Genomic DNA, 263,458 nt, shown 5'->3' with positions numbered 1-263,458 from the left:
GGCATCGCTGGGGAGTTGCTGACCAGTGTGGTGCGGTACCTTCGATGCCTCAAATGGAAAGAATTGTATTTTGACAGGAGAAGAAGACGTAGTTTCAAACTCCGCCAGGGGAGGTTTAGTTTGGGTAAATTAGGAAGAATTTCTTTATAGAAAGGGTGATTAGACACTGGACGGACAGCCCAGGGGGGTGGTGGAATCACCGTCCCTGCAGGTGTTCAAGGAAAAGGCTGGAGGTGGCACTCAGTGATTGACACAGTGATGTTCTGTCATAGGCTGGACTCGATGGTCTCAGAGGCCTTTCCCAACCTAATTGATTCTGTAATATTCTGCTGACTAGTTGCTGTGTCCATTAATCTTCCTGCCTCTGTACATGTTATATAAAGACAGTGCTGGGAAGGCTTCTCTCGGATCTCTCGCCTCCATACATAAGTACAGTGTGTGGGTTTTCCTCTCCAGGTCTGATTCGTACAGACTCGTTTCTCTGACAACATTCCCAGGGCATTTAAACAAGTCATGCTTGAGCAAGGCACTGAGAGCTGCCTTCATTCATGGATTTAATTTATTCATTTGCAAGAGCCTGCAGATGAAACCACAAAGAAATACATTAAAAAAAACTCCCATGTCTAAGGGCTATGCGTGTTCCCAGACCTTTCCAGAGCTTGAGAGAAGCGAATCTTCCTGCTGAAGTCAATGGCTGTCTCTGTGCAGAGCAGGATCAGGGTCCCAGTGTGGGTTTTCAGCCTGTGCTGGAGCCAGTGCCTCGTTCCATGCCTTTCCCAGCAGCTGCGCTGGGCACAGAGCTTCCAGCTGCAGCTGCCACCACTGTGTCCATGAGATGGGGAATGGCTTCCTGCCTCCAGCAATGCCAACCAGCCTCCCCTGCACTTCTCTTGTGCATATTATTAACCAGGCACCTCATTTGCTTGGATCTCACCCGCAGAGCTGTAATGTGGCTGTGGAAATATTTGCTGTTGCCATAAGCTGCGGGGGTGGATTCCCTGGTGAGTGGTGCAGGTCTTTGCAGGACATGGAAGTGAGGTATGAGAGTCTTTCTCCAGAAGATGAAATGGCAAAGCCACGCTGGGGGAAGAAGTCAGCAGGAAAATCGCTACTGATTTACATGGAGTTACAATTTAGGCACTGTTGGGGAAGTCATGTTGTAAATTGTGATGGAGCTTTTGTTGCAGACATGCTTTAATCAGGTTGTTTGAAAACCAGTTCTCGCCAATTCCCTGCTAAAAAGTGCTTGAACACAGATTGCTCTCTAAGTAGGCTCCAGCAAAGCTATTTAAACATGACCATTAAGAAATGGTGTTAGTGAGCTTCCAGGCAGGGAGATTGCAGCACAAGGACTGAAATGTAAACCTGTCACACTGTCATGGCCAGCAATATCGTTGGGTAAGCAGATTGCTCTGAACACATCACAGAGGATCCGAGGGAGATTATACAGAAATGAGAGCTCCACTCTTGGCATAAAGTTGTCCTTAATGCATCTCAACTTTCCAAAAATGCAGTAGCAGACAGGCCCTGTGAAAAAAACTCCTTGTGCTCCCTTTTCAGGACTGATCTAAGCTGAGAAGAGTCTAAACTGAGGCCATCAACCTGACACAGGTACAGGCTATGAGCTGAGGATAGTGTCTGACCCCCAGTACTGTTTCTGCAAATGGCTAACAGCTCTTTTCTTTTCTTTTCTTTTCTTTTCTTTTCTTTTCTTTTCTTTTCTTTTCTTTTCTTTTCTTTTCTTTTCTTTTCTTTTCTTTTCTTTTCTTTTCTTTTCTTTTCTTTTCTTTTCTTTTCTTTTCTTTTCTTTTCTTTTCTTTTTCTTTTCGAAGTGTCTTTTCAGGTGTCTAAAGAAACTACCCCCACTCTTGTTTTTAGTATTGAGCAGGAAGTTCTTGTAGGTCTCCCAGACTTCTGCATCTGCAATTAAAACACAACACTTTGTAATTGCAGCAGATGGAGTCTTTGAAGGCTTAGAAAGAAGAGGTTTGGTTTAACTTCAGTGGGCATTGGATAAGGGCCCAGCATAAAAATTGTGAAAAACAATTAATGACTGCCACTATTTTAGTTTGCTGGAAGTGTATGTGTACATAAATCTCACATGGCTCTCTTTGTGGGGCAAAGTTATTCAGCATTCAAAATGGTGGGAATGATGTACCAAACTGTTCATCTCAAGGGCATTATTTCAGATTTTCCTTGTGTTGCTTGTGATTAAAAGTCATTACCATCTGCTCAGTAGCTTATTTGAAATGAGATGTTTATCTCCAACGATTCCTAGCCAAGCCAGGATTCACAACGACCAAAAGCATGATTAGAGTTATTGACTTTATTTGCAACCCTAATAAAGTGGCTCAGTAAATGGCTGAAAGGATGATGTTGTTTTGTGCATAGAACATGACAGTTCTGGTAGAGGCAGCCCAAAGCCTCCATTCAGGTCACTGGAACTTCCCAAAGCAATGCCTTGAGGACCTGGTGCAATTGTACAGAAGAGATAATGGGTAGTAGCTGCTGTACATGGAAACAGCAGATGAGTGCTGTTGCAGAAGAGGAGAAATCCTGACTTGCTTGTGCAGAACAGATGCAACACTTCCTTCTAGCTCCTCCAGCAAAATGTTCCCTGTTTTGTGTGCTTTCAGATTGGCTCTGGATGAAGTAGTGCTCACAGACCACAATGCGGAAGAAACTGGTGCTGCATTCCAGCTTTGGAAGCAGATTCAGCAGCAAGAGACCCTTCCTGTGTTTGTGCTCGTTTCATGATCCCAGCTTCATCATCTGTACCCAAACAACCTCAAGGGGGTCAACCACAGCACAGAGTCTCCTGTAAAACAGAGTTGCAGCTGTTTGAAAGTTCAGGTCACAGTCACGTAAACAGCTCCCTTGTCAGACAGAGGGATTCTGTCTGGAATAGGGACTATCAAAGCCTGAAATATTTAATTTTTTTTTTCCTTTAACTGTTCCATCTGTTTGGATAATAAGTTGTAGATAAATAACACCAATTTGTTTGTTCATTCAGTCCCATTCAGATGGCCCTGAAGTACATCATTCATCATGTGTGAGTGGTTCTTCTGAACAAAGGCAGGTTCTTCAGTACCTTGTTGAACTGCAGCAGGCTTGAAAAAAGAATGTCAGCTACTGAATGTGAAGGAAAGATAGAACTACCCACAGCATACACCAGTGCTAGGTTTGGTAATTAGTCATTCTCCCCATGAGAAAAGATTCCTAAAACCCGAGTATTTAATGAGCAGATTTTTGCATTTTGTCCAGAAGATCAGTAGTCAATGTTTACACCAATCTGGATTTTAAGTCTAGACTTATTTATTTATAGAAATATTTTCTTTAGGCTTTTATGCTAGATTCTCTGTTACTAGTGGGATTCTTTTTCACTGAGAATAGTTTAGACAAGAGGAGGTTTTGGTGAGCTGATTCAATGCAGATTTATAGTGCCAATTTGAATTGGATAGATTACAGTAGGATCCAAAAGTTTTTAGCTATTTCCTTTTTATATGAAATTCAGTATTGGCAGTCAACTACATAAGAAAACAGCATTTTTTCCTGACCACTGGCACATGTAGTGATACAGAAAAATATGACAGAGTTTTCAATTGCTCCTTGTGGACCCTTTATAAACGTATTGCATTAATGAGGACAAACCTGGAAAGTTACTTTTAATCTCTAATATGTGCCTGGGTCTGTTTGTAATGACAGAGGTCTATGCATGCTTCTGGAATCAGAAGATTCACTGATGCTGAGGAGAAAAAAAAAGAAAATACATTTTGCAGATCTTTGTTTTTTCTTCTAATAAAAGTCTCAGTGGGATTCTCAATTCTTGTTTAAATTCTCACACTTTCTTGCTACAGATTCTGTCAAAGAAGTAATTTTCCACCAACCTGCATCGTAATTAGGAATAATGAAGAACTCACCAGATGTACATGTGGAAGAAGGCAACATATGAGAGATTGTTTATATGGACAATTTAAGTCCAGCCTGCCCCTCTGTAAATTCAGAACATAAGGTTAAAAGGATCTAAACACTTTTACAGCTGAGAAGCTGCTAAATGCCACAGCTAGAAAATAAATTCAGCAATGAGTTGATCTAGAGTATTAAAAAATACTCAATCTTGATTTAGAGATTCTGGGAGATAGGGAAAAAAATAGATCTGTATCTTCACCAGCAGTTCAAATTTATACTCATTTTGTACAATTTCAGCATTCAGATAAATGTGTTAATTATCAGCCCTTTGGCAACTCTTTCTCATCTTGTGAGCACACATACAGACTGATTAATGGTTTATGATAAATGTGCAGAAAAGAGCGTACCTGAGCTCCTCAAGTGACCTCTTTTCCTCACCTATTCATTTGAGAGAAAGAGGACATTGTACCTTCAGAAAAAAAACACCTTCAACATCCACCATTAAACTCATGATAAAGTTAAATAAGTGTTGTGTAATTTTCTTGGCCCAAGAAAGCTGAAGTCTATGAAGGCCCCACCTTTGGAGAGTGAAAAGCTCTCCCAGAACACTTCTGCATGTGTGGGCTCAATGGGCTGTCACTGCAGTGGTGGCAGAGCCATCTCATCTGCAGAAATAGGGGCACCTCAGGTCCCAGTGCCACTGCTGGAAGCCTGAGAAATGGCTGGGGAAACAAGAATGGCACTGCTAGGAGTTCCCTTCTCCCCTTACAAAACCTCCCAGCTTTTTGTGGTCAGCAGCTGGACGTATTTTTGGCCAAAGCTGGAACATGGACCATTATATTTGCCCTCTACCCACGGTTCTTTTAGCTGTTGTCTACTCTGCCTAATTGCTCTGAAGTCATTAGTCCATTCAGCTTTTTCTCTGTGCAGTGACTTTCTCAAGTCAGTTGGAGGTTCCATGAAGGAATCCTATTTATTCTGGCCTTTATTTCAAGCTACTTTGACTTGCACTAAGTATTTCGCAGTTCTAGTACAATGAAAAATGAAAATTCACACGTTCACTTCCTCCATCTCTTTCATGACTTGAAAGGTCTTAAATCATATCTTGTTCTTCCCCATTTTTCTCCTCTCAATATGAAGAATCCTATTCTTTCTGAAGCTTCTTATTTAGTTGCTCCATGGACAGAGGCTATTTTTTGGCTCATCTTCATGATGATTGTATCTTCTCCATCTATTTTTAGATTTTACAACCTCCTTCTCAATATAGGGTGGCCAGTATTTTACTAAGCACTTAAAATCTGGCCATGCTCTGGTTTTATAGCAGGACCTTCTGTTGTGATTTATGTTCCTTCCCAAAATTCTTAACATCCAATTCAATTTTTTGGTCTCTTTATGAGGTACAAATCTTGACCTCCTAGACAAAGCTCTTGAACTTCTTTCTGCACCTGGAGCATTCATTAACAAAGCAAGGCATGGATAGTTGCAGTGTCCCTGGCCCTCATCACACTTCCTGACTGCCTGACACTTCAGGATTGCAAGGGGAGCTGCCTGATTCTCGATAGCTGTTCTCTTTCTTCTTGCATTCTCCATCTGCCATTGCATAGATGCTTTTAGTGAGACAAACACACAAATTATTGGGGGAAAACATAATTCTCTGCAGAAGCAGGATATCACACATCATTATTTTCTTGATAAGTCTTTCTTCCCAGTCTGCCAATCTTTCACACTCTTCCGAAGAGTGGCCTGCCCTGGGTGACTCCCAGCAAGGAAGTGAACAGCCAGGTGGAAACATTTCTGCATGAGGCAGCAAGAGGAAGCACAGAGTTGAAGATTCACTCCACATGAAGGCCCTGGAGTTACAGCCCAAAATGTAGCAATTGCTTAAAAGCTCTGGTCTACCATATGTTCATATGAAGAAAGAAATCTCTCTCATCACACTAAAGAGGAAGAGCTGTCCAGAAACCCTACAAGGGGCAATAGTTAAGCATCTCAGGTTCCTCCTGCCAAAAAGAGCAGGATCATGAGTAGATGACCAACTCCCAGACATTACCTCAATCAACAAATCTCTCCAGAGACATCCCCACATCCATCATCCCACATATGGGCACAATCTGGCCTTTCTCAGCCTGACTCTAACCTAGCAGGTTTTTTCCAAGCCACCTTTTTGGTATTGTATTCCCTGTAAGCATTCAATCCTTTTGACCCTCTTTCAAAGACAGTTCCCATATTTATCTATGTGATCATTCATCCCTTACTGCTGCTGCCTACTCTCTGCCCAGCTAAACATCTTTGCTGTGAGTGGCTTGTAAACATCACCAGCAGCTACCTAGGATAAAAAACTCAAAGCTGTGAATTTGCTGTCCATTTTCCCAAGAATGAACTTGGAGCTGAGGAAGTGTCTGCTGTGTTCCCTGGCCAGAGGAGTCAGTGGCTATTCCAGCAGGTTTGGCGTGGAAGATACCATCCTGGCATGAGGGCAGCCAAAGCACACTTCCTTCACCCCCTTTTATGGTCACAATCTCCTCTGAATAAGCACAAGTAGCCATGACTTTCTTACAATTAATTCAGAAGTGCAGGCAAACAGAAGTAGCCACTGCCCAGGGGCGGGGGCAACAATTGCATCACTAATGAGAACTCCAGGATCAATCATCGAGCAGCTCCAGGCAGTGAAGTATACTTCAAATGCACGTTACAATACTGTTGACAGAAATGGTTCCATTTGCCATAAATTATTCAACTTTTAATTGTTTAGGCTTCAGAGTCTGTAAAGATGCTAATTGCCAACTGTAGGATTAAATTGATTAATGCCTGCCTTTTATTTTCATAAAGTTGCACTTAAAATTGCAGAGAGAAGAAAGACCAATTTTACAAGTACCTTGTTAAAAACAAGGAGATCAAAAAGTTGATGAGTTCTGCTTTTCTATTCTGGGTTGCAATCATTAAAATTATGTTCCATATTTATCATGGCTGTGTGAACAAAGTAATAAATATTTTGACCAGCACACATACCTAAATCAATATTCCACTCACTCTGGGTTGTCCCATCCCATATCTTGATCATGTACAATGAGCACCCTGAGACTATATTTTTGCCTGTCATATCTGAAGACCTATACTTTTCTTTGAAATAGGAAAGTAAAATGAAGTCAAGTATTTCCCAGTTTTCTGGCATCTCTTCCAGGTTTTCATGTATTTTTATCATTCTTTCATTGGCATTTTATCTTGCAGGATTTGTAAGCATATTGTCCAGACAGCCAACAAAGAGACAGTTTGGGATTTGTAGTAATTACTGTGGGGAAACAATAATGGACGTTTATTCAGAATTTTTTTTGTTTAGGAAAAAACCCAATTTGCTAGAACTGCAAATCTGATAACAACTAGAAAGTCAGTCAATTTTAACTGGTTTTGTTTAATTTGAACCTCTGTTTAAACTTTTTGTTGAAGGAAGGAATTGCTGTTCTGGTATCCTGATTCACATTCCACTTCAGAAAGAAACATCAGTGCATGTAATCCCAAATATACAAAAATAAGCTGAAGAATCTTTTCCTCTGGTAGATGTTGAAAACCCCTTCCTGGAAAGCTGAAAAAAGGCCGAAGTATTTTTTTTCTTTTAGCTCAGAATTTCCCTTTGAAGCAGTATTCACTTACACAGCTGAAGAGCTTGATCCCAGGAGTGCTATCTGTTGAAGTCAGTGAGAGGTAAAGGATGCTCAAAATCATGCCCTAATTGCTAGCTTGGCATGAAGGTACGTGCTCTGTCCTACTAAGGAGCAGCAATCACCCTGTGCAGGGGTGAAATCGTGGCAGGCTGTGGTGGCTGAGCTTACCAGGGTATAAACACAGCATTGAAAAGAGGCACTAAACAGGGCTGCCATGGCAGGGCTGTTTTGACAGAAGATAATCAAGAGGGATGTACAAAAAGATTATCTACTCGAGTTAGAGCTTCAATGAGGATACTCTGCTAGAGTATCCTTTTGCTTTAAGCCCCATCGTTCATAGGAAGGTCGTTAAATTACTTTGTTTCTGGAGTATATTTATTACTTTTAAATCCAGTGCAGTCTATTTAGTCTTTCATGATGCTTCATTGTGAATCATTAATGAGAAGCTCCTGCACACAGTCATAGAATTTGTCTGATTACTCCATTCATATTTAATAAGCTTTCTGCTTACACTTCAGAGTAACAACAGAAATTAGATAGTGCAATACTTTAGTCCTGGAGTGCCCCTAAATTTGGCTCTGAATTATTCATTATACTGGCTGAAGGCAAGAGAACTACCGTAACCCTAAATTTATCTAAATCCTACATTGTCTAACCTATGCCTCCTTGTTGTTATTCTCATTTTAAAAAGTAACTAATTTTTATTGAAACTGAAAATATTTAGGTTTTGTCTGTTGCAGATTTATCACAATTCTCTGCAAAAGCACTGCAGTCAGCTAAAAACAAAGATAATTTACTTGGACTTCAGCTATATGGATAAAATGTGAGCCCTGCAATCAAGTAGGACTGTGAAGATGTGTTTTGTTAAAGCAGGGATTGTATTTTCTAGCTAAGACAGTATTTTTTTTAACTGTCAATTAGACGAGAACACAGAGATTAACCAGCTGCACTCTCATATTTTTAGGGTTTTATTGTTTCATTCTATAAACTAAATGTCTCTTTTGTATGGGTTATATCTAGAAACACACTATCAATGTAATATTTTTAAGGTCTTTAAAATAAATAAACCTTGTAAGATAAAAGGTCTAATCTAAGCCGAGGTGGGCCCTCAAGTAGACTCTAAAATCATAATGTAAATGTTGATGGGCTCATAACTGATTTACCAAAACAGACAGAATCTTCCACACTTTCAGATTTATCATTGGGAATGTCTCAGTCTTAAAAGTCATGTCTGAAAACTGGACCACAAAATATGTATCCTAACCTTGTCAAAAGCAGAAATGTCATAAGAACAGCTCACCTAAGGAGGCTTGTGCCCTCTGCTCCCATCTTCATGTAGAGATTTCCTGTTCTCATGGGAATCATTCATAAACCATTCCTAGGTTTAAACCTTTAATGGATTATGTACAACTGCTCAGCATCAAAATGGATAAGGTACTTATGGCACTGGCTCTGAGGTTTTTCTCCCAGTGTTACTCAAGTCCAGCTGGCTGTCTAACACTGTGGCAAAAACAGGCTCATGGGAAGGGGTACTGAGCGTCAGAGAAATACCAGCTCCTCTCAAAACACCTTGGAGGAAAATAAATATGAAAAATAAAGTGGGGTTTAACTAAATTACACACAACCAAGAAGCAGTGCAGCTACCTCCACTTCTTCCTCAATGCCTGCACTGCTGAGTGAAATGGCTCCAATGTGGAAAGCCCCAGCCCAGATTAGTGGCAGCACAAAAACTAATCATTCATCTCACACCTCAGCTTGACCAAACAACCTGGTCTAATAGGCCAAAATGAGGAAATAGCATAGAAAATGTTGTTATGCTATTCCTAAAATGCACTAGGGCTGCATTAAAAGGTTTGGAACCTCTTTGTACTCATTGCCTTTAAAGTAACGTGTATTGTAAATGTGTCATTACTATCACCTGGTCTTATGAAATAAAGTAACACATGTAAGAATTGGAGGCATTTTATCACATCTCAAGTACTGTCTCAGTAGAACACTCACAGAGACAGATTGCATATCCTGACAGCAGTCCAAGGGGGAAAAAAACAACTTTAGGAAGGCAGCACAATCTACATTTCTTAGAGTTGAGCCAACAGACAGATGGCAGGAACTAAACGTCCTTAAAAAAATCCCACGGCCGTGGTTGTCCTGGCATCAGTCTGATCCTCTGCCAAAATGAGAGCCCCAATGAATGAACTGCAAAGAGTTTACAGTTGTTTCAGTCAAAATGAGCTTAAGGGGTAAGAGCTGGAATAGATGAACTGCTGCAAATGACAGCAACTCAGAAAATCAGTGTGGGAACCTGCCCATTCAATACTGGCAGTGGGAGAGAGACTCTAAAAAAAATCCCTGATTAGACAGCCAAATTAATAAGTTACTTTTCAGCAGTAGTAGAGCAGTTATTGTAACTGCTCCATGGCCAGCAGCTCCAGCTGCTGGAAGCTTACTTCTTGTGCAGAAAACAAGGACAAGGCTTTTCCCCACTTAAATCCTTAAAAATAAAGCTTAAATTAGATTTGTCTTGGGTATAGTAGAGGCAGATTTATGGAATAACAGGCTCTCTACTCTTTGCTCTCCAGGACTGTCTGCATAGCACACACTCCTGGGCAGGTACCAGCCATGTAGCTCCTCCAGCCACCCCTGCTTCAAGTGCCATACCAGAGCTTAAAGATTTTTCTTTCAGAGAAATATCATTAAATAATGCCTTAGCTTTCCCCTGTGTCTTGCAGAGCAGGAAATACCAGCTGGGGGAGGAATGAAATGTAGAATAGCAGCTTGTTTTAAACAAGACTTTTGAGACCTTTCCCTCATCCTTTTAAGTACTGCTTAATGGTTCAGACACTAAAAGGATCTGCTTTCCTCCTCAGAAACATTCTTCTGGATTTAGCTTTGAAGTACAACAGTTTTAACACTGAAAACTGAGTTTGTGAGATTCAGCAGCACAGTACACTTGCTTTCTCCCCAGGGGTCTCTACATTGTCTGACCAGCATAAAATGAGAGTGGAGCCATAGGAGATGCTCACAGGAAGTTGTTTTTGTGTCGTAGAATCTCCATCATGTCTCCAAAATCAGCTGTGCTTCGTGCTTGGGGTTGGCAGCCAAAACAACAGCCTTGTATGATGCTGGTTCACACTTCAGTTCGTAACCACATACTTCCAAATGTTTCTGAAATCTTCTGAGCTCATTTCATAGGCTTCATGGGGCAGGGAACAGAAAGAAAAGATGACTTTCCCTCAGAAGTCCTTCCCTCAATGGGTAGACTTGGCAATATCTCCCACTCGTAATTCATGTTTCCATCTGTCCTCTCATTGAAGGATGAGGGTGAAAACATGCCTGGGGGAAGGCTGGCCACAGAGCTATGATTGGTTTTCCCTGCATCATTGCTGCCCAAAGTGAAGGAGACATCCTGGCCAGTGGCAGGCGGGCAGAAGGGGCTGCAAACACAAACCACAGACTTGATTAAACTTGCTTTGATCATCACAGTAATTCTGCATCCAAGATGCTGTGTGGCAAATGGCTGCATTGCACACATCACTGGGCTGGAGCCATTCCTGGGTGAATGCTTTTCTCCCCAGTGCCTGAAAATGGGTTCTTTATTCCACAGAAAAAGGGAAAGATTGAAGCAAACTATGGGCAGAATGAGCAAGCTGCAGGGTCTTCTCATTTCCACTGGGGCCAGCCTTACACAGCCTGTCCAGGATCAGGGAGCAAAGAGGACACTTAAAGCCACTTTTCTTCTTTTTGGTTTTGATTGCTGTGTGCTTCTTGCCTGCGGATCCAGGCCTTTACTGTTCTGTTTACCCTTCCCAGAAGTGCACTTAGCCATTAATGGAAGATTCGAATTCAGGCATTCACTCTGGGGAAAACATAGGTTACAATAAATAATGGTCACAGGTTAAGTCATCCAGGTATTGTGTGTGCTCTTAATGGGTATCTGAGAAAAAATATGACATAATGCTTGCAAATAAATTTCCCCCATCACACCACCATCCATTTTAAATTATATCTCTTGAGAGTTTTCAGCTATTTTCTTTGCTTTCAAACACAGCTTCCCTGTGTGTCTCCAACTCTGAAGTAGAGAGCTGAATTCAAACTGCAGAGAAATCTGTTAGAAGATGCCTGGAGGTATATGTGGCACAAAGACACAGGAACTTTATCTTCTTTTCTGGCTGCTCTGAACTGATTGTGGGGATTAATGATTTATCTCTCTTTAAAGAACTCCTTGGAGCTACATAGTCTCAAATCAGATAAAGTATATACTATTCCTCAATCAGGCACCTGCCAATTTAGGTTCAGCCTTTAATCTGGGCAGTTGTAGTTTTACAAAGATTTGACTTCAAGAAAAGTTTCCTGAGAGATACCATCAGTGTTCATCATTTTTCCAAAACCTGTATGATATTCCTTCTATTAGCCTGGAATGATTATGAGAAGAAAGGAGAAACAGCAGAAATCTACCTTTCTGCTGAGAACAATGCAGAGCCACACCTCTGTCCTGGGTAAATCCCTTGAACAGTGTGTAAGACTTGCACTGGCTTCTGACACAAGGACAGAGGTTGCCTTGGAGAGTGTCACAGGCACCTTTCCTCCTGCCCTCAAGACCAGGGTTGATTACCAGCAGGCACAGCTCCCTCATCCAACCAGTTCCAGTTTGCTGCAAATTTACATATCTGTGCAAAAAGGGAGCAAGGGATTAGTCAGAAGCAGAAATACACAATATTGGTCCATAGACAAGTGTTTACGAGCTCAGTATGGGTGTTTGTGAAAATGCACCCATGTGGCTCAGTGACATTAAATCTGATTATTGACTCCCTTGTAACAAAGTCAATGGGAGCCATCTTGTTGAAAGCATGTTTGGACCAGACACTTGTCTGATTCATGTCCTTATTTATATTAATCCAAAGTGGGATTTTCTATCTGTGGTAAAAAAAAGAAAACGAGTCGTTTATCCACATATACAATAAAAGAGAATTCACACAGAGTCAGAAGTCTGCCAAATGCAAGACAGCTCCAGAGAAAAATGGCATTGTAAACCACTTCATAGCTTAAAAGAAAATAAGCTGGGTGTACAACAAGGTAGGTACCATCTGCTTGGCTTCAGTGGGAATTTCCCCAGAGTAATCATTACAGAGGTGGATAGATCATGAAATAAAGGAATTTTTTTTTCTATCTCTCATAATTAAATTTACTGGGTTTCTGCAGAACAGTTCCTGGCACAGAGTAAGACATGTAGATGTAATACCTTATCATTGTAAAGCTACATAATTACAGTGATAAACCAGCCCATTTAGTTTAGTATCGTCTCACATTTTGTCTGACTGACAGACTTGAATTTTCTACACATCAGAAGTCCATTTTTTGTAGTCATATCAGATTTCCCATTCAGCCACTGCTCCATGTCTTTCCTCCTCCCAGCATTCAAGACAAATATCTGCTTGATGTAGTGCCAGTTCTAGGAAGCTAAAATTTGAAGGGGTGACCCTATTTGCTTAATTCTTCTTCATGACATTCAGACTAAGCAGTTGACCTTTCCACAGGTCTTCTGTAAAGATAGGAGCAGAGAACATGAATCAAGAAGGTGGAGGTCTGTATGACCTTGTAATAAATTAATATTGTTCTTAGACTTGATGCTTTGGGACCTGCACCATACATTCTTGATCAGGATGTAAGTTCAGACCTACTCCTGGTTTGCTTCTGCTGTGGAATCTGGAATTAATATTGCAGGTAGTGATTCTGTTATAATGCAATTGGAATTAAATATTGCTGTCAATTCAAGTACATTTAATTAAGTAATATTTACAGAGCAGTTGGATGCTCTGAGGACTACAATACAGTGACCTGGAAATGTTCAAGTTTTCCTTTTCTTCCTTTTGTATTTCCATACTTCAGCATTTCAGCTTCTTTTGCCCTGGTAATTTAACACTGTGTCACATCCTTACAGCTGACCTTTAGAGGACAAGAAGCTGGGACCATTGTGTTGGTTCTGTGCTTTTTGCCTTACAGTTTCATAAAACACATATTAGATTTACTTTTATTTTCTATGTGAAATGGAACCAATCTTGACAGCTATACTCTCAAAAGTCAGAAATAACATTTTGTTAATTTTTTGTGAATCTTTTTGCATATACTAAGCTTTATTTTTCCAGTTTCTATGCTAAGTGGAAAAGGCCAAAAGAAGTAACAATAGTTGTCCAGTCTTGTCTATAATTTTACTTAAAAATTAATAGATTACACGTTAAAAGAATGATTAATAATTTATCTCCAAGCAACGAGTCTGACTAGGAAAATCCATATTCTGGCTGTATTTTCTCAAAATACATCAAATACAAGAAGTAATTATCTCCCACAAAAGAGTTTAAAATTATATTGATTATATATCTTGAATGTAAATATAGTCAGGTGAGTTTACAGAGACAGACAGACAGAAAAAAATAGAAATAAGGAAATATTTTTAGAATAGGTGCTTATTTTTTTGTATCGTTTGCATTGTTTAATTGACTTTCTAATCTTCTGTTTTGCAATATCTCTCTCTGTAATCAGAACCAGGGGAAAAATTATCAATGAGCAAGAAACCAGCTTTTCTGAAATGTTCCATACTCCATGAGCAAAGTCTTTGAACCTCAGGGCTCTGGCAGCATTTTTCCTTCCAGGAGCACAAGGAGGATTTTTTGCCTCGTGGCTGCAGGACTGAGAGTCACCGAGGCTGTCTGAGCTCTGAAGGCACAAGAGGAACCCACAAACCCTCAGATGAACCCAGAACTCCAGATTGCTCCACTTCTTTTTCTCTAGGCATCCTGATTGTTGCACATTTAGGAAACATAAATGTTAGATGAATTCGAGTTGGACTGTGAAAAATCTGCTTATTCACAGGGCAGTCCCACCACTTGAATCTGCTGCTTGAATCCATCCACAGAGAATTCCCAGACTGGGATATACCCTAACCCACACAGACTGAGTGGTTTAAAGGTGCTTTGTGTACACAATATTTGTGTCTGATGTGATATTCAGGGTGACTTTCTGCCCGCAGTCTTTAGTAATTTCCTGAGTTCTTGATCAGTTTTTACAAACCTGATATTTTGCACTAAGATGCTGCTTAAGAGACTCGGGGTCCAGCTCCCATTAGAATTCAGCAGAGCAAAGGGTGTTCCCACCTCCTGAGAAAGCTGAAAGCTCGGGCTGTCTGTCCTGCAGGGTGACACGGCTGTGCTGCAGCTCTGCAGCATGCACCAGATGTGCTCAGGGCAGGAGCTGGCCTGGCAGCCGGGGAGGAGAGCAGCAGATGCATCGTCCCCTTCTGCACCTCTGCTCCGGGGACAGATAAGCTGGGAGCTGTGGGGGCAGAGCAGCGCAGCACAAACCCCCAGGGAACACTGAATCTGTGCTTTGGAGCTTTAGGGCAGGGTGTTACCGACTTTTTTTCTCCATAATGCGCATTTTGAGATAAATACTAGTTGCAGTGAAGCGTTTTCGATGAAGCAGTCTGTTAGCAAAGGGTCAAACTGCTGATGTGCCCATTACTGTGATAAGCCAGCGCTGGGCAGTGGCCACCCAGCCATGTGGAACAAGAGCCGCTTCAATTGCCGGGAACACTCCGAGTCACATCGGGCTGGGCTCAACAGCAGCAGAACGGCCTGGCAGGGAACGGGGCTGGCAGCCCTGACTGATGATGAACTGGCTGTGCAAGCTTTAATTAGCCAGCGACAAGGCAGAATTCTAAGCACCGTTTTACGAGCGCAAAGTAAATACTTGCTCTCCTGCTTTGCCCATCCCTGGAATTTATTAGGCACTTGGATATGTCCGTGCCTCAGAGCCAGGGAGGCAGATGCTGGGGGAGTGAGGAAGAGGCTTTTGCATCCTGACCCCTCGGGAGGAATAGCTGCAGCCAAGCCTTTTATGCCGGCACATTTTTCTGAAATATTTATGCCCGATCACCCGTTGTTGTTTACCTCAGTACCTCCTCTCCTTCCTCACACCGGGCTGCCTTATCAGACAGTCTTTGCTATTTAGGGAGCACAGAAAAAAAAGTTAGGAGACTGGAGTTAGAGAAAAACCTTTTTGGCACACACTGAAGCTTCCACTAAGAGAGCCATAGGGAATTAATTGTCAGGCAGGAAAGGCTGGGAGTGGGGACTGGCGGGTGCCCCAGCAGTGCCATGCAATCGTGTGAAGGGCAGAATTCCCTCATCTCGGCAGGCGTGACTGCTGTGGATTTAGGTAGGAGCTGCTATTCAGGACCAGCTATTGTTGTTCACCCCGTCCATGCTGGATGGCTTTCCCTTGGCTGCTCGCAGAAAGGGCAGCTGCAGCCTCAGCAGCAGCTACAGCAGCCACCCGCAGCTGGGACACTGGGAAAAGCCTCAGAGCAGGAGGCAGAAAGTAGGTTAACCTGAAAGACGAGAGTGGGAACACTGCTCTGTAGACATCTTTCTTACAGAATTTGATAAATTCACTTTTTAGTGTATCAGAAACAGAGAGTGTTGTTTTGCATCATTGTCAGTGAGGAGGGAGCTGAACCCCCTCCCCTCTGTGAACTATCTCCTGTAAGAGAAGGGAAGCCCAAAGAAAGTCAATATGGATAAAAACCCTGTTGAATTCTGGTATTGGTCAGACTGCTGGTGGAAGGGTACAGCCTCCCTTGGGTCACAGATTTAGCTGAGAATAGCAGATTTGTCCTTTACAGCAGTTTTGCAAGACAAGGTGCTTTTGCTGTGGGATTTTGGGGTTGCTTTGATCCGTTTTTGGGTTGTTTTTTCTTTATTGTGTCTAGATCCAGGCTTCCTGAAAATAATCATGTGTTTGCCAGCAATTTTAGTGAAATAGGAATTTGACCTTGAAATATGCTGAGTTCACAGCCTATATAAACTAAAATATTTTGTATGTTTGCTCTAAATCCAGACAGCCAAAGAGCCGATGGAACATTTCCTCACTACAAACAGATCTGCTGAAAAGCATGAACCTTGATTTAAAGGAAAGCCACCATTGCCAATTGTGTGTCGTATCTTAGATGGAGAGTGGAAGGAGAATTGAGATCAAATACAGTTTATTGACTTTATTCCTTCCTTAACTAACAGGCGAACTTCTGAAAATGTGCACAGTAGCCTTTTTATGAAATATGAAAGCAAGCACTAAATTACAATCCTCAAATCACCAATTCAGAGCCCACAGAATTTTTTTTTTTTCCATTTCTTCATCTATAATTTCCGGGCTGGAGCTCTAGCCATTAATAGCAGCTACATCATTGCAGTGCCGACACTTCAGCAGCACCCTCATCCATTTCAGTCATTGATCCACTAATGTGCGCCGGATGAGAAAGGAAAAGGGCGGCTCATTCATCCTCCCCCTCCTTCCTCCTCCTCTCACCAGGTGGCAACCACTCACCCATTGCTTTAAATCCCTATCAGATTTCAGAGGCTCAGTGTTAATTGTCCCTGTGCAAGGACTGACCCCAGACAGTGAAACTAAAATTAAAGTAGCGGGGCCGTGGAAGTGGGTGAAATGCTACAAGAGGGGACAGATCGGCACCTGCTTTCCCTGGCCCACAGACTGCAGACAGCGCTGGAAATGACAACAGAGCTGGAGAGGCAAAGCACACTTGTAGGCATTGGGATTTTCCTGGAATATGAAACCAAACAAGGAAAAGAGTAGGAGAAAGGCTAAAGAGTTTAGGCAGTAAGATTAAAGGTACAGCAAAGAAATGGTATTTTGAATAGCATCAGCTGCACAAGTAATATTGTGATTCCAGTTGCATATGGAGCAAAACAATATTCTTCCCATGGACATCCATGTGTAATCCGAATTGCAGCCTTGTTTGGGTGTTTTTCTGCCTTACAGAGATACTGAGCTGAAAGATATATTGCTTATTTAGAGTGCTAGGAATTCCTCATCCAGAAACCTGATTTTTAATTTTTTAAAAAAAATCTATCCAACTAATCTATAGGCACATTCTTGCTTTCCCTTTCCACTCCTTGCTTGGTACATCTACTCTTTTGTTCTCATATTCCTTATCTTTATATCGTTCATTTTGGGGATCAAAGGGCAAAGGAAATAAAAATCCTGTTAGTTTTCAAAGGTCCACACAGCAGTAGATAATTGGTTTCCAATCAAGCCTAGACTTCTTTGATCTCCAAAGTCCTCACAAAAACATTTTGCTAAGACAGAAGCATGTGTTTGGTAGCACTACCAGGAGATCGAATTCTGAAAGTCTGTGATTATCTGAGCAGTGACACTTATAAAGATGAGAGGGACTGATAACAGTTCTTACACCATCTTCCATTACACTTGCATTAATGACACATAACTACACCCTTCTGAAGAAATACCTTCAGTAATATTTCTCTCATGCTGTAGTAACAGAGGTGATGGGTCATGCAGCAGGGTCAGGAACAAAAACCAGCTTCTTCCAGCTCCCCACACCACTGCTCAGCCACATAAGCACCCGTCCTTCTCAGAGCTTGCTGCTCTTTCCAGTTCTGCTCCATGGAGACAAACAGAAATGTTCATTCCCCCCCTGGTTCACATTTCCACTTCTGCAGCAGTTTATAACCTTTGCCTGTGCTGGTTGAACTTTCTGGGCTGTGGTGCAATGCCAAGTGTAATGCTGTTTATATAACACAATGCCCAGCAGCTAAGGATATGAACTTTTGAAAACCAGCTTTGTCACCAGAAAAACTGTGATGTGAAACTACACCCCTGTTCATCTTTGCAAGGATTTAATCTCTTCTGTCACTTTGAATCTCAGTGACCTTCACCTCAATTTCCCTTATTCACTAAATGCCTTTCTCTCTCCACCCACACTTAAACCCAACAAAACATGGGTGGTCTTTTCTCCCAGGTGACAAAAGGAAATGGACTCAAGTTGCACCAGGGGAGGTTTAAATTGGGTATTAGGAAAAATTTCTTCTCTGAAAGGCTGGTCTGGCATAGAAACAGGCAGCCCAGGAAACTGCTGGAGTCACCATTCCCTGGATGGTGGATTTAAAAGATGTGTAGATGTGGCATGGGGGACATGGTTTAGTGGTGGCCTTGACAGTGCTGGGTTAATGGTTGGACTCGATGATCTTAGAGGTCCTTTGCAACCAAAATAATTCTATGATTCTGTATGAAAAAGAAGAATGTGTTCATGCTACAGAAACATGAGATATGGTTAAATGACTGATCTTGAGTTTGTAGGAATCTCTCTGTTTTTTCTTTTCATCTTCCTCTTTTCCTTTTCATTTTAATTACTTTTTCTTTCCTAATCTTCATGCCAGGGTTCCCCAGAAGCAAACATTTTTTTTTTAGGTATCAAGGCAGCATTATTTTGTGCAATCTGGAGAGGCAGAGTACACAAGATACACAGGTGTACACTTGTGATACTAAAATCTATAACTGACTCTTCTTCCTTAAATAAACAGAATACATTCATTTAGCTTAAAATAGGACTCCTGTCAAGCTCCTGCCCTAGAGCAACTACCAATTGCACTGTCAAAATCACTCTCTGTGGTTCTGAATAGGTTTCTTAATGAAAGAGCAACATTAGCTCTTTAGAACATTTTGTCCCTGAAGGATGCAGCAGCAACAGCCACAAAATGGTTTCTGGCTCAGACATGCTTATAAATGGTAGAAAACATAATGGTTTAAATTGTGATTATCAGCTCCCTGGAAATGCTTCACAACAGTGATTCAGGGAACCAAGAGACAAATGGATACTAAGAATGGTACCCACTGATGAGAGCTTTGTTTTTCACATGCACGCTGGCCTCCTTAAGAATAATTATGGTGTGTGTAGGTTGTCACTGAAACAATGCAAAAACCAGGGAATGAAATTATTTGGGACCCAATCCAAAGAAAAATATGTTCTGGTGAAATGAAATTTTAATATTTGCTGGATTAAATAATGATGATCATCTGAATGAAATTCCATGTTTCTATTTTAGCAGTCTGGTCATACTGACTTTCATAGTAGCAATTTTTTATTCTGGATAGACCTGGAGGCAGTAGTAGAGTAGAATATGACTTGAGTATATATGTTTATATTCAAAGAAAGAGAGCTTTGCTTATAAAATGCATGGTTGGAGACAGGTGTTCTCTTGTTTCTTTAATAGGGATGGTGTGGCTGCACTTGGCTAAAGTCTCCCAGTTGGAGCTACAGAACCATTTAAATGCTGAAGAATGGTATTTACCATCAGCCTCATGCACATCCCCAGTATGGGCTCCAGATAGATTTCAGATCAAATGCCACTGTTCTCAGGCAGGAAAAGCCCTCAAGCAGCTTTTCCACAGCATGGAGGTTACCAGGATCAAAACCAACAACAAAACAGATTACATTTTTTATCAGAAGACAGAAATATCTGCCCCTGCTTTGTCAGAGTCTTCTCCCTGGCAGCAGGAGACTAAACTTTTCCTGGTGTGTTCAATCCTCTTACCTCCTATACTTGCAGCCTGTTCCAAGAGACACTATCAGATGTAATTATCACAGAAAGAAGCAGCTTTGTCTAGGCATAAAAAATCTCAGTGCTACTAATAAAACAGTTAAAAGTGCTCTTCCTACCCCATTTTCTGACGTGGTGGTCCCTTTCCCTGCTCCTCAGAGCTCTGTGGTCATGGTGGTGGTGGTGTTGAAGGTCACTGATGTCTGGAGCCTTTCCCCAGGAGGACTGTGATGTTCATGGTGATGGTTTCGTCTCAGTCTAAGACCCATTTGGGTTCATTTATACGTTTGCTAACCTATTTTATACCTTGCAAACTTGGCATTAAACCTGTGGCCTGTTACCAGTGATGTCAATACAATACAACAGGGATTCACAGCTGCAATATTATGCTATTTTTAAGTTCCTCATTTGTCATCCAACTCAGATCCTGCTAATACATTGCTCAGCAGAATATCAGGAGTTAATGAAAGCCAGCTCATTCCATACTGCACTCAGGGTTGGTGTCTCCTTGGCTGTTTATAAAATTCCATGGAGCATCTGGAATAAATGGTACTGAATTAATACAATGCTATAAATAGGTTAATCAGGTGCAATCTTCAGCTGCTGAAATGGTGGAGTTACACAGTGATACTGACCTTGGCTCATTATTGTGCAAGTTTTCATTATTAAATTTCAGTTCCAACCTGGAGACCTTCTCTATCTGGCATTTGGGTCAGCTTGCTCCTGCAGTTCACACTTTTCTACTGAAGTAATAAACAATGAGGCCAGTGTTGGAGCAATTTCTTAGGGGCTTCTGGTAATTGTTCATAAGCTGCTGGGCATAGAAAGTTTCTGTAGAAAACTGAGTCACGACTAAGAAGTCAAGCACCTTCCACCAAAGTTTAATACCTGAAGAGCTGAAAAGATGAATTTCACCTATATAGCCTTGCACTTTAAAAATGTAAATGAAGTCTATACATGTAATTCCTCTGTGACAGCTTCCTCTATTAACAGACTAAGTCATCCATCTGTCACAGGGAGAGAAAAACCTATTTGCCACTCAAAACCACAAACTCAACAAAATTGCTCAGAATACTCAGCATTACCTCAGTACGTGGTTAGTAAGCAAACTGCTTGAAAATAACTAAACAATTGGCAGCACAAGACAGTGATCAGGGCTAAAGAGTAAAATGTGCCTTGAAATGGCATCAACTGCTACAGATGCTGGCTGAGATTATTAGCATGGCATTATTTACAGTTCCCCATGCAATTCCTGGAATAAAATGAAATATAAAAATAATGGTTTCCAGGATAAGTCTATACGCCATAATCTCAAAATATCCATCACAATGTATTTCCATTTTCTACCCCAGAAGTAAAAGGTAGAAACTTTTCATGTTGCAGCTTTTCCCTCTTAGGCAAGACCAGCCAGAACAGTCCTTGCCAGCATCTTGAGAGACATAAATTGAAGAGAGAGGAAGCCGTGGGCCTGTCCCACTGCTTGGTCAAATCACATTTAATCATATCAAGGCATCTATTTTTTCATTATTCTGTTTGGTTGATATTTAGAAACAAAAAGGCAAGCCTATTTTAGAAATTCGGCAATTAGAATTATATTAGTAGATCAAATTGACATTTGGAATTAATTATAAAAAAGGGAAAAAGGGTTTGTGCTCACGCTTGATCTTTTACAATGTAAAAATATGTTCTGATAAGCGTATTTGCCGTCTTGGAAACATCAAGGTTTATTGTGATTTATTGGCTGATATTAAACCAACTCCTTATTTAATGATCTAAGCTGAGCTCATGGCTCCAGAGAAGCAGACATTATATATATATATATAACATACATTATATATATGATGAAGCTTCTCACACAATTTTGATGCATGAATTAGCCAGTATTACTACTACTTTTCCTAAATTTTGGCAAAAAGTCAGGAAACAGCAGAGTTCTAAGCTAATAATGGAAGGTCTTATTTACCAACAGCAAAGCAGCCTTCTGCTGGATAGCTCTGAGGGTAATACTTCAGTTATTACTGGCTTAAGTATGTATCTTATATGATCCTGCTAAGTTTTTGCCAATGTAAGCAAGGTGTGACTGCATTCCTCAGTAATTTGTGTTTGACTATTTAAACAAAGAAACAGCATAAAATAATAAAGTTTTGAGCAATTATAAATATTATAGATATGATACATATTTCACATCTATTATATATATTATATAAATATGCATGAAATATGTTTCTCCTCTCATTGGTTTACCTTTACTTCTGTGGTAACTCTTTAAAATGTCCTCTGAGGGTTACAAACTGTTGTATTTCCCTTGATCCCAGACAAGTTTTTCCTCACATGCCAGAGCTGATCCAGGTCCTGTCCCTGGCACCAAACATGGCTGTTGGGAAGCTCAGCACTGCTGACAGGTCAGTAGAAGACTGAAGTTTAAGTGTCTTTCTTTTAAACTATGAAGGCTATCCGGTTTTGTTCAGTAACCACCTTTTTCTTAATTTCCATCCCTGTTTTTCCTTCTGAAAAAAACATTATCAGACATTCCATCATGAGTTTGCAGAGCAGAGAGTGAAGAATCCGTGCATTCCTACTGACAGCAAAATTTCCATGCATTTCAGTGTGTCCAGGTTTTTCCTCTGACCACTCCACCACGTTTGCTACGCAGATGGGATTTCCTCCTGTACAGATCCTGCAGCTGGACCTGGGTGGGCAGAAGCAGCTCTGATTTTATCCATGCTGTCCGTAACCCTCCCTGCCTGCTGAGCTGCACAAACTGCTGACTACTGAATCCTCAAGGTGAAGGACAAGACACAACACATTTTCAGGGATTTGAAAGGATGGAATTAACAAGGCAGGAGAATGTGAGTCTAAAAGCCAGGATAAACAATACAAAGATTTTTTTTCCCCTTTCAGGAAGCTGAAAGGAGCATTGTCTGGAAATGTGCGGTGTTGATGGACAGCTTGCTTAACAGTAAAAACAGGAGTCTCTGCAAATGCTAGGAAATAAAAATTCATGACCCAAATTAAGACATATGAACTTGACAGGTGCTTCCTGTGGATGTGGAGATGAGGGAAGCAGAAGTGGGTTTCTCAAGTAAAGGATAATGACGATGCAGAGAACAGGTAATTTGTTTCTTCTCTCCAAGGCAGCTCAGCATGGGGGGATCCTGCCCCGCTCATCAAGCCGTGCCCCCGCTGTGTGTGATGGGTGCTGCATCTGCAGAGGAGTTCTTGTGGGAGTGAGTGGTGGCTGGGAAAGATGGGAATTGCTTCCCTCAGATTGCAGCAACTTCCCTTATTGACAGGAGATGCTCATGGGGATCAGTCCATCTCCCTGCTTTCTAGCAGAACAAACCCAAGTCATGCTGGAATTGTTCATTAGCTGAGTCTGAGGATGTAAATGTGTGTTTGCTTCACCTCCTCACTGACACAGGCTGGCTCCCTTGTGAAACACTCCATGGTTTTTGTCCAGCCTGGCTCCAAAAGTGTGAGGTTACAGGCTCCTGATCTAGCAGCATTCAAGGTCAGGAAGTTTTCACTGACAAGGAGCTTCAGTTTGCCTCAACGATGTTACTTCATTCTTAATTATATTCTCATAAATTAAGGTTTCATAATTCTTTCGGTCTTGCTGCTTAAGTCTTCCAAATCTTTTTATTGGGAACTAATGTTTCTCTAACCCTAAGCCATAATTTAACTATGTTAAACTTAGTTACCTCTGTTTCTCTCCTCTCTAAAATAAGATCTTTAGCTACTTTCTGCAGAACTTCCTGTATCCTGTCTCTTGTTATACGTATTACACAGCATGAAGACTTAAAATTTTCACCTGCTTCATCTCTCCAAACTGGAATTCAGATACTACACATCTTGTAACACATAAAACAAATACCACATTTCTGCCATGCTCAGGGCAAGCTACAGGTTTATCCTGTCTAGGGCTCCCTGCAGATAATACCCTCCCTCTTTTTACAAGAGAACCACTCACTTTAGAAAATGAGATTCAATTTTGAACATTAAGGTGATTAAGACAATACGTTCTTACAGCCTAGCATAGAAACAGGGTCCTCCCGTTCATGTGTTTCCTTATTTTTCAGCCTGTAAAATATTTCAGCAGAGGAAGGGGACACCATACAAACCCCTATTGAGTTATGGTGCTGTAGAGCAGAAAGGCAAAACTACTTTTTTTGTCAAAGTTCCAAGACGCTGGCAAAGTTATGAGTTCCACAGCACTGTTGTGGCAGATTTTATATCAGCAGAAGCATTAATTGTAATAACCAGCAGGAATTCAATGAAGCATAGTTCAGAATGGATGTGCAAGGGCAACCCAGCAGCCCAGTGAGACAACACATTCCAAGATGCATTTTATCCTCACAGATCTGAATCCAAAGGCACAGATTTAACTCCAAAGGCAACCAGTCCAAACATGTAAAATCTAAAAATTTCACACTCTCTTTTTGGCATTTCCAACAAGCTTATGACACCTGAAAATTTTAATCCACCATATGCTTCACTTGATTCCTGAATTGCTGTTCAGTTCTTTCTCTCACCATTCAAAGGGAGCCTCAGCTGATAAAGGATGCACCAGGAACAAACGGTTTAGGCTGAAAAGGCTCATACAACCTGGGCCAGATTCAATTCACTGAGCATTAATCCACTTTAATCCAACTGGATCACATACTTATGGCAAAAGCCTTGAGGCTTTGACAGCACCAGTTCTGCTGATATTTAAAGGTTAACAAAGTCAGTAGATCCCGTGCTACACTGAGAACTTTGGCTGATAATCTGTACAATGAGTTAATGAATATGAAGTAGAGACCACACATTGATAGCACTCTTTTTTCCCCCAACAGGATGTAGAGCCCCAAAATCTTATATCAGGATGCAAGTGCCATAAGATAACCATGCTTCAATAACTCAGTCATTTCAAGAATATCAAAGAGAAAAATATAAGAAGATGCAAAACATTCCATTTTGATACAACTTCCTCACTGCTTGAGAAAGCAAAGTCTCCCTAAATCTCTGAATGCCTCATGCAGGCACAGCAGATAAATGATCTGGGGTGGGAGATGACAATCTCTGAGACCCAAGAGGATGGGAGAAAGATGCAGAGAGCTATAATGAAAGCTGTCAGGTGCATCATCTTGCTGTAGCAGTGTTCTTATTAAAGATGTAAGAGCACTTGCAATGTTAAATTCCGAGGAGGAACAGCTTAACATCCAAGTGCAGCTCTCAGAAGGGATCCTACAGAGCAGTAAGATTTTTAAAAGGCTGATAAAAACTTGAAGGAAACCAACAGTCGAAAAAACACACAACAATCACAATTTAAAAGTATATAAAAACATATATAAACCCCTGTGTATAAAAGCCTTCCTCAAAAGCCCTGGAGGAAGAAACGATGCTCACTCACCCCTGTGACATTTGTCTCCAACAAACCAATGCTGTGACTGACACACTCTGCACTCAAATGCAATAGAAAACCGAGGCCTTGACCAGCTGCAGCCTTTCTGGAAGGATATCAGGGCTCCGAGGAAAGAGCAGATGTTGATCTGTGCCCATTTCCCTAGGCTTCCCATGTTCCTGGGCAGAACATGCAGATTCAGTATGAGCCCTGCACAGCACAGTACAGGAAACATGTTTATCCCATGTGACAGACTCAAATAAATTAAGACTTCAGGATCAAAGGCAAGATGTAACATGTTCAAGCATATTCTGTCTCAAGGTTACCCATACAAAAATTACTACGGGTTCTGTAATAATAGAAGCAGTCGCTTCATTGAAATTAATTTATTTGAGAATATCCCTTTTAATCCTCCATGCATTTTTTAGCACAAAAAGTTGAGTTTTATTACAACCTCCTTCATAAAACTTAATATTGTATGTCTGGTAATGTGGCTGTTTCAACAATTCCTCATTGGAAATTCCCATATCTGTGAAACCTTGGCAACATTGTTAGTATAAGTGACCTACACAAAGTTTAATAAAAAATTTTTACTGAATATCCTCTGTTTAATGTAAACAAGGCAGGAGGCGAAACAAGGAGTATATATTTTATACAATTACACTATTTTACAGGGCACAGAAAGCATTGAGGACATGGTTTGAGAACCCTGTATGATATGCAATATCAGATATGGAATTTCCATGTAGCCCCACGTCTGTTCCAGGACCCTTTAATCTTACCAAGTACTTCAGGTTAGTATTTCTTCTAGCAAGACAAAGAGCACTAATAAAATGTCATCTGTGAGATTGCACAGCAGGTTATGGTAGAAATTACCATGCATTTACAAAGCCATTCCATGATTACTTGTGCCCTGTAAAATGAAGTGTGGCAATCTTTACACTAATCATAGTGTAAGCAAGCTCAGGATTCTGGTCCTTTTATATATATATGTATATATATACATAGGTGATGTACAACCAGACTCAAGCTGTGCATCAAGTCACAGCTTTTATATTGCACAGACAAATATAGAGTAAGAACATATCACAGACAGAATCTGAATACCAGGAATATTACAGTCATAGGAGAAACTAAAGACAAACTTGTTCTACCAGAGCTAGCACATGGCTTATTACAAAATTTTCTAAATCAGAGTCTAAATCAAATATATACTATAAATGAAAAAAACATAAAACAATGCTTCTATTTACACACATGTGCATCAGGATTAGAATGTGGTTTGAATCTGCTTTTTGAAAAAAATTATTCTAGTATCCCATCTCAAGTATTTCAATCTAATACCAGTGGCCCCATTCTCTAAGGTGATGAACACTTGTCTTTGCCACTGACATCTGGAGGATCCGCACAAGCCATGAACTCTTCAGGCCAAGTATTTTCTTGGGTGGCCCTCTCTGGGTAATAAATAACCACATACAAACACACGCATACAGTAACAAAATGGGCTCCTCAATGACATGCATAGATCAAAAAGGTGAAAACATGGACCTGAACTAACTAATCATTAAAAAAAAGTGCATGAAAAATATCACCACAAAAATAATTAAATGAATTCCATCTCTTAAGAAAGATTAAGTCACTTTTACAAAAATAAAGGTCATTGTCGTCAGGTATGGTAATTAAGGGTTTGTAGGCAGCACTCACAAAAGCAGTTTAGGTTAAAGCAACTTTAAAGATTGCTTCATCACTTGTGTGAGGATGGATCCATGTCTTTTAAATTTATCCACTAAATGACATTTGGTTTGCAAGAAAACATCACCGATGTCACTGGAGACTGAACAGTCACAGCCTGAATTTAAGACTGACCATAGTTCTACATACTTATTTTTCTCATGGACAAGCTTCAGGAGCTGTGTTTGCAGCTCTGCAGTGTTTTGCATTAGAACACCACAGAGGCTGCAGCCTTTCAGTGCAATGAGTTCAGGTACCAGTGAAAACAGCAAAACAAAGGAAGTGATGTTAATGCTTTCATTTGAGATCAGGCAACTCTTGAATGGCTTTATCAATTCTTATATTATTTGGAATGCTCTTACAAGTTTTGTTAAACATTTTGCTCACTTTCATTTATAGTAGTATTACACTTCCAGTTTCCACTGAATTTGGGACATTAGAAGTATTCTGGAGCATATGCTTTAAAAAAAAGAATTAGATGATTTGAGAAAAAAGTGATTAAGCTCAGGCAAAACCAACAAAGACCCAAATTCAGTAAAGCATCAGCGTTTCTGCTCAACCGCTTAACTGTGTTCATATAAAAGACTGTGATTTAAGGAAAAATACTTGAAATTAAGCTTATGATTAACTGCTTTGCTGAATTGGGACCTTATAAATAACGAATGTATGTATTAAACATCACTCTGCTTAGACAACAACATGTTCTAAACTAGGTGTCAGGTATTAAAGAAAGCTCCTAATGTGGACTGTCTGTAATGCAACTGACTAAAAATTATTTGCTACATTCAAGGTAGAAGAAAAATGAACTAAGTGTAATCTTTTCAAACTTTGTTCTACTATGCTACTTGGACCTGAAAACACTTTGTAGCTAAATGCAGAAAAAAAACAACAGGTGAAGAAGTAAAATATGCTTTTGTTTGCCAGAGAAATGCAAGAGTTTTTACGAAAGTGTCCCAGTACAGGAAGCCACTGAATACAGGTTTTACCAGCCAAAATGTTTCCCCAGTTCCAGAACTGCTTTCTCCAGCTGAACCTGTACTGGAAGCTTTTACAGCAGTTCTTCACTGGTGACAAGAATAAATTTAGTCCATTAACTGTGATACTGCTCTAATTAACCCGCTAACTTAAAAAGCCTCTTAACATCCAGCTTCCATAAATATTAAAAAACAAGACCTCAAAGGCATGGATAGAGAGCAGAATCTGATTCTACGTACAGTCATGTAAATCCAGAAGAATTCTAGTGACTGAATAAATTAGTCCATGTTTGCATATGAGCAATGACATCTGAAATGGGCATTAGCTGTGCAAACGGGGCAGGAAAGACAAACGAGGAATGACAATGTAAATGGAAGGAGCTGAGCTCTACCTGGCCTTGCTCAAAGGAGGGGAAAGAAGTCCTACCCACCATGGGGAGAGCAGGACAGGTCACTGGGTATGACTGCAAGGTCCAGCACAGACACCTGCCAGTGCACAGGGTGCTGGCACTGAGGATCCTCTGGACGGCAGAAGCAAAGCAGTGCACGGGCTCTGCCTGCAGTGCCAGCACCTGCCCTGGCTGATGGCATTCACATGGAAAAGGAGTCACTGAAAGGCAGTCCTGCATCCCAGCATTTTGGTCCTAAATAAGGTATCAATGCTTTAACTGAGTTAGCATCACTGTGATGGTTAGATAAGCAATAAAAATGTCTCTCAAAATAACAGAATGTTTATGCTGCCAATTTTTAAGGCACAAAAGATTCTTAAACAGATTTAGACTAATACCGATTTAAAAGAAATTAAAAACACTGTTTCAGCAACAACTACTCATGACCTATAATTAAACTATAATGTAAAGGTGACATGAGTCAAACAACTAGAGTTCCTAAAAGCTAAAGCAAATCTAGTTACACGGATGACCTTGAGATCAATCACTTGGAATGACAGAGACACACATGCTACAAACACGTACACTTCAGATATATTTGTTATGGATACGATGCCGAATCAGGATTAATTTCTTTAGTATTGATTTCAGACTGATAGATTTCTTGGAGTAAACCACTGAGGAATCAAGTGCAGAGCTGTAGTTAAGATCTACCAAAAGCAGAATGATCCCCCATATCCTATTGTATATGGATTGGTGGATTTTTTTTAACTTTTTAATAACATACATTGCCACTATAGGTGTGTTTTTCTTTCATATATCCAACTGAAAAGAAAAAGAATTAAGACATAAAAATGTTATAAAATTAACTTGCTTTTTAAAAAATAATATGGCCAACAAAGAACAAATTGGTGCCCCAGGTCATACAAGAGCCCAAACTCTCTAAACATTGTCATCAGAATAATCAAGGCCTGATGTCTGTGGTTCTTCATGCAGCTTTTGCAGCTCTTCACACAGTGGCTAGAAATGCTGTGTATTGGTTTCTCCCCAAACGTCTTTGCTCATATTCCAAGTCCATTTGCAATCTCAACATCTGGTGAAAGGAACTTGTCTTCCAAACATCCCCTGCACTTGGCCGGAGGCTCCACCGTGTCTCTGGGTGCTGTCGGTGTCCCTGGGGCTGAGCCCAGCCCGGGGCGGGGGTGGCTCGGCCCGGGGCAGCTCAGGGCGTGGCTGAGGTGTGGTACTTGACAAAGGCGATGGCCGCCAGCTCCTTGCAGAACTCTTCCAGCACAATCACGCCCTCTAGTAACGTCATGTGGTCAATGCTGGGACGGGAAGAAAATTGCAGGGAATCAGGACTGGCACACACAAACCCAGCCACGCATCTCAGAGAACGTGCAATGTGTTTACTCACATGGGCCCTTCCGGCTCCAAGCCCAGCAGGCGTTTTCTGACCAGCAGAAGTTTGGGAGTGAAATCTGGGATGCGCTGGATTCTAACCATGAGGTCCCCAACGACCTGCAAAGCACAGGCCATCAATACACAAAATTAACACCTCTGCAATGCCTGGCAGCAAGGTTCAATGTTCAGTGCCCACTTCAGCATCCTCACAGGCTCAGAGAACCTGCAGAGAGGCTGTTCTGCCCAAAAAGAGTGTGAGTGAGTGAGTGCAGAAAGTAAAGAAATACAAAAGCTTTACTTGTCACAAATGGCATTACTTATTTTAATTACATCAATTATTGATTTGTTTTTTTAGATGTTGAAATAGACAATCAACCAGTGAATTCCTGTGCCTAGGGAAAGCACAATGGGAGAGAGTGAAGGTTGTATTTTGGAACAGAGAGAAAGGGAGCCAAGCCCTCTGTTACTATCAGGCAAGCATCATTAACAGGCTCCTGACCAGCTCAGTAATAGCTGGTGTATGGGTAAGAGAGGGATTCCGACTGAGGACACTGCAGTGTGACAGGCAGCACTTCTAGGATGCAAGTCTGGCAGGAAGAGATGCAACTGGAGAAGAAGGGGACTTTTAATAAATCCAGGACTTATTTGTCAAGAACAGCCTTCATCAGAAAAAAGAAAGAGTACGAGCTGAGATACCCATGAAGGCCCAATCTTGATTTGAAATCGGCTTTCAATGACAAACATTTACCAACTTAAACTACCCAGCGACTACTACCACCAACGACAAAGTTATTAAATATATTACTGCCATACAGCCATGTGTAATTACTGCTGTGTTTACTCACCCTGACAATCACAGAGAAGAGAGACTTGCAGCCAGAGGCAAGGTTGACGTAAGGATCCAAAAGGTATTCGTGTATATGAGGATGGGGAAACAGGGACAGTTTGGACAACACTGACGTAACTTGCAAATTTACATCATAGGGCTGCAAAATGAAGGAAACGCAGTGCTTAGTTATTTTCATGCTGGCTTATTTTCATCCACCTCATGTTTATGTAACTACTAGAACTTTATACACAGGGTTATGAATAAATAAAGATAAAAAGGTAGATTAGAAGACAGGCCCAACCTCTGCTTTTCACAACAGCACTGCTGTGAATATGACAGTTGGGCATTAGATGTTATTATCTGTATTGCTGCTACAACCACTTGAAGCTTTTGCACACTTATTTATTGCAGAGCAAGTCCTCTTCCCGTAAAACATTTCTGCAGCTAAAGAAATAGCATGGAATCAGCCTAGATTAAACATCTGCTTGCTTCTCCTGGGAAACTGTAAAGTATATGAGCTCAGGAAATTGCCAGAGAGAAAACCATGTTTACAGCTAATACGTTATTTCTCTTCTACTTTAATTTTTCTGGGAAAGAACCATTGCCGAAGGCCTGGCCATCTTGTGGCAGCATCCTATGGGAGATGGGACCAGTCCTGGGCTGGGAAAGCAGCAGGAAGTTCTGAGCTTCTTGTCTACTTCCCTTCCCCAAATCAACCAAATGGGAGAGGCCACACTGTCAGATGCTGGAAAATGCTTATCGGCCATAAGGCATAAAATAGTACCTAATTTTCCAGGAAAAAAAAAAGCACCTAATTGAAACGATTTGGCCATTGTAGTAAGAAACTTATTTCCATAAAAGCAAGCATTTTCATCATGGCTTCTTTATGTTTCAAACTTTTTATTTTTTCTTTTTATCATCCCAGTGAAAACAAGTTGACATTTTAACTCAGCCCAAAATTTACAAACTAGTAGAACCTCCTTCCATTTTTCCAATGGCAGAACAGAAGAGAGGGACAGACATTCCTTTGATACACCTCTGTGTCAATCAACCTTGTTGATCTAAGTGGATTACTGGGCCCTCATTTAATCTCTGACTGCATATTGGCAGTAATACCCTCACTGGCATTATCACACCTAGAAGAGGAGGATTTAATGACTTCAGATTCTCATCTTTATGCTCTCAAGTTAGCATCCCACTGAAGAATAAGAGAACAGATTCTTCCCCTTTTCAGATCAGGGAGATATGGATGAATTCAGATTCAGATTAAGACAGATACATTTAGCCATGTCTACATGTCTAAGCTCTCATTAGCTGACTCAACAGAGATGACACTTCATACATCTGCCCACACACAAACATCTCCTGCCATCTCAGATGCTCCCAAGTATCTGCTGGTCTCTTGATGTTCCACAGAGGGTGGATCCTGCAAGATCTGTGTTGTAACCACAAACTTCTGGGAACATCCTGGACACCACAAAAATGGCAATAGATACCTGAGCTCAGGGACCTGAGTGGAGCTTTCAGTGCACAAAGTCCAGGAAGCTGAGCTGGTGATTCACTTTGCACTGAAAGTGACACCTACTTGCCTTTCAGCCTAAGAGACCCAAGGACTACTGGGGCTTCTCTGACAAAATTTCCAGTGACTACACATGTCCACATAAGTAATATTTAGGTATCTTGTTCTTGAATCTGTTACCACACACAGTTGCATTGCAAAGTTGTCTCATAAATCTTCTGAAATGAAAGCACTTATTTCTTCCAGTCAGTCATAGTTATTTCTGTACTTGGCACTCCAGCAATAGATTCATCCCAATCTCCTAACAAATGAAGCTTTCAGCCCCTGGACCACAGATGTTACAGGTAAAACAGATCACTACATTTTGAGTTATTATAGCAGAGTTACTCTGCAGAGAGAGACAAAAATTCCTTCCATAAATCCATTCACTGCCTACCTAGCTGAACTGTAGGACAAGATCTTTAGAGCTGTTTGAGTCAGCCAATTCATTAGGAAGCTTTGAAGGCATGAGCATTATCTGGTGTTCACAAGAGGAGAAGGAAACAAAGGAGTAACACGTGCTGCATTGTTCTGACAGATTGCTGTTGTGATTCCAACTAATTGAGAGCATTAAAGAAAGCTGCTTCTTCACACAGAGCTTTTATTTCTGTCCATATGTCAGCAGACTCAGTAAAATGGCCCCATATCAGATAAATCCTAAAAAAATTCCCTGTAGCTAAAAAGATTAAACCCAGCAAATTTTGAAGTTCAGGAAATTAAAAAAAAATTCTTAGGGTACAGTCAGTTCTACAGAAATTTGTAATGCCAGCAGGAGGAAGAAGGTAGTGTCTAGTACATGAGGCATTTGAAAACAGTTACTTCACTTCTGTGCTTGAGCTATCTTCTGTCAGAAATGAGGTTAGTGAGAGCTACCACCTCTGCAAAGCTTTCTGGTATCACAGATTTCTATCAGAGTGTTCCCAGGAACACTCACAGTGCTGACCTAGAGGCTACTCCTGGCTTCCTGCACATGTTCCCTGTGGATTTATATGTGCAAATGGCTCCTGTCAGGCTTATGACCAGGAAATGGCACATTACACAATAATATGACACTATAATAGAGAGTGATGGGAATCCATGGGACCTGATGGAGATCAGCTCTTTAAAAGTGATGAAAGTATCAGAAACTGAATTCTTGTTTTTTCTTACCTGATCAAGAATCCTACCCATTCTTTCAAACAGGACTTTCAAGAAGTGTCCTTCAAAAAATGACGCTTCTAAATTGCACTTTTCCAAAGATCTGGGAGATCCAGGCCACTCCCACCGTAAGCAAATAACACAATAATCCCGGAACTACAAAAAAGTAGGGAGGAAAATAGAGTTAAATCTCCATGGAAACCACTTCATTTCCTTTGATAGTCCATACACCTTGAAACCATCATCTGTAGCTAAATGATAAATCTAAGCTCAAAAAATCAGTCATTTTAAAGTAAACACTATCAGTAAAACCACAATCAGCAGGCACCTCATTTTCCTGGGGATATTCCTGGCACTAGGTAGTTTGAGAAGCAGTAAGTGGAGAACAGAGCTCCCAAAAAGCAGCTGGGGACAAAACACAAAGCAACACCGACAATACATGAGCTAATCAGGGTTCTTCTGAAACAGGAATTGCATTCTTAACCATCTTCTTGAGAGTACATTACCATGCTTCCACTGCCCTATGTGTAGCTGATATTGCTATGCAAACCATTCTGCTCCCTAATTCCCAGGACAGGAAAGGCACGTGTACACGTAGAACATACAAACTAAAAGTATTTCAGGGCTTTTTCCAAACAAAGAGACAAAGAGAAACAAAGAGAATTTGTTTCCTAACACCCCAGGCAGTCTTTCTCTACCTTACCCCGTATTTGCTGTGTGCTGCCTGATGCCCCCTTGCAAGGAATTAAACCTTGAAAGGAGCACAAGCTGAAGAGAAAATAAGGAACACAGGAAGAAACAGAAGCAAAGCAGTCAGAAAACAGACTCAAAAATTCTGCATTGATTGCAGCTTACCTACCTATGCAGGCTTCCAGGAATAGCAATAAGGAAGCAGAACAGCTATTTGGATGTAATAACAGGAACAGGCAGGGCTACTCTTAGGGGGGAAATATTTTAACAGTAGCCATATCATCGTCAGGAAGTGACAGAAACCAATTCTGCTCTCTAATAAGTCCCAGTACACTCTTTTTCCCAAGGCATGAAAGAAAGACGAAGATGATAAGTGGTTTCTGGCATCCAAGGATAGAATATAGGGGAATTTTACATCAACCTTTGTTTCCTTATTCTCTATTTTCTATTCCCTTTCTTTTTAGGGGAGACTGTATAGATGAAGCAATATAAATACAGAAATCCAAACTTCTCATCTTTAGCAGCTGATAACACAATTCCAAGGTTATGGAATTTCTGAATTACCTATTAAATATAGCTCTCAGTTACTCTGTTCCTTTGCATAAATTTTTCTATTCCAGAAGATTCACAGGGTTTCAATAAGAAAGCTGCAAACAAACAGTGACTGTCCTTTGACCACGGAAACTTTCTGTTTGTAAAAGCAAAACTTGCATTTATTCCTAAACAGTAAATCATAAAGCCTTCCCTGCCTACCCAACCTCCCAACTTCAAACCTGAATGCCTTAGGCTGTGCATTCCCTGTGATGAGCCTTTATTTGCTAAGTCCCAGATTGCATAACTCCTATGCAGCATTTTAATTTCTCTTTTAGTTCTTTCAAACAGCTTGGCAGGCAATTCTCCAAGAGAATGCAGATAAATGCAGAAGCAAATTAAGAATCTATCTGCGGTTCAGGTTTTCTCTCACTGTATTTGTTATATGAATATTAATGCATTTAATGTCATCCATTATTCCCACTAGTGCAATACAAGGTGAATTCATCATCTAAAGATCTCCAAAGGTAAGTTTTCATTAAAAATGAAAATTGAATTTTCCCATCTTCCATTACCAAAAGATGCATTTAATAGGACTATTTACAGAACCACTTGTATATTCTCACCAGCATTTCCAATTCTCAAGGATTAAAGAAGAGTTCACTGACTTACTTGTCTGTGGGCATCTCTGAGGTAAGTATCATAACCTGTACCCTCCACATGGTATGATGACTTTGCTTCATCAGGTACAAGACAGAGAAAACTGAAGAGAAAAAAAGTACATTAATGACTATATTCCACAGAGCACCAGATCAATATTTTTTCATCATCTGTAGCACTGTACACACAATTGGCTGGCTCATTAATCCACAGTCTCTACCATAACTTTATGTGAAAAACAGAGAACATAAAATCTATTTAAGCCTATCTATTCCAACTGTTTGTAGCAAGGTATATATTTGAGAACTTTTGTATCTGGCACTAGAGGTAAAGTCATCAGTGGAAACATTTTCTGAGAATCAGCAGACAGAATGGAGATTAAAGGGAATATTCATAAATAGGTCAAGTATTTGCTAAAGGTCAGACTCCATCTTACTAGAGCTAAAACAAAACATACTTAGGTATAAATGAGCCAAAAGAGAAAAACAATTACAGTTAAAATTCTACTTAACCTACTTCATAGGTAATTTTATTTACCAGTTGTGGCAAAAAAATTAACATCTAAGACACACAGGAGTATTTGCATATAAATGTCCCTGTTACAACTGTAATTGCCTTTGTCAGGTATACAGTCAAATACTCTGTCCTTATTACTTCATCAATATCTGACCTAAAATGTACCAGGAAATTCTGAATAATATTAGTAATTTTAAAAAAATTAATTAAACCCATTGAAATTTCTGGACAGCAAAATAAAACCCAGTCTTTGGACCCCGATTCCAAATTTCAGCCTTCACCATACCCCAAGAACTGCTGGACACTCCTGTGGAAATTATATGCCAGAAATACGTAGTAGCTGACTTTTCATGTGCAGTTCATCTTACCTCAAAAAATATAAATTTGCAGAACACTGAAAATCAGAAAACATTTCTATTCCCTGATGGAGGTTACACGAGGTGAATTTAGGAGAATTCTTTGTGTCTTTGCTCCAAACCATGTCCACCATAAACTATAAATAGTGAAACTGGGGGAAAGAGGGCAAGAAGTGATGATGTCACTCTGTCCTGGCTGTCCCTGGGCTGTTTGCTTCCTTTGGCTAACACCTTTGATTATTTCTGGGCAGAGAGATAGGTCAGCACTGACACACCAGTGCTGCTCTGCTACCAAGCACTGACAGAGCAGACAGCCCTCGTCCTAATATTAGTTCCTAAGAGAATTACCATCACTAAGTTGCTTAGAGCAGAGCTTGTCCTCTTTGTGGTATCCAATTTGCAGTGATTCTAACAGGCACTGAGGTATGTCACAGGTGGCACAGGTGCCCTCTGACTTTCAGAGAACAGAAGGTTATGGTTACCATGGCAATTATTTCCTTTTCTGTATGTGTTTGAAGTTCTAAGGAAGTTTGAAGCGTTTTTTTCCCCTGAAAGGTTTATGGCAAGACTCCCCAGACTTGTCCAGGAAGGTCAAGTCCTGTAACAGCATTTTAAGAACAGAAAATACTTCTGCAAAAAGCAACTTTTATAATCAACGAGGTTTTAATGGTGAATTCAAAGTATTCAACTATTAGCTGCAAAGTTCTTCTATTTTTCTCATTTATGTCGAATTAATGCAGGCTCTAATCTTTCAGAAGTAGCTTTCTGATAAAATGCCACATAATTTCCTTCTGTGGAGTCATTTTCCCAGCTGGCACAGAATAACATCCATTACAGAGTAGACATTTAATTTGCACAGTGTGTGCAGACACCCACACATTCAGACATTTCCTCAAATCTTTGTTTCAACTCACCTATTTACAATTTTATGAACTTCAGTCTTCCCATCATTTTTTGGATGTTCTGGACTGACAGGTGGAGAAGCACTGAGCCACTCCTGAGCTGACAATGTGTTATCTGGAGACAGATCAGTAAATAATGGATCTTCCTCCAGATCTCTGTGAAATTACATTAGACAAAAACATAATCATCCACAGAATGTTATGGAAGGCAGGAAAATCTCTGGGTCATAAGGCAAGCTGTTTTTCTTCTCTGAACAATGAGGATGTTTTCCAGAACATAACAATATCCACATTGTATTAGCTAATTAATATGCAGAAATACCAACCTTTGCAAATACCCAACAATCTGATCAACAGATGAGACATTTTTGACTTGTACAAAATTACTGCATCAAGTCACTTAAAACTTGTTAGCTACATTTCTCACATGAGAGAGCTCTACTCCAGGACATATTTTAATTATTCTAGATGACTAAAATGGTTTGTGTGGCCAGTCCTTACCTTTCCTCCACTGAAACATTGAGTTACAAGAGTTACCTAGCATATATATTTTTTGTAGTGCCTCAGTATTTTAATTATTTATTTTTTGTAGTACCTCAGAAATGTTCTTCCACCAAAACTGACTAGGAACACAAATGTAAGCAAGACACTGAAGTTACTGACTGCAAGAATATTCTGACTGATTGCCAATAAAATATGAATTATATTTAAGCTTGCTGGGTGCATAAATAAATTGAGACACGAAGACCTCTGAGTGTCCACTGTTCTGCAAAGAGGCCTGTGGTAATTTTAGACTTTCTGTTCCTGTACTAAGAGTTTCCATAAGTTGCTGATGTAGGAATTTCTGCATCATTTTACAGATATGGATTAATACATAGAGCATTCACGTGCTCTCCAGGCTCACTTTTCTTTCAATTAATGGAAAAATAAAAAACCATTTTGTTCTAAAAATAAGCATCCAAGTTACTTGTTGTGAAAACTTCTCTTAAAAATGAAACTTACACTGCTCCAGCAATCTGTCCATTCTCTACTACATCTTTATCTTCTTGACAGGGAGGCTTGTATTCCATGTAGTTTCTTTCTTCCAAATTTCTCAGAACCAAATTATAAAGAATGTGCTCGTTGGGTTTTTGCAAAAGGTGCTCAAACATTCGTAAAGTCATTATGCTGATCTGCAACAGAAAGAGTAAAACTCAAGAAACTGATGCACTGCTTTTTGCCTTTTATCTGCTTTGTCCCTCCTAGAACATTGCAGTCACTTACTGACATTATGGAAGGAAAAATCATAAGAAAAAATAGGAAATTATGATGCTACATGTGATGTAAACACGGATGAAGAGTTCACATACATTTGAAAATCAAGATGGGAATGCATTTTTTTCTGTAAAAAAACCTGTTCTGAAATCTGTCAAAATAACAATACAAAGAACATACAGAGAACACATAATTTAACTTTCTGTTCTACAGTCAGATCCGTGCTGGAAGATCGTTATCATTGGGCAAATGAGACCCACAAAAGGACGTGAAGTTAGTAATAAATACTCAGAAAAAAAGATATTGTGACTAGGTCTATAGGCTAAGATTTTTACATGGAGATGTTATGTAGGCTTTTAAAGGAACATTGACTTTAAGCAAAACAAAGACAGTTTTTCAAGACTGCTTGAAAGTGCTTAGCTTTGCAAAGATAACTAATTTACAGAGATAACTCATTCTGACAGGGTGAGCAGGTACGCATACGGAAAAAATGGATATGAGAAAGCACAGATTTTGTATTTCAGGCAAGATTGGTTTTTATTTGAAAAAGTAGAGGGCTGAGGTTGTTTCATGGAAGAAAACAAGTAGCTTCTGAGAAGGGATTTCACTGAAGTAAATTATTTAATTATTTAAATGATGCTTACTGTATGTAAAGAGCTTAAAGTTATCACATCATCTTTTACATCTTTTAACTGGCTTTGCATATACTCTCCAACAACACCTAATTCATATAAACCCCGAGTTTTCATCTGTATCTTATGTGATAATAAGACAGAATTGTCACAACATGGAAAATAACAGCAACAAATTAAAATGCAATTACAAATGCAAATACAAATGCAATTACATCTATCTTACAGATGAGCAAGTCTAACTCAGTATGTATAGTGGGCATGCAAATTCACCAAAAAATCTTTACGAATAAAAAAATAAATAAAAAGAAATATGCTAGGTGGAGAAAACAGCTTGACTTAATTTTTTAAAAAGGAATTTATATCTGGCTGGGAGCCAGAATTCTCTTTCTTGGCAAAAAACGTTACTTGACACAAATATGAAAAGGCCTCACAGCAGTGCCTTTGCAGACTCTCCACACTCCAGAACTGCCCAGCAGACATTCCTGTGTCAGATCAGCCCTCACCTCATCAGAAATGTGATCACAGTGCTCGATCAGCCTGTGTCGCAATGGATGCCTGTTGATGTCTGCCAATGTTTCTGGCTCTCTCTGCTCCCCAAGTATAAAATACACCAGCTCCTGCAGCAGCACATCTGAAGTCACCTGACGAACAATGCGGTGCAACAGTGCAGTTGACGTGAGGATTCCAATCTCTGAACTGAATGAAACATTTTCGTATCAGATATGGATTGGATTTCCGCCCCCAAAACCCAGCCTGATTCAGATCCTGTTCTGCTGTGTCTTGTAGGATGCTACTCACGTTTGCATCAGCTGAGGTTCCATAACATCAATGAAGAATCGTTCCCGCACAGCTTTTGCCATAGCAACAGCAGTCGTCTGAAACAAAAGTACAAAATGGTGTGTCTCAAACTCAGAAGCTAGGAAACAACTGGAACTACTTATTTTCTGAATATAATTGTATCATCTGAACATATTTCAAACCTTTTGTGCTTCTTTGATGAGTTGATCACAGTAGTCAAACCAAGAAAGAAACGAAATCAATGCTCTTTTCCCTGGAAAAGCAGATGCATCTTCTTTGTGGCTATAGGAATCCAAGCTAGAGCACACAGAGAAAAAGTATTTATTTAGTCTACAAGTAACTGAAGAATCTTGCACTCCATTCTTATCGAAGCTAACAGAATAATTAATGACCTACTTGTAATGAAGGGAACGTTAAAAAAGCTTTTCTGCCAGTCTCTATGGATCTGGCACTGCCATCACAACACAGGTATTCAGTGCATACTAAAGGATACACAGAATGTACAGCACAGGAACCCTGGTTAAGTGTTTCTGGAGTCAGAAGGGAAAACTGATCACCAAGTCTGTTCTCCCAGAAAACACAGACCACAGAAAATGAATCAGTAACTCCTGTACTCACAGAACCATAAAATGAAGGCAATTGTTCTTCTCTACTCTAAGCGACCTCAGGCAAGTCGACCAAAACCAAACGGTGTATACCTGAACTAGACTGTATCTTTCAGAAAGAAACATCTATCTCAATTTAAGGGCTCTAAAGAATAACGAATACACCACCTTCTTGGTAAAAAACGCCACTGGTTATTTATCCCACAATTTAAAGCTGTGGGTTTTCCCCTTCTAATTTCAAACTCCAACCACCAGAAATTTTGCTAGGCATTTTGCAAATACCTACTTTCAGTACTAACAGATCAAAAGCAATTAGTAATAATGAAGGCAGAGTGGGGAAGATACATATTCTAAGAATCTAAATTACAAGCAGTTAGGATAACAGGAATGTATCTTTTGCTTCATGCTGATGACTTATGCAGTAACTCTTTCCTTCTTCTTTTTTGCTGCAAAAATTTTGCAACAACAGCCTGTTAACAAATCGACCCTTCCTGGCCCTCACAGCAGCTTACAATGCCCACTGTGTACAGTGAGGAGTTTATGCTTCCTAAATCCTTGACATCTGCATGAGAGCATAATCCATACTTGATACTACAGTGACACCACTATAAACTGCTGATGTAATCCAGTGGAAAAACTTGACCCCTGAGGAATCTCTGGCAGGGACTGGCAGGCAGACCTGGCCCCGTGTCAGACATCACATGTACACTCGACATGCGAAGTGCACCACTGTGCTGTATCTCAGCATTGCCCTTGAGGCTTTAGCGTGTCTGTGGGGGGGAATATTTTATACACATTATCTACCTATCAAATTAGTTTCAGGGAAGGGTGTAAAGTCACTTTGAGTATTAAATACAAAAATAAAATTCTTACCCCCAGTTAATTGCCTCCACTGTTTCAATGTCTAAGGGATCCAGTGACTGAGGCAAGGCTTTGTAGAGGGTGGCCAGCCTGTCTGTCAACAATTCACATAAACAAGTGCTTTGAGTCAGGCACTTGGCAGCTGCTGGTTCTGGCAAACTCACCAAAAGCATGAGACCTTCACAGGCCTTCACTGCTATCCGGCCATCCTGGCAGAAGGGCATGGAAGAATTAATCAGAGGGTGAATGAAGGTCACTGGAAATCAAGAAGCAAACACCTCCCAAATAAAACCTCTTCATTCCCCCGCAGTGACTGAATGCATTTATTTATTTTGCCTTTTCAGTCATTAACTCTAATGAATTTGGATGCTACAAAATAAAGATTTTGCACACCTGATTTTGTGTGAAATACAAGAATGCCAGCTGCAATCTTCCAGCTGACAGAACTAGAGCTTGAGACCAAGATACTAAATCCTGTGAACTACTCATGTAACAAACATGAGGTACAGTGGTAGACTCGGTTTTCTGCCCTCAGCACTGCTGCAGTAATTTGTAGGCTTACCCAAACCTCTTCTAAATTTTCTGAAAGAATCTAAGTCTGAATTTGAGGATTGAGCTGGATAAGACACATACAGCAGGCTTTTTAAAAAAACTCACTCCTAGAGATAGCTCAGTGCCATTACAAAGAGAGTGGGTTTGGTTAAGTCAGAACAATTGAAAGTAGTTTTAAAAACATTCTCCTGTGATATATTTAACCTTCTGTTTATCCTGTGTAGCTTTTCTGTGAAACATACTGCACCCTATACAAGTTTCTTTAAAAAAACACTTACATTGCCATCAACAAGCTTAGTATTAATTTTCTAAAACAGTATTTTTACTTTAATCTGAATTTGCAAAGAAAACCACCAATTTACAAAAAACGCCTGCAAAACCCCTAATTTCACGTTTTATAGCTAAAATGCAGTGTGTTTATTCACTCCCTCTGCCCACTTCACACAGCATCCAACTATTTCATTTTATCACACAGATGGAAAAAAACAAAAAAAGTAACCCCAACTCACAGGACTTTTAGTGAGGTTTAGTAGAGAATTCACTAAATTATAGTCTTGGTTTGGACAAGCAGTGGAGGACTCAGGTGATGATGTGACATTGAGTTCATCCAGACTGAACGAGAGCTCCTCTGCCTGCTGTGGGAGCTCATCTTCGTTCTCCATGTGCTCAGCTCCAGCAGCACCAGGCGTCTCCTCAGGCTGGCCAGGCTGTCCCGTGTCTGTTGTCACAGACTCGTGGTCTTTTATCATGTCTTCTGTGATTACACTTGCTGATCCTTGGAGAGCCATTGCTTTTAACTTATTCTGCAAAGCATTTTTTGGAATTACACAGCTGAAATTACTGTTCATCCTGAAGCAGGAGTTTACTAAGAGCAATTTTTTTAACATCAACATTTGAAGTAGTCAAAGCTGGATACAGTAACCATGTAAAACGTAAAGGGCTGTGGGAGCGTGGGTGTTTCATAAACCTAGGACACTTTTAAATCTGCTTAAATTTCTCTTAAGCCCTACATCCTTTGCTTCAAGGCTGAATATGCCATTTATAAAAGGATGGCAGCTTTTTCTTTCACGACTGAAGGCACATATTCACTTGACTTGGCCACAGTTTAGTAGAGGTTTTTAATTTATCTTATGGGTGGCACCTTTAGAACTTAGCACTCATTATAAAACATTCCTTTCTGTGTCAAGGCATCACTTTCATCTAATGGCTGAAACACTATTTCCAGTTGGAATCGCATAAGTACAATAATTCTAAATTTCTTGATATTTTACCTTCACCAGAAAAAGGGAAGAAACACCTTTTCTGACAGCAGAGTACTCTCAAATTGTGTTTCTCAGGAAGAAAAAATTGAGTAGATTGAATGGACAGAAGATATTAGAAGTTACCATTGGACACTGGATACTGTAAAAGGTCAGACAACCTTCTTGGAAGCTCCAAACCCTCTCTGCTTTGCCTGAAAAAAGGCAACCCATCTGTCTTGCCATAAATCTGTCTCTGGTACATAAAAAGGCATCTAAATCTGTGCTCTGTGATACCATGAAGAAACTCACAGAAAGGCAAGAATTCAGTGTTCTGGCATAAGCGCAGGTGTAGAATACTTTATTTGAATCATAAATTAGAATGCAGCACAAGACATTTCTTTCAAGTGAGAACTGCAGTGAGATTATAAATCCAAACGGTTCCCTTCTCTATGATAACACCAAAATTATCACAAATATATCTCAAGCATTAATAATTTAAACGACTAACCATTTGGGGTTAATGGCTTTTAGTACAGACAAACCAGCAGGGACTGAGTACATGTCAGGCAGCAAACTGGAGAGCTGCTGTGAACACTTGCTCGAGTGCCGTGCATTCATTGTGGGGAATCTGCACTGGGCATTGTGATGCGCTCACAGAAGCAATTCCCTGGAGAAGCAAACCAGTGATAAAAGCAGCAGACTGCATGCTATAAAAGAAGGATGATCTTTGAATGCAGTAGAAAAATTACTGCTTCAATACAGTTTTGGGTTTTTTTGACAGAGTGCAAGGCTGGCAAAGCAACAAAAAGGTGTCTGTCTGAACTGAGTTTGTCTATTACCAGAGCTTCTGCAGTCCTTCAGTATCATCCCATCTTCCTCATCAATACACAGAAATATCACAGTGACCCTTGCACATAAAGGTTGGAATATCATTTCAATTCTGGACTTTACACTGTTGCTGGCACCACTCAAGCTGCAGGCAGGGTTGTTAAAGGGAAAAACTTTGTTTTTTCAAAAACTGGGCAATATTTGGTAAAATACTTATTTGATCTTACAGTGGCTTATTACTTCATGTCTGGATTCTTCTGCCATTTGAAAGGCCATTGTTTATTTAGCTAAGGCAGTGATGAGAGAACTAACATATGAGTGCCTCTAGAAATGTGTTCATAGCTCATTACTCTTATGTTGGCAGGTGACACAAAGCAGTTTGTACATTGAACAACACACAGGCAGAATCTTTGTGTGTATTTAAGCTTCCTATTGTTTAATCATGCAATTCTGCAGCTCAGCTGCTCACCTGCCTCCTGCAAAGGTGTAAAACAGGATCCTGAATGACCTAATAGAAAAGGTTACATAAAACACATATTCAGTGTTTTCTAAACAAAGTACTCGTGAATTCAGCATTAACAAAGAGCCGAGAATATAAAACCACATTTGTATTTTTGTGATCTGTAAACATCAGTTTTAAAATCGGTGGTGAATACCATGTCTAAATTCTGATAGATTTAAAAAGAGTTCTATGAAAACATCAAGTGATATCACAGCTTATGAGAATCTCTACTTACTTTGTGGTGAGAAATATAAAGGTGATAATTCATAGTACTGAAACTAGAATTGAATAGTGAAACTGCTGTTCATTTTATAAAATGAAGGTACAACTATTTAGTTACTACATTAGAACTTTTTCAAGGTCTCAAGAGCAGAAATTGAAGCACAGAGTTAAGTGTCTTTGCCACGATCAATTGCAAGGAGTATCTCACCTAAAATGAGATGAGGCAAGTTTACCCTAAAATATAACTGCGATAGAGATGATAAATAAACATTACAATGTATCTTCCAGCTCTCTGAACAAGAACTAGGAAAACTTAGTTTAAAAAAAATACATTAATATCAAAATAAATAGGTAAATAAATAAATAAATAGTGTAGGGAACTTAAAGTTTTAAAAAGGTAGAATCAAGTTCTTCAAGTTCTTATTTCCACAACAGATATAACTTGCCCAAACGATGCAGTTATGCCATGCAGGCTTACTGGTTAAGCAATATAGGTGAAAGATTTCATCTATATTTATTAACCAATATAATGTAATTATATAAATATATAAAATTAAAAATATAAACCAGCATTCTATCAACAAACTATTAAGTATGGAATCATACAAAGGAAGTGAGTTTGTACACACTCAATTTTTTATGTTCATGAAATCCTGTATAAAACAATTTGAAACAGCCAAAGAAGGAAGCAAAAATAACAGATATAACACTCTGGAGTGATCCACCTGCATTTCATGTCATAAGTGTTGGAGATTGGAGATAGAAATGCCACACAGAATTCTGTAAATTTACCCTTTCATGCATTTGAAAGTGATCAAGTCACAACAGCACCTCTAAGAGGCCAAATGTGAACAACCAGAATATCCCATTCTAATGAGGCACAATTCTACACCCCACACAACTGATCAGGAAACAACCATCACAAGTTGTGAAGACAAATGCTTTAGGCTATAACACCTAGAATAATACTGTGAAGTAACAGGAGCTACAAGAAATGTTTGCCAGCTTGCCTGAACTCCACAGCCAGCATTTTGTGAAACTAGAGACCCCTTTGAAACTTGGAATCATCTGTTTCTTAATGTTGGAATATTGCTGTTTTGAGAAAGAGCACTAACAAAGCTCTCAGGTTTGATGGCAAGGGCACTATTTAAGAGGCTTAAACAATACAACTTACACAAATAGCACTAGAAGTAATCCTGATTTTTTTACAATTCTACCATATTTTGCATGTAATATATGCAGTAGTTTGCTTCTAAGTGCTTCTAATGTTTAAACACAAACTTTTCAATCCTTACAGCATTTCTGCTCCTTGTACAACTACAGCGGATAAAATGGCAATCAGGATAATAACTAAGGTAAAAATAATCTCAAAATGGATTTTTGGATTTACTACTGAGATGCAAATGATAATCACATACTTAATGGAAAATAACATCTTTTTGCAGCTTAGCAGCCTCTGCTGTCACAGATTTTGTTTGTGGAAAGCTTGTAAAATAGTCCTGAAGGAATATTTTTCAGCAAAGTATCACATACTTAATAGAGACTGTGTCACCATAGGAAACAGCAAAGTGGGAGCAAAAGGCTAAATGGACTTTCATAAACCAAATTTTTTTATGCTCCTTCTTAACAGGAACTGAAAGTCAGTCTATAAACTGTTTATCTTCCCACTCTGATTTCATAATGCCACATGTTAAAGGAGGCAGTGAAGACACAGGCTGTCTTACAGATAGAGGATGGTGTCGTATTGTAGACTGTGAGCTGGCACTGCAGCTCCAACATATGTGCCACTACCAAATAAGGGCCCAATCCTGCAGAACACTCAGCAACTTGCAGGGTTTCAGTGCCCCCTGCAATCTGTCCCTTGGTCTTCATGGAGATGACAAAAACATCCCTCACATACAGTGTTCTACACTGCAATTCGTATCTCTACTCTAAAGGCACTTTCACTGCAAGGGAAAAGGACGTTGGGCAGGTGTATTTGTGAGCCCTGAAAGAAATTCTTACGAAAATCAGATGTATAAAGTCTCTCGGACAAAAAAAAAATTCCGAACAAGACTTCTAAAATCATAGGATAAAAAATAACAGATGGAATGAAAACTAAGCTATGAAGCACAATGTGACACCACCAGTTCTCCACCAGATTTTGTACATGACACAGTAAATACACCTGTAAAATTCTGAATTGATTTACTCACCTCAAGGAAGAAGTTGACCAGGTACGGATCCTGTTTCAGCTTTGCACATACTATACAGAGAAACTGAATTTCTTCATTTTCTGTTGGTGTTGCCAGAACCTCACCACACAGTCTGATTAATTTCTGTCACATAAAGTGAACAATTAAGACAGAAAGTTATTGCTTTTCTAGGAATAATAGACTGAATTATTTTTCTATATACACACTACAATTATGTATGAGTATTGACTGGAACATTTGCTCTGGATTTAGACTGCTACGAACAAGTTTTCTCTATTATTTATGACTTGCATTGCAGCAGCAGTCCAAAGCTCTAATCATCAGCACGTTAAAAAAAACCTGATATGGCTCCCAAGCAATTTCCTTAATTTGCTTGACAATGGAAGAATTAAAGATAACATTAGCTACAGCAGAATAAAAGAAACTTGTAATGCAAAAATATAGTTTACTTAAAATCTGAACAGTACCTGCACTGGCCTATGCACATTTATGTGGGGAAGAAGAGGCTGCCGTATTCTTCCAAGAAGTTTTGTATAAAAAGCCAGAACTTGCTGTTTCATTCCTGGAGGACACTGAAAAAAAACCAGATGAAGATCAAAAAAAATACAATAAATGAGGAGAAAATTACAGATGTAATTTTTGCACTCAGAATGGCTAATTAAACAGCGAGAATTTAACCGAAATATTTTTTTACAAAGTCATAATCTGTTAACATATTACTTTTATCAATATTAACAGAGATCAATAAAAAACATTGCATCTCATTACTGTTTCCTCTTTCAAATTATTCATACTTTCAATTAATTGCTCTAGGGCAAACTTCTACCAATCTTTCCAGAAAATATTCCATATCATTACAGTGATAAGGGGAAATTAACTCGGAATTAATTTGCTACAGGTCAGATGTCTTTTAAGGTACTGTGCCACAAAATCCAGCAACTCAGTGAGTCAGTGCATACAAATACAGAATGATAAACTATAAAAGTCTTATTACCTACAGAAGGTTTCTTGAAGTCATGAGCAATTAACCTTAGCCAGCTAAAGCGTTTCTAAATGCACAGATGGCCCAAGACAAGAGAAAGCTGTTGCCTTCCCTGAGCAGAATATAAATCACAAATATCTGTGGGACATGCAGACCCTTGTTCTACTGTCCCTAATGCACCACATCACATGAAAGGACTTTCCTATCTTCAGATCTGATGGCTTGTGGGACTTTATAAACCTTTGTTTCTAGCTAAAGTCCCCCAAACTAATGTGTTCTACCCATTAATAAATGCTGTTAATTTTAATCCACATAATTTCCCTCATCTGGTTTCTGTATGTCTGAATGCAGCTGAGGTGGCAACAGCATAACCTGGCTCTCCTTTCTAAGTAATTATCTCTAGATTTTTAATCCCTAATCACTGCTGAGTTGTCAAGCAATCCTTTGAACAGAATGGCAAAATATGAACCATCAGGGCACATCAACAGTAATGTGGTAAGTCTAACTGACTGCTGTGAAAGGGAACTATTCAGTTTGCACCAGATCTTTGCAACATCTTGCAAGCACTGAACTGTGTGTTTACTTCAGAAGTATCAACTCACAAGTGGCAAAGTGTAAAGACAGGCTGTACAAGAATTGCCTGTACAGACATATTTGTATGAGTACAGAATGACTTCTCTCAACTCTTAGAAACACACTACTAATTACCAGCTTCACATATGTCACCATTTCATCTTGGTTTCTTGACAAAATTTAGAGATTACTGAATGAGCTGTATTTCTGAGCAAGTATCTTTAATACAGCAGTGTTGAGGTTTTAATCCCAGCTAAAGCAGGTGTTTTAGCCTGACTGTAGGACAGCTGGTACAGTAACAGGTACTGCAGATCTCTGGCTCTTCCACAGCAAGGAACATCTCAGGCTCAGACAGCCACTGTCGTGTGTTGCCTGTTTATGTAAAATGGATCAAAACCTCATGACAATGTGTAAAAGATTGACTGAGAAGGAAACCCTGGAGAGCTCAATTTATCCTTGGAACAGCATCTGCACTGTGATACAAAATGTTCTACCACAAGGGCTGCCAAGTGAATTCACCCCATGATCCACCCAACCCCACACATTTTCGCTCAGAAGTCTGCCAAGAAACACACGGATGGACCAAGACCATGGAGGTAACTTCATGTGTGCCACAAAGCAGACATCAAGAACCAGACAACACTGCCAAGGTATGAAAGCTGTCTGGGGATCAACTCAAATTAATGCTTTCTGATACCAAAAGTTTTTCTGAGCAATAGCTTAACACACTCAGAAAAGTTAATTGAAAATTTGTATTTAACACAGCACTTTTCACCGAAGAATCCCCCAACATTTACAAAGGGCAGAGAGGGATAATATTGTCTTGTAGTAGCCAGAAAAACTCTAGACTGAAGAAAAATGTTTCTCCTATTTCTAGTTTCACTATCAGCATTATCAGAGTGGTGAGTCTCAGGGTGCTCCCAGGGGTTGTCTGATCCTGATCCCACCTGTAAAAGGCTGTTATTTGTAATATGCTGGTAATATGGTCATATACATTGGTATATTTGTAATATAAGCAAGCAGCTCTTTGCTAGTTCAGTGTCCTACACTACCACCTACTGTAGAACTTCAGTCTCTATCACAACTAGGAGCTCACACAAGAGATAATCTGTTCTGCTGAGAGATACATACATCAGCTTTTCCTAGTGTGTAGAGTGTCTCCAAAATCTTGTGATGTAGCAAATATTCCATACATGGTCCTGTTTCACCCGATTCCCTCTCATTTTCTTCTTGAACTAGAATATCCAACATCTGCTCCAGGTGAGAGGGAATGTTGGTATCAGTCACAGGAGCTTTGTCATCTAAAGCAAAGAAACAGGCAATTAAGAATGATTTTAAAATTTCCCTCATATTTAAGTTCAGTTCCAAATTTATATATAAATTTGGACCTATACACATGACATCCATTTAAAGAACTTTATATACACTGCAAGTTTTTAACGTGTCTTAACGAAAACTTTCAGGACTGTATCTGAACACGAACACTGGAATATGGATTGGGTGGATATCTGACCTTGCAATAGGGAAAAGATGAAGTGCCAAAATTCAAAACATTAATTAATTACACAGTCAAAAGAGGAAAATTTCTACTGCCAGACAGCAAGCCAAGGGATAGAAAGGTACAACTCTCAAACTTCTGTTTAGTATGCACTGGGACTTGATAACTTCCTCTTTGACACTTCATACAGTATTCTCAAATCTATGAAAGGCCTCTAACATCAGCTTAATTTGCGGCTGATCAGCTCCTTTATGACCTCGGTAACTAAATAAATGGCTTTTCTGCCGTAACAACAAAGAAAATTCCAACTCTATGCTGTTTATTCTCCAAAAGCTTTTACATTTGTCTTTTTTATTTTCTGCATTTAAATATAATTCTGTCGATCATGATGAAAGAAAGGGCAGGATATCGATTTTATTATGTTAAAGTCATTAAACTGCAGTGGATTTATGCCACTGGCACTAGGAGCTGGCATTCACATATTGTAGAACATATCCATACATGAAGATTTTCCTCTTTTATTGTTTTCAACTGAATTCTACTTGAACAACTATCCTAGGGAAATGGTTACTACTGTTTATGCAATAGTCTAAAAATAACTTGTCACTTGCATGCAACTGGCAACAAGATCACACAGGGAAACTGCCATGTCAGAGTGATTTTGGTCTCTGCCACAACCTCCAGTTAGCCTGGAGTGTTTTGCCTGAATTTCCTACACGTAATTCTGTTCCTACTGCAGAGGATAAAAATATATCCACTGAGGGGAAACCTGTTTTTCAAAAGACTTCTGAAACTCTGGGAGAGAGGTCAGCTTTTATTCTGCTCCACGTCACTGCAGGTGTCAGTTTTCCCTGCCACCCTGTCATTTCCACCTTTGGAAACATCACATAGTGTTCCAAAAGATGGGTACTTGGAACTAAGGGTCATGTTGCCGTTTTACGAGTAAATATTGATATAAACAAGATCATCAGACACAACACAGATTCAACAGCTCTTCCAGCAGAAGGTCAGAACGACAACATTCACTTTTAAAACATAATTGTTGCATAACTAGGTCCAAAATAAAAAATTTACATGCTGCATAATTGTTGAAAAAAAAAAAAAAAACAAACCAAGGAAGAGTTTAAAAACAAAGCAACTATAGCCATATTTAATAATAATATCCATTTTTAAGAAGAGCAGTGTGACATCTGAGTAAGGTTTAACAAAACTAGTTGACTATGTTATCAAAATACTTTACACTGAGACAACACACTAAAGCAAAAACAACTAATACTGAGCACATGGAATCAATTTGTGTCTGGTAAAATCTATGACCACAAAATTACTTTTGTTAAAATCTTGCAAAGAAAAAGAAAATCCCTGATGCAAAGCAACAGAAATGTTAACAGCAGGGGCTGCATTTCTGCAGCTGTCTGTTTAGATTAAACAGAGTATGTGAAGGCAGAAACTGGGTCAGATATAAAAAGGTGCAGTTCTTTACACAGTACTCAGGAAAGACTTCAACCATTTTTCGTGCCTACTTTTACAGATGGAAGTACACGATATTTTTAATTACTAGTTATTATTGTTGGTATTTTGATTAAAAACGTGGCTCTTTTCAGTATTTCTTAATCTTTACTTTTTAAAAACACTGACATTGTGAATTCTAGTTCCCACAATAAAAAGACAAACTCAGAGTGCTTTCTTCTTTTACCTGAGGTCTCTATGTAGTAATGGGTGATTGCCTTCCAGTGGTAAACAAAATCTTCTTGTAATGGAAGGGAAGGTGCAAGCTATGGGGGAAAAACCACAACAAACAAAAACCAGTTAGAAATGGAATGAACAAAGTGGCTCAGAGCTTAAATTCAATTTTATCTTACACTTGGAAGTGCTGCAGATAGTGCTACAATTGTTGCTCTCTGCTCTTTTACCTTTAACAAGGACTACGTTCATTATTCATGGCTGAGCCCCATGCCACACTGCCTGCCTTGTAAACATCAGTAATAATCTCTGTGATGTCTCTATCAGCAGACAATCTATTTGAAGCAACAAAAGCAATTGCTCCTACAGCAAAGCAACACTAGAAATGTATGTTTGTATTGTTTAGACCACAGTTTTGTTCTGCAGGAAAAAATCATGTTCTTTTACATCTGCTCTTGATGCCTTTTTCCTTTTCTGTATACTCTGTTCTCTTCTCTCCCTCTGCTCCCTTAAAAATACCAATTAGTTGCTTCATCCAGTTTTTGCCATGCCTTTTTTCCTGTTAGCCACAGCTTCTTTTAAAAGATCTTTGTTCAGTTTTAAGGTTGGGTTTGTTTTGGGTTTGTTTTTTTTTGTACATTTTTTGTTTGGTTTTTTTTAGGCCCATACCCAGAGCTTGGCGGGTTGTTTTTATTTTTGTTTGGGGTTTTTTTTTGTTTGTTTGTTTTAACAAATGTGTTTCTTATTTCATTTCTGCAAGAAAAAAAAAGTTGCTTCTTTCCTGGAGGAGTTTGGGATGGCTGGCTGGGCGTGAGCAGCATCCAGGAATAACACTGTGTGAGAAGGAAACTCAGCCCCCCACGCAGTCACCATCAGCACTGCTCCTTCCTCACTGAGACACAGGTGGCCTTTGGCCCATTACACCACAGGCAGACTGTGAAAAAAGGACCACAATCATTTCAGCACTCTGCTCTCCAAAGCGAGAGCTGAGACAAGCACTGATTTTGTGCCTATGAATGTTCTGAGCTGGTAAAATCAGGAATCCTATAGAGAAAACCCCAACCATTCAATAGGTCACATGAGGATCTGCTGTTATTGAGGCCTAATCCTAATTGCTTGAGGCTTTTCTGGTTCTTTTGACCACCAAGTCCTCAAGTCATCCTTTTGCAGGTCATCCTGAAATAGGGGGTTATCACTTGACATGGATGGCAGCAATGAGCCCTGTGGGCAAAGAGAAAGAATCCCAAGTAGAAACTGGTGTGTCTGTTCTGGAAGGATAAGGAGTTGAATGTCCTGACAGGATATGGAGTCCAGTCCTCCACAGAATCTCAGAGGGGCTGAAGTTGGAAGGGCCTCTGGAGATCATCCAGTTTAGTCCCCCTGCTACAGCACAGTCACCTAGAGCTGGCTGCTCAGGAGCATGTCCAGATGGCTTTTGAATATATCAAAATATGGAGACTCCAGTCTCTCCAGGAATCTGTGCCAGGCTCAGTTATCCTCACAGGGAAAGGTTAACTGAAGGAAGTTTTCTCCCCAGGAGCTACAGATACCACCTTTGAGACTAATAACTCTGAACTCCTCTAGTGTCTTCCCACAGGGTCTAAAATGTGTTGTGCTGTCTCAGTTCTTGGGCTCAGGGCTCATATGATCTTTACTGGGTGGTGTTCGTCTCTTTGAAAAAGCCCTGTATGTTTTCCACCTCAGTCTTTTCTTTGCCTTTAATTTAACGACACTTAAATTTATCTTGTTAAAGTTGCAAAGCCCAGTATATGACAAGCATGCCATGCCAAGATCAGTGGAATGTTAATTGTTAACGGCCCTTTACACACAGGACTTTGAAATGCAAGACTCTGAAAAAGTAGTGGTGCTTGGCAACTATCTCTGCCTGCATCCCGGGTGGAAATGTGCCCTTGGAAATGGAAAGCAGGAAATCAAACTGACAGTGCTTATCCTCTCCCTGACAGGCTGTGCACTCACTCAGGCTGGGCACTCAGAGCAGCACATTAGCACAGCAGCTTCCACAGAGTATCTGAACACCCCACACTGCACAAAACTAGTTTATTTTACTGTGACATTTACTAGGTTATTGAAATTCAGAAGAATAACCAAACAAACTGAAGACTGAGCTTATGATATTGTGTATCGTGCTCTGTATGTCACACTAGCTGCACTAAATGTGTATTTCAAGCAATGTAATGATTATTTCTGAAAAAAAAAAGCTGTATCAAAACCTCAACACCAGCTGATGAATAACCCAGAGACAATTTTTGAGGAATACAGGCATCTCAGAACACTCTATTTCCAAAGTAACACATGATAGATAACATTAAAGATTTATCCTTGGCTGATGTGATTTTCCTCTCCACTTCTCGTCTCATCTGCCTCAAGATGAATTTAGTGCCTCTGAGCAGTGCCAGGAAAAGGATTTCACTTCTCAGCACTGTCAATAATTTATCCACCATGAGAGAGAGCTGTGGATTCTCCCTCCCAACAAACGCCTCTAGGGACTCTTCTCAGAGGTGAAAAAATAATTCAGGGACAGGTCCTGCCCTTTCAAATTAAAATACTCAGTGTTTTCAGAGTCTTCTCTGATCAGGACTGCAAGCCAGACAGCAAACAGAGATAACATTAGCATATGTGTGCAGCCTATTGGGAATACACCATCAGCATTGCCACCAACTGGAGCTGTAACCCCAGGCAGGATTGAGGTAAGTGTTTCCTGATCAAAAACCTCAACAAAAACCCATAAGAAAACAAGCAAGCAAACAAAAAACAACAACAACAAAACGAAACAAAAAAAACCCAAAAAAACAAACTCCAAATCAAACAAAACCCAAGCAATCCTCTTAACTTAGTTATTCAGACATGAGATCAAGGTTAACAGCACGACCAAGATACCACCTTATATGTATACAAAGCCAAGCATTGGAAAGCATTAGGAAACACTTGGCTGACATGCTTTAACCCTACTAGGACAGGTAGCACTACTATGAGGTTATAATTCCTATTTCAGGATGCTATCAGCTAAGATGGAATACATGATAAAGCAGCCAGCCTGAATAACCACTCTATTGTGTAAGTACTCATATTTGTACAGAGATTCTGAAGCAAACCAGAATTCCTTGTGAAGGCCATTAATTCCTGCTACTTGTCTAATTTGAAGGAGTTACCTTAAAAATGTAGTTATTTCTCACCATTACATCAGCTGGTTAGGGCATGGAGCTAACAACATCAATGTTGTGGGTTTGATCCCTGTATGGGCCATTCACTTAAGTACTGGACTTGGTCCCTGTGGGTCCCTTCCAACACAGAATATTCTGTGACTCTGTAATTAATCTTGATGCAATTAAATATGTTCTTAGTGATTTCTAATCTCAAAATGAAGTTCTCCTCCTCTGGGGAAAAAAAATCCCCATGATTTTCAAGCCTGCAGTGTAGGTGCTGGTATATGAAACAGCTAAAATTCACTGACCACCACTGAACTGCAGCCCATTGGAGCAGTCTTTGATTAGCAAGATCTTCCATCTGGTGCCCAGCTCCAGCAGCTGGGCTTCCTGGGAGTTAGCTGAACTTAACACATGCTGCCTTATCCTTCTGGTGACAATATGTAACAAATAATTAAAGTCCACTCCTTTCAGGAAAACTGCTGTTCTCAGAAGAGTAACAGATCTTTGACCAGAACTACAGTCTGCTCATGACAAAACCTGTCCAAAATACAATTCCACGTTTTCTAAAGCACACAGAATTCGTGTTTAGGCAGGAAAAAAAATAACATAAAGAGCAAAGAAACATATATATGCACTACTTAACAGCAATTCTTTTGTGCATGTAAAAATCGTTGTATTTTTCATGTATGCTTTTCAAAAGTGCAATTTAATACTGGAAAGGATGGAAACATCAGAAACTGGTGATATGTCTTGATATCTTTATGGCAAATTCACAAAGGAAAAAGAACACTGTATAAAAAAAGTAACAGGTACTGTCTGGTCAGATCCCAGAGTAAAAAAAAAGAGCAGAAACTGGGTCAAAGAGAAAGGAAGGGGAAGTGTATGCTCACTGCCCTGACTGACACTGTCACTTGATGTTTTTCTTCAATCTTACTACTGTACCAGTGTGAATGGTCTGAGAGAAAATGTGAAAAAGGATTAATGCTTGAAGGTTTACTTGATCTTCAGTTGATGAATGCACAGAGTTTATAATGGCCACTGTTCTGACATAAAATTAAGACTGCACATGCTTGCAAATCATGCATTAAATTTTGTTATCTTATTTGTTAACCCCAGTACAACATTAAAACAACGAGTAATGTGAAGTCATTACATCAAATAAAGTGGGTTCAAGAGGAATTAATTCTGTTCTAATCAGTTATGCAGTTCATGATTTTGGAGCACTGCCTGTACCAAGTGACTTGGTTTCTTGCAAAGCTGAGTTTTGCTTCAAAATATAAACAGAAGCTACTTGAACGTATGGTAAGGTACCAGTGTCAGAGTGGAATAGTGGGCTGGTAGAGAGGGGGGTCTCAAGAATGTGCAGCAGGCACCAAAGTCTTCATTCATTCAATTGCTTGGTACAAATATTCCTGTTTGACAGCAAATTGCAAAATTCAAGCCAACCAAAATTATATTTTTCCTGCAAGGTACACAGCTCAAAAACACCTTTTGAACTGAGTATTAAGGTGAAAGATTCAAATGCCCAAATCAAATACAAAAGAAAGTCCTTTGAACACTGAGTGGCCACTTACAGACAAGCTGTTTTGTCTAGGGAAACATGAGTGAAAAGATAAGAGAAAAATAAGTCTAACTTGCTGCTTTGTTAGTGTACACTACATTTTGCTGTTTCTGACAATGTAGTGCTCACGGATAGCCCTTTGGGATGAAAGTATATCAGAAATGCATAGCAAAGAGAAAACATCTTGAGGACAAGACATATATAAACTGTCACAGATTTAATATGAAGCCCATGAAGCAACAGCATTTCTATTCTGCCCTCAAGTAACAGAATAAAGACAGCAGTCCTATCCACCATTCCCACTAACATATCCAACACATCCAACTCAATTTAAGGATGCTCTCTTGGCAGGGTAACACAGTGGTGCTTGCTCATCTGGATGCTGCAGAGAAATCCAAAAAGCAAAAAGTATCTAAAATATTGGCAGGATTGACGAAAGAGGTGGCAAAAAATCAGAATGCAATGGTAATGAAAATCAGGAATATGGTCTCAAACACTTGGGCAATTTAGTCAGAAAAGACTGAAAGTTTTGAGTTATTCAAGCAGAATCATAGGAACATAGACAGGTTGGAAGGGACCTTCCAAGACAACCTAGTTCCAATACCACTGCCATGGGCAGGACATTTTCTACTAGGCCATGTTGTTTTAAGCCCCATCCAGGCTAGTCTCGAACACCACCACAGCCTCTCTGGGAAAAAACCTTGGTAAGAAAAAACCTTAGTAAAAAGCATCTTATGTTTGCCTCAAGTACAGTCCTGTCACAAGGGCAGTCAGTTCAAGAGTGACACACTGACAACAAGTAAAAGGCAAATACTGCCATGTCTATCAGACTGTCAACCTTTGGAACTCCTCGTCAGAGTTCAGAGGGATGGCATATTGAGGGTAAGATAACAACGATTATCTAATGGCATGGGAACCCTTACTGCTTAAATGCATCTCTCTAAAGTGGGCCCTGAGGCAGGGCATGAGCATTATATAAGTGATGTGAAGGAGAAAGGACAGGGCAGAAGGGCTACCCAAACCATTTGGATTTAAGGAAATCCCACACGTGAAAGCTAAACCCAGGCTCTTTAAGTGTATTTAAGTGTCCAGCTCAGCTGAAAACCGTACAGTTGCAACTTTACCTACTCTGGGGTAGGCACCCAAAACTTTTGAGAACTGATTAACTAATTACTGCTGATATTCAGGGTTAAGAATCCAGTTGAGGCTGCCCACATTATACTTGCTCCCCAGCAAAAACAACACGCAAAAATGATGTTCCAAATTCTCTTGGTTCTGAAAACAGCAGGCAGCATCAAAGTGGACTGAGCTAATATTTTGTACTTACAAGTTTTCATTTCCCCATAGCAAAGCTAAGCAGACCACATCTTTTTACTGCAGGGAGAATGAAACAAAGCCGCATACAGCCTCCAAACTGGATAAAAGTTTGTATTTCTCAATTCCATCTTTGTATTAGCAGGTCAAACTTATAAAGTAAGAAACATTCTTAATATCTTTCTGCTTTTGCAATTCCATGTTCCATTCCTAGTATGTGGTGCTTGGTATTTGTCACAATCCTGAAAATGCAATAGTGCAGTATTTATCAGGAGATCCACCAGCGTGGTGGTAGCAGGATGAGGCAATTCTAAAAAGGACACCAGGATTGAGCAACGACAAACAGTATGTTGTTGGATAGTACTCACTTGCAAAATGATGGTACCAATATGTTTCTGTACTTTTGTTCGGGTTTTTAATGAAAAAAGTGTCTAGTCTCTATCTCTACTTTTCTCCTGTTCTATTCAGCTCATTTGTTTTTCTTATTTTTTACTGGATCTCAAATATATGCAGTTATTTTTGTTTATTTTTTGCACAAAACAATAACGTAAACACTCTCCTAATAATAACTTCTGTTGGATCTCTCAAACTGGTAGGCCTGAAAGAACACCTTCTCCTCCACTCCTGCATTTCTCAGTCATCCGCTTTTATTTCTGTTATTCAAAATGTGGCACAGCTCACCACAACAAACTTTCTTCAGTCAGGCAGGCACTAATTTCTGTTTCCTCTCCAATGAAAGTACTGTCTGTTGAAGGCATTCACATGTGGTCAGAATGTTTTCAAATAAAACATTTCATCATTATTTAAAACAGTTATTTCCAAATGCCACTACATCATTAAAAAAGCAAACTAGGAACCTGCAATTAATGAGTACACGATAGACTTTTAAACCAGAACACTCCTGCAGAACTACAGGCTCATATATAGACAGGTATATACTCAAGTGCAATATCAAAGCATACATTAACGCACAAAGGCTGCCCCTCAGATGAGGCAGGATTTGGCATGCAAGCTCTTATTTCAATCATTTGGATTTGGCTTGCAAGCTCTTATTTCAACCATTTCAACATTTTTTCTTCAACGCTTTCCACCTTATTTCACTGCCGATTTTTATCACCTCTTCACACATCTCCTGGACGTACTGGCTTACTGGGAGAGGCGCTGAAAGGCAGGGAATTACTATCAAGACCCCGCCTAACTGAAAAGCAAAAATTAAATGGTGTGGCCAGGCAGTGCGGAACGCGGCCTGCAGCAATGGCAGCTGGCGAACAGGCCCCGCTTCCCCTGCCCAGCACAGCTGGGCGAGTCCCCACCAGGGAACCTCGCTGCACACACAGCCCTGCGTCCCCGGCCAACCTGACCCCACACACAATCACAAAATAAACCAGGGATGGAAAGCGTCCCTTTGAAACTGACAACATCCCGCAGAAGCACCGGGGATGGCGACTATTGTCTGCTGGTCAGGACGAGATGGAAATCCTGGGGAGTTTCCTGATTCCTCTCCTGTATTGTTTGTCTCGCTGAAACAGCCGGGCAATGGCCGGGTGAGGGCCGGGCCAGGGCTGCCCTCAGGCCCGGTGCGGGGCACCGGGGCCGACAGTGCCGGGCGGTGACAGCCCGAGGCCGCCCGGGATGCAGCCGCTCCCTCCTCCCCCGGCACCCCCGGCTCTCCAGGGCCGCGCTGGGGCGATTCGTTCCCTTCCCGTGCTCCCTCCGGAGCCCGCCCGGGCAGCTCGGCCTCCGCCTCCCCGGCCGGCGGCAGGGCCGAGTCGGGAGCGGATGCGCGCCCTGCGGGGCCCCGCCGGCAGCACCGCCGGCAGCAGCGCCGGGGGCAGCGGGGAAGGGGCGCCGGGCCCGGTCCGAGCCCCCCGCCCCACGCTCGGCGCTAGGCCCGGATCGCATCCCCGGCGCGGCGTGGCCGGGCCCACCGGCGGCCTTACCGCCTCCACGGCGTGCTGCAGGATGGAGGTGAACTTGGAGAACATCCTGTCCCGCGACTGCAGCAGCCGCTGCCGGGAGGACCTCGAGAGCTCCTCGATCCGCCGCCGCCGCCGCTCCAGGGTGAGGGCTGCATGCGGGGGCCTGGCCGCGGGGATCGGGCGGGCGGGCGCCGGCGCTGCCTCTTGCTCCCCGGCGGACACCGTGGCACTGACACCGCCGGCTGCGCGGCGGCGGCTGCCGAGGCTCCGGCTGTCCTGCAGGGGCCGCCACCCCGCGCACTCCGCTCGGCCCGGCTGTGCCCGCCCCGCTCCGCTCCGCCCGGCCCCGGGCGCTGCCAGCCGGGAGCGCCGCGTTCCTGCCCGGCCCGGCCGCTTCTGCTGGCCCCGGGTGAGGGCGGGGCAGGACACGGGCAGTGAGCGGCCCGCTGCCGTGCTCCGGGCCAGCCTCCGCTTCTGCGAGCAGCTCCTGGGCAGGGAAGTGAATCACAGCCACAGAATGACTTAGGTTGGGAAAGACCTTGAGGTCATCGAGTCCAATTTACGACCGAACACCACCGGGTCAACCAGACCGTGGCACAGAGTGCCATGTCCAGTTTTTCCTTAAACACCTCCAGGATGCTGACTCCGCCACCTCTCTGGGCAGTCCATTCCAATGTCTAATCACCCTCTGTGTGAAGAAATTCTTCGTAATGGCCAACCCAAACCTCCCCTGGCACAGCTTAAAACTGTGTCTTCTTCTGCCGCTGGTTGCCAGGGAGCAGAGCCTAACCTCCACCTGGCCACAACCTTCTGCCAGGAGTTACAGACAATGATTAAGGTTCTCCATGAACCTCCTTTTCTCCAGGCTAAGCATCCCCCTTGCCCTCAGCCACTCTTCATGGGACACTTGCTCCAGACCCTTCCCCGGTTTCTTTGCCCTTCCCTGGACTAATTCCAGCACCTCAATGTCCTTCCTGAATTGAGGGGCCCAGAACTGGATGCAGCACTGGAGGTGTGGCTTCAGTGCAGAAGGACAAGCACTTCCCTGGTCCTGCTGGCCACGCTAGTCCTGAGATAGGCCAGGGTGCCCTTGGCCTTCCTGCCCACCTGGGCACACACTGTCCAGGTGTCTCAGGTGAGGAGAAGGGGTGCCCACCTCGGCAATCCCTGTGCCCAGAGGCTGCCATCAGGCTTCCTCAAAGGTCTCTGGGGTCTCTCAGCATTGTGAGGGTGGAGAGATGGCTGCCTCCACCCTCCTGCCAGCATGGCATGGGTACGGAGCAGCCCTGGCATGTGTGGCAAAAGGCTCAGCTTGCTGTCTGATGGGACATTTTGGGTCTGTCATCATCCACAGGGATGATGAGATCCTCAGGGAACTAACTCTTCACAAATCAGCGTAAGGGTGATGAACTCAGCGGACATGGCACTTTGCAATATGGTTTAGTGACCATGGGGGCATTAGATCAAAGCTTGGACTTGACCATCTGGGTCTTTTCCAAACGTAAATGATCCTGTCTTGTTGCTGCTGGGTGAGAGGCTGGTGGCATGGGTGGCATGGTCCTTGGAGGATACCACAGATGAGAGGGCTTGTAGCAATGTGCACATTACCCATTTCACTGTTTCTTTGTTGGTTTTTTTTTTCCACACAGAGAGAAGGAGACAAAGAGAGCTTTATTTCACCTCTGAATCAAAAACTTCAGAGAAAAAGATCATCCCTCCTATTTTGTGGTGCCACAGGAAAAGCAGAGGTAAAGTGGGGTGAGCAGAAGTTACACATGTAGCTGGCAAGCAGTATGATGCTTTGGGAAAATGTTTGGACACTGAGGAAATTGCTTTGGCACTGGGTAGCAAAGTAAAATGTTGGGAAGGTGATAGACCAGTATGGGAAAGGTAGTAGTACCCTGTAGTACCAAATGAAGGAAAGCTTACACATTAATTTTTGGAGAGGAATAAACACCAGCTCCCTCATATGCTAGAAGTATGCAGAGAAAGATGAATCAAAAGACAGGAAAAAACTACTATTTAACTGCTGTTCTTTAAATTATGTCATCTGGGAAGTCTATGACGATGCTGTGATGAAGTCTTACTAATGATTTCTCTGTACTGATTGCTTTTACTATCCCTGCTTTGCAGGCATGGAGAGCTACAGCCCAAATCCTCCATGGAAGTAAATACTAGTTGTATGTGGACACCTTTGTTGCACTTGTTAAAGAGCAGAGCTATTTCCTTCTCAAAATCCAGAAGTCCCAATATGTAAATATCAATTTTAAAGGTATTTATGTTGTTTTTTACAAAATCTGTTTATTCCCTATTTGTCAACTTACATTCTATACATGTTCACAGGAAATGTAAATTTTCCATATGGGTAGCCATATGATGAAGCATCTCTGTGTTTAGGTGATTATTAACTGGACAGGTGCTGCATTTGGAAGGTGCCTGCATATCTGTGTCTAAGAGAACATGGTCATTTAAGATGCTTCTGCAATCTTTTTTTTTACCTGCAAAAATGTCTTTTAAATGTGCTTGAGATTTCCCATCTCCAAGCAGCAGGATGAATAAAGAAACAGTAAGATATCATAAAGATATAAAAGGAGACAGTTTTATAACTGTGAGAATATTCCTAATCGTACTTAACAATTTATGAAATCATAAATCACAGAATCACAGATGGTGAAGTAAAGCTTTTGTAATGCTTGAGGGCCTCTTATTATTCTAAAAGTGACTGATGTATATAAATGCATTATTATTTAAACAGAACAGTTCATTGTGGTTGAAATTAAGATTTTGGTTGTAAAAGTGACGTCTTATTAAGACTCGCAATGTGAAATGCCTTGCAGTAAAGGAAAAAAAAGAAAATATTACATGTAAATTATTTTTCCTAAGCCTATTAAACTGAATCTCTGCATATAACCCTGCATTTACCAACCAATAAATTGGGCTTGAATTTGTAGCCATAGTGCAGAATATGGCCTTTGATGCTTATATGTCTTGCAAATTGTAGATATATTTTTTTCTATGATCTTTTAAAGTAGTCTCAACCATATGTATGTACTTCTCCCTGCTGGGAATATTGGATAAGTACTGGCAAACCAGTAGCAATGCAAATCACTGGAAACTAATGAAAAAATTATTTCAGCAGCATCAATGCAGAAGAACTCAGCTGAGGTTACATTTTGTTTGGATTCATCTTATTCTCATTAGGGATGATTCAGCTGGAGATGATGCAGTTATGGATGGGCTACCAATGTCGTGTAATGTGCAACAATACATCTTCACTGCTCATGCTTGAGGTTGTTTCCATTGAAATAAACACAAGCATTACTACCTATTTTAATACCCTTGAAAACACAGTTTTCAGGCTTGGGTTGGATTTTTTTTTTTTTTTTTTGGCAAGGTAGTTCTTTTTTTGGAGAAGTACATGCAGTGAGTTAGTGTTTTCCTTGAATGTGAGAAGTGAAAGTGTGAAAGTGAGGCTGTTCTAATTGATAGAGCTTTTGGGAACTTTCTTCTTTCTTACAAATTAATGAAATTGTCTAGATTAAATCAATTTAGATGGTGTGTGACAGTGAGATAATGTGCTGGCCTTTCTATCTGAAAATCTCTGCTATTTGGATTGATGGCACCAGGCCAGTGTCTAATGGATGCATTTGTCTACATTACAGAAGTTCCTGCAGTCTGGACTTTTGCTTCAGAGAGCCTGAAGATTTGGTGAATTTTTTTACCCTAGATGAAAATTTTCCTGTTAGCACTATGCCCAATATCTGTTGATATTCTGTGCAGGATTCTATTGTGTTTGTAATAATCAGATTGACATCTATGTTTTCATTGACTACTTGGATGAAATAAAGAATGAAGTTTTAATGATTCAGCATGATCTCTGCTTTTGAGGAGGGCTAAAGAGATATTTAACATCATTTTCAGACCTTTCTGATGCTGGGCTTTACCACAGAAAGCAAGCATGCTGTGCATAGCACACTGAAGAGCATGCAGTGGAATTGAAATAATTTTCTGCCATGAATTTTCTGGTTCTATGCTCTCAGCCGTGTGTATCACCTCCCTCCTTGCTGATTTGCTAGCAGCTCCATGTAATCAGCTCATGCAGTATTTCATAAATCACCTTTTCAGGCATTTCCTGGCCTGTGAATTCTGTTCCACATCTGCACATCTGCTCTTTCTGTGGAGACATTAATTTTTCTTCCCTGGGTTACAAACTTCCCAGACACTCATCTATTGCCTGAGTGCTTACCTGCCACATCTGCAAGAGTCTCCTGACACCAGCACTCATTGCTACCTATTGTGGAGGACACAACACTGGGCAAATATTGCCTGCCCAGCAGCTATTCCCTGTTTGTGCTTCAGTTACACTTTCTGTACCACCCTGCTTTACTTTATGTAATGGCTTGTAAAGGAGACCACGAGGAGGTCAGAAGTACATGTTGTCAGTAAAATGAGACATTTCTTCTCCAATCACATCATGTGTTCCTCAAATATTTCTGTTTCACTGGAAGCATTAAAATCCAGACTTTCCTCTATAAGTAAATATATGAATGCTCTGCCATACAATATCTGCAAGTGCTAGCGTATCATAAATTATTGAAAGCAGATAAAATACACTCAGATGTGATCAGTTAGAGCTCAGCCAATTTCAATGCAGCCTGCAGGCTAGCAGGAGCACAAGGATACTTTTTCTTCTGGTAGTGGAAGCTGAAGCAAGGAGATTAAAGATAAACTACTGGGTTTGTGCTATATTGAAACTGTCATGAATGCAAAGGTCTGAATGTCGTATAAATATACATAAAACTGGATTTTGCCCTAAAATACTGGGGAAAAAAATTTGAGTAGTCTACCTGATAATAAATTGGTTCCCTCAATCTTTCATCTGAGTACTTGCAGAGGGGGAAGTCTGGAAACAGAATCAATGTGTCTTTCTGGGGAGAATTTAGGTGCTTAGCTTTGACCCTACTAAGAGATTTCTGAGTCATTTTCAGATCAGCTCTGACTGCATTGTTTGTTTTCTAATGCATAATAAGATTTCACTGTTACTTACATTTTTGGATTAAGGACTATAATCTGTTGATCTCTAAAATGTCATCAGATAATCTGTTTAATCATAAGCAAAAGCTGAGCTTGATAGTCCATATGAGTTACGCAAATTAAATCAGGCACATTATTACCATGCAAGTATAGAAGCTTTCAGCAGAATTCTGTCTCAGTCCACAATTAAAAGTAGGTTTTTGTCTGACTTCAAATTCACGTATCTTTGTCCTGAGGTATAATTGAAATCTCTCGCGGAGCCTGACATTAAATTTTGGCATTATAAAACTTCTTAATTTTGAAGCAATTAAAATAAATAGATAAATTAAGTATTTATGACGCAAGGCACTCGGTAGTGGCTTCGTGATTAATTTTAAATTATTGATAGCACAATTATCTAGGCAGGCCCAAACTCTGGTGCCACAACGCGCTCCAGCGTTCACTATCCACGGAGTTTCGTGAGAGTTTCGTTAGAGAATTCCAGCGATGTTCCCCAGATGTTAACACCGGGAAGAGGCCGCTGCCTCCCGCCAGTTCCAGCTCTCGACAGCAGAGGGCGCAGCTGACCCGGCTTCACCTCTGGGATTCGGAGCGAATCTCATTCGGGAAAAAAATATCCCTGTGTATCTCGTCTAGAAGGAATTGGTACGCCAGCTAGCAATGTTACCTCTCGGCTTAACTGCGGCGTATTACCTGGCTTGTAAAAGCTTTGTTTGCTACACCTGGCAGCCCATCATAGCAGTTCACTTGTCCTGCTTGGCTCTCAGGTGATGTTATTTGAAGATACAGGACTGGTTTGAATTTACAAAGACACTGACTAACCCCTCTGGTTCTCCCACCCCACGTGATATTTGCGTAATCTTTATTACAACTAAACCTCAATGAATTTAAGAAGGATACTGTATTAAGAGACTGGTCCTTCTTGACAATTAACTGAATTCTCCTGTGGTTCCCACACAGGGGAGAGTGACCATGAATATCACCATTGCTTTATTTTACCTGTGGGTCGGGGTAGAGGGAGAACCTGAACACTTCCTGTTAGAATTTCATATTCAGAAGCTATACTCTGAGCCAAACTCCATTTCCAGAAAAAGTCTGTGCAGCTCAATCCTTTTTAATTTCTTTCTGAGTCATCAGCCCTGTAGGAACGAGCGTCTGTACTTGGATGAAGCCTTTAAGGAGCTGAGCTGGAGGCACTGCTGACAATGAGCAAAGAAAATGAAGCCTATAGTAGACCCAGCGTCATGTAGGAATATTTCTGCTGCTCATCCCTGTTCTCTTGCCTCAGGCTGCTTTGGACTAGTTTAACATTCAGGCCTCATGTTGTGAAATGCTGAAGTAAGCAGACCTGTGTCTGTAATATAGCTAATATAAAGGAACCTGTTCCTGATTAGATCTTGGAGCGGTGCTGTAATACGCTGTACCTGACTCCTGCCTGGCAGCTCCTGTGCCAAGTGTTTCCAGGCATTTGGTTTCTCTGGTTTTATGTTCAGAAGCTGTTATCCCCTGGGTCTCCCAGGAATTCCCAGGTGGAAGACTGAGCTGTTATTTGTACCTGGAGTGCTTGACTGCTGCATCAGACACCTGCAGTCTACATTTCCTTCTTCCTCTCCAGCAGCAGGAACCAGGCAGCAGAGAGCCAATCGCTATATTGGCATTACGTGTACATCATAAATCAAAATTCTGTGTTCAGATATAGAAATCCTGTACTCACAATAATCAGTTTCTGTGTGGTGTTGCAAAACAATTTGTCCCAGATCCAGATCCCAGCCCGCAGAGGGCAGCCCGACCCTGTGTTTTACTCCAGTGATGTGCTTAACTTGGGAATTCAGTCATCTGCTGGCATCTCTATCGGCGTGACTTGCTGTGGAATAAACAACTGAATGTTGTGGAGAATTGGCATCAGCTTTAAGCTCAAACAGATTCAAAAGTGAACTATAAAAAAAAAAGCGTGACTGAATTAAACCTTCTGGTTTGTTTTTGGTTTTTTTTTAACACATTGAAAGAAAAATATCGCATGAGAAGACTCATCTAGATCTGAGATTTAAATACATTACATTTATAACAGATAGCTTTGTTGGTATATGTCAACAGGCTAGAGAAAGAAAATACCCAGAACCTGTGTACCTGAACATATTGGGCAAGACTAACAGGAAATGTGTTTTTCTTTTTTTCCAAATATTTTCAGGAATCTTTCAGGATTTGAGTTTATTGTTGCCATGACTCTAGGATTGTGCTTTTGGCTGGTTGGCCCATGTTCTTTCCCAAGTCTGTTCTGAGTCCTTGTGAAGCGGCCATCACAATTTCCAGGAGATTTTTTTTCTAGGAGGGTGTGGCTACATGCAGGCATTTGCCTTGGCTGTAAAACTGATCAGTGCCAGGTCAGGTACCAGGGGCTGATATCTTGACTTAGTATGACAAGGAACAAGGCATTCAGTTCCTGAAAAAGAGCCAGTACTTTGTGCTCTCAAATCAAATTGCATCCACCAGTTAATTAAGGAATGATCTTGATATGCTCTGAAGGGAGGCCTGTCCAATTCTATACTTCTCAGCCAGAGGGCCCTGCAATACAGAGCTCAGGATAGCAAATATGTATAAAGAAAATAGCATGTGAGAAATTAAGACAGTGATGTGTGAATTCCAGGAGTACAGGGAGAAACCTAAGTATGATCAGACAGATCTTATGATCAGACATCAAATTACATCATTACAAGTACTGAGGTACTTTCATGATGATTTAGATAATTAATTTTTTTTGGCCCCAGACTTTCTACCCAAGCCTGGCTGTTCACAGCAGAATGTAATGTATACATTTCTCAGAGTTTGGCTCATTGTAATCGCAATCACAGGTGCATTTTCCCTTCTGATTCACCAAACTTCCACTGTGTGTGGCAGTGCTGAGAGATTTTGACCCTGACTTATTCAGAATATTCTTTGCTATTCTTACCATGTTATTCATAAACATTTTTGCTAAAGTGAAGGAAATGCCTGCCATGTTTTACATGATGTAAAAATGACTCTATGGAAAAACACACATTTAATCAATTCTAACTGCATAATTCAATTCAGTTTGGCCTCAGCAAATTCTTTAGGGTAAAGGGTAAAGCAGGGCACACAGTGAGATAATGCCCTTACTTGATGCAGGTCTGAAAAGTATATGAATAGCAACAAAGGCAGTTTGTGGGATTGTCTCTGTCTCTCCTGAAGGCGACCACTGATGCAGGTGCTCCACTGTAGAAGGCCACTTGGTTGGTCAGGCAGGACCTGCCCTTGGTGAAGCCGTGCTGTCTTTCTGAAATCATCTCCCTGTTCTCCCTGTATTCTCCAGAGCTGCTGGGAGGATCTGTTCCCAGGCACAGAGGTGAGGCTGATGGCTCAGTGGTTCCCAGGCTCCTCATTTCTTGCCTTTTTAAAAATAGGAGCGATGTTTCCCTTTTTTCAGTCACCAGGGACTTCACTTGATTTTCATGACTTTTCAAATATCATGGAGAGTGGCCTGGCAACTACATCAGCCAATTCCCTCAGGACTCTGGGATGCATCTCATCATCTCCCATAGACTTGTGTTCACAGCTCTTATTCACAGCACATACTCTATACGTGACCTTGGGAGAACCTGGTGCAAAACCTGGTTAAGTTTCTGACTCTGAGCTCTTTGTTGGCATCTTCCTGGTAAGGTTCACACACAGGGGTGATGCTGAAGTTCTTCAGCAGTAAATGCTGCCCAATATTTAGATGACGTTTGCAAAACTGACTCTCGGGAAAGAATTTGTCATTTTGGCCTTTGTGTCCTAAGTTCCCACAGGTGCAGCAGTTATTTTGATGGAAGAACAATATAAAGTAGGTATTAACAGACTTGTCTGAGGGCTTTTCCTTAGTTTTCCAGGATTGTAAATATTTCTGGCTTATATAAAACCTACAGCATTTATGTGATAGCATTATCTCACATCATCTGTATAAAACTTTCTGGATTATTCAAGTCTGATGGTCAGGACTGACTCAGGATAATGTAAGTTCAATATTGTAACTTTTTCTGTAAAAGTGCATATTCCACAGAACAATATGGAGGGTTGAATAACAAGTAGAAGAAAGGAGTTTTTTAAGAAAACCAGAAAAACTGGAATAAGAAGAAACCAGGAAGATGACTCTGGGATTTGTCTCACTCAGGAGAACTTCCTATCTTTTTTTTTCCTATGGTTAAGTCTCTTTATATATATATGTGGGATATTTGGGAAAAAAAAAAAAAAAACTTAAGCAAAGATTTTTTTATTAATATTTGGTGTGAGTAATTTGGAGCTCAGTTCTCCTTTGAAATATATAAAGGGGAACTTTTCTTCAGAAAGATTAGTGGGAACTGCCCTGGAAGCTCAGTGTAATCAGTGAAAGGCCATATATTTATTTGAATATCTTGTCCATTACCAACTAATTCCAAATTCTAGTAAGAGTCTTATATTTAAAGTAAGAGAGCTGTCTTGCTTTCTTGTCATTCATGTCACAAAAAACTACTTATTCTGAGCTTATTAAAATTCTGATTAAATTATCAGGCTTAGTAATGCTCTATATTTTGTTCCTCTCTAGTATAACTGCTATAGGACTGATTTCCCTAAAAAAGAAGCCAGTGGAATTATGGTGGAACATATGGGAAAAATTTGTAGAAAAATCCTATAGTTTCTATCATTATTCAGACCAATCCTGGCCATCCTTGCCATTTGTCTTGACCACAGAAGTTGTTCTTGAAACCTACTTCTATAAGAATTTGTCTGTTGTTCCAAAAAAATTCCAATTTTTCTCACAATGATTTTCAAGAGGAAAGATCTTGCATTGTGCAAAAATAGGTATATTCTTACTGATGAGTTATCTCCATCAGAGAAAGATGCAATGCTGAATTTTACCTGGTTTTTTTAATCTCTATGTCATTCTATGCTGATTTTCATGGGAGAAAAATGTATTTACATATGACTGGTGGGATCTTAATTACTTTTAAAACTACAATTCTACTTTATATGAGACAAGCTGGTTCAAAAATCATGAGAGGAGAGCTTTCTGTTTTATAGTCACACAATGGTTAAGTGACAGCAAGGTATACTGCACAGAGAACACAGTCCAGTATTTGGGATACTTTTCTTTGAAGATGCAAGTTCTGTGCTTTGCTCTGACATAGATTTTCTCTGTGACCTTGGACAACACACTTAGGTCTTCAAGGGCATTGAGAAAGGACTTGGAAATACCAATTATTTGGTAAAATATATTAATGTTTGGGCATCTCCAAAAAATCACGAGGTGCCTGTTTTGATCTCTTGAAGCCTGAATACCTTAAAAAAAAAAACTTTAATGGATCTTTTTACACTGAGTTAGAAGCTTAATCTGTACAGTCAATAGCAAAATGCAGGAGATAGGATCCTACTTCCCAGCTGACTAATTCAGAAGCCTCAGGTAGATGCCTGAAATAAAACAATGTCAATCACTGTTCCTTAATGGACTTCTAAAGCAGTCAGGAAATGGCTCAATCAAAGAGCTCAACAGTTGCTGCTGCTAAAAAGGATCATCTCTGCTGCTTCTAATGGTTCCTCACCCTTCCTGGCTGTGCAGTTCTGCACTTCGCCTTCAGTCATGTTCCAGTGTTTATCTGAGCCTTTGGTTCAGACAGCAAATGTAGGGAATATGGATACAGAAAGTGAGCAACTCTTTGTTAATTAATGAGCTAAAGTAGTTCCATGAGGATCAAGCCAGTGCTGCAGTGAGGGAAACAGGAGAAGAGGGAGTGCAAAGGAGAGTGAACAAGCCTTGGATTGGCTTGTCCATCTTCTCTGACTCAACTTCACCTGTAAAATAATGATAACGGCATCTCACTTCTCGTACCTTCTTTTTCCCTCTTCAGCTTCCTTCCACATTCCCTAGATACTGACAGGATCTTGGACAGCAACTACAGGAGCTGATTTAGCTGCCCACATGCAGATTGCCCAAATGGTACTCATAGCTAATGAAGACATGGCCTCCAGAACTGGTAACTGTCTCCACTGCAGCTTTTCTTCTTTATTTTAATTTTTCTTCTTAAGTGCTAATTACTACAATACTTGTAGGGATGTAGAACTTGTTCTGAATTATACCTTTTAGTCAACCTGAATTCAAATTCTCCATATCCAAATCTAAAAATTCTTGGAGGCGACTTGATGGGGAGGACAGACAGGAAAATAAAACTCCATCAGCCTCAGGTCCTCAAGAAACCCAACTAAAAAGCTCACTTTAACAAATGAGTGCTGTATCTGACCCATTTTAGTATTCTCTGGCCAACATATTCAACTTGGTTCAACTTCGTTGCTACAGAGAGTTTACACAATGAATGGAATAAACTCTTTGTGTTCTATAGAATCCCAAGGTACAAATGCCTTTCCCTTCCTACTTCCTAGCAGTATAAAGAAAGGAAGTTCTTAATTAAAAGGCTAATTTCTTCATGTTCTTGAACCTTCTTTTTAAAGCCATCTATTAAGCACCACATGGGAGAACCTGTGATAGTGCTAGTCAGAAACTCACTGAGGAAGTGCATAGGAAATGACTTAATTAAAAATACAAAATGCTGTTATACTACACTGACTGAGGAAAACTTTGGCTCTTTTGGACAAGAAAGAAAATTTGAGTTGAATTTGAGTTGTTTGTAAATGAAAAATTATTCTAATTTCAGAAAAGGAGCAGGGAAAAGAACTGTTTTTCAAGGGATGTCAGATCACCAGCTAAAGATAATGTCATAGGAGTTTAGAGAGAGGAGAAAAACTTAAGATTTATTTTATTCCTGCTGATGGATTCAGAAATATTTGCAAGGGAGAGGAAAACAGAATGACATAAGGAATATGATTGACGTGTATGGAACGCTGGGTTAATCCATGGCAAACAGAGCTGGATGTGACTAAAAGTCTTTTCGGGGTGTGATCATGAGCACAAATTCAGGCAAAACAGATGTGCCAATTCATTTTTTGTGCCTTTATCCCCTGATGACGGGGCATGTGAGTGCTGCCCATCCTGCTGCTGCTTCCATGCTTCCCTCCACAAATGCCCTCCCTACTCAGCTGGCACAAGGGGGAAGGTGAGCAGTGCCAGAGGGTGGATTTGACAGGAGCAGAGGCACTGGCTGGGCTGCACTCGCAGACAGCAGTGAGAATCCATGATATATCTCTTATTAGCATCCATTCCTGACCTGTGGCTACATGATAATGCAATCTTTACCACCTCTCTTAAATAAGATTCTGGTAATTATGGGTTTTTTTGATAGAAAATTTGTGTAGGCTTCTTGTTAGTATGAGGATGCATAGTGCATGGTAGATCAGAGTGGAGGAGTGTGATTCAGTCTCTCCTGTCATTCACTTTGCATGTTGGCTCCTTGCTGAACATCACAGATTGGGCTTTCTGTTTTTTAGTTCATAGTTGCCCATTCTGAAATTGATAAAAGTCTGCTCTAATGTCTTAACTGCACTATTCTGATGTGTTCTTCTAACCTGTCATTCTTGACAAACTAGATTGTTGATTTGCTTAACTCTTGACACCATCTAATAATCTGGTGGCGTAGGGGTTTTCTTTTTAGTGTGTCATGAGAATATCTGGCTTCACTAAGCTGGAGGCTGGGCTGCCATGGGTAAAGGTGTCCACCAGATACTGATCTTGTTTTTCTGGTGCCTCGCATTTGGTCGCTCGGTACTTTTATTACGGTGCCGGGAGGAAGCTGAGTGCTCTTTTCTGTGTGTTAACGCCAAGATTGCTTTGCAGACAACATTGCTAGAAATTCTATGTTTATATACAATTTACATACAGTTACGCAGGTACATCTTTGCTGTTCGGTGCGTGAATTTCAAGTTGTTCCACAGACTTCCGCGCCAGGTCCCGAACGAGCTGTCGCACGGCGCTGTCAGCGACTCCAGGAGCGGACACGCCTATCCAGCACTCCAAGGAGCTGGAGCACTGCCGCGCTGCTCTCCTTGGCGTTCCTGGCTTCTGCCAGCGGCACGGCTGTCCCCGACTGTCGCCCTCTGCGGCACCGCGCCCCTCGCCCCGCCGTGTGCGCCCCTCGCCCCGCGCATCACCGCGCCCGGGAGCGGCTGCGGCCGCGGTGGCTCCGCCAGCGCTGCCCCGCCCCGCAGCCGCTCCGCGCCGGCACACGCACACCCAGACCCGCACACACACACACACACACAGCCCGCATACACCCCGCAGACAGCCGCGCTCCCGCCCCGCAGAGCCGCCTCCGGCAACGCCCCGCACCGCGGCGGGCAGGGCAGAGCAGGGCAGGCAGGGAAGGGCAGGGACGGAGCGCGGCGGCGGCGCGGAGCCGCCCGCCCCGGCCCGGCCCAGCATCGGCCGCCGCCCCCCGCATCGGCCGCCGCGGCGCGGAGGGCGCAGGGCGGTGCGGGCCGTGCGCTGCCGCCAGAGCAAGCAGCAGCAGCAGCAACAGCAGCAGCAGCAGCAGCAGTAGCAGCAGTTCCGCGGCTGCCGAGCCCGAGCCTGAGCCATGTCTACCAGAGGTGGGTTCTCCGCCGCGCCGGGGCAGCGCCGGGCTCGCGTCCCTGCAGGCGGCCGGAGCCGCGCTGACCTTGCTGCCCGGCCGCGCTGCGGTACCCCGCACCCCGGGGCTGCGCCGGCGATTTCAGGGCAGGAGGAGGCCAGGGGATGACCCTCGGCGGCTGTCGCCTGCCCGGTACCGTTCTGCAGCCCGGCCGGGCGGGGGGCTCCGCCGCAGAGCATCCTCCGGGGCCGGGCACCCGCCGCACCTGCCGGGAGCGCGGAAATCCCGTTCCGCCTTCCCCGGAGCCCGGGGGGCGGCTGTAGGGGCACGGGGAAGTGAAGTGCGGCTCGGTACGCGGTAATTGACGGTGGGAATGTATGGATGTATGCAGAGAAAGGAACATGGTGGTGAGGGTGGGCGCAGGGTCAGACCTCGGCGGGTGTTGCTGCTCAGGGAATGGTAACGGATTGGAACTGGGAGTCTGATGAGCGCACTGAGGCATCCGGCTTGTTCTGTCATTGGTAACGCAAGTGCTCCTGGTAGGGTGTGGTGGTAAATCCGATCGTCGGTTTGTACCTCTGATGGACATTTGCATCTGGCTTGAAATTAACGTTTTGAGTTTTACTTCAGATTTGCGTTTTTTAAAATCATGGCCTAAACTTGAATAGCCTTTGTCTTTTGCATGCGTTTGTGTGTAAACTCTGTGTGTTTGCTCATTCTGGGCTGAAGATGAACTGATCAGCCTCATTGATTGCAGATTTCATATTGTCCCAAAGTTCTGCTTCCAGTATGAGAAACCGGCACAGGTGTGGCACAAAGATTGATGCTTTAGGGTTTTTATTATAGTTAGTACAAATAAAAGGACTGGAGACATAAAGTTAAGCATTTTCTGAATGTTGTCATAACAAAGCAGAAATACTTGCAAGCATCTCCTGAAGACAGACCATGATCTGCACAATAACGACAAGTAAAACCACTCCCTGGCTATCTCTGACTTGAAACAAATACTTTATAAAAATTATATATTACAGATTGACAAACCTCTGAATGAAAGGATGCATCTTATTTATTCATCCTTTGATCTCTATATCTTCATGTATTGAATACTGCTCAGCATGGACCAGTTCTTTCATCTGCTTGAATTCCTGTTGACATCCAAAGGAGCTTCATGCACATTGAAGACATTGTGTGACTCCTAAAAGGTTGTCGGCATTTTGTGGCTATGACCATACTCCTAAAGCATCACACCCATTTTAGATATAAATAATAAATGGTGTTAGAGTGGCATAATTCTTCATGGAACAGTAGATTTCTTGCTTTAGGGAGAAATGGACTATATTGGTCTCCAAAGAATCCATTTCTGAGGAACACTAAGTGTATGAGCATCAGCGATGTGCTAGGCTGCATTAGTACTTGTGGGGAGCACCCAGCAAAGCTTTATAACCTGGAGCAGATTTGTTGTTATTGAAGGGGTACCTAGATTTGAAAAAGTCACATAAAAACTTTGCAATTTCAGCTTTTCAGATGACTCACAAAAACTAACCCGTACAGAATGAGAAGCCAAGGAACATTTCCACTGGCCATATTTCCCTTTCCTCCCCCTGCTGTCCCTCTTTCCCATTCGTCTTCACAACACATGATGTTTGATGCCTGCTTAATTCTGCTGGAGAGCTGCCTGGAGAAGGAAAGTGAATTCTTTCTTAGTCCCTCTTGTACCATCTAATTTTTTTCAGTTTTAATTAATAGGAGAGAGAGAGAGTAAGACAGTCCATAGGACTGTAGGGAAGTATTGAATAAGATTCATGAAACAGATGAAGATATTGATTTCTGTCAATATATCCTCTTAAAGTTTAAGAAGGAGATTTATGTGGAAAATATGTGAGTGTGGGCAAATAAATAGATTTATTCAGTGCTGACCAAAGGCTGTTTGTGTGTAAAACATTATAGACCATTGTCCTTATTAATCATTTCAAACAGTACTGCTGTTAAAAGTCAACATAGAAACTTACTTTTGCACATTTGAGTGATATGACAGATCTTCATGAGGTTAGTTACTCATGAGAATGTAGCACAAGTAAGAAGTGAGTCTTTAAGGGGTTGTTTGAATGCCAGGTGGGGGCCCTGTGCTTCATGAAGGCAGATTACCTCATGCATATGCAGTCTCATTAAAAACACTGTATCATTATGGTCTGCAAGCTCAGCGAATATTGATTGTTAATATTTTATGTGGTGTTAGATGTCCAAAGGTGATCATTATTATTCTGAATGCATCAAGCACTTGGAGCTGTCTGCTTGTTGATTATAAACCAAGCATAACTAGCATAGCAAAAGAGTTAAACATTCACCCGTGACATTTTTCTTACTAAACTGCAAAGGATATTCAAGGGATAGTAAAAAACATCACAGTGTTATTGGTGTTCAATCTGTGCAGCTCTCTATTCATCTCTTTTGCTCCAGGAGGCAGCATGGTGTAGTGAACTGACTGCAACAGATGACAGAAGAAACTCCTGAAATCCAGCAGTACCTCTCGACTTTTGGACCATTCCTTTTTACTCCTCTGCTCTAGTTCCCTGTTGTTATTTAACCAAAACTACCCATATAGTCACTTAAATTAAGACAGATTATATAAATCAATACATAAATTATAACTACTAACAAAAATTCGTGTAATTTTGCCTTAAATAAAAGTCTGGATTAAAAAGTTTTATGCTTCCCTACTTATACAATGAAATAATGGTAGCTATGTTTTTCAGAGGGGCTGCTTTGAGGACTAATGTCTCACCTGTACATTAAGATGAATTTCCTGAAACTTTCCTTTTTTCCTTCCACTCTTCACAGACCTTGTTGTTGCAGTCCTTCACACCTGTCTCCCACCTCCTGTTGTTATGTAAAGGGAAGGTCTCTAACATTCTTCCACCATTTTCCTTGTAGTATGGCTTTAGCAGATGTGTTGACCAAATGCCAGATGAAGCAGCACAGACGAGTATTCCCAGAAGTTTGAACAAATAATCATTTTGGAAATCTTGTGACTGAACTAGGAGCTGAAACAAACTTTGAAAAATCACTTCTCTCTTCCCTGTCAAGTTGGAGTCCTTCCCAGGGCACTTTCATGTCCTGCTCTACAGCCTGTTGGGATCAGTGGAGAGCTGCCATTGACGTCAGTCAGGCTTTTTAGTTTTGCAGTTTGCAAAAGGCTTAATATTCTACTTGCAGCTGTTGTTAAGTAGTTGCTGTTAGGACTCATACATGAGTGAATTTGGGTGTTGGAGTAAGCCTTATAGATTGTTGCTTACCTAAGGGCTTGTTTGCAAAGAGCTGTAAATTCCCTGGATGAAAGACATTTTTCTAAAGCCAAGTATAACTGTGACCTACTTGTGCATGTTATCTCGCACTGCTTAAAAACTGTCAAAACTACTTGTTATCATGAAGGTCTAAGTTAATGGAAAAATGGCTATTTTTAACTATTATAATCTTCAGTTATGCTAGAGCAAACAGGCACAAATGTGAGTGTTTGGTGTGATCAAATACAAAGATCTTTGCTATTTTTTTCCCCTAAATGTTGAAAGAATTAGTATGAACTGTATTTAGCCCAGTAGCAACTACTTTAGGAAGACGAAGATGTGCGAAATATGAGGTTTATCAAGACTGGTGTGGTTTTTTTTATGAAAAAGTCACTGAATTTTGACAGAAGCAAGTGTTGAAGAAATATTATTGCTGTCCAGTATTAACAAATTGTTGTGTGCCATCCTGATGCTGCTAATGTGAGTATTGTAGAGAAGGCAGGTGCAGTTTTTAGCCTACTCAATGGTCAAAGAAGTAGAGTTGTTTACCTTAAGAGTTTTTTAATACTACAATCCTTGTCTTTCCTCTATGATTTTTTAACAAATGTAGATCAAACATTTCTCATTTTAGACAAATAAATCACCATTATAGTAGTGACAGAGAGGATTTGTCCTCATTTTACAGGTGAGACAAGTCCTGGACTTTTTTTTTTTTCTTTTCCCTGAGTCTGAGGGTCAGGTCAAAACAGGGGAATTTCTGCCTTGTGGGCCTCTTCTCAGACTCCTCATTTGTTCTTACACAAGTTGATAATAGAGTTCTAACAGCAGATGATAAACTTCAACTCATTATTTTGTGCTTTGGTATTGATTCTTTCTTCCTGGACACTGCACATTTCTTGGTTGATCTATCTTCCGGTTGGGAACTTTTGTGTGGAAAAAATCATCAATTTTTCAATGAGAAATTTACATACTAAATCTTGAGTTCCTACCATTAACAGTCTTTATTTTTCTTTTCCAAATCTAATTCTCCTCGGATAGCTGTAGACATGGCTGCTGTTGCTGGCAGCAATGGTTTTGATTGAAGTCTATGCTGAGCGATTTAAAAACTTGCTGCTGGGAGCTTCTGGTCAACATTTTATTACGGTCTGTGATTTTCAGGGTAATATTGCTCTTATCTAAAGGGACTAGCCACTTAAGAGGTGGCTGCTGTATCCTTTTCTAAAATTTAGTGCTGTGTTTTTCTACTTGTTGTCAGAGGTATTTATTTCAGGCATGTCATGATGTCCCTAATTCGTGATGTGACTATTTCATGGCTGTTACCAAACGCTCTCAAGCTGAGTGACCTGGAGAGTGGGGCAGTGTGAGCTGGCTGGCCATTTCCTTCATTTTAGAAATTGAAAATTTTAGCATGTTTATGGTAGCTAAATATTGTCGTTTCAATGCTTCCAGTCCTAGTGATTTTCCCCATTTTCCTTGCTGCAAGGCTCCATAGCCCGAAGGAAGGTGTTCTTGGCAGGCTCTGGGGCTCTGCAGCACTACCTGAGGCAGGCTGTGTGTGCAGTCGTGCCAACACAGCTGTTTCCCACTCGCAGTACCTATGCAGGGCAGGATTTGGAACTGGCTCTGAGAGCTTTTCTCTCCTCGGCTTTTGTCCCGAATTTCTTCTGTACCCATTTCATACTGTTATTTAATCCTGTCTGTGCTTTCTGTTTATTGCTTCTAAATGCATGTCATAATTTATGCTTTTTTCACAACTCATTTTAGGGTTTAAACCTCAATTTAATGGCTTAAGTAGCTCAGAATCAGCACGTGAATCATCAAATCACTGAAAGCAGTACATGTCTGTACATGAGAACCAGTGGCAGCACCTGAATCTTTAGGCCTGGTAGAGCTTTTCTTTCAGTTGGAAAGAAGAATATTTTACAGACCTATCTGATTTAAACAGCAGTATCTCTTTTAAGCTGGTTCTTTTTAAGGTTTGATGCCTTGTCCCATGCCTTTTTTCCCCCCTCAACAAAGCTTAGTCTTTGCTGAAAATTAGTCCTGAATGCATGGAAAAAGTTGCATAGACTAATGGCAACAACAAGAGGAAACTGGGACAATGAGGTAGAGTCTATTTTAGATGCATGGTTTTGAAAGGAATTGCAAAGAAGGAAAATAAGCATCAGCCTATGGAAGGAAAAGCAGTAAAATTGCTTTTAGTGAAGAACACCAGAACCTCATGTGTTCCACAGTCTCTGAAAACAATCTTTTGGGGATTTCTATTTTTTCTTTTAATAGATCTGAATTGAATATTTCAAGTTATTTTTTAATCTAATCTGTTAGTAATTGAAGATGAAAGCCACACATGGTTAGTTCATGTGACTGGTGTAGTATTTCTTAGTTTTGCAGTGCTAAGGCAGAATCACACTGTGGAAAGCAGACTTCTGCATGTGAGTTCTGATACCAGCAAGTAGCCTTACATTTTTTCGTGACACACTGTTTAGGTAAAATATAGTTAGGTGTTGTTCTTCATTGAAACCTAAAAAAAACTCCTAAACATTATAGAGCAAGAGGAGAGAAAAACTGTGAATTCTCAGCCTTTATTATGTCATGTTTTCAGAAAGAAATAAATTTTCAGAAGCTCACACCCAAGTCAGAGTTCCCATATGTTGTGGAGAGAAATCCTTCGTTTGTAAACAAGGTTGGGCCAGACAGGCTTCAACAAGGTACACCGGTGTGATGGGGTTGTTTTATATCCTTCTTTTCCTGTTTGCAATCCAGAATTTAATCCAGAATTAGGGCTTTGGTGAATCATTTTGCCCCATGTAACTGATGAAATGCAGCCACATCCACAGTGCAGTGCCTGCTCTTCATGTGCATGTATTTGAGTTAAAGTGCAGAGTTTTTTTGAGAGCTGAATAGGAGCTACCTCTGACCACCTGCCCAAGTTCTTGTGTGGGTTCTGCAGCCTGTGTTGGCTTCTGTGCTGCTGCAAAGTTTGTTGTGGACAATTTACATATCCTTGGAGTTATTTCTTCGTGGATAGAAAAGATTGTGTACACTTCATGTTTGTTGAAAACTGTTGCTCTGCTCCTCCGACTGCCACATTTTGAAGTGGAAGGAGGATCTGGTCTCATCATTGTGAAAAAGATTGGTGTGTGGAAAAGTGTGATGAGGCAGAGAGTTGTGTGGCAGCAGTATGCCCTCTGCCTCCAGAGAGGAGGTTGCTGGCATTTTCCTGCTGTGCTGGTAGGATTGCAGGGAGAAGTCCACGGGGGAGATGCCTGCTCTGTGCAGCTGTGACTGAGGGCACTCTGAACAGAGCGTGAAATGGGAAACATTGAGAAGATGATGTTCTCAAAGGTGAGGCAAAAGGTACTTTTATACTCTGTGGTGTATTTGCAGTTTCATCTGAGAGGGTGGTACAAGAAAACCAGTGCAAGCCAGCCAGCAAATTGTGAGTTTCAGACTTCCTGAAGCCTTTAGACCTGTGCCTGTTTCTCTTTGGAGCATGCTGAAGACTGCAGTATGTGTTACTGTTCATTGAGGAAGACAAGAATGTTTTTTTCTTTTTCTTATAGACTTTTTTTATGGTAACTTAGTGCCATGGCACTAAGAAATTATCCTTTTCGACCACCCCAGTTAGAGGGGCGGTCTTAGAAAAGAGGGCTCTACAGGAAGGGCATGATAAGATGTTCTGGTTTAGTGCTTCCTTACTAATAAATATATTTTATTCTGTTTCTGGAATGGCAAAACAGGTCATGTATTGTCATAGAGATGGACACATTTTAATAAAAAGTGTGAAGCTGAAACAGTTTTTGCAACATTTTTTTAGTACTTGTCATTCCCTTTGCTGTAACTGGCACCTCATCTTAATAAATGGGCTCTCATTTTAGCTATCAGTTTAAATCTTATACAAGTAAGGACTGTGAGATTTCACTCAATGAAAGGATTCTGCTTTAATTACTGTTATTATAAATCTGATTTTGTTTCTATTACATCAGGCTCGTATGAGGCATCTTTGATCAGCAGAGAAGTCAGCAAAACTGCTGTTTAAATTACAGTTTCCTTTTAACTCGTGATGAAAGCTTTCAGTTTATTTTTGGCATTAGAAAGTCTGGGAGACAACCAGGTTATATAAGAGCTGAAACCTAGTTAATGATAAAGAAACATAGCTAAGAGCCTATAATAACAACAAGTCTGAAAAAGATGTTCCAGCTCTAGCTCTTGGCCCTGCTTACAGAATATGTAAAACAGTTTATGCCAAAGTAATGGCTTTCTCTGGTGTCCTGGGATACCACTTCTCTTAATCAACGTTTGTGGGAGAGCTGACTTCCAGGAAGACTGTGAAAGATGAATGAATTTCTTAGAATTAGGGTGTAAAAGAAGAGATGAATTTAGGACTTGCTGTGTCACTGAACAGTAAACACCTTGTTCAGGGGAACAGGAACACGGTTGAGCCTGTGGTCAACTGACAGTGTGGAAATCAATGGTTTTCTCAGAATGAACACCAAAAGCAGAAAAACATTATTTTTCTTGACTGAAAGCACATCTGAGTGAAACTCAAATCTAAGCACCTTTACAATTAAGTTCAGTTGCAAAAAGAATTGTGCTGAGTATTATCCACGTGGCAGTATTTTCTGCCTGCTAATGAAAGCCAGCACAGTGTGAGTATCCTGGTTATCTCTACCTAGGACTTGCCTTATCCCAGTAGGAAGGGCGTGTACAGGTGTGGACAGGCTGTGCCAAGGTGTGTGTGAATGCCTCTGTCCCACAAGAGGAGATCTCCAGATGTCTTGAGTGGTTTATAATGAGCAGAGATGTAAAACCTATTTCCTCTCACTGGAGGTATGCCCAGCCTTACTTTCCCTAATCTTGGTTTCACCTTTTCTCATAATTGTCCTCTGCATACGAATGTAGATGCACAAGACACCATTTGAATGTTTCTATGGCCATCTGCTGCTGCTGTATAAATTTCTCTTTTATTTTCCTCATAAGCCAATAAAATAATTAAATGATAATCCAAATCATTAAAAACTTGTGGCATATGTAAATAAGAGCAAAACTTATTGCAAGAAGACTGTATTGTTATATAATAATGTGGTTATCCAAAACTGTTTATTCTACTTTATGAGCTGGAGATAATCCCAAAATTATTCAGTCCAGTCTTTGATCTAAGGAAGAATAATAAAACTTTGATCATTGTTGAATTGGCAGCTGCTATAAAAAGCCTATGTTATATTTCTCTCTTAGTAACACTAGCTAAATCCAAAATCACTGATAAAAGATTTTGTTGATTGCAGCTTAAGGATGCTTTCAGACTTGACCTGAAGTGATCTCTGTCCAAAAAATGTCTATAAATACTTTCTTCAATTTTCTGTTGCCAGATGTTTTGATATTTGAGATGAATGACAAAAATGTTTTGTGGACTTAGATGTGCAGTGCACATTTGGAGCCTTGTTTTTCAAAGAAAAAGGTTCTGGTTAACCAATTAGGTTCATGTGTCATTTGATTCATTTGCAACAAAATTCTGGTACCATTGTCTTTATTTCTATCTTTCTGAAAATGCCATTTAAATGTTTTTAATTGCGAGTGTCTGTGACTGTTTTACAGTGGCCACAGTGATACCATATTTGTTTTCATGCTTGCAACATAGTAAATATTTTCCTAGATGTTTATGCAGGAAACAGCACTTGTGATGCCCTTGCTTTAGAGCTGGACAGGGGGAAGCTTTCTAGCTTTATTATTATAAAACTTAAAATAGAATGTAAACAAAAAATGCATTTTTTATCATATGTTAGGATTTTTGTATATTTGGATTTATAGGTGTCAACGAAGCTTGTAGGCTATTGGACTTTCTTTGGAACTTTTGAATTTCTACCCCAATAGATTCAATAAGGAAAATGGCTAAAAACTTAAACTCAAATGGCAGCTTATTTTAGATTCTTTAAAATATTTTTTATTTCCAGATACAGCATGACCTCAGTCCTTAGGTAGTGCAGGGTTTTTCAGATCTGTGTGGCAGGGGTGTAGAGAGGTTCATGTAGCATTTGCCTAAGTGTTTCAAGAGTCAAGTGGCATGAAAGGGCTGGAGCTTGCTCTTCCTTCTGCCAGGCTGGCCTGGCACTGTGCATTTGGCTTGTTCTGTACAGCTTGTGGTGGTACAAAAGTTCAGCAGGGCAAGAGCCAACCTTTCCCTTCCTTTGAGTTTTCCTGCTGACTGGCTCCCTGCTTGACGCAGGTACTCTGCAGATCTAAGGTTTCCTTTAGGAACACTGGTCTTGTGGTTTGGCCAATAAATCCTGTTGAGTTAAAAATGTGCAAAATTTAGGTTTGGGAGACTTTGTGTCTTCTTGCAATAGCAATCTTCCCCTCTTTCACTTGTCCTCTGCTGACAGCATTTGTGGATACTGGGAGTCCTCATTTTTCCTTTCTGCAAGGCACAGGCCAAGTAGACCAGTACTGTAAGATGCATTTTATTCTCTGTCCATTGTTGCCACTCTGTATTTATCAAAAGCAAAAAGACTACGTGCCTGAAGGGAGATTAAGAATCCTACCATCTTGCTATTTCTGATGCTCAGGAGGTATTTTTAGTAAAGGTTGTTGGTGCTGCTGCCCAAGGGAATGGCTGGGAGAGGGTAGGTCAGGAGCAGCCAGCCAGAACTAACGGGTGCCGTGGCTGGAGTGCAGGGAAGGGGTAACCCCAGCAGAGATCCTGTTGGTGGCTGTGTGCATGCACAGGAACATGGATGTGGACACACAGACACATTGGGAGTCTGTGTGGGGAGCAGCTGAAGAAACTGGAACCACCTGTGCAGGCATTTGAAGGAGGGGAGGACATTAGTTCATGCTCTGTTCCACACAATTTCCTGAAAGATTAGTGGAGTTACATGAAATGTTTTTTTCTGTGATACTCAGCTTCCATAGCTGAACCTTTCCTCCAAATTTACAGATCCAGCGAGATCTGTATGTTGCTATTAGACTATGACTCAGTTTTCCAAGGAAGCAGGTCAAGACTGAGCCTTCCACCCTTACAAAATTTGCTTCCTACCCTTTCCTCTGGAGGCTGAGAAGCTATGAGAGCAGTGGGTGAAGGAGACCTCATGAGCTGTGGAGAGTGGAGGAGCTCACCTGAGGATGGTGAGCAAAATAAACATACTTAAAGCAAGAGAGGCAAGAGAGTGTGTGTGAAAATCTTTCTTGAAGCTGGTACAGAAGCAGAACTGACACACACAGAACGGCCCTGGATCTAAAATTATTAAAAGAAATAGGAATAAAGAACATTTGGAGAGTTACAGAAAGGAGTTGCAAGTGCTCTGGTGTCAAAAAGCTTGTTTTTATATCTTTATTTTTTGGGCCCCCCAAGTAGCCTAGTGGTCTGTTAAGGGGAGTGTGTGCTGAAGCAACTGTCCTTGGAATTGCTGCAAATATTTTAGTGATTTTCTGAAGGGAGTGGAGGGAAGTGTTGGAATGTAATAGCCTGAGGAAAAACTCTTTGCTGCCTAAAACCTCTGAACGCTTCACAGACTGATCTAGGAGCTGGTGCTCTGCCAGATCCTATTTTTAAGCAATTAGGTTTATGAAGTTATGCTTCTCCAGCAGCAACACACAAGCATAGGGCCTGGAAAGGGAGTGGGGTGTTGTGTGCAAGCATATGACATTGGGGGGAAAAATATAAACCTAAGTTAGGTGCCATGTTTCCATGTTTCTGTGTTTCCATGTTTCCATGTTTCCTAGCAAAGGGCTAATCTTAAGTGAGACTCAACAGCTCCTGAATTACACGGTCTACTTAAAAGTAGGATCTGCTGCTTTCCTTGAATACATAATTAATTTTTTTTTCTACTAAAGCTTTCATTTCATTGCAAGTTACTGTTTCAGACAGAAGTATTAGGAGTTTTCCTAGGGCAATGAGGAAAGCCCATCAGCTGGGGCATGTAAAGAAACTAGAAAATATGCCAACAGGAGTCCTGTGTTAACTCACTGGGAATGGGTTGATTACCATTTAGTTTTGATTTCTGGCTTGTCTAAAGGCACCCACATGTGCAGGCAAAACTGATCAAAAGTGTTTCCATGAATGTAACAGTAGTTTTTCTGTTTACAAAATACTCTTAATGTAAAAGAAATTGGAGAGACAGAAAAAATAGCAGGAAGAGAAAATAAAGTCCACAGGAATCACTGCTGCTGCCTAAACACCAGTAATGTTCAGTAATTAACAGTTCCAAATTTAACAGCTGTAGACAGAATCTGTCTTCCTTTATGCTGGCTGGAAAATTCAGTTTACTTACTGTGTTCTCATTTTCCGATTTCCAGCAACAAATGTTGTTTGTCTGAGATTTTTCCAAATTCTAGGATAAAAAAGAATGTTTTGACACCATGATGGGAGAGCATTGCTGCATTTATAGTTCATGTTACTGTGCCTACTCAGAATTTCTTTGAAGTGTGGAGTCCTTAGTAAAACATAAATTGATGTTTCTTTCCTAGATTGAATTCCAGAAACAATACTCATCATGGACTGAAATAGTTTTTGGACTCTATTAAGTTTAATTTTCTGCCCCACCCTCCTTAATTTCTGTAATGCAAAATAATCCAGTAGGAAATCTTTAATTCATCTTTTCATTCTGTTCAACATTACTAACCACCAGTATTTATGGATTTTGTAACATTCTATTCTTAAGACTTGATCTTGGGATCATAAATGTTTAGTATCAAATTAATTTTCCACTAGGAACTGGAAGTTAAAAGCCTTTCTAAAATGGTTGTTTTCCCATTCTGAAAATGTCCAGTAGTACTGTGCTTACACTTGAGCATATTCTGCATTATCAGAGGGTGAGGCAGACACAGAATATTGATGTTTCCTGGGTGTTACAAAAAATATCAGCATATCTTTTATTTTTTGTCTGTTTCGTGCCTGAATGACTGTTTAGAAACTGCAATGCTTATTTTATGGGGAAAGAATATATTGGCAAAAAGTGATTTTTGATATTGGACCTCTTGGAAGCCAAGCTGTATTCTCTTTGGTTATGTAAATTTGGAATAATTGTGAGTCCAGCAGAATAATTCCAGATTTGTGCCAGTCAGAGAGGAATTGGTCAGATTTTTGGTGTCGTATGAAGCAGAGGAAGATATTGAGCATAGGACTGGTTGTAGGGACAGTTGCCCGGGAGGCACACAGCCTTTTTAAGGCCATTTCAGCATTAGCAGTTTGTAATTGCTGTGGTTTAAGCCCAGCCAGCAGCTCATCCCCACTCAGCCACTCACTCACTGCCTTCCGAGTGGGATGGGGAGAGAGTCGGAAGGGTGGAAGTGAGAAAACCCGTGGGCTGAGATAGTTTAATAGGGAAAGCAAAAGCCACACACAAGCGAGGCAAATCAAGGAATTATTCAACGCTTCCCCTGGGCAGGCAGGTGTTCAGCCATCCCCAGGGAAGCAGGGCTCTACATGAACAGTGGTGACTTGGGAAGGCATCCCACCACCACTCCAAACATCTGCCCCTCCCTTCGTCTTCCCTTCGTTTTCTGTGCTGAACATGATGCTGCATGGGCTGGCCTGTCCCTGTTTTGGGGTCAGCTGTCCTGGCTGTGTCTCCTCCCAGCTCCCTGTGCATCCCCAGGCTGCTCACTGATGGGGTGGGGAGCACAAAAGGCCTTGACTCTGTGTAGGAGCTGCTCAGCAATACTGAGAACATCTCTCTGTTATCAGCACTGCTTCCAGACCGATCTATAGTCTCCTACCAGCTACCATGAAGAAATGAACTTTACCCCAGCCAAACCCAGCACAACTATACAGGGTTCTGTGCTAAGAGACACACAGTTTTGTTCAGATGTGTTTAGTCTGAACCCCTTCTTTGGAGACTTCTGAACAAGGGGGAATTTGCACATTCTTTATATATATGAGCAGGACAGAAAGCCTCAAGAATATATAGTTATTACAAAATTCAGCTGATAAGGAATGTAGTTAAACTTTGGCATGTTTAAAATAAAGTTAATTGTATACAGTGATTCATAAGCTACATGAAGCTGAATAAGCATTCCACTATTTGAAAGAATGACAGTGGGCATTGTGATCTTTGGGGAATCATTCATCCTGGCAGTTACAGGAGTCTAGGTAAAATCTGTATTTCATACAGAATCTGCTTTATCTGATCTAGGACATGATGTCCTAGAAGGAAGGTGGTGTGAGAATTATATTAAGCTGTTTCTGGAGTGTTATGACTGATGTCAGATGTAGGTTAGTACAGAGAAGAGAAGTTGTATAAAACTTGGAAATCGATCCTACTCTTAATGGGTTCAATTTCTGTATATTAATCAAAATATTGCTGTCCCTTCCTCCCTCTCTCCTTTCCTCTCTCCAGGCTAAACACTGCACTGAACTGAGTATCTCAAATGAGTCCTCTTGCCATCCTGGCATACTGGAAAACTGCTAAAACCAGGAGGAACTCTCCAAATTGTATAGAGATGCTCTTATCCAGTTGACTAAACCATGGTCAACCCCTTTTTTATGTAGTGCATAGTTCGCTTTGTAGGCATGCCTTATGTTCTTTAAAGAACATGGAGTTTCTGAATATAGTTGTTATTGAGGTTTAATACTTTGGAATTGCTCATGTGCCAGTAGGGGCATGGAGGTCTTACCCCTAATCTAAAGCATGGTGGCTTTTTGCCTTGGAGGACATAAACACTGTCAGCAGGGTGAAGAGGGGTGAAATGCTGTTCAGTAGCCAGGAATAGGGATTTATTGCAGGTTTTCATGACCTTTGCATCTTTTCATTATCTTTTACAAGTAAATACTTTGAACTACAAAACAGAGGACAGTACATTGCAATATGTTTTCTGATGCTGAATTCATGATCCCTTTGATTTCTTCTGTATATATATTTTTTTTCTTTTTTTTCCAGCAGAGATTTGGCAATCACTGTTTTTCAATTTCTTTGACGTTTGGCCATCTGGAGCTGAGCAGAGCTTTAGTCACACACGTTAGCTGTGTGAAGTGGAGCAATGTAGCATCTAGAGGACAGATTCAGCTCTAAAGTCAGCACAGTGGAATTAGCAAAGTTACATTAGGGTTGCACTGGGTCAATCAGGTGGCTGTTTGCTATGCAGGTTACTGAGAAATGCCTTGGTGTTCTCAGCACTGAGGGAGCTTGGTGTGAAGACGCTTGGAATGCCTGGGTTAAATTGCTGCACACCAGTCAAAATATTTCCAGTTTTGTTTCAGTTCTGGTTAAACCGAATAATTATTTCTCTCTTGGTAATGCTCTATAGGGCACTTGAGACCTGCAAATAGCCCAGAGCTAGTGCTGACAGAGCCTGTATTTTTAGGTTGCATTTAGGGTGTGTGTTATTCTTTCCAGATATCTTCCCAAGCACTGTGTTCCTGTAGCTCTCAGCCCCAGCTTTTCCAGAAGGGATGGCTCCAAAATCAGAACTCAGTGAATACAGTGGTACTGGCTGCTTGATTGATCCACTGTTGGCTTGTGAGTGGACTTTGTGTCCTGGGTGCAGGGGCTGGTATTAGATACAGTGGACAAGTTTCCTTGTGTAACAGTATCTTTTTTCCTTTAAAAATGAGGCTGTCAACACACTTCTGTATAAAGTGTATATTCCACAGCATTATTGGTGAGATTTCCTCTTTCTGTGACTGATGTCCAGCTTTTCTCTGGGTCACATGAACAGCCCACAAGTGCTTTTTGTACCTCCTGGAGCAAGGCAGCAATGGGCAGCTTGGAATCTGCTGACTCTACAGATTCTTGTATTCTTCTCCATTTTGAGGTCGATGCTGTGTTTCAGTTGTATCTCCATGTAAGGCAGAACATTTCACAGTGCTTTACCTCTACTAAGTTGTCCCCATGAATGTTTTGATAGAACCAGAAAGAGACTGTCAGGGTTCCTTGAAGGCAGAGTGGGAATGGTGCCATTTACAGGAGTGTGAACTGCATTTCTGTTGCTGAAGTCCAGGTATGCAGGAATCAAAGCCTTCTGTTGCTGCTGTCCACACATCAGGGGTGTGATTGTTACTTGCCATATGTCACATGACATAACATCTTTAATTGGGATAGTTTGAGGAATAGTGCAAGAGAAGTCACAGTGGCTCCATTGCCAGCAAAGAACCTGTGTATTTTGGTGAATAGAGCTGAAATCCTGACCACCATGACTGATTTGCTATTTCCCAGGCTCCATAGGAGCTTGGGTATGCCTACTGCTGCCGTGTTATGCCTTTGATGGATTTTAGACAAGCCCTTGAGATTAATTTCAGAATTTCTCAATCCTTCTCAGTTGCTTTCTTGCAAATTGCTGCCCAGTGTGCTGTCCAGACTGTCATTGAACATTTTCTCCATGTGTGGCATAGCTGTACAGAATGAAAACCAGCAGGATTATAAATGTATATAGTGTCAAGTGTTACCTCGATTTTGTTAACATGTAGTTTAGCTAACACCTGGTGACTTTCTTTCCTCTTGGCCTTGTGGTTTCCATGCTGAAGACAGCTGCTCACAAACAGCTGTGTTGGTCCATATTACAGAGCTTTGAGGATTAATGATTTTAATGCACAATACAGTAAAGGAACTTCATGAAATCAATGTTCCCTCATTTGGCGACCAGGCTCTTTAATAATTAAAATAATTGCCCATAGTGGTTTTCTGCCTTTCCTGATGTCCAAAAGGGCCATTCTTGGCTTGACACAGGTGCTTCTATTACTGTGCAGATGATCTGAGGGCTGAGTTTAACCACTGCCATATGGTGGGGTCAGAAGGTGCGGAACAAGTTCCCTTTTCAACTGCTCTGATAAATGTTCAGGCACATTGCAGAAGCTGCTCTGCAAAATCACCTCCCTGGTATTTCCAAGATTTTCATATTTGCTGTAGGAGAAATGTTAAGAAGTGCAAATTATGGGAGGTGAAGAATCCCAGAGGTAGTCCATACACAAAATCAGTGAGAAAATGTAGTGACAATTGTGCTACTGTTATAGAAATCCATTGTAAAGTATCTGGTCAACAGGCATTTCCTGAGACCTACATGTACCATCACAAATGGTATTGTCAGACTGGGGAATGGTAAATGCCTTGAAATCAGTAAGCTGGGGAATGAAAATAATTCTAGACAGCAGTCATGGAACACATTTGGAGCGTGGCCTCTCACCATCACAGCCATCTGTTGTCACCTGTAAGTTGGCCTTTTCCTTTGAGTGTGAAGCATCAAGCCTGTCCAGTGAACAGAACTGCCTGCTGAGGATGTGGCACAAATGAGGTGGCTCAAGGCCTTGTCTGGCAACATTTCCTCTCATGGTTTAAAATCATACTGAAGTTTGCTGTATGAAATGGCTTGCATCACTGGATTTTTGGGATAAGCGAGCCTGAATTTGTGTTTTACTAAGTATGTAATTTAAAATAGGTCTTTATAGCAATTCATTGAGAGTGTGTTTAATGGGATTCAGAGCACCACAATTTGGAGATTTTGTCTGTGTTGCCACTGATGCCAGTCAGAGCTGACTAGTTCTGTGATGCTCCACTGCCAAGTGCAGGCCAGCTCAGCCTTTCCTCAGCTTCTCTCCTGCTCTGGGGTTCAGCATTCCAGATTCCAATGGTTAGTGTGATCTATGAGGGCAAGTGCAGGCTGTGATATGGGAGAGGTTACATAAGAAGAGGCTTGTGTATCCAAAGGGGGTAGAAAGCACAGGTGATAGCATAACCTAGTAGTGCTATGTTGTTCCTTCTCTGTCATTTAGTTCAGCACAATAAGCATGTCTCCCTTTACCTAATCCAGAGTAGTGTTATCTTATTTGTGTAAGAAGAATGTTAATGATATTTTGAACAGGCTTAAGTAGGATTGAAGTATCATACAGATGTGGGTTGATCCTTTGCATGGGACTGTACTCAGCTTTTTATCCAAACACATAGGTAGCTTTTTTTCTCAAATGTAGACAGGTATAAAAACCTACACTTCTGAATTAGAAATGCAGATTCCTTTAAGTCTGCTTAATAGCCTAGGGAATGTCACAGTATCTCTAACTTTCCTGAAAAGATACAACAGATACTTAACGACAACATTTCATTATGTAAGTCTATTTATATCAAAGTCTCATGTGGTTATAGGGAAAAAGAGATTTTATTTTTTCTTTGAACAGCATAAGTCAAAAGACAAAACTGAGTTTTCCACATTTACTGCTTTAAATGTAGACATAATTAGGAAAATCTCTGAGAAAGTATTTTTGCTCTTATCCACCCAGTCACAAATTGGTATAACAGATGATCAGCTTGGAAGAAAAGAACCTACGATGGATAACTTACAGCCAGAGATTTGTATGGAGGCTACGTTAGGGAGCAAAATAGAGCACGTTAAATCTGTGTTTGGATGACCTTCAAATCCCATCTGCAGCTTCAAGTTTCAAATGTCAGCTGCAAGTAGATCATTGCACCAGAAACACTTAGGCAATAAAAGATCAAGGATGTCCCCTCTTTGCATTTGTTTCAGAGGAAAGAGAACTGTGTTGCCTCATTAGGAGCTGCTGTCTGTGGGCAGACTGATGTCTCTGGGAGGAATTGGGAAATCTTGTGAACATCCACAGCTCAGAGCTGTGAAGTTTTAGAGAGGGGCAGAAGAAAGCCAAAACTTCACTGGAGTAAAGCTAAGGATAATCAAACAGCTTTATGACTTCTTGCCTCCTGAACTGCAGAATTCACCAGCAAATCCAGAAGGCAAGCTGAAGGGAAATCTGCCCCAATTCCTGTTTCAGTTGTGCCCTTTCCTCTTGTGCTTTCATTGCTTACATGAAAGAAATGGGGATAAAGGGGAAATATAATCAAGGCACTGTTACTTTAGAAGCAAAACCTTAGGTCAGAGGTTTCTGCTGGCCAGAAGGATCCTGGAGTCAAGTGAGAACAAACTGAGCCTTAGCTGCCTCCAAGAGGCATTTGGCAGAACTGAAGGGTTGCTCAGAGAAGAAGAAGCTGCTCTGAAGTGCTATAAAAACTTCAGCTTTTAATTGTTGCCACTGATGTCATTCAAGCCTGATTCCCACTGGAACTTCCTCTGTGTTAATTATGGTCCTGAGGATGATAACTTGGCAAATGCAGCTGCAGCGTTGCTGTTCTATCAGTTAATTAATCATCCAGGATGGACTGAAAAGATATGTTCCTTTTCTCTCATTATAAACAGCTGTAGAGAAAGGTTGTGGGGACTGAAAAGTCCTTTCCAGCTGTTTCACAGTATGAGGGTCGCTGGATCCTCAGACTAATATGTAGGTCTTATGTGTCCATGTTTTCAAAGGCATTGTGGTGCTTGTTCCCAAAAAAGAAACATGAAACACATCAAAACTGCAAAAGCAGGTCATCTTTGTCTCATCAGTACAGCTGTAGGAAAAGGCCTTATGAATTAAATTAATGCAGCTTTAATAACCTTTTTAAAAAACTTGTACAGACAGCTTCTGTTAGGAATAAATTGAAGATACCCAGAGTGGCTTTCTTAGGCAAATGTAGAGGGATTATTTCTGGGCTGGTTTTGAGACTAGCTTGCACACTCTGGTGATGCTGATTTCACTGTAGCTTATTAGTATTTCCTTAGTGTCTCTTGCTGACCTGCTGCCTGCAGCCATGCAGACATCTGAAATGCAGCTCACAGGATTCACTGGCAAAGCCACAGCTGTAAGAACGTGGCCTTTGGAGTGACCTCTGTCAGTTCACCCCTGCAGAGATCTGACTGCCAGAACTCTTCCTCAGCCCAAACCAGCACACTGTCTCTTTATCTGGTCCTGTTAATCATGGGGAATATTTATGGATTTGCTGTCTGAAGTGCAGGCTGCAGCAGCTGAACATTTTTTCAGCTACACTTTGAAAGCCAGTGAGGTGACACGTATTTACATTGCTGAACTGGGTCGCTCTTTCTCTTTGTGTAATTTGCTTCTGAACATGCTTGGGAGCAGAAAAGACACTTTTCTAACACCATTATTTGGTTGTTTAGGCAGATAAAAGCCTCAAGCTGCTATGTGTAATGTGCCTCACAGATCCACATGTGACATTTTAAGGCAAAAATAACTTCTAGAAATGTCAATAGAGGTCAGAAAATATTATTTTTGAGCTTGTAAATTAAACTAACTGCACTAAAGACATGTTCTTTGTATGTGGTGACAGGAAACAGTGATAAATGTGCTGACATATTTGTAGGGATAAGGATAACCTATAATCTTGTAATTATGTTCTTGCTCATTTGTTAATTAACTGATTTCCATGGAATTCTTGTGGAGAGGGAAGATCTGGGTTTTATTAGCAGGGCACTGCAGAATTTGTTTTGTGTCCAGCGATTTTTCATGACAGACCAGTGGCTAAAATAGCTGTCTGCATTGTCTGGGGCACACCTGAATCTGGAATGACCTTTCTGGTCTGATCTGGGAAAAGCTCTTGCAGTGCCCTGTGCTTGGAATATTCTCCAAGATGTACTTAATCAGGCTACAGATGACCTGCATTTGAAGTGAAAAATAAAAATAAAAAGTGACCTGGCCTCCTGCCTTGTAGAGTGCTGTGGTATCTGCTGGAACGGCCCTGGTGTCTGTTGTTGCAAATCCAGTAATATTTATAGATCTTATTTAGCCCAGACTTCCAAAAAGATACTGGAGAAAACTGGTGCTGCATTTCCTGAGCCTCTCATAATCCAGAGCTATCTTCATGTGCAGCTGTATTGCTTTACATACATATTTCCTTCTAAATAGCAATTTCACTTTATTAATATGAACACAATCAAGGTCGAGAGATTAAAAATTAAAAAAAAAACAACCCACAAACAAATCTCCAAACCATTGTCCCTTCTTTGACACTAATCTTAGCCACGAAGGCAGTGATTTTCTGCCCTTTTTGGCTTGTTTGGTTGCATCCATTTTGGGCCCCATGCAGTGAAATTGTACTGAAGGAACCCTGACTCATAAAGTCGTGGGGACTTTGACAGCGATACCTGAGAGAGCACTTACCCAGCAGGTGAAGACACTGAAGATTCACACAGTGTGAAAATGCTGCCCAGATACTTCCATTGCAGCCAGACCACCTCAAGAGCTCTGGCTGTGCTCCATGGTAGTGCTTTGTCTGAGCAGAGCATGGGACTACTGGCCATGGCCAAAAATGTGCTGCCAACCTTGCCTTGATTCCTACAATTGTTTTTTTTTTTTTTTTCACTTGCTGTAGCGTGGTAGTGAAAATTAAACATAAAATGCTTTTCCCTTTTCTCCTTGTTTTAATCTTTTACTGTAGACTGCTTTATGGTATGTTCTTATTCCCTGCATGAAAGTTTGAAAATGTCAGTTGCTGAAGGGAGAAATAGTTTTAGTCGTGAAAATAATAATTGTTAAAGATCTGGATTTTGATTATCAGAAATACACTTAGCATGAAACCTTTTCCACATGAATTTAAGAACTCATTACAGAAAATGGGGAAGAATAATACCTTTTTGGTAGTTTCACAGGATTTTATTTTTGAGGAAGAAAAAAACGTGATAAAAAGTTTCATTTATTCTAAAAGATATATTACAAAGCTGAAAAATTGTCTATGGGTAGCTTTTAATGTTAATTGGAGAGAAAGCTTTGATGATTTAGTGTGGAGGAGATACTTACCTTTTGTGCAACTACTGATAGATAAGGTGAATCTTGCTCTAAAAAAAAGCCTTTATATTATTAGATTTGCACTGGGAAGCCCAGCAAGGCTGGGGTGAATGATGAGCATTGTACCAAGCACCATTTCCACAGTGGAGGATCCGTGCCTGCAGCCTTGCTAACCTAAATAGGCAGCAGAAACAGAAACTTATTTATTAATAAAGCAAGCTATATAAAGCCTTTTTGCTAATTTGGGCTCCAAGAGGTTGTTGTAAAAGATGTGTACTGGCAGGCAAATTGCCAAGAGTTCATCAGAGAAGCACAAACACGGTCCATCAAATGGATTAACCATGACATATATTATAGGTACATGTAAGATGTTGGAAAGTGAGTGACAGACTCTGAATCAAGTTAATAAAATTCACTTTGCATGGCAGAGTAGTTGGCTCTTTGTTGCAGCTAAATGGAGCTGTGCATATTTCAGGGAATGCTTTTAATCAGAGGTGTGTGCTGGTGGTGTGCTGCACTAGGAGGGTTGTGAGATACACCTTAATGTGTCTGTCACATTTTTAATTTTGGCTATTGCAGCCTGATACAGACAATCCATGTAAAACCAGCATTTAAAATAAATTTCTTTGGTTTATTTCACAATGTTGAAATAAAACTGCAGTCTGCCTGATTGTAGATCTAATTTCCTGCTGATATTTAGTGAATCAGCCAGAATCACTTCAGTGATTCCATCAGTATCTATCAATCTATTGATCTGCCTATATTTTCCTCAAAAACTCAAAGAAGAAACTGATGTATGGAGGCCATTTGCCATCCTCAGATGGTGGCCACGAATTTAGGTCAATTCTGAGTGTAAGTACTATGTCTGTCAGATCTTTAATACGACTTAGCCGCCGGCAGAACAGGTTGAGGCATGTACAGAGAGTACCACAAACCAGCTCCCTTCGTCCTCAGGCACAACTGCTGATGGTCCTGGGGCAAGAGTCACACTGGCATTCATAGAACCATGGGATGTGGGGCTGGGAATTGCCTCTAAGATCATCAGCCCAGCTCTGCCAAGCCCATCACTAAGCTGTGTCCTCATCCACACGGATTTTAAATCCCTCCAGGGATGGTGACTCCACCACTGCCCTGGGCAGCCTGTTCAAGTGCTTGACAGCTCTTTCAGTGAGGAAATTGTGCCTAATATCCAATCTAAACCTCCACCGCTGCCACTCGAGGCCATTCCCTCTGTGTCCTGTGGTCCTGTGAGTTGTTACCGGGTAGAAGAGCCCGACCCCCACCTGGCTGCATCCTCCTGCATCAGGGAGTTGTAGAGAGCGATCAGGACCCTCCTGAGCCTCGTTGTCTTCACGCTCAGCACCTCCAGCTCCCTGGCCGCTCCTCCTCGGACTGCAGCTCCTCTGGCAGCCCCGTTCCCATTTCTGCAGCCTCCGTGTCCTTCTGGCACCGGGCGGTGCCCGCTGCCGGCGGGTCCCGGTGTCCGGCCGGGAGCGCTCGGCCATCCCGGGCTGGGATGCTCGCACAGGGACCTGACAGGAGTCACTCCCTGCGGGAAGGGGAACGCGAGGTTCAGCAGTGTCCGGAGCTCCAGGCAGTGCCCCGGCCCCAGAGCCTCCCTCTCCGCTCCTCTGCATCACCGCTCCTGTTCCCTGCAGCCAAAATTGCTGCCAGAAGGGTCGCAGCTTTTTCTTGCTGTTCGTCTCTCACATCCTTCTTTGGCAGAACCTCTTGTTCTTCTCTGCGATTCCTTGTACACCTGTAATTTTCCCATCGTCTCCAAATGCACTCATGGTTTCATTTGTGGCATCATATAAAATATTATTCATAGACTACATGTATTGAATTTTCCTGACCTAAAATTAATTATCCAAAAGGATACAGGGCTATAGTCTGTTTTTTATAAACTTTTTTCAAAAAAGATTCTGCATTTAGTTCTGAAGCCCAGGTTTAGAATTGTTTGGATCTCTGTTTTCTGTTTAAAATAACCACAGTTAAGATTTTTTTTCTTGCATATTCTTATGATATGCCTCTTACTGAATAGATTATTAATGTGTCTTTTTATTTAGTAGTTTGTGACATTTTATGCTTCATTGTTCTAAGATCATCAGGTTCTACTGGTTTGAGTGCATGCACTGAATGTAACGTGCCCGTGTTTAGTGGGAATTTCCCATTTTATAGCTGTATCCTACTCAATATTTTCCCTGCATTGCTTGTACATTCAGCACTGGATATCAGTGACAATTGAGGTGAAGGGATCATGTGGATATGAGACTGCACACACTGACCTCTCAGAGTGTTGTACCAAACTTTCTGAGCCGTCTTTGCTGGTTCTCTCTGGTTACTCTGAACAATCATTTGAGGCAAGTGTTTACCTGGATAAATGTGGAGCCTGCCCACATCACTGCAGAAAGCTTTTGCATTAAATCTCAGCCTCCTCTGTGACAATCTGCAAGGCTTTTGGGACTCTGGACATCTGTGAGTACTAGTTCACCAGATTTGAAATTGTGTCACTAAATAATTGCATTTGGCTGTATATACTATGGTTGTATTTCTACTCAGTTTAATCAGCCTGCTTTCATGCAGCTCTTACCCCTTGGTAAGAATGAATGTGTTTTCTGGCTTGTTTGTAGATATTGATTTGATTGGCAGTAGCGACCTCCAAACTCCTGCTAGTTTTACATTCCTAGCTATAAAATGGGTTTGAATGACAGAAAGGTGAAGTGACTTATGCCACTGTCAGACATTCTTGTGTCCAGAGGAACCTGCTGCCTGTGATTCAGTTTCTGCAGTCTTTTGGAGCTGTGCCTACAAGTGGCCTAGCCCTGGTGCAGGTGAGTTTTGGTCTTTTATGACTCCAGACGTCGTGGGATTTTAATTGTACTGTGTGAGCTCCTTTAAGCACCTCTGTTCTTCCAGCTGATGATTCTGGAATTACAGGCTTCACCTGTAAAAGAAACAGGCAAGTCGGTTCTAGCAATGGGCTGATTTTATTTCACAGTGTACTAGATATAAGCAAGAGCTTTAGGCTCTACAGATTTCTGTACAGTTTTTCAAAAACTCAGTTCAGTCTTGGAGTGGGTAATCCACATACCAGCTATTTTTTTCAGCATTGTGCTTTTCTTTGACTCTCCTAACTCATTTAATCCCTTTTCCTTTCCCTTGATGAGGAGGGTCAGTGTCCCAGGGTAGAAGTAATTTTCTACAGCATCTGTGTTTCTTCCCAGTTAACACCGAGGTGTCAGGGCTGAGCATCTGCCTGCTGGGCTGGGCTGGTGCCCTCACCCTTCCCCTCTGTTATGAAATTGCTCATGATTCCAGGGCAGAGAGTAAGGAAGCTGCAATGGAAATAAAACACGGACACTTAGCTGGACTTTCCTGTTCTTTACCCGTTGAGTTAGTCTTTCCTTTGCTGAAATTGTTCTGAGATACCAGACAGTGTCATATTGAAGCAATAGGGTGGGGAAGGAAGTACTTGTGTCTCTGTTGTTATAGTGGTATTTTTTTTCCTTGTTATATTTACTTTTTCTTGTTACTCTTCTTTGGTATAATAAAAGCAGAAGAGAAAAAAAAAATCAGAGCTCCAATAAATAATTTATAACAGTTACAGGGTTTTTTGAATTTAAGTGCATCCTGTTTCTATGCTTGTGGTGGAGAACAGTGCGAGAGGGCTGGTTAAAATCACTTATATTGCTTTTCCTGTTGTCAGTGTGAGTCGGTGGCCTGCTGAGATCCTTCTTCCTGTGCCCTCAGTTCTGTGTTAACAGGAGAGAAGCAAGCAGTATTTTTTTGGATCTCTTGGTTTGGTTAAACACTCTGGCATGGATGATATTCCTTTGCTCTGTCGTGCAGCCATTTAACAGTAAATTGTTCTTTCATTCCTCTCAGCAGTGCAGTCTGGAAACCTCCAACGGATTTGTTCTATTTTCCTGCCAGTGCACAATTTCAGTGGCAGTAAGGGAGCAGGTCCCTTTTTGTTTTGGGTAGAGAAATTTGAACTGCAAGACAGTTTCACGGCAATATGTTACATAATACTGCGCAAAGTGAAAAGTAATTAATGTGGAGGTGGAAAAGATACCCTTACTACTCAGTGCAAAGCTGGGTTGCCTTTCTGACAAAGATAGTTACCTCCTACCTCTTCATTTCCATGAGTGGCTCTCTCAGAATCCCAATGATAAGAAAAAACTAATTGTACAATTGTCTCTAATCTTTAGCAGAATCTGACAGTACAAGCAAAAGATTGAAGCTACATTATTCTGTCATCTCAACTGCTTGATGTTTGGAAAGAGTGAGGAAATAAACAAGTGAGAAAGTACCCAGTGCCCCATTCTGAAGGCTGCAGAATTCTGCATTTTTCATCAGACCAGCCACATTCTCATCTCATGCTGCACTGGAGAAAATTTGACACAGCCTTGTGAAACTAATGAATTTTTCCAGTGTGTCTAAAATAGCAGTGTTAGGGTTTATGGAAGTTAGGAAAACATCAGTCTGTCTGTCTGCAGTTACTATTGTGTTATATTGCAGTGGAAAAGATATCAAAGTCTCCTGAAGATGTTCCTTGCCCAAGACATTGCAGGACTGCTTAATTTTCTCTGTTATATACTTTCTTAAGAGGCCTGTCATAAAGATTTGGTTTGAAGTAATCTCAGGTTATATGAGGGTATAACAACAAGAACAGAGTCTGGCTAAACCTCCTAACTGATGCTGATCTGACTTAGACAATGTATAATCATAGATTAAAAATACCCTGAGCTTGGTTACATCCTAAAAATACTCTTCAAAGTTCTTAGCAGCTGTTACTAGAAATAGTTTACTATTGCCTAGGCGGTACAGTAGAAGCTGAGAATATAAAAACTAGGATTCTTTTTTTCTCTTAAGTATTCATCATGAATACTCTGTGTTCAGATTAAAATCTTTCAAGTCTTTGCTTTTTAGTCTGCTTAGAAGGACCAGAGTGCCAGGTGAAAGGAAATAGGGAATGTGGCATATAAAAAATGCTGTTAATTTCTATTGGTCGGTGGTACATGCTTTTCTGGAATATTTTGCAGTTCCAAATCCTTTGACTCAAACCAGAGAGTTCAGAAAAGAGAGGCTAACATGATCTGTGCTGGAAACCCATGATGAAAGATTAAACCCCCTGGGATTATTGTCTTAGGCACCATTCTTCATCCTCTTTCTGTGACATATCAGTTGCTAAAATTATAAATGGTATAGGTGGGATAAATAAGAAACATCTATTTTTTTCCTCTTAAAAATGTCGAGGTGCTCAGTCAAATACAAATCAGAACAGAAAGTGAGAATGCTTGGTTAGACTTTTAAAATCCTTGCATCAGACTTTTGATGAAATCACTAAATTAATGAAATGAATGAATGAAGAAATTGAGTCTGTGACACTAATCCATCCAAATTCCTAATTTTAGTGAAAGAAAACTGTTGGTTCTGAGGTCCTGTGTATAAGGTGAGAGGTTGCTCACTGTCTTAAGACCATTGTAAGACTGAGGAAGGTAAGGGAAGGTGCTGTACCTGTATGTGGTATTGCACTGGGATTTTTTTTTTAATATACATGAATTTGTTCTAGCAAACAGAATTTTGATACCTGTACCAGGACCAGCCTTGGGCAGGGCACCTCAGCTTCTAGAACTGTCCAAACCTGACTGCATTTCTTTCTGAAATAAATGCCAGTCCATATTCTTCTCCTGAGTAGTCTTCAAATCAACTTTCTTTGTGGAACCCTGAAAACTATTTAACTGCATCACCAGGAATGCTGTCCTAGGAGTTTGCTTTCCTGCAGAAACGCTTTTGGTGTCCTATTAAAAATTAAAAACATTATCATTAGAGAATATTAACATCAGTGCAGTATTTTTGTGTCTGAAAAATTCTGTACATCCCTTGCTTTTCTTCTTAAAGTTGGAGGTTTTCCTTGTCATTGTAAGAACTTACTGTAAAATCCAGGAAGACTATATAAATATATGTATTTATATAGTGTTTACATTTATAAAACGGCATTTTTCTTCTCTTATTGTTCCCCCAAGATCAAATTGGTGTATGTGGTTTGGAAATGTCACTTACACAGTTTTTGCCTTATAACACATCTTCTAAGATATCTTCTACTTTTCACAGGTGTGCATTTTGAACACAAATCCAGTTCATTGGTAGGCATCCTACAATCATTTGCTAACCCCCTAAATTCACTAAAATAAACTATATTCACTAAAATAAACTATATAAAAATATAGTTTCAAAGCAGATGATGGCAAGCATGTTAATCACCTCTAGAACACATTGCTCAGTCAGTGGTTTTGGGGTATTCCAAAGGAATAGCAGCATTAATTTTGTTACCACCTTCCGAGTACATTCACCCTTAGCCTTGAGGAAAAGGTGGTTGTGTTTGCAGAGCACAGACGTGTCCTGGATGTGTGCACACGTGGGTGGACATGAACATCCCTGGCATGGGGCCCTGAGGGGATGAACGTGCTGTGAGTGCCGAGTACAGCCCTGCACAGGCAGCTGCCACTGCCCGGGGGGATGGTCCAGAAACTGCCCAGAAATGGGATGCACAGGGCACTTGATGGAGGTCTGAAATGTCTTGGCAGTTGGTGAATTCGTCAGTGCCCTCCTGTCTCTCATCTCTGTGCAGTGGAGAAAGTGTGTTCTGGGCTATGTGGGACCTTTAACTTGTACCGCCTGCCTTCTTTTAGTGGCATTTCTAAGTTTTTCATGTGGGGTTTCTAAGCTTCCAAATGTCATGAAGATGAACTGTGAGCACAGAAGAGGAAAATGCAAAGTGCATTTCATTCAATTATGTGTTCTTCCAGAGGTTAAATCTTCATGGAATTCTCTCGTGTGAAACAATTTTGGAAACCTACTTTAGCTACTGCTCTGTACATATGATGTCTATGTCAAATAATTGATGTTGCCAATACAAGAAGTGAAATGAACAAGCAACAATGTCAACAGTGTTGACTTACCTTTGATTTTCAAAGTAATTTTAATCACTACGATTTATTTTTATTAATACTAATATTCTTTTATTACAACCATTTATTATTGTTTATCTAAGGACCTTGAATTACAGGGATGTAAAGTGAGCATACATTTTCCATAACCTCTTATTGACCTTTGTCTGATAGAAGGGAGAAGAATGTTCTTTTCCGGATTATTTCTAGTGCAGAACTATTTATATATTCTTTTCAGTCCTCTTCCCTAAACACTGTCCAGTGCTCTCATTGATTTTTTTTGGTTTGTTTTATTTACTTATACATAAACTGGAAGTACAGTTAGCTTGCCATACTATTCTAGCCCAGGGAGAGCTGCCTGTAGTAGCAGTAGCATCTTTGCCAAAAGATGACTTCACTGCTAGCAAAATATTTGTAAGATTTGGGACACTTTACAAATAATTAGTGAGGTTTGCAATGCTCTCTGGGATTCACTGGAGTGGAAGAGTATACATTACTGCCATTAAAATCTGCCATTTGCATCTGTTTCTTCTCATGGCAGTCTGTTTCTCACTTTGCAGCAGAGTAGAAGCTTCATGAGCCCTGGGACCATGGTAGACACACTTCATTACAAGTAGCTGCAGTTGTTCTCTAAACTATGCAGTACCTTAGGTAATCAGTAATATCTCATGAATTCCTACTTTTAAAAATACCGAGATTATTTTTCCTTAAATCATTGTGTTATATTTCATATTCAAATGAGTGTAAGAAGCTTACCTTCTTTATTTTTGCAGCTGCATGCAAATGAATAGCATTTCCTTTTCTAGTTATAAAAGGGATTTGGCAAAAGGCAGACTGTACAGAAGCTGCATGGTTAGGTGGTAGATGAGACTGACATTAGGAAGATATTTTATCTTTTGAAAGTGTTTTTTGTTTTAAACCTTGCATTGCTTATGCCCTCTTTATTTTATGCTTCTGAGTAATCATCAAAGTCATACATGAAAGAGGCCTAGATTTTTCTGGATTCTTGACAGTGTGGGCTCCATATCCAATAAAACTAAAAAACCCATTTGCTTATTTAAAAGAGAATAATCTTCATGCAGTATTTTTTTAAGAAGATTTACTGCAGCAAATCTTTCTCCATTTTGAAAGTTCAAAAGCCTGAGAGTGACAAAAATGATGTGTTTAATAACTGTATTTTGGTTTTGAAAGCTGTAAAGTGTTACTGCCATTTAAAATTCAAACAGAAAGAGTAGACATCTATGTTTTGCTATACAGTTGAGTTTTAAAGAGTGTCAGAAGAAGCCAAGGTAAAATCTTAAATTTTGTATAGGAGAAACAGGCAAATTGATGGGGTCAGCTAAGGAACAGAAAACCAGAAGGATTTAGGAATATTCTGCTGCTCTTGGCTGTCTGGTTAAATTGAGCAGATATTCCTTATGAGGCTTTGTGTGTGTAGTGCCTAATGTTATTTTATCTTGTCTGGAAAATTCACCTCATGAGTGAAAATGTACAAGTTTAATGCCAGATTTATAAGACTTTACTTTCTGCTGTTACAATTCCCTTGCTGTTGCCCCACAGAGTTGCCAGGATGCCTGTAACAGGGAGGAGGATTAGATGGATGTTAGCATCACTTTTCTTCAGTACAGAACCACTGACTTGCCATTGTTGATGACTCTGACTTGTCTCTCATTTTAAAGATGATGTCTTTTAATTAGAAGAAATGCAACTTGCTTTAATCCATTGCTACTGAAGCATGTAGCTGCCATCAAGTGTGTGGCTCTGATATGTGTATAATAATACAGCATGGGACTGGGACAATATGGAAAAGCCTGTGTCTATTTTCTCCAAAGATTTGGGGTATTTTTTGGGATTTAGATTTTACTACTGAAAGCTGGTTTAAACAAATTTGGATACTCTGGTAATTGGATTCTTCGGTGACAGTGCTGTATGAAGTTGTAAGGGAGTAGAGTGGCATTTTACAAATGAAAATGATGGAGTACTAAAGTGTTTAGGTAAGTACTCTCAAATTATTTTTCTGTCCACGTGTGAGGATTTTATCTTGAGTGTTGATTTAGGAGGAACGGAATGATGAGAGTAGGTCTTTTCTGTTCCTTAAAAAAGACTGAAAAATATATTCAAGTACTATTTTGTTTTTGGGTGCAAATTTTAGATAGAATTTGATTTTTGAGAGGTTACACACAGACCATCTTTAATCAGATAAAGGAAGAGATTCGGTTATTTGCCTAGTAATTCTGTTTTACATTTCTGTTGCCATCCCTGTCTTGTTCCTTTACCACACTGCATTGCCTGTTTTAAGCAGTATCAGGAGCAGCCTCAGAAATGTGAGTATGGTGTTTAATTGGTGAGCTTTCTAGGCACACTTTTCATCCAGTCCTGTATAAAGATTAATTTACAGAAAAAGTAGTTTAAACCAAATACCTTAAAAAAGTGTGGACTATGTATCTTGACCTATCGGCCTTTTTTATCTGAATAAATAATTCCTATTCAACTGAAACTATCTCTCAAAAATATCCTAAGATGAATCTGAACCTGTGAGCAGCATTCCTTATCAGCTTTACTTGAACACTTACTGACTGCTGATAAGGTGAAAGGAGGAGCACTGTCACATGTATTTTCCTTAATGCAGGTGAACCCCACCACCTCCCTTTATTCCAGTAAAGGCAGTGAGTTCAAATGAGTTTGACTTTGAAACTGGCAGTAGCAGCAGTGCTTAGAAGAGCTTTTAGAGATTGAGACTTCTAGAAAATTACTGATGCAACAGAGTAGAAGAAACTAAAACTTAGTTCTCTTGAGGCCCCGCCATGACAAATAGCATTTTATGTTCCTCAGGCTTGCTTCTTTCCTTCCTTGTTTAGTCTTTTCAAGAGGAGAAAGTTATTGCACAGTACTGGTGTTCCAAAGCCAGTCAGTCTGGAGGCAGCACTTGTGACAAGTGTTTGCCTGCCCAGTGACAATGTAGAAACACACACTTATGTACAGGAATAAACAGATGTGAGAGGGAATGGAAGAGAGAAAATTAATTCCATTACACCATTACACAGAGTGTATTAGTTTGAGCTTTTTGTTTTCGGCTCTCATCAGGGAATTTCTGTGAGAAAGGAATATGACAGATTCTTGGCCTATCAATGATATTGACATTGGATATTTGTCAATTATACATTGCAGTGTGGCACGGAGCTCCTTGTGGAGGTGCTGGTTGATACCACGTGAAATCAAGATTCTGACTGCACTGAAGTTCCTGAAACCATTTCAGAGATCTGCGATCAAATTTTAATGTTGTAATTGTTATTTGTTTTCCTCATCCACAAACTGCTTGCTCTATTTTTAGATGTATCAGTAAGTTACTTCACACAGATAATAGGGTCTGATTACTTAATTGTGGTACTTTCCACTTCTTGTCTCAGTGTTGCAAGAAGTTATATCCCATGTAATAGACAGCCTCTTGTCTTAAGTGTTACAGTTTGCTTATACAGTTACTGCATTCACCAGTTTTTTTCCTGTTGTTTTGTTACAATTTTACTGGTAGAAGTAATCCCACACGAGGCTGCCTTCCTTGGGTCTGGCTACTGTGGACTTGCAAGTAGAACACTCAGCAAAGTGACAGGTTGCCTTTGTCCTCACATCTCTTAATCTCTGCTTTTCCTCCCTGGGATGTCTTCAGTTTCTTTTGTCTTGAAGAGGGTAGGGGTACCCACATGTTTCTGAAAGTCAATATTGAACCTCTTTTCATTCTATTGCAAAATGTAGATGGATGGTAAAACAAAGCGAAAACGTTGTTCACAGCTAAAGTAATTACTTTAATCACAGGATGAAGTCTACAGGCTTCAGACAATCTGCTGTGGTCTCAGGGTCTGGATTTACCCCCAAGCATTGGCAAGTCCTATCCAACAGGTCCTCTGACTGTGAAACCCCTCCTGCTCACCAAAGTGGGAGTTCTGTGTATCAGGACTTGGTATCAGCCTACTTCACAGTGCACAAAAGGTTGTAGAGTTCTTTGAATTCTTTGGGACAAATGGTGCTATATATATAATTTCCAGTGCACATTCATTTTAACATTTTATCGTGGTGTGCCCAAGATTTCTCAAGAATTCTGACACAGGTGGGATTTGAGCTCAGACATTCTTGGATGCCACTGTTTCATTACCGCCTCCTTCTTGCTCTTCCCTGCTTCACTCCTGCTCACTTTCTGCTCATAGTTGTGTGCTGGAAATGCTGGCACTTCCACAGCACCCAGTGAGCAATGCTAAAGACAAGGAGAGAGAATCATGGTAACCTCCTCCCATCACAGGCCCTCCCAGTGCATGCATATTGCAAACCCACGGTAACTGAAATAGGTGGCAACACAAGGACAAACTTGCCTCGGTTTGTGCTGTTCCAGGTTTCACTGACATTACAGCTCAATCTCTGGAATACCAAAGGTTTGCACTCATCTGAATTTCAAAGTAACTGTTGAAGCCTTCAGCTAACACACAGGCACTGGGCTGATATTCCCTAGGAAGTCAATGTCACCCTGGCTGGATCAGTGGAATGCTGCTCAGTTCCTCCACTGCTCATCACTTTAGGTACATGAGTGATAAATACAGATTCTTGCCACATATAACAAAGCTGCTCCTCCAATTAGGCAAAAAGGTTGTCTGACTAATTCTGTTCTTTTAGTAATGCTGTAAGAGAGTAGAAGGTGACTTAAAAATCGTGATCTTAGGGAAAACGTGACATTTGAGAAAGTGGGGAATACTGCTTACAGCTTGTTGTGGAAAATATTAGGAAGATGCTTGGCAAGCAGCGTGAGTTTCTTCTCAGCTTGTTTTGCCTCCCATCTGTCTGTTTGACTTTGTTCCACTCTGCAAATGTAACTTCCTTGCATTGTCAACTCGTGAAAGGGTGTTTGAAGGAAATGGTTCATAAAAACTTCATTAAAGGTTTGGGGGGAAATGGCAAGAGCAGTAAATCTGTCAAAACAAGTTACTCCTGTCCACAAGTGAGGCAGCTGGCAACCCTGGTTATAAGGAAAACCCTCAGTGCTCAGTGACTGCTACCAGATCCTTGAGCCTATTTCCAGCTCTGCAGACTTGTGCAGAATGCAGGGTGTTTTGGTTCATTGCTTTGAGCTCCTTCAGTAGTCTCTGTACATAGTCTGCACTTGAGGAGAAGCTGAGGGCTGTCGAGTGCAGCTCAGATCACAGCTGGCAGCATCCACAGCATTCCTTTGGAGCGAGGCCCCACAGATGTGTCATTTGCTTCTGCTGCTTTTTCAGATGGGAGGGAATGGGACCCTGCCATTCCTGACACCCTGTGTTCCTTGTCCTGCACTGACCTCCAGCCATAACCCAACCTATCCAGGGGACTGGGGGTGGGTGAAAGGCTGCCCCTAGCTATTCCAAGGGTTGCTTTTCTGGAGTGCACCTATTTCCTGCCAAATATTTGTGGGAAATACTGCACTTTTCTGTAATGCTGTAATTCCAGATGGTACCTGGCTGTGCTGTCCCACATGCATCAGTATAGTCACCAATACAAAACCAGCTCTCTGGTAATGGGATTTAAAGAACAGTGAAGTGAGATAACAGAAGGATTTTACATATGACAGATTTACCCGTTGTTCACTACTCCTGTCATTGGTTTGAGATCTTCTGGGTAAGTTAAATGTGCTCAGAACTTTTGTGGATGTTACAGCCTTGGAGAAGAAGCTGAAGTATATGAATGAAACAATGCAAGTTGTCCAGGCAATCCAGTGTCTCTGTATCACTTTCAGATATTGCAGGATATTTTCCCTTTGTCCAAAACAGTGAGTTTTACAGCCACAGTTACTTTGGTGTTAGAAACAAGAATGTTAACAGCCTTATATGAGAACATGTTATGTTACAGGGGGCTTAGTGTAATGACCAGGAAGATATTGCAGGAATGTTTGTTTCTTTCCATTTGTTCTCCAGCCTCATAGTTTGACACGGTCTGAGGGAGAGACATAGGAACAATTAATCCAAATTAAATAAAGAAGTGAATTCAGAGTTAAAGGGGCTCTGATTGATCTTAATTTATTCTTGTAATGAACTAACTGAAATTGATAAAGGTCACTCTTACTTATGAATGAGAGTGTCCACAAAAGGCTTTGAAGTAGTTTCTGTAATCCATTTGAGAAGTTAATTTGAATTAATTTTCTGAAATGTCTGCAGGCAGAAAACCCATTACAGACTGTGTGTAAAGACTGCCAACGTTCAAAAATAATCCTGCCTGTCTACATCCTCAATGCCACAGCAGGTAATTATTGTAAAGAGGGATCCATTGCAGTATCCCAGTGGGCCATGTCCCTGGTGTCCAAGTTGCTCCTGTCTGGTTAACCATTGCCTCAAGCCTGCATCAGGGACTAAGGACTCATTCTAAATCTGGTACATTTTGCCTACCTCCTACTCCCAGTGCAGTAATTTACATTTGCTTTACCCTGGCTCTGATGTTTGCCACCTTCACCCACAGCTGAGAGAGCAAATCTTTAAACACTTTTTCCAGCACTTAAGCCAGAATTATTCTGTGGTTCAGCTGCTGGGTGAGACTAATGCCAGGTTCCCCAAGGAACGAAAGCACCACCTGGCCAGTGAGCTCCAGCTGTCTGGCTCTGTGCCTTGGGGGCCTCCTGTACTGCCAGATCTTGCCAGTTAGTCCCAGCATGTAATTTTTTGTTGTTGCTTTTGTTCTTGTTAGTGACTCAGCCAAGATTTTTTTTAAAAAGCTGCATCTCCCTTTTAAATTCAGGAAGGCTGTAAAAAAGGAGGAAAGGATGGGTGCATGGGAACTGCTCAGAGCTATTTGTTATGTTGGGTCTCTAAATTACAGCTTGAATATCACTTTTATGTTGTGCCTATGCTACTCTACCACGTGGAAAAATTGAGAATATCTTCTGAAAGATATTGAGAATGTCTTTGCTGGTTGAAGGATATTTGAACATCTCTCCAAATTCAGGGCCCTGTCATAGGGTATTTTTAAAGGTTTATGCTGGTCATGGGCACTAATTCAGCATTCAGGAGATCTCTTTTATATTCAGAGCTGCCTGGAAAAGGCCTGTGCTTTTATGGAGCAGTTCTGAGGAATATGCAGAGGTGATTTTTTTTCATTTTCTGTCCTTTCTGTTGCTAAGTGCTTTGACTTCCCGAGAGTCTCAGTGCCTTGCTATTGAACCGATTGTTTCCACAGTAGTGCTGCGGTGGATCTGAGAGATCTGGGCTCTGCTGCAGTGACATGGAGCACTGGGGTCACAGCTAAAGAGCTGCTCTCTGCTGTCAGAGGCACCACCAAGCCATCAAGGGGCTTGTGAAGCCACAGGTAGCCCAGGCTGGAGGCTGAGCCCTGGCAGAGCTGGGTGTGGATGCTGTCGAGGAGCTGGAGCAGGGGCAGGCTGTGAAGCCATTCCTGTGCCCGGCTGTGCTGTCCCACTGCCAGCACTGCCCTGTGCCAGCCCTGTCCCAGCCTGGCTCACACCTCTGGCTTCCCAGAGTTCTCCTGGAGCATGGCAGGGCTTCTGGAGGTTGCTCTCATACTGTGCTGAGGACACACAGATCTTCCCTCACGTGTGTGAAAGGTGTTTGTCCCCAGTTCTGGAATAGACACCACCATCAGGGAACACAGTGCTCTTTTCTAGCCCTAGTGGGGCAACCAGGGACATAACCTGGAGGTCACTTGGACAGGCAACAATGCAAGTTTGTTTGTCAGTCTGTGTGTATTTGTCTGCAGAGACCTTACTGCTCCACTGGGTAATGGGACTTACACAAGAAGTTTAAGTGAGAATTCAATTAAGGAAAGATTTGGAGCCATCCTCCCCTCAAGTAGATTTTTCCTTAAATAGAACTTCTTTATTCTGAGCTGCAAATAGGAGTTTTACTGCAGGCAGCTCTGAAATATGCATTTCAGCCTCTGTATTATTTAGTTCTAGGACAGGACAGTTAATTACCTCTCCAAGGCACTGGAGCTATTTAAAATGTTTCCAAGGTATTCCCAACTTGTCTCCTGTCATCTTGCCTTACAGTAGTTTATTCATAATGTGTATTTAAATTTCTGAGAAGATGCCTTCACATTTGGGTGTGTGTGTTTGTGTTGGAAAGGAGCATGTGCTCTGCTATGGCAGAATTGAGTAGGAAGCAGTGCCTTCTAGAGAGTGAAGATTTATCATCTGCTTTAATTGCATTATATGCTGGAAGTTTTTTTATTTTTTAAGCAACTTCAATGGGACAGAAACAGACTGTTTTTTCTCCTGATTTTGATGTATCTAAAACTAACATCATTTGCATAGAAGAGCAGTGGTTTCAATTTCTGACAGTGTAAAATGCATATTGGGCTGGAGGTACTGCTGATTATTTCCAGGATTAGAGTTCTGGTTTTCTTATGTGGTTATAATTGAAGAACAGTAAGAATGACTTCTATGATGACCCAGCTCATTTATTTAGTTTGGAAGCTGCTTGTGCTCTGAAATTTTCTAAATGTGACTTTTTGGAAAATGGGAGTTTCATTCTAGAATTCCAGGAATTTCTGCTTTGCAAATTAATTTATGATCATAGTGAAGAGTATGTCTATGTTTGCTGAGACAGATGACTAGAAAAGGGAGGGGGGATTTAATATCGCCAGATCAGAGGGAGATTTTAAAAGACAGCTCTATAACATTTTCTGGTTTGTCTTGGAATAAGTTATGGGTGGCCTAGACATGAGGAAAATAAAGTCTCACAACTTTGATACAAATTACCTTCCTTAAATGTGGAATCTGAGACTATATAGCATTTAAGGTTTTTGTTTCTTCAGGGTGTTTTTTTTCCATTGGTGGATAACACCATAGTTTCTTATTATTTTAGTATTTTAGATTGATGAAAAAGTAATTGTAATCATAAATATAGTCCAGACACCACCAGGATAATTCTCTTGCCAGGGTTTAAGTTTAAAAATAGCATTTGATCTGAAGCTGAAAATAATTCTGAGCTGGAAAAATTAGTGACACTGTAATAAAGTTATCTGGAAACTGAGCTTCCGAGAATATGTGATCTATGTAAAGGTGTCTACATAAAAAGCACAGTTGCTCAGAGTGGAACAAAGGATTTATGTTTCCATTGCAGGTGTCTTTAAGGAATGTGTTATTCAGCTTTTCCCATTGCTGATGGCAGACAGGTACACCAGGTGGAATATGTTTTGAACAGCTTGCTTTGGCAGCACAGCTGACCTTGAGTGCAGCTTCTGATCCCTTTAGTGCACTTAAACAGCCTGCTAAAAGGCCAGCTATTTGTTGGGTGGGGTTTTTTTCACTTTCGATTTGTCATGGACTGAATGTAAAATTCATTATAAAAATTAGTAGAATTGGTGTGTGGGTGTCACCAGCGTGCATAAACTGCTGACTGAATACTCAGTTAAATGTCATCTTAATTTCATTTGCTTGCATCAATTTTGTTCTTAAAATTGTTCCAAGGGCTCTCAGAGGCTGAAGGCTAGGGTTGTTTTCTGATTCATCTGGGATGGATGGCTGGCTGTAGCAGCCCATTCTTTAAACAGAAGAAACAAACCACATCTTAGCTGCTTCTGTTCTTAGTAGGAGAGCAGATTAATTAATAACAGGAGAACGAGGTGTTAAAAGGCCTTGCTGGTATCCCTTCTGTGAATATAATAGGAAAAAGATGGACAGGAGGAAGAATTTATTGTAGTAATATGGGGGAAAGGGAGGAATTCTCAGCTGGTGACACAAGCGTTGATTGTTTCCATTTCTGTCTGGACTTTGGTGTGTACAGGGGTGCAACTTTAAAAAGTGTGCTCACTGTCCTCCCAGCTGCTACACAAAGAAATTGATTTCACACGGCATAATTGTAGTCAGACTGGGGACTGTGGGCCAAATGGATGGAATACAAAGTTTGTGGAAAACTGGCTAGACCTTCAGGCTCAAAGTATCAGTGTAACAGCCTGTGCCAAGCAGTGCAGCTCAGGGCTTGATGCTGGAGCTGCTCTGTCCAACATCAGTGACCTTGGTGATGGGGCAGCGTGTTCCTGTGTGACATCAGGCTGGGAGAAACAGGGCACTGCAGGGAGAACGGGGCTGCCATTCAGAGGGACTTAAGCAATCTGGAAGAATGGGCCAGCAGGGACCATGGGATGGCAAAGACAGTGGCAGTCTTGCACAATGGATGGGGTTGCTGTTCTGGGAGCAGGTGGCACCTCTGCAGAAGAAGACTGGCAGGTCCTGAGGGGCAGGACTGTGAGTCAGCAGTGTGTCCTGGTGACACTGACAGCTTGCTGCAGAGCAAAGTAAGATTTACAAGATTTGGCAGAAGATAGCTGGCAGATAGGGGAAATGATTGCTCCTCTATGTTCAGCACTGAGGGCTTCCTCTGGAATCGTTTCCAATTTTTTTCCAGTTTTACACTTACTTTCTTGTGCAAAAAAGATGCTGACAAATGAGCCACTGCAGCAGAGTACTGATTAGGGGATCTGGAGCTTGGGACCTACATGGAAAAGCTGAAGGCACTGGCTTTGTGTAGGCCTGGGGGAGAGAATGCTAAGGGCAGGTACAATTTCAAATTCAGGTTTCAAATACCTGAGTGGATCCATGTTTGCTGTATAAACTCCTTCCCACACGCCCCTTGGTGTGTAGTGGAAGGGTGGAAAACTGCAGTCACAAAGTGCACCAAGAGAAATTCCAACCAAATAGAATGAAATCTTTTTTTCACAATGCATGTGTCCAAACCCGTGATAAGATTACCCAGAAAAATGGTGCAATCTCTGGAGATTTTCAGACATTGATGGAAAAAGACCCTGAACAACCTGATCAGATTTTGGAACTAGCCCTGCTTTGGGGAGAAGCTTGAGCTGGAGAGTTCCAGAGGTCCCTTCCAGCTGGATTTGCTCTGTGATTCTCTTTTAAGGGGATTCTGATGGCAGTAGACTGCTGAATGCAGGGGTTGCTGCCCTTCAGCAATTCGACCTGCACACTGTGGTCTGCACTCAGTGGGCACAGGCTGTGCTTTTTTTAGGCTGAAATCATATCATCCTTACTCATATCTTAAGTGACAGTAAGGCCATCAGTGGGCTGCTTGTAAAAGCAAGCACAAACCATGAGGTAGGATCTGACATCAGAGGAGTTCCAGCATTGATGTAAGCAATGATCTCCTCCTCCATCCCCCAAGCTTTGCTCTTGCTTGCCAAGGCTCTTCCTTTTAAACTTTGTCCTCCTCGTGGTGAATGACCTGATAAATGAGTGATGGTCCATGTGAATTTCAATATTTTTGGTCTCTTGTCCCATGTGTAAGTCCTTGATAGATTTCTGCTTGCTGTAGCAGAAAATTTGGGCAGAATGGAATAAGGAGTTGCACTCAGATGAGCTCTCTGTGCTCTGAGTGTGTGGTTTATAATGCATGGGGCACTGTGTAACAGGAATAGCAATGTGGAACTGCCACTTAGATATGGCAGATAGCAGTGGGCATGGTTCTCATTTTCTGTCCTTTGAAACAAAAGTGATAAATAAATAAATAGAACCATTGATTCTGTGAGGCATCCCTTGTGTGTTTTAACTAGAAGCAATTGCCATTGCCCTACTTATAAAGAAAACATGCAGGTATAAAAGCATTTGAATATGAATTAAAAGAAGAAGAAATCTTCCTTTCTTCTTTCTTAACAACCTCTACCGATTTTAATCCTTCTCTCAATTTTAATCCTGCATATTTTTGATTGTTTAACTTCCTTTACTGCTTACTTGTTAAATAACTGAGTGCAGATGCTCCTGAGGTCTGTTACATTAACACTTTCAGTTTTCTCAGCTTACCCTACCAAATTAGAAAAACAATCAAAACAAGCAAACACCACCACCCCCCAACATTATTTACTCAAATTCACTACTGGTTAACATCCTGGTATTTCTATTGAGCCTATTAATGAGACAGGTTAAATTTATGGTTGTAAAAAACCCCTTTTGTTTAGGTTTCTGTATCACCTTGCTTTAATCCAGTGATAAATAAAGAAATTCCTTAGACTAGAGTCACATCTCATGTAGAAATACCAGTGGTGATAAAAACTTAATGAAAGAATTTTTAATATGATCCAACAGGCTGAGATAAAAATTGCCTTGCAGCAAAGAAAAAAAAAGATTTATAAAGCATCATTTGAATTCTTCCAATATTCTTATCTATCAACAGTTCTTAATACTTAAAGCAAATGTAGGACTATAAAAACCTGTAACTCTTTGAGATATTTCCCTTCTAGCAGATTTCTGAGCCTTGATCTTTAGATATATTTGTGATCTATCTAAGTAATTCTAAATTATTGAAGAGACAATGTCTTTTTTTTTTTTGTTGGGCTACACTATTCATTTGTTCTCATTTTTAATATTCCCATCAGGTGCATCTGCACTTAAATCAAGCAAAAACTGTCTTGTGGATTCTAGAAATTGGTTGAAATTCAATTTTACCTAGAAAGAGAACTTTGTATGCTTAGGGACTAGAAGAAGGATTTTTGCCATACAGTTGGAGTTTACTGGGGTGTGAATGACAGAGAAGAAGGCTGATGCCTTGTTTGATGACAGGATGGTGCTGGGTAGGTCTCTAAACAGGGATGTGTTGCTTCAGTTCAGTCAAAGAGAAATGTACCTGTCAGGACATACATTAAAAAGTGTATAGTGCTTGTGAAGGGAGAAAAAAGACCTATTTTCAATAATGGATGAAGTTGTGACAAGAGAAGTTTATGAACATCCCATAAATAAATTTAGTATAGGAGCTAAAGGAAAGTTAATCCCTACACCAGCTTTCCCATGGAACTTGTGAACATTGCATAGAATCATAGAATTATTTCGGTTGGAAAGGACGTTTAAGATCAAGTCCAACGTTATCCCAGCACTGGCATATCCACCACTAAACCATGTCCCCAAGTGCCACATCTGCACATCTGTTAAATACCTCCGAGGGTTGGTGACTCCACCCTTCCCTGGCAGCCTGTTCCAGTGCTTGACAACCCTGGCAGTGGGGAACCTTCTCCTAATATCCAGTTGAAACCTTCCCTGGCACGACTTGAAGCCATTTCCTCTTGTCTTGTTGTCTGTTACTTCAAGGAAGCGTCCAGTTCCCATCTCACTACACAACTTCTCACAGAACCTGATCAAAATAAGCTGGAACTCTGTCACAGAATGATGCAGAGAGAGAGAGAGATTCACACTCAGTGATTCCGAGGAATGAAGCAGGAAAAGAAGCACTTTATTTACATTTTATATTTGTTTATAGAATTTCAACAATGACCATGGATTGGCTAGTGAGGATAATACCTCCTGACCCCATAGGTCCCATTAACAGTCTATTAATTTTCTCTTCTTCCAAAGAAGAATGCAAAACATTCATTATTTACAAGAACAAAGTGTGAGAAGCTGCAAAAGAATCTGTCAACAATCAGAAGGCTGAAACACAAGGGCAACAGAACTCCATCAGGCTGTGAGTAGCTGTGGGGTGGTACAGCCTGTGATTGCTGCCAGCCACATGTGATACACTGGGAAGCTGCATCCATTCCTTCCCTCTGGGTATGATAGTTTTCCTCTCAGTCCCACCCCTCAGATTTTGGTACAAAAGAGCAGTGAACTCTTCACTTTAGAGATTATGTTAGCATACTTTTTTTCCTTCTTGCAAAGGATGCAATGTCACAGAGACACAGTTAAATTAAACAAACTTCCATTTTAAAGACTCCCACCATGGGAGGCTGACTGCTGAGGATGGGCACAGTCTCAGGAGCCCATACACTGAATATTGCTCATGTCCTGGTGTATCATGTCACAGCCTGAGGAGCTCCTGAGCTGGCAGTCGTGTGTGATATGTTGTTCTAAAATTCTTGACACCGATAATGCAGCTTTTGTTAAGGCTGAAGAAGAACATTTGCAATATTGACTTTTGCCTATCGCTGTTTATGCTGTGGGCTAGAAACGTCTGCATTTTCATGCAGGATTTACAGAGAGAATTGGGTTTTCTTCCCTGTTTTTCTGCATCTCTTTGCAGAGCATAAACAGAGCCCTGCCTCACTCTGAACAATATTCAGGGCATAAGAAAAGTTTTCACTGACATTAAAGAAAGCAGTGGAGGCACTGTTTAAACCATCTTCTTTTTCAAAACTACACTGAAAGTAGTCTTCAGCATTTCTGGTCTGGTTTAACTTGCTGTAGCAAACATTCATATGTTCAAAATACCTGTGGGAGCATCAGTAAGCTTTTTTCATGGGCAATGCTTACAGACCTAGGCTTTATTTTAATGTAATAAAGACCAGTTTTTTGTTGTCTGACCATCATTACAGCTATTACTCATTGTGAACTAATCCCTCAGCCAGGCCTTTCATTTAGGTCTTAGCTGACTTCTTGAAAGTTTGAGTCCTTCTTGGAAAAAAAATTAAGGATGTAAACATTATTCTGCTGCTGACAGAATCTGAATATTTTTGTTTTCCAGGAGAATTGTTTGGATCGCAGTTGCAACCAACTTGTATCAAAACCAGGAGCTTTGAAAAAACCCTGCACTCAATTTCTTAAAAAGCAATTAATGAAACAGCAAATCAGGATTGCAGTCCTGTAGTAAATAATTTAGTAACTCCCTGAAGCTGAAGGAAAAGAGATGGCAGAAAATTAGGATTCAGATTGTCAGATGATGTAAACTATCTCTCCACTAATCTAATCTCTTTCACAAAGAAAGGGTTTTTTTGTATCAGGAAGCAAAATCAACTGTAACTAGCAGAGGATCTGGCCCAAAGTTATTTATTGTAAAGATCTGTTAAATGCCAAGATCTGATGTATTAAAAGTACCTGTTTAGGCTTAGCACACTTTCCTTCTGAAAGAAAAACCATTTGCTTAACCAAGAGGATGCCAATAAAAAATAGAATTACAGAAAAGTTAATTAATGAGATAATTCTAATACATCCTGTTTTGTTTCTTGGCAACAGAAAGCGTGTGACAGTCAATTGTCTGCCAAATATTTTATCTTCATGTTATCCATTAGTGATCCATTGCCTGGTGCCTGAATTAAAGCCAAGTCAGGGGAAAGCAATCAGTATCAGCAAGTTTCCAAGCTACCTTAGAGCCTGGAGAAGCACGGAGAGGGAGGTTACACCTTCTTGTGGCTTTACACTTAGCTTGGCTTAGGCAAAGGCAAATTGTTAAGTAAATTTTGAAGTATAATGGGAGGCTGCCATTTTAGTCTCAGAACTGTTTAAAGCTCAGTGTATCCCAACTGGAATATCTGTATTTCTAGCAAGAGTAGATTGAAATCCCAGTAGAATTGACTCAGTCTCCTTCCTTCCTGCGTGGATATGCTGGGGAGTGTGCAATTTACCCCTTCTCTTTGCCTTCTGATAATGATTGTGAGGACAAGGATGCCTGGGCTTTTTCATCAGGGCTGTCGCTGCCTCAATGTGTGACCTCGGAAAATAACTTGGCGTCTGTATGGGTGGAATTTTTAAAACGAGCTGCCTAAAATTAGGCATCTAAAAATAAACAGCTTGTGTTCATGCAGATGTGAAGCCTTGTTTCAGATTATTTTGCTGGAAAAAATTAGCTCCTATGTTTGTTTACCTGTAAAACTGAGCAGTGTTGAGAGACATGATAAAATATTGTAGAATCTTTGTGCAGAAGAGGCATGTAGAGATTTTTTTTCTTCTTTTTCCTGAGGATATAAGTATTTTGGCCTCAACCTAATCAAAGCAAAACAAAAGCTCTTTTGGAAGCATTTCTTCATACAGCACTGGAATACAGGATGGAGCTCACTACTTCAGTGTAGATTAATAAAAAGCAGGGACATATTCCAAAAGGAATTAGAAAAATAAGTGAAAAAGAGGTGTATTATTAAATTTATTTAAATATTTATTAATAGTTAATATTTAAGCTATTAAACACTGATTTGGAGGTAGTCTAAAGCTAAATCAGCATTTTGCTGCAAAGTGAGAGAGAATCTAGAAGGATCTCTGAGTATTTGCCCTGGTTCTAAAGCTTTTTCCCTCAAGCACTTCCTGTTGCAGGTTTTAGATCTTTGTTTATGCCCTAACTAATTAAAATACTGTACAAGTTAATTAATGCTTTTAAAGCATTGAGACCATCACATGAAATGGATATGCAAGAATTTCAAATGATGTCTGAAGGGGGAGGGAGGGTCTTTATCTCAGTACAGAGATTCAGTGTGCTGCCGTTGGCCCAAATCTCTCTCATAATGAATTTATCTACAGGCTGCTGCACTGGATTCTAGAGATGTCTGGTATGAGTAGCTCTGGGTTAACATAGGCCTCCTTTTAAAACCGTGTGACAGTTTACAAAATGCTCTGGGATACCCTAGGATGAAAGGTACATAAATGCATGTAAAATACTATAATTAGGATGCAATTAGAAATGCACAAGAAAGGAGTGTTTGCTTGGCTACACTTTATATGTCTATAAAGGTTCATTTTTTCTGGAGCACAGGAGACATGGCATAATATTTGTTCTAAGCAGTTACACTTGAAAATAATTGCTGTGTGCGAGCTCTGAGGAAGTTATTGTAAATTTGTTTCTGCTGCAAGGCAGAGACAATGACACTGATGTAATAATTTCAAAGAATGGGGCAAAAAATCTGGAGGAATCACCCCTGGAAACTGTAAATGAGAAGAATTACCAGCAATCAGGAGTGTCAGCCTATATTGGGAGGTGAGGGAAATGGTTTGCTGAAATAGTGAGAAAGAGTCTGCTTGTAGTTTTGCTCCTGGAATGTGCTGGTTGTGGTGCTGTCACTTTTGAATCAGCTCTGGTGAAAAGGCTGTGGCACCCACAGGGACTGTGTAGGGGCATTTTCCATTATATAGGATTTGAAGTGAGAATAAATAAGATAAATTATGAGGGAGCAAGGTAAGTTAATTTCCTTTGGTAAGAGCTTATTGGTATCCTTTAAAGTCTCTGAGTTGGTTTGTTTTTTTCCTTGTAGGGTTTGGGTATTTTAAATAAATAATTTTCTTTAAACGGGAGGTGTGATGGCTAGACCTTTGGGTTGGGATTCACAGGACCTCGATTGAGTTTCTAAGCTGGGCACAGAGATTTGTTGTCCTGGAAAGATCACTCAGTTTGCCCAGTGTTTTCCTCATCTGTAGTATGGAAAGAATATCTCAACAGGCTTAAAATCTTCCAGGGAAAAGGCTGAGCTAAGATGGTCCAATGTCATCTAGGAAGACATACTTTTGAAACTTGAAGGAAAAACTTTGATGCCTTGCCTGTTTTCCACTAGATGCCGTGGGCATGTGCTGATGCATGGATCTGTGGTTTTCTAAAGTGGCTGATAACATTCTTGATTAGTAGGTTCTCTGATAGTAGGTAGTTTATGAATGTGGGAGCTTCTGTTTGGGTTATATGAAGACTGCAGGGAGAAAAAAAAGGTAATTTAAAAAGGAAAATTGTACAAATGAACTCTTAAATTCAAGAAATGTCAGATTGTTGGTTTGTGTAATGGAGTCATGGAGAATGCTGTTGTCTCTGTTTTTCTGGCAACAGTGTCGTTCCGTGTATCCCTTGCAGCACAGGGATTGATTATTCTCAATCACTTTGTAGGAATTACAATAAGCCTGAGAACTGTGTAGGATGGAATAAGCTAAATCCGATGAAATTGCCGGAGAACTAACGGCCAGAAAGTCTCAGCTGAGCTTTAATAGCCAACAAAAACATCTCTCTGCTGAGCATAATAGACTGCAGCATTTCCAAGTCTTGTCACTTGGCAAGATTTACATGGCTTTTTTTTTTTTTTTTTTTCATGAGAACAACATACAGTGTTTATGGCAGCACACTGGCAGATTTCAAATACTCTGAAATTCCTGGAGACTGGACCATCAGCTTTAGGAAACAAAAGGTGCTGAAATGGGACTCAGAACTTGTGCAATGAGAAGTGATTGCAGTGTACAAGGCTACAAGGTAGGGTCAGTTAACTGGACTTAAATGAAAGTGAATATGTAATCATATGTATTAGAGAGGTGATGTTTTGTACATAAATAGCCATGTAGATGACTTATATTTAAACCTGCCTCGAATATGGTGTCTCATGTTGTAGGTGCTAATAATACTGAGCTGCTGAGAACGTGATGACTTGCACAAAATGGAGATGTGTGTTGAATCATTCTCATCTTCCTTCTTCACCTCTTCACCTAAACAAAAAACACATAAATGTGGTTAATGGAAGAAACCACCCTGGTGAACTTGAGGAGCTTGTCTCCTAATGAGGACAGAAGAACTTATTTCTGGGCCCATGGAGCTCCTTTTCACCATTTTATCTGGGACAGAAACACAACACACAGTTGTATCTAGGGGCAGAGTAAATAAAATAAATTCTAGTGGTCAACATTTCCTGGGAATATAGTAGTTTAATTTTTTGTCTGTAGAACAAGAATAATTGTATCTGCTTACCACGTCAGAGGATTAGTAATGGTAATTAAAGTGTGGAGTGCTTTGATTATTAAAAAGAAGAATGGGAATGGGAAGAAAGCAGTGTTTCTGATGAGCTATTCATTTTCAGTTAGGCATGTTTACTCCAAATGGAGTAAACACCCTGTCCTGCACTCCACTTAATTTGGCAGAAAATAAAATTTATAAAACCACAGGACAACAATGTCAGGCTCAGAATAAAGGTAGAGAGACCAGGTTCTGTGCCTGTGTTTACATTTGTCTGTGCATCTGAATGACTGTATGTTTAACAAGCTGACTGAGAAGACGACAATTCATTGTGGGAAAAATGAAGTCAGGAGTCTTGGAAATTCAGGATTTAGTGTTTGAAGGAGGGAATAGAAGTACTTGACCAAAATTTGGTCATATTTAGCAGTTCCCAACCAAGAAGCCAAAAGTTTTTATATGTTCCTAGCATCTTTTCATTCATGTTTCGAGAAGTGCTAATTTTTTGTCATCTGAAATGAAATCTCAGTGATAAAATGGTAAATGTAATATCTCAGGGATAAATTATTCTTGTTTCAGCAGCATCTCTCAGTCCATAATAATGTACAGAGGACAGTAAGTGTATTCTAGAGAGGGCCTTGGGTTGCAAATTGTCAGTTTCTGCACATTATGCTTGGCTGCTTTTCAGTCAAATTTCCTAGGATGAGGGTTAAACAACTTCTCTTTCAGTCTTCCCTCTCTCCTCTTTCCAGGGGAACAGAACTTAAAGGTACTAACCTTTAGTATGGGTGCAGGGGAGAATGAGTGAAAGAAGGGAATGTGCAGCTCAGGAGGTGTGAGCAGAAATTCAGAAAGAATCTGCAGCAGTTAAAGGAGAGCTTAAGGGTTCTATGGATGATTTAATGGACATGGAAAGGAACTGGGAAAGCAGACAAATGGAAAGGAACTGGAAGTAATTCTGGGAATGGTATTGCCAAGAGGATGTTACAAGGAGGTAGGGCAAACCCGATGGGTGTTGAGGATGTTGGACGCAAATCAATCAGAACAAAAAGATTCATTAATTCAGCTGCTCAAGGAACAGTTTGTCTCAGGGTATGTGCAACTGCGTAGAAGGAAATGCCTGGAAGTCTGCACTTACAGTCAGCCTAATTGCCTCTGTCCGGGAGGGGTGTAATGGCAACAGAGGGAAGATGCCTGGGACTTCAGTTTTCCCTGTTCTGAGTGTGTGTGAAAATGGATAACAGTGTTTTCTCTCACAAGCTCTTTTTTATTTAGGTGCAGCATAGCCATAAAGCAGCAGCAGTGGAGTGCAGATGAGATGCAGAGTAAAATAGACAGAAAATCTCAGGACAAAATCAGCTCTGGTTGCAGTCAACCTTTCAGGCTGCTAATTAGGATCCTTTTGTATGAAAAAGAAAGTTATCAGTAACTTTTATCTGATTTGAGATGGTCAGAACATTAAGGTATGTCATTGTTTGAAAGACAGCATACCAAGGTCTCGATTAGTAATGGAATAATATCTAGAGGAAAATACTCACTCTTCCTTTAAACTGGGAACACAGACACACCTATTCTGCTTGGGCCACTCCCTTTCATACTGTTCAACCCAGGAAATAGTCGGAGTGGAGCCACAGAGTGAGCCACCTCTGAAGGCTCTCACTTGTTCCTCCAGCTTGCCATCCGTTCTCTGCGGGGCTGTAGCTTGGGAGGTGCAGGAACAAAACTGCCTGAGAGCACAAATGGAACTAGAAATACATCAGAGCTCCGCAAACGGCAAAGGTTTGTCCTGGACTATTGCTCTGCTATGGAAATCTCTAATGATAAATGACAGGTTAAGCCATCCACAGGACATTGGTTCTTGGATTTACAGAGGGAAATCAGGTTGAGGAACTTCTGTTGGACTGAAATTGGGATCTTTCTGATAGGAAAAGCAGTTTCTGTATTTCAGTTTGTTTTCCTTTACTGATTTAAGAGTTGAACACCTCTCCAGCCTGGTGTGTTTTATGAACAGTGGACTTTGTTACTTGGCTGAACAGTGTGTGCATGTACCCATGTGCTGCTCCTCTGGAATGGATATCTGAGCACAGGGAGCAGAGCACACAACTCAGTGGAATGAAACAGGCTTTTTATCCAGCTCTGACTCCGTGTGTATTTTTGTAAGAGATAATTCACTGCTGTCTTTTGAAGTTTCCCATCTTCTAGCTAAAGATGATGACAGCATGCTGTTGCTGTGGGGTGAGTTCTGCAAAAAAGAGGTTTTAGAGTTCTGTAGTGGCAGGTGGCCTAAGAGTTCAGAGTATTGCTAATTGATGCTTTGAAAGAAAAGCTGATAGCCTGTCAGTGTTAGGGTGCTTTGGAGGGCAGATTTCTTTGGTGTTTAACCTCAGGAAGCCTTGTGCAAATCTGTGTGCAATCTGAGCACACCTACAAGTTCTTGTCTGTCCTGCAGCCACCTGTCACTGCTGCTTCCCTGCACAGCAGGCAGGAGGGGTGGCTGTTCAGTGCCTCCTGCTGCTGTGTGCTGCCTTTCCCTGTTCAGCTATCACTGTGCAGCACACGGGGCCAGTGTGTAGCAACCTGCAGCGAGGTGACACTCAAGGCACACCTAAAGCACATTCAGCACAGTTTTGGTGTGAGTGATACAGAGTGAATACCCTTTGCATCCAAGAGCCATGCAACTCTTCGTTTGCTTAGTAAACATTCCTCTTTTTTTATACCACTGTCTTAGATAAAGGTGGAGCAAGAGGTATAAGTATAAAAAGAGATATTTAAATTTTTAATAACTAAAGTGTGGATAGTTGCTTTCTCTGTTACGCTTGGCCAGATAAACCCTTGGGGTGCCCATTTCAGGGGTTAGAGGTGGAAGAAGTAAAATCCTGTTTTCTTCTTTGCAGTGTCTAATCCCATATTTGTCTCTTAAAAACAGATATCATCTACCTCTGTGAGTCTGAAGATTAAAAAATGTACAGGTAGATGTATTGAAGAATTGTGTGCACTTCTCTGTGATAAGTGTCACTTTACCTTAAAAAAACTTTTTTTTTCCATTACTATTCCTAGTCAGTCTTTGTAGGCCAAACACCTAACCTAATGTTGATTTAGATATAGCAGGTTTTTTTTCTGTTCTTTCTCTCAATGTGGTCTGAATTAGGTGTGCAAAATTCCTTTCTCCTTTCCTAATTTCTTTTAAAAATACTATTTTAATTTATATTTTAAATATAAATTAATCTCTACAGTGTAGAATGCAAAAGCATTTGGTTAAAATCTGGTGTTTCTGTGTGTTCATAAATGTGGCACTTGGGGACATGGTTAGTGCTGAGTTAACAGTTGGACTCTCTGATCCTGGAGGTCCTTTCCAACCTAAATGATTCTATGTTTCTCTGATTCTATGATCTTGCTGTGATGTGGGAAAGTGCCACATCATTATGTGAATTTCATCAAATGATTATGTGATTCCCTGGTCCTGTGGGGATTCATTATAGTGAGGTCAGGCTGAGTCTGGTTCTCTTTTCCTGACCAGGTACACTGAGAACTGGGAAAGCCTTGCTTGTACCTCTGCCTGCTTTGGTTGCTGGTGATGTCCTGGGTGGGGATGGAAATCTCTTCTCTCTGCTGAGTCCTAGTGGATAAAATCATGATTGCCACACTGAGAAAGCACAGGGGAGAAAACTGATCCTTCTCCCTGCTGCTCTGTAGGTGTTTGCACTTTTTCTTCCCCAGAGTTAGTAGGGGAGTCAAGCTGTCTTGAAATCTAATATATGGAGAGATAATTGTTTGTCATTTCATTAAAGCTGGTAATGAAAACAGGTTGTTTAGTTCGGCTTCAATTTTTAATCAGTTTCACGAGCTGGCTTTTCTCATTCTAGAAAAATGATCCCCTAATTCTCTTTGTCAGCTGTCTATTTCAAGGTGGAAGGCTTGACCTCATTCTGATGATAACCCAATGAGCAGCAGGAGAACTGAAACTTGTTCAGAATCAATTAATTGACTCCAGGAGCAGTACTGTGAGGATCTGGATTTCAAAGAAAGCATAAATTTTGGGAGGAAAACTCAGTAACAGTCAGAAAACCACTACAAAATGGTGCATTATCTTCTAATTCATTCATAGTTAAAAAGGAAATAACTGGGAGCTGCCAACTAGTTTCAGTCTGAAAATATGCACAACATATGTTTATAACATAAGGTTTTCTACTCATAAACACTGTTGTGATCAGCACCTGTTTTAACTGATTCATCTGAAAATTTTGCTTAGTGCTGCTTAAAGAAATTCATCAATCAGTTTTTATTCACACAACCTGACAGGTTGGCTAGTATGCCTACTTTCTTTAATTATTTTTGTTGTTGCTTAGCTATTCCTAATTGCAGAACTATTTCTCAATCAAACCAGGGCAAAACTGATTAAAAAAATTGAAGATGCCTTGAGAGTGTTAACACCAACAGGGATTTTGAAGCTGAACTGCATGGAAAAATGATTTTTTTTGGTCATTGATTTGTGTCAGTGGTAAATCTGTGTATTAAACAAATACCACAGTGGTAACGTCAACACAAATAAAAGGAAACTTAAGTTTTGCTCTAGGCTGAGGGAGTGTTTACACTTAAAAAAACCCAAACCAACCACCCTCCTAGTGTGTACTATTAATAGTTGTTTACATTCTACAGAAACTGAAGAACCAGGCATCTCATGAAGTAACTGTCTAGATGCAGTATTTAATGTATTTTTTTAATACCAGGAAGTATAGAGACTCCGTGGTGATGACTAAGAATGCAGCAGAAATCCTCTCTCAAAGATGGCCAGGGCCATCTTGACTTTACATTATGTTCTAGTTAATTAATTTAAAATTAATTGAAATCCTACACTTGTGTTTAAAGTTCAGCTGCTGGAAAAATGACTTTTCATAGTAGCCCATGATACATAAGACCTTAAAAAAACCCCATGTTACTTTATGGCGTTTGATCATGGAAGGATGAAATCAAGAAATTCTTGCTGAAGAAATACTGCAGTAAATCATTGCTGCAAATACACTATGGTAAATATCAGTCAAGCAGGGAAAATAGTGGTCTTCAATTCTTTTAGGTGCTCCATTTGACTCATTCACCATTCCAGTAATTTATGATATCACTGGAATGATTTTTCCTACTATTGTAAGACCTTGTTTCCTACTTCCTCTTTCAAAACCCTAGCTTGCTAGATTGTGAGTGCCCTCCACTACCACTGCAAGATCAAGACTCTTGATTTAGTGCTATCTTTGAATAACTCTCAAAGGATTTGATAGGCACAGCTTCACAACATTGAACATGTCAGGGAAATACCCTAAGATATGGCTTGTCCTGTGTTGAGTGGCACTGGTAAAGAATCCCAGCTGTACCTGTCGTCAAATCAAGAGCAGGTTTCTCCTTTTCAATGCAGTGTCAGCTCTGGAAGTTTGCTGTTTCTCTGACTGCTACTTTTCCTGATGGTGCTGGATTACAGCTCTTGTTTCAGGAATTCCACTAAACTATCAGTAAAATACAAGCAAAATGTTTGTGTAGCTATGAAATACTCAAGGGGATTAAAACCTCTCTTTATCAAATGCTAGTTGGCATATGCTATATGTAATTTCCTGCCATTAATAAATGGAAACAAATTCCAAGTGTTTTTTTCTGTCCCATCAGTGTATTTTCAGATGTGTCCTTGCCTCAGTTTTGCCTGTACATAATGTGATCCCTGTGAGAGAAGTGAGCTGCTCACAGAGTGATAATTTTGCTTAACTGACAATTTCTTGCTTTTAACACAGCTCTTGATCACTTGTGTGTGTGCAGCTGATTTAACCAGAAGATAGTGCTGACCACAAGAGGAAGGGTTCAACAGTGCAGTAGGATTTATTTAATTAGAAAACAAAGGTTAGCCAACACAGCATATTTAAAGCTGCCTTTATGAGGAATGTTGGCAGTGGATGAACTGATCTGATGTCATTTCTGGCATCCTGTAGCAGTGCCATACTTTCCACTATATAGAAAGGTAACCTCCTATTCTTAGTTGTGATGGACATTGACAAACAGTTTCTAATGGCTCCTGATAGGGGCTTAAATTAGTCTTTATAGTACAAAGATGGACTCTATTTTAGAGTTTCACTACAAGAGGGCAGTGTGACTGCAGGAGTTCTACTTTTAGAGTTATGCCATGCTCTGAGAATGGCTTTGATGTTGGAGAATTTGGGAGTTGGATGCAGAAGAGAAATACTTAATTCTTATGATCATGTGTGCTGGTGGTACATCTACAGCAGAAGATCCAGTGTTAGGAGACAATGGTAAAGTTAAACTAAGATGCTCAGGAAGCCCTGCAGTGGTCTAGAGAAGACTTTCTTCTGATGTAATTCTTTACTCAAATCCAGCATTTGAATAAAGTTACTGTGTATGTTTCTGTAATTAGGTGATATGTCAGAAGAGAGTATAATGATATCCAGTTTATTTCAATGCATAACAAGAGGAGTGGTGCTTTCTTTGATGTCATGCTTGTAACACGTCACTCTTTACAAAGGTACAGGAAATAAACTGAGGAATGAAAGATCTCTGAGGTTTCAACTTTGATCTCTCTTCTTCCCAGCATATTTCTGTCTCAGTTACTATGAAGTCTACATTGTGAAGAGGATGTTACAAGGAGTTTCTTCGCTCAGCTGGAAAAAAAAGTCAAAGTTCAAGAAAGGAAAAGTAAAGAAAAGAGCATGATTAAAGGAATTACATTTATCTTGAAAGTCTTTGCTCTGTTTAAATAAAAGACACCCAAGCATTGCTGAGGAGTAGAAAAAAAGCTTCCTACTGAAGATCTGAAGGACTGCCAGCTTCTGCCAGGATCCTTTTGGCTAATTGTTCCCTAGAGTGGCTTAGGCACCTCTTTGACTTCAAGCATAGAGCTCATCCCCACAGAAGTCATGGGATTATTTATAAACTTTGGGATAGGAAAGCACTTGGATTGTGTTGTTGAGTCAATTATACAGTCTTGGGAGTGCAGCAGTTTTTGTATTTATATTTCATATACCTTTCACTATATCTTGCCTATGAAATTGCATCAGTTGTCAGCAATTACACTTGGCTTTTTTTTTCTACGTGTAAGTAAAAAGGATTGGATTTGCTGTAAGAATCCATAGTGCAGTGTTCTTGACATTGTAGATCAATAGATTAGCCTTGTGCTGCCAGGAAATAAAATGCTGAGCCACCTCATCTTATAATAATGCAATAGACAGATCCATTAATGCACACACTGTTATTTTTATGTCTGAAAATAGATGTGAACAGAGATTTTTTTTTTCCCCCATAACTATTCTGAAACAAACATTGGAATGGATAAAGTAAGGTAAATATCCTTTAGTTGAATCAGGCCTATTGTCATAACCTAATAACTCTTCTAGTCACAGCAGCCACAGTAACAGTGATTCTGCTTGTTTGAGGGAGAATAACTAAAAACTGAATTTTCAGATTGGAGAAAATGTACAGAATTCACTCTTTGCCATTCTTGATAACTTGGTTTTCTGTGGAAAATAAGCACTTTTAGTGTTAAATAAGGGATGCAATCTATTGGAAAATCATTGAGAAATACGAATGAACTCGGAAGGTAATGAAGATCAAGGAGAAGCACTCAGCTATGCTTTACATGACCTCTTTTTTTAATGCTGACCAGTTAGTCCCTAGTGTTATCATCTGTGGTACTTCTATAGTTTCCATTATCACAGAATCTGAAAACTTCAGTCTTTAATGTACCTATTGTTACAAATCCCTTGTGAGGGGGAAAGTGATAGGGGGAAACACAATGAGAGAGATTAAGGGAATGGCTCAGGGATGAGCAGCAAGTCTGTGGGAGTGCAGAGACAGCATTTTTCCCAAATCCTATGCTGAGGCTTCCAGAGGCAGTAGACAGTACAGTTACTAGCTGACATTATTAGGGCTTTTTTTTCCCTAGTGTCGTTTAAATATTTCATTTGGTGATTGATTTTTCTATATACTGCTTTTCTTTGTCCTATTTCAGCCCAGCTAGTAATTTCACATGAAGGTAGATGGCTGGTGTTGCCCTCCTTTGTCCAAGAAAAAGATCATTAGATGTAATCTCAAGCTTATTGTTTAGATATTTTTGTTTGTTTAATCTTTCTGCTCACTGCTTCACTGAAGGATAAACTTGGTGGTTGTTGGGGACTGGGGAAACGAGTCAGATTCAGTTTCTGAGCATACAGCGAAGGGAAAAGCATTCCCAAGAGCTTGTTATGCTGCCTGTCCAGCGTTACAATGCACTGCAAAGCTGGGCTTTTGTTACCAAAGGCTCATGTGCCATGGAAGTTATCATACATAGTTGATAACAGGAAGCTGAGCACAATGCTTTAATTCAGCTGAAAGATTTTGCAAATGTCATCAGTTGGGAAAGGAAATTGTCACAGTGTGGTCTTAGTTAAGTCTGAGATAGAAGTGCAGTTGTGTTTTCTCTTGCGTTTTTTCTCGGTTACAAATTGTAACAGGAGAATAAAGGGCAAAGTGATGTTTCATGTATGTTTTGGAATGAATACCAAGAAACCAATACATAAAATAACATTTGCTTTTGTATTTCCAAGTTGGTTTAACAGAATGGCTTGTGCATGCAGATGTTGCTGTTGATGTAAAACAGGTCTGATTTTCTGTGTGCCACCTGCAGAGATCCCCAGGTGGTTTTTCAAAGAGTAGAAGTTTGACTCTTTAGATACAAATGTAGCTACACGCGATTCAGATTGAACTCGATGCTGTCCTTTCACACAGACATTCACAGACTTCATGGGCCGGTCACACTTCGTAGCAGTTCTTCAATTTGCATGTGTGTGCTGCAGAAACAGGAGTTTGATGGAGTTTAGCCAATGATTACCTAAAGGTCAGTTACAAAAGCAGTGGAAAAAATGTCATGTGGCAGCTTGATAAGGAGCCTGTATGGGACACCCATGCTTAATCGTATTGCTCAGTTGAGTTATAGCACAGATCCTTTTACCTTTGATACCATTTTAACCTGAGTTAGCCCTTTTCAGTTAGTCACTTTTTTTTTTTTTTTTTTTGCCACTACAGAGAGGCCTTATGGCTTTGTGGTCTTTCTGTGCCTCCTGCCACAGGCAGTAGTACATCTTACCTTAGAGAACCTTGTGTGGGTTTAAACCAGTAAACTAACTTGGTAGAGGCCTGTGGAGTGTAGAATTCCTATCTCTGCAGGTTCTACATCGCCTTAATCACAAGAAAAGACACTAATATTAAATATTAGTTTCTAGGAAGTAATATTAAATATTAGTAACTAAGCTTTTCAATCCGTTGTGAATAAAATTTGCATCTAGGTGTACTAGCATGGCTCTCCCTTTGAAGTATCTAATTAGTAGTACCAGTGCTTTATATGGCCATCAGCAGTCCTTACATGAGCTCTGCTAAACGTTTTTTCATGAGTGGATATAGTCTCAGTGAGGAAGCAGCAAGTGTTAAGTGAATGGACAGAAAACAAGTGTAGTGTACCAGGAGCATATCTGCATGTGAGGAATAGCTGTTCTTCAGTGATGATCACTGCCTGAATCAAGAGTGCAGCCAAAGTCATTCTGCAGTATTTAGCTAAGCAGGTGTCATTGACATTGGTGTGATTGTAGTGGATTTCCTTAGATGAGCAGAGCAGACAGGTAGGTATGGCCACTGCAGCTGTCTGGCAGCAGGACTGCTGAGTCAGCTCTTGTGTGTTTTCTTCTCAGCCAGGATAAGAACAAGATTAGATGGGCCTTATGCTCCAGGGAGCGAGCTGAGAAAATACCCTGTTCCTGTTGCTCCTGGCTGTGGTGCCTTAGTTCTTCTGAAATGTAGTGTGCTGGAAGTTACCTGGAAACACAGAAACACAGTGGTGTTTGTGCCTGGGCTCTGTTGGGGTTTTGAGTCCCTGGAAGATGCATTGGGAAGTGGGACATGGTAGTATGTGATGAGCTAGTGGTGTTCTTGTAGCAGTGGACATGCCTGCTTGCAGGAGTGTCATGGAATCATAGAATTCTGTGGGTTAGGTTTGGGTTGGGGGGAACCATTAATGGCCCTCTAGTCAAACCCTTCTGCAATGAGCAGGGACATCTTCCACTAGATCAGGTTGCTCAGAGCCTGATCCAACCTGGCCTTGAATGTTTCCAGGCATGGAACATCCACCACCTCTCTGAACAACCTATTTCACTTGATCCCACTGTCCATGTCATTGGTGAAAACAGTAATGAGTACATAAGAACACATTTTAGTAGTGGTGGTAATTCTGTTTCTGGGTTTAAGCTAGGGGAACATTTAAATATCTCTCTGATCTGAGCATAATCCCCGCAAAATTTCCTCTTATGCAGCAAGGGAATGGATTTTGTTTCTATTTGAAAATAATTTCTGTAAACTATTAGAATATAATAGCTGAGTTACTTTTTAAAGACTAAAACATGATTACTTCAAAAGCCACAAAATAGCTTTGCACTACCGGTATTTAAAGCTCAGCAAATTTTATGTAGTACCTGAATTATTAATGGAGATAAATTGGAAGAGGAAGATCTGTTCTCTTATGAGTCTTAAACAAGCAGCAGTTGGTTGACTTTGCAGAGAGAGGCAGCTCCTGCTGAAGCCATGAGCGAGCAGGTCCTGGGTGAGGAGCCCTGTGGGGTGAAGGGTTTCTGTCAGTATGCCCAGAAGATGACTGCCTGTTTTGGACACTTAGGTAAAGAAATTAAGATGTGCATGTGGATTTTTTTCGTTTTCGTTATGTGGACAAAGTGTTTCCTCAAGTTTACAGTAAATAGCTGAATGTTTGTACATCAGCCTGTAGTATTGAATAAGTAAATAGTGGGTGTCAAAAGTGAAAAAGCTGAATGTGGGGAATAACTCCCACAACCAAAGTTTTGCTCCTTTATTTTGCATATGTATTTGAATGTTGAAATTTTTTTTCCTTTTTTGCTGTCATTTGCTGGTTTAGTTATTTTATTGCTTTGATAACTATATTTCATGGTAAAAGTAGATAGGATGCTTACCATTTTTCATTTAGATGAAAGCCCTTTTTTCCTCTCCTTGTTCCTAATATCTTTGAGAATTCTTGTATGGAGAAGATAATCCTGATAATCCTGTTGCCTTGGACAGATGCATGAAACATTATTTGGGGCTATCTATCTTCTGAAGTGGTATGATGAGGGAAAAGGAAAATTTAGTTTTGTTTTACCTTGTTTACCGTGTATTTTTGTTTTGATAATTTTTTGCAGCTAGGTTTTGCTGAACTAGTGTGACTGACTTCAGTTTCTTGGATTTCTGATTGGTCTGTTTGTTGCTTTCAATGCAAGCCTAAAGTCACACTGAAATGCATTTGCAAGAATTTTAACTCTGATGGCAGAAGAAATTAAGACAGCATTAGTGCACTACACATTTCTGCGTTTCTCTGGAACATGGAGGGATATTTCCTCTTCTATGTATTTTGCCCTTGGTGTCTGGTTTTTACTATTATTCACTGCTTGCTATTCTGTTCTTTAATTTAAATGTGGATTGCAGTAAAATTTTTTTGTTACTTCTATTCTTGGAGTATTAGTAAAGATGCTTCTATTCCTGGTTGCATATGAAACATGCATGTATTTTTATCATCCAGGCAGCCAATTGGTGTGGTGAATTCAGAGGGGATTGACTGAGAAATGGTCTTCAGACGGCTGGAAATATTTATAAATAAAATATTTATAAAGTTGGAAATGAGATAAAATATTTAAAGTAGCTATTCTGCATAATTCCTGTTCTCTTATCCAGCCAGCTCTCTGTGAAAACTGTCAGGCTGGAAAGTGCCCATACCTCACACTGTGCTCTGTGAAGGCTGGAGATCCCAGCACTGACTACTTGGATTAGACATGGCTTTGAATTGGCAGTGATTTAAACAGGTTTTGTTTCTTGGCAGATCCTGAGGACGTTTCCTCAATGCCAGTTCTGAGTTGAGTGCCCTGGATTCCTGAGACTTTCTTTCACAAAACATAAGGACAGGGTTGTGCCCCTGTGATTCCTGCCATTTTATTTCCTTTTCATCAAGAACGTAAGAAATCAATCTTTTCCCCTTAATTGTGTCTTAACTTAAGTGTAGGAGATTGCCATTGTCTTTTTGGTTCAGACTGAGGCTAAATCCCAGTGTTTAGTAACTGTTGTAAAGGATTGTCTCAGGCCTTGTCCTTTGCCTTGGACACAAGGATGTGCTACAAATAGTCCTTTATCTGACTTGGAAGCCAGTGTGATGCTTCCTGGTCTTGTTTTGCTTATTTCTACTGCTTGTCCCTTTATATTACATATTGAAAATATATTTATATTATACATTACATATATTACAGGATTGAGGCTTTTGAAGACAAACACTACTTAAAAAAAAAAATGAACTATCCAAAAATCATATTGCTTTGTGTTATTAAGCAGCAGCTGGCATGGGGTCTTTGAAGGTGCAGTTCTCAGACAGTGACAGCAATAGCCAGAGCTGGAAAGAGGCAGCATTAGAGAAGTCTATCTCAGGGGAAGGAAGATCTTATTTTTAATTAAGCAGGATGTTTCTGCAGTGACATGTTAGGGTCACTAAATCCTGATCCATCGTCCTGCAGCAGTCCCATGTGTTTTGGTGGTGGAAGGACACTGGATTGTGCTGCACTGTTGGAGAGATCATCAGACTCTTCTACAGTGGTCACAAGCTGACTGCTACTGTGGTGACAGGTCATACTGCTTTAGTTCTTACTGCAGGAGCTAATGCTGTAATGAATGTCTTGGTGAACAGAGCTGGAGGTTGGAATCAGCATGGACACAGCAGAAAATGGGGAGTCAGCCTTAAACCAGTGTAAGGACTGACTTTTCTTCTGTGTATTAGGCAGCCAAGCTTTAGCAAATGTTGCCACAGTTGAACAGTTTCTGCAGGGCTCACCTTTCTGCTCTCTGAGGATTGACTTCTGCAGCAGAGTTAATGTCTGGGCAATGTGTATTGGCCTCACCTCAAAGAGCAAAGTCCACCTTGACGTGTCATGGGGCTGGCTGGTTGGCATTGCTGTTGTCAGATGTCAACATCCTTCCCCGATTATCCAGCAACAAATGACACTGTCAGACTGAGAGATCCTTGTGTTGACTCATCCAGCCTCTCCTGTGAGTCATCCCTCTGCTTTAAGCTCTGAATGGAGATCCACCCTCACTTGTAGAAGCTTTTGGATTTTCTGAGCTGCCTCTTCCACTGAGGGGCTGTGGTGTGCAGGTCAGTAGGTTGAGAAATCTGAGAGAGAATGAAAAATTGCTGCAAAGCTTCATTTCCTAGGAGGAATGCTTAAAACACACCATTTGCTGAGGTCTCTGATCTGATACCAGATACTCTTAGGGAGAACTGGAGTTGCTATATTTATTGAGCCAGCTCTTCCTCAAATGTAAGTTAGCATCACCCCATTAAAATTACTACAGATTTATTCTGGCTTGTCCTACTGTGTTCTCCATTGATTAGAAAATCCAGGAGTATGGCTGTTTAAGGGAAGTTGTGATTGGACACTTGTTTTCAAGATAATAAAGAAGTTATACTACTTGAAAAATATAAAGTAATTGACCTCATAGGATATGTGTAATAATAGATGATCAAAGTCTGGATTTGTGAGATGGTATTTTCTCTTTGAAACAGGAAATAAGGCAGTCTCCTCTTCTAAGCCTATCCCTATCTGGAGTTAGTACTTGAGCTCTGAGTTTTGAGGAAGAATTAAGTGACAGTTTCTCACTGTGCTCAGTAAGCCTATTGGCCGAGTTTTTGTCACCTTCTAATTTAGAAAAAGCCTTACTGGAAACAGTGCAATGATTACACCAGGTCATTTTGCAGCTGCAGCTAACTTCTCTGTGTTAAGGGAATTGGAAAGTCTGGCCAGACCCTGGTTGCACAGTTGTCTCTGTGCACGAGAGTAGAGTCTGAAGTTGCCTCTGAGCATGTCCAGGTCTGGGGTCTACCTGTAACTTTCTCTTACAGATGATGAATGTTGTTGGTTTGGGTTTTTTTTTTTTTCTCTTTCACTTTGGAATTTCCTGTGACTTTCCAGTGCCCTGTTGATGATTAACTCTGCCTTTACCCAGGGAGAAATATTCATTAGATGATTAGATTAGCAAGTCACTGGAATTGGATTAATGTAAATACTTCTTGTAGGTGAAGCAGGAGGGGCTGGCACAGTGTCTGCAAAGCCTCTGCTGTCAGCTGCACAGGAAGGTGGAGAGGAAGAGCAGAAGCAAACCAATCCTTAATGGTTAGGGGAAAGCTTAAGTGCTTTTGTTTGCAATGGGCAGTGAAAGCTGCAGAAAGGATTTCTCCGAAGAATCTGCTTATGAAGTAGTGCCAGCCAGTGCTTGTGCATTCCTAAAAAAGGAGGACCAACATGCTCTACCTTTGCTACAGCCTTTTCTCCATGGCACATGGACAGACCTGGCATGGAAGAGGGCCGTGCTAGATTAAATGCACAGATGTGCATTTGTAGCTTACGATGATGATGATGATTCTTCTGTAATAAGATTTCTGACATAGCAAGGTTTTTTGATTTTAAACTAATCCGCTTATGTAACTCAGTTATGTTCTTTCTCTTGTCCTGAATATTAATCTGATTTTCAGACACTTTTTGGTTTTGTTTCTGATTTTTGCATTCGCAGGGATGAGTTTCAACTGATTACAATAGTTTTAGACGGCAATCACCTGATCAAACATACTGTTCTAATCTCTTGAAGATAATCACTAAAAATATATCTTCCTTAATCTCCTTTCCTGGATAAGAGAAAAAGAGAAGGATTGGAAAGGGCAGTGTGCCGTGAGTAGTAGACTGACTGCGTGCACTACAGGTTTTGCTTTACCAGCTTCTTCTGAATAGAAATGCCATCTTTCCCCATCTTGAAAAGCTTTGGGAAGCTGTGTGGCTCAGGTGAAGAACTGGTGCTGGAAAAAGTGAAATTTCAAAATTCAGTCAGAAGGATGTCAATAATTGAGGATGGGGATATTGCAGAAGTCTTGTATCTCATTCCCAAGCAGAGCTTGCTGAAGCAACTGCCCTACCTGAATCCAGATGACTACTACTTGTGTGAGCAGTTATATGACACTCCTGAGCATCTGGGTAAGTGAGGACTGCCATCAGGTCTTGGTTTTTGCTTGGTGGATAGGTTTAATTGCTTTACAGTTACCTTATGTTTTGTGCAGTAGCAAGGTACTGTATGACAGAAAGTGTGTTCAGGTGTGGAGAAAAACTTTATCACTGACAGAGGGAAAGAAGAATAAAATGCCAAGTTAGAATCTGGAAGTAGTTGGTGGATATAGGTACAGCTCTCTATATGTCTGTCCTGGGACAAAGAGGGGCTTAATCTTCAGAACTATTCAAGCTAGAAAAGTACCTTGTGAAAGCACAGCATCCTGTAAGTAGTGTATTCAGAGCTTTCCCATGGGATTTGTGAAACTCTGTTCCCTTCTGCTTGCTATCAACCTATTGCCAAGGAGTATTTGAAACTGCCTCATTCTTGAAGTAGAAGAAGTGATTAAAAATCTTTCTGTGCTCACCTCCTTGTCATCTGTAAATTTATTAGGCTTCTGTTGTATCTTTTATCCAAGTGCCTCCTTTTGCTGGATAAGAAGTCATAACTTATTTAGATGCTCTTTGTGCAGGAGCCAGTCCATGACTTTGATTATCTTTTATATTTATTTTCCTAATTCTACCATAACTCTTGAAAAATTGGGGAATAAAACTGCATTCATCCTGTAGCATAATATGGGTGCATGCAGAGTCATAGCAATGCTCTTTGTTCCTCCCTGTAGTTTCTAAATTTGGTTTGTGTTTTAATTAATATTGAACATTAGCTTATTCCTTAGTAAAACTATTAGTGGCGGGAGAACTTGTATCTGGAATTCATCAGCTTAACTGGTTTGTTACAGTCCATTACAAATTAAAAAAAAAAAAAAGTTTTCTGTAACCTTCTGTCTGTGAATGAGACATTGGCTATAAATGTTAATCTCTTCTAGATAAGTTTCAATGATTTTATCTTCTATGACTTTCTCTACGGACTTCAATTTAGATAACTCAAACTCATTTTGTGTTGAAATTTTGTCTGTACTAAGCAGATGAAGAAAGCTGCTGTATGTTTGTCACTCTGTCCAGCTCCTCACAATGTTAATGCTGAGAAATTGTATTTGGTAGGCAAGTGTTTTTTAAAGATCTACTGTGGTATATGACACTTTTTCTTCTGTGCAAATTGCTTTTTGCTAGTCAGCTCTGTACCTAATGAACTTCCCCTTGTAAGAGAACTGTCCCAAACCCATATGCTGTTTAAGATAGTTACTGCTTCTGAGTAATCAATTATTTTAAAAGTAACATTTCAATGAAAGTGATGCTAAAACATGGGGCAAATGTGTAATATAGCTGTGAGCTGGGAAAAAGCAAATATCATTCTGCCTTGCCAGCCCCTGCAGTGTTTCCCATTGGTATTCTAGAGAAAAAAATCTACATACAATTCAACATTTTTATGAATCACAATCTAGAATTGAAAATTACTTGGATGAACAGTGACCAGTTATATGATCAACCCATGCAGGACTCCAGTGAAATTCTTGCCATCATAGCAGGCTGGGAGCTGTCTTCTAATTTGTATGGGGCTTAAATCAATCTGGAAATCTGCAATTTTGCAGTTCTTCACTCACATGTAAGCAATCACAAAGATAGTGGGACAGGTTCTGTTTAGCATTATGCTGCAATAGATAATGCAAATAACCACTATGGATATTTTCCTTTCACCCTCCAGTATGGGTGCTACTGTTCAATAGGGTGGGAATTGTGGTCCAGTGCCATGTATAATGCAAACTGAAAGGTTGAAAGGTGTCTGGTGCCTCAGCTTTACTAAATTAAAACAACTGGAATCAGAATCTCACCCACTTAGAATAAAAGCAGTGGAATGCCTTTTGAAAACAGGCTGGGGGGTAAATGCTGTATGTGAAGTTAAGATGCAGAACAAGTAAGTCTGTCTCCTAGGCCATGTGCTGCTTGGGGATTAAGGTCCCTCAAGTACTACAAGATTTAGCAGCTTATAAACCCTGCTGAAGGACAGTTTGCTGTCTCTTTTTGGCGTTGCAAAAAGAGATTAGAAATTACACCGTTCAAAGCATTTGGAGACTCAGTAATTATTTTCCTTGCTGATCATAAGTGGAATCATAAACAGCAGGAAAGGCCTATATTTTAGGTCTTTGGAAGGTCAAGAATTATCAGCAGGTGCAGAGCTATTCAGTGTTCAGGAGGTGAGCCTTTGGAGTATCATCCATTTAACCCATTATTTACTTTTCCTGAGCATTTGCATCCTGGAATTCCATCCCCTTCATAATGGGAATGTGGGAGGTTAAACTGGTCTCACAAAGTTAAATGGTGGCATCATACTGACAGTTAAAAGCACTTTAAAAGTTGAAGAAAATGTGAAAAAAAGGAGTTCAAAAGTGGCCTTGAATCCTTGAAAGGACCTTCATTCTGAATTTCTCTTGAGTTCATTTGGCCAAGGAATTATGAGCCACCTTCCCTTCTGTGTCCAAGGGAGGTGTAAGGATGCTTCCTGTGAGAGAGATTGCCAGTCATGGTAATCATGGTAGTGCCACCAGTTGGTTTGCTGCAACAAAATCTGTCTTACCCTAGAAGGCCTGGTGCAGCACATGGCTTTGATTCTCTGAGGCCAGACCCTGATACAAAGGAGTCTGTGGGAAAATGTCTGATTTTGAGGATTAGCAAAACCTGAAAGTTGGTTGCAAAAGAGGACTGGAATTTTGAAGAGGAAATGGTATTGGAACTGTGTGATGTTGCTCCTCATGTAAGATACTGTCACCTGTCACTTGTACCAATGGCACTTGTGCAGCTTTGCAAAGTGGTCAGTGGCTGTGACAGTGCACACCTGAGGGAAAGGAGATACACACCACATTACCTAACTGACCTCTAGTATGAGGTTAGTACCTCTTTATGTAACCATATTTATTTAAAGCATTGCTTGTGATAATGGCTGCTTCTGCTGCATCAGCTGGATGTAAAAGAAGACAGAAGCAATCTAAGAGGATGGGAAAGGCATGGAGGGAAATGTGGGGAGCATGAAAACAGTCTTGTGACGAGACAGGAAGTGAAGTGGACTGGTGGAGGAAAATTTATGAAGCACCAAGATCCCATTTAGTCTTCCCTGTGTAAAAGAACTGGCTGGGTGGGTGAGGATAGCCAGTGGTGGAGAATGCACTCAAGTCCAGTTGGAGTCCAGTCCCAGTGGTGTTCCCAAGGGCTCAGTACTGGGCCCAGTCCTTTTTAATAACTTTACTGATGGTCTGGATGAGAGGAGTGAGCACCCTCAATCAGTTCACTGACAACACCGAGCTGGGTGGGAGTGCTGATCTGCTGGGGGCCAGGAAGGCTCTGCAGAGGGCTCTGGACAGGCTGGATTGATGGGCTGGGGCCACTGGCATGGGGTTCAGCAGAACGTGTGGCAATGGAAATGGTTCAAACCTGTGCCAGGGAAGGTTTAAACTGGACGTTAGGAAGCATTTCTTTACTAGAGCATGGTTAAACACTGGGCTTCATAGGGAGGTGGTTGATCCACAAAGCCTGTCAGTGTTTGAGAAATGGACAGTGCTCTTAATAACTTGGTCAGCCCTGAGTTTGGATTAGATAATTAATTGTAGGTTCCTTCCAACTGAAATTCTATGAGAAATGGGATTCTGGGGAAAAGAAGGTCTGATTTTTCTGTGTGTATGTTTGCAGAGAGAAGTCCAAGAGATCAACGTGGTGATGTGAGGGAAGACACAGATGTGGAGTGTTCTCAAGAGGAAGGGGCTTTGCAGATTTGAAATGAAAAGCCCAGTTGTAAAATAAAAGCTGCAGCATAAAAAAATCGAACCTTTGCCCATTGTTTTACACCTGAGTTCCCACACATCAGCTTCTTTACATTAGTAAGGTGTTCTTGCTGTGCTTTGACAAGAAAGGTAGAGCCCCCAGTTAGGGAAACAAGCTCTTTATATCCCATTGCCATTTTCCATTTGTAGCACCAAGGAGTGCCCAAGATCATCCTGAAGGCTGCAGTTTGTTCAACACCAGTCCCTGCTGTTACTTGGAAAGAAAGAAGGAAAAATATTTAAAAAAAAAAAAATCCTGTTTAAATCTTGGGTTTTACCTGCTAATGGTGTTCCTAGTAGCTCCTCACAGAATGGCTACTTGATGTGGCCTATGGCTGTAGGATTTTAATGGTGCTGTGTGAACTTGTCAGGTGTCCATGTCAAATCTTGGACAATCTCAAATTCGAAGCAATCTCTAATGTGGCAAGCAGTGACATGAGAGTTTCTGTTGGCATTGTAGTAGGTGGTATTCCTTAGATGTTGAGAGGTGCTGATCAGACTGTTCCTGTCCTTCAGATAAGGCAAATCTTCTTTTTGAAAGCTTTTCAAATTGATTCCTTCATGTGAGCAATCTCTCCTGGCCTCAGTCCCTGTATATTTTTAATGATTGAATAGGGAGAATGCTTCTAAAATTTGTGGTAATACAAGTTTAGAAACATTATTTCATTCTTCTGCAGGACAATGTCATAATTCAGAATAGTCCTGATAAGCCAGCTGTATGGTTTGAAATTTTGCAATTGAATTTCAGTGTCTGGAAGTGTAAAGTGTGGACTTGCACAGATAAGAAGTGGGAACTAATACACACTGATCCTGAAAAGCACACAGAGAATAATGATACTTACCATAATGTAGATTAACTGTAATATACAGTTAATATAAGTGTAATCTATGGTAAATATAGATTGACTATATAATACTGCTGCCATTCTTTTTCTGGGATGTGTTAGCAGGAGATACATACAGCACTTTGATAATTTTTCTCTATTCCTGTTACTGAAGAGGACTCTGCTGTATACTGGTTTGGACATTGTATTTTTGAAAGATACTGATAAATTGTGAGGGAAATTAGTGGAAAGCAGTGGGAATGGTATTGGGAAAAAAGATTTATGAGAAAAGATTAATGGAATTAGGTTTTCTCAGTCTGGAAGAGTGGTGATAATTGAAGGATTTAGACAATCTTCAGCTGAGTAAGGGATTCTCAAATGGAGAGATGTGTTCTGCATTGTCCTGAGAAGCACAGAGAAGAATTCTTGTGAAAAATACTGAGTAGTGGTTTTGTGTTGAGTAAGAAATATAGCTGAAAATCCATCTGTGTTAGCTGTTAATAATCTTCAGTTCTCAAAGTATGAAGTTAGCTTGATTTTTTTGATTTTTAATAAAGTGTGAAATGAAGAAGTAATGAATTAGAATCAGTTCTTCGTCCTTTGCCCATTTTCAATATCTTTACTGCAATTTAATCACTGACATATTTTTACTTAAAATATTAGAACAGTTAATGGCTTTGTAGCCCTTGGCTTCCTGTTTCAGAATTCTGGCAAGTGGTTGTCAATGTTCGGATCAATCTAAGCTAATTGGTTTAGTAGTAAATCAGTGGTTTAGCATTAATCTGCATTAGGGTTGCATCATTTAGAGCAACTGAATTCCACTCTGTAGGGTTCGCTGCTCCTTCTCCTAAATTCTTTGTTATCTGTAATCCAATAACAAGAACAAAATTGTAGTTCCTACTGTTAGTAGATGCTAGCAAGGAAGATGAGCTAAATCAGCTGTAAATTCAAAGAAATAATGAAAGTGTGGTATCAATAGGCAATAGCAGCAGTGTGGAGATTGTTCAGTGAAATTGAAGCAAAGATCTCCCCTGCCCTGTAACTCCATCATGGCAATGGGTGCTCTGGCTGGAAAGGGCACATTTTGGCTACTTGCCCCCAGCGTTGTTTACAGGGAGTGCTGCTTTTGTTCTGTATCTGATGGAGACTTCCTCTCTTGTGTCCGTCGTCTGCAGTTGCATAACCTTGGTATTTTAATCAAACAGCCCAGAGAGACATGCAGTCCCCTTCCTGGGCAGGGTTGCAGCAGGACAGCAGCAGGACAGCAGCTCTCCCCTCCAGAGCTGCAAGGGGCAGGGGAGGGGGTCCCTCCTCCTGTGCTCTGGGGTGCTCAGAGCCAGCACAGCCTCCTGCAGGCAGGACAGATCCAGGTAAATCTGAAATGGAAGCTGCTCCCGGCTTTCTGACCGGATAAAACACTGGTGGCACTGGGATGGGAAAAAGAGAGGTAGAAATTGCTGTTTCTTCTCATCTGAAAGTTGTTCCTTGGGCTTGCTCTGCTTATCCAAAAGGTGAAATAGTGGGGAAATTTCTGAGCAGAGAGAAGGGCATAGGAAATGTCTGTTCTCACTCACTGCAGCTTTGACTTTGCAGATGGAGGGAGTGGAATAGGACTGAGAGAGGGGCTTGGTATCGAGCTTCCCTTGCTTCATCCACTCCCATATCCATGGGTAAGGAAAAGATGAATACTAATGGCTGTTGGCTTCTCCTTCTTCTTTATGCCTGTGAGGAGGTGCGTCACTAGGTAGACTTTTGTATACAGGGACCTTAAAAGTGTCTTAGTTTGAGATGCTTGGTAAATCTCTGTGGTTAATGGGAGGAGAAAGTAGGAGAGGGAATTGAGAATCTTCTTCACCCAGGTCATGCAGACACAGGGCAGCTGACAGAGAAAGAAGACAATGTTAGAATGGATGCTTGTGATTACAATTTTTGCATTATCCTGCTTTTGATTTTTTTGGTAACTTTACTTTAAAGAGTGAATCTTCATGGTGGGATGCAGAAACGTGGTACCAGGGGATGCTCATCACTAGTTTGTTACCATGTGAATTAGATGGTGCAGCTGTCTGTGCAGCTTTCATTTGAAAAACCAGAAACAGTAAACTGTAAAATGCAAAAAACCACACACCAAATTAGCTTATCAGTCAGTATACATGAGTACAGAAGATATACCATATTGTTTATTTTAAAGTTGGCAAACACTTCTTTAAAATATGTTTCTCTTTCCTATGGAGCAGCAGCAAAACAGCTTTTTATAGTTACCTTTTAGAAATTGGTGCAGAAATTGGAAGTTATACCTACTCTCAATTTATTGTATGTCTGCTTAATACTTTTATGATTATCCTACTGTTGAAATGGCAGCAAATAATTTAAGAGAAAGGTTCAATATGTAAAGGCTTTTCCATGTTGAAACAAGTGACCTCTCTAGCTAGTAGATAAAATCACAGCCACCAATAGAAAAATTCCAGAAGCCAGAGTAAGGTGATAAAAATTTATTTGCTGTAAAATCCTGTTTGAATATATTAATATTACACTATGTAGCCAAATTGTATAAAGTATCTTTTTAGCTTTCTTTGAGGTCCTCTGTGGTTCATTTGATAGGACACTGGACTGGCAAATACTTGTTGGTAGAGATACCTTTGCAGGATAGATTTAGGTGCCTCTTTTGAGAGTCCTCTTCACAGTTTAGTGTGGAATCAGAAGAGGAGGAATTTTTCATTTGGCACAGTGACAATTAAATAGTGCAGCTTGATCTAAGGGTGGTTTGTGTCCAATGCCCACGTGGTGGGTTGTCTCATCTCCAGGCACCATGGACCTGTGGAATGCTGTGCTGGATGTTGCATTGTTGAGGCACACACTGAAGGTTAGTGCTTAGTGGAGAGACTGTCACATCTCAGCACTGCAAAACAAAGAACTTGTTGCTTTACTCTGCAAGTTAACAGATTGGCAGGAAGCTGCTTCAATCTGGTGTTGCATGGACCTCTCAGGGAGAAGTTCTTTAGACCACAGAGTCTTTACAGCATTCCTGCTGATTTCACTGAGCCAAAAACTCCCAAGACGGGCTCTGGGGTTTATTCTGCACAGTTAATCCAATTCTGAAGTGGATTTTCAATATCAAATCTCCTTAACCTTAGGCATGCACAGTAAAGGATGACTCTTCATGTGTGCTTTCCTGTGGGGGATTCCTGCCTTCATGCAGTTTCAGCATTAACTGTGGTGACTGTCAGGGAAGGTTATTATGTTTTTATCAGCGGCAGTATTGGTTGTGTTCATGAATTAGCTCAATAAATTCCGTTTATAGAAGGTGAATAATGATGATTTTATATGGTAGTTTTAAAAAAACACAAAGTTTAATCCGCTGTCTGTACTCATATTACTGTACCACATCTCAATTTAGTGCCAACTATGTGTGCATACTGCAAAGGTCACACAGGTGAGAAGAAAGCATGATCTCCTTTCTAAGGATTAGCAATGGCATAAGCTGTTTGGAAGCCAGTTGTTACATCAATAACATAAATATATGTTCAGAGAGAAATGTTTGCACACACCTGCAGCCAGAGGATTTACCATTAATAAGCTTCTATATTTTTGGAGTATATTATCTTATATCTACTGGTAAAGCAGTATCATGTAACCATCTTTTCTCATCTGTTTCTAAAGATAATCTGACGGTTTCAGGTGCTTTTTTACACAAGTGTGTGTGTTAAGCTTCTTAATATTTAGAACAAAGCCAAGTGTACTCATTTCTTATCCTGTTTTGCAACAGGTAAGTGTTCAGTCTTACTCTTTATTTTGCAGACTATTACTGTTCTACTGAATAACAGCATACTAAGAAAATCCTGCTTTCAAGAATCTCAGAAAATCAGATTTTTTTTAAGAGATCCAGATGTCTTAATAGATCAAAACCTCATGAATGTTTTATTCCTGAGAAGTTTGACTTGAAAGAATATGAAATTATTATATTTCTAAAAAAGCACCGAATCTAAACCCCCAAATCCTGGCAGATAAGAATGATTACACTAAGCATTTTACTGAATCAAGTGATTGACGTATTTGCTGAATTTTAATTTTTTTTTTACTCTGAAAGAAAGATGGCATGTGATTTCAAACACGGATATTACAGATTGCTCTTGTTGAAAAAGGCATCACACAGGTACAAGGAAAAGCCCAGCACAGCAGAAAGGTAGTGGTTAAAATCCAGGCCCTCAGGCATTATTTGCTTGAAGATCAATCTCATCAATAGGGACAATGTGATCACAAGGTGTAGGATGGCAGGACCATAGTATGTGCTGGGAAAGAACTGTATTCCTCTCTCGTTTGTCTGTGCATTTCATGGGGTTAGTTGCACTGCTTAATTAGTGGCTTGTCTTTTTTTGTTTGTTTGTTTGTTTTTACTTAGAGTCAGGATTAAAAACACGAAGGAGACAAATTTCTCGTGTTCGGACTCGGTTGTTTATTAAATCTTATTTTTACTACAGAGAGTTTTGCAACACGTTTAGCTACCAGCTAAAAGTGAGCAAAATGGAGACAAATTTAGCTAGTTACAAGGTCTTTTAAAGCAAAACAGTTCGATAAGGAGCTAACACCTACATTATTTATACTTTTGACCTAATAATCAAACACCTGTGACTCGCAATGCACCACTATCTAACCAAAAACTACTACCTGAAACTAGGAAGAAGAAGGAAGAAGAAGACAGAAAGAGAAAATGATCAAGAACCTTTATTTTGTCTTACACTTATTGCTATATTCTAAAAACTCGAAATTCACAACCCTTCACCATGTGAAATTACACACTTCTATTCTCACTACACACCTATGACTTTAACTCCATCACATAAATTTGGAAGCCTTCTCCAAGGCCTCAAGTCAAAAGCAGTGCTCTCCTGGGGGTCAGTGTTAGAAAGCACAGAAAGTTCAAAGCTCCCAGGCTTTTGGGTTCCAACATGTGCATGGTCCTCTGGACTGTTTAAAAATTGTGATAGGGCAACACAGAGGGTCTGTGATGGGCAGATCTATCTTTGGGACCTTCACAGCTCCTTAACTTCTGCTGGTTCCATACAGGGAGTGTGGTGAGGAGGGCTGGGCAGCCTCAGACCATTGCACAAGCTGCAGGATGGAGTTGTAACAGAGCAAAAGCTGTGTGGAGGGCTGGAAAGGCTCAAGGATGACTCACAGAATAGCAATGCCTGCAGGCTTGGAAGGCTCGGGGTACACCTGGTGTGGGGATCACTTCTGTCAGGTACAGCCTGAGTTCTGCTCACTGAGTTCTGGTGATCTGAAAATCTCCACCAGCACCATCAGCTTTCCCCATCAGTTGCCTGCCTGGTTCTTTGCTGCAGTCCTCCAGGAGCACTCGAGCTCATTCCAAAAGATGGAAAGTGTGCCAGCTGTCCCAGTGGCTGAGGGAGAGACATCAGGTTGGTGGAGGAGGGTGTGGTCAGGAGAACCAGACGCCAGGAAATACTTAATATATAGCTTTTGAGAATCCTGAAACTGGGAAGTGTAGGCTTGCCCATTAGAGCATCAGGACCACTGCTGGACTTTTGGAAGAAATCCCAAATTGATATTACTGCTTTTTGTCTGACAGGCATGGGTAAGTCAGGATAACAATTAGAGGAGGTCATGAGAGAGTAGCGTTTCCTTCCTGGAGAAGGGAGCATTTTTCAAAATACTGAAATTGAAACTTCATAGAAGTGATGGTTCTCAACAGACCTGAGCTGGGCAGTGGTTAAGCAGTGGAAGCCTGGGGCAGCCTTTCTTGTCAAAACTCTGTTCCAGGCTTTTTGCTGGAAGCAAGGACATTGAACAGATTATATTTTCCTGGATATTATTTAGTGGAACAACTTCTCCTCTTTCTTTTTCTGTTTTCTACCTGCCTTTTCCCCTTGTTTCTTTATGAACAAGAGACATCAGTTCAGTTTTGAAGAAATTGTACAAAAACTGTATGCTGATACTTCTAAGCCATGATCTCATCTGTGAAGAATGAGTGCAAGATAAAAATATGAACACCAGCTTTTAAATGAGAATAACAAACCTTAAATCACAGCTAAACTGCTTAGTATCTTACTCATACTTTTTCAATATTATCAAGGTACAAGAAATAGCAAAACAAACTGGTTTAACTCTTTGCCCTTGTGGAGTGATCTCAATATGGCTCCCATGCCTCTTGCTGAATGCACAAGATATTTTTCACCAGAAAATAGCAGCAACATGAGCATGTTGTTTAGCTGTAGTGTACTCTTTGTGACTCTTCCACCCACACTGTGTTCAAGGAAGACTTTATTTAGTTTGTACAGTGCAAAAGGTATTTAAAGAAAAAGAGTTACTTTGCTTTCCTTTAAAATAGGTAATCCTAAATTACAATAAGTGCCAAGGGATTGTTTCTAGAATGCTATCTGTTCCTTTTTCATCTCTAGTTTAAGACATCTGGGTCAATTCTGAGTTGTACAGCAGGGTAAAAATTTTAGCCTTGACTTAGAACAACGAGATTAAAACCAAAGACTATGCTGGTGTAAAGAGATTTTATTTACAGTACTAACCTCTGTTCTTCATATGTCTTTACTCTGCAGTAGATTGCATTTTACTCCTAAATCTCCAGCGTCATTTACTGCAGCCTGTATTTTAAAACTACATTCTATGTGCTGCTGTAGTCTACCACTGCAGCTCTCATGGCTGAATGATGTGAGATCCAGCAGTGATAATCTCTAGCACATGTGAAAAATGGAGGAATGTACTCGGAGAACAGAAAGTCCACATACCAACAAGCAGCTTCTGTGTCAGCAGCTTTCTGGAACAAAAAAAAAAAGAGTGATCATCACTGCAAGCCTCTTGAGGGTGTCTGAGGATCCCAGGAAGGGGTTAACAGCATCCATGGGTGTGTGTCCATAGGCTGTGCTCTGCACATCAAATCAAATATTTATGAATGAAGGTCAGATGTGCCCCTTTCAGGAGGCTGTCCTTTAACTGTTTACAAAATACAGCTTGAAAAAGAACACGGCCAGGTTGAGTTACAACCTGACATCTCTGATGTGTCAGAAATGTGACATAATGGCTTATGCCTCCGTGTTGGTGGGGTTCAGCCCAGCTCCCCACTTGAGCCTCAAATGCTATTAATAGTAACACACTGAGTCATCGAAGCAAGAATGTCAGACTGCCTGTGCTGTGCTGCTCTTACACGTTGGACTGCTAACAATAGAAAGCCAGCCTAGATTTGTTAGAATAGAATAACTATTTTTTCCATGCATGTGCCTGGATCTCTGGCTCTTTCTCTCTCTTCCCCCCCGCCCCCCCCCCCTCTTTCTTAGTGATTTATTTATTAAAGAATGTCACTGAATAAGAGATACCTTCTGGGTGAGGCAGGCTGGCTTGTTAATTTATTTCTGTTGTTCTGGGCGGCATTTATACAAAACATCTAAAATTTATTTGCTGCAAATATTTTTAACGCTGTGTGCGTGGTGTGATTTTTTTCCAGCAGGTATCAGCCATCTGCTGCTCTGTCTGGCTGATGCCTACAGCTTGTTTCTTTACATTAATATCTCTCTCCTTACTTAGAGTAGCATGGAGAAGGAATTCCCTTGTGGAGGTGTGAGCAGTGTAAATGTAGGGTGCAGTATGAATGTAATTTCACTTCTATCATGTAATATAAAGCACGTTTTGCACTGAGCTGTGGTCAAGTTGAAGCTTTTGCTCAATGAATCTGTCCATAATTTAGCCCAGAATATCTTTCTTTTTGACCCAGTTCTCTGCTACTGAGATCACCCCTGTCTTTGACAAGTCAGTTCATTTCTATTTGCCATTTTGTCTGCCTTTAAACCACAAATATAAAATTTACTCTCTAGGCAAAGGCATGAATGACATGTTTATTTTGAGGAGGTCACTGGTAGCTAGCTAAAATGAGGAACTAAGTAATAGTAGTAGTGATAGAGGCTCTCTGAAATCTTGATGCTGTCAGTATATACGTATTTTAAAAATATGAGTGGCTTTTAAGGAGTAGTCAGGATTTGATTAGCCATATTTTCAGTCTTTTCTTGATAACTGTGAGTAAAACTTTGCTTGTAAAAGAAAAGCTTTGTTTCCCCTGACTCTGACCTGCATCTTTTAATAGAAAGCAGAAACTTGGTACAGGAAGATGAGACTTGATAATATTCTAAAGGGTTGATTTGCTTCTTTTTCAGCATCACTTTACTGACTAGTCCTTTCTCAGTAGGGTTTAGTGCCTGGAAAACCATAAATTGGAAGGTCACTTTGATGCCCAGATTCTACACTGGTGCTTTGTCTAGTTAGGGATGTGTTGGGGAGTGAAATTCCTGTCTCAGTGCTGCTCTTTCAATACACTTCTGTCTTCTCAGCTCCATGAGTACCTGTGGCTATCATCTGCAAAGGAATAACTTAGGAGTCATTGTTTACAATTTTTTGGTATTTCAGAATATAGCACTTTGACCCACAGCAAACATTTGTGTAGCACTGCCTGGCTTCAGAACCCAGGTGAGCAGTGATAGTTCTCATTTTTATTGTTTTTATTATTGTTTGAAGTAGAGAATAGATAGGTATTCCCATCTTGCACAGGCTATATGTTACTGTAATCTGTTCTATGGTCAGTAGGCATTGAGAGACCATTTATTAGCATGTTTTGTGGTCTATTAATTGCTTCAAAGCTAAATCCAGGAGTGGATAAACTGCTCACAGTAGAAAAGCCACTGTGCTGCAGCCTGCCTCAGCACTTGCCTGTGCTCATCTTTGTTTCCCCTCTTGATCCTGGCTCAGTTTGAGCAAATAAAATAATAGGAAACTCACAAATACCACTTCATCTTTGTGTGTACATTGGAGCAGCTCTGCTGCTCTCCCTCCCATCTCCCTTGCAGCCTCTTGCCGGTCATCCCGGAGCAAATTTCAGCGGAGCTCGGCTGTGCGAGGGCAGAGGAATGCAAGGTGGTGGCAGGGGCTGGGAATGAGGGGCGCTGGAATCCAGCATTTGTTCCCAGCGGCAGCCGGAGCCGCTGCTTTCAACACAAGGGGCAGAGCCCACGGGCAGGGCTGAGCTGCCTTTAGCCATAGGAGAGCACCACAGGGGGACAGGAAAAGAAAAACAAGAAGGAAAAGCAGTGATGAGCAATCGGACCTGATCAGACCTTGTGGGAAATCTGACCAGAGGAGATCATTATCTGGAATAAGCTGCCTCTTTTTTTTTTTTTTTTTTTTTTTTTTTTTTTTTTTTTTTTTAAATCCATCTCATCCAAACACTGCTGGAAAAGAGATTGTTTTTAAATTACTTCAGCTAATTCTTGCTGCTTCCACTACGAAGAAAAAATTGTTTGCCATGGTGAAAGAAAAAGGTAATTATGTTTATTGATAGACTGGAGCTGAAACCTAATGTGCCAGCCACAGTCACCTGAGGTTTAAACCTTCACATTTAAGATGAGCATGCTGTGATTGGCAGTTGTTGTTTTCCTTTCTATAAAAATGGTGTGTGAAGCCCTGCAGTGGATTGCATTGATTATCATTGTACCTGCTTTAATAAGGGTAGAATCTGGAACACATCTAATTTAGTGTGTCTGCACAGCAGGGTCCCTTCTGTGTGTACATATTTGTTTGGGGGGTTTTTTTCTGTGATTTAACCCAAGCTGACAGTTCTTTACCTGTACTTGCTACAGTTCAAGTAGCTTTGACCACTGCAGCAGCTAGTTTAAAATTTTAAAGATAAACATTGATATATTCAAATCTGTACTTGAGAGGGTATATTCAAATTTTAATGGATAAATGGATTATATGGGATTTTGCAAAATGCTTGAATTTTTGCAGCAGTAAGCTCGATATCAATTTCAGTTACCTATAAGTAACACTTTAAGCCTCCTACAGAAGAATTTGCTAGTTTAAAGAATTAAGAAATGGTTGTGGGGTGTTTCCTTGCAGTAATACTCGTCTGTGACATTTATTGTATTATGAAGATACAAGATATATTCTGAGTTGTATTTGAGAGTACTGGATGTGGTTTGGGGGCATTGCATTCTCACAAACTGATTCAGACTCAGTCTCTTCTGTGAAGAGGAGAGTCTGTTTTCTTTACTTTTGAGGACTCTAAAAAATAACGTGGGAGAAATTCAAACTAGGGAAGAAATAGAAATAAGAAGGAGTAAAGTTGAGTAAGACTGAGCAGTTTTGCAGCTTTGAAAACCCATTCTAAGATGTTTTAAACGTTGTAAATAAAAAGTGAGTGCAATTAGCTTCACAGATGCTAATATTGAGGAGAGCAGGACAAATGCCTCGTGTATGACAAATACCTGCCACAGTGTGTGATACATATCAAGAGGATTGGAGTAATAACCATTATCCAGTCTATTGATAATTTTTGTTGATGAAAGCCTGTGACCCAGCATAAATTTTATTGACTGCTTAGTAGCTTTGGGATTCCTTATTTCAGATTTACAGGATTACTTTTATAATGTCAGTCATGGACTGATGATCTGCTCCCCTATCAGTGAGCCATACCAGGGATGATTTAAATAGGAATTTCACCAAATCCTGTAAAGTGGAGGTTTCAGAATCATTTGAATGAACTGCATCAGTCATCTTTTCAGAAAACTATGTGTATTGTCTATCAGTTTATCATAACTGCTGCTTGTTTTGTAAGATGCATTTTAAGACAGGGCTGCTAGTTTTCTTGAAGTGTACATAAAATATGTGTAGCATTCAGGTTTAATCCTTTTATATGTTTCTGTCCCCTCCCCCAGCTGATTTTCACTTGGTTGGATTCCCTGTGTTATGTGGGGTTTTACCTGAGAAATACTCTGTAAATGCAGTTTTAGCATTTTTCACCATGAAAGTTGTCATTTACCTGCAAAAAAATTAAAATAAGCCTGTAATTTTGTAAAAAATGAGAGGAAAAAAGCTTCATAGAATAGCAGGAGAAGTTGACAATAAGTGATTGAAAATCTGAAAAAGACTTTGTTTAAATTGCTTCTTTCCCAATCCCCACCAAGTTTAATGCATTATTAAAAATGGCTGTTTATATTTATGTTGGATATAAATATTTTTTCCTGTTCACAAAGGTAATGGACTAAAAGAACTAAATATTTTCTTTAATTTTTGAACACAGTTACTGATATTTCATATCTCATGGCTGCAGAGGGAGAAAGGATGGTAACTGTTACATATTTTGATTTTATACATTATTGCTTTCAAATAATTTCCCCAACAATTTAAAAAACTCTTTTGTTTCTGCCTCAATTTTTCTTTTTCCTGTTTTTTTAGTAGTGTTTTTTGGTTGCTTTGTTTGTTTCTTTGAGTTTTTGTTTTGTTTTGGTTGTTTTTTCTTTTTTTTTTTCTTCTCTCCTCTGCTTTAGTCAGAAGGTCAGAATTTATTGCTCTAAATGTCACTGTCTACAGTGATACTCTTGCAAAATGCAGTCAGTACAATACAGCTGGTACCCTCCCTTCCAGCCACTGCTGGAGCTGGGGTTTGAACAGGCTGAAAATGCAGTTCAGTCCAGTGTCGTTTCATAGACATGTTAAGTAGGCACTGGAGGGGCTGGTTTCAGCTAGAAAAAATATAACTCCAATTCACTGAATTGCAAAATAGTTGGTAACAGTTTTTAGCAAATTAGCATGCTTCATTATGCTCATATTGTGGAATGATTTCAGTTGTCTGCCTGGTTAGTTCATACACAAAAAAAATCCTGAGGCCAGGGTGTTTTCTGCTGACACCAAACAGAGCTTCCTAAATTATGTCTGACTGATACCATGTTTTCATGTCTCTGTGTACTTATCTATTTCCAATTATGAGCTCTTATTATCTAGTTACTCAGCTAAATTATTATCACTGTGCTGCATCCAAGGGCAGCTTTCTCTCTTATCTTTTAACAGAAAGGAAGTTTACATGTGCATAAGTGTGTCTTGTTATTAATTCTCTCAGGCAATTTAAAGCCCATATTGAATAATCTGCATCCTTCTGCTGCTATGTTGAGATCAGTGTGTGGCTTGCTAGCCAGGTTTCTGTGTGATACAAGTGTTGTAGCTTCATTCTTACCCCCATTAGTTCACATAAACTGAAGATTTAGCCCTGATTATTGATTTCTTGAGCTGCTGATGAAAAGGCAGCCCTGGTGTTCAGGTGCTAGTCTGTGAAAGCATATTGGTAATCAGCTTACCTGATGGTAAGCTGGTGATCAGGTACCTGATGGAATCTTGGGCAGGATCATCCATGGGCAAACCTATGAAAGTGGATTAGTAGCTGCTCATGCCATGCTTCTGCATGCTTGGAAGGATAAAAGGAGAAAATATGAAGGGTTGAAGATTTTTTTTTTTTAGTTAAAGAAGCAGGTACAGCGGCTTAATGATTTCAGTTCTTCATATACTGATTCTGCTGAAGGGAAGGTGCTGGCACCTGCTGGGTACCGAGTTGCATGCTTCATGCATCACTTTCCATGTTCTCACTTCTCTGTAGGTGTTCACTGTCCTGGCTTTCCCAGGAAGCCACACAGAAGGTGCAGGTCACCAAAATGGTACCTTATTTCCTGTGTTGTTTGGCCCATGGTCTGGTTTGGTCTGACAGTGAGATTTTGTTCTCTGTTGTTTTTTCTTCATACTTTTGATAAAGCATTCAGGTTTTGACCAAGAGGACTGGGTTTTATGCTTGCAGTAGCTCCAGCTTTCTTCTCTTCCATTTGCCAATCCCAAGAGCTGTGAGCTTCCAAAGGAGCTTTTAGTTTTTCTCTGTAAGTGCTTTAGATGGGACTTCCCTTGAAGAGTATGCAAATGTTACCTGTCTGCTAATTTAGAAGTGTTCTCTCTTGGGAACTTAATCAGGAAAATGTTGAGTAATGGGATTTGGGCCCTAACACTGTCTCAGTGTCATGGTCGTTGATGAATTATTGTCTTGATTTGAACTCATAACTTTGGAAGTTTTTAACCCCAGGTGACCTGGGAAAGTCTCCAAGTTTGTTGCTTTTGGAGCACATGACAAAATTATGCAATTACAGATTGGCAGGGGGAGGATGGGGAGTTAATTTTCTTTTTGCTTCAATTTACTTAGTTTCAAATTTGGTTCTGCTTAGCAGTTTGCTTTTGGGGCTGGGCATTCAGGCCTTTTTTTTATTATTATTAAGGGCATGTGCTGCCTTGTACAAACCACAGAAAAGGCATTTTGTAAATATGCATAGTAGTAGATGTTAAAAAAATACACTTGTAGTTAAAGTACTAAACAATAGAACAGTTTTGTGTTAGAGGCTCTTAAGGTGACCTTGAGGAGGTAATTTGATCTCTCCTTGTGTTAATCTCTAAAATGAGGATAAGAACGTTCCTCTTGTCTGCCTTGATTATTTGAATTAGAGGTCTTTGGAGTAGAGAGTTTCTTTTATCTTGCTTCACAACTGTGACAAGGCAATCTTAGTGTTGGGATTTCACTACTCCTACTTGTACAAAAAAAAAAGAATATCCAGTGCTATGTGATTATCTTATAAACGTCTTATTACTTTTAAAAGGCAATGAAATTGTAAAGGAATTATATTTCTATTGGCATATTTATGGCATTGCTTTTCTGTACTTTCTCTTTCTAAATTTATTTTTAATATTAGGTTTCAAATTGCAGTTCTGGTGTGCAGCATTGATACTGAGAGAAACAAAAATAACCAAGGAGATGCCAGCTCAGGCACTGCATGTTTACTGGAGATTTTAATGTTTTGGTTTTTTTTAATAGCACTTAGTTCATGTGAGGGTACAAATACTCATATCCAAAGAGTTGGGCAAGCACAGTGTGCAGTCCTGCCATGCCTGACCACTTCCCATGTTTCCCAGTAGTAGAATTCCATACATTCCTTGCATCCCAGCTGTGTGTAGGAGCCAGCTCTCTGAAGATAGGATGGCAGATATTTTATACTGAGAAATGGGAGAAGTTTTGCTATAGGAGGGCTTAGGGGATTTAGTCAGTTTTGCCATTTACTGAACTGGTTGGACCAACAGTGACCAGCACAATCCCATCTTTGGCCACCTCCTCCACAAGTCACCACTGCAGCACCATCACTACCAAAGCCCTGTTGGTTATGGTGAATACAATTGAGTGGAATAAAAAATTATATGTTTGCTTTCCTTGGATGAGAATGCAAAAGGCAACACTTCTGTAGATAGAGTCTTGGCATTGTAAAATTGTTTAAAAATACATTAAGCTAGGGCAGAAAAGTATTTTTCCAAAGGGGAGGTAGGGATCTTGGTAGGAAAGAATTTACATTTTGGGATGTAATTTGGCCTGCTACTATAGGAGAGTCAATTATTTTTGTAGAAAAATTAATGAATACCAGGGGAACAGACCAAGTTCCACTAATCAAAATGTCTTGTGCCCTTTGGGTGGGAGAAGCCAGGGAACAGGAATCTTTTTTTGTTCTGGGGGCAATCCATAACTAATTTAAAAAGGATTATTTATAACAAAGTTGGTTTTCCACCTAGAGGACATCAGTATCCCCAAAAGAATGATTAATCCTTGTCTTCATTGAGCCTGGAAAACTTGCAGGCTCACTAGGGATCTGTCTAAGGAGAACACTTAGGCATTGTCTTAAGCCTGTTCTGTTCAGCAGTGTCTTGTTGAGTTTAATTGAATCACTGGGAATTAAAGCTAAGTAAGTGCTTCAGTATTGCCCCAAAGTTGGACCAAATTTTTAGAGGCTGTGTGACGTTTTTGAAACAAAATATCATGTTTTGCATCAATGGTGGTCATTTTGTTTTGTAACAGATAACTAGAGAAATAATTCTGGATTTTATATGCGCTGATCATAAAGTGATATAAACCCAGAAATGATAGAAGCCTTGTGTCAATCAATGATCTATTATTTGTACATGATCTGTTATAAAGACCAGCTGTTCAGAACGGAAATGTTGTTGCTCTTATGCTATATAACAGAATAATAGGCAAGGTCCTAGAAACACTCTCAACAGGGTTGGTAACTCCCCAATTCCCACTGCTGTTTGTACCACCTCAGCATCACACGTCAGTATAATCTACATAGAAGTATTGTGGAACTTTGTCTTAGTTGAGGTTCTGGCGCAGAAGCAGTATCTTAAAATTATATCAAGTTTAAAAAGTGATCCAAGCAGAAATGAAGCCTTGCAGAACATTGAATGTTATTTTTTATTACTGCTGGATCAAACAAGAGTCAATGAATTACTTGTTTGTTCAAAGAAGGAGTTGCATTTGTATTTTCTTTTCTCCAAAGGCATCACAAAAAGAGGATTTGATGGATTTGAGGGTGTCTGCTTGCTATCCAGCAGTGGAGATGCTAGCCAGAGGAACAGGCTGTGTTCAGGGGTGTTTTTTGGTCAATGTTTTCCCTGTGATAGTGCATTTACCATAGAATGTTAACACTTGATGGTCTTTAGGAGCACAATTATTTATTGTTGAAATAACATAACTCAGAAACTGACTTCTATGCTGCAATGTTTTTAAGGTCTGGGTGCCAACATGGGCAATTAAGCACAGGGCAGGGCTTCTGAAATGTCTCATTTATCAGCTCTGTACATGGCAAACTATCCTGGGCATCAGGAGCCCTGTGAAGACTTAGGCTGCTCATTTCTGTGGCTGTCTAGTTTTAGTTTGAGGCTGTGCAGCTCAGTCCTTAGAAATGCCAGAAGTGAGGGTGGTACTGAGTGATGGGCATTTACAAGATCCTTGATTGAAGGAGGGTTTCTAAGCACAGAGCTTCTGTGGTTTAAAGGGGTTGGCTGAGGACAGATCTCTGCAAGGTCTTGTGAAAAAACGCTTGGGGAGATTCCTGGTGGTAACTGGGAGGAGAGTTTACTACAGATTCTCTTTTGAAAGCATCTGGGAGACCACTGACTTATGTAGGTCAATGTTGCTCCTCAGATAATCTCAGGGTGAACACTGGGGGAATTGATTATTAAAATTAGCATTTTTATATTGGCTTACTTCAGAACGAAATTTAATTCATTTTACTGCATGGAATACTCATGCAGCCTCTAAAAAGGATGCATAAGGGAGCTGTGATGAGTTTGTTGCCAGAATCCCCACGTGGGATGCTGTTTGGGTAGCTGAGAGGCCTGACATTTGAATGCTATTATGGGTAACCACCACTCATCAGTAAGGCAGAATGCTGTCTGGAAAAGGCAGTTGCTTTTTGCTAACTTCAGCAATTTGCTTTCATATAGCCTTGAGGGTCCTTAAGGATTTGCAGTGAATAATTTGACACTTCTGTTTATTCATTGTTGTGAGTAAAGTTTTGATACTGGACTTGATGATCCTTGTGGGTCCTTTCCACTTCAGACTATTCTGTGTTTTTTTTTTTTTAAGATAGAGACATCAAGTGATGTGTATGAGATGGTTGCTCAGAGTATGCTGAGGAGCTCTTGAATTTCTAATTGCCTCTGTTCTATATTAGAAGAAAACCACTCTTTTGAAATGGTGAATGATCCTCTTGTGTATGTCAGATGTGTTGAAGGCATAATTCAGATTTTTTTTGCCACTTACAAGACTTATAAACTTATAAAACTTATAAACAATTACTTCATGTTAGAGATTTGCAGATGTTGGGTGTGAGAAGCAAATGTTTATCATGATCTTCCAGCCCTTCAGCAAGGAGTTTCGAAGGGTGAGTTGATTATCCTGAAATACTGTCCCTCAGAAGCTGGTTGTGAAACCAAGTGCAGAGAACCTTTGTGGATGTGATGAAGATCAAGAAGGGCATTCCCAGAGCATCAGATAAGAGAGTCTGGATTCACTTTCTCTTTATCACCCAATTTTATGGTGATCTGTCTTGTGAAAAATTACTCTGCACTACTGTAGAAATATGGCAGAATAAATTCACTTTGTGCTTCTCTCCTTTGGCTTGCTAACCACTAATCAGCAATCCATCTGTTAACAATCATGTTGAGTAAGGCAGGAATGCAGGTTTTGATTCAAAGACTCGCTTGGCTTAGTCAACATTTGTTTGATCATCATCTGTTTCTCAGCATGTCTTAGTTTGCTGCATACCTCATTGCAAGATTAGCGCCTTTTCATTACTGAAAATAGTTTTTAAACTCCCTATTGCTTTTTCTGTTTGAGCTTAAAACAACTCCTGACCATACTCAGTTAAGAAGCTGTTCTTGACTCTTCTTTGAAAGGATTATAATTTTTCTTAAGCAAATACAAATGTAATAATTTTGTCAAGTCCTTTTGTTCCTGCTAAGTATAGATGATGCTCTAGAATGTGCTTTGATTCACCTGCCAAGTGATCAAAGGCAAACATGTGTGGACAGACAGGGCAGAAGTTCCTCCTTTCTGCTGTTTCAGAGAATGACAAACTCTTCTAAATAGGCTCTGATGCTTTTGTGTTGAGAAGAGCATGGGTAGAGCTGCTGCAGCTTCACTGACTGCAGAGCTGAGTTGGCACTGGAGTGTTTCTACCTGACAAACTGAGAAGGCACTCAGGCTCCGGGTGGGTCCAAAGCAGGAGTGGGATATCCTGAGGTTCCTGTTCAGCCATAAGGCTTGAACTGCCCAGTCACCTTCATGCTTTGTCACTGAGAAACTGTGAAAATTGTACACTAAAGCTATAGGCTGTCAGAATCTGTGGTGGAATCCCCAGAGTACCCAGATAAGGATATAACCCCTACATAAACACAACCAAATTTTCTTTATCTCTCAATCACTATCAAAGGCTTGGAAAACTAGATCCCCCAAACACGTTTCCTTTAATGGCAGAACCATCACAGGTACATTGTTTTATTTTGTCTATGTTGTAGAAGGTGATCTTTTTTCAGACAGGATCAAGCAGGTGCTGGTGTTAAATATTTCACTTAATACTGAACTATTCATATGCATAAATCTTTATAGGGCTGAGGCCTTAGGCCCTGATCTTTTATGCTGTTCTGTGGGGAATTAATTGCAGTATCAAAGCTTGAGATAGCAGAAGAGGCATGGGGGGAGGATAGGAAACAGCAGGAAAAATAGAGAGAAAATAAGCATGTTTGCACTTGTGTTCTGAAACTTTGAAACAAATGTGATTTTTTTTCCGTGCCGTATTTTTAAAGCTTATTATCTCCTTGCCTTTTTTACACATTTTTGTGTGTGGCACAAAGCTTTTTATTTTTTTTGTAACTAACATAGGAATTGTCTCTCATTGATTTACGGTTGCAATTGTTAATATTTTTGGTTATTGCCTGGCACTCATATCTCTAAATTTTGTATTTCATTCTTTTAGCTGCATTAGCTCTATCCATGGGTTATGTATACCTAAAAATAGGAAAGTATTTAAATACTGGTTTCCTTTCTCAAAAATAATGTATGTTTCATCTCCTATTTTTAAAATTTGCTTTCTGGTATTGAAGCCTTTGCGTCCTATCTTCATGCAATGTTTGATATCTTTGCTTACAACATGTTCTCAAATGGTATTTTTAGGAACTACCCTAATTTATCATTCTAATTTATCTAGGTAAACTTTTAGATGTCTTTATAGGTTATTTTTTCTTTTAACAAATCCAATTTTCGAGGAAGCAATGCACCTGGTTTTTAGACTGGACATGTGCCATCTCTTCTGTTTAGCATTTTGTGAAAATCTTTTGGTTGCTGCAGAAGCTGCCAAGAGATGTGGAGGATGGGGTGGAGGGAATGGATACCAGTCTGTTCATCACTGTCCTGTAGTCAGCCCACATCTGGCCATGAGATGCTATTTTGAGGATAGATAGCTCTGATGTACTTTGTTTATTGTAGCTGAAGAACTGAGGCTGAGAAGCATTGGTTGTAATCAGAATTGAACTGGACACTTAAGAAAAGTATAAGATTTTCTTAGGACTTCTCTTTGTTAAACAAGTAGAGAGTCAGACCAGAGATGGAGGACTGGGGGATTGGCAGTAATTCTTTCTGGCTCTAAACCAGAGCAGGCTTGGGCTGTGCTGTCCCTCTTTACATGACTTTCTCTCCTAATCCTTCTTCCCTGTGCTGCCCTACTTGCTGATCTGTAACTCCATCCCACCAACACCCCAAAAAACGAGTGGGAGGTAAAATGAGGTGTTTGGAGTGTCTGGAGCCTTGTGCTGCCACTGGGTGCACTGGTCAGGGTGTGAGTGCCACACCTCACTGTGGTCAGGGCAGATTTCTGCACAAAGATCTGCTGCACTGCCATGGGCCCCTGTGCTGTTTCCAGCAGCTGATGACTTGTAAGGGGAAAATGATAATATTTCTATGGAAAATGTGAGAAAACATTTCAAAACTGTGGCAAAAAGCTACCAAGTTTAAGATTTTTTTTTTCTGCCTTGCTTTAAAAATAGCTACTCTGGATATCTATAGACAGCACAAATAGTTTTAAGGCACACTGTAGGAGTGATACAGATAAATTTTCAGGAAGAAGAGTTTTATAATGATTCTTCAGACCTGATTTGAATGGCAGTAGTATGAGCTAGCTACAGTCTAGGATTTTCCCTTAGGCTTTCTTATACATGTGTAGGCAAGCAGCTCGCTGGTATCTCTTCATGGGAGTGTCTCCTTCCAGGATTTCCTGGAATTCCTGAAGATCCCTGTCAGATACCTGTGGCTAATGACTGCAGTAATATCTTTATCAGTCCCTGGCAGCTGGGAGGTTTGATTTCCATCTCAGTCACTGCTTGGTCACCTTACCTGATAGGATTCTTACAGATTTGAGATTCAAGAACTGAGTCTGCAGATAAGCAAAATGACACTGCATTTTTCACCTTTCTTTTAAATAGGTATTTCAGTACCTTCTCGAGTCTCCACTCTGCTGGGCTTTTACAAAAGAGGAATTCCTTGGAGACTGTATGGGCTATAGTCAGACAGGCTTTACAAACCAGGGGCTACAGACACTTATCTCTGAAAGAAACACAAAAGATGGGAGAAAATTACTTCTCTCTTTGCAATAGAGCATGGAGAAGAAGTGATAAGGCAAATTCCATTCTTGAATTTGATTCTTTGGTGTCTCTCCAGCATCTTTCAGCTCAGAACATATTTTTTCCCAGCTTGTCATCCTGTGCACAGTGGCCACCTGCTTCCCTCGGTCCTGTCCCATGCAAGGGGCTGCCCAGCTGCATTAACACTGGAGCTGCTTGGTACCATCAAATAATGAGGGAATTTTATTTTTAAACCTTTAAGTTTTGAACTGCAAATCCTGTAAATTAGTTCAAGAAATCATGGCCTCCGAGGCCATATCAGGTAATACAGAGAAGGAGGGCAGAGAGAGAGTTGTCTGTAGAAAGCCTTGGTTGCATTTACTGCCACGGCAATGTCAAACACAGTTCTTTACTTTTATTACCGAAAGCAGAAAGGAAATTTTAAAACAAGCTAGCAAAAAACTTGGAGTAGTTTCACACCATTACATCTGTGCTTTATTTTCCCTCCTTAATAGTTCAGTCTTCAGCCAAGAAAACACAGCAGCTGAAAATCAGCATTTCAGAGAGCATGCTGGCTGTGTCAGGCCACTCCTAAGATATAAATGACAGAGCTGTGACATTCTGAGGATCCCTTGCCCCTGCTGCAGTGTGCACAGCCTGTCCTCTGTGCTGTGCAGCAGAGCCCAGAGGTTGTGGAGCTACAAGTCACAGAGATTCTGTATCCTAGAATAAAGCTTGAAGTTACACATCCTACAACATGGGTAGGGTTGGCTGAGCACAGCTTCAGGTTTATTTGCAGAGGTATCCATGCAAATGGAAAAATAATAAAAAATTCACTTTTAAAAGAGCAGTAGCCGATATAGTCTTCTTTAAATTTAGAGGAAGCTCTTTTTTTTATTGCAGTTTAGAGTAGAACTGAACTAAAAATATTTTGTTGTGACCCCACCTTGCAGCATTCCCATAGCAAGGTGTTTCCCAGAAGCTTTTCTGACTTCCAGTTAAAAGCCAAGATACTTCCTGGCTGGCAGCAGATACATGGAGTCTTGCCAGCAAGAATCTGCAGCTAAGAATCCCTTAGCTTGAGCCTTTGATTTCCTAATAGTTTTATGTTCAGGGAAAGAATTAGCAATAAAGAAAGCTGCAGTATTTATTTTCTTTGTTTTCTTTATTTCTTTATTCAGCTGCATACTCTTCAGGTAATTGCCATAATTTCCATTTCAGAAAGGTTTGTTACGAATACTGAGGTCTAATTTCTTTCTGATGCAGAAAAAATTATTGTTTTTAAACCCTCAGACAATGATCTGCTGTACAAAAAACACCCCAACAGAACAGTTTTCAACTTTGCACAATGAATTAAGTCTTTAATTTTGCTCAGAAAATGCCTTTGATTTCTCCTATGAACATTGGATTGTGGTCTTAGTTCTATCTTCTTTCGTTTTTAATTATTTCTTTGCAGGTCTGGGATTATTCTGAGATAAAATGCAGTAACAAGTGTTAGAGATGCTTTGAATTTACATCCATGTAGTGCAGTTGCAAAATGTAATGAAATCAACATTGCTTGATTTGCAAGGAAACATAAGGAATGACAAAAATAATGGTGATATGTCTGCATAGTGATGTTAGCATAAAACAACACTCCAGTGACAAAGACTGTTTTCCTCACAGATGAAGGTGCTATTGATTTTTTTCTATTCTTTTTATTTCTCCCTGATTTAAATTACATAATCCAGACTTCCCAGTTATCCCAGTCAGTGTATGTATTACTTTGGGTAAATTGGATATTTAATGGCATTGATTTGTCTTATTTGAAACCTAAATGAGTTTAAGAAAGCATTAATTATTCATTGATCATTCATTTAAGCTGGTCTTGAAAGCAGGAGTGGAAATCTCAACCTAGCTTGTCTTGAAAAGTTCTTCTTTGTATATCTCTGACCAGAGATTGCATTCATTAATTTAAAAAAAAGTCTTCAGGCAGTGCCCAGCAGTCTTACACAAAAACACCCATGCAGCTTGTCATGGGCTGACCTGGGGTGTGACAGGCTCTGTCACAGGTGTCAGTTCACATCTTCACATTGGAACTGGCAAAGACTTAACCTGTGTTTGTGTTCCACACCCGTGCTGTGGTGTGAGGACAATTGGGAGCCCTGGTACTGAACCAAGAACATGACTGACTGTCTTAGGTGCTTATGTGACTCTTTCCATCCTATTCCCTGGGAACCTTGTCATGGTATTTATTCTCACATTATTCTCCTGTTCTCACGTTATTCTCACAGCAGGCTGAGGTTAACAGTGCTGTCTCACCCAGTTTACAGTCCCAGACAGTGAAGACACAGAGAAAATAAAACATTCAGATAACTTAATTTTAAGCTGGCAAGTCCCAGGCTCAGTGACTTAGCTGAACTTAACCATATGGATTTATTCCTTTAGGGTTAGGGGATATCATCCACAGAGCCCAGATATCTGCTGTGGGGCAGGGGTTGGAATCTGGGTTATCCAGATCCTAAATTAATGATTGTCAGTGATTGTTCTGTCTGGAGTCTGTTGTAATTGTCTTAGACATGATCTAGAGTTGCGTTATTACACTGTGTGCAGTCCATGGTGCCTGAGAAGAAATCCTGTAGTTGCTGTGGGGAGGGTTAGTGCAGGCAGAGCCTGAAATAAGGACTCAAGGTGTGAAATTCCTGCAAGGACATGAACCCAGCTCCTGACTCAGACCTTTTCAGACCCAGAGCAGCTTAAAACTGACATGTCCAGTGAGCTGGCTGGACTTCAGTCATTCAGAAACATTTCAATAAGCTGCTTGTAAAGGTATTTCTCTTTCTTTTTCTTTAATTCTTGGTTCTGTCCTCACTGGTAACTATGAAAGGTCACCTCTGCCACTGAAAAGCCTTGTGTGTATTACTGCATCCAAAGGAAAAAGCTTACAAGCAATTCCTTGCAGGAGGGTGAAAGTCAATTACTCGATTTTGACCTACAATGTCAAATGGAGGCCAGTAAGACAAGCACCATAATTAGCTTCACTTAAGAGATCAGCCTGGAAATAGCAACTAACAGTATTTGTATTCATTTAAATGGCTTTAAAGGCAGAACTGGAAAGAAGCTGCATCATTGGACCAGCCTTGGAAACAGTTATTTACTCTCCTGTAAAAGAGAAGAGGCTTGTGTTTCAGATCAATACCAGAAGATCTGGAACCTGGTGTGCAGAATGTCAGGGTGTCCTACACATGTGAGGTAGAATAAGCAGAATGTCACAGGTGCAGATTTCACATTACACCATATAAATCTTAGGGAGCATTTTCCCAAATTCTTTATCCACTTTCTCTTGTGAGCAGCTTTAATAGTCTACACTGTTACTTTCAGCTTGCATCAGGCCCATCTCATGGTGTCTGGATCTGAGAGGAAATTTTGCTCATAATAATTTAATTTGTTAGTAGTCTCCTCTTTCTTTCTTTCTCTCTTTCCTTCTTTCCTTCTTTCTTTCCTTCCTTCCTTTTCAGAAACAGTATTGCATTGCTGACTATTAGATGAGGCTCACTCAAGGTAAGGCATTCAGTGAGCTTTTACTTCACTGGAGCTGCTAATTGAAATACTGGTTGGCATTACCAGCTGAATTCTCTTCACCAGGATGGGCTGAATAACTGCTCAGGGGACATAATTTGAGTGAGGCTACCAGAAAAAGAGGTATTAAAAACTTTGAGCTTGAGTAGGGGATTTCAGCCATTTTCTTTGAAGTTTGGGGTGGGAGATGTGAGTGGTGATAGGAAGAAGAGAATAACTGTTACCATATTAGTTTGGCTGGATATGTATAACAGAAAGTGCTTAGAATATTTGCTATTCTCTATTCTTGATGCTGTTACTCCCCTAATCACATATTCAGATTTTTTATTATTAATCTTATATTTATGTAATCCAAAATGATAGCAGCATTTCTTCTGTAAGGCATTTATAAAGGAGAATAATATAAAAAGACTTCATGGAGCAATGGGACTTGTCCCCTAGAAATCCATTGAAGAAGGGGAGGAATGTGGTGCAGTAAATATGAGCAAGGTGTTGTATTGCTGCATAAGCAGTAATCTGAAAACCAGCATAGTCCCGGCTGGGGTGATGCCAGGAACTGATCAGGAAAGGAAAAGATCTCGAGAAAACTCTGAGATAAAATAATGAAGATGTTTCCCACTGACAGTGAGTGTGATGTATCAGCACTCAATCCTTTGCAGGCCAGGAAAAGTAGGACAGGAATGGTATAAAGACAGAGGTGTGGGTAGAAGCATGTTTTCTCTGAAATGTTCTGATGAGCACCACTAGTTTGAGAACAATATTACAAGGAGGAAAGCTTTCTACTGCCAGAATGGGATGTGGGAGGGAGAACTGAAGGAACATAGGTTTGTTTGGGAACATTCTGGGTAATACTTTCCACTTCAAACAGTTCAGTTGAGATTAAATCTTGCTCCAGCTTACACCCGTGTGCTTCTGTTAGGGCCCCAAGCTGCCACATCTGAAGAGAAAATTGAACATGTTTTACAGAAGCCAAATGTGGAGCAATTAAAGTTTTATTACAACCATGAAATCCACAAACTTTTCCTGTTCCTATCCAAGCTCTGCTATGGGTGGTTGGGTAGCTGATTACCACTACTTGGAATTGTCTCCCTGACAATATTGCAAATAGTTTTAGGGTAATTTCTGCCTACTCATAGTATCTCAAATTTGCATGCAGAGTAATTTCTGTTATAATTCATAGCAGTAGAGAAAAGTAATATTGGCTTCTTTCCTTTTCAGGAGTGCTTTCCCTGTATTAGGTATCTGCTGTAGCAAAAAAGAGATGTTTGTAGTTTATTTTTAGTGTAGTCATTTGCATACCAGACTATCTGGTTCATCTGGTTTCCCAGAACTTGATTTAGAATTGCTTTCCTTCAGTCCTTTCTGTTTGGATTATATTCTTTCTTGGATTAAATTAGTTTAGTTTTTGTTTCCTTTTGTGCTCATCCAATGGTTTGCAGAAACTCATGTTCTTGGAAAGAAAATGGCAGGCATTCTGAAACACTTTGTGGCACTGACCAGGGAGGGAATTTTTCCTCATCTTTCTGTAGCAGCCTCAATGGAAAGAAGTAGTAGTTGGTGTGAATGTCTTAAACTACTGGTTTATGAAACAACTATTTTTAAATAAAATGGTGGTAACATTTTAGATGAGCATAAAATGTGATCAGATACATTTGTATCATGATGAAAAGTGTCTGAGAACACTGAGTTTTGTATAGGAGAAAATATTCTTTTTGTTTGGGTTGAAATATTTTTCTGTTTGCTTGCTTTACAGTGGCCCATCCTCAGGAGCCCCACCACCCCTCTGAAAAGCCAGTCATCCACTGCCACAAATGTGGGGAGCCCTGTAAAGGGGAAGTGCTCCGTGTTCAAGCCAGACACTTCCACATCAAATGCTTCACCTGCAAAGGTAAAACCTCGATATTCATCTGTTAGAAATTACTCCATTTGTGCAAGTGTGTCTTGAGCCACTGATGGGAGATTGTGCTTCCTGCCATCAACCCATTACAAATGCTCTCTTTGCTCAGTGCCTGAAGATTTTAAATGTGGGAAAGGTAAAGAAAGGTGGTGATACTTAGGAAAATTCTATCTTTTTGCAGTTTTTATTCTAAGTGCTTTTTCAAGGATCTGGAAATTTTTTTTAAAACTCTTGATAGCATCGACTGTCTTTCATTAGGGATAGTTATGAAAATTAGAATCCTTTGTACTCAATTGACTGCTGAAAGTACCTGCTTTCAAAAAACCCACCAAAAAGGTTCTGTAAAGGTGTTTGTTCTAAAGGCTTTGTGCCATGGAGCTGCCTTGGGAATGGGGATCGTGCTGCCCATTCCACAGAGAGAGAACCTGAGGGGCTCTTGGCAACTCTAGCTCATGCCACTGAGCCCTCTGTGACCACAACAAAAACTCGCTGTGTTATTTTACAAAACAGAGGTTTAATGAAGCGTTAAATAATTGTAAAACTATGCTTTGTGAATTCATTGCCTTTGAAGATGGATGTCGTGGAGCAGGAGGCAGCCCTGGCTCCTTCACAGAGTTTCTGTTTAATGAACAACACAATGCAGAGTTGGCTGAATTGAGAACCACAAAACGTGGGATGAAAGGTGAGAATAAGGAGAAATACCCAAGTCTGTGTGCAACCACTGTCTGCCACAGTCAGTCCCAGGTTAGCACAGGATAGGTACAGCACAGAAAGGGATTCAGGCTCCAGATGAACGTGGCAGAGCTGGTGGCAAACGTGGACAAAGGTGTTGGAATAAATCAGAGTAACCAGGCAACTAAAATACAGTGGCAGAATCAATGCCACATAGTTTTTCACTTCTATTAAACCTAGGTTATCTTTTCTGAAAGTCTATATCTAGCATGTGTACTGCAGATTCAGACTTTGAAAAGTGTCTCCAGCCCAGTTCCTGAGTTTCAGTTATATTTTTCATGTTCCAAATGTGGGTGGAATAGTTGTGTGGTTGCACTGTTCTTCCGCTTCCTGAATATATGGAATATAGCAGAAAATAGAAATAGTTGTTTTCCTATGTTACTAAAGGTTTTTTTTAAAAGGTCACTTGAATTATTTGTATGCTGAAAAATCAGTGTCTAGAATCTAAGAAATTCTGTTTGTTACCTGTGGTTTTTAGTTAAATACAGCTAGATAACTAAAAAAAAAAAATGCTTACCATTCTCCTGGATATTAACATATCTCATCTGTGCCAGTCTGGAGTGGCATCAGCCCATCCTAGAGGGCAGCATGGAGCACTGTCTCCCCTATTTCTGGAATGCCTGGGGAAATGCATATCTCTTTCTCTATTACAGCTGCTGTATTTCAAGCAGCACTTGATGCCATATAATCCCTGAGCAGTTCAAAAGCATCAACTATTTGTTTATTTTCTTGTTCCTGTCCATAGTGAGTAGAGATCTCAATTTACAGAAGATACTGGATTAGGATATTTTCAGCATCAGGCCACCTGAGACCCTTTGAGTCACGAAGGAGAATGTTAATTCAGGCCAGGCAGCAAACAGTGTCCTTAGGACCTCCTGATAAAGAAGGGGGCAGATGGAGCAGAGCTTTGGAATTGTCCTGATGAATATAACACATTAATCTTGCTTTTTTTAGGAGGGTTGACGTCTAGTTTCTTCTTTCACTTGTGTTTTCGTTACTTTAAGCTGCTTTTGTGCTTGGCTATTCTGTTGCAAGACTGGATTTACTAGTATACTTTTTTTGGTTTTGTTCCTAGAGGAATGGCTAAACTTATTATGGCTTTTGTTTGTGGAGATATTTTCAACTTGATGACAGTTTAAGATTCTATAATATTACTGACCTTATGAGTACTTTCGTGAAGATCACCAGAGAAGGGAGAGCTATAGAAATAACTCTTGCTGGGGGAAATGAAACTATGATTTGTACCATTAGCATGTTAAGCAAATGGAGGAAAGTAATTCCAGTTTGAACTGAGAGGGCCAGAGCTGAATGGTCGAGACTTTTCTCATGCTGTTCATTCAGTCTGTGCCTTATTAGTTGGGTTTGCCAGCAAGCAAAGAGAGAAAGGAAAGGGGTGTGTATGGGAGGTTGCTCCAAGTCCTGTTTTGAATCTTTTACCTGAGCTGCAGATCTTGTTTACTGTTAGCCTCTGTTATTTAAGTGAGTGCAGTTTTTGTTTAGAGTTATTTACTCACAATGCATGTTGTTTGACCATATGGTTTATACTAGTGGGACACAGCTGTTCAAGTAAGTGGGTTTTTTGCCTCTTAGTCTGATGGGTTTTTAATTTGACATGACTGCAACTCTACAGGAGGTGGAGTTAGACTCCCCCCAGTTTATAAAATATGTTGTTAGGCAGCAAAACCAACAGATACTGAGACCAGGACGTATCAGCTGCATCTACAGGTGGCTTGGTTATCTGTTTCTTTTTTGTATACTAAACTTGGCTCTTGAGACTGCAATTCACATCTACAGAGTGAAACACATGAACAAGCTCACACTTGTCTTTTTTCATACCTGCTGAAAGCGTTTAAAGTTTTACCCATAGACTTAAAAGATGTGGAAAAAATCCATTTCCTGATAAGGCTGTCACATGAGTTCTATAGACACAGAGTTTCTGTGTGATCCTGTTCTTTGCTCTGTATGAGAATCCTTTTTATTATTGCCATCCATGCTCTCAACTTCGTGTTTACATCATACTGTGAAGTGCATTTGATATGCTTGTAGTCCTGCTTCCCTGGGTTGTGTCAGAGGCTCTTAGGCACTCCATGACTGCTTGGCATGCATGTCAGTGGTGGCTGTGGCACTGCAGGAGCACGGTGACTTACGTCTCCATGTGCATCAGCCAGCTCAGGACATGCTCATGCGTCACGTAATGTGATCAGACAATCATCCTCCCCAGGAGTTTGGTGCTCTGTCCATCTCTGGAATCTTTCTAAGAACAGAGGAACTGCTTCCTGCCAAAGATGACGAGTAAAACCTCCCCTGACTGACGTGTTCCTGTGCCCCCATGATAAGATGGAGCTGGCTGGGACAGCCTTGGAGAGCCGTGTGTCTCCAGCTGGTGTGCCCTATCTGCCTGGCAGGGCTGGCAGGTTCTATTTGTGCCTCCCGATAAGAGCTGATAGGAAAACAAAAAGCTGAAAATGGTGTGGCTGTCCCCAGGAAGGTGAGCTCTGCCATCCTCCTGATAGGCAAAGAATTTCAGGCAGGCAGCAGCTGACTGGGAGCTGGAGTTAACAGGGGAATGATGGACAGAGGAGGGATAAGAGACATTTAGGAGTGCAGCTCCAGGAACACCATTCAGAGCAGTTGTCTTTGGCTGTTTCATAACAAAGTCCCTTACCTTGCTAGGGAATTACACTGGTTTGTGTTACAAATGCAAATCTGATAGGATTCTGCATTACCTCCAGGTATAATAAATAAGCTTTAAGGTCTGTTTTAGCAGGAGTGCACCACTCTTACCATACCAAATTGTTAATCTTTACAAGGCAATGGAAGCAGCAGGCTGAGAGGAGGGAAGGTTAGATGAAGAGGTTGAGCTGGAGACATCATTGGATTTCTCTCAAATAAACATAATCATTAACAAGAATTAATTAGTGGCTTACGAATAAGTAAAAGTTCTTCTTGCAAGCGTCTATGTACATGAATAACTTTTCTGGGAAAACTAAGACTACTCACTGCAATGCTGTTTCGTATGTAAATGTGTGTGGGATCAGGCCCTAAATTAAAATGTGCATGAGCACAGATTTTAATATCCCAATTTAAATTGTGATCTGATACAAATGATAATTTTCTACCATTGTCAGTTGATTACAGTTCATTTTACCCTATTGCATGTACTAGCAGAGGAAACTTTGAGGCTAGCAAAATTGCTATAATAAGGCTTTATTATTAAGCCTGTGATTCATCTTTTGAGTTAGAGGGAAAAGCTGGTTTCAATACACTGTATTGCTTAGCAGAAAAAGCTTTAAGCTTTAATAGTAACAATGTTAAAGTTTACATAGCTTGATTTTGGTACGTGTAGGGATTGGTTGAATTATCTTAGCAAGATACAGTGTAGTGTTTGTGGTAGGAGTGTTTCAAATAGTAGATTTGTGATGTCGAATACTAATTGGAAAACATAGGTTCTTTATAGTACTGTAGACTAAACAAAAATGTAATCTCATAAATAAGCAGTCCTACCATAAGAATATGAATGGTGTCCTTAAGCTTTTTAGTCCTCACTGTCACAGAATCATGGAATGGTTTGGGGTGGAAGGGACTTTAAAATCATCTAGTTCCAGCCCCTCTGCTGTGGGCCAGGTTGCCAAATCACTAGACCAGGTTGCTCAAAGCCCTGTACAGCCTGGCCTTGAACACTTCCAGGAATGGGACATTTGCAATTATGTGGCAGAAATGTCAGGTGAAAATGTTTCACTGTGTATCAGTGTTTCACATGCTATAGTGATATCAAATATCAAAAGGCAATTACCTTCTAATAATCTTGCTAATTAAGAGGCATAGCCAAGTCTTGGCACCCAGGATGCATTCCACAAACCTAGAGTATTCCACAGGAAAAAAAAATATTTCTATTAAAACATTTTTATAAATCAGCATAAAGCAGTTTCTTAATTATGGAATAAATGTGGTGATTTTCCTCTCTTCAGCTGGATGTCTCTCGAGCCTGACTTGCAGAATCCTCTGGGGTATGTTTAGGTTCCAGGCACAGGTCTGGGGCTTTTATGTGATGACTTTTCAAGGCTACATCATCTGTAGTTCAATGAGCCTGAAAGGGAAGGGGGAGGCTTCCTAAGTTTAGATTTTGGGAAGCTCTGTAATCCTTTGACTTTGAACTGGATCTTCCTCCCTTGAAGAACTGGGAAGAAGTCAGGGTCATGTAAGCAGACACTATATCAACAGGGTGGAATGTGTTTTAAATCATTAGTTCTTTGACCTTTGATCTGTCATCAGATTCCTTTAGTGGCAGCAGGAGGAGGCTGCAAGCAGGCTGCTGGGTAGTGCTATAAATAGTTCAGTGTCAGTGGATGGAAAGTTTAAATATGAGGTCATTCTTGTAGGAGATGTCCAGTGCAGTGTTTGAAAAGATTTCTGCAGTTTCAAGAATTCTTCTGGAACAGAAACTGATGTGTGGATGTGATGACACATATGTGGGTGTAGCATCATGAAATTATATGAGGTCACTTGAAACTCTGAATCACTGAACCAATGTCCAGGTAGAAACAGGAATCTGTTGTTTCTCAGAAGCTAACAGAGGTTAAAATTTCTCCTGTGCCAGGGAATGGAGTTCAGATGTGAATTCATGCATTCAGGTAGCTTGATGTGAAATCAAACCTCAGTTGCAGCTGTGAGCCTAATTGCCATTTCTGCATTTACATATCTTAGCTGCTGTGTCTTGAAGACTGTTCTTCTTGCAGTGCTTCCTATTGGCATTTCACTTCAGGTTCAGTTCCTTCCCATTCTTAAGTGGATCCTTACTTTTCTGTTGGGGTTAGAATACTATTAATGACAAGTGATTGATACCAATCTTAGTTTAGTTGGGCTTGAGGTCTCTTCAGAGACCAAACATTTGACAGGAAATGAAATTAATTGCACTACTTGGCTGATACTGATGAATGGTGACAGATGCCATGTCAGATTTAAAAAGCTACTGGATCCCTTTGGAAGTAGAGGAGCTGCAGGATGTTAACAGGTGCCTGATGAGTGGGGCAGAGCATCCTTACAAGAATACAGAAAATTTATTGGCTTTGTAGTCAGTGAATCCTTCATTTGCCTGGCTTGGATGAGGTTCGAGTTTGTTCTATCCTTAAATTCCTGGTTTGCTTATTTAAAATCTTTTTAAAGCAATGTTTTCTCTAGATAGTTACAGTCAAGCGATCCGAGGCTAAACTTCCACATTTTTCCACTGATTGCCTTTTCTTCAAGGTTCATTTCCCACAGACCTGTAAATGACTTTGATCTCCACCTCGTGCATAGTTTAATGTGAAAGGTGCTTTAAATGGTTGAATGATTCCTGCCATTGTTTCCATCCTGGTGCACAAACCTCTGATATTTCAGTGGGGAAATGGGGAAGCTGTCACATTGCTACACTACATACAGCTGCTGTTTGCTTGCTATTGAGCTCAGGTATGAGCTGTTGGATTGCTAGAAAGTTTGAAATTTGTGCAAGGTAGGTGCAGACTGGAACAACTCCCAGTGCAGCATTATTTGTGTCTCCAGTCTTGGAGAAGGCAGGGTCATAGCATTGATTGGGAAGTTCATCAAGTTAAAACTGAGCTCATCTGAGACTCAGAATTCACTTTTGGTTTCAGTTGAGTGAATCCTTGCATTAAATGCCCAGGGGTTTCACTCAAGTGCCCCACTGAGAATTACTTGTGTCACAATGACAGCAGCACTCAGGAGTGGTGCAGGCAGGATGCTTGGAGTGGAGTGTCAGGGTTTTCATGGGAAGAGGAGGAAGACTGGAGGCTGAAGGATGCTTCCCAAGGGGGATCTCCAACCATTTTAGGAGAGGAGGGGAGAAATGCAATCTTGTCTTTAGCTCAGGAGGTGTTTTAGTTGCTAAACTTTTCTTCTACCTGATGTGAAGTTATCAAAGCAGATTTTAAGGTCACCTGTCCTTGTTCTATGTTTATGTGCCTTGACTTCCCAGCATTGTTTCTAATGTCAATCTGCTGAAATGAGAAGAGATTCCAGAATCACTGGGAATGCTGGACACAGTTCCAAATATCTTCAATCAAAATGCATGTCTCATCAGTGTATAACAGAAAAAAATCTCCAGTGACAGGAGAGTGACAAATGGCCATTGGTATCTGTGTTACAGCTTTTGCAAACTGCTGGATGCATTTCTTATTGGTGCATTGCAATCTCCCTGCCAGGGCAGTGCTGCAGCACAGCTTCTGAGGTTTACTGCTCTTATGTGCTCTTCTGATGATTCTTGGATGTATATTCATTCTTTAATTGACTTACACCACCAAGGGAAGTGTTGGTAAGAGGAGTAAATGACAGAGGGAGACTTGGTTCATTTGAAATGCAGAAAGTTTAAACTCTAATAAGAACTTGAACCTTCCTTTCATCAATATGGGATTTGTTAAACTCTTATGTGAAAAAAAAGAAACAGATTTTCCCTGTGTATTTGTTTGGATGTAGGTGATAAACTGAAACATTTCCAAATTCCTTTCTACCTTCAAACAAGAGATCCTTTATGTCCTAAGAATAACTGTTGTATGACTATTTCCCTTCTTGAAAACAGCACCATTATTCTATGAAGCTGAAAGAAATAAAACCCCAACAGGAAATTGAATTTGCACCTTATTTAATGCATGGTAACAAGATAGATCATTAGAGTTTTCTTAATGAATAGCATTCACTTCTGCAGACTGAGAGACCAGATTCATAGATACTCCTTGTGTGTTCTTTTTTCTTCAGTGCTGAAATAATTTTTGCTTAACATCATGGAGTTCAACTCTCCCTGACAAAAAGGCTATGGAAATCCTAAATAATGCTCAGTAGGATCAAATCCTCTTTTTGTTGTCTTTGAAAAACTCTGATCTCTTCATTTTTATCATCACCATTTAAACTTGGAAGTGACTCAGCTTAAGAATGGTCCAGGTCCTCTGGATCCACGGGCAGCTGGATTGCTCTTGACCAGCCCAGGTTTCCATAACAGACCCTGCAGCTTTGGGAGCTGACAGCAGCCCTGACAGTATCTCCAACCTTTTGTTCTCCAAGAATGCAAAATAGAAGCTCCAGAGAGTAAAAGACAGAAAAAGCTAGTGGGTGGGTGTTTTCCATACAGTGGGAGGTAGAACTGTAATCCAGCTTATTCCATTCACAAGAGAGACAGGATGGTTTGTTTGGAATATTAAATTCTTTGATATACAGACTCTGAGAGAAAGGCTGAGTTCCTCCAAGAGGTTTTGAAGATAATGGTTTCTTTTTTCATTTAAAGAAAAATGCTGGCTTTTTTTGTCTCTATGCTTGTGGTACCTTAGGGAACAGAAATGCTCCCCAGAGTCTCCTGTTTCAGAAAGAGGGTTTTGGTCATGTAAAACAGAATTTCTCCCATCATATTGAGCAGGATCTTGGGGAATGTTTTTCTTTTGTAGAGCCATTTCTATGTGATGGATGTTTATAGAATACCTCTCGCTTTTTTGCCTTCTCAAACATGATTTGTGTATCACTATTGGCTCCACAAAGTAATTCTTTCAAAGTCATTATTCCCATCAGTATAGGAAAAAAATAGTTTCATGTTTACAGTTAACTGCCATCATTTAGGTATAAATTTTTCTTTAGTGATGTGATTTGTGTACCACAGCAGTTGCTGAGATCACACCATTAGAATGTACTGTACATATGCAGAGTTCACAGCTGATTTCTCTTCACTGCCTCTGCTGCTTGAGGCATGAATGATGGTGGGCATATGGCCTTTCTTCTTAATAAAAGACAATCACAATTTATCCCATCTTTTTTTGTGGCTTTTCTATAGTGGTCATAGATATGTGTGCTAAGGCATTATGTGTCAGCTTGAGGGGATACATTGTCAGAGCCACGACTTCTGCACAGTTGCCAAAGCAGAAAAAAGAAGGAAAAAAGAAGAAAAAGAGCTGTTCAAATCCCTTCCCTGTTACACACCACATTGTACACCAAATGTGGGTACAGTCATGTTCGTCCTTTCTGATTTGATCTCTGACTCAAAGTGAAAGCAGCCGGCTGGAATAGCATTTTCCCAACCATGGATGTTAAACAGTCTGGGTGACCCTTGTTTTTCCCATGTAGCTTAAAGCTGTGATTAGTGGTAGGAACACATGCTAAATTGACTGCAAAAACCCGTTGTAATGTGGGGTTGCCAGGGCTTGTTTCTAATTCTTGCAGATTGGTGTGTGCTTCTTGCTGTGCATATGCCAAAAATGATGAATCTGCTGGGGGCTCAAATCATGAGCACTTCTGCTTGGGCCTGAATTCATGGCTTGCCAGTGGGAGAGAATTTAACTCAGACATTCTGAGTTATTTGCAAAATGAGTTAGAGATTGGATAGAAAGAGGACTTCATAAGGAAAAGGACAGTAGAAGGAGCTTCTTTTTGATAATAGCAATTGCTCTCTGTAAAGGACTTGTGAAATATTTAGCCCCCATTTTCATCAATAGACTTGAATCCCTGTGGCCATGCATGCAAAGGTGATAAAGTCTAATAGCTGTGAGTGCATGAACCCTTTCCTTCCAAGTTTGTAGTGGTTTTTGCAAGCAATGGTCTGCCACCTCTTCACGATGCTGAAGCTGGGTTTTCAGAAGAAGCTAGAACAGAGGTGGCATTGAAAGTGAGTTTTTGATCATCCCAGCTAATTAGATCCTTGCCCAGGCAGGTAAAGGAGGCTGCAATGACTAAATGAGTTCTTCAGAAAGTGACTCTTTGGTAGAACTGGGGATCATAGTAAAGAGCCAGAGAGTTCATACATGCAGCTTCTGAGGCAGACCCAGCAGCACACTGAGAATCTTCAGCTTGAGGATGAAAAATTGATATACTTGGATGTTAAAGCTACAAGGTAAATTGCAAACTACAATTTAAATAATCACACAGACACATGAGTACTCTGCAGCACTTCATGAAATTTAGCAGCTTCTAAAGCATCTTCTAAACATTAAAGCAGAACTCTCAATTTCTACATGATTCAATGCAGAAGTATCTACCCAAAGTGACTTAGAGAAGTAGACCTGTTGTAAGTAGGCTGTGATTTTGCCTCTGGACCTACAGTGGAAAATTACTTTGTGGTCCCCAACCCAGGAAGGGCATAGGGTGCTGTGGTGTAGAGGTCACCTGCATTTTCTGCCTAACAGGATATCTTACTGTTACTTTGAAAATAATATTTTTAAACAAAATGGAGACCAGTAGAAAGAAAACAAGGACTGGAAGTGTTTGGTTTTTTTTGTGGAGGTGTACCTAAAAAGCCAGCTTGGAACATTTTGCAGCATTTTAACAGAGCCTTAACAGTAGTTCTTTGTAATTCTCCTCAGTCACTGATAATTGAGTTTTGGCTGCTTGTGGAGTTAATGCCACTATGAAATGTAATTTGTTTGCACATGGAATAATATCACTGTTCTAAGCAGAAATGTGAAACCGGAAAAATGCTGGTACTGATACTGCTTTCCTTCTAAGCTGCGTTTTAGTACTGTTTATTGTTGTTCTATTAATTATTGTTACAGTAGCAGTCATTAGACCTCCAGGGCTGAGCAACAGACAAAGGAAATTTGCAATTCCTGCCCCAAATGCCTTGCAATTTTAATTTTTAAGGCAGGTAGCTAATAAGATACTAGCCCGTTATAACAGGGCAGAGAATGAATCTTGGGTACAGTGTCATGCTTGGGACTTGTGGCAGAAAGAGGATTTGAACCCAGCCCCCCGATAATCTTTCTGTATTTCATATTTTAATTTTTCAAGGACTGTATAACTGCAGGGATGTAGTGTACTGCTCATTTATTTTTGCTTAATACTCAGAATCTCTGATATTCAATATTTCTGGTATTTGATCTGAACATACTTGAACCTTATGAAGGGGGATGAGATGGAATTCCTTGTAGAGTTGAGTTAATGTGCTAGACTGCTGTGAAGAGTGGTTTCTCTTACTGAATTACACAGATACAGCAATATACAGAGGAGCAGGAGGAGTGCCAGAAACCAAAGTGCCTGGGAGCAGCTGGGTATAAATTTTTTTGGTGATACAGGGGAACATTGAATAGGTAGTTTCGAGTTCTTTGTTCAATCCAAGCTAAAGGCACAGTGTGAAATTCAATCTCCCGTGGCACTTTGTCTTCATGGGGTTTGGCTGTTAGAGGTAGGATTGCTTTCTGTCTCTCTGTTGACCAGAAATGCCAATGTAGGACTCTGAATATTTTCTCAAAGCAAAACAGGCACCTGGTTGTGATGTGTTCTGGTTGGAGTGAATAGGCATTTTACAGTGGAAAAACTGCCAAGTCACAGAAATCCTTGACTGGCTCTTCACCCTTTCACTGATACAATTGAGCAGCTAACATCCTTAGTAGTGTTATTTTTCTAATCTGTGTGGTTTGTTTTTTAACTCCAGTGTGTGGCTGTGACCTGGCACAAGGAGGCTTTTTCATTAAGAATGGAGAATATCTCTGCACCTTGGACTACCAGCGCATGTACGGCACCCGCTGCAATGGCTGTGGGGACTTCGTGGAAGGCGAAGTAGTGACAGCTCTGGGAAAAACTTACCATCCAAGCTGCTTTGCCTGTACTGTCTGCAAGTAAGTCATCCCTTTAAATAACGTGGTGGGAGCCCAGTTCAAGGAAAACACAAGGAAAGGTATCGCCAGGAGACACAAGTCTCAGGACATATTTCTCTTAAGGATGCATTTCTTTTGTTATAAAAGATCTGCTGTGGGTCTGACTTGAAAAGTCTTGAAAATGCCACTTATTTATTTAGAGGACATGGCTTTTGTTGCTCTCATTTCTGAAAGAATTAAGTGTCAGGCTTACATATTAAGGGAATGGACATGAGCTGAGTTCAGGTTATCAGCCCAGCTTGGTGGGAGAAATGAAGTGAAGCAAAATTCTGGATGCTGCATTTGAGCCCTGAGGACAGCCAAACAACCACATAAGAGCATGTGGCTTTGGGACTACTGGGATTCCCCCTCTTCCCAATCATTCTTTCTTGTCCCCAGTAAGTGAACCAATCTTCAGTTCTACAGCAAGTGAAAAGCAATTAGCTAAGGCTCTGTGGATGAGGGAACAGTGGCATTTTAATCCTATCTCTGATAAGTAGTTGAAGTACTTTGTCCTTTAGCCTGCTACATTTTTCCAGCCCTTTTCTGTTGAAAGAATTGTGATTGTTTTCTGTTTTTAAATAGTATGTGAATTTACTGCATTTCGGTAATCATACAATGTATATGTTGCAGTTTTATTTCCCAGAAACAGTGTGAAACATGACATCAATTTTCTGTACATTGACTTGCATCAATCTTTTTATGTTGAATGAACAAAAGATGAGTCATTGAAATAGATTAATGAAATTCAGTATTGCTGCTGATTTATTTTTGGGCCACTTAGAAATGGCAGTGGAAAGGAAACAACGCCTGAAACATTTTGTTTTGTTGAAATCAGCAGTTGCTCATTTGCTAAGCAGTTTTGGAGTGAGGTGAGGTGTAGTGGGGGTTTGCACTCAGCAGTTAACACTCCTTATTAAAGATCTGGAGTTATTAAATGTTGCTCATCCTCTGCTTCAGGCACCAAATAAGAGTTAACAGCAATGTCAACTCCTGCCTAGCACACATTCTTAGCATTTATGAGGGACTAGCTCCACATTCCTTCACCAACCTCAAGAACAGTTCTGATTCTTTGAGTTCTCTTCTGTATCATTTGCTATCCACAACATCACACTGAGATCATCATAAATGTAGCTGTTGTGTCTTAGCAGATTTCACTGTCTCTACTATTCAGATAAAGTATGTTTGAAAATCTTTTTAAAATAAAAATACAAGGCAAGTCTAACCTCTGCTCTGCTTGCATCCATGGATTGGATTTCTTCCAGTGCCTGGCTTTGCCAAGGCCACATTGCAGAAACTATTTGGCCTGAGTTTCTGTAAAATATTGATTGCGCTGGAGGAAGGCAGAAAACTCAAGGCAGGGGGAACAGAGGAAAATTTCTGGCATAACCTTTGCAAAAATACATTTTTCTCTTGAACTTTCCAGGCGTCCATTCCCACCAGGAGATCGAGTTACCTTTAATGGAAGGGACTGTCTCTGTCAGATGTGTGCTCAGCCGATGTCCTCCAGCCCAAGAGAACTCTCTGCCTCAAGCAGTAAGTTGCCATCTCATTTCTGAAGCCTCTCACTTTTCCAGGCTCATCAACATTTGATTGAGACTAATGTAATGCAATCTTTTGGTGGTTTTATTTTTATTCACATTTAGAAAAGTGAACTATCTCTGGGATTTTGGTGTCGGTTTTTTTGCTCTTCATTAAGTGCCTGTTACTACAGATGGGAAGAGACAGACATTTCAGTGTGAAAAAATGACTTTTCTCCAGTGATTGGATTTTAAATTTTTTTTAAAAAATTTGCTTTGATAGGCACCAGAAAAGTATCTAAGTGATAAAACCTGAGGTTTCAAAGTCGATGGATTCTATTTCCTTAATGTCTGATTGTGCAAGTTTAATGTATTCAAAAGAGGAGGAAGTCAGAGGAAATTAATTTTCTTCTATTTAAAAATTCAATTAAATTATCCTTTAAAAGGAGTATCTCCAGGATTATGCTTCCAGTAGACTGATGCCACAATGATACTGTGATCAGAACCTCAGGAAATCATTATAACAGACACAGAAAACAAATTAAAGGGAAAGATAGAGAATAAAGAAAGTTTGGGAGGGAAGTTGGCTTGCTGTTGGGTTTTAACACTTTTAAAAGGTAATTTGTAAATTACTGATATTAATCTCTGCCTCTGGTAGTTAATTTTTTTAATCTTTGGGGGTTTCTTTCTCTGACTGCTGGATTGTACTCAGCACTCACTCAGTGCAGTTTTGTAAATCAAAATGGCTACAGCTTTCCTTGTCACACTGGGTAGTTTTCCTTCAGGGAAAAACTGTATTTTCTCCTGGTACTTGGCTTTGAGATCCTGGGATTATAAAGTGCTATGGAAAGACAAAGATAGATAAGGTTTGTGCTCAGTGGATGAGTCAAGTGGATATTGGGATATCTGACTTGCCTGAGAACTTATGATCAAACCCTTAGACAAGGGGAAAGTGAGAGACTTTTTTTGTTATCACACCTCTCTGTCTGGGAAGTGATGCTTTTCCACTATAATTGTAGATTTGCAGTTGAAAATACACAAGCCTCATCAGTTAAGGAAGATTTAGGAACCTGCAAAACGGCTTATAAGACCTAAAAAGCAACATAAAAGTTTATGAGGGACTTCAGGCACCCAGAGAATCCTCCTGAAACAAAGGAATGATGTGGAAATTGGTATTTAGGAGGCATAGTTGGCAAGGAACTGCAAAGCATAGGGACCTTGGACAGTACTGACATTCTTTTTCTAAGCATGCCAGAGCATAGAAGAATCTGGATCTGGCTCTCCAAAGGTGCCACACCTGTCCAACAGTGTGGCATTTGCCACATGCCTGACTCCAGGTGCCAGAATGCCCCTTGAAAATGCCAGGTTAAACTTGTCTGATACTTAGCAAGCCAAAGAGCTGATACTCACTTCCCCACAGCCATGGTCTCTACTGGAATTGCTTCTTGGCTTCCACACTGAAGCCATAGGTAGCAAGGATTATAAAACAACATTTTGTGTGACTTGGGATGAGAATTATTGAGGTTTTAATCATAATTGTGTTCTGCTAACAAACTGTTTTGCCAGTGCACACAGCAAGAGAGCTCCTGCTCTCAACAGCTCAGAGTGAACTACTTTGAAATCTGTAGGCACCTGCCGTGGTGCATCTTGTTCCTTTATGGACAAAGACCTCCAGAAATGTGTGGTATAGAGTTCCAGGTCATTTTAGTGCAAAACTCTCCAAAATAGACAAATAAAAATGAGAGCAGCTTACGTTATAAGCTCAGAACTAGTAAATTTAAAAAAAAAAAAACAAAAATCACGAAAACAAAACAATGAAGCATCCTCTGTCTTCAAAGACAGGATAGTTGCTGCTTTAGCTTTATGCAAAAGTTGACTTAGATACAGAAAAGTATTTTGCTGGCACCAAAGAGTTAATTTTAATTAGTGTAAAGTATTTCAGATTACTTCCAGGTTTCTATCGCTGGCTAATACACACATAATTTTTTTGAAATGCTTTACCAATTTTTGAAAGGATTTTTTAAAATACAATTTATTTCAGGAGAAATTCTGATTCACATATGCATCTATTTGATATCCTATACTGCTGTCAGCTTCCCATGATTACTTTCAAGTAGGTCACTAGAGGAGACTTTCCTTAAAACAAAGAAAATTTGAGGGAATTCAGTAGACTGCAAATATATCAGATTTGATTGCTTTGTGTAATGTGAAAGGAAGCCTTCCATCCTGGAATGTCTGCATTAATGCTGACATGCCACTTTCCCGTGTCTATTACTTCACACAAATGAAAACTTACTGACAGCTTTGCTTGGATGATTTCAAGGAAAATTAAATGTGTCTGAGTACAGGGGTTAACATATTGAATAACATGAACCTGAATATTGTTACACTCTATTGTAGTGCACAGCAGTGAAAATCAGATGGGAGAATACTAAATAATTAATTTTCCTTTTTTTGTTTAGTATTAGTTTGGTCTACATTACTTATTTACCTTATTTATATTAGTAATATATTTCTTTCACTGCACATGTGTTACCTGAAATTATAGCTATTTTATTGAAGAGCCAATTCAGTGACTCCATTTTTATTTGAAATTTTTAAAAATATCCTTTGGTATTCAGATGCTGTAGAGTGATCATATTTATAATTTAATCAGTCCTATTCCTTGGCTACTGCTAGAAATACACAGTGCACTAACTTTGGGATCTTTGTTCATTCAGCAGGAAATCTAATAGCAAATACCTGCAAATAACTTTGCAGACAAATTAAATCAGTGGTGTTTGGTTTTGTTATTGTTTTATTTCATGTGACAGCTTGATAAATGGCATGTGAACTATAAAGCAAAGTGACTGGGACAGATGTAGAGCAGCACAGAAACAGGGGACAAGTAGATAACACTGACTAAAAGTGAGGTGGTGATGCCTTGGATCATTCAGGGTTTTCAAGATTCCATCAAAGACATGAAATTTTTTTCTTTGGGGCCAAATAAAGGAGTAATGCAATAAGGTATGCCAGTAATTGCTATTTATGTTTTAAACAGTGTCCGGGTTTTGTATTTGTATCATGATTGCCTGGTTTGTACTGCCTTTAGTTCTTTCTACTCTCTGTTGTGTTCTGGCTGCATGGTAACACACTGTGTTTCAGGTCCATGTTGTCTCTCCAGAAAACCAGTTGTGCAGGCACCTGTTATTTCTAAATTTTGGGCAAAACTGCAACTGTGCATACATAGCTGCATAAAATACCCTCCATTGGGGCATTTTATCAGTGAATTCTCCCCAAGGCAGCTGATAAATGAACTGAGGCAGACTTTGAAAAGAAAAGTTTCCAGTTTAGCGAGACCTTAATTTTAGAAAGTACCACACTGGCTCCCATTTTTTTTGAATGCACAAGAGGCGTTGTGAAAAGTCCAGCTGAGAGCAGAGCAGCTGTGCAGAGATCCCCCCACTTGGGACAGGCACAGAGGTGGTGCCAGCAGGCTGTGAACTCGAGCCAGCACTCTTCTGGCTCAGGCATCATCTTTGAAATCCAGAAGAGACTACATGTCTTTGACTGTAGTTTAAGCCTTCTTCCTCAAGAAGATTTTTTTTTTCCTTAGGAAATTCACTGTTTCCACAATTAAGCACCTCTGTAAGAAGAATGCTATGTCATTTTCTACCTGAGGTTGAGCTGTTTCTCTGTTGGTTCCTTATCTGGGTGCTGGTCTGGAAGTTTCAGTTATTTCTAATTATTTTTTTTGCTGAAAGGTTGGATCATTTTAGTGATGTACATGAGCTAGCTAAGAAATTGTATTTCAAGTGAAAAGTGTTTCTTCTGGTTTAAACCTCCCTATCCAAAAGAACCTGACTCATTACAGTCACCTAACAGGAGTTTTCATTTCGAAAATTTCAACTTCTGAGATGGTGATGAAGACTTTCATCATTGTTTCTTTTCAGTGAAATAGATACTTGTGTCCTACAAACACCGAGCTACCCACTGGTGATACAGTTTGGAAAGGAGCAGAGGGAAGATATTTCAACTTTTCTTTCTTTGTAAACTGAGTCTCTCCTGTGAGTTAAGAGCTTTACAGTACAGCCAAGATGTGGCCCAGAGTTTTCAAACTGACCAACAAAGTGTTCCATGTGCATGAATAATCCTTGGTGCAGCTGTTCCCCAGCCAGCCGGCGTCCACGTGGAGATTTCACATTTGTTTTGTGTGTTTGTCCTTGTCTGTTTTGCACATTATGTTCTGGCTCAAAGAATGTCAGCTCTTGGGGACAAATGCTTTCATGCCTATCAGTACAGAGTCTGACAGGGTTGGATTTTGCCTCACAACTGGGGATATTTGCTCTATTGTGCTGTAAATAATAAGCTTAATGCTTAATGAACTTGTGGGGAAAAGATATCTTTGTCAATTATTCAATAGCCTTATCTCTTTGAAAAAGATGCAGGCAGTAAAGCTCCCAGTAAATAACTGAAACTTCCAACAAGGTTCTGGTAATACTGAAGTAAAGCAGAGCCAACATACCATACCTGCTGAAGAAGGAAGAGGTGGGAAGGAAAAAAATCTTTTGCCTCACTGCCCAGAAAGTGGCAGGAAAGTGAGCTTGTATTTGAAACAGCAGAGCATTAAAATGGAGAGGCAAATTTACTTTGTACTCTGCCTTTAAAGGCTGTTTATTAATTAATGCAGTCCTATAGACAGGACATAACTGTCCTTTCATTAGATAAAAATGTAGGTGACTGCTGCCAGTATTCAGAAATAATGTCAGAGCTGATGTATAAGCATCACAAACTTCTCCATTAGAAATTAGCTAAAATGGATGCAAAATTCCTTTTAATCACAGTTCTTGGGAAAAGTCTGCAGCTTGGATTTGTAACTGTTCAGCTACATTTGACTAATTTGTCATTATTTTGTTCTTTATAATCTTTCTCTGGAGCTCTCTGAAAACTCCTTCGATTCCATAGAGAATTTAAAAGTGAAGAGGAAAGTTGGCTGGTGCTAAGCTAGATATCTGCAGTGATATTTGACTTTAAAAGGTGTTGAGCAACACATGATTTTGAGCTTATTCTTAGGAAATATTCTCCAATTTCACACTGGGTAAAAGCTGCACAGGTACTTGGCACAGATGGAGATGGGCTTTGTGTGACACACTGAGCTCAGTTTGTCTTAAGGAATATTCACCCACAATATCCATAACTTCAGTGAGTGCCCTGGGGAACTTAGAGAGGCTCAACAGTTTTGGTTGTGAACATGCACTTTTAAATTTTAAATATTTAAAATTTTGAGCCTTAAGCATTTAATATTTTTTTGTGTGCTGTAACACGGAATTTTCTCATTTCATTCTTGGCCTGTCTGTTCACATAAGCAGAAACACTCCCATATCTCTGTGGCATTCAAGCCTGTGTTTAGCTACTGGAGATTCAGTCGAGGGTTTGGGGAACTTGACAGAAGGGTCACACACAGTCCTATATGTATTTTTTTATTTTTTATTTTTTAATTTATCATAGAATAAAAGCCCACTATGGATATCACTGTTGATTGATTTCAAACACTGTGATTTAAATCATTGATTTTAATCATGGTTTGTTCAATAACCCAGGAAACCCTGATTAGACTGACTGATTGTAACCTTGGATTTCATTTAGATTTTTAATTATAAAATACTAATTGATAAACATGAGAGTACTTCATATCTGTACACATCTACTTAAACTAATATAGCTCCGCATAAAATCATCATATTATTTAACATCTATATTTTTCCCTAACAACTATTTTTGCTAATGAGTTGTCAAACTCTATTTGAATGAAAGCTGAAATTTTATTTAGAATTCATAAAGTATCCATGGATGTCTTTTTGCTTTCAGAAATTTGCTAGACACATGAAGAATGTAAATATATTAAAATATCTTTCACTTTTGGAATTTATATTTTTCAAGAGCCTGTACCTTATAAAACTATTTACTTTGGATCACCATGACCTTAAAAATTTTCAAAGTGACACATCTTATGTATCTTAATTTTGCTTATAAATAGTAAAAGCAAAGCAAGTTAATTCTCTGTGTTTTCAGATCCCATTTTTAACTTCACTTTAATTAAAACTTGAAATTCAGATTTTAAATTAAATCCTTTATTTTTTAAACGTCACTATTTAATTCTCCATTTCTTTAGTCTGAATTTGATTGTAATAACCTTGTAGGGCAGCTACATTTATGACTTAATACAGCATAGAGTGGGTTTAAAATTTTACCCCATCCCCCCTTCTAAGAATAGAAGAAGCAAATCAACGTTCATGACATGATAAAAGTTCAAACAAATTATGCAAACCCAAGCAGAGTTCCTTTCTGGGAAAAGCCATTAGATTGTGCCTAAGAATATGCAATTCTTTTAATGACACTGGCCAATTTGTATGATTGTTTCAAGATGATTTATTCTTTTGAAGAATGCTTGCAGCTTTTGAGGCATTTTCATAATTTGAATTACTTTCTAGGACTGATTTTAGTCCTCACTTTATGCCTTCACTCAGAAAAATGAGTAAATTACTCAATTAGCCTCCATTTGCAAGGCTATTTCCTAGTTTAGAAGGACTGATATTTTAAAGCTGCTTTATAAATTGTGTTAGATCCTTCTCTGGAGGTATAGAAGCTTTGTTAGAAACTTAACTTCTGGGTGATAGAGATAGAGCAGCAACTGTATTTAAAACATAGCTGTGGCAGGGCAGGAAGTTTCTGATTTATGAGTTTTCTGTCAGAAAATTCCTTTCAAAGCATAACTGTTCTTCAGGAAGGTGCTTGCAGTCCAGTTTCCCCATTTCTTTTGGATGCTTTTGTGTTACAGTAAATTGGACAGTACTAAATGTGTATCAATTCTTATTTGCCTAAGTGTAACCCCATCTTGAACTTGGAAATCAAACCACATCCATCTCCTTGGGTTTTACTGGAGGAGTGCTACTCAAAAGCTGGTTCCAAAGGAAGTTCTGGGGGAGGTGCAAGGAATTCCTCAGTAAATGGGTCTTGCATGAGGGGAGATCATTAACTTGGAGAACACAACTACAGAGGAGATCCCCAGGGACAGGAGTATCTGGGAATTGTCATGTTCAGAAAGCCAGCCAGGTAGTAAGTCAGGAATCAGAGGTCACTTCAAAAGAATGTGAAAAGTGAATTAGCTGTTAGCTAGACCTTAGTTTGCCATATGTTATCTGGGCATAAAAATCTTCCTAAAGGTTGTCATAAGTTTCATTCCTATTTTGGGGAGTTTGCACCCTGTTGGAATTGCTTGTTTTCCAAGAGGAGCAGTTGAAAATTATCCAAAATAATCTGCAAATGAAGAGAAACAAAGTGCTATCCATAAACTGAGTATTAAACAATTAAGCTCTGAGATAATGGTGCAATTCCCTCGGGGCACTGTGAGTGGGAATTGTGACTGAATTCAGCTGGAGCTACCTGAGTACTGAAATGTGGTAAAACAAATGATGGGATAAAAGACTGAGCTCAGTTTATATGTACCTGGCCCTGGTTTATCCTTTAGAGTAGTTTTACAGGTGGGGCTCTAAGGGTGCTGGGATGGGAAGAAACCCAAAAACTTTATCTTTCTTTTATGGGACAATTAAAAACTTCTCTTTCAGTGTAGTATGTTTGGTTTTTCTTCCTCCTCCTGTTTCCTCTTATTCTCAGTTCAGATACCTGTGTGAAAGATTAGGTTGAAGAAGGAACTGGGATTGATGTAGTTGAAAAGGTTAACTTGTTGATACAATTTTCTCAGGGACAGTTTGCAGGAGTAATGTGTCAGAAGGTCATTTGGTTTGGTCTCCTTTAGGAATGTAAGATGTGGAAATAAGGAATTGACTTTCTCTGTTAAATACTTAAATCACTACAGACCCAACTGGAGTTGGGGAAGAGCATTCAGCCTTCTAAATTAAATCAGGTGATGAAATAGCAATTTACAGTAATCACAGAATCATTTAGGTTGGAAAAGATCTCTGAGATCATTGAGTGCAGCTTATACTCCAGTAAAGACCATGTCAACCAGACCATGGCACTGAGTGACACATCCGGGCTTTCCTTAAACAGCTCCAGGGATGGAGACTCCAGCACCTCCCTGGGCAGTCTGTGCCACTGTCTAATCACCCTTTCTCTGAGGAAATTCTTACTAATGTCCAACAGGAACCTACCCCCTGCAGTTTAGATCCTGAATAAAGATATTAAACAGGACTGGGACCCATACTGGTCCCTGGGGAACAGCACTAGTGACTGGTCTAATCATGCATCCAAGATGTACAATAATGTGTTTCTTAAAAAGACAAGTCAGTGTTGGATACTCACATGGTTCCAGGGACTTGTGCTGCAAGCAAAGAATGCCAGCTCATGCCATTGGGATTTCTTTCCCTATTCAATCAACTAAAATAGTTTTATTTTCTTTAACTACTTGTTTTGAAAATACCAGCTTTTCCCAACTTGCCATTTATAATAAACTGTCAAAGCTATACTGCACTTCCCATGGGAAATTTATTTCCCTCCATTGTATGCGCCCAGCCTCTTATTGTTAGATTTCAGGAGTACAAGGCTGCCTATGTGGGTTTGTTTTGCCTTCAGCAAAAGGGCAATAGTGAATTTGTTCTGACAAACATTTCCCATCCTTGTAGTGGCAAAGAGAAGGGGTTTGGCAGCAGATTTCCTGAGTTACATGCTCAGATTCAAATCCTGCATGTAAAATTCCCAATATTGTATGTCCTTCTTTGACTTTCAGAACTTATCACAGTCTCAATGACCAAATGGTTATGATTTAAACTTTGAAAGCTTTTGTCATGCTGTGAACATAGTGAGCTTGTATTTTTAGCTTTGACAGAAATATCTTGAAGATCTGGAAAAGCCTGCATGGTATCATCAAACCTTTCCATTTTAAAGCAAGGCTTTAGAAGGCGTTGCCTTATCTGCAGTTTAAGGGTGACTGAGAAAAATCTCTGGTCTCCCTACATCTATGAGAAATTGTAATTGCACAACCCTCAAATTGCCACAGAAGAATTACTGGGATATAAGTTGTTTTTTTCAAGGTGATTAACAGCTATTTATACTTAGAAATTTCTTGACCTTGACTCCAGTGATAATATTTGCCTCTTTCATCACTTCCAAATCACTTGTTCTTTAGGTCCAGCTATGTTTGACAATGTGTTTCTGTGTAAATCTAAGGAAAACTGATTGTTTCTTTTAAGTATTAAAATAATAACAAAAATCTTTCCCCCCCCCACCCCCAATTCTTCCCTGCTTTTCCTGTTTCAGAGCAGAAGCCTGCTGGTGCTGTCGTTTTAAAACTCACTTATGAATGTTTTATAAGGAGGGAAAATAGTTACAAAAGAAGTGTAATAAGAGTACAAAATACTTGTGACTCGTGGGGGTTGTGGAGCTTCAGACTTTATCTATTAGATATGGCCATCAGGATTGAAATGAACTCTTTGGTGACTTATTTTTTCATCATTAAATCAGACTGCTATTAGCTTTGTTCACAGAGCTAACCCTGCATGGAGCAGAGTTGGTGTAATCATTCACATGACTTTGCATAACCCTCTTTGTTAGGACAAAAGCACATAGAGATGGTTTCTCTTTCATGAATCATGTGGGATGAGCAGAGAACGTGGGACAAAGGTATATTTGCTATTAAATTTGTAAAGCAATCCAAATGGGAGTGGCTAAAGCCCTATTCTGTGTGCTGAGGGTTAATCCAGCTGTATCAGCTCTGAGCTCACCTGTGCACTATTGGCTGAGAGCAGGGGAGGGAGGCAAAGGCAGAAAATCCACTGCTTAATTTAGACAGTGACAAATGGCTTGCTGTGCAGGATGCTTCACTCCTGGATGTCTGGGGTGGTGCAGATGCTAAAAAGGGAAACACATTTTCTCATATCTTTACAAGCAAGGTGTCATGGGTGGCAGCACAGCCTGACCTGCATCTTTAAGTGGGGCTGCTAAAGGTGGTTGGAGAGTGGAGGGCTAAATCATATATTATATTATAGTGGCTACTCTGTCCCCCCACTTTCCCATGCTTTTTGGTGGCTGACTCCACAGCACAATTCTTTTGTCCAGGAATTTTCTTTTGTACCCAGACATGCCAAATATGACATATATCGAAGTGCATGGGGAGCTTACTGCTCACTCTGCATTTTAACCAGCACACTGCACTGTCCGCCTCCCTGTCTTTGTTATCTTGGCACTGCTGAATGTGTGATGTGCAAGGAATGGCAGTGAGAAAGAATCCAGGTTATATGGCAAAATAAAACTGCAAGAAAGCTCAGATTCAAGGGGTGCAGTCTGTTAGACCTAGGTATGAAGCCAGAGAGCACCACGGTGGGAACCATTGTACACAAATTTGGGAAGGATTGTCAGATTTTTCAGTCTGCACTGGCATATGGTTGTGGACCACTATTCTTACCTCACAGCCCTTTTATTTGCAACATGTGCTAGTTGTAGGTTAGATGGATACAGACTGTGCTTAATGTGATACTGAGATCCTGCCTGTGTGCACTGATGACATTCAGCCAAGGGCTTAAATGTGCCTCATGCAGGCCTGAGATCATAATGGCTTTTATTTGTAGAATTTGGATGAACAAATGGTCTTTTCTTAGCCCAGCCCAGCCCTACTCGCTTTCTATTTTAGGAGATAATGATAATTGCTAGCTTTTCGTGTATATACCCAACAGTTTTGCCAGAATTAAAATCAGATTTATTTAAAAGCCATCTCAGCCTTATACGACAGTACTGGGCTATTAGTTTTCTTTGATTCTAGACATTCAATGTGTCTGTTGTATTAGCAGAATGGAAATGATGTTAATTTTCTTTTGCAAAACGCTTCAAGGAACCCAGAAAGAGTGTAGATGTCATTGGTGCTATAGAATAATAAAAGGATGTTGCCAACCCTTTGTATTAAACATGAGCACAGTACTAAGTCTGGTGCTCAGTCTTACTGTGACTTTGGCTTACAAAGAAGCAATTAAACAGTCAGAGGTACTTCATGGATCCCTACTTCCCCCATGTATGTGCTTTTGGCATCAACAAGGATGCTGGACTAGGTGGACCTTTTGTGTAAAGCAGTTTTTCTATTCCCACTGCCTCGGAAATTAAGTGTTTTTAAAATCTCTTTATTGATTCAATTTCTGAGAAATTTCAGCTTCATGGAAATTTCAGCGTCACTGAAGTTTCCCAGACAAAAATTTAAAAAGCAGATAATAGGGCAGATTTTTTTGAAGGAAAATATAGCAGGGAATGCATCACAGTGTGACAGGCCCCATGTCAGGGTTGTGGAAGCTGGCACACTAGGAAGAAGCAGTAGTGCTAGGGAGCTGAGAAATGGGTGCTGGTTTAAAACTGCAGATCAGCACACACTGGCACTGGGGGGAGGATCTCATTTGTTCTCACAGTCAAAGTCATGTTGCATGGTTTCAGATTTAGCTTAAGAAAATGAGGGCTGGAAGGGACCTCAAGAGATGATGTTGGATCCTTCCCAAACCAAAGGCGAGATCAGCATGCCAAAGCCACTCTGACACGTGTTTGTCCCTTCCTCAGCCCTGTGCTGGAAATTCCAGAGCCTCCCTTGGTGACCTGTTCCAGCCTTTGCTGTCATCACAGACTGGCATGGAGCCTTCAGCTGTCATGGCAGAGCAGAGGGATACATTACACAGTGTCACTCCTTGTCATTTCATGATTTCAGCTTGTAACATATGTCCTCTAGAGCAAAGTCCTCGTATTAGGACATCTCAGGACTGCTTTTCAAGTCCAAGTTGTGTCAAAAGTCTGTGACTAGCATTTTGTCACAAGATTCCACTGTGCTTAGTCCTCCTCCCCTCCTTTTTAAGAGATTTGAGAAGAAGAATAATGCTGATAGGAAGAGGGACATGCAAATGGTGGATTTCTGGACAGCAGGAATGTGCAGCACATATTTGGGGCTCTTTTGGCCCATTATCCAACAAACAAAAGTCATGCCCTTTAGTCAAAAGGACTGACTCTGCTCTCATTATCAGTTGTGTTAATAAACGTGGACTTGCCCTTTTGCAAGGCATGGTGTTGCCTGGGCTTAAACCCACAGGGAGATGAAGGTTTTCAGGCTGTACCAGCTCAGTCAGCTTGAGTGTTGGAGCCAGGGTGATCTTTGCCCTGCTGCCTGGGCTTTAACAGCTCAGATTGCTCAGTTCTGTTTGTGTCCATTTGTTGTTCCTTGTTTAAGTTTCAGGCATTCACCAAAGGATGTCTGGGGATGGTATTGTGTGGAAAATCTTTTGTTCCAGGCTGTCTCTGTGGCTTCCATGAGTGCCTCAGCTGATGGGCATTCCCTTTCCAGTTCACTGGGCTTCATCCCCTCCCTCAGCCCTTCTGTCCCCTGGGGCTGGGCACAGAAGCACAGCCCTTGCAGTTCAGTGCTGTCTGCCACATCAGTCTCTTCAGATCTTACCATGTGCCCCTTAACAGGAAATCTTGTTGAGTATTTTATGTTTGAAGGGGGAGGAATGGAAGCTTGGGGCTGAGCTAGAGATTTCTGATGTAACACGAGATATTGTGACACCCCCTGGGACAGAGTGCTCCTGCCTTCTGGTTTCCATTCTGCCATCAGCAGCCTCCAGGACTGCAGTGAAAGTGGCTACCAGGAAAGTACCAAAACTCTTGAGCAAGAGTCCTTCTGCCCATTAGAGACCAGGAGAACTTCGGGTGGGAGACAAAATGCTGTGCCTGCAGCCCTCACCAGGTGTCCTGGTTTAGGGCAAATTTAGGGAGAAAACCTCTGAATGGGGTCCCTTTAGGAAAGAGATTCAAGCAGTCTCTCTCCCAACTGGTTGGGGGAAATATTTCCTCGGAGAAAAGTGAAATAAAAACCTGTTTATTTAACAGGCAAAGCATTTCCCAGCACAAAAATGAACAATACCAAACAGCAAAACCTCTCACCTCTCCGAAGAGATGTCAGATTCAGAAGAGTCCCTTCTGTGGGTTGCAGCCTGGCTCACTCAGGCTGGTTTTAGTTCTTCTGACATTGGGAAATGCCAAGGCCCAGACCAGGCTTGGTGGGTCACAGGTGTGAGCTCCTGGTGCTCAGTCCAGAGCAGGTTCAAACAATTCCAAGAAAAAGGAAGAAAACCCACAGTCCAGGGAGCTTGTCTGCCTCAGCTAGTCAAAACCTCAGTAAAAGCAAAGGAGAGCTCTCTTCTGCTGTCCACTGCAGACAACCCAGTCAGTGTGAAGGATGCTGGGGAGCAAGTGCAGTCTGTGATAACAAACTCTGCCCCTCTTCTCTCCCCCTTCACTCCTGGAACCAGGCTTAAAGCTCTCAATATTCTCTCAGAACTCTCCATATATCTCTGTCTCTATCTCTCTCAGAACTCAATATTCAACACCAACAGAACAGAAACCATAAAGTTACCCCAAGACACCAGAGTGACAGGGCTGTCCCCCTGCTCTGAGCTGTCCCCCTCTGCCCTGGACTGTCCCCCTGTCCTGGGCTGTCCCTCTGCCCTGTCCCCCTTGCCCTGGACTGTCCCCCTGCCCTGGGCTGTCCCTCCTTTGCCCCGGGCTGTCCCAGCTCTGTGCCCGCTCCCGGCCGGGCACACGCGGGCTCTGCTGCCACCCACCGGGACCTGGCGAGTGAGCGCTGCTGATGCTCGCCCGGCCGCGCTCAGCTCCGTGCGGGCACCGCGCTCTTCCTGACAGCAAAACCCAAAACCACAAACACCGATCGCTGTAGAACACACGAACTTTCTGCAGTGAGGATTTCTTTACAGAATCTGAAGTTGGTACAGAGCTTGCCAGCTGGCTTTTGAGTCATAAACAGCACGAAAAACAGAAGTTCTTTCCCTCTTCTACTGAGTGTGTCTGTAACGAGAAAGAGTGAATCTTTGTGCAGGATATGGGAAGGGTTTATAGAAAAGAAAAGTGTAATGAGAAAGACTGAGCCTGCACAGAGCCCGGGAAGGGTTTAAGGAAAGGAAATTTGCCTTTGCACTGCTGTATAGTTCATCCCTTTGACTACCAAATCTTGTGGCAGGTGGGCAGTTAATTAAGGTTAATAAATAAGTAGCTGACAACAAATGCATCTGTTTGTTTGCTTGTTTGCAGATTGTGCTGGCTGTGGAAGAGACATCAAAAATGGACAAGCATTGCTAGCCCTGGATAAGCAGTGGCACCTGGGGTGCTTTAAGTGCAAGGCCTGTGGGAAGGTCCTAACTGGGGAATACATCAGCAAGTGAGTAACCTCTGCTTCTCTGCTGAACTCCTGGCACAGTTTTAGCTGCTAGCAGAGGAGAGCTTGCAGAAAAAATTACATTTGGAAGTCCTGTTTTGACCACTCTTTCATGTACTCCAAAGTACATGAAAGTCTTTGTTCCCAGTGAGAGCTGAGCTGGGAAAGTGAACTGCAAAGTGCAACTGAAAGGTGATGTTTAATGATACCAGTCTATATTTAATACCAGTTTGAAAGAGGTATAAATCCATATTCCTATAGACATAGAGAATTAGGTGGACTTTTGCATATGTTTTCTGTAGTAAAAGCATGAGGTCATTTTGCTTTCCAGCATATGATTTTGAGGGGAAAAAAAGATGAAAAAGAATTTGTCCATTTCTTACCTTTGCTAGATAATAGAGTAAATGTGATGATGTGATTGTATATCTGATGATGACATTGTATTTCTTGTCTCCTGTAAGAAACTAATGAAGAGGGTTTTGAGTGGAAGAAAGGGTAGAGGAAGAGAATAGAGAAATTATAAAAGAGAGAAGTGAAGATAGTTTCTTTTTTCCCCCTTCCAGCATACAGCAAAGAGAAAAAATAAGGAAACAATGTACGTTTCACAAACCTGTCATTCGGGTGTGTATAATATTTATAAGAAGTAGCATCTGTAACTTCTAAAAAAAAAAAAATCTGGTGCCTGAGGTATGCTCCTAGGCTGACTAGTGTTTCCACTTTTATTGTATGTTCCTTGTTCATACAAAATACTACATTACTTAAAAGTAACTGCTTATAGTCTTGCAGCCTACCAAAGGTTTTTTTTTTTTCTGAAGTGAACAAAAACTGTCTGCCTGTGATAGACTGTGATCTCCTCTCAGCCCCAGGACAGTTACACTGATTCCCTGGAACTGCACCACCTGTAGGTGTAGAGAGTCTGCTCTAAAGAGGTTTGCTTCAGTAGTTTGTTTCAGTAGCAGTTTACTTTGTAGTTTGCCCTGGATGCCTTCTCTTGATGGAAATTTAAGGATTAATTCTGAGAGGCATTACTGAGAATATGATTTTGGTTTCTTGTTCTATAAAGTGTTTGCCTTGAACTCTCCCCATTTACCTGGGTCTGTGTGTAGGAGCTCCAAACTGAAGACAAAGGAAGAGTGTAAGTCATGCTGGAACCTGTCTTATAAGAAGTAGTTTGTAATCTGTGAATTTTCTTTTTCAGAGATGGTGCTCCTTACTGTGAAAAGGACTACCAAGTTCTTTTTGGAGTCAAGTGTGAAGCATGTCACCAGTTCATTACTGGGAAAGTCCTAGAGGTAGGTATTTGTGAACTAGACTTTATGTAGAATTGAGCCACCCATTCATTATGTCTTCAGGCAACTGCAGAGAATACAAAAATTCTCACAGAAATAATTCCTGCTGATTTTAGAACAAAATTGCTGATTTTCAGAATTATTTTCAGTGTTTTAGTTTTGCAATCATCAGGAAAAGTGTGTGATATAGAATTAATTGCACCAGTTTCTATGGATCTGTGGTTTCTGTTTTTCTCTTTTCATGGTGATCTGCAAAGCCTATTGCGCTGCTTATTCTGTGTCAGATTTGATATATTTACTTGGGTACTGGAATCACTTTTGGCAACCATGAGTTTGTCAGAACTTATGTGACATTTACACATGATCTGAATGATGCTGAGAAGGTGAGAGGGAGAAATGTGCTGGAGAGGTAAATTATGTGTTCAGAAACGAGAAGGCAGAAACCATCTGAATAATCTCCTTTGCTGACTGTTATTTGGAGTCCTCAATGTTCTCATTGAAACCAGTCAAATCGTTTTAGAGATGTCAGTACCAACCTCCATCTCTCATGGCTCTGGTAAGGATTCTCTGGAATCCTCGAACTATGCACGGATTCCTCTGTGTCATAACTGAATTGTTTAAGGGGCCAAAATGCAGAGGACCTTCCTTGTCCTTGAGATATGAGAAGCAAAACTTATCTCTTGTCCCTGTGGGAAACTGCTCAGTGGAAACAACCTAAGCTTTGAGCTCAGGTCAAGAGCTGGAGTTTGTGTTTTTCAGTGAATCACTGAAAATAAACCTGAAAGGTCACAAAAAATGAAAGCAGCTGGAAGTGCTAGTGAAAGTGTGTTAGAGGTTCCCTTCTTTGTGTCCCATCTACTACAAATGTAAGACTGTGTCAGCTCTATTGTAAGAAGTTTCAGGTTTGACATAAAATGGTATTGTGGTTTTAGTTGTGGAGGTTTCTCTGGTTCAGCATTCAGAATATTAACCAATCACCATAAGGGACTCAGAGCTCGTTGGACACCCTGTGCCTTTGGAAGGATGCACTGGAAGGATGAACAGTTCTTTCATTAGCCACACTCTTAGCCTGCCTCCTTTGAAATGTGTATCTAATTCCTTTGGAGACCTGCACAGATAATTACTGAGAGCAGCCTGAGTTTTCCCCTGAGAAGGAAGGCTGTGTCTCTGGCTTTCTTCTTCTGGCCTGCCACCATCTGCTTATCTATTCCTGTCTACTGATGAGTTTTTGCAATTTAGCATTATGTATTGGAGATACCGTAGTTGCAATGCTGTGCAGGAAGCACTGCAGGAGAGAAGTAATTGGATTTGTGAGATTGGGAAACATAAAATAATTCCAAAATTATTTTAGGTGTACATGACAGTTGCTCTCACCTATAAGCAATGCAATCTTTTCAGATGCAGATGACAAAAGAGAGGGTTATTGGAGTCTGTGAAGAGCTGGGAAGAAATAAACTCTTTCTTTCCTGGAGCATTTTGTGTAGTAGCTGTGAATATAGCAAGGTTGCACTCATGTTACTCTTCCTACCATCAGTGAGGAAGAAACTTAGCTGTTTGAGGGAGCATGAGCTCCCATCAGGACTGGATAAATTGAGACTAAGGAAAGATTAGTTCAATTGATCTGGACCTTGGCTGTCCATCATAATATAAGCTAATGTTCAGGTTATCAGAGATGTATTCTGGGAAGGACCTTGGTGCTCAGTTTGGCCCCAAGATGAGTTTTTCACTTCACAGTTCTTATTCTTCTATGGCTGTTTATTATCAGAAGATGAGACAGCATTTGCTGCAGGATGGAAGCATGTCTAAACTCTTGCAAGGGTGTCCCTCTTCTAAGAGTCAAAATCAGATAAAAAAGATGACATTTCATCTATTTGACCTGGACCCTGCAGCATCAGACTTTTCTGATGAATTAGAAACAGAGCTCTTGAGTGATCTCGCCAGTAGTGAAAACATTAAGTGTGCTAAGTTCTGGTTAAGACTAGAAATTTTACTTGAATATTTGTGGCTCTCACTGATTATCAGACACAACCCAAAATATTGCAGCAGAGGGCAGCAGTGGTTCTTAGCACATAACTGAGACCAAACTCCTCGAAGGCATATAGAAGTTCTGTTGCTCTGACAGCTGTCTGTAAGGTGTAGGCTGGCCAAGTCATTAGAAATTTTCACCAAAATAATTAGCATTGTGTAGCCAGGGAGTCCATTCAGACACGGGCTTAACTTTTGAATTGCAGTGTGTATTAGCAGCTTGGATAGTCCGTGATTAAAGTCCTCCAAGTGTCATCTGGGAATGCAGATGCAGGAGAGACATTCAGATACTCTGTGTCTTTTAAGTGGTGCTGCAAAAGTTGGGAGGATACAGGTGAGCAGCTACTGTTCAACAGTCAGAGCAGTTTATCAGAACTGTGGGCTTGTTTCGTGGCTCATCACTGTCAGAGATGCACAGTTCTGAGAGGACAGTACTAAATACTGCCTCTAAATATGGCTCAAGGAACTAAAAAGTCAAAAAGCTAGCATGGGAAAATCATGTGTCAGCATGTGTGTCCCCTTTGGGCAGGAGAGGTCATCTAAAGGATGGGGTCAGAGCATGACATAAATCCTCTGGTAATAACGGAGATGAGAGATGAGAACAGGATGCCACAGTTCAGAGAGGGCTGCAGACCTGTTTGAGGCAGGACAATTAACAATCTCCTTATCCTGTACTGGAAATCACCCACAACCTTTCAGTTCACCTGAAGTTTTAATTTAGATGAAGCTTGAGATTCTCACAGGAGGATTACTGTCTTCCCTCTTTGTTTTCTTTGGAAAATTTGGGTATTTTTGATGATTTATATCATGTGGGTTGTCTCTTGTCCTGCTGTTTTCCCCCTTGAGAAGGAAACCATATTCTTGATGTGAAGTAGCACACTTACAGGAATTGTAGAGGATTTTGTACAGGTACTCTGCCTGTACCTCTAGGTAGAGGTTATGTCTGCCCAGCCCAAATTATACTTACTAACATGCAGTCAGAAAAAACCCGAAATACTTCGTATTTTGCCTTTGTTAATAAAAATGATTGTAGAAAATGTCCTGTAGTAAATATAGTGATCAGTATATTTCATTTTGTTTGTCAATAAAATGATTTGTTATGTCAGAAGCAGAGTATATGATCTCATCATCTTCATCCAAAGAAATTATTAGAAGCAATTGAAGGGAATTATATGGTACATTGTGTACCAACACTTCCCTCTAATGGATCAAAAGTGATTAGCAGCAAGCCATTTTGGTGCTGCTTTATTTCCTGCTTATTCTTATTACATCTAGGGCAGTCTGTAGAAAAACTGAAGGGAGATGAAAGCATGAAAATTATCTTTGGGTTCGCAGAGGCTGGTGCTGAATATTTTACCAGTAAAAGCCCATTTCACTTATTTATTTATTTTTATTTAAAGAGAAATTGAGATTCTTTGAAACATTTCAGACTTGCCACTCCTGTTTATTTTGTCCCTCAGTATGGCTTTAGCACCTCTGAGAAAGTCAGATTTTTTCAGTTCATTGTAATGAACAGCCATCAAGAGAGACAGCCACTCCCTCATGTGGACCTAAGAGTCTTTATCCAGAAGCAGCTATGCTGTGCCCCTGGAGCACCCTCAACAAAACCCATCAGAAAAGCCAAGGTTCGGGTTCAGACTGAGATTCAAGGACAGACTCCCTCCAGCCACTCTGGAGAGGTGATCTCTTTGCTCAGTTAAGACATGCATTTGGAGAAAGACAGGACTTATTTGCTAATATCCACAAATCATGGAAGAATGCTCTTTTTTTTTTCTAGGCCATAGATATAACAACTTTCAGTAGCCGTGGAAATATGCAAGAAAAATACCATGTGCATTTAAGTCAGCGCAGATATTTCTAATGTATTATTTGGCACATTGCTTTCTGTGACAAATACTCACAGATGATAGGTGAGTGCATGCCAACACAATAAATGTGGTAAATGTCCAATATGAAATAGATATTGCAACTTTCTTGAGCATACTGAATACTTTAATGCTTGAGTGTTTCGGGAAATGTTGTCAAGGCAACAGAGATCAGTGCTTTTCCTTGGATTTCTCTAGCAGAAAGGAATCTTTAGTTATGAAAAATTACTCATTTCCCATTAACTGATAAAAAACATTTTTAGCAAGAAATAACAGCATAGTGAGAGTGAGGACTTCTACACAGACTTTCCACTGAGCAATGGTTTTCATAGCTTCATGGCTTGCCTCTTGAAAGATGCCTGTCTAATCCCAAACCTGCAAATATCTGTGCAGACATGTGCAACTCCACAAATCTAAGTACACTTGACCATGTATTTAGCCATTTGAAAGACATTGACCTAAATGATTTTTGTCTAATATGTTTTTCATACACAGTATAACTACTACTCCAGGGCTTAATTCAAAATATATTAAATTATTGAGATGCTTCCAACTGACTTCAGAGTATGGTGGATCATGCCTGTATCCATGTATTCCATATTTGCCTATCTAAAATGTCTTAGGCACTGCTAAGCAGTATTCTTCTAGCTCTGCAAAAAGAAGACATGAGGGCAGAAAAAGGTGGATATTTTGCATGAAGTCATACGAAAAGTCCAAGAATAAGATTGAGTTTTTACAATTTCCACCTTTTCCATCTGTAACTGTTACGAACAGGATTTGATCTCATGACCTATAGATAGAGATGTATAAATCTGCTCTCAAGTGCCTTTACCATCTTACTACTCCATGCACTTATTTTTATAATGCTTTTTGCTTAATATTAATTGGCAAAAAAAAAAAAAAAAAAAAAAAAAAAAAAAGATAAAGGCCATTGTGTGATTTCTCCTGGCTGTGCATAGCTCTAGTTCCTGTTCGAGGGGCTGCTGCCTGCCCTGGGTTTGCTTCCTGTGCACTGTTGAATCTTGCACCCCACCTTGTAAGCAGTGGCACAGTGCCATTTTCACAGATGGACCTGCAAAGAGTCCAGGCCACCAGAAGGCTCCCTTGGTTTCAGACTGCAAGGTCAGGTCAAGTTCTAAATATGTTTGTGATATTGTAACTTAGGCTGAGCTTCTCCTGATTTTAAAGAGGAGTAGTCACTTAGGATGTGGTACTTTACATGAATGAAGTTTAGAACTTGTAAATACTGTTACTTTAATAGCCAAAATTTTAAGATGTCTCATCTGTGCTGTAACTAATTCTGAAAGATGTCAATTCTGAGACACCTTGAGTTCTGAAGTTAGAAAGAAGTAACAGTAATTATGGGAGGGGAAAAACCAGCAGACTGTGAAAGCAGCTACATTTGTCTAAGAAAATTGTATCCCTATTTAAGAGGCAAAGAATGTGACCCAGAAGAGCCTGTTAGTTTCTTCAGATGTTGTTTTCAGAACTAGATTTAGAAACCTGTGCTGTGAGGGATTCATGGAAGTTTCTGCAGATTCTTTAGACATGAATGAGTCTGTTCAAAATACTAAATAAACAAATATCACAGAACAGCCTTGCTGGTTCCCATATGAACTGTACATGAATTATTTGAACAATGCCTGTCTATGTTGTTGAAGTGTTGCCTCCTGCAAACACTCACCCATGTGAGCAGCTCTGCTCATGTGAGGATTAGCATTCAGATGCTTCAGTCGATTGAGACACTCAGCAGCCTGTATGTTTAAGTAATCTATTTTAAGGAGACAGGCTCATAGCTCATGCAAAAACATCACCCATCTCTGCAAAGATCCACGGACAGAGGTACTTTAGGTACTTCAGTACAGTCATGTGTCTGGTCCTGTGTTCTTAAAACACTTTCTAGATTGAGACAATCTCCTAAACTGAGGTTTATTTCAATTAGAGAATCTCTTGTAGAGATTCTCTTAAACTGAGATTTATTTCAATTCTGTTCAGAAATGTTAAATGAAAAGGTAGCATATGTTCTTCTGCCAAATGAAGTATTTAGCAAGGCTGTTTTCATAAAAATAGTGCAGGAAAGTATCACAAAATACTAAATTTACTGGATTTTAATGATGCAACCTGTAGTGGTAATACAGGTTGATGTGAAGTAAAAGTCCAAACACTTTTATAAATTAAACAATTAATGAACCAAACAGAGACTGATGATAGGATGCATCCAAACATATTTGGTGGTATGTTAAAATTGTGGAAAAATAATATCTCTGAAGAATATGCTACCATTCTGTTTTCATAGCATTAGGTATCTTCTGCTTTAGGTGTTTTACAGGCTCGGGAGAGACTTTGCTCTCACCCAGTATTTCCCAGTCACTGCTGTGATCGACACACACCACAATAATCCAGGGGAAAAGACCACAGAGCATATGAGAGGCAGCAGCAGAGTTTAGTGTATGATTTGTTAGTTCTGTGATTTGCTTTGTTTGTGTTTAGTTTTACTGCGCTTAGAATAAAGGAAAAAACATGACCATGGTGCTTGAACATCCCAGGTAAATGATAACAAAAGCAGAAGCACATGCTGTGGTCATTTGCCCTCTTAGTCAGGTGTACACAGCAGAGCACAGACCTTTTTGATTGTGGAAAATACCCGGGAGAGATCAGGTAGGGTCAGAGCACAGATCCCGTTGAAAACTCATCCAGTGTTCCCAGAGTGTGACTGCAGTATGATCTCACTCCAAAATGTGCACAGGATAAAGGGATACAGGTACCAGTGGGGGAAGTGGCCCTGGCACTTGGGCTGCATCACTCTGAATTGGGCTAGAATACAACCTCAGTGAAACTGTGTGATTCTAACAAAACTAGACTAACACCCAGGAGGCCGTATAAATTCTTCAGAAGCTGTGGAAGTAACATTTAATAGCTTCCAGAGGAGGAAAGCGCCGAGTTCATAGTCAGCAGCTGCCTCTCCCCGAGGGAAAAGTGTTCTGAACTGTGTCAGCATCGAACAGTGACACACAAAAGGGGTGAGAGAGGGCCGGTGTTCTTCCCCTTTCCCTTCTCCAGAATGGGATGGCGAGTTGCAGCCGAGTGGGTTTGATGTGCAGGGAGGGTGATTTGCTGGGTTCGGTGGGTGTGTGCAGGAGAGGCTCAGGGAGGAGGAGGAGGAGGAGGAGGAGGCAGGCTCCGGGCTGGGTGCAGCTCCAGGCTCAGCCCAGCCGGGTCGGGGAGAGCAGAACCAGCGCTGTGCTCCTGCCTGAGCCTCCACGGAGCTGGCGAGGAAATGGACTTGCACTGAAAAATCCCTATCAGAAGGTAAAGCCCTTCCTGTGAAACGGGAGCTGAGCTGGAAAGGGTCATGGCTTTCCTGGGGGAGGGAAGGGCTGCAGCTTTGTGATGGGACTGAGCAGCTTGCCAGGGGGACCATAACAGGGGACTTGTACTTTTGTTCCCGTGCACCAGAAGGAATTTTTTTTTTTAAAGGCTCTGTATAATTCTGTGGTTTAAATAAAGAAAGTACAGCTACACATGTTTTTTATCCTGCCAGGAAGAGAGGAGAATGGCACAGGGCTTGGGCTGTTTCTGATTGCTGCTGTATGCAGGAACAATACAATTCTCTATCTTAAATAATTCTTGATAGAGTTTCTTGGCTCTTTCGATCACTTTGGGGATTTTTTTGCATAGAAATAAGGTTAGCATTTGTTTCTAGTTTCCCTGTGTTTTTGCTGAGAAATATGTTTTATCAGTTAATGTGAAACGCTGATTTTTTTACTTAATGTGCAGTTTGTTTGGATAAAAGCAGAGAGGTGAAAAGTTTAATGATAACTCAGAATATCAGTAAATGGTTCAGACAGGTTGCCCATGTAGCTGAGAAGCAGCATAAATTTACTTTAATCTAGACTACCCTACCCTGATGAAAAATACTCTCCTGTAATTACTGAGAACACCACACCAGGCACAAGATCAAAAGTCTAGAATAAATATACCTGTAGAAAAATAATATAAGTTACTTGATGTAAAAATCTTTCTAACAGGATTTTAGTGATTCTCCCCCATCAAAAGATGGAATTTGGCAGGAGGGGTATCTGTACTTGAGAGAGACTTGTTTTATAAAGATGACAAAAAAAGTATCTGAAGTTGACAGAGCCCTAACAGAAGTTCAGTTGCTATGGCAGCATAATCACAAGGCATTAACTTCTCAGCAGTGGTTTGGAAACCATCCTTCAGCCAATTTGAACATCAATAGGAAGGGGAGGAATGTTAAGAGGTTGTAAAGATGGTGAATAATAAGAGCAGGTTGTAACAAGTAATTTGAAAAAATAACCAATTAAAGCTTCCTTATTGCCACAAAGGGATTTGTGAAATCTCTCGGGTGCTTATAAAATTATGGCTTATCTTTATAAACTGCTTTTGTGAGTACAGTGTTGCTGATTAGGATCTATATATCCTAGCAAAGCATCTTTAGTGTCTACCTTGTTGATTTAGTTAAATATTCTCTAGTGTGTTTCTTGTACTAATACTACTAAAAAACTCAAGCAGTCTGATCAAAATTCTTTAACATGACATTTCAGTAGAGGCATTTCTATGAGCACAAGGTTTCTTGCCACCACCACCAGCCTTTGTGACAAATAGCCTGCAGGTATTCCAGTAACATGGAACAGATAAAGTAGCTTTTTCTTGTCTCAAAGGTGCACAGAACACATAGTAGCTTTTATCAGAAGAGTAATTTACCCGGATGAATGTATTATTTTTGATAGGTAACTGTATTAAGAATTAAATTGCTTGGTTGCACTGCAGAACGCATCTTGTTCTCTGGTAGCAGACTCCTTTAGGGAAAACATAATACTCTATTTTTATTTTGTGGCCCCCATTGCTTCTTCCATCCATCTTTTAAACCTTTGCTGGTCCCAAGCTGCCAAACTCACCCACAGGAGATATAAAACTAATCATGATCCCAGCACCAGAGTGTTTAAACTGAACCAGAAGTTCCTCCAGTGTTGCAGCCCCACTGGCAGGTGGGATGTAGTGACAGGAGAAAGTGCCTGTGCACTCTGCAGAAATGTGAAATTATTACAGACACTTACTTTTTGTTTCTCCTGGACTGAGATCACAATTAAAAATGGATTAAGTGGTGAAATATTTTTTGCTGGATTTTGATGTTTCATTTTTAAGTCCTGCTTTAAGTCTTCCTATCAATGAAAGGTTTACAACTGACTTCTAGAAGACTAGGGTAGAACTTACACTTATCTCCCATAAAAAATAATTGTTGGGAAGAATGCAGCAATAACGTGTTTGAAACTTGAGAAGTGGAGAAGAGCCTGTTGGGGCAAGTCTGTGGCTGTCACCTGCTGGTAACAGGCTCCATCCGAGTATTGTGCTCAGCATTCACTCCATGAGGACTCAGTCACCTCTCTTTTGTCTGCTTTGTCAGAGTGTTTTCCTGACTGGGGTAAAAAACTTAAGAAAAACAAATACTAGCCCAAAAGATATGTTTGGAATCTCTAGGGACTTTGAAGTCCACAGAATTAACACCTGTCTTTACTGGGCAAGTGGTTTTACACATGAAGAAATATGATCATGGGAGTATTTTATGGGTGATTAAATGTTTGAAATGACCACCTGAAGTACAAGATGGGTAGATTTTAATGATATTCTCATGCTACATTAGAAGGTCATACAGGTTTAAAAGCTCTTTGGATAGCTATCTGGAATGTGAGACATTTATTACCTTGGCCTTTTTCTTTTTAAGAGGGGAAAAATAGCACACAGTAAGAGATGCATCTTTTCATCACCAGCAGTGCAGCTACTCTGGCATTTAAACTGTCTGTGAAACTAGTTTGGGATTTTTTGTGGTTTGCAGAAGTCTCTTGTAAATCATTTGAGTATAAGTTTAAATGTTAAGAAATTGACTTTTACATGTAGGATTTGGAGAGAGAGATTTGTTATGCATAAAGATGGATTTGCTGTTGCTTAGAGTTCTGTAAAGCAGTTGCATCTTGGCTGGAAGCTGAAGTGAGGAGAGTAAAAACTGAGGCAGTAAGAAACTTTAAGCAGATTTATATCACCATCATCCTTGAACTACTGCTGTTGAGGTAAAATCATGGAGATGCTGTAGTCAGCTGAAGATCAAATGGCAGCAAATGTTGTTAGATACTCCTGTCTACTTTATGTCCATCAGCTCTTTCCTGTTTGACACTACAGTAATATGTGGGAATAATTTTTCTGTGGTGATTAGAAATCTTGATTTTTATATGAAGCTGAAGTAAACAAGATGGGGAGTAAAATCCCTACTGTGTCTTGGCTCCAACATGCATACTCTGGATATTCCTGCCAGCAAGGATTCAAAAATGTACTTGCACAGTTATGCAGCTGTAATTGGAAATCATGTTTATCAGCAGCTAGAAGACTGACAAATAGAAAAGAAAATAATTAGAAGGACTTCTGCCAAAAAGAAAAGGCTCCGCTTCTAGCAGAGTACATGTTGGTGGTCTGACATTTATTCAAAGTTGTCATTTTTGAAAAAGAGTGAACTATTTCTCTGCACTAGCTATCCACTGGTTACCCTGGTGTTCTTTTTAATTTCCATTTTAAATTTAGTGTAACATAAACACTTTGGCCAGAATTACAAAACAAGGATTCCTGAGAAATGTCTATCAAATACAGGTTCATAACTGATATGGATGGCTGGGGAGTTACTGTGAAGAAAAATTTTAGAAGTAAATTTTTCCTTTGCTTAGGTTGTCATCTATTGTTTGCTGTGGCCTCTTGCTGTAAGAGATTTCCAAAGATAGCAGGTAACATTGCACTGAATCAATGATAACAACCCATTTTTTAGGCTTTTTAAAGCATTATCAGATCAGACTGGTAGCAATAGGATCAGTTTCCTGTAAGAGTGGCCTCTAGTCACCAATAGAAAAAAATATTCCCTGCTTAATTCCCACATAAATGTTTCCCTATCAGAACAATCCATCAGTTTCCATGGCACAAACTGACATAAATTGCATGTTGCATGTCTGCTTTGTTTCTTACAGGCTACTTTTGTTTTATATTCTCTGTTTGTTTTCTGTGGATGTGCCGAGTCTGACCTCATGCTTATTTGCTTACTCCCCTCCTTTGGCCCTTGCAGCTCTTATTTCTCTGTTGTTTTTGAGCCACTCCCTGTGAAGTGAATGCAGATATCAGAATGGAGCCCAGGCTTTGCTGAACTACATGCCAAAGCTTGCATGTTTCCTGAATCAGCCTTCTGATAGACAGCTGGAAAGGCACTTCTGTGTGTGATGGACAAGAAAATTGGCTACAGTTCCTTAGGTCTAGTGCTGTCCCGAGCTGGGATTCTGAGAATTTCTCTCTGCCTGGCTCTGCTGCAAGCATTAATTTTGGACCTAGGTGATCTGCTTAAACTGCCAAGCTCTCACTTTCTTCACCAGTCAGAAAGTGGTTTGCACTTGCCCACTGAACAGTTTAACATGAGTTTTTCCTGGAGCTGTCACAGTGCTGAGCTCTCAGGGTCAGTAGCAATTTTGGGGCTGATGCAGCTCACCCAACCCCAGAACTTCTCCTGGTCTTGCACTTGAACTGTCTCAGTGAGCCACAGGTCAGATCAGCCAAAGCTGCCTCCTAGCTGTACCAGGAATTCTGCTATTTAGCCAACACAGGTCTCAGTGAACTGATTTAACTCTCTTGGAAATTTTTCCAGTGTGACCTGTGCTCCCTAGGAGCTGCCTGATGCATTTGTAAAATCTTCTCTCTATGTAATGCCCATTGAAATGGATTTTAAGGTCAGAAGCACTGCTAAAGTCATCTTGCTTGACCTTCTCTTTTCAAAATCAGAGCTTTTCCCTAGAAACCAAATGAAAGCTTGTCCTTTGGGAAATTACCCAGTCATGAAAACTGCAGAACAATTGCAAGGGCAAAAATGTTCACTTATGCTGCTTAAATTACCTTTGCTTTTTAGAAACTTCACCTTATTTTGAGGTTAAATTTGTCTAATTCCAGCTTTTTGATGCCACGGAGTTTTCAGTGGGATTGAGAAGCTCCTGCTCTTTTCTGCTATTACATCCTCCCTCTGCTTTTAATCGCCTGTCATTGTCATCTAGTCCCCTCTGAAGCCTTTATCTGAGTAATGATTTGACTCTGAGTCCTCCAGGATCACAGCTGAGGGCTCACGTTGTGTTGATGGTTCTCCACTGAATTCCTTTCTGAAAATCCACATGTACACTCCCACCGGTGTTACAAATGTTTTTATGCTTTTTCTTCGTATTCTTTGTACACATTAAATGATCAGAAGAGCAGGCGCCTTCAGGTACTCTGTGACAGCCTTTGCTGGGAGATTTTAATGATGTTCCCCCAGTGCCTGTGTCAGGTCCTGTTGCCCAGAACATGGCTCTCAGTCTCACAGGGCTTTGCCTCCTCCATTTGCAGGCATTTTTCATCAGTCTATTAGAACATACTTGGTTGGTTTGGATGGCTTCAACAAGCACTGCCTGTGAGTCACCAGCAGATTTACCAGGGAAGGTTTTGTATTCTTGTCTTGGCCAGTGGTACCTCATGCTGTGGGTTGAAGGAAGTGATCTCTGAGGTATTTGGCTCAACAGAGCCTCCCCTGCTATCAGAGCCATCTGTCTGAGCAATGTCCTGCTACACTTTTCTTAAGCCTCTTGGAGTTCAAATTATTCAGGTCTTGAATAATTTGTAAATCTTGATTCGTGAAAAACACTATTAAAAATAAATTTTGCTCAATAAACAGTATCAAACAGGAAATTGGCATTGTCAAATGCAGACCCTAAAGATACACATCCCGAATACTCCTGCCTCTTCTGTGTCATCTTTCATCATTTTTCATCTACAGGTCACAAGGGAATTTTGCCTGATCTGTTTTTGTTTTTTTCGCATCATGCTGTAATAAAGATTTTTATTGTCTTTAAACATACTGTTCCTAGTTATTTCTTTGGCAAATTTTTCTTTCCTTTTAGTTATATTTATTTCTAATTTAATGGCTTAGTCATTGCCTTTATTTTTTGCTCTTTGGTTAATATTATCTCAGTTCTTATGATTGGGACCTGCAGCAGAACATCTTAAAATAATTTGGTTTTCCTTTTATGGTTACTTTAAGATCTAGAAATATGTATGTTCCTTCCAAATGCCACATGCATGTATAATTATATATGCATACCTAACACTGCTCTCTGTTTCTATTTGTCCATACATACAACCAAATCATGTTTGGAAATATATGCTAATTTTTGAAAATGATAACAAGCATTTTATATTGGGATGAGGTCCAGTATTTATTTCCAGGTGCCAAACTTTCTGATTTATGAGATAATCCTTGAGGGGTTTTTTTATGTTGAGTTTTTTTAAGATAAAAAGGAGGTTTGATACTAACTTTTCTAGCAAAATTTCAGCAGGTTGGAGTCAGCCGTGTTTCCACTGACCGAGGAAGGTTTTTCCAGTTCAAGTTACTTCCCATTGTTTCAGAGCTATTGTTGCAGCAAATACAGCTGCAGTGGATGTGTCCTGCTAATGCACAGGCATCATTATTGGTTATTCGAGGTCCAGCCAGAGGAAGGGGTCAAGGGACCGACAATAACTTCATGTGAAGAGTTAAAAGGAGAAACAAAGCTGTGTCTCACTCCTCCACTGCCATATTCCTGATAACTCAGGGGTTCTGTCATCCCTAATGAAGGAGAACACGGGGAGGATTTGGAAAGCAGGAGATCCCCGGTGTTGTGGAAGATTGGACGTTGTGTGCATCCGGTAGAGAGCCCATTCCCAGGGCTCCCTGCTGTCCCTTCACTTGTGCCACACACAGAGCTGGCACTGGGCACTGAAGCAAGCCAAGGGCTTTGCTCTGCTCTCAGCAGGCTGGGAGCTGGGGCTGGAATGCTTTCACACCGTGCTGCAGACATGGGCCACTCAGTACAGCTCAGCACACCTACACTGCACTCTTGCAGTCAGCACAGGTTTTTTTTCTGGCTGCTGGAGTCAAAAATTAAGTTATTGCAGCATTAGGCTGTTTGAAAAGGCCCTTGGCACTATGGTGGAGTTACTGTAAAGTAGCTTTGCTGGTTAATTCCAATTACAAACTAATCCAGCACTATGAATGTGGCTGTAAGCAGGTCCTTCAGCTTCTGAAATATTTTTTCATGTCAAAAATTGTGCTGGACAAAATGCATACAAGATAAAGGAATATTTACTTATCTAATGCTTTGTGAAGCCTAAAGATTACAGATGATATGGAAAGCCCACACCTGTACTTATAAACTGGACCTGTTCCAGCATTATTGAGAAATAGAGAAGGGATTTGTGTCAGACATTGCTGCTGAGGAGTTCAGAATTTAAATAAATAATCTTTGCAATAAATAGAGTTTAAAATAAAATTAAATGGTGGGTGCTGGATTTTGCCTTTATATGCAGCTAAAATAAGGGTAATGAAGGCAGTGAATTCACGGATTTGTATTATAATTATATACAAATGAAACTTAACAAAATATAAAATATAGCACATATATTTCTTCTAGCTTGCTTCTGACTAACCTCATATTCAGTTAGTGGGATTAAGTTTCTTGTGCATAAATCTAACATAAGATCCTAACAGAGATGATGCTGAAATCCTGGCAGTAGGAAATAAAGCTATGTTTGCAGTTGCTTTACTCCTTTGCACTGCCCACAAAATTCTAGCCAGCCACTTTGGGCTCCTGTGGGTACATTTCTTAGTTGAGTGGAATTCCCTTCTTTGTACTGAGCTGCTGATAACTGTGAAAGTAACATGAATTCTCAGCTTTGGTCCTGTGTGTAGCAATTGGTGGATTTGCCTTGTAAAGACAGAATGAACAGCTCCATAAAGACCATAATTGGCAGCTGAACATCTCACCTGTGTGTGCAACTTGCTCAACTTTGGGTGTTGCAGGAAAGTGAGAACTCAAAAGAGAGCTGACAGTGCAATGACAAGTAACTTGTAGAATCCTACTAAAGCAAGTCCAGTTGGTATTCAGCTGCCATGAGGGCTGTTTCTTCATGCCAGTACAGCAGTTTCACAGCTGGGGATTTAGCCTGAATGATTACTCACATCTCTGCTCTAAGGAAAGCTGTACTCCATGCATGCAGTGAATAATTGCACTGCTGTCAGCAGCAGCTGATGGGTATGACAATATTGTGTGTCGATAGAATCAACAATAATAAGTTACAAAATTTATTACAGTCCATCCATTAAGGAATATACTAGCATGACATTGTCAGTCACTGTTGTAATGCTGGGATGTATTTTTGTATGAAATCAGACACAGGCCATGAATTAACAGTGCAAGTGTTCATAACAGCAGGGCAGCTGGTGTTTTGTCTCACTCAAGGCAGCACAGCAATCAGTGGTGGGCTCAGAGGGTCTCCCATGTCTCTTCCATGCGTGTTGTCATTCAGATTTACAGTCACAGCCTCACGCTCCATTTCCCACTTTTCCCCAGTCTTGTCTGCTGCAGCTCCATCAGCTTGGGAACTGCCATTGTGAGCTCTGCTTCCTGCTGCTCCATCCTCCCGCAGCTTGAACAGAAGCAGGGGCTGTGCTGAGAGCTGCTTCTACTGAGATGTTGTGACAGGAGTGTAAAAAACAGCTTTAGAAGGTCCAAATTTTAAAGATGCATATTAGACAAGGACTAATTTTAAAAAAAATTAATACACTTTCCTTCCATTGGTAGTAATAAAGAAACTTATGTAGATTCTCAAATCCTTTGGAAGCAAAGAAACTGCACTTTTTTTTTTTCCTTTTTTTTCTTTTTTTTTTTTCTTTTCTGAGCACAGATATTTGTAGTGACTTGCTTAACAGATAAGAGCCTGGGAAAGAATGAGTGGACAGTTTGGGTCAGGATGTTATTAGAAGCAAATTTTAGTCTTCATGGCGTTTATGCTGTTCCAGCCACTCGTGAGATCACAGAAGCCTGCAGAGAAGGAAACAATGGAATTTGATGTTACACCGAACATCAAACAGGGTTGAAGGTTCTGTGACCTCTGCAAGTAATTAAAATAAATCTTCACTGGAAAATGGTAGGCTACTGCCACAGTTCCTGTTTTACAATTCATGACATTCCTTAAGGGGTTTAAAAGATGAGTCTGAATTATTCTTTGTGCTGCTCCATGGTCCTTAAGAGAGTTAAGAAATCAAGTATTCAGTCATGGTAGGAATAAATATTGGATAGGTTTGTCTCTCAAATGGGCCTATTATAACTGTCCCTAAAAACTAAAAAAAAAATGGGAAAAAGGGAAGTGCTTTTACTCTCAGATGTATTCTTTCAACTATATAGTAGTTTTTGTAGTATTTAAATAGAAAAGTAAAGCTTTCTACATGGTTTCTGTCAGGTGACTGCTAAGTTATCTCTGAGAGTGAATGAGTGCAGCTGTGCAAATGTAACACAACAAATATGCACTTAATTGTGTCCTTTGGCCAGCAGAACATGACTGTTGGTAATTAGTTCTTCCTCTACCAGACCCACTGGCATGTGAGCTCTCCTAGTGGGATTCTTGTTATTGTTCTCTCTGGCTCTTGTTCACTGTTGTTCTGGAAGGAAGGACAGAGCTGAAGGCATGAGTAATAGGAAATCTTAAGCTCTCATGTTCACCAAAGAGGAAAACATTTATTTTATCAGCCTAGAGTCAGAGAATAAAAGGTAATCTTGAGGGAAGTGGGGGCAGAGGGGTTGGACTCAGAAAATGCAGTCCTTGGCTTCTGAAGTGCTGTTACCCCAGGGTTAACGCTGTATTTGAGCTCAGGCACTTTTTCAGCTGGAGTTTTGGGACATATTGGCTTGTCTGCAGATGTACTTGCAGCTCCTGGGTTGGAATAATTCTTGTAATACCCACCACTGCCTTCCCTGACAGCTAGGAGTGACAGTACATTGCTGTCTTCAGGAGGTCCCCAAACAAGCAAAGTTTATAAAGTGAAGGCGAATGAGCACTGTGCATGTTTTGAATAGGTTGGAGCATCAGCAGGGTGAGAAGGCTGTACAGGAGCTCACACAGTGGTGTCCAGCTGGTGCTTCAAGTACCCCCTAACCCTTCAGTTTACCTTTTAAACTGGCAGAGGTCTCTGAGCTGGGTGCACACAGTGTGTAACCCAGTGCCTCTGTTCTGCCACCACTGTGGACAAGTGTGCAGGGTCACTACCCCACCCCATCAGAGAGAGCCTTCAAAGCTCTCTGTGAACACTCCACAGAGGCTCTTGGCCAAGGAGGATTTGTAACATCCACGTTGAAGTCATTTGGGAGAATACCATGCTGGGAAAAGGCTGGAAATGTATGGCTTCTGGGTCTGAAAAGGTGATCTGTGAAAAATCTGGTGTGAAAAACTGGTTTCTCATTGTTAACTATTATTATAGGTATTGGTATTGTTATAATACATAATAGAGTTTGTACTTTTGCTCATGGTGCTTGAGACGTCCTCTGCAGGATAAACACATCCAGCCCTCCTGTGTAATCAATCATCCATGAATCCTGGTCACTGAGCCTCCAACTGTCCTTCACAAGCATTAGAGATGTGATTACATGGTTTTATTTTTAAGGGTGGTTATGAAGAGTACATTTCTGTAATGGTTTTCCTTGGTAGCATTTCTCCAAAGAATTTTATGTAGGATATTAAATGGAATTTAACCTGCTTTGTAGACTGGGAAACTGAAGGTCAGTGTTGATACAGACTTGATGCCAGTTTAAGTCTTGAAATTATCAGAATAAATAGATCCTTAATACTATCTAAAATAATGCATCTATTCCATTCATGAACATGCATATAATGTGCATATTGTGGACAGTATATATATTTGTAGTATATAGAAAATAACTAAAACTCTTATATCTTTGATCAGTCACTGCTCAGTGAGATTTGCAGAGCCATAGAAAGCTACTCAAATTTAGCATCCATTTATCTATATTTATAATTTTGCTTGTAGAATTCCTTTGGTCACTGTTTTTTCACTCTGCAGTTCTAAGGCTCTAGAAGTATTTGGTAAATGCGAATCTACTTCTACTTTTTCAATTTAATTTTTTCTGTCTGCTGTGTTCAAATGGGATTTTATCTGAGAACCTATTTCAGATTTGTCAATGTGGGTAGAAGATAAATTGGCAAATCAGAAGAGGTTGTATGTTGTCATAAGTTGATAACTGATGTTCTTTGCTTTTTGGGCACATGCAAGTGTCTGATGATTTAGCAGAGACTTTATAGGCAGTGACAGCAACACATAGGTTTAATATTTCTTTTGGCAATAAATTGCTGTCAATTCATTCAATTCCATTTAAGAATTTGAAGTAAAAATGTTAAATATGATTTTGGTTTCTTTTAGCACTTCTAGCTAAGCAAGCCAAAGTATTTGCAGCAATTAATTTAGTTTACTCCATCTTATTTTAGGGACTGTCCTCTAAGATATGGGTCACAGTTTGTGCTTGATGGTTTGGATAGTCCTGATGACTCAACCAAAGTGAAATAATTCAGAAGGGACCACAGCAGTATGATAGATCAAATCCCAGTGGCTGCATAGCACAGAGAGCTACAAAGGATTTCTGGATGTGAACTGGAGAAGGGGCAAGGAGAACTCAGCAGAGTGAAAAGACAAGAGCCTTTAACTCTCTCACCTTGACTGAAGAATGTTTGGGGCAAATGTGCACTTAATTAATGTTACCTGTTCCTGCCATGAGGATTGAGATGCAAACCTTTTAATGCACAGCACAGTGGCATGAGATCCCAAAAAGCTCCACACTGAACATACTGAATGAGGGTTTAGTAGCCCTAAAAGGGCAAAAGCAGATGTCTAGAAAGTGTAAATATTTCATTGACTTGTAGATGCAAAAGTTTGTCCTAATACATTAGAGATTACTGATTTTTAGCAACCATTTCCCCAGATAATCACAGCAAGTCAGATGAGTCCCAAATTAGTTGAGATTCAGAATGTTTTCCAGTAAATACCTGCTATAGGAAGGATCCCACTCATGAGTTGTAGAAACATTACAGAGGCAGAAAACTCATGAAATTGTTTTGGAAGTATTTAAAAACAACTGCAGCTGTTCTGGTATGTGACTCCCTGAAAACCTCTCCAGTGCAGGGTGTGTTCACACTTTGACTTGCAGGGTTGTGTTATCTGGGGTGTGGTGTTCATTCATCATCACTCACACCAGGCTAAAATTTAGCCAGTTGTTTCAGTCTCAGGGAAAGACCTGATAAACTTGAAATTGATCCCTTTGGCTGTTTGGAAGAGGCAGCTGTACGTGGTTTGAACTATATTCCCTTGACTGTAGCTTATCAGAAGTTTTTCCAGGGAAACAAAACTTCAGAGAAACCACAGGTCTACATCTAATAATGTAATGAATTCTGGGTTTCTTTATCCTGTAAATTCCAGTCTGGAATGAAACTAGTGGGACACCTCAGAGGTTAAATAATTGCTAGGGAGAGTCAGAGATGAAGAAGGTAGACAGTAATGAAATTGATAAAGAATGAGCATTAACTGTGTTTTTCTCTCTTGATTCAATATTGGCTCTGTTGCTGCAAGTCAAACATCAATTCTGTGTTTTCTCCCTCATTAGCTTTTCTTCCTTGAGTAAGCATATTTTGTAGTGATTTCTCATTTTCCCTTTCAATAGATACCCTGTTTTGCCTGATAGCTCTGAATCTGCTTTACTAAAAAGACCTAAATCCCATTACTCTCTGTTTGGTGGATTTTGCCCCTAAAGTGCAAGAATCAACAGTAAATGCAGGATCTGATAAAAAGGAGTGCAGGCTTTTTGCAGCTGAACAGGGAAATGTATAACTATACTATCAGCACAGAGTCCTCCTCCCTGGCCTTGTATTGCTGAAATTCCTGGATGGGAGTTATTAAAATGGAATTGTGCAACTTTACCTGTAGAAGAGCTGGGTGGTTAAGTTGATTTTCTGGTAGCTATCAGGTACTTTAATCCATGTATTTCATCATCTCCTATAAATATGTTTAAATAAAAAGCCTATGTAAAGAATGTCAAATGTGAACCAAAATGTTGTTATTCTTCTCAATAGACAAAATGAAAGGTTGGATTTGGTGGTGTTATGGTCTTAAGTATGATGAGGTAGGAGAGGGTTTGATGACATTTTGCAAGTCAGCTATAGAGTAAACGGGTACTTTGTGCATATAGCATCTCAGTGGATGAGGAATATTTGTGAAAAAGGACTTGAGGTTAATTTGTTTGGAAAGCCAGATACAAATTCAAAGACTTATAGAATTCTTTACTTGTCACTATGAAGGGTCATTTTCTAGCATTTATTTAAAAGCCTGATGTGGACATTTTGTGCTTAGTTTATGATGTGAGGAAGCTGATTTATTGATTGCTTTGGTCTCCTACGGAGAAGAAATCGCATTAATATTTATGCCTTGATTTTTCCTGTCCTTATAGGTCTGAAATCTGATCAGCTTTACCTATTATGGGTATCAATGTATTTAAGAGACTGAATGACTCAGTGGATTTGGATTTGGGTAACAGGATCTAGGGTATTTAGGACCTTTACATCAGTAGTTCAAATTCAGCTCAGGCTGTCTGTACTGGTGTAGCTTCTGAAGTCAGGCATCTGGGAATTAAATCAATGGTCCCAGAAGTGGCTCTAGAAAGCTCTCTTTACTAATACCCATATCAGCAGTGTAGGGACGAAGGCCAAGGAATGAAATGGCAGGTTGAAAACTCATTTATTGGCTAAATCCTTCCATAACAATGGAGCAATTGAGAAAAGACGTGTTGTTTGGCAAAATCAGGAGGCAGCAGGTTTACACAAATTAACTGCAGTGTGACATTCATTGCCTTGGACTGTAAGATAGATGAAGATTTAAAAATATGTTTGTGAAATCATGGAGAACAGGTACCTTATGATGTAGCTCCTAGTCAGGAAGACATTGATTACTCGAATGGGAAGGTGTGGAAAGGAGAGGCTGTTCTGTGCTTTCTTTTCTCTTACAGACTTTTCCCCAATGCTCCCTGCTGGCCTCTGTTGAGGTCAGAATAGACCTCGGGGCTGAAGCAGTGTGGCAGAGCTTACATTCTCAGTGCCATTGTCACATCATGAGGGCAGTGTTGTATCAAAACAGGTGAACTGGAAGAAAGAGGGCAATGGTCAATCAGCAAATAATGAGTGCTCAGAGAGCAGTGCAATGCATTTGTCCCTCATGTTCCTTTTTTGTTCTTGTTTAGGCAGGTGACAAGCATTATCATCCAAGCTGTGCACGATGCAGCAGATGCAACCAAATGTTCACAGAAGGAGAAGAAATGTATCTGCAAGGTAAGGATGTCTCCATTCCAAAACAAGAAAATCAGATATTGTGATTGTTCTGTCACAGACCTCAGGAATTTATAAACCCCATGTAATAATAATTTATATCCCCATGTAATATGTCCAAGGAGGACTCTAGTCATCCCATCCTCAGCAGTGTTCTCTTATTTTTTTCACCTGATACCCTTTTGCTCTATTAGGTGGCCATAACTGTAACTTTGCAGGGACTCTGCACCCTTGCTGAGGCAGCCTGTGCTTGCTGAAAAAATGAAATTCATTAAGCTGCCTCTGAATTTGACATCTCATGGATAGTTTAGCCCCAGAAGAGTATATGAGATACAGACAAAGTGAAGGGATTTCCCTTGATTTCTGCTGATCAGTTTCTGTGCTATTCTGGACCACATTCCAAACAGTAAAATGCAAATGAAAATATTCCAGAAGCTGCAGTGAATTAGTTTTGAACCATATAGACCTCATTCCTCATGCACATTGACAGAGTCTCTCCTCCAGTTCTCAATTATATTTGCTTCCCTTGCCTACTTCCCTTTTATCTGGTCAAATTTCTCTTTTTATTCCCATGTACTTTCTTTTTATATCTTTCTATAGCCACCTCTTGTATGTTTATTTTCATCTCCCCTTTCCTGTTAACAGTCTTGCACTCACAATTATTGCCAAGCTTGGTTTTTTTTTTCACATAAAAAGTGTATGCTCTTTTCTTTGATTCAAAAGTATCCTTGAGCTGAATCCCATCTACTCTCTGAGAGGGTGGTATACTAACTATTAAGTTATTTTTATTGCTTGCTGTAGTATTACTGTTGGTAGAAGGAGGTATAATACCCATTTATGTAAGCTAGAAATAAAAGTGAATAAGGCAAATACATGTTGGGATTTTATATATTGCACTTAGGTTAGAAAACTTGATGTACTTGAAAGGAATGTAGAAGAATAGCAAAAAAATTATGAAAGTGTGATCACAGCCATTTCTTGAAATCCTGAGAAGAGGTTCTTACTGGAGGAGTTCCAAAATAAGATAATATTGTTAAGGCATTCCTTTGAAGCTAACTTGTTTTATTTTGTAGTTTGTCCTTCCTTGCAGTCCCTCTCTCTCATCTCTTCCTGACCTCATACCTCAGTCATCTTATTCCAGCTGTGCCCAGAACGGGATGTGAAATTGTGTGGCAGCTCTGCTTGGCAGGAGCAGGGAGGGGCTGGGAGAGGGTCCTGCTGTTCTCTTCTTAGTGTATCTCTCTTTCTGTGGTTATGAATCAATGTTCCTTGTGCTCAGTCTGTCTTCGGGGAGGAGAACCTCAAATTGCATTTCTTTATTGTTCACAAGATGTCTTCTGACTAAATAATGTAATTGCTGAGTGTGCTCCAGACTGTCCTGCCAAAGGTTTCCTTGCTGAATTCAGTGTGCTTGTAAGTGTGAGGACCTAAAAGCCTTTCCTGTGCAAAGCTCTCAGCTCAAATGCATATCCTGACTCCATCCAAATCACTGGCCCTAGGGTGCAGAATAACAGCATTCCAAGCATTTCTCCAGAATAGAAATACAACACCATAACAACAAATCTAGAACAAAAATCACACTGTTGATAACATACATGAAAATAGGTGGCTTCCATCTCACTTCTAATTGTCCTCTCCCTAGAATATGAAAGCACTGTCTTAATATTGCTTTGTATAACAGAGAAACCTGGCAGGATTGGGGTAGAAACTTGTTAGAAATGTGTGGGAAACTGGCAAAAGGGGAACATGGACAAACGAGCTGCCTGTCATGGGGCTTTCTATGTTAGGGATGGTTGGAATAATGCTAGCAGAAACACTCTGGCTTGGCAGTGCTCCGCCACATGAAAATGAAAAAGAAGCAGCACCAGAAACTGTCTCTTTCCCTTTGACTTCCTGGTAATACATTATTTTATGGGCTGCCCCTCAGCTGTTGCTGAGCTAGGATTGCCCAGTATTTAGAGGGATGCTGATGTTGAAATAATGGTACGTGCAAAGTATAAAGCTGAATAAATGAGCATGCTAGTTGGTGTTTGCCAGGTGAGCAAACAAACATATGTTAAGAATGGAAATAATCACAATTTTCAGAACTGTTTCCAATAGTAAAAGAGAGGAGGGATACAGCTTGGGAATTTGCATCCTTGCAAGCATTTCAGAATAGATTGGCATGTTTGGATTAATAGTATCTACAAAATGTAGGTGGCTTCGAGTTCAAGATCACAAAAAATATGTACATTTAGCTTCTTAAGCCTGCTCTGTCTGATTTGGATTTTTAAATGTCACATCTTTCAAATCTCTTTATCATTTTGTAAAAGAAAACCCACAACCCTTAGCTAGGTTTCACCATGAAAATGACATCCAGTTTCCTTCATTTCTTGTTCACTTTCAGCATTCTCACAGGGTGCCCCTAAGTTGTGCCAGTTTGTGATAAATACTACCCAAAATTCAATGACAGCTTTCTCTTTGTTGGTAGGGAAAGTTTAGCAGAAAAGAATCACAGAATTGTTAACGTTGGGAAGCCTCCTAAGATCATCAACTCCTACCATTAATCTAACAGTGAGATACAGAGGAATAGGGATCATTTTTCTCAGAGCCACACAGGAAGGAAACTCACAGCTGGATTTGAGACTTGAACTAAAATCTTCCGAGTCTTAGTTCATCCTTGAGCAGTAGATGTCATATTCCGAGTAGTATTACTCAGATCACTTCTTTTAACATGAACTTACAGCCTTATAACCTGAACTCTTTTCCTCCTGCATGGGCAGGGCACAGCTCCCTCCTGATCTCACAAGCTCCGTGAGGTCCTGGCTCTGAGGCTGCTGTTTGTTTACAGAGAAGGCTCTAATGTGCACTTCTCTTTATTGTCTGATGGTTTCCCCCTGCCAAATGCACAGTTTCTTCTTCCTCAGCTCAGACTCACAGCCAAACATCTCAGACCCTTGCTCCAGAGTCACAGCGTTCTCTCCTGTCTCCTGATGATGACTATGCTGTGTACTGCTGGGAAGTGAATTGACTCCTGCTGGTCTTTACTTCTGCACCAAGCCATGTAAGGGCTTGTTAGAAAAAAGTTTCCAGGGGCTCTGACCCATCCTTCTGCTGTCCTCTGAGGGTGGGGTTTCCTCTGGCTGCTTTTGAGCTAATAGTCACCAGCAGGAGTCCTGGACTTGGCTCTGTTTGCTTTCTTTGTGGACAGAATGAAGAGGTGATGTTCCCCCCTGCAGATAGTCAGGGCTCTGGATTGGCTTTGTGGTGACTGGAATGAGGGACGAGGATTTTATTGCAGCTGCAGTCAGTGTTAAAAATCAGTGTTAGTATTTGCTCCATTTCATCTTGGCCAATATCTGCCAGCAGCTTTCCAGCAGTGACCACAGTTTACACTCTGTTCCAAAGGACAAGTGAAATGGGATGGAAATGCTTCTTGCCCCTGACATCACTCAGTCCTTGAGGACAGCAGGATATTCCTACTTTACAGCATAAGAAAGAATGTCATATTTTGGGAAACAAACAGCAGAGGATTTGACTTTTTTAGTAGAATGTATAGCTGGAATATGCCATGTGGAAGCACCAGTGCCACACACCAGAGCACAGGGTGGAAGTTCTGTGTGTGCCAGTGGCAGGTACAGTGTGCTGGGATCCAGGGAGAGGCTCTCTCATGTGCAGCTTTGCACCACCTGCCATCCTGGCCTCTCAGCCCCTGCCAGTGGGTCACACACAGCCTTGGCTCTTGCACTATGAATTTCTAAATTTTGCTTTTCCTTTTCCATTTTGCATGAGGGAAGATGTGATCTGAGTAGTACTTTACAATAACTGAGTATGACACCTATTCAATGGACTTACAATCAGAGCTTCCTTTTTATGTGCAGGACAGTACATAAGGGGAGAACACATCAGGTAACCATGCCCCAACTCTTTTGCTCTTACCTCCATCCAGCCAGAGGAACCCTCTCTCTTTCAATTCCTCCAGCTGGTGCTCACTGACTCTCTTGCTGCTTGGGGCTGCTTGAGTTTTAATTAAGGATGTGTGCAAAGTGCTTTGGCAGCCTCAGGACAAAGCTGCTGTAGATACGCCAAGGATTTGAATATTTTTTTGTTTCCCTTGTATTTCCCATGAGTTGTACTTTAATGTGAATTACTCTCATAGTTCATACAGATTCAGCATCTGATGCAATGAAGACATTCTCTTTAATAACTGGCTTGTCATGAGCAGAAGTCATCTGCTTTGCTTTGAATAAAGATGTGTTTCTCCTCCCTCAGGTTCCACTGTCTGGCATCCCGACTGTAAGCAATCCACTAAGACTGAAGAGAAGCTCCGGGTAAGCTGAATTCATGGCTCAATGACACACCATACATTTTGCACACACAATAATTGAATGTTGTTTTTAAAAGAGTGACTTTTTCCATGTTTTTTTCGCATAGCTGTCACAACTCTGGCAGAATATACAGTGGAGGCACTTCAGAGGTATTGCTCTGATTTTTAGGCTTACCACCCTCACATACCTGTCTCAGTGCACTGCCTTAAAGATAGTGTCATTTACTGACATACAGACGTGGCCAAGTATCTAAGACACTTCATTTCATATCTCAATTGTTGTGAGAGAGACTCTTAAGGAGAAGATATGAACAGGGCAAATGCTATCATATATTTTAGTGGTTTTGCACATCTGTGTAATTGCTCTATAGTTATCCCCTGTTCTGCATGGTTATTTGTAGCATTTAGACAAGATGAACTCTTCTTTCTCTTTGCCATCCAAGTAAGCCTCAACCTAAAGTGATCCTGATTTGAATGCCAAAAAGAGCCACAGTAATCCTTGGAGTTACATCAGCATATTCAAGCAAACTTTCTGGGTCAAATCCTCCGTGACAATAATGCTGCACTGATAAATGCTAGAGCCTGGCTTTTTGCATGAACCAGGCAATTCTAAGCCCTTATTCACCGATTCATGCTCTGGAAAATTTTATCTTTTTGATGTCTCAGTTGGTCCCTTGAATTTTGCTAATTTGCCAGGATATGAATATTAGAGGCTGCATACAAATAAATTGTCTTTCAGATAAGGAAACTAAGAGGTACTGATATGAAGATAATTATGACATCCTGTAGATTGTATTCTTTGTGAGTCTCTTTGACAGGAAGTCACATCCTTTAGCATTTATTCCAGTACACTGGTCTGTAAAACATCCCCCACAGAGAATTTATTATGGTTATAGGTAATGTGCAGATAAATTCCTGTTCAGCAGAGTTCATGTTAGTGTGGGTGGAAACATAGCTGGCCCTAGATGAGCATGTGGTCCAGAATGGCCAAACCTCAGTGCAGGCACCATCTAGCATTCACACATTGTTCTGTCCTGACTTTTTTTGTAAGAAAATGGAAAGTTATGCCAGACTGGATTTTCTTCCTCATTTAACACTTTGAATGTAAGACAGTATTTTGGCCATGCTTAAGTGTCAGAATGTTTTTGCCTTGTAGTACTTGGTTGCAGTACAATAACTCCCTTTCACTTGAACCCCGGAGTTTTATCAAAGCACTCCTGACTACACTGTGGCCCTTATTAGCTTTCTCCAGCTGACCTTATAAATCAGTTGTCTTATTTCCATTCCCCAAGGAAATGGCTGTAGTCCTCTTCAAGTATTTCTCTTTCTGTCAGTATTCTCCCCCCTCAGCTAATTTTAATTGAAGTGGGTGAAGTAAATGGATTCACTCACCTGCAAGGCATTGCCTAAGTGAGTGAGTTCATGCAGGAAGAGGAAGTGAAGCTGAAGAAGGCAAATTGAGGGAGCATCTGAGCAGTGTGACAGCACAGCTGTCCAGCAGCACCATGCTCCTGGAGGAGACCTTCTATGCAGAGGTTTAATAGGTCCCTAAAAGGCATTGATAAGGGCACCATACTGGAGCTGGCTGAGAGATGCTGTTTTTAGCTTCTATGGTACATCACAGATAGTCTCTGTCTACTCTGGTGCAAAGTCAGGCTCCTTATTCTAAAATCAGCTGGAGTTCACTTTGATGACTTTGATACATGCTTCATCCTGTTGACCTAAAGGAAGGCAGTAGCAAACAGGTAGGTACAGAAACAAACAAAACGGAGGGAACTATGTGCTATTTGAGCATGTAAGCACTAAATTGGGATCTGTACTTTGATTGAATTTCAGTTTTTTGTTCAGGGTCAGGTCTAGATGGTGGTTCTGCAAAAAGCCAGTGCCATTGCCTATTTGCTTGCTGGGTTTCCTTTCCCTATAGAACAAAACAAAACAAAAACCCTTTTATCACTGAAGTAACTTCAGAAGTTTTCAGCAAGTTCTGTTTTCTCTCAGTAACTGAATTGTGATATAAACTAATCAGCATTTGAGCTGGTCAAGATCTGAGAGGGAGTTCATAAAAGCAATGGTTGCTTTAGATCTTTTCCCCACTGATATTTGTGGAAGTTTACAAAGACAAAATAAACAGAAAACAAAGCAACCATATGCGTGTGACAAAAACATATATTGTTTAGGTGTTGATTTACGACTGTCTGGCTGTTCATGATTCTGCAGCAGTCAATAAGTAACAGATATTATAACACAAACAAATGATAATAACTTGATTGAAAAAAGAGCTTAACCACTGAACTGGGGAAACTGCTTTCCTTTTCACTCATTTTTCCCTTTTGTGTTTCATGACAGCATTCCTCATCTGAGTTCTTTTATCCAAAGAGTCTGGTTCTGCGCAGGCCACGCTCTGCAGAGGTTTGCTGTTGTGTTTTCATAGTGTTGATAATGATCTTCTTTACTGAGAAGATTCTTCATTACTGTCATTTGCTGCGCTTGCTACTACTCCTGCCACACAGCTTTCTGCTATCACTTGCCACCATGGGCACTGACGCTGTGTTTTGCATCACTTGTTTCAGTGTTGCTTGTTAATTCTCACATTTTTTTTATTTTGTTTAATGAAATGCTTAAAATTAACTTTTTTATTTTAGATTCAGATGAGCTTTTGGGGGCTGTGGTATTGGTCTTCCAGTATTCCAGAAAGTTTTCCTTCTGGAACAAAAAAGTAGAGTGCAAATATGAAGCAAATGAAAATGGTGAAAAATATCTGACTTTAAAGCGATGGTTAAAAAGAAATAGTTTTCCATGAACAATGACTTATGTTTTTAGGAAAAAAAGAAAAACATCAGTTAAGTCACTTCCTTTTTTAATATGTATTGACCAACTACTCATTAATACTTTAGTCGAGAAAATGCTTGCAAAATCCCAGGTTTGGATATATTCTATGTGCTACCTGAGAGCATTTGCCTCTCTAGTCTAGTGCACATCCACATCTGAGTTGCAAGGTCCTCTCTGTCCTCTTGACTCTGGAGTAGCTTTCTACTTTCAGATTTTACTGAGTTTGCTTTGCACCTACAAACAGCACCCAATTCCATTTCTTCTCCTTCAGGGCAGTGTTTATTTGTTGGTTGTCTCTGCTGTGGGATGTGTGGCTGTGCTGATGCAGGTGCACCTGGGGTAGTTTACACCTGGTGGTGAAGTCAGAGCACACTGGTGGTGTGGACCTGGTACAGGCTGAGTGTCTGTGCCACTGGATTTCCTTGGTGTTGGTTTGTGCAGCCTTCAAATCTCATTGCAGAGTAGATGCAGTCAAATGTCAGCCAGGGCAGGGTGTCTGTGTGAGATCCAGCCTGCAGGATGGGGTTGGACAGTGGAATCCAATTCTGTGATTCAGTGGGGATTGATGCAAGCCCTCTACCCATTATCCTGCACAGTGGTTTAGTTACTTAACTACTATTGAACATCTCTCTCTCTGTTAGCTACAGATCTGTGTATCAAGAAAATGCAGCATAAAGATTAGTGCTCCTAAGGAGAGCAGTGTCTCTTCAGTCCTAGCCTTTATGGAATAAAATCTTGGAGTCTGAGAACAGCAAACTGTGGGACCATTTCACTCGTCTTTTAGGCCAGTGTAGTGACTTCTTGCATTTGGCTCAGCATGCACGAGTCTGAGTTTCCAGTGTTGAAATCCAGGAGCCTCAGGATTAAAAAGCCAAATCCTATTCAATGTATTAGAAAAATATGCAAGGCAAAATAGGAACAGCCCATGTTAAAATAAAGGTATGTTCTTGTTCTTGCTTTATAGACTGGACTGTGTAGGATACAAATAGCTCAGGGATGTGTAGGATACTTAGCTTACAGACTAATATCCTCTTGTGCAAATTTGGTCAGTATTAAATTCTGTTTAGATTTACATGGTGATTCTACAAAATGTAACTCAGCAGATTTTGGCTTCAAGTCTTTTTCTGCAGAGTACCTTTCTACAGACACAAAGGTACTGTCATTGCTGTTGCTGTAAAAGTGGGCCAAAGGCTTGAATCTACATGAAAATTGCAGTTAGAAACTGGTAGGGTGAAATCCTCTGAATTCTCTGCAAGTTTGTGTTGATTTCAGTATATTCTGGACTTCCCACTTTATTTTCTTGTTCTTCCCATTTACTCTTGATGAAGGCTGTCTGCATGAGTAGTATTGTAGAAGTTTGTTTGGTACCAACATACCTTCAGTGATTATGTGCTGAAAATTCATTCTCCCTTCTGGCCTTTGTGTCCAGAAAGGAAAGAAAATTTAATATCTACTAATATCTGTGTCTGTCTGAGTTTGAACTAAGCCTGTTCACTAGTTTTGTCTTGATGCATATTTAGTGCAGAGAAATAAGGATGCATGCATTTGAAGGAAACACTCTTGTAATGAGGAGGGTACAGTTAAACCAGCAGAGAGGCACAAAGAATGCTGATGTTGAGGGACTTTGTTGGTCTAGTACAACCATTGAAAATTACAGAAATCTATAGGAAATCCATATTTTATGAGCCCTGGTTCCAAATCCTAATCAGCTGTAAAACCTTGCAATTGATAGATCAGGTAGTCAGTATTAAGTGTTGTACTGAGAAAGTCAAATCCCTTACTGTTGCTAAGTCTACCCAGTAGAAGAAATTCCATCCTAATCTTCTGTTAGGTTATTTATAAATATGCTTTACTTAAAGTAGCTTCTGAGGTTTAGAGGATTTGCTTAAGCTATAATGTTAAATGTTATTAAGTGAAAACATATTCATTCTTCTGCAGCTATTATCACCGCCTTGCATAATGAACTCTATCAAAAAATTAAGGCAGGTACTGTAAATGGTGACGATGCCTTTGTAAAACGATAGTGCATCCATTTGGCCAGATGTTCTTGGGATCAGTTTTGATCTGGTTGCCTGCACCTGTAAGTTTTACAGAGCATGATGCTGAACATCTGTACTTGAGAATGCCAGAGCCACCACATTGTAGCAGCACTGGATGATGTGAATGGCTCTAGCGGGGATTTTTTTTAAAGAAATTATTTATTTAGATGATGTAGCATGCATGGTGACATGACAAACAGGGGTAAATGCAGATGAACATCTTAAGCTTCGTAGTCTAATACTGAAATATCAAGTTAATCAGTTTGGGGCATCTGCATGGGTGATTTGATAACTGAGCACTCAATTCACAATGAACCTTAGAGGATGAGCATGACAGTTGATGTTATCTCTATCAATCTGCAAATGAAACTGGTAAAGAACTTTTGTGTTGAAGGTAAATGCATGGAATGAAGAACAAAAACATAAAAATAACAAGTCTGTGATAAAGTCGTAAATACTGAGAAGTCTTGCAAATACTTTTAGATGCTTTGTGATCTGTTTTTTCCTTTGGCTCCTTTAATGACATGCATGAATTTTTCTTGACTGAATTTCTATTGATTTTTTTTTCATATACTTCATAGACTTTCTGTATTTGGTACAGACATCCTATTTTGATATATTTACTACTGTTACATCCATTTGCGTGGAAGAGGAAAGGAAAAAAGCGATGACTCTCCTACTCTCAGAAAATGTGGAGAAGCCACCAGAAAAGAAAAAAAGATTAGCTCTTCCTTTAAATTTCTCTACACAAAGGTGGCTTTATAAAAAGCTGTATTTGAATCCTTCAAGGAAAAGAGCCATCATATAAAAATGGTTCTGATCTCTTTGTAAGGCGGCTTAATTTGTTTTGTTGCAGGGAGTGTAGAACAAGTGTCACAGAACTATTCTGATAGAAGTAAATACCTCTAAATTATTGCACTCATATTAAAGATTGTGTCCTCTTTCTTCACCTGTTTTCTTTGAATAATGTGTGGAAGAGATGCACTCGTGTTATCTCCACATCTCCAATGTTAAAGGTTACATCAGGGCCAGCCCTGTTCCTCTTTTAGCTGTGCTCTGATCAGCTCCCCTCTAAGATGGAATTTACACCCCAGTGCAGTTACATCAATAGAGAACTTGACCTCCAGTGTGTCTCTTGCCACCTGTGTAAGATATAGAGGAGACACAATGGTTTTACACAGGGTCAGGAATGAAAGTGTAACGTTCAGTCTAATAAAAGCTATCCCAGGTCACAGATTTTCAAACAGGAGCTTTTATGGGCCTCCTAGGAGAGGAGCCAACCATTGCAACTGAAAGTATGCCAGAGGAACAGCTTAGATCAAGGAATCTTTGGTGTATGTTTGTTAAAGCGAGCAGCATAAACGTTTTTAAGTGCAATGCAATTGTCTTTAGGGGAAATGCAAAGCTGTGAAGGATTCCAGACCATATGGGAAGAAGCAGGGTGGGAAAGAGCCATCTGTGATGGAAACAGCCTGTGTAACTCAAAATAAGAAATAGGGCAAAGTAAGGCAGGAAGGGTGAGAGTAGATGTACAAGTCCTTTTTCATGCACTGTCTTCAAGGGTTTAGCCATAAGCAAGGTACAGGACTGGGAGCTGCTAGAGGAGCCTCAGAGCTGCAGATCTGCTTGGATTCAGCTCCTCAGGGAAGGAGCAGAGTGTGCTCAGGCCGTGGCTGGCATCCTGCCCAGCAGTGGGGAGCTTTGCTATCGGCAGAAGGTAAAATCGATGTACACAGAAAGAACCATAGAAAATAGAAAACTGGTTTAAAGGGTGTCATTTCTGGCTTGTGGCCTTGTTAATGGGATGGTGAAGAGGAACTTGGAACAGAAACACAGTGAGGAAATGAAGAACAGGTGCTACAACTTGCCAGTCCATCTGACAATTCCTCTTGTACTCCAGGGTTAAGAGCACTTAAAATTATTAGCAGGATATGGCTGAAACTATCTTCTTAAGGTGTCTAAATTTATTTAGTAAATTCACTGAAGTGATAAATGCAAGTGAATTTTCCTTAAACAAAAAGGTTTTTAGCTGTGACACTAAGAGATGAAATTAAGGAGCTGGAGTGAGGACTGAGCAGTTCTTGTTTTCTGAGGCAATTATAAAAGCTCCAAAGGGCTTGCCAAATGGGAATAAGCCATAACTGCCTCTCACACTTGTTTTCCTACAACAGGGAAAATTGAGCAGACAAAACTTTCAAAGTATGTCTGCCAAAAGCCAAAGGTAACAGAGACACCCCTAAAAGTACCTCAAGTACTTAATACTGTTCCCTATGTTGTAATGAAAACAATTGTTTTCCATAGTAACTGCAGCAAGATGTTACATGTGTCTCCACTCAAACAGAGTGAAATGGAAGAATGGAAGGGGGAATAAAGTGTTTCTCAACAGCAGCCAGATTTTCCAGCTCAATTCTTGTAACAGTTCCATGAAACAAGTGCTTATTGTTGGGATTTTTGGTTTGTGAGGAGCTTAAGGGCAGATGAGAAATTTCTGTTCCCTTTTGAAATGTAGGAATTTGCAGCTACAGAGAGAAAAGAAATATGTAAAGGTCCAGCTGAGAAAGTGTTCTCAAACATGCTCTGGAGAGAATTTGTGACTGTGTCAGTCCACAACTACATCTGCTCTCTGTTTGATCTGAATCTTACGTTTTTTGGTGGAACATATTCAAAGCCTTTTGTTTCTCCCTCCCTGAACGTGGTGACTTCATTTTCAAAAGTGAAGTCAGAAAAAGCCTGCTGTACAATCCATGACTAGTCTTCAGCATTTTATATACAGATGGTTCCAATAGCTTCTCTGGCTTTGAAACTAAAAGCACAAAGTCTCTGGGGTCAATTGAAGGGTTCCTTCAGGAAGTGTGTGGTGAAAGATAGGTCCAGTAGCCTTTTGTGTTCATTCCAGTATTTCCTAAGAAAAAGTGAGCCAGGCTGTCAAGCCTTGTTTCTCTTTAGGTGTGCCTGAAGGTCCCTTAGTCCAGGGGACCTAACATCACAAGATGATGAGGTAAGGACTGTTTCCCAGGATTTAATTTTAAGTGATTTTGAAGTATCCCACTATGCTGGTGTCATCAGAGTCATGTGTTGACACGAAGTTTTGTGATGGGATTTGGTTCTTTGCAGTCAATTAGGGAGCAAAAATTGTTCATGGCTTCTCAGTTGCAGTTGGGATATGCTTGACTACCTTTGTGTATCTGCTGCATGCCAAGTTTAGGAGTAATCATCACAATAACCACCAGAGTGACTTTTGAGCAAATAGAATACTTTTCAAATGCATCAGGTTTTTTCAGGATCCCCACCTGTTGGTCATCATTGTTTTGTCTCTTCTCACAGAACTTCCCTCAGGGCACCAGTGCCAGTTTAGTCCTGAAAAAGTGTTGGAAAATCTACAAAATGTAGCAGCACTGGCTCTATAGGGATGAGAACGTTCTCATGAGTTTCAGTTTGCAGGACTTTGTCATTAAACATCATGACTTTTGCAGTATGGGGAATCATGACATTGCAAGCAACATTTGACTTCCCTGCTGCATCTTTGTTGTGCTGCAGATGTAGGGAACAGCTCCAAGCAAAGGATTTCAGGTCCTTTTACTTACAAAGGCTGAATTCAGTTCTGATGATTTCATTCCTAATGGAAATCCAGGGATTGAGCACCTGGGAAGAGATAACATGTGTGCTGTGCTCCTCACAACAGTTTTGTCTGCTGGACTGCTGATCCCTGCAGTGGTTTGTGAACTAACGTGTTGCTAAAAGGACCAGCAGGACTATCCTGGATGGTTCTTTGTATGGCTCCTACAGTGTCTCTGGCAGGTGTTGTTTGATTTTGTTCATTATTGTTGTCAGTCTAATCTTTTACACGGTATGATTTAGAAAACCTCTTCCCCTCTCACACCACTCCTTCCCCTATTAAAAAAAAAAAAACAAACAAAAAGCCCACTTGCCTCACAAGATTGTGGAATTTGCCAGAATGCTTGCATTTGTGTTGACATTTTTCCCTAAATTCAGTTATTTTCAAGATGTATGCAGATTTCTTCACTTAAAATTGCCAATGTTAATGGCTTCAGATTGCTCTCAAAAGTTCCCTTTTGTTTTTCAGCCTACAAGAACATCATCAGAAAGCATTTACTCCAGACCAGGTTCCAGTATACCTGGCTCTCCAGGCCACACTATCTATGTAAGTATTCCTTCTGAAGAATAAGCTGCAGAGCCTTGGCTTGCACATGAACTACTCACGCTGAAATAAATCACTTTGAGACTGATGCTTTATTTTAGTGCTTAAATTGTTAAAAGCTTCCCCATGTAGCTTTCATAGCTACAGGATTTCCAGAGCAGGACAGGCTTTTTCCAGGTCACATTTCTCTTGGAAAGGTACAGTAAATCTTTTGATGTCACTTGGTGGTGTGATGAGGGACAGAGGGCAGAGGGGTCATTTGACTTTGTAAGGATTTTGTGAGGAGATCTGTGCACATTGATACACAATTTTTGAGAGGTCTGCTCTCTGCACTTTGGGAATGTGAGGAGCAGGGTCAGCTACACTGAAAGAAGCCTGGCTGATCCAATACTTTCCAAGTCAGAAATCAGATTTTTTGGGTGTGAAAGGAAAAGTGTGTTTAATTTAGGAAAAAAAAGTTATTAAGCATAATGCTAAACTACTGATTTTATCAATAACCATGAGATTATATAGATGAAAATGTAGAGTAATCCACAGAAATCTGACAGTTACATTTATAATGAGGCAGAAAAAATGTCCAAAATTACAAATCTCATGTCCTGAGTTAAACTCTAGTTCTATGCATTTCAACAACCACAAAAACAAGGTGATACATGAAAAGTGTTGACACTGCAGATATCAAAAGACAAAGCATGCCCTGGAGAACTGCCGTTCTGTGGGTAATATCAGCTTCATAAACTATAGTTTATGAAAATTAATTGCTCCTCAAAATCACTATCTGCAAAGCAACATGGCGGCCTAGATCAGGGTCTACAAAAATATCTGTAATAATTTATATTGGATTAAGAGTATCCAGACATATTTGCACCTCATTAACAAACCGGTAAAACTACTACAGAAATAACATATATTGATATACCTAAATATTTTTAGGATTAAAATGGCTTAAGGTATTTTTTTATATCTGGTAATTAAAGGCTTAACAGTTTTGAATCTATTTGTAACAAGTGAATATCCAAAATATTTCAAGCCTTGCTTTTTTAGCAAGAAAGGTTTTGTATTGTTTCTAGTTTAAGGCATTGCTTAAGAACCACCAAGACCAGTGGTTGTTAAAGAGGCAAATTGATATTAATCTGAAATTACTAGGTGCTAGCCCTCAGGAAGAACAGATCTGAGTGTTTCCTTATGCAATCCACTATGAATAAAGTATCTTGTAGAAGTGTTGAAAAACAATTTGAATATCCTCTTTCAGTTTTAGTCATCAATGTATCTCCATAAGGTAGGTAAAAATGTGTGATGATTTATTGAAAGTCTTTCTGTAAGTAAAGAAAGATATTAGTTATCTAAACTAAATGTAAGGCCTCTTTCTATCTCCCTCTAATGGGTGCAGCTGACTTTGGAATTTATTTCCTACTTCTATTTTTTAACTAGTCAAGATTTCCTTGCAGTCGTAGTGGGAAAAATAGTTCATGCTTGCACCTTGTATTTGGTGAGGAGTGGATGCTTTAGTCAGAAGTTTGGGCATAGGATGAGTGATGTAATTATTTTATTTGGGAGTTTGGATACCCAGTCCTGACAGTCCTCATTGTCTTTTTATTTCCTTCCAATAAGTTCTGTTTCCTCTTGTGTGCCCAGTTATAAATTGAGTATCTGTCTGTGGTCTTCAGCATGAAATCCTTTTGTAATCTCTGTAATCTGCAAACTAAATTGATGTTATCACCCATTTACATATGGGAAAACAAGAGCAGAAAGGTGAAAATACTTGCCTGAGGCCACAAAATGAGTCATTTGCAGAGCTGAAGTTTCCAGCTCACTACTGGGGATAAAAAAACTTCTGTAACTAGATCTATATATGCCATGTCTTTCTTCCCTAAGAGAAGAAAAAACACTGTGAGCTGCTGCAGAGGAGGCCTGCTGGAGAAGAACAAGAAGCATTCACTCCACATATTTAGGGTGCCAAAAGGGGTTTTCCATAGCAACAGTGTGACAACAAATACACAAAATCATGAATTGTGTAAAACAGAAATTGCCAGTGCATTTGTGTAAGTTAATTTATCTTCTGTCTTTGACCTTTAGGCAAAAGTAGACAATGAAATCCTTGATTACAAGGATTTAGCAGCCATTCCCAAAGTCAAGGCCATTTATGACATTGAACGTCCAGACCTAATTACTTATGAGCCATTCTACACCTCCGCCTACGAGGACAGACAGGAGAGACAGAGTCTTGGAGAGGTAATGACCCACCAGCACCTCCTTCCCTGTGCACTGCATCCAGAGCCTGCTTCGCTTCCCATTGGCACTCCTGGAGCTTGTTCTGCTGCTGTTCACACTGCTTTGTGTCTGTCTCATCTGGGGGTACTGGGAACACTCACCGTGCTGCCTCACATGTGAAACTTGAGGTTTAAACACCTACATTAACACAGGGGGCAGGTTTGCAGGCTGTCTCCGTGTGTTTCCTCATAGCTCCCATGGGTATCCTAATCTTTGGGAATGGCAAGGTCCAGAACGTGAGGCAAAAGCACCAATATTCACAAGAGAATAGGAGGAATACCCTGATATTGTATGGACTAGGAGCAGCAGGATACTTATCTCACAGATACTGAAGGGAAATATTTATCACCAGAGCACTTTGCCAGACATACAGGATAAAACTGTGCCAGGATGAAGTGTTCTTCCACCTGGGAAAACAAATTAATTGTTATACAAATACCTGCCTCACATTTTAACCCGCTGATGTCTAGTAAGGATTCTTGTATCATGCAGCAATAAGAAAAAGCTATGTCATGTCTACATTTGTATGTGAAGGTATCGTTCAGACTGTTGGTCCCCAGTTTTCTCAGGTGAATTTCCATAGCTGCAATTACTATTTACATGATTCCAGTGCAGTCTGGGAAGCAGGTTATGTCATGTAATGCCATCTGTCTGTGAATCAGACTTCCTGAATGCAAATCTAAATGGACGTGGAAATGGATTTACCACTGCAATTTCAGTGACCTTACTGGCTGTAACTGAATTGAGTGTGAAGATAAATTGAAGAAGAATGATTTATTGTAATTCTTTCAGGCACCAGTGGTCTGTAGATGATCAGATCAGTGTGACTGATAATCTGCTTTCTTATCAGTGTTCTGCCCACCAGCAGGTCAGAACTGCATCAGTTTTTCTCCTTTGTTCTTCAATGTTTTATAGAGATAGTTTTTTAAATCATGAATTGGGAACTCAGCTCAGGAATAAAATAAGAGATTAACAGGTCAGAACATTACAGAATTTCTCCCCTCCGGTTTATGTAGGCAGTGAATCCAGCTGGTATCTGGTTGAAAACCACTGTGAGATGCATTGGTGACCTCTGACCAGTTCCAACAGGCCTGACCCATTCCACAAAACCTGCAACAAACACATTTCTCTTGTTAGTCACACAGGGGGAACTAATCTCAGCAGAGGAGGTGAACTGTATGTTAATCCTTAAAGGGAAGCTTCTTACTGACAAAGCAATACATTGGAAGCTGATAAAGCAATGTGGTGCAAGTTGTCTGCTTTTATGCTTGTTCTGGGAATAAGCAAAAGCCTTCGAGGTTTTCTTATACTGTATTTTCACCAGCATTAAATTCAGTTAATTTCTAGTGACTACAGAAATTTGTTCTGGAATCAGAAGGTGCTCTCACCTTCTTTTCAGAAGATCTCGGGTTTTCACCCAATGCTGCTGCTGACTTCTGTCACCTTGGGCAAGTTACCTCACCTCTTTGTATCTGTTTCTCGTCCCTTCCCTTGCCCTAATGAGAACACAAGCCCATTGGGGTGGAGTGATCCCTTACCCTGTGTCTGTGTTGTGGTAATCGAGTGACAGCAATCTTGGTACAACATCCATCAGTCCCCATCACCTTTAAAGAGCAGAGGAGGTGGCACGTTTAGTCGTGCAGACAGTGATTTATCCCGCATTCTCTTTGCAAAGGGTGTGTATGTGGTGGTGTTAAATAAAAGGGGGACCTCAGTTTATGCTTGTAGACTAGAAATGCCCCTCACCGTGATGTAAAAAGAGAAGAAAATCCCTATTCTCAGCAAAGAAAGGGATCCAGCCCAGTGCCCGCTCCGTCCCGCGCGGTCCCGGCGCCCTCTCGCGGGGAGCCCGGGCTGTCCCAGCCTGCCGAGACCCGAAATTCATTAGAAACTAACGAGATCCGAAATTAATTGTCTGCTGCCGGCTGAGAAAGTGTCCAGAAACTGCCAGGTACTCAGGTTCTTCAGGACCTGTCACTTCTGCCTTGCAAGTCTGATGAGCGCTGAGCCCACCTGCAACTTGAGCTGGGTGCATAGTGAGAAGCAGCATTTTATGTCCTTTATTTCAAGTATTCTGTTTGTTGAAAGCACTAAATGCTCTAAAAAACTTTTCACTAAACAAGAAGACATAAAATTAAAAAAGGATTTTTTTTTTTTTTCTAACATGATAGATGCTTCAAAATGGAGCAGGGATCCCACCTGGCAGTTCAGTTAAAAGACAAAGTTAAAATGGCATCAGTGTGAAATGCTGGAACTTGTGTTGCAGAATGACACGTGTAAAAATTAGCAGAAATTTCCCAGACGACAAAATGACCTGTGTGATTTCAGGTATTAGAGCAGACTCTCAGATCTCAGAGCAATAGAGAATTGAGCCTGTTGCAGTAGAAATTTTTACATATGTTTGGTCAGAATGAGCCATCTTCCCCTTCCTCTTTCCCCTTCCCCCTTCCATTTCCCCTTCCCTTTTCTCTACCTCTTCCCTTTCCCTCTTCCTTTTCCCCTTCCTCATCTGGAGTCCTCACTCTATTTGCACTGGTTTTCTGTTCTGGAATGGAGCTGATTTACTCACTCAGCTGCACAGTGCATTTCAAACTGATCATAGCGTGGCCTTCTGTGATAGACCAGGTTTTGAAAGATGGAGAAACAAACATTCCTTGGCAGCCTCAGAGTTTGAGGTCTGGCAGTTCACCTGTGCATGATAAAACAGTAACTTGGCTGCAGAGTGAGGTTCCATGTCCCAAAAAGCAATGAGATGATGTCAGCTAGTGATGGAGTGAAAATACATGAAAGGAAAAATACCTGGATCCAGCATGCTACTTTCTGGGCTGGCTTCCCAGTTTTAGATTCCTGTGACTACCTTTTACTGTAGCCATTACCTCAGCATCCAGGTAACCCCAGCAGATGATAGAAATTCATTTATTTAGAGTAACACGTGAATTGCGAGTAGAAAAATGTGGGAATGCACCTCACAACACGTGCTTTTTTCATTCATATTGGAAGTTTTAGGTTAGCTCTCAGTTTTTGTAGAGAATGTTGTTCCAAAGCACTGTGCGTGGAATGTTACATGTGGAGCAAGGTTTTTACAGCTGCTGCTGTTAGATGTTTGGAATTAGGAAAATAAGAATGTAAAAGACTTTCAAGGCTTTGGTGGAAAGTAGCAAAAGCAGTCTTTAACAGCTTTATGGAAACTTGCTGAAAAGGAGATGTCTTTTATCCAATAAAAAGTGTTGCTCCTTTGTTTGGATACTTAGTGTTCCCAGTGTCACCAGCTCCATGAGAGTGAATGGTCTCTCAATCCAAAATTTATGGATATTTACCAGCTGGATATTTATTACCAGAAACTCTGCATACATTTTACACTACTGCTGTTGTACATTTGTCTAGTAGTTGGACCAGAATCAGCAGTTTTGCTTCTGAGATATTGTCTTAATAGCTATGTAATTCTGTAATTGTGGTCCTATTTAAAAGAATAATCTCTTGCTCATTTTATTATGACAAATAATATTGAAGTTTTGTGCACAAATGAAATAATTAAATCCTGATCTCCCAGCTTCAAATTGTCTGGTGGTTGAAGAGCACATAACTGGTAATTACACATAGCCTTTATTCATGTTTGTACCATCAGCATATGCATAATCATAATCATGTGTTTCTTCTAAAGATATTTCTTGCCTCAGTTTCCCTGTCTATGTTACAGAAATTTTTCATAATATTGTGCATATTTCTGCCCACTGGCCTTTGTGCAGCTCTTTCAATACACATGCTTGTAATTCCTGTCTGTTCTCCTTACGTAACCATGGAGGAACACAGATATTTAAAGGAGGTCATATCAAAGAAATGTTGATGACAACTACGTGCTCCTCTGCATGGGTATGAAATGTAAGGCCTTGGGGAGAAGTGCATTTTTGCCAGAGTGTATGCGTTGGATGGAGGGAAAACATGCTTCATCCTGAAAGATATTCTGTATTTTGATTTTCCATGCAAAACTCTGAGTTAAGTTTATTTGCTTTTGATTTCCACTTTAAAGATTTCTTCATGACAGGCATGGTTATTAAATTAATAATCCTATCTGATTTTGATCTTTACAGCTATGTTTTAATTACCACAATGATTAGAAGGCTAAGATGATCTTGCATGATACTTGACTGAGTTAATCACGCTTATAAAGATTCTCCCAGAAACTTTAAACATCAATGATTTATGGACCAGTCCCTGAGCCACGTGGAAAAAGCAGGTTCCAGTGCTGGAATAGCCTCAGTAATTTCTGCATTGCCACTTTACATTGTCATATGTCAGAGTATCTGCAGCAATGTTTAGATTATCATTTTCTGGCCCAGCATAAGCAATGATATTTCATAACCTTATTTTTTATGTCTTTGCAGTCTCCAAGGACATTATCACCTACCCCTTCTGCAGAAGTAAGTTGGTGGAACCTTTGGGGGCAGTGTCCTACTGTGATTAGAATTGTTCCCTCAAGCCAGTGCAGGCGTCGGGTTTGTTGTCAGTCAGATCTATCTCTGCCATACAGGCATGTTTTCTCAATGTTGAAACTTAACAAAAATTATCCCTAGGAAGGAAACGTGAAGCTCTTATTGAGAGATTGTACAAAAAGTGGAGCTGCCACTCCTCCCACTTGCTGTGTGTAAAGCAGAGCCCTTTGTCCAGCAGGCGTCACTTCTGGTACATTCCTGCTCCTTGTGGCACAGGCGGATTCAGATCTCGAGAGCTGCAGGATTTACAGGAGATAAAATCTGCTCTAAGCATCTAAATATTAACCCATGTTTGCTACTGAAACATTTGCAGTTTTGTCTTGAAGAAAACATAACTATGGTCTGGTTTGGTTTTGCTTTGCCAGAGGAGTTAATTTGAACATCATAATAACATGAAACATTTGGGAAGTCATTTGTCAGGATACAATAGATGCTCTTGCAGAATCATTATCATTGCATTATCCTATTGCTTATTTGCAACATAAAATTTGTATTTATTGCTACTAGTTAAAAATTAAGGGATTATAAAATTTCTTGTGAATCATCATGCATTTATCAGTCCTTTCCCTTTTGTATTGGTTTAGTTTGTTTCATGGACGGGTGGGAGGGCGAGGGTGTTGTTTGTTTGGAGGTTTTTTTGTTTGTTTCTTTTATTGGCTTTTTTACCCCCAGGAAGCCAAGTAAACTGAATTTTGCTATACAAGATGTCATGTTTACATATGCATGGGGGATCTGATTTGGATATGAATATCTGCTGATGTAGCTGGTGACACATGGTGAATTTAGCCACAGAGAGCTCTGTGCTGCAGCTGTTGAATTCTTGCTGGTCTCCAGGTTAGCTCGTGTGTCTTGTGCAGGACACTGCAGGACACACATGCTCTGGATGCAGCTTCCCTTATGGATTCAGGGAGTGTGGGCAAATCTAGGATTATTATCGAGTTTGATAGAAATTACAGGTGGAGTTGGAGCCTTCCAAGACTGAATTCTGACTATAAAAATGGGTTGGAGCAGATCCTTGGAGAGCAGTGCTAATGAAGTAGGTTGGAAGCTTAAGGGATGTTGCTATTTCAGTCGCTTCTGCTGATGCCTTCAGATCCATGGAAGTTAAGTGCTGCTAAAAAATGTGTTCTGTGCATTTACATTTATCAGTGGATGCCTCTGTCCCACAGGGCTACCAGGACGTGCGGGACCGCATGATTCACAGGTCTACCAGCCAGGGCTCCATTAACTCTCCCGTGTACAGTCGGCACAGCTACACCCCCACCATGTCACGCTCCCCCCAGCACTTCCACAGACCTGGTAAGGCCAACTGCATTGCAAACACATGCAAAAAAAATGTGTCTTTATTATGCCACTCAGTGGTGCAGTGAAGGCAGTTCTTTCTCTTAGAAGTGGAAGTTTAGGATTGGAAAATCGTTGTGTATTTTAATGTCTCATTTTCTACCTTTTTTTCTTGTTCTGGATTGTCATAGTATTTTGCACTAGGCTGTTTCTTGCATCATAAATATACATCTTCTGGTTTTGTTTCCAATCAATTATGTTGAAAATATTTGTATGTTTCTGAAAGCAAGCGAAAATTTGCAGCAGTGAATCGCAAACTTCATTCCAGAGTTTGGGAAAAATATCACATATTGGAAACAAAAATTATGGCTTGACTGTACAAAAGTTAATAATTTATTGCTTACTTGTAAAAAATTCCTTTAAAGCTTGGTGCAGCCATAGAATCTCATATTCAGAAGCAAAACACCCAAATGTTCCAAATTACTAGTATTTTTTTAAAACATGGACTCTGAAGGTATCTTTTTAATTACAGATGTAGGCAATTGCCTGGGAACACTTGAAAACACAAACTTTACTTTCTGGTTTAGCAGTGATGTACAAGTCCTATGTGCAATATAGAAAATGTACAGGTCATTCAGGTTCCCAGTGCCTTCAAAATTACTGCTTGTGTATCTAAAGGCAAGATATGAAAATAAGCTATTCATCCACACCCAAACCACATAAAAATGTATTGCTAAATGCTACTCATTGAAGACTTTTCAAGACTGATTTTATTGTGTATGGTAATGAATTAAATCTTTGTGATCTGTTTTTAAATTAAGTGTTACAATTGCTCGGTTTCATCTTCTTTGGTGATTACAGCTGAACAGTTGGGATGCCAAATGCCCATATGCAATAGGAGCTGCATTTTTAAAATTAAAGATTTATAATAGAGCCACCACTGTGGAACTTGAATGCTGTAGCCATTTCCTAGTGGGGGTGGTCTGAAAGCAGCCAATTGTGTCTATGAGTGAATGCCTTATTTAAGGGACCCAAGGGAGGTGGGACAGAAGCAAATTGTGTCTGATACTTAGTGCTGACAACATGGCTGTGTTTTAAGATGACGTTACAACTGAAACTGAAAGAAACTTGAAAACGTGAAAAAGCTGCAAACTTCTGTCCCTTGATTCTCCAGTTCTGAGGGTATTATTCCATTTTTATCTGTTGTCTCAGGGGTATGAACAAATCCAGGCCCTGTTCCAGACTTGACTGCAATTGAGTTTTACTGTCTGTGTTCAGTCAAAGAGCTTCCCCAGAAGCAATCTCTGTTTATCTAACTCTTGTGATGGGCAGATGGGCTCAAGCCAGAGTTGTGATCCAGTGTAAAATCTTCCACAGCCTGAAGGATTTTCTGGAGAGATATTTGTTCAAACTGATCTATGTTCCAATGATCTCATCTTGGGCTCACCTGTTACTGATCCTCACATGACACAGAAGTAATTCTGTACAATTTGTCATTTGATGTTTCCTGCCCTGTTTTGGGGTAATTGTTAAAGCTGCTTTTACAATTTCCCTATAGTAATTATTTACTGAATAATAGCACAAACATATGTATTTTTTTCTCCTAAAGGCACTTCTTTTCACCATGTTATTTTGCAAGAATAATTTCTCTCTGAATAAACCCAGTGGCCCCAGATCACTTCTCTTTTGCTCCCAGCTAGCCCTTGAGAGAGAAGTGAACTGCTGTACTGACGTTGTCAGCATAAGGTTCTTCAAAAATCAAGTGGTACAAGTTTTGAAAAAGTTTGCAGCCTTTTCCTCCCATGGTGCCCTAGCTGATGTTGGCAGCATTTTTGGAATGTCTTAAAACAATAGAAAACAGCTTGCATGCCTCTTGACAGACATTTTTTGGTCAGGCACTTTTCAAACCAGCTGCTTTCTTAACTAATTGAGAGTCAATGTTTGTGATGATTGCATGCTGGTAGCGAGCTACTTTCTGGTAACAAGGCATTGATCAGAAGTTCATTAAGCCACTGATGTTATGCTGAATTAGCAATGCACTTTAAACCTCTCTTCTAACACTTCCTGTAATTGTGTCTTAACATTTGCGGGCCCTTTGGTGCGTCTTTAACCGCTTTGGTTTTTGTTGGTTTTTTTTTTCCTCCTTCCTTCTTTCCAGAATCCTAATTGTTGAACGCCTTTTTTTTTTTTTTTTTTTTTTCCTTTTTTTATTTTTCTCCCTCCTTCCTTCGAAGCCTCCTTCCCTGCCTGTCTCTTATTGCTTTTCTTTGTCTCCGTTCTGTGCTGCCCCCCGTCCCGGCGCTGCCGCAGAGCTGCTGGCTCTGGGGGCGCAGCGCGTGGCTGCCCCGCGCTCCAGCCGCCCCAACTCCCCATTCCGACACCACCTCATGGCCCTGGCCAAAGGTAAGGAGCCAGGCCTCTCTGCAGGGACCTCCCTCCAGCCTGGAGATGTGTCGGTGCTCTGGCAGAGCTGGGGAAGGCCGCTCTGCCTATGGCTGTGGAGCTGAGCATGCCTCGAAATGTGCTCTTGCACTCAAAAATACTTTTAGAATAGACATAACGTCCTTTTTTTTTGGAGGAAATATGTCATTTCTAAGGGCCCTAGTTGAAGAGTCACCAAGCATTTACCTGGTAGAAACACACAGAAAAGCATTCATTACTCAGAACCTGTATGTGCCTAATTTAGCTTCTCTTTAAAGCAGTACACAACAATCCCATCAGTTAGTTTATCAAATTTAATTATTACTGCCACATTCTTAAAACATGCAGTGAAAAAATTGATTACAGTATTGCCTGAATGAGGACAAGGTGATCAAAAATATGGAGAAGGAAAAAAAAGATTATATAAAAACCAATGGCAACAAGGAACATAATCTTTGTTATTCACTTTGGCAATACTTAGGTGCAAACAAAGTAAAATTAAAATTTCTAGGCCTCTCCTTAACAAGTACAAATCAGCAGGCTCTGTTAAAGGCAGTAGCACTGCAAGAATTTACATTATTTGAGGATCTGGTCTTTTTTTCAATCTTTCATTTTCCGTGGTTTGATTTGGAGGAGGATTCTTCTGTGCCTTCAAGAAACTCCTTTAGCTCAATAAGCTTTTAATTTTCTTTCTTGCTTTTTGTGAATATGGTTTTACTCTGAGTTCTATTGGAGCACTTGGCTGGCCATCTCTTCTGTTTGGGAGGAGAAGGTCATAGCTTGTATCACCTACAAGAGCTCAAAAAGAGAAAGTTGAGAAAATTGAACATAGATTCCAATCTGGGACCATTGATTAATGTAGATATTCATAAACTGGAGATAATCAAAAGCAGTTGCAAGAAAGTTGTTGCCATGAAGTTTCAAGAAGTGCAATAGATCTCAACATCATAGCTCTTTAAGCATTCAGATCCCCACCACTAATTTTATTCTTGCCTTTTTTAAGATTACTTTTGATAATCTGCACTGTCCACTTTTCTACTATGTCTCTATTTAAAAAAAAAAAAAATCACTTAAAAAGATTGGGACCCTTAAAAATAGCTATACTGCTCATTTCAGCATGCAGTTAATTCATAGTCCTTGCAATTTCAACATTTCTTTGCTGTAAATCCAAATTAATGCTCACACTCTTTCAAGTGGCATTTTCATTATTTTTCTGTTGAGAAAATAGTTTCTTCAGCAGATAAATGAGAAGAACTATTGGAAATCCATGCTTATTGTTTTCAGATTTCAAAAACCACCTGGCATGTAGATCAGGTATCTTTTCCAGGTATTAGTAGAAAAGGCCGATTGGGATTACAAGTGCTGTAGACAGAGGGGGAGTGGGTATGGTTTTTATCAGATATGACCTGAAAGATGTTGTAGGAATCCTCAATTTTCTGAAGGCCTGGACAGCATTTATGTGTCATGACTCAGCCAAGCTCCTGAAAGCTCAAATTCCTTTCACTGTGACAAAAGAGGCACCATGTGATCTTTTTACTGGCTCAGCCTTTCTCACTTGTACTTTTAGCAAGAAGGTGGACTTGATGTTGGTTCCTAAGAAAGATTTCACATAACTATAACTCTTGAGGTTTTTCTCTTTTTGAGATCATATCTCAACTGCTTTGGCAAAGGGGCATGATTTCCCAGCAGAATAATGATAACTGAAGTGTCATATGACACATTACACCTGTGTTATTTTGTATACTCAAACCAGCAAAGAAGACATTTAGACGAGTTCCAGTGTGTTTTCATACAGCATAAGGCTTAAAGAAGCATTATGATTAAGCCTCATAGACACAGCCAAAATTAAAGAAATAGGAGGAGTGAAAGGGGCTAAACACTCCTCAGAGTGAGAGTTTGTTGATGTAACATACATGTTGAAAAAGCTGGAGGAGTGTGTAATATGCATCAGCTTAGACTGCATATAATCTAATTTGAACTCTCCATTGAGTTTGGTCTTGTCTCAATAAACTACTGTCTTTGCTATGAAAGAATCAAAACAAGTCCACCAATGAAAGAAACCCTGACCCTTCTGAAATCAGAGACAAAACTTTCATTGAGAGCCAGGATTTCATCTTGGATGCCTAGAATTTTTCAGAGGCATTCAAGAATATTGCAAAGCCCCCATAAGATTTCCATGTAAAAGAGTTCCAAAGTAATGTGTATTCCTTTGCTCACAGACCTTCCCATGAGGCATTTACCCACCTTCACAGAGAATTTGGACCTTGGTTTTCACAGGTTCTCTCTTTCCTTCCCTGAGGCAGGTCTCTGAAATGAAAGGATTTTTGTACCTGGTAACTATTTCCAGGGTTTTGTGGATGCAAGTGAAAGTTCTGCTCTGGAAGACAGTTGTGTATTGGCTTTTTAATGATTTTCAGTTTTGTATGTGAAATAAAGGCTACACATCTGAACGAGAAGGTGAATGATACTTTGACAAAACCTGAACAGGAGTAAGGGTTTCAGGTACTGCTGAGCTTGTTTTCCTATGTCTCCTCAGAAGTAGAGCAACTAAACTGGAAGCTGACAGAAGGCTCAGTGTTAGTTGCAAGTTGACAGAAGGCTCAGTGTTGGTTGCATATGGGATTTTTGGCCTGATTCTGTGAGCTGAGCTTGTGAATCCCACAGTGAGCCCAGTGGTGAGCACTTCAGAAAGCAGCAGGGACCTGCATTACACTGGGCTGTGTGTGGGCAAGCAATTCTATTCTTGGCTGCTAGGGCAACCTGCCTAACAAATTCAGCTGTAGAAAACAACTACCTGATGGAGCAAAGGGAATTAAAAAAAAAAAAAGCCTCTGAATTTCCATTCTACTGTGCTCTAGTGATTGATTTTTAGATTAAGCTTGTTCCATTATCTCCTAACATCCCCCCACCTACACACAGACATATTCAACTTCATGCCATGGGTGTCGGAATTGTTCTTCCTACAGTGTTGGTGAACTGGAGTGCTCATGTTGCTTTGGGGAGTTAACAGTAGTTACAGCATATCTGAGACAGAGAGAGATTTCTGTGCAGGCAAGGAAGCCACATTTAATGGGCTTTTATGTAAAGCTGCAAGCAGGCTGGCCATGAGGCCCTGGGAGACAGGTACAGGCAGCCAGGAGTTCTGCTGCCCTCTGTGCCTGTGCACATTCTATTGGCACTGCTTCTATAAATTGTGGGTGGTTTTGCAGCTGCATCCCAAGCACTTAAGCCTCGTTATGAGAGTGAGTTCCTCAGGGATGGCCTAATAGGAATGTAAGTAGATGAGCCATTCCTTCTTGCAGAGGTTGGAGGCAATGAGGCTGCCATCCTAGGAAGTGTAAGGGGGAGTCATTTGTCACAACTAGCAGGAGTCATTAGGTACCCCAGGAAATACAAGCCAACAGAGACATCTGTAAAGCATCACGTGCAGGGTGATACCACAGTAATTGTCTGCCTGGTACTGGGTGCATTATCTAACATTTCCAGTTCTCTCTAAACAAATTATCTGTGTCCCAGATGCAAGACCAGCCAGCATACATTTGTGGGTGTGAGCACACTTAGTTGTGTCTAGAGGTAGAAAGGGGTCTAAGAAGGGTTTCTTCCCTGTATTTGTAGTATTGGTGACAGAAGCATTTCAATTTGAACCTGCACACATTATTCTACCATTTCCCAACAGGTAAAATGTATTTATGAGGCCTCTGTTGTGGCAAGTCCACAAGTCAATAAATCCCTTTTGTTTTTTCTCTTCCATTGAGTGTAATTGCTAAAGGAAGCAAAAAGGCAGAGTGACATGTTCTCTAGAAACAACTAACTGTATCTTGAGACATATTAAGATTGAAAACAATGGTTTTGCTGAAAAGTAGCTCATAATTTCTTGGTAGACTCAAGAGACATAAATAAAATCAATTGAGGTGTTTCACCATCACTGTATCTCAAAGGGTGGAGAAGTAGAGCAGAATATTGAAATTGCTAAGTAAAGAACCATAGATTGAGATATGACAATATTTAACAAATGATTCACGCTGCTTTTCAGAGTTAGCAAACCTAGCCCTTACTGTTACCTGGCCAGAAGCTCAGCATCACTGCACCCGAAATAGAAAACCACTGTTGAACACGTGATTGAGAGAGCATCATGTCATTTAGGGCTGAAATGTCAAAGTGCTAAATATAGAATTTTGAACATGCATTCTTCTGGACAAATTTTGTACAGCCAATCCCCCTGAACTATGCATGTAATTTTTAAAAACATTCATATGCTGTGGGTTAACTTGTATACTGGCTGAAGCCTCTGGGGGCATATCTCAGCAAGGTTTATAAAGAACTTTTTTTTTTTCCTTCAGTGCCTTTTAGATTGGCAGATGACTGTTCAAGTAGAAGAGGATTCTTTGTGTAAATTGTAAAGGCAACTTCTTTTTTCCTTCTCCCATACCTATTTCTCCACCCTAGATAGATAAATAGTGTGCTGAGTCTAAGGTTAAGGGTCCTCTAACAGGACATAGGAAAGAGGCCTGAAATTTATTTTTCCTTGTGTTTTTAGCCCTTCTGCAGTTGTTATCATTCCCTCCTTCACAATCCATTTTTTCCCTGCTTTCTTAGTCAACATTTCTAGGGTTTTTGAAGCCCTTGTGTATACCTTAAAAAATGGGAGGGGTTTGATGCTCTCTTACTTTTTGTTGCCGGGGTCACCCCACCCATGTGAAATAAATAAGCACCAGTGTGGATGGTTTTTCTTGGTGTGTGTGCAAACTAGAGCTAAGGTTTTTAGGTATTAGATTCAGATTTGCTAAATCAGCAGTGGTGAAATATTGTCATCAGAACCAAATTTGGCATAGACAGAGACTTGGAGCGGTGTGAACGATGTGCACGCAGCCATCTGATGGGCTGCACTACTTTATAAAATCATTTTGCCATATCAGAATTTTCCTAAACCAATGAAAGAGTGTGTGAGGAACAGTTATGCCTTTTGATATGGGCCAAGTGACCTAACAGCTATTTTCTGTTTCTGGTTTCTGTACACTTTTGGTTTAGTGAACTGTAGTAACTGCCAGCATCTGCTTCTATCTGCTTTGGGTTTGCATATCGACTACTCTGCTCCGTGTTTGTGCCTTTTAATTCCAAATATCAATCTCTCTACTAAAAAAATCATTGCCAAGTAACCTTCCATTCTTCTTTTCTATACTGCCCATCTAATCACCAGCTATGAGCACACAGCTCCTGCCTGCATGCCGTCAGAATGAGTCTGAGCTTCTCAAACCTCAACTCCAGCCTGAACCTGAATTTTTATCTCTGCAGGAATATCAGGGGGAAAAAAAGGTCACATGGGCTACTACCAGCTCTCCTTATTGTTTGTATTTATCCTTTTGGTTCAACTCCTTTTCTCCCTGGAGGTTTTGATTCCGCCAGTTTTGTTTGGGTTTGATTGGGCTTGCCTTTTTTTTTTTTTTCTTTTTTTTTTAATCGCTCTCCCTCTTCTCATTTTGTTTTCTCCATTCTTCCATTGGAGGCAATGAGCCGTCCAGCGGTCGGAACTCCCCTGTCCCCTATCGGCCTGACAGTCGCCCTCTCACTCCAACTTACGCTCAGGCCCCTAAACATTTCCATGTTCCAGGTAGGAGCTGGCACTGTGTGTGTCTCGCTGTCCTGTCACAGTGTAGAATGTAGCCTTTGTAACTTCTGTCTTGTCTCCATCCTTTCACACCGTTCACCATGGGTTGCACCCTCGGGGTTTTGAACTGCTTCTGGGCTTGCTGAGAGGAGTAGTGCCTTAAGAAATGTGGGGGTTTATTGTGGTTTTTACCTGTTCTCTTGGTCAGGTGTTTCACTCTTAGAATGGTTAATTTTTCAGGGCCTTTAAGCTGTATACGAGCTATGTAGGGCTTGGGGTTTTTTTCCCAGTTGCACCAGCTGAGCACCAGCCTAGCTCTGCTAATTTTAGAGGAATTGGTTTTGATTCACATGCAGGCAGAAAAGAAGTGGCCAGTGAACCATTACATATGTTGTTTATTCAGATGTAGTGACTTGTTTCAGTCTTGAACCCAACAATTCCAGTTTACTGTTCCTTTCTTGTTAAAGCAGGTGAGGTTGTTTCTTGTTTGTGCAATGTCCTAAGAGAGACCTGCAGATCCACAAGGATATGTGTGCCTTAGGACGCCCTTTCTATAGAGGGCAGTCTGTTTTGAAGTGAGCTCCACAGTTGTTCCAGCATCTGAGAAGACTGTGTGTCTTGGATTTTGATGGGATGAGCTGTGTGTCCCTAGGTTTTGGACATACATCTGGCTGCTTCAGTGATAGCTGAAAGCCTTGTTATTTTCAGATTCCCTTCAGCCTAGTGTTCCTCCTCACTGTCAGAGGTTACTGCCCTTCCTCCTCTCCTCAAATCTGGCAGATAAACAGTTTGTGCACACCCCCTTTCAGTCAGGGTGACCTGGCTTGGCTGAGCTCGGCTCTTTTAACTGCTTAAGCTCACCTGGCTCTCAGTGCCTCACCTAAACTCAAGCCTAATTGCATGAATAGCTATGAGAAATGACCTGGAGCATGGTGGGGGAGCTCTCCTTGCCAGCTGGGGCCATGCAGCCATGGAAGGAGCTGTGCTCCCATCCTCCCTGGAGCTTTCTGCTGTCCCTGTGCTCAAAGGACTGCATGACTACCCTTGTAGTGTTCAGACCTGTTTGCTGGTCAAGTGGCCATAACAGATCCCACACAGGAATGAAATACCACAGTCTTTGTGTGCAATGAGTTTGAATGCTTGTTTAAGGATATAGGGTTCTGCAGATTAAGATTTGCCTCTATTTCAATAGATTTTTAGGTTCAACTTCCCTTAATGCCAAAGGCAAAGTTGTCTCCTATAACACTTTAATTGGATCTGTGATACAGCACACGTGTTTCTGAAATTCCTTTTCATCTTTCACTCTAGTGTAACTGAAAACTTTTTTCAGGCAGCATGAAGTAGCAAAATGGGTTTCTGACATTAATTTTCTAGCTCCCTGTAGCTCAATTTGCTCTTCTAATAAGATTTTGGCACATTTTTGCACTGTAGTGCTGATTTTGGATTAGCTTTTGTATTTGTAGCTGTGCTGAATACGTGAAATGTTGGCTGGGGTGGGAAGGTAGTTTAGAACAAAATGGTTCCTGTCTTAGATTATTATTTGGAAAAATATGGTATCATTTAGACATGCTATAGATTTACTGCATTAGAGTTCTGGGAAGTGTTTTTATTCTGATTTACATAGGTAATATTCAACATGGTGGACCTTGAATAAAAAAAATACGGAAAAAAGAAAGAAAATCTGTCGTTATGGTTTGAGAATTAGTAGTGTGTCAGTGAACACTGCATAAAGAATGCCTTTGACTCACTGAAGTGTGGCTGTTGTTGCCTGTTCAAAGCAGTGTCCTAGGCAGCTATTTTGTTCTCTGGATTTTGAAGTGAATTGTAGGCTCACTGCATTCTCCTCTGCTCAATCCAGCCAGTCAGTTGGAAAGAAAATTGAGCTGTTCTGACTGACGCACAATTTTCCACAAAAGTTATTTGGGGTAGTTTTCCCCAAATGGCTTGTGTCTTCACCATTGAAATGTCTTGCCTGCTTACATTTCTTCTCTTTTATCCCACTTTAAAAGTGATGGTTCATGAGTTGATGCATCCACATGTTACAGAATCAGCTCCAAAGGACTTCATACCACATGTCTTTGACTTTTCACTTGCTCTTATGTTTTCTTTAAATAATCTGATTTTGTATAATACTAGAAATAGCTTTCTGGCTTTTTCTTGTGCTACATCCTTGATATGGTCTATCTATTGCTTTAGTGGTGGAGTTGTCTTTATCTACAACTGAAGTAGTTTTCACATTCCCTTTTTTTTGTTTCTTGATATCACAGATCAAGGTGTCAACATTTACAGGAAACCGCCCATCTACAAACAACACGGTAAATGACCTTTCTCTTTTATTTCAAAATTGGAGTGTCAGCTGAATTAAAAGGTGTGCAGTTAGTGAAAAGCATTCAGTTTTTACTTTGCAAGCATAAAACTTTAGTAGTCCAAGCTTGAAGCGGCTGTAATTGCATGTCCTGGAAAATGATTATGTTTTAAAGCCTGTCGTTTGGTTTGGATAATATGGTTTAATCTTGCCATGTGGATATGAATGGCAAAATTGCCATTAGCTGAGATTTTGCTGTTTGCATTATGATACCTTCCAGCATTTCTCTTCTTTAAGTTTATATTTTAAGAGTACAGGTACTGGTCATGTTAAAATGGATTAACAGTAGACTGATCTCTGACAGGGACTTCATGAAATACCCTTATTTTAAACAGATACAGTACATTAATTTACTTCAACAGTGAAGATGGAGAGGTTATAATCAGACTGGAGTTCCAAATGTACCTTGACTGTGTCTTTAAATAAGAATCTTTAATTAGTGAAGATATTATAGGTGACTTATCACTGACAGGGCTAATTTGACTCTCAGCCCTGTGATACAGCTCAGGTAGTTTGCTGTACTCGTTTTTCCAGGTGTCTGGGTTCTGAGTTGGACAGCAGTGTTAGTGCTGTAAGCTTTTTGGTGTTGGTTTTGTCATAGCAAGTCTGAAATGACAGTGATGGCAGCAGCCCTCAGCCTTGTCTGTAGTCCCACAGGGGAAGGCTGCATTGTGAAGGAGTGTGTTCACTCCTCCTCTCTGCTGTGAATAGCAAGCTGTGTTTAGGAGATGGCTTTTGTTTACCTCAGTGAAAGATGGATGCCTCCACTATTTATAAACTCCGAATTTTCATCCCTTTGCAGGTGTTTTTTCCAGTGAAATGTATTTAGGGTTAAGTAGCAAATCAGCAGCACTACAGGGTTTGGATGAACAGTTGGCTGAGAGCCACTGAGCTGGGATGAGCAGGAAAGCCCACAAGTCCATTCTGTAGTCAGGAGTGAGAACTGCAGATTACACTGCTCTGGTATCACCTAAGGGTTTTCCCCTCTTTTAAGTTTCAAACCATATGCTCATTTTGAAAAAAAGTCTTAACATTGTTTCTGTTTATTTTTATGGTTTTAATGTATCTCCTCACCTCCCATTAACATGTGAATGTTTAACCACTGACATCACCAATTCTAATACGTAAGTACTGTTTGAGGTCATGCTTTTGTAAACTCTGACCAGCTTCCTCCATGCCTGCAATTATACTTAGAGTTTTTCAATTATCAACTGCTCAGAATTCCCAAAGATATCTAATGCTGATGTTGCTTAACTACCTGGAACGTGTTGGATGAGCAACACAGTGCATCACTTTGTTAAAAGATGTCATTCTGTTAAAAAAAAAAAAAAAAAAAAAAAAGAGAGAAAAGGAAAGAAAATTCCAGAACCATTGCTTCTGATACGATAGCCTCATATAAGCAAAGGTGATTTGAGCTAACATTTTTCCAGCTCAGAGGTAGTGAAGGTTGGGTTTAATGCACACTGAATCCTATTAGATTATTTTTAAATTTTTAATGTCAAGAAGAGAAAGCCATAATGCACATCCTCACATGCTTTTACAAGGCTTTGGCTTAAAATGGAATTTAAGTGGAAGCCCCACTACCAAGCTATTTTATTTACCTCAGTTGGTGAGGTTCATTGTTTTGCAAGTGCCTTGCCCTGCCAAGTTGACCTTAATGGAGTTTAGTATTTATTAATAAGTTCATACCTGCTTTTACTACTACTGCATGCTCTAAGCAAGGGCATGCAGCATGAAAAAAATCCTCTAGTTAAACATATTTGTTTCAGGTTTCTTTTCTTCTTTGTTTTGCAGCTTTTCACAGATACAATAAGAAATAATTAGCATCAGTAGTGTTAGAGTTTGTATTCTTACTCTGATCTATTACTTTGCTTCCCCTAGAGGGAAAACTTATTTGTACATAAATCTGAGTTCATCTTCATAAATAATCAGCTGTCGTTAGGAGATATTGGCAAATACTGTTAGGCTGCATTTTCTCACTCTTGCCGAATCATTCTTACTCTGTGAAACCCTAGTAAAATCCAAAGCTGATTTGGGGTTATTTTGGGGTGGGGATGCGGGAGGAGAGGAAGGTTCGATTCCAATCTATTGGCAAGAGAAAGGCATTGTTTTGCTTCAAGCTGCGATTGGAAAAGCAAAACATGAAAACGTTTGCTTTTGGAAACTAATTTCTTGTAAAGTATGAAATTTTTGCCGAAATTAGGCTGACCTTTGTGCTGCTCCAGATTATTACATAGCTAAGTTCCCTGATTGCCATCTAGATGCAGCTGCCTTGGCAGCACAGAGCAAGTCCTCCGAGGATATCATCAAGTCCTCCAAGTTCCCAGCAGCTCATGCACCAGCACCCAACGAGATCCCAAAGATTGAGACTGACCACTGGCCAGGCCCTCCCTCCCTGGCTGCCATAGGTATGCAAACACAAACCATTCATCTCTGCAGCTCAAAAGGTACTGGACACCAGGGGACACGGACAGTGCAGCTGGAAAAACGTGTAGGAAAGGTGGTGTCACCACAAAGTGCAGTTCTCCTGGTGAGACCAGTGAGTGTCTGAATCTAGAACTATTGAATTGCACTGTGTAGAAGAGGCTTTGCTAAAGGACTTTGGCATTGATCACACAGATATTAACCCCTAAGTAAATTTTTGAACTCTAGTGCAGTAGCTTAAAAAGTGTGGTGTGTCACACAATCCTGACTTCTTTCAGTTATTCTATTTAATCTTTTAGTCCTAAGCTAATAGCAAAAATTCCACAGAAAACATGATTGCTTCCAACCACATAACTAATTTCATTACAAGAAGCAACAACTGAATTGGAACAATTAACAGACTAAATAATTCCTGATTTTCAGAGTTACTGTTTCTACAGACTTTGTATTTTTCTTCTATGTTGTAGCACTACACTTATTTTCTTTTCTTTGATCCATGTGCCTCATCAATTTAAATTTTTTTCTTTGTTTTTTTTTTTTTTCTTCTGTTGTGTTTTTATTGACTCCTATAGCATAAAATAAGAGTGATCTAATCTGGTTCATTCCTGAAGTCACATCTGAAGCACTGAAGTGTTGCTTGTTTCTTTGTGGGGTCTTTGTGGGGGAATGTATGGCTTTCATAAAAATAGGATCTGCCCAGAAGTTCTGGGAGGGGAGACACAGAATGGGAGAGCTCAGAGACCAAGTGAAGGGGCTGCACACGCAGCAGCAATTTTTTTTAAATGTCCTTTAGTTGGGATTGCAACCTGACCTGGCAGTGTAGAGTCCCTGAGTCACGGGAATAACATCAACATATTTGAAACTCTGTCATCTACATACTTGAAATGTCTACATACTCTAAACACTGAGTTTGTCTAGCACAGGGTTGGTAAATAACTATATCGGATAAAGCTCTGTGCAGGAAAAAACAGAACTGCTGTCTACATGCTTGCAGCAATAGCACATCCTGCATATTCATGGAATTGTCCTAGCATCCAGACTGGATTATTTCTTAAGAATATTCAAGAATATAGGAATTTTTAAATAAAAACTAAGGATCGAAAATGTAGAAGACATGCGCCTTAATTCATTTTAGCTTTATCCAGTTGATCAAATTAGTTTACTTCATTTTAGACTAAAACAAATTGCCTTTTTTATTTCAAATATGAGTATTCATTTAGGAGCCTAATGTAGTTTAATAGTCCATTTGAAGTGGTAATTCAGATTTGCTTCTCTCAGTCTAGATAAAACTGCAAATATAAATCAGACTTTAGGTTTTCAGTTGCTGGTGTTATTAAACCCTGCATTTCCAGAACCAGCAACATGAGCTCCTTTCTCTATTTCAATGAATAATGACTTATGTATCTAGGACCATTGCTCGTTTTGGAACTCATGTGTAATTTAAGTTCTTGTTTAGTTTCTAAAAAGCCTGATAACCATTGGGCAGGCTACCCAAGCGAGTTTTATTAAGAATGAATTTTGAAAAAATCTTTTGACTTTGCGAGAAAACATCGCTTTGTTTATTCAGCGAATCAAACTGACCAGTACTTTGAACTAGCATTGAAATCTTCGAGCTGCAGTTGAACTGATGCACAAAGCTCTGTCTGTGCTGTGGTTTTGTGGAAGCAGGAGCTGACATGAGACGCAGATCAAGTGGAAGGGAGGAAGATGATGAGGAGCTGCAGAGACGCCGGCAGCTGCAGGAGGAGCAGCTCATGAAGGTGGTTATAAGCTTGTCCTCGTGCTGTTTCTGAGCACCATCCAAAAAGTGCCCCTTTGCTTTCTGTAAGCAATTCCTACCACTGTCTTGGTCAGCTTTGTTTTGTTGATATGTTTTTTTTTTTAATTGCCATTTTTAGCTCAACTCTGGTCTGGGACAGTTAATATTGAAGGAGGAGATGGAAAAGGAGAGTCGCGGTAGGTCAGCCCTTTCTGCCAGTCGTTACGATTCTCCAGGTAATTCATGGAGGCAAAAAAACTGGTCATGAGCAATGGGGAGAAAGCACCACAAATGCACATATCAAGCAGTGTCCCAGAAGAGAAACAGCTAGGAAAGCTGCTTGATGTGTGTGTGTGGTGATCTGTGCTGAAAGAGTGGCCTGATTCATCACCTGGTTTTGGTGAGGGGAGGAGTGTCATGTTTTTAATTAGAAGAAATATGAGGCTGAGGATTTTCAGGCAATTTTGAGGAGAGAGCTGCTTTAGTGCAGATGAGGAGTGGGGCGAAGTGTTCAGTGACCATGACATCACACACATGCTAATAGGTGGGTTAAATTGTTAAATTACAACAACACATTTTGCTTACACTGATGGTTTCTATCCCTGTTCAGTCTGTTCTCCCAGGGAAAGAAATTCAGCATTGTTGACCAGTGGGGCTGCATATTCCAAACCCAACCAGTGTTTTGACCTGAGCTGACATTTTAATTGGGCAAAGCAAAAGCACAAAAGCTAACTTAGACTGGTAACTTAGATTCTTTGCCTCGTTGCACATTTTGATGTACAGCTGTGGCTTTCTCACACCTCCTGAGAAGTGTTTGGGGGTTTTATTTTACTCTCTTCCTTCACCAGCCATTGTAACACAGAAGCTGTACTTTGAGCCAAGAAGAGACAAGATGAGTCTCTCTGGAGTCATCCACTGGAACAGCTGCAGCTGGAGCAAACTAAGATTTTCCTTGTGTTCCCTGTTTTATAAGTGTGTTGCCTTGATGGCTTTGGAGAGGATTCCTGTAGCTCTCACTCACTGTCTTTCATTTTTACGAGGCCAGAGTCTACCTGCTCAACTGAGAGCTTTTGATTTTATTATTAACCTTAGCAGAGGTTGGAGAACTCCTTTATTTGAGATATGTCCATCCCTCTTTGCACGGAAAATCAGTGCTGTCATCAATTCCCTTTTGGAATCAGGGGTGATGCTAAAGCTGATGCCATGGATGATCCATGAGCATTATTTTCAATCCAGTGGGGACCACCTTGATTTTGAGCCTGGAAAAATCAGTGTCCCTTATTAATGGCCTGCCACCATGGCACGATAAAGCTGTTTGTAACTTACAGAATGTGTTGAAGTTTGTGTTGAGTTTGGGACTGAATTTCTAAAAGTCAGTGTGTCTCAGTTGGTTGTGTGTATGCTTGGCTCTTTTAACTATGTATTTTGTACTAGGTGATTCCTCAAGTGTTCTATTTTTTTTAGTTTCTGTGGGATTTTTCCAGTAAAATATATTCCCTTCCTCATTCAACAGCACATGCTGCAGCCTCCAAAACCTCTTCTCTCCCTGGGTATGGAAAAAATGGACTTCACAGGGTAAGAAGATGGTGATTTTGAGAAGTGAAAGGTGGCTTTAATTATGCATGATATTTGTTTCCATATCAATGGTGTTGGATTTTCAGTTTGATAAATGTTTCTTATAAAACCACCTGAAGTCAGACCAAACCTATTTTCCCCTCCCACAAATTACTTTGTTAAAAAGGCAAGAAAGCAATGCAAGAAATGCTGTAAAATTGAGGGAGAAATAAAAGAATTAAAGCTGTTTATTTCTCCCCAGGTACCAACCTGCTTGTAAAGTCATGAACTGTGAATTTATGTTCTGTCCCTCCTTTCTTGTTACAGCCGGTCTCTACAGATTTTGGTCAGTACAACAGTTATGGGGATGTGAGTGGTGCTGTTAGAGGTAAGGATGAGGAGCCTTTTACAGTCTGTAAGTGATAAATGTAAAAAGATGTTTGATCTCTTCTGCTGTTTTATATTAAGGCTGTGGGTGTGATTACTTTGTATTTGCTCAAGAATTTTTAATTTTCTCTGGCAAACTCAATTAACTCAAAGCACTTCAAATACCTGTTAAAAATGTTTGGTTTATTTTGCTAAATCTGTTATGTGGAACTGATCCTTGTTCATACTTTAGCATTGAATCAAATGGAAAGCAAGTAATGTGTGCATTATCAGGAATATTAACTGAGTTCTGTGAGTTTTGTGTTTTCTTTCTCTGAAAATTATCATCCACTGTGCAGTCTGAAAAAATGTGCCACAGTGAAGAAATGGAGATAACGCCCTCTAATTCTCATTGCTGCTCATGATCTTCTTTATGACTTTGAGCTGGATGTGGTACCAGTCAGTGCCAAATAAAAATTGAAAATATTATTTATGAATGATAAAGTAATTCTCCAAAAACTTGGAGAGATAATGAAAAGAACTGCAATACTTGGAGTGCTTGACTCTACAAACTAAGTCCAAAATTAGAAATGTTGCTGGCCTTAGAGAATCAGATGGGATTTTGGAAAAATCAGGTAGATCAGGAAACAGAGAAGGATTCTCTGGTAGATTGTGACTGATTCTTGTTCTTCCACACTCTAAAGCTGATGAGAGTTCTCTTTTGCTTTTCAGATTTCCAGGTAGAGTACGGGTTTTCGTCAATCAACTGACAGCAGAACCTAAAGCAGCTTCTTGTTCAACTCTGAATTTCTGCTACAGGGAAGGGTTTCTTAAGACAATAGCTTTGATTTTCCTGCATGTTTATGCATAATCACCAATGTAGAACCTTATCAACAAAAAACAGGCACAGCCTCGGATTCCTCCTTGTTACCTCCCCAGAGCTGAGACAGCTCACACCCATTCTGTGACTTGCTCTGTAAAATCCAATGTCTGTTCCTGTATGAGTTATCTGTAATAATCTTCTCTGGATGCATGAGGGTGGATTTATTTCCAGCCTCTTTAGTACTGACCCCAGAGACAGAGAAAGTCTCTTCCAGAGGAAATTTTCTCTCATACCAGGAGCTTTGAACACCTCATTTTTACCCTTTAATTTGTTCTCCAGACATGATGGCTGATCAGTAGTTTTCTACAGTGCTGCCATTGCAGATGAGCCAGAAAGAAGTGTGCTTGCAAATATAAACCTTTTTTACTTCAATTACTGCCTGCAGGGTTTTTTTCAGAATGGTTTGAGTCTGCCTGGCTCCTCAGCACAATCACAATATGAAATGGCAATTTAAGAAATTGTTTAATTACTTGGATGATTTTGTAAAAGGCATATCAAAATCATGATGATTGGAAAGAGAGTAAGATTATGAGAGGGAAGCAGAGCTATCCATGTACTGTGCTCCAAATGTTTTTTCCTTAGATTTAGTACCTGTGTCAAAACAGCACCTTTTTATCCTATCCCTGTTTGTGTTCGCAGTAAAAATTTCCCATCGTAGAGAAAAAAAAAATTACTGATACAGTAAATTACAAGAAGGAAAGCCCAGAGTTGTAAGAGTGCTTTCTGTGCTGTTGGGTGGGATCTGAATTAATGCTAGGGAAGAACTGGAGAGGAGCTCACCAGGCTGAGCAGGGACAGGAGCTGTGGTGGCTGAGAGGACTGAAGGATCCCTCTGCCTGCCTCACAGGAGTAGTGAACAGTAGCCCTGGCAATGATTGAAATATTAAGACCAATAATTAAGACTTGAAGGAAGTCTCAGGGCAAATTCACCTTTGTCTTCACCACTACTTGAGTGCCTTTTCCCTCTGTGTGTGTAACCTCTGTGTCTGATGTGTGCCTGTATCCGATGCAGTCCCTCCCGGATGGTCATGTCCCTGGAATGAGAATGGACAGAGGAGTATCTATGCCTAACATGTTGGAGCCAAAGGCAAGTGCAGATGTTATTCACTTTCCTTCAAAACATTGAAGGTTTTACTGTGAAATGCAGATAAAAGATGGGAAATGTCTTAGTTCCCTTGTTTTCCTTTACCTCAGTCCCTGCTCCTTATGTGCCAAACCTCTCCCTTTGTTCTGGACTTTGTTCTGCAGGTGTTGGTGCTCAGGCAGGCTGAGGGCACCCAGGTGTGATTCCTGGGTTCAGGAAGCTTTTCTAGGGACAAAGTGACAGGTATGGGAGGTGCTCCATTGCTGGTTCTCTGTCAGGCTCTCACCAGCCAAAGCACCAGGCCAGACTCAATGAGAAGGTCTCAGATCTGTCCAGTCCAAAAAGTGCTGCAGAATATTGTGGCTCACGACACACTGTTGAGGCTGTTTTAATTCCAAATTTTAGGGGAAATCTTTGACTGGAAGGGAGATACCTGCATGTCTGTCTGGATCTGTTCCTTAGCTCTCAGCACTGAACCTGAGACCTGTCCAAAGCATTGAATTCCCTGTACAGGAAACTCTTCAGGAGATTTATTGGGAAAAGAGACAATGTCTGCTAATTATAATTTAAGATACAAATAAAAATGCTTTTACAGCTATGTCTAGAGATGCCTGAATCAAAAAGAAATATAATTTATAGAGGGAATTCAACCAGGGCTGTGTTTTAAATCTTAAAACTTTATTGCCAGTGAACCTTCCATGAAATCATGATTTTGCCAAAGTTAAAAGGATCAGAATTTCTGCAGTTAAGTGAGGAGCTCACTTTTCAAACCAGATTACTTCTTGTGCTTCCGAGTCACCTCCAGGCAAACTGTACAAGGCAATAACCCTGGCTTTATAAGCTGAGACCCCAGTGCACTGTGCAGTTACAAGTGGTTTTATATATTATATAAATAAGACCATGGGGACTCCTGAGATACTGCTTTTAATTCCAAATAATTTCTTTTTCAGTGCAATAGAAATTCTTACAGTCACCATTGCTGTCGATGTACCCAGTGATTTGGGATGCTATTTTAGGTGACAAATTCTGTCAGTATTATTAATGACAAAATTTAATGATTATTTATTAATGATTATTTTAATTATAAAATTTATGGGAAATTTCCTGAGATAATAGATCACTTCCTGTTGCTATTTATAAAGGTGATGCCAGACTCTCAGGATGTGTGAATTGGCACTGTTTTTATTCATGTCAATTGTCCAACACTTAACTTACACCTGGTAAAATAAAAAAAAAAAAAATCAGAGTCAGCATAAAACATATGAAAAGTAGAAATTAATAATCCTAACAATGACCAGCTATTACCAAATGGTTCTTCAGAAAGGACAGAATTTGTGCATCTTGCCAGCCCAGATTGAGACATGCCTTGTTGTGAATATTTAAATATAAAATGTACTTATGACCGTAGATCTTAAATTAAACTCTGCCTGTTTAAATATGAAAAGTTACGTTTTAGTTTCCTATACTGCTGTTTATGGTAGCCATTTCCAGTATCAAACATTAAAAATGTAATTCCAAGTATAGACTTAACTGTACAACTGTGACAATGTCAGAATCTCATAAGAGTCATATCTTACAATTGGTATGTAAGCACACGTTATTTAAATTATTACTACTTACAATAAAATCAGTGGTGTGTTCATTGATGCCTGAATGTTATTTATTATGTTTTTGAAAAGTTCATTGGGATAATTGTTAACAATGAAATGAACTCATTGCTGAGTTCTGCACAAAAGTCGATTGTTCTGCTATTGAAGTAATGTAATTAATAGCATTTGATAACAGCTCAGCTCTCTCCAGGAGAGTTTTGGTGGTCTCACTCATGTTCTCATTGGGCAGCTAAGACAAGAGCCATAAATGACAGTAAAGGCTGAGCCAGTTGCCCCTGAAGTTTCCAGAAGAACTGCATTGACTTGAGTAGGGCTTGGCTGAGGGGTCTGGGAGTGCTGCTTTCTACTCCACAGAGACAGGCAATGAGAAGGGCTCTGGAGACACTCTGGCAGACAGAACACGAGCTCTCCTAAGGCATGGAAGTGTCTATCCAAGGGAAAAAGAAAATAGAAGAGAGTTTTATTTACCAGGGCTGACTCCAGAAACTGATTTTAATATTTTCTGAAATCCTTTCCAAGCAGCACTGTTTTCTATTAGTTGTTTGAATTCTTTAACTATCCAAAAAGGCAAGGAAATCCATTGATAAATTCCACTGAAAGCAGTGACCCCCACTAATTAATATCTTGCTAATTCAGAGATGCTGCTTTTTTAATTTACTTTCATGTTTTTAAAGCCATTCACTGTCTGTCCTTAGGGCTGTCCACACTCTGGCAACCATTAGTTAGACCAATGAATGACAAATGCAATTACCTTAATAAATTTATACACGGATGGATGAGGAAATATATTGCCTAGAAAGGACTCTGCCTGACCAAAGCCAGCTGATGTGTTATATACACCATAAAAATTGTGGCTTTGCAATATGATGTAGTTCGATGCTAAACAAATTCTGGCTCTGTCCAGATCAGCTTGTTTTCCATACAACTTTAGGGAAAAAGGATAAAGAGAAAAAAAAAGGCAACTGATATTTGCTTTGAAAAGGAAAAAAAATACTTGTGTGTTTGTGAAAATGAGACACATTTTGTTCTGTCTGCTTTAGACTATAAATATAAATATCTCTTTTCCCCCCCTTTTTATACGTTGTTAACAGATTTTTCCATATGAAATACTCATGGTGACCAACAGAGGGCGAAATAAAATACTAAAAGATGTAGACAGAACCAGGCTGGAGGTAAGAGAAGCAAGTTCCTAAATGCTCTTTCCTGCTAAAGTTGTGTTTTGTTTGTGGAAGCTGAAACACTGAAATGTGGGTCCTGAGAAATGTGGGAAGATTTCTCAGCACTGATCAGGGAAAGAGGAATCAGACACTGGGAGGAAGCAGCTGCATCTCCTCAGTCTCCCCCATCTCTGTCTCCCTGCTCACAGACTGAGCTTCTCACAATCCCCTTATGTTTTCAGGCCTTTCATTATGTACTTGTGGATTTGCTAAAAGCCCAGACTTGCACCAGTTTCATAAGATCCATATTGGAGTGGAGCAATACTTTGTTCAATCTTGGACCATCTCTTAGCTAAGAGTCATTGTCAGCCATCCTTGAGGATCAAAAGTCTAACTTTCTTTAACTCACCATGAGTCCTGTGACTTAGTTAGAAGACTGGCTGATATCCAGAAATATGAGGATCTAAATCTCTGCCAACAAACAAATACAGTTTACAACTTTGTGGATTAGGAAGACTTAAACAGCCCGGTGGAATGCTGGGGATGCTTAAGTCATTTGTAGTCAGTTAATTTTCTGTGGAGATGAATGGAAGGAGCCACAAAAATGTGAGTAATTTGGGTAACCATTTGGTTTTATTCCCATTTTTATTATTAGATATGGGTCACTAATCAGAATTCAGTGCTGTGTTAGATTAGTGCTACAGGGAGACACTTTCCCCATCCAGTGCATTGCAATGTGGCTGAACAAGAAGTAACTTGTGCACAGGACAGCACCAAAAATGTTTCATTAGCAGCAGAGAAGTGTGCTGAACAGTTAGCCTGGCCAGACATCTTCCTTCTCAGAACTTTCAGCATGTCAAGCTGCAGCCCCTCTGCAGAACACTCTTAAAACCCCAGTGTCTGTTTGGGTTTCCATAAGAAGAGGTGACTTGCTAAGGCCTGGGATGGGCGTGCAGGAGCTGGTCCTGTTCTCTGGTCTGTCACTGCTTGTTGGATGGCTTCAGACCAATCATTTCTCTGTCTCTTGTTTATTCAGCAAGTGAAATAGTTCCCTGACTGGTTCCTGGGGCACCCAAGTCCATGAAGACTTGGATATGTGTATTGCCAAAGCATTATTTTTTCCAGCAATGGCTCTTACACAGTGAGAAATCCCTAAGGCACTCCAACCTCCTGTTATGTCTCTTTGGCTTTGACTTACCATTGCCTTTTCTCCCTTTTTTTTTTTTCACCTCCTTTTTTTTTATTTTTTTAAAGCGTCATTTAGCACCTGAAGTTTTTCAAGAAATATTTGGCATGACGATACAGGAGTTTGACAAGTTACCTCTCTGGAGACGCAACGACATGAAGAAAAAAGCAAAACTCTTTTAACCTCCCTTTAAACAAACCAACCACAAATGATGCATAGAATATTGTATCACTCAGTCCAAACAGTTTGGAAGCAACTACTTACCCACCAAAAAGGGAAAATCAACATAGTGGCACCTCTGCAGTTGAACAAGATGAACATTTGCCCTCCTGGAATGCAGGGAGAAAATATCTGAGCTCAGAAACAGCAATGATAGCTTTCAGAGGTGTCAACCTGTTACCTGATATTATACAAGGTAGAAAACTGTTCTGTTCTTCTCCCTCAATGATATTCCCTTTACTTCTCTCCACAATACGATGGACTTTATTGCTAGAGCCAGGAAGTGCCCTTAGGATGCCTTGCAGACTAAAGTAGTTGTAACCACTCCAAGAACTGGAAGAGAATATATACATATATAAATATATATATATATATATGTATGCGTGTTTGCCTGTGTGCACACATGTATTTATATCTCTCCATCTATCTCTGTGTGTGTGTATGTGTGTATATATGTGTGTATATATGGAGAGGGACATAGGTAGGTCTGTAGTGAAGGAGAAGCCCCTTGTAACTTATCCACATGGTCACATTAAGTCTTTCACCCAACTGTTTCTTACTTGGCACACTTTTGACACGGTGTCTTCTTCGTGTAACACAGCCTGTGGTGGTGGGCACTCTGCTCACCTGCAGGGCACATCACTTGGATTTCTGGAAAATGGACTCCTTGTAAATATTTGCTAGGATATAAGAAGTGAATTGCTGTGTGTGTGTTGTCAGTCTTCCTCTTCCACACTTTCTGCTTGAATTAATAAGGCTGGAGCTTAACCAGTCCTTTGAATAATTTAAGATTACTTAAGTAATGGGAATGATGGAGAAGAGTCAGTTTTCTTGTAATTTACTCCAGGAGGTGGGTGGATGGGGGTGGGAGTGACAGAGTGAGAAAATGCTATTTTAAGTGTGCCCTGGTTTGCATCCAGAGATTTCAGGATGAACTCCCTGCTGGTAATTCCTAGTACAGCTCATCAGGCTGCAGTGGAGTTGTAGGACTTTACAATGGCAGGGAGGATGGTTCTCTGCAAGCTAACATGCAAATTCATCCCTCTTAGGGAGGAACGTTTATGAATTAAAAGGTACCTTCAAGGTGCCAAGCTCTGCCAATAGAGGCTTTTTGATTAAACTGCAGTAGCTGTTGTCAATATGGCACAGTGCATGGGGCCAAGCACTCATTTTAGTTAATGTAGGTTTTCACTTGTGCTTGGAAAAGAGGGCACAGACTTTTTTTTTTTTTTTCCTTTCTTTGAAGCATCAAGCTCCAGCCTTGGTTATTTTTATTTCCCTTTGTGCCTGACTTGGTTTTTGAAGACAGAGTAATCATGCAAGACAGTTTCTGAGCTGCATTGAACTCCTTATTGCTTTCAATCTTCCAATATGCTGCAGCTTGAAAAACTGCCTGTATATACCTTAACTGCTTCTGGGCAAGTCCTATACAGAGGAGGACATGAGCACCAAAGTAATTGAATGGATGCATTGTGGCTGCCAGGTCAGCTTTTTCTCTTCCTTGGTGCTTAACTGCCAATGCATAACTGCACTAATGAGCCTCACTCCTGATAGGAGAGGGTCATTTAGGTTCTGTGTCTGTCAAAGAATATCAAGGTTTCCTTTTTAATGCAGACATTTCAGGCACTGGAGACATGAGAACCTTTGTATTTTCTGTTATATGAGACATTGGTGTTAAAATCTGGAAGTCAGGAAGAGGAAACAGTCCCGTGTAGTTCTGAGATTCAGTATCACTGTGTTGAGTTCTCTGTATCACCAAATGACATTTCACCATGAACTGTGCAGGACAGCCCAAACCCTGCCTCTTCTTGCTGGTTTAGGAAGTCCTGTAGTGACAGATCACTGTGGTTCCTTTGATAAAATCTGAGATGAAGATTCAGTAGGGGAGAGACAGAGACCAGGGCTCAGTGCCTGCTCCATGTCCCAAGAGCTATGGGAATGTCTCCAGCTCTGTGGGACAAGCTGGAGGACGTGCCACCAAGGATCTGGCATCACCCCCACTGAACAGAAGGCCCTGGGGACACTGTGACACACACACACACTTGTGAGTGAGCTCTCTGGGTAGCACTGAGGTTGCAGCAGGGAATCAGGGTAACATGTTTCACCTCATTTTTCAGAACATCTGAAAGGTTTTTAGAGGAGCTCTGAGAAGTAAATGGGAGTATCAGGGGCTTGGGCAGGTTGAAATGCATTTTTGATTGAGTTTTAATGCATTTAAATTATTGAAATTCTCCACATTTTGTCATCCCACATCCTATAGACACTCAAACATTACAGGCATTACAGGTCTTTTAGTTCAAGTTGCCCTCTTAGACCTGAAGAGTTGCTCTCTCAAGGATGTGAGCTGCCAGTCTGCATTTTTCTGTCCTCATCTCTAGATTACTACCGAACTTCTCACAGCACATATGAACACACTACCCAGTCATTTCAGAAATGACTAAGCCAGGTTGTTTTCTTACCTCTCCCTCCTATGCAAAAAAAAAAAAAAAAAAAAAAAGAAAAGAAAAAAAAAAAGAACTCAGCCTCTTAGCCTGTGAAGAATGGCATGGTAATTTGGATCTGCCTCATCAACTGAGAATTTAAAACTGCAGCTTAAGTTTGGGAAGGAATGAAGAGAAGCCAGCTTAGATGTTGCAGAAACAACTCATGTCTGACTGGATTTTTGGGCTGCTGCTGGCTCCCATCTCACTGGTGTGGAGCAGTCAGTTCACAGCCCTCTACACTAGACTTACTACTGCTTTATTCCTGACTGAGAATATGAAGGGTTTTCTGAGCTTCAGTTTCATGCTTGCAATTAATTCTCAACCACCTACACGCAGACACACCCAAGAGATCATCTGTCCACAAAACCCACACTGCAGCCAGCCATAGGGGAGGGAGGATTTCTGCAGTGGGCTCTTAGTGATTGTCACTGCAATATTTTCTGTTCCTTCATCTGCTCTTCCCACCTAAGAAAAACAAAATATAGCCCCAGGGAGAATTTTCTTTGTAAGCAATTAATCATTCTCCTGGTATCCATTGAGTAGCAATTCTTAGTAATTCCCCTCGATGAAATTCCCTTGTGACACGTCAGGAGTTGGACTAGATGATCTTTAAAGGTCCCTTCCAACCCAAATCATTCTGTGATTCTATGAATATGCCTTAAGTACATGCATGTGTTCTAACTCCTGCAAAGCTTCTGATAAAGTCCCATCCCATCAATGTCGTTACCAAGAGGACTAAAAACTGATTGCTTTTGTCTTTTTTTTTTCTCCTTTTCTGCTTTAGGAGTGATGTAAGAGCAAGGCCCAGTCAAAGCATTGCAGAATAACCCCACGTGTACACGTGGGATTCAGTACACAGGGGATTATGTCCAGGTGCAGATCCTTGAGCACAGGTGCACGTGTGGCACACACCCTCCCATTTGGAGCTCATTAGATGTGGGTTGTGGTGTGCTGTGGCTGTAGTGCAGTGTGCTGTGAAAGGCTAGGCTGGGAGAACTCAGTAATTTTATGTGGGATAAGACATCTCTGTGGCTCCAGTAGTGTTTTTGCTTCTGTCAAGAGAGGTGTCATCTCTCCTTACAATGTCTGAGTCTGTGGGTCAGGCTCTGAAGTGATTGCTGCCGTTTTCCTGTTGCAGTTGGGAAATCCTTTCTCAGCCATGTAGTTTAGATGTCCTGCTGTTCAAGGGAGTTCATCAGCAGCCTCTTTTGTACTGAAGTAGGGCAGGTTTTGAAGTGAATCCCTTTCCACAATCCCTGTGTCTCCTGGCAGGGTAGTATGGATGGACAGAGAAGGGTTAAGGTATGGGAAGGAGGAGGGCTGGCATAAACTTGATTTCTCCAGGGCTTGCCAGGGTGATGCTTGGCAGGATTAGAGGAAAACATTGCCATGAGCCTGTAGTACCTGTTTCAAACTGTGGGGAAGTCAGGTTTGGAGTTCATAGCATGTAAGCACCCACACTGAAATTAATGGTATGAAGCAGTTAGAACAAGCAACAGGAGAATTAAGCCTCAGAATGATAAAAATATGAACAACATCTAAAAACTCTTCTGGCAATGATTTATCTTGGCTCCTCCTGACTTAGGAGGAGATGTTGGCATATTTGGACCGTAGCCTCTTAGGACAGACAAATGAAAACCAGCCTTTCTCTCACTCCATGATTCATTGCTTTCCTCTGGAATGTGTTTGTGAAGGAGGATGTCCACATCCTGAAGGTTACCTACAGCAGTGAGGAACACCAGTCAGTGATAATGACAATGCAATAAAACACTTGCAGGAAACAAGAATTAAACTAATTTAATCTGTCCAAAATGCCACTCATCTTTCCATGCCAGAGGGATGCTTAGGGTTTGTCTCCATTGCCCCCTTCCCCATTCAGTTCTCCCCAGGTCACAGTCTGGTTTGTGCCCTGTCCAGCTTTGTGGCCCTGTCAACACACCCACTAGAGTCCAGCATAGCCTTCAGGGTAGATGCTTAGTAAGGGCTGGTCTTGACAATATGTGGTACATTTTTACCCCACTGCTGCGAAATGAAGAGCTGGAGAGAGCTCCTGAGCACTGTGACAGTAGCACAATGCACCTTTTTCCCTTAGTGTAGAAACACTCCTGTCACTGTGGGCTGCAGCATTGCTCTGGGTGGTGAGTTTTGCCTTGTGATTTCTTCCACACACCTTTCTTGTCCTTAATAAAATAAGAAGCAACAACAAAATAATCCATCACAATGCAAAGATATACCGAGTTTTCAGTCAGAGAACTCTGCTGGCAGGAGCTATGTGATGCCCACATTTGGCAGAAGTGTTACTAATTTTAATGTAAGCATCAGTGCAGGAAGTGGGAATGTAATTGGCCATTAATGTTGTTTGCCTGTATGCAAAATAAATTATTTGTTGCCCAAAGGGCTTCTAACAGGGAAATAGATTTCTGCTAATGAGTTGCTCAAAAATGCTCGTCTTTGTGAAGAGGTAATACTTCCATTTGTACTGTGGTCCTTCCATTGAGGTAAAAAAGAGATGATGGTAGGCAAAGAGTGACCTGTTCTGCCAGGATCACCATAGTCAGTACAAGTGTTGCTGCCAGGACTAGCAGGGCTGAGGCCCACAGGACCTTGCTCCTGGGCATTAGGAAATGCAGCATTTCAGCAGCAGAAGCAGCTTTGGGAATCCCAGCTGTGCCTTACCAGGCTGAGTCTCTAGCTCCCTTAGGATGCTTTGACAGGTCCCACTGGACACTTGCCTGGGCTTTTGTCACTGAACACCTTCAGAATGCACTTCCCCCAGATGCAAACCCACTGGCAGCAGTGGAGCCTCTCACTGGCACTGTGCCCCTGGAGCCAGGGAAGCCTCTGGCTGCTGTGTGTGCCCACAGTGAGGAGTTTGGTGTGTCACTCCCAGGGCAGCCCTGTCCAAGCAGAGTGAGGCTTGGTCGTTGTGAACAACTCTTCCTGTAAGGGGGCCTTACAGCTGGGGGCTTTTTTTTAAGCTTTGGAAACTGAAACTAATTTTTTAAAGGTATAATTTCCTTTAAATCAGTAGATTTTGGCAATAGGATTTTTTTATTATTTTATTTTTCTTTTCTCCTCCCTCCACATCTTACAAACCAGCGTTTTGGGGAGGTGTCCCTGTGTTTTCCATTCACCTGTCTCTTTTTCTGAGTCTCTAAAAGTGAATCAATGTCTTGTCTGTACAGTAAGTCTGCTTGTATGCATAATGAGAAGTTGAGCTGGGTTGCTGTTCTGTACAATTAGTGTTTCCACTGTCATACTGCAAACAGCACATATTGCACTCCTGTGCCACTGTAATCTGCATCACTGTTGTACTCAAGTCAATGAATAAAGTTTGGAGCTTTATTCTTAATTTCTGGATTCATGTTGCCTCATTTATTTTGGTTTTGATTTTTCATTTTGCAGAGTTATAACAAAGTTCTTTTACAAAATAGGATGTGGTC

General features: G+C 40.4%; 2 protein-coding genes and 1 long non-coding RNA gene across 10 annotated transcripts; 2 read left to right on the top strand and 1 right to left on the bottom strand.

The window, feature by feature from the left end:
* Window positions 1–25,729: 25,729 nt before the first annotated feature.
* FHIP2A (FHF complex subunit HOOK interacting protein 2A) lies at window positions 25,730–59,657 on the bottom strand. 2 transcript variants are annotated; one of them, XM_088169371.1, is made up of 18 exons: window positions 59,447–59,657; window positions 51,478–51,556; window positions 49,415–49,584; window positions 47,196–47,300; window positions 46,729–46,851; window positions 44,279–44,317; window positions 42,250–42,543; window positions 41,201–41,397; window positions 39,905–40,019; window positions 39,723–39,799; window positions 39,428–39,620; window positions 38,038–38,207; window positions 37,048–37,191; window positions 35,274–35,364; window positions 33,393–33,536; window positions 30,702–30,842; window positions 29,870–29,973; window positions 25,730–29,780 (listed from the first exon to the last, which is right to left on the bottom strand). In XM_088169371.1, the coding sequence occupies exons 1-18, from the start codon at window positions 59,489–59,491 to the stop codon at window positions 29,675–29,677; spliced, it is 2,337 nt and encodes a 778-aa protein (XP_088025497.1). In that variant the 5' UTR covers window positions 59,492–59,657; the 3' UTR covers window positions 25,730–29,674. The 2 variants fall into 2 exon arrangements, with proteins under 2 accessions (XP_088025497.1, XP_014728030.1); XM_014872544.2 differs by lacking the exon at window positions 44,279–44,317.
* Window positions 59,658–59,920: 263 nt separating this feature from the next.
* On the top strand, window positions 59,921–63,293 carry LOC148223049 (uncharacterized). The gene is made up of 4 exons (XR_015805196.1): window positions 59,921–60,560; window positions 61,075–61,173; window positions 61,559–61,697; window positions 63,088–63,293. It is a non-coding gene; the product is annotated as an uncharacterized LOC148223049 (long non-coding RNA).
* Window positions 63,294–120,853: 57,560 nt separating this feature from the next.
* ABLIM1 (actin binding LIM protein 1) lies at window positions 120,854–257,896 on the top strand. 7 transcript variants are annotated; one of them, XM_088169370.1, is made up of 24 exons: window positions 120,854–120,871; window positions 163,905–164,039; window positions 175,177–175,360; window positions 176,805–176,914; window positions 190,963–191,089; window positions 192,285–192,378; window positions 213,440–213,527; window positions 217,776–217,834; window positions 220,177–220,239; window positions 226,783–226,860; window positions 228,934–229,089; window positions 233,511–233,546; window positions 234,788–234,917; window positions 242,824–242,928; window positions 245,193–245,240; window positions 247,552–247,698; window positions 249,383–249,474; window positions 249,613–249,709; window positions 250,987–251,048; window positions 251,355–251,415; window positions 252,126–252,133; window positions 253,289–253,363; window positions 256,062–256,142; window positions 257,382–257,896. In XM_088169370.1, exons 3-24 carry the CDS (start codon window positions 175,254–175,256, stop codon window positions 257,493–257,495), a joined length of 1,938 nt encoding a protein of 645 aa, XP_088025496.1. In that variant the 5' UTR covers window positions 120,854–120,871; window positions 163,905–164,039; window positions 175,177–175,253; the 3' UTR covers window positions 257,496–257,896. The 7 variants fall into 7 exon arrangements, with proteins under 7 accessions (XP_088025496.1, XP_088025490.1, XP_088025491.1 ...); XM_088169364.1 differs by lacking the exons at window positions 253,289–253,363; window positions 256,062–256,142; window positions 257,382–257,896 and having other exon boundaries at window positions 247,558–247,698; window positions 252,126–252,299; XM_088169365.1 differs by lacking the exons at window positions 253,289–253,363; window positions 256,062–256,142; window positions 257,382–257,896 and having other exon boundaries at window positions 249,613–249,670; window positions 252,126–252,299.
* Window positions 257,897–263,458: the final 5,562 nt, after the last annotated feature.

This window comes from Sturnus vulgaris, chromosome 8 (genome assembly GCF_052056855.1).
Source record: "Sturnus vulgaris isolate bStuVul1 chromosome 8, bStuVul1.hap1, whole genome shotgun sequence".
Lineage (NCBI taxonomy): Eukaryota > Metazoa > Chordata > Aves > Passeriformes > Sturnidae > Sturnus > Sturnus vulgaris.
The sequence above is the reverse complement of the archived record's forward strand: the minus strand, read 5'-3'. Positions and strand labels throughout refer to the sequence as shown.

Excerpts from the sequence above, each read along its gene's own strand:
- ABLIM1 (XM_088169370.1), top strand. The coding sequence starts at position 175,254 with ATGTACGGCACCCGCTGCAATGGCTGTGGGGACTTCGTGGAAGGCGAA. Across the intron at positions 234,918-242,823 it reads CCAGCACTTCCACAGACCTG|GCAATGAGCCGTCCAGCGGT; the intron begins GTAAGGCCAACT and ends CTTCCATTGGAG. Across the intron at positions 242,929-245,192 it reads TAAACATTTCCATGTTCCAG|ATCAAGGTGTCAACATTTAC; the intron begins GTAGGAGCTGGC and ends TTGATATCACAG.
- FHIP2A (XM_088169371.1), bottom strand. The coding sequence starts at position 59,491 with ATGTTCTCCAAGTTCACCTCCATCCTGCAGCACGCCGTGGAGGCG. Across the intron at positions 46,852-47,195 it reads ATGTGCATAGGCCAGTGCAG|AAATTAATCAGACTGTGTGG; the intron begins GTACTGTTCAGA and ends TTTATGTGACAG. Across the intron at positions 29,974-30,701 it reads TCTTCTCTGTGATTGTCAGG|GTCGTTGGGGACCTCATGGT; the intron begins GTGAGTAAACAC and ends TGTGCTTTGCAG.